Here is a 288,358-nt window from a genome sequence, read left to right on the forward strand (position 1 = left end):
ATGTTGAATGGAGGATTTGCAGCGTGGTTTGGGTTAAATAGAAAGACTCACTTATTCAATAGGAATAGGTGCAGGGAGAGATAGTTTTTGTGTTGCTGAATGAGGTGAGAGCTAGTGCGGTTTTCATTTGGTGACGTCACTTGCTCTATGAACTGGAAGTAGTTGCTTTGAAAAGATCGCGGATTTTGTGGAGTGACTGTCTCTACCTGGTTCGAACCCAGGTAGAGACAATGGGTAAAGCTTTCGCATTGGGGCTATGGACCTAGATTACTACGTGGATTGAGAAATGTGAAAAGTTGATTTAGATAGCTTTAGAAGTATTCTAGAAAGGTCTATGAAAATATGTTACAAGTACGAATGACATGATTTCCTAAGAAGGAAGATGATTAGAGCAGGTCCCTGCGCCTCCCCCGTTGTGTAGGAAGGAGCAGGGAGGGGGGGAAGGGGTGAGAGACAGTACATAGTTCAAATGATAGGAATATAATTAAATGTATGCTTATCAACGATAGCAAGTATTTGTTTTATTAATTAGGGCCTAATCAGAGAGAACAGTTAAAGAAATTGAATAGCGAACTGAAATTGCGATAGAGCTGTGAAAATTATTTAAAGTTGAGGACAAAGGAAAATAATTTATGGTTCTAGTTCCCGGGTAAAAGAGTTGTACTTGCTTGACTGTATCGAGCAGAAGTTTGAATAGTTGAATGAAAAGCATTTCTTTGACAAAGTCTTATGGTTATTACTTTATTGTATAGGTTGGGTAACACCAGTGGTGTATGAAAATAATTGGTGATTTCTAAAACGATAATCTGTTTATGGTACGTTGAACAATGGGATATAGTTGTGACTATTAGGATGATGGATTGAATAAACATTGGTTATAAGTATGAAGTTATTAAACAATAGGTTTATATTTTTAAAAAAACATCAATGCAACAGGTTGCGATGATTCAATGAATAAAAAGGGGTTATAGGGTTATATTAGAAGGTGTAGTGAACTTAATGAAACGTGGTATTAAATAGTGTCTTCCAGGATGGATGGAAGTCTCCTATAGCATTATGTTAAGGGAATGCCTGGGATAAAATATAATGTCTTACTTACACGGAGTATGTGATTGTATTGGCTAATGAATGAAATATGACATTTACAGGGGCGAAAGGAACAATAGAAGGGGAGACAGATCTTCCTATGGTGTTGGTCAAATAATTGATAATGGATCATTTGAGATGAGATCACATGGAGCAGATTAAAGAGGATATGATCTGAAGGGTACATTTACATTTACATCTTAGTCATTTAGCAGACGCTCTTATCCAGAGCGACTTACAGTTAGTGAATACATATATATATTTTTTTATACTGGCCCCCCGTGGGAATCGAACCCACAACCCTGGCGTTGCAAACGCCATGCTCTATCAACTGAGCTACATCCCTGCCGGCCATTCCCTCCCCTACCCTGGACGACGCTGGGCCAATTGTGCGCCGCCCATGAGTCTCCCGGTCGCGGCCGGCTGTGACAGAGCCTGGATTCGAACCAGGATCTCTAGTGGCACAGTTAGCACTGCGATGCAGTGCCTTAGACCACTGCGCCACTCAGGAGGCAATCAATTAAACATAATCATTGTATACTCGAGGAATCTTGAGTGGTTTTATGGATTAGTTATGAGGAATTAGATTGATACAAACGATTATTGATGAGTTAGGACTGGGGATATCTGTATCATGTTTTGTGTGTACTTACCATCTTTAGATTACTGATGGTAATTGAAGGTTAACAAAATGTATAACCAGGAGAAAGAGATTAGCTTATCTCATTGGAATGTTGCCCAGGGCTAGGGGGAGCAGTAGTGAAGTTAGGCAGTATTTAGGTCGTAAAAGTGAGCTACCAAATTAAGTGGGGCCTGGCTATTTCTGGTTGTTGTTTTTCAATTGGGTTTTTCAAATAAAAAACAACACACCTAGTATGATGTTTATAAAGGGTTGTTATGTTGAATTTAGGGGGGTTTCAACAGTTCATAGGTGATGGGTCTTAAAGGAGCACACACAGTGAATTTTATGGAGTTTTTCTGTTTTTTTTGACTGAGTTTAGGGTATACATGATTTCTTATGAGAATAAATGTCATGAGGACTTAATGAACACTTGGGATAAGTAACATTTATGAAATATTTAGAATGATGGTAATGTTTACTATACTATGGGATGGAATAGTTAGTTGAATGATTTCAATGGCCTCTGGTGTTAATTAATCATCCACACTGGTAATTCTAAAGGCATGAGAAGAGGACTGTAAGATAGTTTATTTTACCAAGTTGAGGGTAATTTATAATACTGTGAAAAGTGTGAAGAAGATTATAATTTGGTAATAAGATATATGATTTGAACCATAAAATAACAGAAGAGAGATAGAGCTTTCCCTGAATGAGGGATACCTGTTGCTAGTCAATTGTACTAATCTTGGATTACTTTACGGGATAGAAGTAAGTTGAGGTATTATCAGATGTTGTTATTTTAATTTCATTTTTATTATGGTTTAATAAACAATGTTGGTATTTTGTTTTTGAAAGCATGAGTGACGTTGTGACTCATGTGTTCAAAAAAGGGGGATGATAGTAGATGGTAGGATTAAATAATAAATATACGAAGGAGAGGACAAAATACTTAAAAAAATGTGTCTAGAAAGTCTAGAAAGAGAATACGGATGTGAACGGTATGATTAGAGAGGGGTTAAGGAAAACACACAGGAGAGCAGGAAGAAATGGGGTACAAGGTCTACCGATAGTATTAATGACGATCAGGAGAACTCCAGAGGAAGAAGGGTTATTGCCATTGGAGAAGGGATTTGGTAGACCATATAGAATGCCCGAGTTAGGAGGACCGGAGCAGGCAGAAATAGAAATTAAGAGCACTATAGCAGAAAACGTGAGAAGGTAGTTATTAACCACACCGGTATGTCAGAGGTTTTGTGCCCCACAGGTGAACTAAAGGAGAAGGTGACCCACTCTATCTAACCAGGTGACTGGTGAGCATCCAGTCCCTAAAGAAGAAAGACTGGAAGCAGGCCTGTTGGGAAGGGCCCTATCAGGTTATATTGGTCACTGCCTTTGCCATTAGAATAGCAGAAAGAGCAACCTGGGTCCACGTTACCCACTGCAAAAAGGTAAGAACACATACAAGCACCACTGAACACACGCAGAGTTAGAGAGAAGAACTGGCCCAATAGGGTCTGGGGATCACCTCTGTTAACAAAGATCTCCTACCCCGACCTATCATCACTGTAGTGTGTTCTTAGGGTGTGAGTATGGGGTGGTACCAAGCAGAAGGACTAAGGGCAGGGGAGGGTTGGCGGTTTTTGGGAATATGGGTGACCCTGAGCTGCATCATAGTCTCGGCAATAGTCCTGATATGTCAAGATCCACCACCACCCCGCACCAATTACGCTATGCCCTTACCATTATTAAGAAGTAAAAGAGAAGAGAAGCGACCCGACATGCTGACCGTCAAGGACGAGTGGCCTACAAAATGGGAGTCAGAGAAGGGCAGACTGTAGGATTCAAAATAAAGGTTAGGGACGTAGCCAACGGGTGGGGTACATGTCAATAAGCAACTTGGGGTTATAAAATCCCATTATATTCGTGTTCGGCCTCCACGGCGGATTGTTCCTAGACTCAAGTGTTTAAACACACTTGGGGACGGGGATATGAGACCGGGCGGAACTGAACATCCAGATGGGGGGTAAAGAGAAACAAAGACATCACCAATTATCAATTGGAGATAGTAGTAATGTGATTGACTTAAGTTCAGAAGCACAGGAGAGAATTCTGAACCTTACAGCCCCTGTAACCGATGTGTGGTGGGCGTGTGCCAGTAAAGGCAGTATAAGGCAGAGAATACCAAAAGGGTGGCTAGATACGTGCGCCCTGGTTCTACTGATTCAGCTAGTTAGAATTAGTCACCAGGAACCAAGGAATGGGTTAAACAGACATAGGAGGAGTTTTAACAAGAATGAGAATAGCCCTATTTAGATGGATGCGATTGGGGTATCAAGGGGGGTACCGGATGGATACCAAGCTATGAAAGAATTAGGGGAAGGATTTACTACCACGTTCTTTTGGTGGGTGACAATAAACAAAATTGTGGATTGGATTACTTATATCTATTACGACCAACAACGATTTATTGGCCAGACTAGGGATGCAGTAAAAGGGATCTCTGAACAATTATCCGCCATCTCACTCATGACTTAGGAAAAGAGGTTGGCTCTAGATCAGGCAGAAAGGGGCGGTGTCTATAGAATTGTAAGCCATTGTTGCACATTTATCCCTAACAACACCACACCGGATGGGACGGTCACCAGAGCTCTTACAGAATTAACTGCTCTAAGTGAAGAATGAGCTGAGAACTCAGAAGTTAGTACATCGTGGATAGGGTGGTTTGATGAAATGTTTGGTAAATGGAAAACCATAGCAGCCACCATCAGCGGTTATATGGGTATTCTTGTATTATGTTGTTGTCTTGTTCCCTGTGTCCGAGGGTGAGTAAGGCGTTGGAGAATGCAGTGTCTCAACCGATGGTGAGATATGGAGGAAATCCGGACTCTGACCAGTGGAATGTGAAAAACGATCCTCCAGGCTTGGTGGATGATGAGGACTTTGACCCTGAAAGACCGCAATTGGATGAAATGTTTATTAGTTCTGACGTATGAAGATCAGATTGGTCATGCTTGTAAATACATTTATCCTAAGGGTGTAAAAATTTAGTCAAAGGGTGGACTGATAGAGGAATTATGATTATGACTAAAATTGTTAACCCCAATACTGATGATGACTGTGTGAATTGTGTTAGGGTTATCATTTTAAACACACTAACAGAGGGGGTGAATTAGAAACTGCTGAGACAAACATTCCAGGGTGAAGGGGACTGAGAAACTGGTTAAAGGCCTCCTAAAGGTGGGCGGAGCAAAGTGCCTTTGTGTGTCAAGGGGTATAAAAGCTGTATATGTGTTTTTTGGCGGCAGAGCTCTCCATGATTAAACATACAGATCATTCTTGCCGGTTGTGGACCTTTGTTTAATTCATGATTAAACCAGAGCTTTACACCCTCTGGGAATTATTCAGAGCATTAAGTTTGATTAATTAGAGATATAAATTCTTGTGACAGACAGTCACTAAGATTTTTTTTTTAGGGGGTAGAAATGGACGTTACTGAACTTAAAAAGGAGAACAACTTTCTGAGAGAAGCCTTACTAGACATACAGACTAGATCTATGAGAGAAAATCTAGTATTTACGGGTATCCAAGAAAAAGAAAAAAAGAAAAATTGTGAAGGACTTCTTTCTTGCAGCGCTTCAAATCCCACTCGATCCTGTCGATAAAATCCAACTCGAACGTGTACACCGTTTCGGACAAAGAAGACAGAGATATGAGCATCCAATCGTTGCCAAATTTGCTTTCTTTAAGGATAAAGTAATGGTTAACAGCTTAGGTAAAAGACTTGCTGGCACCAAAATAGGCATGAATGATCAGCTCCCGAGGGAGATTGCAGAACGGCGCAAAGTTCTGTACCCAATCTTCAAGGAAAATAGATTAAAAGGGAAGTGTGTTGCTCTCGTGGTTGATAAACTGTATACTGACAAACCTGACTCAGTAACACCAGCTCTGTCAGGAGGAATGGGCCAAAATTCACCCAACTTATTGTGGGAAGCTTGTGGAAGGCTGCCCGAAACATTTGACCCAAGTCAACCAATTTAAAGGCAATGCTACCAAATACTAATTGAGTGTATGTAAACTTCTCACCCACTGTGATGAAATAAATAAAAGCTGAAAGAAATCATTCTCTCTACTATTATTCTGACATTTCACATTCTTAAAATAAAGTGGTGATCCTAACTGACCTAAGACAGGGAATTTTTTACTTGGATTAAATGTCAGGAATTGTGAAAAACTGAGTTTAAATGTATAAGGTGTATGTAAACATCCGACTTCAACTCTATGTATGTATGTATGTATGTATGTATGTATGTATGTATATATACAGTATCTCACAAAAGTGAGTACACCCCTCACATTTATGTAAATATTTCAGTATATCTTTTCATGTGACAACACTGAAGAAATGACACTTTGCTACAATGTAAAGTAGTGTGTACAGCTTGTATAACAGTGTAAATTTGCTGTCCCCTCAAAATAACTCAACACATAGCCATTAATGGCTAAACCGCTGGCAACAAATGTGAGTACACCCTAAGTGAAAATGTCAAAATTGGGCCCAAAGTGTCAATATTTTGTGTGGCCACCATCATTTTCCAGCACTGCCTTAACCCTCTTGGGCATTGGGTTCACCAGAGCTTCACTGGTTGCCACTGGAGTCCTCTTCCACTCCTCCATGACGACATCACGGAGCTGGAGTGGGCCAAAATCCCTGCTGCAGTGTTTGCAAACCTGGTCAAGACCTACAGGAAACGTATGATCTCTGTAATTGCAAACAAAGGTTTCTGTACCAAATATTAAGTTCTGCTTTTCTGATGTATCAAATACTTATGTCATGCAATAAAATGCAAATGAATTACTTAAAAAATCATACAATGTGATTTTCTGGATTTTTGTTTTAGATTCCGTCTCTCACAGTTGAAGTGTACCTATGATAAAAATTACAGACCTCTACGTGCTTTGTAAGTAGGAAAACCTGCAAAATCGGCAGTGTATCAAATACTTGTTCTCCCCACTGTATGTGTGTATGTGTGTGTATATATATATTTGTATGTATGTATTTGCTGGGGGAAAAACATATGGGGGATTGGAAGTGATGCAGACAATTGCATTGATGGAAGTTACAATCTATCTGCAATATTAAAGCTTATCTATCCCCTGGAAACAAAAGTGAGTAGTGGATTGCTGCATCAGATGACCTGGCCTCCACCATCCCCCGAACTCAACCAAATTGAGATGGTTTGGGATGAGTCGGACCACAAAGTGAAGGATAAGCAGCCAACAAGTTCTCAGCATATGTGGGAACTCCTTCAAGACTGTTGGAAAAGCATTCCAAGTGAAGCTGGTTGAGAGAATGTGTGTAAAGCTGTCATCAAGGGAAGAATCTCAAATATAAAATATATTGATTTGTTTAACAGTTTTATGGTTACTACATGATTCCAAATGTGTTATTTCATAGTGTAGTATCTAAACAGTTTATGACTTTGCTGTCATTTGCAAATGGTGTGTTAGAGGAAGTTGACTCAGCTTGCGGAAGCATCTGGAAAGCATTACTATAGGGGCCCTAAAACAGAGGAGAGTCTGTTATGTGGAGGCCAGGGATTGGTCTGTAGGAAAACCACCCATATTATGTTACATATTATAAATACCATGGTTGAAACAAAGGACGGGGAGAATATAACATATTAAAGATTGGGTCAGTTGTTCTCCAGATGTCTGCAGGAGTCTGTAAATTGACGCTGAAATCTTTGATGTAATAAATCATTATAATCAAGGACAGTGTCAGCGGATTTCTTGTCATCACAGCATAATTAGCATTGTTATTTCGATACCACAGAATGGCGACGAGGACCTTTGGGACGTGTTGCGTCTCTCCAGCGTTGCATTCATGAGCTACGAAGTGACTCCCGCTCAAGACGCCGGCACATAAGGTGAGATTTCTCACAATTTTGGGCGCTGGTCGGTTCGTGTGCTTGTGTGGGTGTGGGCGCTGAGGAGATGTACCGTTTAAAAGACTTGTGTGCACTTTGCTGTTATTTGCTGTGAATTTCTAAATTTAGGGGGGAGTGTCTATAGGAATTGATAACACTGGGCACAGGGATATTTGGCTTGAATAAAATTAAAGGGAAAAGGAATAGAATGAAGGAATAAGGCCAGGAACTAAGGAAAATGTATACTAATTAGGATGGCGCTGATCTACGAAAGCCCTCAAACGAGGCGATCATTAAGATAAGCCGAAATGCCTGAAAACTCACTAGGTTGATTTTTAAGGTCAGTTCTGGGAACTGGAGTTTGTGGTAGATACATTCATTTGCATGTTACCCCTCGACATATAGTTGACAAGGTATCTGTTCGAAGTAACCTCTCATTGAATATCTGCAACTCGAGGTAGCAGAAATTTAGGAAGGAACTATGAGAAATAAGGGGCGACGGTAGCATGCTTTATAGGACCGTAGGAACGGATGCATTCCTCTTGAATTGTGTGTGTGTGCGGAAAAAATAAATAATAATAAAATAAAGACGTCTCTGTTGTGTTTCAGCTGTGTGTCGACTCATGTTATGATAAGATTTATGTTAGAGATATATACGTATATATGTTTTGGTTGAGAACAGGGGTTTTAGTTTTTTGTAAGGAAATATGTTAGTTAAGGTTAAAATCTTATGAGTCTCCATTAGCGAGAACGTTAATAATTGTTTTTAAAAAACGATGAGCCCCCTGGGAGGAAGTTAAGGTTAAAATCTTATGAGTCTCTATAAAAAGAGAACGTTTAATAACTGTTAAAAGACTATGAGCCTACAGGGAGGATTTTAAGAGTGTATAGAGATGTTTTGTAATGGATAAGAAAATAACTATAAATCTGCAGATTAGGATAAGTAAAGATAAGAAACTTCGAAGTAGGATTTGTGTTCTATGTTCTGTGTTGGTTTGGGAGTTTTGTTAAGTGTTACTGTTTGTCTGTGTTACAGCTGGTCTGTCTGCTTTCTGTTGTTTAGCTTGGGGAGAGCTGCTTGACAGAGCTCCTTTCACTCTGAAATCGCATTGGTGAATGAACTGCGCATGCGTGGGATTTTATGAGTTTAGAGTTACGTAGAGCAAATATGCCACTCCCCTGCCTGCACTGAGCTGCTGTGACATGCAGACAGAGAAGGAGGGGGAGACCTACACACGAATAAAGTATTCTGTTTGTTAAATCGGCTGTTGCTTAACGATGAAACTATTTGGTTGAGATCTATTGAAGTTATAAATGAGAGATATGTTGACGGATAAAAAATAAAATACAAATGTTATTGCGCTATTTATAATATTCCTGAGTTTAGCGGTTTGCTTATTTCTTAGCGCGAATGTGAACATAGGTATGTCTGAAAGGGTATTGTATGGTTGAAATAACCCAGTGAGTGTATAAAATACTAAATTTGTGTCTGTGTTCTTTGTTCTCCTGTGATGTGAGAGACGAGAAGGAGGAGACAGAGAGAGAGAAGGTGCTGACCAGTGCGTCACGCGACAGTGTGTGCTGCCCCGGATCCAGTCCAATCAAGGCCAGTACTGTTCAGTTCACAAAACGTACCTTCCCATACAGGATATTGTGTGTGCCTAGCATATTTAATGTTGTGACAATTTGACAGGGACTTGGCAACAGACTGATCAATTGATGTAATTAAGAATTGCACATTGGAGTTTTTTGTGCATGAGTTGGTTTGATTAGAGTTGTGTTGGAAATCCAGCACTGACATTATTCTGTAAAATTAAGGTAATAGGGTGCTTATTAAGCAATTGGTTTGTGAGTGCTGTAGTGTTGCTGGATTACAGGTCTTTTTACAGGTAATTTACAATAAAGGAATATAAAAGAGTTGTTACAATGGGGAAAAAGGACATCAAAACTATGAAAGTAATTACTCCTGTTGATGTAGTAGAAAATAGTAATCCTCTAGTTAATGGTATTGCAAGGTTATCTGGAAAATGGAATAAACGTTGGCCTTACATTGAACAACCATGGCCAGTGGAAGGGACTCTTAACCCTGACGTCATCAACATAATGAAAGTGCTTGTGTCGATTTATAAGGCAGATCAAAAGAAGGGGGAAAAAAAGGGAACAACGTAAAGAAAAGAGACAAAGAGAGCTGGGTGTTCTTAAGCTGTTTGAAAATGAAGGACAAAAACTGATAAAAGATACCAAAGATAAGAGGCAGAGGTATAGAGAAAATGGCAAAAGAGGTGAAGGTGACAGAAAAACGAATGGCAGAAGTCAATACACCTTTCTCACATACGGATTCAGCAAAAAGACCCCCACCTTACGAGAAAGAAGTAGAGTTTAAGGACGTCTATCCTCAGCTTCCAGTGATCATTCAGGGGGGTGATTATTGCATCAGAGATGAAGATGAACGAATAATAGAGAGAGGACAAGCAGAAACGACCATAAAGATGAATCCAAACTCCAAAAGTAAGAAGAAAACGAGATGTCTGGAAATTAAGGGTGGAGTGAGGTTCAGGAGGATGGAACTTGAAGATGATTATGATGATGATGATCAGAGTGATTCAGAAGAGATCATGGGTGGATATGACCCTGTGATCAGACGGAGGTTGGCCAGAGCGGAAAGAAGGGGTGATGGAAGTTGGAAGAAGAAGAATACAAGAGATTCAAGTTCTGATGAAAGTGAAGATGAAGACAGCGATAAAGATTTTGAGATTAAAAGGTGCTTCATATTCAAGAGGATTTTATCCTACAATGATTAGCACAGAATAAATAGAAAAAGATATAGACCGATGCGTATCATGCCTGAATAAGGCCAACAATTTAGAAGAAGTAAGAGAACTGGAAGAACAACTCAAGAAGCTGAAGATACAGAAGAAAAAACTGCTGAGAAAAGGATCCCAAGAATTGGAGAAGAGGTATACATTGAGGCCAAGGAAAGAGAGCACAAGTAAGAAGATGATGCCAGTGATAATTCGAGGACAGAACCTGGAGTATAAGCCTTTGCAGAATACCGATATGTCAGATATACTTGAGAAGCTGCCTACTCTTCAAGATGGAGCATATCCTTGGATTTCAAAATTGGAAGAAATTACGGTGGGAACACAGTCTGCCATAGGAGACATTAAGAGACTTTTGGCTAATCTCCTTGGGATTCCAGATATGGAAGACATTTTTCAGAGAGCTGGACTTAATAGATATGTGGGGACTGCGGTGAATGATCCTGAATTGTTGGCTGCAAGTAGAAATCGGCTGTGGAGAGCACTGAAAGATACGTTTCCAACAAATGTGCATCCTGACAACATTCTGATTGACCCACTAGGACAACAAGAAAATCTGAGAGCCTATGTGTCAAGAGTTCATCAAGTGTGGAGAAATATTACCGGAAATGATCCAGATGTGAGTCAAATTGAGCAGTCAATTTTGAGAGCTAAACTGCAGATGGGACTGCCCTCACCAGTAAGGAGCAAACTGGCAGAGGTGGTTGGACTTGGAAGCATGACAAAAGGTGTCTATACAGATCATATAGCCCATCAAGTGGATCTGTACCGGAAAAAGGAACACAACCAGAAAGAACAGGACCAAGAAACTCTCAGAAAACTCAATCAAATACAACTGGTGGAGAATAAGGAGAAGAAACAAGCTTTGGTTATGCAGAATCAGTGTGCACCAAATCAACAATCACTGCCACAGCTTCAACCGGACCAGTTCCAACCGCAATTGTACCAGCCACCAATAGCGGTAACAGTTGTTTCATATCCACAGCCAGTTTCTGGACAGACACAGAATTGGAGAGGAAGAGGACGAGAAGGCTTAGGAAGAGGAAGAGGAGGAAGATTGAAGCCATACTTCCAGCAATCTTCAGAAGTGTGTTATAATTGTGGACAGGTTGGTCACTTTGCCCGTGAGTGTAATGGGCCAGGAGGAAACACCAGAGGGAATTTCAGAGGAAGATACAGGGGCCAGTCAAGATCATCTGGAGGACCGGTGAACCCTTATAGGGGCCCGGAGCAAGGATTCTAGGGGTGCCCAGAAGATCCGAAAGGGGGGTGTCAGCTGGTAGCATCAGGACCGGAAAAAGATCCAACAATTGAGGTGAAAATAAACAACCGACAATTGGAAGTGATGGCGGATAGCGGAGCTGCTTTTACCTGTGTTCGGCCTGAAGATGCTACACATCTCCCTATGTCCAATCAACTAATTAGGACAGTCGGATTTGAGGGAGTGAAACAGCTGATTCCTCTTACGGAACCAATTGAGCTCTGCTATGAAAATCAGAAAATTACAATACCCATACTGGTATGAGAACATACACCTATTGCATTGTTGGGAAGAGATGCATTGTGTAAATTGAACTGTACAATAAAATGTACACCAGACGGCTGTCTGGTAGAAGTGCCAAAGGAAAAGTTTTACCAATTGTTGATGACGACAGAGATGGATTCTTCTTCAGTATTCTGGATTGGAAATCTCAGTGAAGATTTTTTGAAGCAGGCTAAGATATGGGAGAAATTTATTGTGGCAAATATGCCAGATGCGAGGCTTCCGGAATATCCATTTCATTGTACGCTCAAGTATTTCAAGAATGCTTCCCAATCGAACTCAGAGGAATGGTTGAGTCATCAACCAAAGAAAGTTCAACTCAGCTCATGTTGCATAATTTTAGGACCACAAGGAGCAGCTATGAAGATAAACACAGATGATTATCTGGATAAAGAATTTGAGATTGAGAAGAGTGTGCCACATGTGACCTTGTTGGTTTCTGAAGGCTATGAGCAGAAGCAAATAGGAGAAACGATGACAGAAGCAGAGAAAGCTGTTTTCGTACCGATTAAAGAGAATTTGGCGATTTGGAGGAGTGAAGATCAGCGATTTCTCAAAATAATGATTTCGGCTCAAGGACAAGGAGAGCCACAAGCTGTACGGATGACACATGAATCTATTTGCAGTGCGAAGATGGATTCAGACCCTATGAAAGAGGAGATGTTGCAACAAGTTCCAGAATGTTTGTGGTCTCAACACAGTACCGATATTGGACTTGTGAAATCAGCCCAACCGGTGAAAGTTTAACTTCGACCAGGAGCCAGACCTACTTGGAAGAATCAGTATCCATTGAAAGATGAAGCAATCCAAGGGATCGAACCACAAATTGAAGGACTTTCGAAAGCAGGTGTTTTAAGGACAACAAAAAATCCTCAGAGTAACACACCTTTGTTGCCTGTGAAAAAACCAGATGAAATTTATCATGTGGTTCATGATTTGAGAGCAGTGAATGAGGTAGTGATTGACTTTCCAGCAGAAGTGCCAGACCTGCATACCTTGTTAGCCCAAATTCCTCCTGATGCGACACATTTTACGGTGTTAGACTTATGTGGTGCATTTGTTAGTGTTCCACTTAGTGTAGAAAGTCAGGGTTTATTTGGGTTCACATATAAGGGACAGTTCTATGAGTACAGTCGTTTGCCACAGGGGTACAAGCATAGCCCCCACATTTTCAATAAAGTACTGAAGGATGATTTGGTAGGGATAGATCAGATATTGCAAAGCACTGTCATTCAGTACGTAGATGATATAATTATCTGCTCACAGAATAAGGAAACATGTCATAGAGACTCAATTAAATTGCTACAGGTATTGGCAGAAAAGGGGCATAAGGTTTCACAGAAAAAGTTGCAATATTGCCAGGAGAAGGTTGTTTATTTGGGTCAGAATATAACGCATGGACATATAAGCATTTCGGACAGTCAATTGGAAGCTATTCGTAAGGCTCCGAAGCCTAGAACTGTCAGAGAGATGATGACATTTCTTGGTATTGCTGGTTATTCTTCAGCTTGGGTTGAGAGCTATACTAGTTTGACGGGACCTTTGAGAGCTATGGTTAAGGATACTGGAAATGGTCAACTCCATAGCAATCTTTCCTGGACACAGGAAGGCCATGTGGCATTTGAAACGATCAAACAGAGGTTGCAGGAGGCACCTGCACTCACACTACCAGACTACTCTAAGAATTTCTTGCTATATGTGTCTACTTCTACTGGAGGTAGATATGCATGTGCAGTTCTTTGTCAGCCGACAGGCACAGGGACGAATCCTCAGCCTATTTCCTACTACTCTACTGCCTATTCAGAAGTAGAACTAGGGCTACCACTGTGCTACAGAGCAATGGTGGGAGTATATTCAATGTATGACAAAGCATCATCTGTTACGATGGGTTACCCAGTAACAATTCTTACCCATCATAGTCTCAGAAATCTTCTGAACTATGGGAAATATACATAGTCTCTGAGCCTAGGCATAGTCAATCATAGGCTCTTAGAGCAGGAAGATGTCACCCTAGTGAGGTGTGATACGGTGAATCCAGCCGAGAATTTGCCAACTTCAGAGGATGGTGAGCCATGTGATTGTGTCCAAGAAGCAGAGAAATACTTGAGGCTTAGATCAGATTTGCAAGCCTTTCCATTACGTGAGGCAGACCTGGAGTATTGGACTGATGGGTCTTGTTATCGTGTGGGAGATAAATTGTGTGCTGGCTACGCAGTAGTTAAAGCCCAAGGAACTGGATTTGTTGTTGAAAAGGCTGAAGTAATACCACAGCCTGCGTCTGCACAACTTGCTGAACTTGTGGGGCTAACAGAAGCATGTTTGTTAGCAGAAGGAAAGCGAGTGACGATATACACTGATTCAGCATATGCACATGGTGTAAGTCATTTGTTTGGAGCAGTGTGGAAAGGTCGAGGGTTTAAGAAAACGGATGGTTCTCCGACACAACATCATGTGAAAAATAATTAAACTGTTGCATGCTATGATGAAGCCTAAAGAGATAGCGATTGCTAAGTGTGCAGCTCATAAAACAGATGTGTCAAAAGTCACACAAGGGAACAAAGCTGCTGATGAAGCTGCAAAAGCCGTCACAGGAGCGGACAAATTGGGAAAAGTTTTTCTGGTCACTCACGGAGTGGACTTGGAAGAAGAAATTACGCTTAAGGATGTGATTTTGATGCAGGAAGCTGCTTCTACGCGATCGACAAACAGTTATGGCTAGACAGAGGTGCCGTCAAAGATGCTACTGGTCTTTGGAGAAACCATGAGGGGTTGATAGTAGCGCCTCTAGACCTATTAGGTCTGATGATTCAGGAAGCACATGGGTTAGCTCGTGTTGCAAGGGGGGAGGTTAGGAGAAAGATCACAAAGGAGTATGGTTTTTGGGCACCATATTTGCTTGAACAGGTTGACTATGTCATAGGCAGGTGCACAATCTGTCTGAAAAATTATGTTCGCAGGGGTGTGACTGTTATTCTTGGTTACATTCCTACACCGAGAGGTCCTATGCGTGAGTTGGTTATCGACTTTGTTGATATGATAAAACCAGTTGATGGGAAAAGATACATGTTGGTGGTTGTAGATAGATTTTCACGATGGCCGGAGGCCTGTCCAACCAAGCGAAAAGATGCTCAATCGGTTGCCAAGTTCTTGTGTAAAGAAGTCATAAGCAGGTGGGGACTACCCGATCGAATATCCTCAGATAATGGGAAGGAATTTGTGGATAAATCAGTGAAATTGATGTTGCAAAAATTGGGAATTAAGCAACGTCTTGGAGCAGTTTATCACCCACAAAGTCAAGGGATTTGTGAAAAAAATGAACGGAGTCTTGAAAAATCGCATTGTCAAAATTTGTCAGCATACGGGTCTAAACTGGATAGCGGCGCTTCCTTTAGCATTAATGGTGTGTCGCTCAAGTGAGTTGCGTGATCTACGTATGACACCCCATGAACTGGTCACAGGAAGAAGGATGCCTACGCCTTGTTTGCGAACAAGCGGAAAGGGTCCAAGCTTGGCTCTTTTGGAAGATGAAATGAGAGCGTACGTTACATATATGGCCAATTTTCATAAAAAGTTGTCCACATATGTTTCTGACAGGCAAAGAAAAGAAGAGGTGCAGGAGAAGCTTGATGAGCAAAAAAGGAGTACAGTGCAACCTGGGGACAAGGTGTTCGTGAAGGTATTTAGAAGGAAGTGGTATAACGAACGTCGTGAAGGACCATTTGAAGTTGTTCGTAGTACTGGAACAGCTGTCCAGGTTAAAGGGTCTCCAACGTGGTATCATTTGTCACAATGTGTTAAAGCGCCTGGAGAAGAGGTGCCACGCGCAGAGAGACAGGATGTTGAAGGCTCAAGAGAGCAGGATGAAGATAGGGGAGAACAGGCAGAAGGAGGGATGCATGACAATATCCAGAGTGAAAACCCAGAAGGAGAGATTGTCCATGTTGTGGACAACGTTGATGATAATGTTTACACTTCTGATGATGCCAGAGATGACTCTGCAATGGATGGAAAGGAAAGGAGATTTGGGGACATTGATTTTCAGTACGTCCCAGAAACAACAGGGAATATTTCAGTGGAATGTGAAACAGCGGAGATCACCAAAGGCAACTCTGTTACAGGAGAAGCTGGTGATTCGGTTAGACAAAGTAGGCCCAGACCAGTTAGGAGAAAGGTCAGACCAAAACGTTATGAAAACTAGGGTTGAAGTAACTCTAGGAAAGTCTGCTCAGCTTCCATGTCAGTGCACGAGAGAGAACAGTGGTGAAGGGAAATTTAGAGTTCAGTGGGAAGATAGCTATGGCAGGAGTTTAGATCTGTTAGGAGCAGTTGCATTGAGAAAGTATGCGTTGCTGAATGATAAGAGAAGACTGAAGATTGAGGGTGATTGCAGTCTCTATGTGTACAATTCCCAGCAGGAGGATCAAGGTGATTATACATGTATTTTTTATAATCCACAGTTTGAAAGTGAGGGATTAGAGTTGGGACTGAGAGTTAATGTAGTGAGACTAGATGGAAATACAAGTAAAGAGTTCCAAGCTGTAGGGAAAATAGATGAATCAACAACAATGACATCAACACTTCAGCCTAATACAACAACAGTGAGAAGCAAATCAACTCTTTCAACATTGACATATATTAAAGCTATAAATGTATCACATTTGATTACAATGGCGCCTCAGAAAATCGCTCCAACACCAATTTTAGAAGAAAAGACTGTCATTAGGGTTAGGATGGGTGGTACAGCTCATCTTCCTTGTAGATGTGAGAGATGGAGTGGGGGTGGTGATATTCCTCCCACGTGGAGAGATAATTATGGAGAAGAAGTGTTGTTATCAGGACCAGAAGTAGAAGCTGTTTCATCTAGTCAAAGGAAGTATATTTTGTACAACGATATGAAGTGGAAGAGGGTTATGAATGATTGCTCACTTATTTTGCGTAATGTTACATGGGAAGATCAGGGAGAATATGTGTACTTATTTAGAGCCAGCGTTAAAATTTGTTCCGGTTAAGAATTATTGGTTAAAAGGCTATGTAACTCGTAAGGTGACGCTTATGATGGAAGATTTAAAGTCTGTTGAAGTTTCCACAGTCACCAAAGGAGTTCAGGAGCAGTATATTACAGTTGCCACTCCAACAGTAAATAATACACAGAGGACATCTGTCACTTTCCCACTGGACATAATTAAGAGTGTTAATACATCAACTAAAGCAACTATTTTAACAGTAACTTTGAAAGAGATTAATGTTATGACGGCGATAACAAATTTCGGAAATGTGACAGACACCAACAACAACTTTTCTGAAACTAAAAGGATGTAGTAAGAGTGACTCAGAAGTTTATGATACGGATGGAGAGTGCTGTGAATGGTAGTAAGGATAGTGTTGAAATAGGAGAGCAGATGGTAGTAGAGAATGATGTAGATTCATCTGAAATAGTGCAGAATACTATCCTGGAGGTAAAGGATGAGTTCTTTAATTTTGATGGAACGCCAGAAGATATATCTGATCAATACCGCTCGTTAGGGAAGAGAGAAACTAAATGGAAGGCATATGGATTTGATTCTTCTGTTTTGCAAATTAAAGATGGATGGGCAGGTAGGAATGTATGGTTCCAGCAGTTAACTCATTCTGTAAGATCAGTGAGGAATCTTGAGGGTCCATGTCTGTTGAGAATTCCAGCACCAGGCACATGGGGTTCAATCTTAGAGACGGTGGCTCAACCTCTATCAAGTACGTGTCAATCTTATGCTTTATCATGGCTGTTGTATCAGCAACAATCATTAACAGATATAATGATGTCGTTGTCGAAGCATTTGTTTAGGCCTAGGTTTAAGTGTTCTTGGTTAAATGAATTACCCTATGTGAATTTGTTAGATCGGAAGGAAAATCAGTTAACAGCGATTCCTGAAGCATTGGAGGTGAAACCCGTGAGGGCTAAAAGCTGTTTTTGTTCAAATAAAACATATGATGGACCGGGTATGTTTATGGGAATATCAGATTGTGATGTTTATATGATGACTTTGGGTAAGCATGAACGTAAGGTTAGTAATGAGAAATATAATGTAACTTTTTATGTTCCATTTAGTAAGAAGAGCAGGACTTTGATGGTGAAAGATCAGCTTTTGCCTGGCAATGTGACTATTGGGAATTTGAGATATTTGGTGGGTTTGTGGTGATAAAGCATATATATTCTTTCCCTATGGATGGACAGGATGTTGTTACATGTCGACGTTGAAGCTTCCATATGAGGTTTTTACCATTCAAAGAGGGGAAGCACCGGACACAGATAAATCTGATTCTAGGTCTGGAAATAGGGTGAAAAGGGAAATGGCGCAATTTCATAGTCTGGAATCCTACCATTGGAGGATAAGTCTAGGAGAGAAGTGTGGACTTGGACTTTTTCCATGGTATGGTGTAACATTTTTGGCAGATCACATTGATAATATTACCTATACTTTGCAGGGTTTTGCAAATGAAACGATAAGAGGGTTTAACCTTCTGTCAAATACTCAAAGAAGTCACAGACTGACGCTGTTGAAACATGACATGGCTCTTGATTATATTTTAGCCAAACAAGGTGGCTTATGTTTGGCTATGAACTTGACGGGGGATGATCGTTATACTTTGATCCCTGATAGTTCCGATAATATCACAAGTGTTATAGATGCATTGAAGAATATAAGGGATGCGTTTGGTAGATCTGAAGGAGCTGGATGGTCAGCGAAGGCTTGGTTGCAAGATCAGTTAGGCCCAGTGGGAGCAGTGATAGTTCAGATTTTAGTGGCCGCTCTTGTAGCGCTGTGTGTGATGTTTTGCTTTTGTACTTTGTTATTGACTTTTGCGAAGGCTATGATATTGAGATGGGTTGGAGTTGTGATGCCTGGAGACAACACTCAGATGCCGTTGTTAACTGTTACTGATCTAGATGGAGATAAACAAGTGGGACTGGATGGAGTATTGATGGATAGATATCCATTTTGAATATCAGATCATTTTTCACATCTTTACATATTATTGTGATATTTAGTATTTTCTTATGAATCAAAGGGGGGAAATGGAATGTGATTCATTTTATATATCATTTTTATATTATTGTTGATATCATTTTTATATTATTGTTGATATTGATGTTTTAATTTGCATGTGTTGTTTTGCAAAAGATACTGGTTGGTGTTTTCTTTTCTTCCAGAAGCATATGGGGGAATGTGTAGAGGGGATTCAAATACTCAAACATGGACAATATGAATGGACTGGAGGAAGTGGAACAAGGAAGGTGTGGAAATGTTCAGATTCCACCATCGACGTTGCATTAAAAGTCGACACTGCTGAGGGGATGCAGTGTAGTGGACTACATTCCAGTGTCTGCAATGATATATAGACATATTTGCATGTGTAATACATAATTTGTGTCATATTCTTCCTGTATTACTTTTTGAAGAATGATATTTTCTGTTGTTGGGTACATGTGGGGACCTCAGATGTTTTTGTTTATTTCGTGGATGCTTAGGGATATTGGGTCTAGGCAGGGACAGAGAGAATCCACAGGAGGGTCCGATGGGTCGACCAGCCTGAATGTGGACATTTTTGTATGTATTTTGTTTTCTGAGGCTTTCATGTGTATTCAATTGCATCATTGTTTAAAATGCATTGATAAAGATTTATACATTGATCTGGAGTACTTAGGTGGTCGCCTGGGGCAGAGGGGCCGTGAGAGAATTTTACTGTCTTGATTGATTGACGGATATTTGGAAAGAAAGCTGCCAGACAGGTTTTTCGCTCTCACACTCCATAAAGATTTGTTCATATTTCATATACATTTATTTACACTCCATAGAAAAATGTGTTTACTCTCCATAAAATTTGGTTTATTGCTAAAGTGACTCAATAAGAAAAATTGTTATGTCATAATCCTACTCTTTTTGTTTTCTAGACTTAATTAGTCTCGAAGGGGGGAAATATGTAGTAGCTAAACAGTTTATGACTTTGCTGATGTTTGCAAATGGTGTGTTAGAGGAAGTTGACTCAGCTTGCGGAAGCATCTGGAAAGCATTACTATAGGGGCCCCCTAAAACAGAGGAGAGTCTGTTATGTGGAGGCCAGGGATTGGTCTGTAGGAAAACCACCCATATTATGTTACATATTATAAATACCATGGTTGAAACAAAGGACAGGGAGAATATAACATATTAGAGATTGGGTCAGTTGTTCTCCAGATGTCTGCAGGAGTCTGTAAATTGACGCTGAAATCTTTGATGTAATAAACCATTATAATCAAGGACAGTGTCAGCGGATTTCTTGTCATCACAGCATAATTTGCATCGTTATTTCGATACCACAATAGTTTTGATGTCTTCACTACTATTATACAATGTAGAAAATAGTAAAAATAAAGAAAAACCTTTGAATGAGTAGGTGTTTTAAAACCTTTGACCGGTAGTGTTTATATATACACACACTACCTTTCAAAAGTTTGGGGTCACTTAGAAATGTCCTTGTTTTCCATGAAAACATACATGAAATGAGTTTGAATAGGAAATATAGCAAAATGCATAGGAAATGTAGTCATTGACAAGGTTAGAAATAATGATTTTTAATATAAATAATAATTGTGTCCTTCAAACTTTGCTTCGTCAAAGAATCCACAATTTGCAGCAATTACAGCCTTGCAGACCTTTGGCATTCTAGTTGTCAATTTGTTGAGGTAATCTGAAGAGATTTCACCCCATGCTTCCTGAATCACCTCCCACAAGTTGGATTGGCTTGATGGGCACTTCTTAAGTACCATACAGTCAAGCTGCTCCCACAACAGCTCAATAGGGTTGAGATCCGGTGACTGTGCTTGCCACTCCATTATAGACAGAATACCAGCTGACTGCTTCTTCCCTAAATAGTCCTTCCATTGTTTGGAGCTGTGCTTTGGGTCATTGTCCTGTTGTAGGAGGAAATTGGCTCCATCAAGCGCCGTCCACAGGGTATGGCATGGCATTGCAAAATCGAGTGATAGCCTTCCTTCTTCAAGATCCCTTTTACCCTGTACAAATCTCCCACTTTACCACCACCAAAGCACCCCCAGACCATCACATTGCCTCCACCATCTCCACCAGCATCTTTTCATTTGGTCTGCGTCTCACAAATGTTATTCTTTGTGATCCGAACACCTCAAACTTCGATTAGTCTGTCCATAACACTTTTTTTCCCAATCTTCCTCTGTCCAGTGTCTGTGTTCTTTTGCCCATCTTAATCTTTTCTTTTGATTGGCCAGTCTGAGTCGCCTCTTCACTGTTGACGTTGAGACTGGTGTTTTGCGGGTACTATTTAATGAAGCTGCCAGTTGAGGACCTGTGAGGTGTCTGTTTCTCAAACTAGACACTAATGTATTTGTCCTCTTGCTCAGTTGTGCACCGGGGTCTCCCACTCCTCTTCCTATTCTGGTTGGAGCCAGTTTGCGCTGTTCTGTGAAGGGAGTAGTACACAGAGCTGTACGAGATCTTCAGTTTCTTGGCAAATTCTCGCATGGAATAGCCTTCATTTCTCAGAACAAGAATAGACTGACGAGTTTCAGAAGAAAGTTATTTGTTTCTGTCCATTTTGATTCTGTAATCGAACCCACAATTGCTGATGCTCCAGATACTCAACTAGTCTCAAGAAGGCCAGTTTTATTGCTTCTTTAAATCAGCACAACATTTTTCATATGTGCTAACACAATTGCAAAAGCGTTTTCTAATTATCAATTAGCCTTTTAAAATGATAAACTTGGATTAGCAAACACAACGTGCCATTGGAACACAGGACTGACGGTTGCTGATAATGGGCCTGCATACGCCTATGTAGATATTCAATTTTTTTTAAATCAGCCTTTTCCAGCTACAATAGCCATTTACAACATTAACAATGTCTACACAGTATTTCTGATCAATTTGATGTTATTTTAAATGGACAAAAAAATTGCTTTTCTTTCAAAAACAAGGATATTTCTAAGTGACCCCAAACTTTTGTAAAGCAATTAATGCTAAAACACTGAGAAATGTCAATTACATAACCCTCCCCTGGACTAGATTTAAAAAATAAAATAATAAATCATAATAATCTAAAAACTCTCCCCTTGACTGAAACGGAAAAAGCATGACCTTCCCCCATTTTCCTCCAGGTAACTAGGGCGGTTATGCCACTGATGACTACTGTTTCTCTCCTCCATTCAACAAATGACAAAGGCTTTTCTGCCTTAGATGAAAGCTAAGAACCATGGCCAAATTGTGACCATTGCAAGTGCCCTGGGGCTTTTCAGCACAGCCTCTGTAGAAGTGAATCTGGACAGGACTTGGTTTCCTCTTTATGGTTAAATATTTAAAGGATATCTGTTGTGTTGATGTACACCATATCAGATCAAATGAATTATCACACAATTTGTCATGTAGTCGATGTCTTTGAAGAAAGAATCTCCCTCGGCTGCTCCACACTATAGAGCAGTGATCACCAACTGCCGGACGTTCGCAATCGACTGGATGATCTTCAAGGCATTCCTAGTTGATCACCAAACATTTGTTTAAAAGCCAACGATAAAGGCTGTGATAAAGGCTTGCGCTCCTTTTTTTTTCGTGTTGCGCTGTTGCTGGTAGGTGCACTTGATTCAGAAGCCCTGTGCACAAGTGCAGGTTCTGTGTTTTATTTATTTTTTATATTGGGGGGGAGTTGAGGATTATCTAAGATATTGTTTGAAGAGGTAGGGTTTCAGATGTTTCAGAAGATGGGCAGGGACTCTGCTGTCTTAGCTTCAGGGGGAAGCTGGTTCCACCATTGGGGTGCCAGGACAGAGAAGAGCTTGGACTGGGCTGAGTGGGTGCTGCCAAGACGTCCAAGAGACATGAGGTGGCAGAACGGAGTGCTCGGGTTGGTGTGTAGGGTTTGAGCATAGCCTGAAGGTAGGGAGGGGCAGTTCCTCTTGCTGTTCCGTAGGTAAGCACCATGCTCTTGTAGTGGATTCGAGCTTCGACTGGAAGACAGTGGAGTGTGCAGAGGAGCGGGGTGACAGAGAACTTGGGAAGGTTGAAAACCAGGCGGGCTGCTACGTTCTGGATAAATTGCAGGGGTTTGAAGGCACAAGCAGGAAGCCCAGCCAAGAGCGAGTTGCAGTAGTCCAGATAGGAGAGGACAAGTGCCTGGATTAGGACCTGCACCGCTTCCTGTGTGAGGTAGGGTCGTACTCTACGGATGTTGTAGAGCACGAACCTGTAGGAGCAGGTCACTGCTTTGATGTTTGCAGAGAACGACAGGGTGTTATCCAGGGTCATGCCAAGGTTCTTTGCACTCTGGGAGGGCGACACTGTGGAGTTGTCAACCGTGATGGAGTGGTCTTTGAGCGGGCAGGCCTTCCCTGGGAGGAAGAGCAATCCAAGAGTGTGCATAGCCTGCGCTGCCCAGCCCTGAGAGGGTGGAAAGGAGGATCTGATGGTTCACGTTGTTGAAGGCAGCGGATAGGTCTATGAGGATGAGAACAGAGGAGTCAGTCAGCTTTGGCAGTGCTGAGAGCCTCCGTGACACAGAGAAGAGCGGTCTCAGTTGAGTGACCTGTCTTGAAGCCTGACTGGTTAGGGTCAAGAAGATCATTCTGAGAGAGATAACGAGAAAGTTGATCAGAGACAGCACGCTCAAGTGTTTTGGAAAGAAAAGAAAGAAGGGATACAAGTCTATAGTTTGATGTCAGATGAGTCGTGTTGGTTTCTTGAGGAGGGGAGTAACTCAGGCCATTTTCAAGTCAGAGGGGACACAGCCAGTGGTTAGGGATGAGTTGATGAGGGAAGTGAGGTCTCCAGAGATGGTCTGGAGGAGGGGATGGGGTCGAGTGGGCAGGTTGTCGGGAGGCCAGACCTCACTAGTCGCAGGATGTCATCTGAAGAGAGAGGGGATAAAGAGGTCAAGGCGTAGAGGGTAGTTCTGTGTGAGTGAGACCAATGGACTCAATAGGCTGAGTGAATGAGTAGCGGATGTCGACAAACTTTTTTTCCAGTGTATTGATGTGGTTTTGAGTGATAGTTTACGCCATTCTTTTACGACACCTGTGCTATATGTGTGGCAATGGCAGAATACCATTAAAAACTTGCTAACTATGATTGATAGTGATGGGCGTCTTTGCGCGCTGTAACCAACAAAGTAATACATGGTACCAGGAGTGGAAATCGTGTTTTTTCTATGAATGTTTATGGAAGTGCAATGGATGTTATCAAGCCACCAGAGGCTTTGAGCCTGGATGGGAATGTGGACAACAGTGTGCTGTTGAAGACTAATAGAATGGTGATACCTACTTCATGCACTCTCTGTAGCATCTCTTGACGCATTGAAGGACATCTGGGAGCTGGGAAATGTAAGAGAAGGGCCAGAGAGTCCCTTCACTGGCCAAATATAAATTCTGACATTGAGCAAATGGTGGGAAATTGTGACAAGTCTCAAATTTCCTTATACAGTCCAAGGAGCCCATGGTTATGGGAGAGGTACCCACCACAGCCTGGGAGAAGGTTGGAGTCAACTTGTTTCACTGCAATGGTAAGGACTATTTGTTGACTATCGACTACTTGTCAAATTACCCTGAAATTGCACTCTTTTTAAGATGTTTGCAGAGTTCAGACATATAACCTCTCGTCCGCTATATCCTAAAAGTAACGGAAAGGCTGGAAAGGTGTGCAAATCGTGAAGAGACTTTAAAAAAAAGGCAGCACACAGTGGGACTGATCCATACAAAAATGTATTGTCTTACAGAGCAGCGCCCTTGGAATATGGCCAGTCCAGTGGGTATGTTTCAGTGACAACAGGTACTGGGAGGGTGACAGTAATATCGGACACAGTGCCTCAGACCCTGCGCAGGTCTAGTAGGTGAGCAGCCTCTAGTAAAGATGAGGTCAAGCGTATTGCCTGCCTTATTTATGAGTTGGAGGGGCTTGAGAAAGGGTTAGGTCAAAAGAGGCAAGGAGGGGAAAGAGAGTTGGAAAGAAATTAATCGAAGGCAGATGTCGGGAGGTTGATGTCGCCAAGCAAGAAGAGCAGTGAGCCATCGTCAGGAAATGAGCTTATCAAGGTATCAAGCTCATTGAGGAACTCCCCAAGGGCAACTGGTGGGCGATAGATGATAACATTGCTAAGCTTGAGTGGACAAGTGACAGCATAGAATTCAAACGAGATTGACAGGTGAGAGGGGTAGAAAATAGGAAATCTCTATTTAGGAGAAATGAGTAGATCTGTGCCACCACCACGACAACCAGATGCTCTCGGACTATGAGAGAAAACATAGTCAGATGAAGAAAGAGCAGCTGGATTAGCAGTGTTCTCTGGGGTGATCCATGTCTCGTCAGGGCCAAAAAGTTGGCGTTCTTGACCGCAGATCGGCAGTTCCAAACGCTGACAGAGACCCAGAATTCCACATGGTTTGTGCTTGCAGGGTACACTAAATTAGAAGGGTTGCAGCCAAGAATTGGGGAGCGTCTGTAAAGCCTACAGCAGGGTGTCCAACCCTCTTCTTGGAGATCTACTGTCCTGTAGGTTCAGTACAACCCTAATTTAGCATATCTGATTCAGCTAGTTAAGGTCTGGTTGAGCAGCTAATAAGTAGAATCAGGTGTGTTAAATTAAAGGTTGGACTGAAAACCCACAGGACAGTAGATCTCCAGGAAGAGGGTTGGCCAGCCCTGGCCTACAGGGAAAGGTGCGAACAGGTATAGAAAACACACACATAGTTGACAAAGCTGCATTAGATAATCTGTCAATAACTAGGTAAGATACTTAAGTGAGAGTGTGGTGTGGAGCCTTCCTCTCTTTCCTTCCAAGAACAACTCTGCAGAACAACTCAGTAGAACAGTCTTTGTTTCGGTGACGGTCTTAGTTTTGCGACAAAACCACCACTGACACGAACGCCACTTACAGCTGCCACTGAGAAACCAGGGGAGACTGATGAACTAACACTAATTTCTAATTGCCTAGCAGAGGTGGAGAGCACACCTCCCTGTACTAATTGCTGATTGCCTAGGAGAAGTGAAACCACTCCCCCTCCAATACAGCCACTGATTACCAAAACAAGTCACAAATTTCCCTGCCCCTTGATCCTGGTTGATGTGTCAACAACTATCTTCAGATGATGAGCAGTCATCAGTTCACACAACAAGTAGGCCACTGAGAATACAGGCAGTACTTAAAGTAGATGGCCCTAGCTAGCAAAAAGACAGTACTAGACCACAACAGATAAAGCCAAAAATGTATACTCATCACTCCTGGAGATATCAGGAGTCCTCTAGCTATAGATTGAAGCACACAGAAAAGAGAATAAACCACTCCCCCTCCAATACAACCACTGATTGCCAAAACAAGTCACAAATTGCCCTGCCCCTTGATCCTGGTTAATGTGTCAACAACTATGTGCAAATTATGAGCAGTCAGCAGTTCACACACACCAAGTAGGCCCGAGTTCCCAGTTGTCTTGAAAGCACCATTACCATCAGATGCAGGTACAGTACCATCAGTCCAGTAAAATAAAAAAGCAAATTATTTGCAAATTATTTCAATTTATGCTCAGCTGTGCCTCACAAGTGCTACACCAACTGATCTATTTTGTAATCACAGCTAGTTTTGAAATATAAAATGGTTTGAGAATAACAATAGTCAGGCCAGGCATGTAGCCAATTTGCTGTGATAATGTATTAGGCCTACTGCACAAACCTCATTCTTACAGAACTATTTTTATTAGGTTAATGTTACATTTTTTAAGTCACGTTTAAAGAAAATCTAAGCGGCAACTCTCGGCTTGCTTTTTGACTACGAAGTGATGGACTCAGAAAAAGGTTGGTGACCACTGCCATAGAGGAACAAACCCTATGCAACACATTCTCCTCTTCACCTCGCAGGACTACCGTGCCAGTAAACTTGGGGCAGTGGGGTTCCATGAGTCATTAACCCACAAGTTGCTGGCAGAAGAGGCATCAAAACCACACTGGTCTGTCCTTACATTGTAGACATTGACATGTTCGCTGGCTACAAAATCAGGTAAGACAGCCTTGTTAGCAATCTAGTTTTCACAATGATGCCATGAACTGTGCCGTTGAACCTGACCTACTGCATCTCTCTCTGGCACCGTCTACAGCAGGGGTGCCAAAGTCATTCCACAGAGGGTTTTAGTTTTTTCCTTTCAATTAAGACCTAGACAACCAGGTGAGGGGAGTTCCTTACTATTTAGGGACATACATTCATCAATCAATACAAGGGTGGAGCAAAAACCCGCAGACACTCGGCCCTCCGTGGAATGAGTTTGACACGTGCTCTACAGGAAAGAGCTGCATGGTCTGATTCCCCCCCGCATCCTCAGTACAGTGCAGACTGCCATGGCTGTCATCCTTAAGGACCAGCATTTGATCTGCATACCATGCCTTATGTACATACCCTTTATTACGCGAGCGTAAGTATCTAATTATTCAAGGAGATGGAGACCAAAACTAAAGAAACTCATGTAATATGTTTCCTTGACGGAAGGAAGTAAGTACCCCGTCATATTTGTCTGTAGACTGCTGCCTTGGGAGGCCAACATTGCGAGGTACTGCTTCATGGGAGGTGATAGTGGATGCTGCCCTTCATCAAAACCATGGAGCAGAAGACTGCCACCAACGGCCATGCGAAATCCTTATAGGACCAATCCTTCCTGCCCAAATGGGTTGTCACCAAATACCAACACCATCTGCACATTAAAGGGTCAGTTGAGACAATCTTACTACAGCGCGACAGGATATCTGAAGGGAGAGAAAGTGTATTATAGCAGCTGTAATCACTTTTTGATAACCTGTTATGAAGATTTGACAATATATTTTAGATAAGAGGGTTATTTTTAAAATTTTGCATAATGCAAGTTTGTTAGGATAACAATCTGCTTCATCAACATGTCTTCATGTAAATTAAGTAAATGTGCATATGTGGGATTTGTATCATTTGAGAGTGCAACATCTATTCAAGAGGCAGCACAGGGCTGAGTTAAGGCACCCGCATACTAGGAGAGGTGCAGTATTTCTCAAGTTAAAATTTTTTTGCATGAAAACTAGTACTCTCTCGTCCCCTATAGCTCAGTTGGTAGAGCATGGCGCTTGCAACGCCAGGGTTGTGGGTTATTTTCCCACGGGGGGGCCAGTATGAAAATGTATGCACTCACTAACTGTAAGTCGCTCTGGATAAGAGAGTCTGCTAAATGACTAAAATGTAAAAAATGTAAATGAATGACAAACACTTCATTGAAGAATCCCGTCCATAGTTCCGATTCCTACTAGGAGTAGTACTGTTCACCAATCGCAGACGAAGGGGCGTAGACTTCGACTACCGAACTTAGACTTGCTTAAAACATTTAACCGTTTCGACTGGGAATCATGCAACAGGCTTTTCAGTCATCCCTCTAAAGCAGACAGTTCATAAGACTCAGTTTTGACTTAGTCACATATTGACAGGAGTTGTCACTGAAAGCGCAAAACAGCTCAGGTTTTATACAAGTGCCTCTTTATTCACATCAAAAGAGACAATGCTATGAGTAGCTACATGAAGAGAAAAATATTAAAGGGATACTTCGGGATTTTGTAAATGAGGCCATTGCTCTACTTCCCCAGAGTAAGTCTATGGGTATCTACCCATTGACTTCCTGTCATTGCGCTAAGGCTAGTTAGCATTGGCTTGCGAAACTACCTCTAACTTCCTTCATACTGGACACAGAGATGTACAAATGGTATCCACTCGTTCATCGGACTCCGGGGAAATAGATCAAATCATTGCCAAAATCCCTAAGTATCCCTTTAAGCATTATGTTTTGGGGCCATGACCACTACAGTCCTCCATAACAGTAAAAACAAAGGTAATACAACTATTGAAAAACATGGACAAAGAAAAACATTTCCCATTTGATTCTGCAAACAGCCATGAAGTCCAATTCAGGCAGTTAACTCCAGAGTGGGTTGTCAATACTAGAACACTATCAATGGCAATGACCGGTCATTGTTATAAATGACAATCGACAAACAAGCAGAAACATTAGTCATATCAAAGCATTATATTCACAAAGCTGAGTGTTGGTGATGCCAGCCTTGCTTAACTTGCCATTACCGCACAGCAAGCCAATTAGGGACTGACGGAGCCAAACAACCACATCCCCAAAAATATTCTGAGGTGCTCTTTAATGGTAATGTATTCCATTTCTTTTAACACTCCATTTAAAAACCCGTAAAAATCCCAATTCATAGATAAATTTAGACCCATTGTCCAAGTATCCATCATGAGTAAAGTAAATCGGTCAGTCTTCTGTCCATTCAGTCCTGGTGAGTCTGTCCCAGTCCTGGTGTGGCCCACGGGCGACAGATAGTGCCCAGTCATTGTGCAGTGGCATTGTCTCCATTACACGTCAGTGCGGAAGCTGCTGTGTCCATTTCACACCAGCTGTACAGAGGCAGCCTGGAGGTAACCCTGCAGGTACTGGAGGGCCTCAGCGTTCAGGCTGGTGCTCAACATAGAGGGGACCTGCCATGGGGGGAGAACAGGAGAGATTCACTCATCTACAGTCGTGGTCAAAAGTTTTGAGAATGACACAAGTATTGGTCTTCACAAAGTTCGCTGCTTCAGTATTATGAGATATTTTTGTCAGATGTTACTATGGTATACTGAAGTATAATAACAAGCATTCCATAAGTGTCAAAGGCTTTTATTGACAATTACATTACATTTATGCAAAGAGTCAATATTTGCAGTGTTGACCCTTCTTTTTCAAGACCTCTGCAATTCGCCCTGGCATGCTGTCAATTAACTTCTGGGCCACATCCTGACTGATGGCAGCCCATTCTTGCATAATCAATGCTTGGAGTTTGTCAGAATTTGTGGGTTTTTGTTTGTCCAGCCGCGTCTTGAGGATCGGCCACAAGTTCTCAATGGGATTAAGGTCTGGGGAGTTTCCTGGCCATGGACCCAAATTGTCAATGTTTTGTTCCCCGAGCCACTTAGTTATCACTTTTGCCTTATGGCAAGGTGCTCCAGCATGCTGGAAAAGGCATTGGTCGTCACCAAACTGTTCTTGGATGGTTGGGAGAAGTTGCTATCGGAGGATGTGTTGTTACCATTCTTTATGCATGGCTGTGTTCTTAGGCAAAATTGTGAGTGAGCCCACTCCCTTGGCTGAGAAGCAACCCCACACATGAATGGTCTCAGGATGATTTACTGTTGGCATGACACAGGACTGATGGTAGTGCTCACCTTTTCTTCTCCGGACAAGGTGTTTTCCGGATGCCCCAAACAATTGGAAAGGGGATTCATCAGAGAAAATGACTTTACCCCAGTCCTCAGCAGTCCAATCCCTGTACCTTTTGCAGAATATCAGTCTGTCCCTGATGTTTTCCTGGAGAGAAGTGGCTTCTTTGCTGCCCTTCTTGACACCAGGCCATCCTCCAAAAGTATTTGCCTCACTGTGCGTGCAGATGCACTCACACCTGCCTGCTGCCATTCCTGAGCAAGCTCTGCACTGGTGGTGCTCGATCCCGCAGCTGAATCAACTTTAGGAGACGGTCCTGGCGCTTGCTGAACTTTCTTGGGCGCCCTGACGCCTTCTTCACAACAATTGAACCTCTCTCCTTGAAGTTCTTGATGATCCGATAAATGGTTGATTTAGGTACGATTTACTAGCAGCAATATCTTGCCTGTGAAGCCCTGTTTGTGCAAAGCAATGATGACGGCACGTGTTTCCTTGCAGGTAACCATGGTTAACAGAGGAAGAACAATGATTTCAAGCACCACCCTCCTTTTAAAGCTTCCAGTCTGTTATTCTAACTCAATCAGCATGACAGAGTGATCTCCAGCCTTGTCCTTGTCAACACTCTCACCTGTGTTAACGAGAGAATCACGGACAAGATGGCAGCTGGTCCTTTTGTGGCAGGGCTCAAATGCAGTGGACATTTTTTTGGGGGGGGGATTAAGTTAATTTTCATGGCAAAGAGGGACTTTGCAATTAATTGCAATTCATCTGATCACTCTTCATGACATTCTGGAGTATATGCAAATTGCCATCATCAAAACTGAGGCAGCAGACTTTGTGAAAATTAGTATTTGTTTCATTCTCAAAACGTTTGACCACGACTGTATACTACTCACAAAATAAACAACTATTTGCAGTCTAAGCAGCTGCCTCTGGAGCACATACAGTGGGGGAAAAAAGTATTTAGTCAGCCACCAATTGTGCAAGTTCTACCACTTAAAAAGATGAGAGGCCTGTAATTTTCATCATAGGTACACGTCAACTATGAAAGACAAAATGAGGGAAAAAAATCCTGAAAATCACATTGTAGGATTTTTTATGAATTTATTTGCAAATTATGGTGGAAAATAAGTATTTGGTCAATAACACGTTTCTCAATACTTTGTTATATACCCTTTGTTGGCAATGACACAGGTCAAACGTTTTCTGTAAGTCTTCACAAGGTTTTCACACACTGTTGGTGGTATTTTGGCCCATTCCTCCACGCAGATCTCCTCTAAAGCAGTGATGTTTTGGGGCTGTCGCTGGGCAACACAGACTTTCAACTCCCTCCAAAGATGTTCTATGGGGTTGAGATCTGGAGACTGGCTAGGCCACTCCAGGACCTTGAAATGCTTCTTACGAAGCCACTCCTTCGTTGCCCGGGCGGTGTGTTTGGGATCATTGTCATGCTGAAAGACCCAGCCAAGTTTCATCTTCAATGCCCTTGCTGATGGAAGGAGGTTTTCACTCAAAATCTCACAATACATGGCCCCATTCATTCTTTCCTTTACACGGATCAGTCGTCCTGGTCCCTTTGCAGAAAAACAGACCCAAAGCATGATGGTTCCACCCCCATGATTCACAGTAGGTATGTTGTTCTTTGGATGCAACTCAGCATTCTTTGTCCTCAAAACACGACGAGTTGAGTTTTTACCAAAAAGTTCTATTTTGGTTTCATCTGACCATATAACATTCTCCCAATCCTCTTCTGGATCATCCAAATGCACTCTAGCAAACTTCAGACGGGCCTGGACATGTACTGGCTTAAGCAGGGGGACACATCTGGCACTGCAGGATTTGAGTCCCTGGCGGCGTAGTGTGTTACTGATGGTAGGCTTTGTTACTTTGGTCCCAGCTCTCTGCAGGTCATTCACTAGGTCCCCCCGTGTGGTTCTGGGATTTTTGCTCACCGTTCTTGTGATCATTTTGACCCCACGGGGTGAGATCTTGCGTGGAGCCTCAGATCGAGGGAGATTATCAGTGGTCTTGTATGTCTTCCATTTCCTAATAATTGCTCCCACAGTTGATTTCTTCAAACCAAGCTGCTTACCTATTGCAGATTCAGTCTTCCCAGCCTGGTGCAGGTCTACAATTTTGTTTCTGGTGTCCTTTGACAGCTCTTTGGTCTTGGCCATAGTGGAGCTTAGAGTGTGACTGTTTGAGGTTGTGGACAGGTGTCTTTTATACTGATAACAAGTTCAAACAGGTGCCATTAATACAGGTAACGAGTGGAGGACAGAGGAGCCTCTTAAAGAAGTTGTTACAGGTCTGTGAGAGCCAGAAATCTTGCTTGTTTGTAGGTGACCAAATACTTATTTTCCACCATAGTTTGCAAATAAATTCATTAAAAATCCTACAATGTGATTTTCTGGATTTGTTTTTCTCAATTTGTCTGTCATAGTTGACGTGTACCTATGATGAAAATTACAGGCCTCTCTCATCTTTTTAAGTGGGAGAACTTGCACAATTGGTGGCTGACTAAATACTTTTTTCCCCCACTGTATACAATGTACCGCTGCCAGCATGGGTTCAAATCCGACCCACTTCTCTTTCAGCACTCTCACGTCTACCTTTCACCTCTATCTAATAAACATACAAAATATTTACGAAAATATAAAAAAAGAACATTCATTCATTGGCAATCTAGGAGCCAAAATGTTGTACACTTAGTTTTCACCTCACTTCTTTTCCTGGGGCCGCACACCGTCTATGCTGCGCTAGAGCACCTTAGGCGCTCTACTGGGTGGCTGGCTGAGTCGGCTGGGACTTTACTTTCATAAGTAAGTCTTGTCCGAGACAGAATGGACCATAGGACAGGAGAGAATAAACCATAGGACAGGAGCCCATCTCCTGTATCTATAGCGTGAGGCAGCTTGTTGTACAAGTACACCCCTTTGACAGAACACTAGTGTGTCGCAGGGCCTCACCCCCAAACCATCTCCTTCATTTTTTTTGTATTTGGTATGACTTGACTGGGTATCGAACCACCAACCTTCCAATCCCAGAGCAGACACTGAGTTGGTGTTTAAGTTTTATACCATTTTGTTTTGAACTCCGCTTAAAACCAACTGACTCATATGAAGCGAGTAAAAGATTGGAACGCAAGGTGGATGTGCTATCTCTTGGAGCCTTGCTGAATAGATGTTCCTGCTATAAGGACTAATTTAGCCAATGCCTCTAAATATAACCTAGTATTAGTGCATTTCAATATATCAACTTACCCGTCCAGGACAGGCAGTGGAGAGCTTGTGGAGAGACTGAGCTAGCAGGATCTTGGGGTTGCTGACAGCATCTCCGATGGGGTCGTGCTCCTTCTTCCCAGCAAAGGCCAGCTGGGAGAAAGCCGTCTGGTAACCAGGCGTGTCCTCAATGTCAATGAAGTGCTCGTCGTCAGGAATGCTGTCATCCTCTGGTAGCTCAAACAGACCAATCAGGGCCTGGAGCAGGGGGGTCCTAAAAAATAAACAATTTAGCAGACCATTAATTTACTAGAACCACTGAAAAGCGCGATAATACTCCAGGACTATTTCTCACCAGAGTTTGGTGTACTCTGTGTCCATCATTGCAGGGCACTCAGTGAGGATCTTGGTGATGCCCACGGCACAGATCTTCTTCTCCACTGGGCCAGACACCTTCTGCACCTCTGGAATGACTATCTTCTCCAGCACCATGCCAAACATCCTACAAGAGAGGAGACACAGTACTGAGAATACCTTTCCGCCTGGCTAATATGTTAATTAAGGACTATGATTAAACTTGCAGGCTCATCCTTTCACACTCACACAATTGAAGTCGGAAGTTTACATACACCTTAGCCAAATACATTTAAACTCAGTTTTTCACAATTCCTGACATTTAATCCTAGTAAAAATTCCCTGTCTCAGTTAGGATCACCACTTTATTTAAAGAATGTGAAATGTCAGAATAATAGTAGAGTGATTTATTTTAGCTTTTATTTCTTTCATCACATTCCCAGTGGGTCAGAAGTTTACATACACTCAATTAGTATTTGGTAGCATTTCACTTAAATAGTTTAACTTGGGTCAACGTTTCGGGTAGCCTTCCACAATAAGTTGGGTGAATTTTGGCCCATCCTGACAGAGCTGGTGTAACTGAGTCAGGTTTGTAGGCCTCCTTGCTCGCACACACTTTTTCAGTTCTGCCCACAAATATCTATTTTTTTTGTCATTTAGCAGACGCTCTTATCCAGAGCAACTTACAGGAGCAATTAGGGTTAAGTGCCTTGCTCAAGGGCACAGACAGATTTTTCACCTAGTCGGCAAATGTTCTATAGGATTGAGGTCAGGGCTTTGTGATGGCCACTCCAATACCTTGGCTTTGTTGTCCTTAAGCCATTTTGCCACAACTTTGGAAGTATGCTTGAGGTCATTGTCCATTTGGAAGACCCATTTGCGACCAAGCTTTAACTTCCTGACTAATGTCTTGAGATGTTGCTTCAATATATCCACATAATTTTCCTTCCTCGTGATGTCATCTATTTTGTGAAGTGCACCAGTCCCTCCTGCAGCAAAGCACCGCCACAGCATGATGCTGCCACCCCCGTACTTCACGGTTGGGATGGTGTTCTTCGGCTTGCAAGCATCCCCCTTTTTCCTCCAAACATAACGATGGTCATTATGGCCAAACAGTTCTATTTTTGTTTCATCAGACCAGAGGACATTTCTCAAAAATGTACAATCTTTGTCCCCATGTGCAGATGCAAACCGTAGTCTGGCTTTTTTATGGCAGTTTTGGAGCAGTGGCTTCTTCCTTGCTGAGCGGCCTATCAGGTTATGTCGATATAGGACTCGTTTTACTGTGGATATAGATACTTTTGTACCCGTTTCCTCCAGCATCTTCACAAGGTCCTTTGCTGTTCTGGGATTGATTTGCACTTTTTCCAAGCTGTTTAAAGGCACAGTCAACTTAGTGTATGTAAACTTCTGACCCACTGGAATTGTGATACAGTGAATTTTAAGTGAAATAATCTGTCTGTAAACAATTGTTGGAAAAATTACTTGTGTCATGCACAAAGTAGATGTCCTAACCGACTTGCAAAAACTATAGTTTGTTAACAAGAAATGTGTGGAGTGGTTGAAAAATGAGTTTTAATGACTCCAACCTAAGTGTATGTAAACTCCTGACTTCAACTGTACATATACACACATATACATTACACACATACAGTAAAGCATGTAGAGGTCTGTAATTTTTATCATAGGTACACTTCAACTGTGAGAGACAGAATCTAAAACAAAAATCCAGAAAATCATATTGTATGATTTTGAAGTAATTGATTTGCATTTTATTGCATGACTTAAGGCAGGGTTCTTCAATTCCGGTCCTGGAGGGCCAAAACACTTCTGTTTTTTATTTCTACCTGGTAGTTATTGCACTCACCTGGTGTCCCAGGTCTGAATTAGCCCCTGATTAGAAGGAGAGGATGAAAAACAGAGGTGTTTCGGCCCTCCAGGACCGGAATTGAAGAACCCTGACATAAGTATTTGATACATCAGAAAAGCAGAACTTAATATTTGGTACAGAAACCTTCGTTTGCAATTACAGAGATCATACGTTTCCTGTAGGTCTTGACCTGGTTTGCACACACTGCAGCAGGGATTATGGCCCACTCCTCCATACAGACCTTCTCCAGATCCTTCAGGTTTCGGGGCTGTCGCTGGGCAATACGTACTTTCAGCTCCCTCCAAAGATGTTCTATTGGGTTCAGGTCTGGACACTGGCTAGGCCACTCCAGGACCTTGAGATGCTTCTTACGGAGCCACTCCTTAGTTGCCCTGGCTGTGTGTTTTGGGTCGTTGTCATGCTGGAAGACCCAGCCACGACTCATCTTCAATGCTCTTACTGAGGGAAGGAGGTTGTTGGCCAAGATCTCGCGATACATGGCCCCATCCATCCTCCCCTCAATACGGTGCAGTCGTCCTGTCCCCTTTGCAGAAAAGCATCCCCAAAGAATGATGTTTCCACCTCCATGCTTCACGGTTGGGATGGTGTTCTTGGGGTTGTACTCATCCTTCTTCTTCCTCCAAACACGGCGAGTGGAGTTTAGACCAAAAAGCTCTATTTTTGTCTCATCAGACCACATGCCCTTCTCCCATTCCTCCTCTGGATCATCCAGATTGTCATTGGCAAACTTCAGATGGGCCTGGACATGCGCTGGCTTGAGCAGGGGGACCTTGCGTGCGCTGCAGGATTTTAATCCATGACGGCGTAGTGTGTTACTAATGGTTTTCTTTGAGACTGTGGTCCCAGCTCACTTCAGGTCATTGACCAGGTACTGCCGTGTAGTTCTGGGCTGATCCCTCACCTTCCTCATGATCATTGATGCCCCACGAGGTGAGATCTTACATGGAGCCCCAGACTGAGGGTGATTGACCGTCATCTTGAACTTCTTCCATTTTCTAATAATTGCGCCAACAGTTGTTGCCTTCTCACCAAGCTGCTTGCCTATTGTCCTGTAGCCCATCCCAGCCTTGTGCAGGTCTACAATTTTATCCCTGATTTCCTTACACAGCTCTCTGGTCTTGGCCATTGTGGAGAGGTTGGAGTCTGTTTGATTGAGTGTGTGGACAGGTGTCTTTCATACAGGTAACAAGTTCAAACAGGTGCAGTTAATACAGATAATGAGTGGAGAACAGGAGGGCTTCTTAAAGAAAAACGAACAGGTCTGTGAGAGCCGTAATTCTTACTGGTTGGTAGGTGATCAAATACTTATGTCATGCAATAAAATGCAAATTAATTACTTAAAAATCATTAAATGTGATTTTCTGGATTTTTGTTTTAGATTCCGTCTCTCACAGTTGAAGTGTACCTATGATAGAAATTACAGACCTTTACATGCTTTGTAAGTAGGAAAACCTGCAAAATCGTCAGTGTATCAAATACTTGTTCTCCCCACTGTGTGTATATACACTGCTCAAAAAAAAGGGAACACTAAAATAACACATCCTAGATCTGAATGAAATAAATAATCTTATTAAATACTTTTTTCTTTACATAGTTGAATGTGCTGACGACAAAATCACACAAAAATTATCAATGGAAATCAAATGTATCAACCCATGGAGGTCTGGATTTGGAGTCACCCTCAAAATTAAAGTGGAAAACCACACTACAGGCTGATCCAACTTTGATGTAATGTCCTTAAAACAAGTCAAAATGAGGCTCAGTAGTGTGTGTGGCCTCCACGTGCCTGTATGACCTCCCTACAACGCCTGGGTATGCTCCTGATGAGGTGGCGGATGGTCTCCTGAGGGATCTCCTCCCAGACCTGGACTAAAGCATCCGCCAACTCCTGGACAGTCTGTGGTGCAACGTGGCGTTGGTGGATGGAGCGAGACATGATGTCCCAGATGTGCTCAATTGGATTCAGGTCTGGGGAACGGGCGGGCCAGTCCATAGCATCAATGCCTTCCTCTTGCAGGAACTGCTGACACACTCCAGCCACATGAGGTCTAGCATTGTCTAGCATTAGGAGGAACCCAGGGCCAACCGCACCAGCATATGGTCTCACAAGGGGTCTGAGGATCTCATCTCGGTACCTAATGGCAGTCAGGCTACCTCTGGCGAGCACATGGAGGGCTGTGCGGCCCCCCAAAGAAATGCCACCCCACACCATGACTGACCCACCGCCAAACCGGTCATGCTGGAGGATGTTGCAGGCAGCAGAACGTTCTCCACGGCGTCTCCAGACTCTGTCACGTCTGTCACATGTGCTCAGTGTGAACCTGCTTTCATCTGTGACGAGCACAGGGCGCCAGTGGCGAATTTGCCAATCTTGGTGTTCTCTGGCAAATGCCAAACGTCCTGCACGGTGTTGGGCTGTAAGCACAACCCCCACCTGTGGACGTCGGGCCCTCATACCACCCTCATGGAGTCTGTTTCTGATCGTTTGAGCAGACACATGCACATTTGTGGCCTGCTGGAGGTCATTTTGCAGGGCTCTGGCAGTGCTCCTCCTGCTCCTCCTTGCACAAAGGCGGAGGTAGCAGTCCTTCTGCTGGGTTGTTGCCCTCCTACGGCCTCCTCCACGTCTCCTGATGTACTGGCCTGTCTCCTGGTAGTGCCTCCATGCTCTGGACACTACGCTGACAGACACAGCAAACCTTCTTGCCACAGCTCGCATTGACGTGCCATCCTGGATGAGCTGCACTACCTGAGCCACTTGTGTGGGTTGTAGACTCCGTCTCATGCTACCACTAGAGTGAAAGCACCGCCAGTATTCAAAAGTGACCAAAACATCAGCCAGGAAGCATAGGAACTGAGAAGTGGTCTGTGGTCACCACCTGCAAAACCTGTCCTTTATTGGGGGTGTCTTGCTAATTGCCTATAATTTCCACCCGTTGTCTATTCCATTTGCACAACAGCATGTGAAATGTATTGTCAATCAGTGTTGCTTCCTAAGTGGACAGTTTGATTTCACAGAAGTGTGATTGACTTGGAATTATAGTGATGTTTAATTGTTCCCTTTATTTTTTTGAGCAGTATATATATATATATATATATACATACATAACCATTCAAAAGTTTGGGGTCACTTCGAAATGTCCTTGTTTTCGAAAGAAAAGCCATTTTTTGTCCATTAAAATAACATCAAATTGATCAGAAACACAGTGTAGGCTGATTTTTAATGGAATCTACATAGGCGTACAGATGCCCATTATCAGCAACCATCAGTCCTGTGTTCCAATGGCACGTTGTGTTTGCTAATCCAAGTTTATCATTTTAGAAAGGCTAATTGATCATTAGAAAACCCTTTTGCAATTATGTTAGCACAGCTGAAAACTGTTGTGCTGATTAAAGAAGCAATAAAACTGGCCTTCTTGAGACTAGTTGAGTATCTGGAGCATCAGCAATTGTGGGTTTGATTACAGGCTCAAAATGGCTAGAAACAAAGAACTTTCTTCTGAAACTCGTCATATTCTTGACTGAGAAATGAAGGCTATTCCATGAAAGAAATTGCCAAGAAACTGAAGATCTCGTACAACGCTGTGTACTACTCCCTTCACAGAACAGCACAAACTAGCTCTAACCAGAGTAGAAAGAGGAGTGGGAGGCCCCGGTGCACAACTGAACAAGAGGACAAATACATTAGTGTCTAGTTTGAGAAACAGGCGCCTCACAGGTCCTCAACTGGCAGCTTCATTAAATAGTACCCGCAAAACACCAGTCTCAACGTCAACAGTGAAGAGGCGACTCTGGGATGCTGACCTTCTAGGTAGAGTTGCAAAGAAAAAGCCATATCTCAGACTGCCCATCTTAATCTTTTATTTTTATTGCCCAGTCTGAGATATGGCTTTTTCTTTGCAACTCTGCCTAGAAGGTCATCTCTGCCTAGCCCTCACCCTCCGATCCAAAAGGTCCCAGACGTGCTCAATGGGATTGAGATCTGGGCTCTTTGCTGGTCATGGCAGAACACTGACATTACTGTCTTGCAGGAAATCACGCACATAATGAGCAGTATGGCTGGTGGCATTGTCATGCTGGAGGGTCATGTCAGGATGAGCCTGCAGGAAGTGTACCAAGAGGGAGGAGGATGTCTTCCCTGTAACGCACAGCATTGAGATTGCCTGCAATGACAACAAGCGCAGCCCGATGATGCTGTGACACACCGCCCCAGACCATGACAGACCCTCCACCTCCAAATCGATACCGCTCCAGAGTACAGGCCTTGGTGTAACGCTCATTCCTTCAACGATAAACGCGAATCCAACCATCATCCCTGGTGAGACAAAACCGCGACTCGTCATTGAAGAACACTTTTTGCTGGGTTTGTGCTGTTGTGGAAAATAATCACTATACTTTATTAAAAATCAAGATCTTTCAGAGTTTTTGTAGAATCAAGAATGACTATTACAATTTTAATAAAGCCAGGCTAATCTGCAGATTAAGGCCCCCTCTCTCGCGCTCTTCCCTAGCTATATAGTCTCCTTCACACATACCCTAGCTTAAAATCTCTCCCTCTTCAGTTTCCCGCTCCGCCCACTTCCTTTGTCTATGATGGCGGCTAAATTCGACTTTCATTCAGTTCAGAATCAATAGTAATACAATCAATCCCTCATCTTGCAAAAACACTCTTGTTTAGTTCAAACACTGTTCAACCCTGCCTCTCCCGGGCTTGACCTGAAGACTGATTGTTGAACATGACAGGTCCATACTTAAATCTTACAAACATACACAAACCCCACCCCATCCTGCTGTAATCAATCAAGAAGATAGCCAAGGAGAGACAAAGGTTTAGCTTGAACTCTGTTCAACCCTGGCCACTTATTCCACTTTGTTTGAGAGAAGCAAAAGGCCACAGTCTGCTTCCAGTCACTGATAACGTAGGACAGCCATGGATTTAAGTAAGAGCGAGTAATTTGACCCTAGGTCAGATTCCCACTTTACCCACACACACACAGTAAAATGACCCAATTAAGTTCCTGGCCCAGCAACAAAGAATTCTAACTATGTTCATGATTACCCCAGTTTTATCTCATAGTCCATTAAAAAACATCCATCAGTGCCCATAGGCGATGTTTTTGCCGGTGATGTCTAGTGAGGACCTGGCTTACAACAGGCCTACAAGCCCTCAGTTCAGCCTCTCTGAGCATATTGCGGACAGTCTGAGAACTGATGGAGGGATTGTGCGTTCCTGGTGTAACTCGGGCAGTTGTTGTTGCCATCCTGTACATGTCCCACAGGTGTGATGTTCGGATGTACCGATCCTGTGCAGGTGTTATTACACGTGGTCTGCCACTGCAAGGATGATCAGCGTCCGTCCGGTCTCCCTGTAGCGCTGTCTTAGGCGTCTCACAGTAAGGATATTGCAATTTATTTCCCTGGCCAAATCTGCAGTCATTATGCCTCCTTTCCGCTTGCCTAAGGCACGTTCATGCAGATGAGCAGGGACCCTGGGCATCTTTCTGTTGGTGTTTTTCCAGAGTCAGTAGAAAGGCCTCTTTAGTGTACTAAGTTTTCATTCCTGTGACCTTAATTGCCTACCGTCTGTAAGCTGTTAGTGTCTTAACGACCATTCCACAGGTGCATGTTCCACACATACATATAATATATACACACACACGTATGTATGTATACATACACGTGTGTGTATATGTATATTTATTTGTGTGTGTGTGTGTAATATATATATATATATATATATATATATATATATATATATATATATATATATATATATATACACACACACACACACACACACACACACACACACACGTATATATGTATATATATGTACAGTGAGGGGGAAAAAAGTATTTGATCCCCTGCTGATTTTGTACGTTTGCCCACTGACAAAGACATGATCAGTCTATAATTTTAATGGTAGGTTTATTTGAACAGTGAGAGACAGAATAACAACAAAATAATCCAGAAAAACGCATGTCAAAAATGTTATAAATGGATTTGCATTTTAATGAGGGAAATAAGTATTTGACCCCTCTGCAAAACATGACTTAGTACTTGGTGGCAAAACCCTTGTTGGCAATCACAGAGGTCAGACGTTTCTTGTAGTTGGCCACCAGGTTTGCACACATCTCAGGGGGGATTTTATCCCACTCCTCTTTGCAGATCTTCTCCAAGTCATTAAGGTTTTGAGGCTGACGTTTGGCAAGTCGAACCTTCAGCTCCCTCCACAGATTTCTATGGGATTAAGGTCTGGAGACTGGCTAGGCCACTCCAGGACCTTAATGTGCTTCTTCTTGAGCCACTCCTTTGTTGCCTTGGCCGTGTGTTTTGGGTCATTGTCATGCTGGAATACCCATCCACGACCCATTTTCAATGCCCTGGCTGAGGGAAGGAGGTTCTCACCCAAGAGTTGACGGTACATGGCCCCGTCCATCGTCCCTTTGATGCGGTGAAGTTGTCCTGTCCCCTTTCCCCCAAAGCATAATGTTTCCACCTCCATGTTTGACGGTGGGGATAGGGTTCTTGGGGTCATAGGCAGCATTCCTCCTCCTCCAAACACGGCGAGTTGAGTTGATGCCAAAGAGCTCCATTTGTCTCATCTGACCACAACACTTTCACCCAGATCTCCTCTGAATCATTCAGATGTTCATTGGCAAACTTCAGACGGGCATGTATATGTGCTTTCTTGAGCAGGGGGACCATACGGGATTACAGTCCTTCACGGCGTAGTGTGTTACCAATTGTTTTCTTGGTGACTATGGTCCCAGCTGCCTTGAGATCATTGACAAGATCCTCCCGTGTAGTTCTGGGCTGATTCCTCACCGTTCTCATGATCATTGCAACTCCACGAGGTGAGATCTTGCATGGAGCACCAGGCCGAGGGAGATTGACAGTTATTTTGTGTTTCTTCCATTTGCGAATAATCGCACAAACTGTTGTCACCTTCTCACCAAGCTGCTTGGTGATGGTCTTGTAGCCCATTCCAGCCTTGTGTAGGTCTACAATCTTGTCCCTGACATCCTTGGAGAACTCTTTGGTCTTGGCCATGGGGCAGAGTTTGGAATCTGATTGATTGCTTCTGTGGACAGTTGTCTTTTATACAGGTAACAAGATGAGATTAGGAGCACTCCCATTAAGAGTGTGCTCCTAATCTCAGCTCGTTACCTGTATAAAAGACACCTGGGAGCCAGAAATCTTTCTGATTGAGAGGGGGTCAAATACTTATTTCCCTCATTAAAATGCAAATCAATTTATAACATTTTTGACATGCGTTTGTCTGGATATTTTTGTTGTTATTGTCTCTCACTGTTCAAAGAAACCTACCAATAAAATTAGACTGATCATTTCTTTGTCAGTGGGCAAAATCAGCAGGGGATCAAATACTTTTTTCCCCTCACTGTATATATACACACATATATACATTTGTGTGTGTGTGTGTGTGTGTGTGTGTGTGTAATATATATTACACACACATAGTTCAAGTCATTTTTCAACCACTCCACAAATTTCTTGTTAACAAACTATAGTTTTGGCAAGTCGGTTAGGACATCACTTTGTGCATGACACAAGTAATTTTTCCAACAATTGTTTGTTTACAGACAGATTATTTCACTGTATCACAATTCCAGTGGGTCAGAAGTTCACATACACTAAGTTGACTGTGCCTTTAAACAGCTTGGGAAATTCCAGAAAATTATTGGAGGTGTACCTACGGATGTATTTCAAGGCCTACCTTCAACTTCAGTGCCTCTTTTCTTGACATTGTGGGAATATCAAAAGAAATCAGCCAAAACAGGAAAAAAAAATGGTAGACCTCCACAAGTCTGGTTCATCCTTGGGAGCAATTTCCAAACACCTGAAGGTACCACGTTCATCTGTACAAACAATAGTACTCAAGTATAAACACCATGGGAACACGAAGCTGTCATACCGCTAAGGAAGGAGACGCGTTCTGTCTCCTAGAGATGAACGTACTTTGTTGCGAAAAGTGCAAATCAATCCCAGAACAGCAAAGGACCTTGTGAAGATGCTGGAGGAAACAGGTACAAAAGTATCTATATCCACAGTAAAACGAGTCCTATATCGACATAACCTGAAAGGCCGCTCAGCAAGGAAGAAGCAACCGCTCCAAAACCGCCATAAAAAAGCCAGACTACGGTTTGCAACTGCACATGGGGACAAAGATTGTACTTTTTGGAGAAATGTCCTCTGGTCTGATGAAACAAAAATAAAAAACTGTTTGGCCATAATGACCATCATTACGTTTGGAGGAAATAGGGGGATGCTTGCAAGCTGAAGAACACCATCCCAACCGTGAAGCACGGGGGTGGCAGCATCATACTGTGGGGGTGCTTTGCTGCAGGAGGGACTGGTGCACTTCACAAAATAGATGGCATCATGAGGAAGGAAAATGATGTGGATATATTGAAGCACCATCAAGACATTGGTCAGGAAGTTAAAGCTTGGTCGCAAATGGGTCTTCCAAATGGACAATGACCCCAAGCATACTTCCAAAGTTGTGGCAAAATGGCTTAAGGACAACAAAGTCAAGGTATTGGAATGGCCATCACAAAGCCCTGACCTCAATCCTATAGAACATTTGTGGGCAGAACTGAAAAAGTGTGTGCGAGCAAGGAGGCCTACAAACCTGACTCAGTTACACCAGCTCTGTCGGGTGAATTTTGGCCCATTCCTCCTAACTTATTGTGGGAAGCTTGTGGAAGGCTACCCGAAACGTTTGACCCAAGTTAAACAATTTAAAGGCAATGCTACCAAATACTAATTGGGTGTATGTAAACTTCTGACCCACTGGGAATGTGATGAAAGAAATAAAAGCTGAAATAAATCACTCTCTACTATTATTCTGACATTTCACATTCTTAAAATAAAGTGGTGATCCTAACTGACCTAAGACATGGAATTTTTACTAGGATTAAATGTCAGGAATTGTGAAAAACTGAGTTTAAATGTATATGGGTAAAGGTGTACATAAATTTCTGACTTCAACTGTATATATATATATATATATATATACACACATACAGTGGGGAAAAAAAGTATTTAGTCAGCCACCAATTGTGCAAGTTCTCCCACTTAAAAAGATGAGAGAGGCCTGTAATTTTCATCATTGGGACACGTCAACTATGACAGACAAAATGAGGAAAAAAAATCCAGAAAATCACATTGTAGGATTTTTAATGAATTTATTTGCAAATGATGGAAAATAAGTATTTGGTCAATAACAAAAGTTTCTCAATACTTTGTTATATACCCTTTGTTGGCAATGACACAGGTCAAAGGTTTTCACACACTGTTGCTGGTATTTTGCCCCATTCCTCCATGCAGATCTCCTCTAGAGCAGTGATGTTTTGGGGCTGTCGCTGGGCAACACAGACTTTCAACTCCCTCCAAAGATTTTCTATGGGGTTGAGATCTGGAGACTGGCTAGGCCACTCCAGGACCTTGAAATGCTTCTTACGAAGCCACTCCTTCGTTGCCCGGGCGGTGTGTTTGGGATCATTGTCATGCTGAAAGACCCAGCCACGTTTCATCTTCAATGCCCTTGCTGATGGAAGGAGGTTCACTCAAAATCTCACAATACATGGCCCCATTCATTCTTTCCTTTACACGGATCAGTCGTCCTGGTCCCTTTGCAGAAAAACAGCCCCAAAGCATGATGTTTCCACCCCCATGCTTCACAGTAGGTATGGTGTTCTTTGGATGCAACTCATCATTCTTTGTCCTCCAAACACGACGAGTTGAGTTACCACCAAAAAGTTATATTTTGGTTTCATCTGACCATATGACATTCTCCCAATCCTCTTCTGGATCATCCAAATGCACTCTAGCAAACTTCAGACGGGCCTGGACATGTACTGGCTTAAGCAGGGGGACACGTCTGGCACTGCAGGATTTGAGTCCCTGGCGGCGTAGTGTGTTACTGATGGTAGGCTTTGTTACTTTGGTCCCAGCTCTCTGCAGGTCATTCACTAGGTCCCCCCGTGTGGTTCTGGGATTTTTGCTCACCGTTCTTGTAATCATTTTGACCCCACGGGGTGAGATCTTGCGTGGAGCCCCAGATCGAGGGAGATTATCAGTGGTCTTGTATGTCTTCCATTTCCTAATAATTGCTCCCACAGTTGATTTCTTCAAACCAAGCTGCTTACCTATTGCAGACTCAGTCTTCCCAGCCTGGTGCAGGTCTACAATTTTGTTTCTGGTGTCCTTTGACAGCTCTTTGGTCTTGGCCACAGTGGAGTTTGGAGTGTGACTGTTTGAGGTTGTGGACAGGTGTCTTTTATACTGATAACAAGTTCAAACAGGTGCCATTAATACAGGTAACGAGTGGAGGACAGAGGAGCCTCTTAAAGAAGAAGTTACAGTCTGTGAGAGCCAGAAATCTTGCTTGTTTGTAGGTGACCAAATACTTATTTTCCACCATAATTTGCAAATAAATTCATTAAAAATCCTACAATGTGATTTTCTGAATTTTTTTCTCTCAATTTGTCTGTCATAGTTGACGTGTACCTATGATGAAAATTACAGGCCTCTCTCATCTTTTTAAGTGGGAGAACTTGCACAACTGGTGGCTGACTAAATACTTTTTTTCCCCACTGTGTGTGTGTGTGTGTGTGTGTGTGTGTGTGTGTGTGTGTGTGTGTGTGTGTATGTATGTATGTATATATATATATATATATATATATATATACACACATACACAACCATTCAAAAGTTCAGGGTCACTTAGAAATTAACCTTGTTTTCCCATGAAAACATACATGAAATGAGTTTGAATAGGAAATACAGCAAAATGCATTGGAAATGTAGTCATTGACAAGGTTAGAAATAATGATTTTTAATTGAAATAATAATTGTCCTTCAAACTTTGCTTTTGTAAAGAATCCTCCATTAGCTGCAATTACAGCCTTGCAGACCTTTGGCATTCTAGTTGTCAATTTGTTGAGGTAATCTGAAGAGATTTCACCCCATGCTTCCTGAATCACCTCCCACAAGTTGGATTGGCTTGATGGGCACTTCTTAAGTACCATACGGTCAAGCTGCTCCCACAACAGCTCAATAGGGTTGAGATCCGGTGACTGTGCTGGCCACTCCATTATAGACAGAATACCAGCTGACTGCTTCTTCCCTAAATAGTTATTGCATAGTTTGAAGCTGTGCTTTGGGTCATTGTCCTGTTGTAGGAGGAAATTGGCTCCAATCAAGCGCCGTCCACAGGGTATGGCATGGCGTGGCAAAATGGAGTGATAGCATTCCTTCTTCAAGACCCCTTTTACCCTGTACAAATCTCCCACTTTACCACCAAAGCACCCCCAGACCATCACATTGCCTCCACCATGCTTGACAGATGACATCAAGCACTCTACATCTTTTCATTTGGTCTGCGTCTCACAAATGTTATTCTTTGTGATCTGAACACCTCAAACTTCGATTAGTCTATCCATAACACTTTTTTTCCAATCTTCCTCTGTCCAGTGTCTGTGTTCTTTTGCCCATCTTAATCTTTTATTTTTATTGGCCAGTCTGAGACACAGATTTTTCTTTGCAACTGTCTAGAAGGTCAGCATCCCGGAGTCGCCTCTTCACTGTTGACGTTGAGACTGGTGTTTTGCGGCTACTATTTAATGAAGTTGCCATTTGAGGACCTGTGAGGAGTCTGTTTCTCAAACTAGACACTAACTATTTGTCCTCTTGTTCAGTTGTGCACAGGGGCCTTCCACTCCTCTTTCTACTCTGGTTAGAGCTAGTTTGCGCTGTTCTGTGAAGGGAGTAGCACACAGCGTTGTACGAGATCTTCAGTTTCTTGGCAATTTCTCGCATGGAATAGCCTTCATTTCTCAAAACAAGAATACTGACAAGTTTCAGAAGCAAGTTATTTGTTTCTGGCCATTTTGATTCTGTAATCGAACCCACAATTGCTGATGCTCCAGATACTCAACTAGTCTCAAGGCGGCCCGTTTTATTGCTTCTTTAAATCAGCACAACAGTTTTCAGCTGTGCCAACAATTGCAAAAGGGTTTTCTAATGATTAATTAGCCTTTTAAAATGATAAACTTGGATTAGCAAACACAATGTGCCATTGGAACACAGGACTGATGGTTGCTGATAATGAGCCTCTGTACACCTATGTAGATATTCCATTAAAAATCAGCCGTTTCCAGCTACAATAGCCATTTACAACATTAATGTCTACAATGTATTTCTGATCAATTTGATCTTATTTTAAATGGACAAAAAAGTATTTTCTTTTGAAAACAAGGACATTTCTAAATGACCCCAAACTTTTGAACGGTAGATATATATATATATATACATACACATACACACACACACAGTGGGGAGAACAAGTATTTGATACACTGCCGATTTCGCAGGTTTTCCTACTTACAAAGCATGTAGAGGTCTGTAATTTTTATCATAGGTACACTTCAACTGTAAGAGACTGAATCTACAATAAAAATCCAGAAAATCACATTGTATGATTTTTAAGTAATTAATTTGCATTTTATTGCATGACATAAGTATTTGATCACCTACAAACCAGTAAGAATTACGGCTCTCACAGACCTGTTAGTTTTTCTTTAAGAAGCCCTCCTGTTCTCCACTCATTACCTGTATTGACTGCACCTGTTTGAACTCGTTACCTGTATAAAAGACACCTGTCCACACACTCAAACAGACTCCAACCTCTCCACAATGGCCAAGACCAGAGAGCTGTGTAAGGACATCAGGGATAAAATTGTAGACCTGCAAAAGGCTGGGATGGGCTACAGGACAATAGGCAAGCAGCTTGGTGAGAAGGCAACAACTGTTGGCGCAATTATTCGAAAATTGAAGAAGTTCAAGATGACGGTCAATCACCCTCAGTCTGGGGCTCCATGTAAGATCTCACCTCGTGGGGAATCAATGATCATGAGGAAGGTGAGGGATCTGCCCAGAACTACACGTCAGGTCCTGGTCAATGACCTGAAGAGAGTTTGGACCACAGTCTCAAAGAAAACCATTAGTAACACACTACGCCGTCATGGATTAAAATCCTGCAGCGCACACAAGGTCCCCCTGCTCAAGCCAGCACATGTCAAGGCCCGTCTGAAGTTTGCCAATGACCATCTGGATGATCCAGAGGAGGAATGGGAGAAGGTCATGTGGTCTGATGAGACAAAAATAGAGCTTTTTGGTCTAAACTCCACTCGCCGTGTTTGGAGGAAGAAGAAGGATGAGTACATCCCCAAGAACATCATCCCAACCGTGAAGCATGGAGGTGGAAACATCATTCTTTGGGGATGCTTTTCTGCAAAGGGGACAGGACGACTGCACCGTATTGAGGGGAGGATGGATGGGGCCATGTATCGCGAGATCTTGGCCAACAACCTCCTTCCTTCAGTAAGAGCATTGAAGATGGGTCATGGCTGGGTCTTCCAGCATGACAACGACCCGAGACACACAGCCAGGGCAACTAAGGAGTGGCTCCGTAAGAAGCATCTCAAGGTCCTGGAGTGGCCTAACCAGTCTCCAGACCTGAACCCAATAGAAAATCTTTGGAGGGAGCTGAAAGTCCGTATTGCCCAGCGACAGCCCCGAAACCTGAAGGATCTGGAGAAGGTCTTGATGGAGGAGTGGGCCAAAATTCCTGCTGCAGTGTGTGCAAACCTGGTCTAGACCTACTGGAAACGTATGATCTCTGTAATTGCAAACAAAGGTTTCTGTACCAAATATTAAGTTCTGCTTTTCTGATGTATCAAATACTTATGTCATACAATAAAATGCAAATTAATTACTTAAAAATCATAATGTGATTTTCTGGATTTTTGTTTTAGATTCTGTCTCTCACAATTGAAGTGTACCTATGATAAAAAATTACAGACCTCTACATGCTTTGTAAGTAGGAAAACGGCAGTGTATCAAATACTTGTTCTCCCCACTGTATGTATGTATGTACAGTGGGGGGAAAAAGTATTTAGTCAGCCACCAATTGTGCAAGTTCTCCCACTTAAAAAGATGAGTGAGGCCTGTAATTTTCATCATAGGTACATGTCAACTATGACAGACAAATTGAGAAAAAGAAATCCAGAAAATCACATTGTAGGATTTAATGAATTTATTTGCAAATTATGGTGGAAAATAAGTATTTGGTCACCTACAAACAAGCAAGATTTCTGGCTCTCACAGACCTGTATCTTCTTCTTTAAGAGGCTCCTCTGTCCTCCACTCGTTACCTGTATTAATGGCACCTGTTTGAACTTATCAGTATAAAAGACACCTGTCCACAACCTCAAACAGTCGCACTCCAAACTCCACTATGGCCAAGACCAAAGAGCTGTCAAAGGACACCAGAAACAAAATTGTAGACCTGCACCAGGCTGGGAAGACTGAATCTGCAATAGGTAAGCAGCTTGGTTTGAAGAAATCAACTGTGGGAGCAATTATTAGGAAATGGAAGACATACAAGACCACTGATAATCTCCCTCGATCTGGGGCTCCACGCAAGATCTCACCCCGTGGGGTCAAAATGTTCACAAGAACGGAGCAAAAATCCCAGAACCACACGGTGGGACCTAGTGAATGACCTGCATAGAGCTGGGACCAAAGTAACAAAGCCTACCATCAGTAACACACTACGCCGGCAGGGACTCAAATCCTGCAGTGCCAGACGTGTCCCCCTGCTTAAGCCAGTACATGTCCAGGCCCGTCTGAAGTTTGCTGGTGCATTTGGATGATCCAGAAGAGGATTGGGAGAATGTCATATGGTCAGATGAAGCCAAAATATAACTTTTTGGTAAAAACTCAACTCGTCGTGTTTGGAGGACAAAGAATGCTGAGTTGCATCCAAAGAACACCATACCTACTGTGAAGCATGGGGGTGGAAACATCATGCTTTGGGGCTGTTTTTCTGCAAAGGGACCAGGACGACTGATCCGTGTAAAGGAAAGAATGAATGGGGCCATGTATCGTGAGATTGAGTGAAAACCTCCTTCCATCAGCAAGGGCATTGAAGATGGAAACGTGGCTGGGTCTTTCAGCATGACAATGATCCCAAACACACCGCCCGGGCAACGAAGGAGTGGCTTCGTAAGAAGCATTTCAAGGTCCTGGAGTGGCCTAGCCAGTCTCCAGATCTCAACCCCATAGAAAATCTTTGGAGGGGGTTGAAAGTCTGTGTTGCCCAGCGACAGCCCCAAAACATCACTGCTCTAGAGGAGATCTGCATGGAGGAATGGGCCAAAATACCAGCAACAGTGTGTGAAAACCTTGTGAAGACTTACAGAACACATTTGACCTGTGTCATTGCCAACAAAGGGTATATAACAAAGTATTGAGAAACTTTTGTTATTGACCAAATACTTATTTTCCACCATAATTTGCAAATAAATTCATAAAAAATCCTACAATGTGATTTTCTGGATTTTTTTTCTCATTGTGTCTGTCATAGTTGACGTGTACCTATGATGAAAATTACAGGCCTCTCTCATCTTTTTAAGTGGGAGAACTTGCACAATTGGTGGCTGACTAAATACTTTTTTCCCCCCACTGTATGTATGTAAAAAATAAATAAAAGGGAACACTTGAACAACACAATGTAACTCCAAGTCAATCACACTTCTGTGAAATCAAACTGTCCACTTAGGAAGCAACACTGATTGACAAATTTCACATGCTGTAGACAACAGGTGGAAATTATAGGCACTTAGCAAGACACCCCCCAATAAAGGACTGGTTTTGCAGGTGGTGACCACAGACCACTTCTCAGTTCCTATGCTTCCTGGCTGATGTTTTGGTCACTTTTGAATGCTGGCAGTGCTTTCACTCTTTGTGCAAGGAGGAGCACTGCAAAATGACCTCCAGCAGGCCACAAATGTGCATGTGTCTGCTCAAACGGTCAGAAACAGACTCCATGAGGGTGGTATGAGGGCCCGACGTCCACAGGTGGGGGTTGTGCTTACAGCCCAACACCATGCAGGACGTTTGGCATTTGCCAGAGAACACCAAGATTGGCAAATTCGCCACTGGCGCCCTGTGCTCTTCACAGATGAAAGCAGGTTTACACTGAGCACGTGACAGACGTGACAGAGTCTGGAGACGCCGTGGAGAACGTTCTGCTGCCTGCAACATCCTCCAGCATGACCGGTTTGGCGGTGGGTCAGTCATGGTGTGGGGTGGCATTTCTTTGGGGGGCCGCACAGCCCTCCATGTGCTCGCCAGAGGTAGCCTGACTGCCATTAGGTACCGAGATGAGATCCTCAGACCCCTTGTGAGACCATATGCTGGTGCGGTTGGCCCTGGGTTCCTCCTAATGCTAGACAATGCTAGACCTCATGTGGCTGGAGTATGTCAGCAGTTCCTGCAAGAGGAAGGCATTGATGCTATGGACTGGCCCGCCCGTTCCCCAGACCTGAATCCAATTGAGCACATCATGTCTCGCTCCATCCACCAACGCCACGTTGCACCACAGACTGTCCAGGAGTTGGCGGATGCTTTAGTCCAGGTCTGGGAGGAGATCCCTCAGGAGACCATCCGCCACCTCATCAGGAGCATGCCCAGGCGTTGTAGGGAGGTCATACAGGCACGTGGAGGCCACACACACTACTGAGCCTCATTTTGACTTGTTTTAAGGACATTACATCAAAGTTGGATCAGCCTGTAGTGTGGTTTTCCACTTTAATTTTGAGGGTGACTCCAAATCCAGACCTCCATGGGTTGATACATTTGATTTCCATTGATAATTTTTGTGTGATTTTGTTGTCAGCACATTCAACTATGTAAAGAAAAAAGTATTTAATAAGATTATTTATTTCATTCAGATCTAGGATGTGTTATTTTAGTGTTCCCTTAATTTTTTTGAGCAGTGTATATATCTGAAAGTGTGTGTATTCAGTAAGATGTTATGGTTGGCCTTTAAAAACAAAAGGGAAAACTGATTGACTTGTGTTCAGCGAGCAGATCAATGCAAGTAGGTCATCTGCACACAGCTTTATGGCTACACTAATGAACATATCGATGATGGAAAAGACAACAAACATGTCATAGGTCATAGTCTCATTTAATCTGACAAGAGACACTTACTTTGGCTGTATGCTGTCAAAAATCTCCTGCAGAGCAATGGCTCCATACTTGACACCATACAGATTGATAAACACCATGAAACCTATGGAAAAGAGGGCCTTTGAAAATGTGCAGCATTGAGGAGAGATCAGAGCCATACTGAGTTTGTTCTAAAACTAGGCTAATACAACCAGACACATTTGTTGTGATAGCATGACAAAGACCAAGAGGATGTGGGTTCAGTTTGAAATGGTACTTTTAAAAAAGTTTTAAGCTGTACTCACTCTTGATGAACTTGGTCGTTTTGGAGCTCTGCAGTCTCTGGAAGAGCAGAATGAAAATCTGTTTCCTGTACTGAACAATGGACTCCCTGAGAGAGAGCGAGAGAGCGAGAGAGAGAGAATGAGCGCTAGGGAGACAACTCATGATACAACTGCCATGTCAATTACATACAAAGTCGACAATACAGTGAGGATACAGTTATCAGATAGACAGGTGGAGGTGGTTGACTCACGTGGGCATGTGCTCTATGATGCTGTTCATCAGGTAGAAACCTTGGTGGTCATTGGCCTTGGAGGCAATGAGCTTCTGGAAGACTCCTAGCAGACCAGGCTGAACAGGGAGAGCAGTTTAACGTCAGATTATCACAACTAACCAATTGCATGCCTCAGTTAAACTAAGATGGGTAGGTTACAGAATATTATGTAAAGTAAGAGTCCTCTTATTACAGTAAAAGTCCCCTTACCACCAACATGCCCCCAGATGTTACTCACTATTTTGTCAGCGGCAGAGCTGGCTATGGTGGCAGCCCCCTTCTCCAGGTAGGCCTGAAGCAGGCGCACCAGAGGAGGGATGTTGCCAGTGCGTTCCCACAGCACGGGCTGCAGCAGGTGGGGGAACAGGGCCATGTAGGAGTTGGGGATGGAGCTGGTGTGGATCTCCAGCAGCAGAGACATCACTTGGAACACGTAGGGCACAAACTCTGCAACAACAGGAAGGGGGAAAGTTGATGTAAGAAGGGCAATGTGTAGTTTGCCAACATTTGAGCTCGTCAACAAGCTTGCATACATGCAATTCAGAGGATGGCTCCACAACCCCTTCAGAAGAGGTGATGTTGTAATGCTTGTTTTAACCTTGTTTCAACCTGGAAGCACCCCACTTCCTGTTGAACGAGGGAGAGCTCGGTTTGTTGTTTTGGAACGTTTTGAAAGTCTATTGAAAATGTTTGGTTAGCTACCTTTTGAGTTTGGATCCCGAAACACGTTTGGCATCAGTTGCTGGGACCTGTTTGGCGTAGTAGCTAGCCTAGCTGCCTGTCAAGCTAGCAGGGTTATCTTGAGGGCTTGAACGCAGCCCGTGGCTGGGACCGCAGATTGTCCCAGGCTTGTGGCTGTCTAGTTCCCCGCTGTTTTCAAGCTTCCCTGCGACCTGCCCTGTCTGGAACTGCGAGGAGTAACAGCATAACCTACGTTGCTACCATGACAAAGACCAAAGCCGGCGGGAGTATCGTTGAGGACAGTGGTGTCCATCACAAGTGAAGGATTTTTTTTTAACGAACAAAAATAGTTCTACAAGTAGTTGTTACAAGAAAATAGCTTCAAGTGTTTTGTACAAATACTGGTGGAGTCAACTAATAAAAGAATGGACCTGACCAGAGAGGTCCAGGACCTGAAGAACAGTTTGCAGTTCTCCCAGGGTCAGTTTGATGAGTTTAAACAAAAGAACAGCAAGATGACAGCAATCTGTAACTCATTGAGAGGACATCAGTTCTGTATGTGAATCCATGATAACAATGATGGAGAAATCAGATTCTCGAGGGACAATTAAGGCGGAACATTGCTGTGGACGGAATTGCAGAATCTCCACGAGACCTGGACGGAGTCTGACGAAAAAGTGAGGGAAATGATCTCGGAGAAAGTGAAGATGGACCACAGGAAGATTGAGGTGGAGTGTGCCCACAGGACTGGAAAACCCACCACCGGCCCAGGTGACAGGAACTTGACCACTATCGGGCCTGAGGTTCAAGGACAAGGTAGCTGTTCTGGAAAGAGCTTCTTCCAATTATTGATAAACATGCACCTGTTAAGAAACTGACTACTCCATGGATTGATGAGGAATTGAAAAACTGTATGGTTGAAAGAGATGGGGCAAAAGGAGTGGCTAATAAGTCTGGCTGCACATCTGACTGGCTGGCTTACTGCAAATTGAGAAATGTGACTAAACTGAACAAAAAAAACTTGAGTACTTTAAATGAAATTATGGGCAGAAATTCAACTCCATCTTTCATCAAATCAGATGGCTTATTCATCACAAAACCATTTGATGTTGCCAATTATTTTAATGGTTACTTCATTGGGAAAGTGGGCAAACTTAGGCAGGAAATGCCAACAACGAACAGTGAGCCATCATACTCATGCATAAAAAAACTAATAATGAAAAAAAAGCATTGCCAATTAGAATTTTGTAAAGTTAGTGTGGGAGAGGTGGAAAAATTATTGTTATCGATCAATAATGACAAACCTCCTGGCATTGACAGCTTAGATAAAAACACCCGAGGATGGCCACTCTTACCTATAGCCACACCTATCTGTCATATCTTTAATCTGAGCCTAGAGGAAAGTCTTTGTCCTCAGGCCTGGAGGTAAAGCGGCCTTTACTGGTTCTAACAGCAGATCTATCAACTTGCTGCCAGCTCTTAGCAAACTGTCGGAAAAGATGGTGTTTGACCAAATCCAATGTTAATTTGTTTACAGAGATATAGCAACAGACTTTTAGCATGCTTATAGAGAAGGGCACTCAACATGTACTGCACTGACAAATTACTGATGATTGGTTGAAGGAAATTGATAAGATTGTGGTAGCTGTAATGTTAGATTTCAGTGAAGCCTTTGATATTATTGACCATAACCGGTTGAGAAAACATATGCGGTATGGCTTTTCAACCGCTGCCATATCGTGGATTCAGAGCTATCTAATAGAACTCAAAGGGTTTTCTTTAATGGAAGCTTCTCTAATGTCAAACATGTCAAGTGTGGTGTACCGCAGGGCAGCTCTCTAGGCCCTCTACTCTTTTCTATTTTTACCAATGACCTGCCCCTGGCATTAAAGAAGGCATGCGTGTCCATGTATTCTGATGATTCAACCATATACGCATCAGCAACCACAACTAATGAAGTCACTGAAACCCTTAAATAGTTGCAGTCTTTTCAAATAGGTGGCCAGTAATAAAATGGTCCTGAACATCTCTAAAACTAAGAACATTGTATTTGGTACAAATCATTCCCTAAGTTGTAGACCTCAGCTGAATGTGGTAATGAATTGTGTGGCTGTTGAACAAGTTGAGGAGACTAAATGACTTGGTGTTACCTTAGATTGTAAACTGTCATGGTCAAAACATATAGATTCAATGGTTGTAAAGATGGGGAGAGGTCTGTACGTAATAAAGATATGCTGTGCTTTTTTAACAACACAAAGCAAGTCCTGCAGGCTCTAGTTTTATCTTATCTTGATTATTGTCCAGTCATATGGTCAAGTGCTGCAAAGAAAGACCTAGTTACCATACCTGGTTTCAAAAAACAAATATAGCAACACCAAGGCACAACACCTCTCCCCCATGTGACCTACTTGTGTGTATGTACTGACATATATATATGTAACTGATAGATGCACACACACACTACATGTCAATGTTTTGAAATGTATGTACATTTTAAAGTATTTTGTCTGTAATGTATTTTTCGTTATGTGTCGGATCCCAGTAAGACTAGCTGTCGCCATTGGCATCGGCTAATTGGGATCCTAATAAATCAAAATCAAGGACATTCACCTTCCACTCACTTTCCTAGGCCTGTTCTAGTAAGATGGGCATATTATGCTTAACAAGGACTGCTGTAACCTGCTGCTTTCTAGGATAAAGTCACATACCCTGTACGTCATTCTGTAGGATCTCAGTGAAGACTGGGAAAAGGGCCTCCTCGAAGCTGCCCACAGTGGTTGGGTTGGCCTTGCAGGTGATCCGGATAGACAGGCACAGGGACTCAAACAGGTAGTGGTTAAAGTGAGGTTTGCTGGGGTTCTGAAATAAATAATGATACAGGTAAATACAGCTGCCACTTGGCCACAATGCAAGTCAGCTCATGTGTGTATGTATCCACCGCAGCACAGACAAGAGATGAGGGTGTGACCTACCTTGCTGACCAGAAGGAGCTTGTGAGTGAGCTGGCCAATCAGTGTGGGGATGTAAGGAACAATGGCCTCCTGCAGGAGGGAAAAACTGCGCATGATGGCTGGAAGAGAATGAAGGAGATGTCAGGGTAGGAAACAAGGATCAGTACACTCTAAAAAGAATATTGGCCACAAAACCTTAAGAAAGTGACGAGGTCCTCCGCAACCTCATGTCACCACAAAAGGATAGTTATCCTAGGGTAGTTATACTATCCGCAAAAGGATAGTTAATCATTAAAGCCATATAAGTTATTAGCAGAGCAGTTAACCCTCAAACTCCCGTACCTTTCATGATATATTCGTTCTCTGAGGAGCCAGGCAGAGCCAGGGCTTTGAACAGGTTGTTGAGCAGCTGTTCCGTGAAGGGAGCCATCTCTGTAGGAGTGATACTGAAACAAATTGTGTGGTGTTGGATAAGATTAAGTCTATAGTTGATTATCTTTATGTAGCTGGGTTACTACTCACAGTGTGGAGTTGTTGGGGCCCCTCATGGTAAAGAGTCTCTCCAGGGCATGGGCAGCGTAGGTGTGCTCCACTGTGCTCTCTGCCTGCAGGTGGGCCACCAGCAGAGGGACAGCCTGCAACAGCTGCTCTTTGGGCAGCTGGAAGGCAAGAGGGGACAAAGGAGGACTGGTTATTCACAGGCCCCTCTAAGTGTTGACTTCAACCCTTAGTAAATGGGCTGAACTCATGACAGTGAATTTTCAAAGAAAAACCCTAAAAACAAAATCAAACCTGACTCCTGAAGATCATGACGTATTTGATGGCATCAGCCTTCAACACTGGAAACTCATTGACTAGAATAGAACAGAGTAAACATGTTTGATAAAAGTACAGATATAAAGCAATCCACAGCTGTGATCATGAATTCATTAATCATTTGTTTATCAGTTAAACTTTGTATTTACCATTTTGGGATTTGAGGTCTGTGAGAATGTGGTTCACAAAGAATTCTGTGAGGTTCACCAACTCGTTAGCTTGCGTGATACCATGCTTAAAAAGACACACATTTTACATGACTCAATGTCAGTTGCTCAATGTCTACTGCAATAATTTTTATAATCCAGCAATGTTACACACACCCAAATACGAAAGGAATTATCACCATACCTTTGCTGTCTGGGCTTTAGAGGCCAGAGATGTGACCAGGTAGATGGCAGCGTCTTTGTGCTTCCAGTTTACGCCTGGGTTCTTGGCATACTCCCCAAGCATGGAGTTCACATAGCCAGAGAAGATGGCTGTGACCGGGCCCTCAAAGAACTTACACAGGCCTCTCACCAAGTCACAGGCAGCCCTGCGCCGAGTGTCTATGTCTGCAGGGAGGACACAGAACAGAGGGGTCAACAACCGTATGCTTAAACAATCCTCCAGCTCAATTTGTCTCATTGATGAGTTTAAAATGGTTGGGTTATTACCTGATCCTTCAAGATCTCTTCGGATGTATTCTTCAGAGTTATCTTCAAAGGCCTCCTCATCAGCACCTGGAACCAGAGAAATCTATGCATCGGTATCAGAGACCATTTTGCAGATCGCTGCCGTTAAAGTACAATGGCAGAGCAGAAACAATATGGTCATGTACCCATTCATCCCCAAGATACCATTTCAGTCTCGACTCACTTCTGAACTCCATGTTGGGCACAATGACCTTCTCACAGATGCTGGTGAGTGTGTTCTGGTCCTCAAACAGATGCTTGTAGTGGGGCCTTTCACACACAGATGCCAGAAACTGAATAGCATTGCTCACAAGCTATGTCACAAACCAAAAAGGAGCAAAGGTGTTAGCAGGCGGTCCACATGATCTATTGATAAGGTACATGAATTTATCATCAGCAGTCTCACCAGGTCATACTTGACCTCCTGGCCAGTGGAGACCAGCAGGTTCCAGATAGCGGTGACAAACCGAGGCAGGTAAGGCTGGAACTCTTCATCGTACTTCTGGGCGTAAAGAGCAGCGTTGTCACAGATCTGAGATTTTAGCAGCTCCAGAAGACCTGCCTCCTCTTCATCCTGTTGGGTGGAAAATACAAGATTATCAAAGGTTGAATCAACTGATGCATTAACAACTTGAACATCTTACAGTGAAAGTGCTTATAAAATCACCAAGTCCACCCACATCTGTTTGTAGTAGCTTGTTATCCAAGGTCAACAAGTTATGGAAATTAGACATCCAGGTCTCCATGTTGTCCTCAAAAAACTCAGGAAGGTCCTGTGAAAGCAGAGAAAGATGGAAGAATAAGATTACTTTTTACTCCAGTGAAAAAGCAGCACATTAAAATGCAGCATGTCCTTGTGGGCATGAAGCAGATCATAGGTAGGTGGGGGGCGCACCTGGAAGTTGAGACTGTAGAAGAGCTTTGAAATCAGAGTAAGGGACGAGAAGAGGATCTTCAAAGCGTTGATGTCCATCGCATGGGTCTGACACAGCTCAATGGTGGCCTGACAGAAACAATAGACATGAATAGCAGGTCCTACAAACTAAAAGCAAGCGATGGGCAGCACCAATTTCAAGAACTATGTTGTTTTTACTTGAAATACATTTAAATTGTTAGAGTTGATTAACTCTGTAAACAATAACCTTGAAGAGTTCAGTCAGCGGATTCGCAAACGTGTCCAACACCAGTTTAATCTCCAGCCACAGCTCGTTCGACTTAAACTCATGTCGATACCTGGGTAAACAGATGATCAGTGTGAACATCTTTAAAAACTAAACCACAAAGACATAATTCACTATGACACCTATCATTAGAGGACCAAGTGTTATGCCCATGGTGGTTTACCTCTTGAAAAGTGAGTGTGCGGTTCGGAGCACTCCGTTGATGATGTGGAAGTCTCCGCTCTGGAAGCGGGTCACCATCTCTGTCAAGAGGTCCGGCCACTTCATAGGGAAGTCCTCTCTGCCGATGATGCTGATGGCATCACTCAACTGTAGAAGAACAGTAAACACTACAGTAAAACTAATCCATCTCTACAAATCGCCCTTTTTTATTGTGTACAGGGATTATCCTAAAGGATTGTGAACTCATGTAGATGGATTCCAAGAACCTCCTATGAAAGTACTTCAAACCAGCACCAGCTCACTGACTGATGTACAGTAGACGAGCAGGTAACAGGTATTGCCTCTTGTGCAGACATACCTGTTTCTGAATCTGTTCAGGGCTGCTCAACATCAAATTTACAATGTTGGCCTTGATAGTGGTTCGGTCGGGATCTGAGATTTTGTTTGGTTCATCTTCAATCTGAAAGCAACATTAGGATACAAAGTAAGACGTGTCATGCCAACGTTGGGCCAACAATACTTGCACAACTCATAACACTTTGATTTGTTTAAATATTCAGGCAACCACTAACTTACTATGCGCCAGTTCCTCTTGATGTAGTTTTTGAAGGTGACAGCTGCACACACACGGATCACGTTGTCTTGGGATTTCTCCAACAATGTAAGCAGCAATATTGGGTAGTTATGGTTCCCTTCAACTGACTCAAGAAACTTTTCAGCTGGAAGAAATTAGGGAAATAAGAACATTCCAGTCAAGCACTGGGCAATTGTACATAATGCCCAAAGTATGTACATTTATACTATGACTGATCAGTGCATGAGTGTTTTAAATGAAGATGCATTCTACTCTGAGCTCCCATACCTGGACGTCTGACGGATGGATCCGGGTCCAGAGTTTTGCGCATAAATTCTGTGAGGGTCTGAAGGTTTCCATCATTCAGCTCCATGGTGCCCTAGAAAGATAGTCATAATAATTACATTAGACATAGTAGTTGTGGTCTCAACTAGCTGATTACTAACCTACCTCTTTAAGGAATACCTAGAATAGTATAAAAGTAATCCTTCTACCCCACCTCCCCCACTGGCTATCATAAGTTAAATGCACCAATTTGTAAGTCGCTCTGGATAAGAGCATCTGCTAAATGACGTAAATGACTAGATACAACTTTTATTTAGACACATGCACAGGGTCGCAGATGTAGTTGCAGTGTACAGTGGAATACTTAACCTCTGAGCTCCAACAGTGCAGGTGTGAATGATTGTCTTAGCTACAAGCAGATGAGGAAAAGTTATATTTAGAAAATGATACAGCTGCTGATTGTCATTCATAATGACTGGTCATTATAAATGACTGGGCATTATGAATAATTAGAAAGCTACCCACTTTCTAATTATGCACAGTAACTTCACACCTACCCACTAATATTTCACAGCACGATGAAGACAACTGAGGCAAAGATAGTTATATTCAGCCAATCAATTTATGAGTAGGTCAAGCGAGCTAGACTTGCATCCTCTTTGTGCTCCAATGGAATTCGTTATTTTCCAGAGGTCAGACACTTTACCCAATCACAGTAAATCTGGGGCGGGACTTGGGGGCTGCAGTTAGCCACTAGCTAGCAATGTTAGCATGGTACTCTGGCATGGTGATGATGCTCATTCAAAATACTTAACTTTCACTAGTTTAGAACAACTGTAGGATAGGTTGCATACATCTAAAACTATCCAACACTAGTTTCAATGACATAAACGTAGCTACTGAGTAGTGTAACTGAATGACTGCGCAAGTTAGCTAAGTAACTAGCTACCAAACTAGCTAACTAGTAGCAGGCTAAGGTAGCCATGGCTGTCTGGTAGGCCAGCAGTACTAGCCATGGCATGGCTGTCATTCAGGCTAACTTAGAACATCTTCTTGCGCGTTAGTATCTCATTTGTGTGTTAAATTTGGGCGAATTAGCTAATTAGGCCAGACAGCCTTTCCTGTCAAAAAACATTTTTATAAACCTATTCTGTACAGTGTACTCGCAACGCAGTGTGGCACTGTTCCAAATATTTTTTTATAACTCTGCCCTCTTTTTTTTTTATTGCAACAATAATAATAATATTACACATCAATACAGGGACATTCCTGTGAATAGTCACCCCTCATTCATTGTATTTCACAGATAGTACAATGAATGAGGGGTGAGTACTATCTGTGAAATACAATGAATAAGGGGTGAGTACTATCTGTGAATGTTCTGCAAGAAACTAGCTAGCCATTTAGCTCGCTTGCTAATGCTAGTTAGCTACTTAACTTCTTAGCTAGTAGCTAAATTATCCACGATGGGCAGATTAGAAATGGCCACCGCAGTTTTCCATCTTTCTACAAACCAGCCAACAATGTACATTAATATGTATAATTTGATAGAGCGATGAGATTACAAAGAGTTCGCATACCTTCTCTTGCCTTTTGTTGTCTCAACCGGCGTGTGTGCTGTGATTCGCTGCTGCCTGACTAGCTGGCTTTCAAAAATCTCAAACCACTGCGCCGTCTCTGTACTGGGCGTGCGCAAAAGAAGTTTGGAAAACCACGCTAGACACGCCCCTGCGCACTTGAAAAGAAGTGGATGGCATTGGCCATGTTATTGATTGATCAAGTGTGTTCACCGAGTCATTGGGCTTGTTCGACATTGCAGGCGAATGCCTACTGACTGATCTACAAATCACCTTCCATCATAACTAACTAGCCCACTCATTATCATTTGTAGGTCAGTCACTCAATTTACCCAAGATACATTATGGTTTTGACTTCATAGTCATGTCATGGAAGACCAAGGCTGCGTTTAGACAGGCAGCTGAATTCTGATCTTTTTCTCACTACCAGCTGAATTCTGATATTTTTCTCACTAATTGGTCTTTTGGCCAGTCACATCAGATCTTTTTCAGCGCTGATCTGATTGGTTCAAAGAAGTGAAAAAATATCAGAATTGGCTAAACCAGTCTAATAGAACAACTTAAAGAAGAAACAAAGTTAGTTGGTTCCTCTTCTCTTTTCTTGTCTGGTGCCTTGGAGTCAGGGCATGGGTTCCCACTGCCCACTAGAATCTCCCATATTGCAGCACACAGATACTAAATTAGCAGTCAAGAACAAGTCCCTTCTCTGCATTTTTTATGAAAACGTTTATCCATCACAGAGAAACATTCAATACAATAATGCACTTGTTAGAACAATTAAAATGCAAACACAAAACAGCTTGAACAGAGTAAGCAAGCTAATTTAACCATTCTACAAACGAATGCCCACTTTAACATGACAACATTTACACATTTTCTAATGAGCCTAAAAAACCCTTTCCTGTCTGACAGTGTATGGAGCAGTGGCTCAGATATCCTACAGGTTGTATGTCTGGCGGATGTTCAGTGTGTCGCGCAGCATCAGGTCTCGCAGACGCCACTGCCATTGTGGAATGGGCGCCCTTGCTCTTCAGCCAATGGGACGGCAGCCGGCTCTCCTGCTCTTTGGTCTGCCGCACATCTTTCTTTCGAGCTGCTTAAACACGCCCACATACACAACACATACATAGTACATACACAAGGTTCTTGGGAAATAGTACATACTGTACATTCATGATACACTTTGCAGGTGAAGACAAATTATACTACTGTCTGTATGTTTTTTCTGTTATTCAAGGTCATTTACTGATACACCAATCACTGAAATATCGTATAAGTGATTTGTAGATGTGGTGTAAATCACTTTCTTTCAGTGATGAGAGCTCACCTGAGAGAGTTTGATCCCACTTGTTGATGGTGGAGGACTCTGCATTATGTCCCTCAATGTACTTCAGGTATGCATCGGAGTGGAGCAGGCACCTGGGCTTGGGTGGCGGGGCTACAAATATGGGTGTTGAGGGCTGCTGGAAGGCAGGCTGGCCCTGTCCTGGGTAGGGCCGCGGGGCCTGCTGCCCAGGACCAATCATTTAATTAAAGCGTCAAGGGCCTCTACTCATTCTCAAATACAGATGTGAGTAATAAAATAACAAGCATTTACAGTCTGTGCTTTTCTAAAATACATTGTATAGAAGTGTAGATTACCTGGGTTCCGTAGGCTCCAGGAGCACCAGTGTTGACACCTGTAGTGAAGGCATTAACATAAACAGTAAGAGTGCTCCATGCCACAGCTGTCCAATAGGGTCTGGCTGCAGCAGACACCTTCTCACGTCACAGACACTGTGAGACATACGAGCTAAGACAGGATGTTGAATGGTGCCAGAGAAGATTGTGTGTTACCGCAAACATAAATTACATTTAAAATTATAAGATAGATACTATCCTAGCTAGTGTGTACTAGCTAGCTGCACAAGCAACAGTGGTTAACATAACACAGTGGACCAGAGCTAGTGCGCCAAATGGTACACTACATGACCAAAAGTATGTGGGCACCTGCTCGTCGAACATCTCATTCCAAAATCATGGGCATTAATATGGAGTTGGTTTCCCCTTTGCTGCTATAACAGACTCCACTCTTCTGGGAAGGCTTTCCACTAGATGTTGGAACATTGCTGCAGGGACTTGTTTCCATTCAGCCACAAGAGCATTAGTGAGGTCGGGCACTGATGTTGGGAGATTAGGCCTGGTTCACAGTCGGCGTTCCAATTCATCCCAAAGGTGTTCGATGGGGTTAAGGTCAGGGCTCTATGCAGGCCAGTCAAGTTCTTCCACACCGATCTCGACAAACCATTTCTGTATGGACCTCACTTTGTGCACGGGGGCACTGTAATGCTGAAACAGGAACGGCCTTCCCCAAACTTTTAACACAAATTTGGAAGCACAGAATCGTCTAGAATGCCACTGTATGCTGTAATGTTAAGCTCTCCCTTCACTGGAACTAAGGGGCCTAAACAATAAAAACAACCCCAGACCATTATTCCTCCTCCACCAAACTTTACAGTTGGCACTATGCATTCAGGCAGGTAGCGTTCTCCTGGCATCCGCCAAACCCAGATTTGTCCGTCGGACTGCCAGATCGTGAAGCGTGATTCATCACTCCAGAGAACGCGTTTCCACTGCTCCAGAGTCCAATGGTGGCGAGCTTTACACCACTCCAGCCGACGCTTGGCATTGCGCATGGTGATTTTAGGCTTGTGTGCAGCTGCTCGGCCATGGAAACCCATTTCATGAAGCTCCCGTCGAACAGTTCTTATGCTGACGTTGCTTCCAGAGGCAATTTGGAACTCGGTAGTGAGTGTTGCAACCGAGGACAGATGATTTTTACGCGCTACGCGCTTCAGCACTCGCCGGTCCCGTTCTGTGAGCTTGTGTGGCCTACCACTTCGCGGCTGAGCCGTTGTTGCTCCTACACATTTCCACTTCACGATAACAGCACTTGCAGTTGACCGGGGCAGCTCTAGCAGGGCAGAAATTTTATGAACTGACTTGTTGAAAACGTGGCATCTTATGACGGTGCCACATTGGAAGTCACTGAGCTCTTCAGTGAGGCCATTCTACTGCCAATGTTGGTATATGGAGATTTCATGGCTGTGTGCTCGATTTTATACACCTGTCAGCAACAGGTGTGGCTGAAATAGCCAAATCCACTAATTTGAAGTGGTGTCCACATACTTTTGTATATATAGTTTATGTGCGTAGCACACTGACGCCCTGGAACAAAGCTATTGACTCATGCGATATACAAGACCAAAAACGTCTGCAGGTTGTGCGCCACATACCATTTGAGACCCAAAAATACCATCTGAGATGCATGAGCTTTGAGGTTCACAGACCACGCAGCGTCAGCGCGCACAATCTGTAGCTGGATGCTTCTCCAGCTGTAAGCAGCTAGCTATCTTGGATTGTGTTGTCGAATACTGACTTTACTACTGCTCTTTTAATTTAGAGAAAGACCAATTTGGGCCATTAAACCCTCTCAGCAACAATCTACATTGAAGGTTCAGGTACTTCAGAGAACTATGTTTCCAGAAACATTGTATTTCCAATATCAATTAGCAATGCATGACCCTGTTGATGAATCCCTCAGCTACTGAGTATCAGCTGTTGACTGGTTAGTCACTACTGGACAACAGCCTATGTTACAGGTAGCCCCTCCAGTGAGTTAGAGTTGCAGACAGGAAGCAACTACAGGGGTGTGGCGGGGAGGGTGGCTGTGAAAGTGCTCTTACCCGGGTATGGCATGCCAAGGAACCCGGAGATACCTGTCATCAGGCGATGATGGGGCAAGAAAGGCAACCTCATGTAATGTGGTGGCATGCCAGTCATACTAAACATGCCATCAACTGGGCCCTGCAGCATTATTGTGTGGCATATATGTACCCATCATGCCTTTGGGGAGGAGGAGGAGGGTATAGCAACACAACAGATACATGCATCAGTGGTACATGCAACTACAACTAGCTGGCAGAGGTCATGCACTAGCTAAATGACTAAACATCAATCTAGAGTTAAGATATTTGATATTCCATAATCAGACATTCATACACATGCAATTAATTCACAAATCACAAGCACTACTTGAAAAAGACTGATGCTAGAAAGATGCAGTGAAACTGGTCAACTTTTTAATAAATGTTGAAGTAGTGTATAATTGAAAAGAGGGGATAGCACAGTACTACAATAAAATAGTAGCCAAGGGTGGAGTGATGAGAAAATTAAAAAGGGCTCATCATTCTAGCAGTTCAGCTTTTATTGCAACTCCAAGTGGGGTTGGGGGTGCAAGACGGGGGGTGCATCCCCGACAGTGAGGGGTTACCTGACACAGGCATCATGCTGGGATAAAGCATCCCTATGGGGGTTGGGGGAGGCACCACCCCCATCAGCACTCCTACTGGGCTACCTGCTCTAGGGAAAGCCAGCTGCTGGGCCACCCTCTCCCGCTCCTGCTGCTCGGCCACTTTGGCTGCTCACTCTGCAAACACACATACTAATACAACTTTTTGCAAGGGAATTGGCAGAGACACTACTGCAAGGGGGATTGAAAAAACGACCAGTCATTTTTAGAAACCTGAAAAAGTCCCTTCTAAGTACATTTGTAAGATCTCTTACCCTCATACTCAGCTTTCTTGGGAGACTCCAGGTTCCTCCACTCGGTGCCAACCAGACGGCTGAGCTCCCCGAAGGTGAAGTCTGGGTGCTGGGCCTTGATGACCGCACGCATCTCACTGCTGAACAGGATGTAGCCACTCATGTTGATCTTCCTCTTGGAGCCCTCATTCTTGGACATCACCTTCATGGACTTGGGAGTGGACTGCAGTCAAGTAAGGGAGAGTGTGTCATGTGATCTCTATACTGTCATTGCTATACACACCCCCAACTGGATGGCTAAGAGGGCTTTTTCATGAATCTCACCCTGAACATGCAAATCATTTTCTTTCAATCAGGATGCATGCGATTCATTTGACACATCTAAACTAGGGTGGACGATCCTTACCTTCACAACATCACCACACATTTTCCCAGTGTATGTTGGTGCTCTGACCTGTGGAGGGGTGTAAGGCATGTCCATGTCGCTGCCTGCCATGGGGCTCTGGAGCTGGGGTATGGAGGTGTCTCCCAGCTCCCCATCATCCTCCCCCAGGTCCTCCAACTCCTCGTCTGTCATGTCAGCAAACTTGGCCTCCAGCACCGCAATCTTCCCGTCCAGCAGAGGGGACGGCTCCTTCTGGGGCACGATCAGCTTCCTGTACGGGACACATGTGGAGTAGACTGGGTGCAGTTACACCTGCGTGTTTGTGACTGACTCATAACTCACCCATTCAGGGTCACTCAATTCTGCTTTATTGCGTTGTGGAATGTTTTCTTACTTTTGCTGAGTATGCCACAGTATCTTGAGGCATGTAAAGGTCAAACCACTCACCTGAAGTAATAGATCTCGTCCTCCACCCGCCTTCCCAGAGATGGAGAAGCGCTTCAGGCCCTTGAACTTCTTCATCTGTTTGTCACTCTTGATGTAGCGACTCTCACACAGCAGAATGTCCTCCTCAGGCACTTCAGTGGGCCGGCACAAAAGGTACTCCTTGAAGGAGGACACTGCACACTTCCCTGTGGAACAAGTGAACAGAGAGAGATATATAAGCATGGCACATGTTCGGTGAAATACAATCAACTCATGCACTTAAACTTGGATGTTCCTCTTATCAACATTTGAAAATAACATAGCATAGCATCAACATTATAATACTGTCTGTCAAAAGGGGACACTGTAGGGGCAGAGAGAGTACCTATGATACAGGTCATGGGGCAAGACTCCTCCAAGCTGCTAAGGAACACTTAGACAAAAATAAAACTCACTTTATTTTAAATACACAACATAAATAATAATTATATTTCAAGCAATATCCTATTCTGGGAAATGTGTCTGTACAGTTGTATTTACCATACCTGCCCACTCGGTGGCGCACTAGTCCATGTGAGCGAATATAGACGCAGTCTCCCACTTTTAGCCAGGTGTCGTTGTAGTAGAGCTGCTCATAGTACTGGCAGCCTGGCTCTCCATTGGTCATGTCCAGGGTTACATCCTCCCTCCCCTACACATACATACGCAGTCAGGATGTCTTTGTTAAATCCAATTGAATCTAATTCTTATTGCACATTATTTTCCAACCACTCACCTTATCCACAATAGTGTCCGCGGCTTTGCCCTCTTCTTGTATCTCTGCAGGCTTCTCTTCTTCTTCCTTAGGGGCGAACATGGATGCAAAATGGACTACAGGCAACGGTACGTCCCAAGGGACAAACTTAACGGAGCTCAGCGGCATGATCCACATCTTGATGATAGAAGAGAGCATGCTGTCCCCATCCATGCTGTCCCCCTCCCTCCTCAATGGCTCCTTTTCTTCAGCTAGGAAAAGACACACACACACACACCAATTACAACTAGCTTCTCTTCCTCCCACACGTTCATGAATACAAACTAGCACCTCTTACTCTCCCCATCTCATTATCTCTCTCCAACATTTCTCCCAAACATAAAAGCCATCATGGTTTGGCAGCTCCAATATTTAATATTCTGTCTATTTATAAGTAGAACAAGCAACTATCCACAAAACAATTGATTGCAACTGAGTAGACCTAATCAATGTTTAACACCAGAGAGACCAGATTACCTAAGCAGCAGTATCATCTCATTGTAAGTTAAATACTCCAGTAACGTTACACCTAATAATTAGCATAGGATACTTTACAGTCATACAGATACTGATACACAACTATAGCAGAGCTTGAACTTCAGTTCCAGCATTGGCAGCTCATACACACACTGACCTGCTGAATGTGCTGGAGTTTCAGCACACACTTATAAATGGAGGAGTGAGGCACATTGTAGCGCTTGGCGTTCTCAAACATCAGAGTGAGGTCTGCGTCTAGCTGCTCAACACTCATACTCGTTGTTCTTCATCTTGTTCCTGTGTGTGGGGAATTAAGGGCTCTCATTGGGAAGGGATGGGATAGAAACACACTGTACAGCTCATGCCATGTTATGCCACACAAAACATACAGCAGCTGATTTAGGATAATTATGAGGCCTGAATAAAACTTGACATAGGCTATTAAATGGACCATCTTGGAGCCCAGATGACATAAATCACACTTGCATGAATTTGTTTCAAATAACCCTTTTATGTAGAACAACTTCTCAATCTGCCATTTATTGAGCAGATACTGTCCTTCCACTGGTTGGCCTACCTAATCTGGTGCAGGGAGATGGGCTGGCTGATCTGCTGGTAGTAGTCTGGGTAGTCCTTCCTGGCAGCTGGAGGAAAGGCTCGGAGATGAGCTGTCCCTGGCTGTTCCTTCCACCCTGCAGAGCCTCGTACATCTGGAAGATTGGGGTACTCATGTCCATGCTGTGTTGGATGCTCTCTGCCTCCGACTCCCCCTCGTCATAGTGGACAGACCCTGGGCAATGAGAGACAATTGAATCAGACAGATGAAGTCTGAAGTCTTCTGACAAACCCTCATATATTAGTATACTTAGCACTGCAATGTCCCTTATGTTCCTTCTTTTTTATAGGGTTGATAATGCAGAGCCAAAACAGCTAACAGACCAATGAGACGTACCAGCCAGAATGCATTCGTCATCACTCTCATACTGAAGAGCCATGGTAATAGCTGAGAGCCAGTCTCCCTGGGCAGACCTTCTGTTCCTGACACACACACACACAGAGATGTTTAACTCATGGAAAATCCTTGTAAATGTTGCATGTTGTTTGCTCATAAAGTCTACTTTCTGTTCTGTCTATGGTATCGCTTACTTGATGCGAATGCTGGATTTGATTGGCTCAGCATGCTCAATTTCTGTCTTTCTCTGTGGAAAAATATTTTTGATGGTGTTGGCATCCTTAAATAAATAAGAAAGAAAGAGTTATAACAAACAAAACTGACATCCATTCAGAATTAAGTCAGAATTCTGTAGTACAGCATACCTTAAAAACCTGTGACCCAGGCTCATTGTACGTTTTGGCATTCTATGTCTTTTGCCATGGGGCTGACACTTCTGTAGAGGCTCATCTAAGAAAAAAATTGACCAGTGATTTATTGTATGCACACTGTAGTGTTACTTTAACCATCTACAGTACATTCAGTCAGATGGTTGGGTAGCATACCTGTATCTTCTGGGTAATGATTTTCAGATCTATTAGGTCCTTTACTATGGCATAATAGTCTGGGTATTGCTGAGGGGAAAGAAATCAACAATCAAAACTGTTTCTACACATAATTTCTATTTGGCACAAAATTTAAAAACTATGTAACTGGGAATCAAAATGGCATGCCCATACTCCAATATTTCATAATAATGCCTTGCGATCTGGAGGGCGGACTTTTGCATCCCCCCCAATGGTCCAAATGTGGAATCCGTACCCTTACCAATATCATGGACGGTAATTGTTCGAGAACATTCCAAGATTTGAAAGATACATACACATTACCAGGCAACTCATTTTTTCTATATTTACAACATGGAGTCCCTTGGGACACCCAACTACCGTACCATCCAATGATGGGATTTATAAATAAATTATCTGGGCTCCCGAAAGGACTGATCGCCATAATATATAAACAACTTTTGGCTCATATTCTGAGCTAGCCATTAAAAAAGTATGGTCCCCAGATCGAATTGAATCTGAACAACCCTTTAACTGGAACAGAATATGGTGTCTCTGGTTGCTGTGGGGGGAGGGCGGGGGGATTGGGGGGAACTTGGGAGGGGGACTGATAAGCAACCTCAGTTGCTGGGTGGAATGGGAAGAGGTGGGAGGCACGCTTTCTTCGGGGAGGTGGTTAGGCGGGGTGGGAAACATGGTCTCCAGATGGGGAGGGAGGATGTGGGCAGGTGGATGTGGACTGAGAGGGGGAATGGGGAGGGAGGATGTGGGCAGGTGGATGTGGACTGAGAGGGGGAATGGGGAGGGAGGATGTGGGCAGGTGGATGTGGACTGAGAGGGGGAATGGGGAGGGAGGATGTGGGCAGGTGGATGTGGACTGAGAGGGGGAATGGGGAGGGAGGATGTGGGCAGGTGGATGTGGACTGAGAGGGGGAATGGGTTTGGGTTATTTTTGTATGCATTTCTTTAATTGTTTTTGTACCTGCTTTGACCTACTACAGTAGCTTTGTTGGTCTATTGTAGTGTTGCACGGTATACCGGTACCACGGTGATATCACCGTACCAAAACATCATGATACTTATGATACCCACATTTTAGAATACCGTAGTACCGTTTCATATGATACTACCAAATGTTTTGGCCCTACCGATTTAAAGAACCAGCTGGCACCTCTTATAAAAAATTGTATCAAGTCAGTAAAAAAAATTAAGCAACAGCAACTAATCTCTTGTATGTGCCAGTCCAAGAATGTCCACTTCACTTTCATGCGCATATCACGGGTGGCAGCTGTAATCCGCCAACCGCATCCCCTTCCAGCCATCACTCACCTGCTTCTCTCCTTCCGCATCTATTCCTCCATCAGTTTTTCTATTATAATTTAGCCGTGATGGCGAGCGGGGATGCAGACCCTGAGCAGTCTTCGGTTACATTTTGTACATTGGAGCAGAGCAAAGTTGATACATTGTATAATTTATTCCCTGGTATAAGACCACAGGGCAGTCTGAGTAGGCTTTGCAAATTCGCTGTCACGCATCAGTGCCAGAGAGGAGAAACAGCTTCGCGACAGTCATGCTTGCAGCTTTACAGCAAAGAAAATGCTTGCAGCTTTACAGCAAAGAAAACAGCTTGTCTCTAGCTCAAATGGTTAAACAAATATGACTTATATTACAAGAGCAACCTTTTTTTTTTTCCTACCCGATTTCGCACACATTTGACATAATTTGACAAACCATGTCGCAGGCCGTTTTAAACTAATCCCGGTCCCCAATTATTGGTTTGATAACAAAAAAACATCGTTCAGTCATGTTACCTAGCTAGCTAACAACCTGGTAACTTGATAGTAGGTCTAGGCTAATTTGATTGGCACAGGAAGAAAGGGAAAGGGTCTGCTACTCATTAGATGTGCTTTAAAAAGGTAGGATTCACATAGGCCTAATGTAAACCAGTTTTTTTTTATGTAGCACATGCGCATAACATTTAGAAAACGGGAACAAGCGTCGGTGGGATGGGGCGAACAGGACACTAGGCCACTACATTTTTGGTATCGTATCGTTAGTCAAATGTTGGTATCGTGACAACACTAGTCTATTGTACTTCAAACAAACAATGTGTATGCAGGTTGCTTAGGATTCAAACCTTCTCAAACAGCCTAATTCATACTCTTCAGAGGAATAATAGATACTGGCTTAGATAGGATGGTAGGGAGATTTAACATTGAGCGTCAACCAATGTCATACCATAGGATTGGAGCGAATGGTTCTCTTACCACTTTAGATGGCAGTTTCTGGAACAGATAACTGACTAGACTCCCTGAAAACTTCACCATCGCATCCAACAGCTCTTCAAGGACCTCCTTCAGGCAACTGGGTGCATTCTGTCATTCAAAGACAATTTTATACAATATTTTGTCTTTGTACTTTATGAGCTTATTGCTTGAACTTGGGGGACAATTAAGGTTATTGCTGGTATGCAAGTTTTAAATGTCTTGTCTATTTATGTCTGCTTTCCTCCATTACAGCTTCAATTGTCTGGAGTCTGGTGTTGTGGCCAAGGAGCTTTCACTCAGATGGAACCAGGTTTCAGCTGCTGTGCCACGCTGACGTCCTTACTCCCAGAGATATGGGAGTGGGAGATGCTGCCGAGTGGCGCAGCGGTCTAAGGCACTGCATCTCAGTGCTTGAGGCGTCACTACAGACCCCAGGCTGTATCACAACCGGCCGTGATTGGGAGTCCCATAGGGCGGCGCACAATTGGCCCAGCGTTGTCCGGGTTTGGCCGGTGTAGGCCGTCATTGTCAATAAGAATTTGTTCTGAACTGACTTGCCTAGTTAAATAAAGGTAAAATATTAATAAAAAACATGTGCTGCATGTGTGACAGGGCAGTCATGTTTTCATGTAATAAATATTTTTTATGCTACATTGGAAGTGCTGGTGTTACCTCATCCTCATTGAACCCTCCAGGATTATCTTGTGCATCGTCCCCTTCCTCATCATCGTAATCACCCCGCTGGACAAACTCATTCTTGGTGCGCAGGTAGAGGTCCCACAGCTTATAGGTTGCTCTGTACTCTAGAGAGTCTGGCTACAGACATGCAACACATTCCCTTTCATTTGGTTAATTCCAGGTTTTAGGCCCTAGACAGGGCATTTATTATGAAAACTCCTTCTTACAAAACAATGCTTTGTAAACATTATTTGTCTCCCCTAAAGAGTCCAGTAAGTGAATGTGTTTGTTATTACAGGGAGGGATACATTACCTTGTAGTATGCCTTTGCATTGTTGAATAAGAGCTGAAAGTCGGCCGTTATCTGGTCCACATCATCGTACTCCTTCAGCTTCTGCTGGATCTTCATCATGTCAATGGGATGTGTCACAATGTGGTAGTAATCCGGTTGATTCCTTCAAGGAAAACACAATAGATAAGTGAATTTAATGAGGCTTATGTTCTATGTTAACCATCCTCTGTACCGTCTCTTCGGTGCTCTTATGAACAGCTCACATAACATCCTTCCCTGGTCATCCTTATAATCTCTGATAGTGTTGTACAGTTCATGGCATACTGCAATCTGGAGGCAAAACATAGTAGATGAACACAAAACAATACAGGCAACAACAATGTTTATGAACACATATTCAAAAACCACACATGGGTTTGATTTGTGCCTGCGGATTTAGAGTCCATAAAATTCAATAATTCATTTTTGGGTTAAGACATTATCCGAAGGCATTACCACAGAAGTAGAGTACTATATTTGTATTGGAAAGCAATGTTTCCACATAAAAAATGCTTTTAACTGAACTTACTGGATCAACAGTGGGAATGTTAGAGGTTCTTCTCCTTTTTCAATTACGGCTAGCTAACGCGACCCATCATCTCCAGACACACAAAGAGAAAGATGTGAGTAAGTAACTAAATACTTAACCACTCATCGTTTAAACCTGCAAGAGCTTACCTTCAGTCTCTTACTAATTATAATCTGTAGAAGAGAATGCAAACCATTCGAGAAACCTGATCAATAAAATGGGTGTGAACGTAGCAGCAGTGAGGACGCATCCGATCACTTCCGTTATCAACTTCAAAATAAAAGATCTGATTGACTCAAATTAGATTTATTCTAATTCTAACTTTTAGACCACAATCTAAAAGCTTTTATTTTGAATATTTTAATGATTTTAGACCACAATGAATAAAATGACATGGACAGGGGAACCTGATACTAGATCAGCACTCCTACTCTGAGACACATCCCCTGGGCTCAAGACAGGGACAGAGCAACTCAAGAGAGGGGTTTGTTCGAGCTTTTATTTTGACAGTAAATTCCCAAAAGTAACTTTCTAATTGTTGCTAGCTGTTGCCAGTTGTGTATACAACATCCACAATTGCATATTGCATAAATTACTATTTTTCTTTAAAGAAAATAAAAAGTTGTCTATCATCAGTGCAGGCTAATGGGAATGGAAACTAGAAGAGCAAAAGCATACTTTTTTTTACTTGCATGGTCCAAAATGTATTCATCACTTGTTGGAAAATGCATGAGAGGAAACTAAGTAGGCACCAAACTTTCAAGAAATGAATGGGCAAAACATTCCATTCTCCCATAGGTTGTGCTCTGATACTATACTGCTTTTTGTATAAAGATGATTCCCAACACCTTTTGTCTTCAGATGTCTGAAGAACATCACAGAGAATATGATACCTGTTCAACATCTAGACAGCAGTGTAGTATTGTTGTCATAAAACCATATGCACACCACAGATTGATTTAGTTTATGTCGCTCCTGCTGTTTGTACCTGAGGTTTGTACCAAGCCTTTGCCTAGCCTCGAGAGACCGCTAGCGGGCGCTGTTCTTCCTGACTTTGTTGTTCCGAAAAATTCGTCCCTGTTTAATACATGAATCATTCTTTCCCAATAATGTGTATAATGTGTTTATATACATCATTGTTATTTCCCTTCCTTGAAGAAATCACTGAAAGCAGTGTTCCACTTGTCACTGTCACTTATGCCAGATCAGAGATTATTTCAAGGAAAATATTAAATGAAATGTTATAGAGCACAGCCACATATGATAATTGAAGTTTGTAAACAGACTGTCTGGAAGAATGTTCTTGTTTTTTTCACTACCCAAATTGACTGCTGCTTTGAAACATCCATAGACCGTATATATAAAGAAAACATCCCATATATTTGTTTCTGCTCACGCTGTCGCTATGCGGAAAGAGTGCCGCTCTCGTTGCTATGCCGTGCCGGGAAATGTAGCACTGTTATCAGGGATGGAGGCAGTAATAAGGGTGTTCATTAGTCGGATTCCGTTGAAAAACGTTTGGTTTGTTATCGTTTACTAGAGGAACCAAACGGAAGCAAACAGAGCAAACGGAACGAAACAGGGAGGGGCCTACCTGGAATTGTTCAATAGAAAGTCTTGTTTTCGATACAAAACGTTTTACCTTTGGAGTAAACGGTTTCCGTTGCAAAACGTTTTGTAACAGAATCCGACTAAGGAATACACCCCAGGTCGCGTTGTATGATGGGACTGTGGCGGAGAGCGATTTACTATCTGTCAGCGTCGCCTGGCAGAGCTTCGAAAGGTGTCTGCTTCGTCGTGCGGCCATGAGAACGATTTGGTTTGTAATTGAAAAATAAGATACTAGACGATTGGCTATCCTATTTCCTTTTTATTGTGCCAATTGATTGCACTTAGTTATAAATCAAACCAAGTTGAATAGCGAGTGCTTGTTGCTTTCACACAGTGAGGTGAAGTCGGGGTGGAGGACTGGGGAGAGTATAGTCGGGGGCTGCGGATGAGTTCGGAGCATTGCCCGTCGCCGCAGAAGCCGGAGGTGGTCAAGCCGGTTTCGGAAAAACGTGGACAACAGGAGATAACATCGAAAACCGACAAGGATCAAGGCGGCATGGTAAGTTTGGGTCCTGTGCTGAATTGGCACTCCCTCCCCCTCGAATCTTCCAAGGCCCCCATCATGAAACTAACGTAATCGTCATGTTGCAACCTAGCTAGCTAACGTTACTCCAATTCCATAAAGCAGTCTCCCGTTGACAGTACTGACTGGTTCTTCCGCGTGCTTCTCCGTTGTCAGTCTGGCCTGTAACTACACATTACGTTAACGAACATCTGTCGACAAACTAACATTAGTAAGGGAGGTCGACCAATAGTTCAACGTAAACTAGCTAGTTAACGAGGTTAGCTCGCGTACGTTAACTAACTAACGTTAGTTTTGTAACGAGTATCCGCAAGGAATCAATTCTTCATGTGAATTTCCGGCAGACTAGATGCTTTTTGTCGTATTGTTGCATTTCTCAGTTCGGAATGTGCATTCTACATGGTGACAAACACAAAAATAAAGGGGAATGTGAAAAACTTAAATTGCACCACAATCTAACCCTGCGCCTATACACCTCCCATCATCCCATTCGACAACTTGGCCCTAAACGGGCCTTCGGCCTGGGAGGATGGAAGCCATTCACTCAACTTCCAGTAGGTCTTCTGCACTAAAATCTCTCACACTCAAATATTTCTCTGCTGCTGCAACTTCCACATCTTCTGTGATTTCCGCGCCATCAGTATCAACGCGCCATCAGTACAGTGCATTTGATCACCATGGCAATAAAAGCAAGAAATCAAACCTTACTACACTGAACAAAAATATAAATGCAACATGTTAAGTGTTGGTTTCATGAGCTGAAATATAAGATCCCAGAAATGTTCCATACGCACTAAAAGCTTATTTCTCTAAAATGTGCACAAATTTGTTTACATGCCAAGATAATCCATCCACCTGACAGGTGTGGAATATCAATAAGTTGATTAAACAGTATGATCGTTACACAGGTGCACCTTGTGCTGGGGACAGTAAAAGGCCACTCTTAAAATGTGCAGTGTTGTCACACAACACAATGCCACTGATGTCTCAAGTTGAGGAAGCGTGTGCAATTGGCATGCTGACCAAAGGAGCGTCCACCAGAGCTGTTGCCAGAGAATTGAATGTTAATTTCTCTACCATAAGCCGCCTCCAACGGTCTTTTAGAGAATTTTGCATTCCGTCCAAACGGCCTCACAATCGCAGACCACGTGTAACCATGCCAGTCCAGGACCTCCACATCCGGCTTCTTCACCAGCGAGAAGGTCTGAGACGAGCCACCCGGACAGCTGATGAAACTGTGGGTTTGCACAACTGAAGAATGTCTGCACAAACTGTCAGAAACCATCTCAGGGAAGCTCATTGGCGTGCTGGTCGTCCTCACCAGGGTCTTGACCTGACTGCAGTTTGGCACCTTAACCGTCTTCAGTGGGCAAATGCTCACCTTCGATGGCCACTGGCACGCTGGAGAAGTGTGGTCTTCACAGATCAATCCCGGTTTCAACTGTACTGGGCAGATGGCAGATAGCGTGTATGGCGTTGTGTGGGCGAGCCGTTTGCTGATGTCAACGATGTGAACAGACTACCCCATGGTGGGGTTATGGTATGGGCAGGCAGAAGCTACAGACAACGAACACAATTGCATTTTATCGATGGCAATTTCAATGCACAGAGATACCGTGACGAGATTCTGAGGACTATTGTCGTGCCATATATCCGTTGCCATCACCTAATGTTTTAGCATGCTAATGCACGGCCCCATGTCGCAAGGATCTGTACACAATTCCTGGAAGCTGAAAATGTCCCAGTTCTTCCATGGCCTGCATACTCACCAGACATGTCACCCATTGAGCATGTTCTGGATCGACGTGTACGATAGCGTGTTCCAGTTCCCGCCAATATCCAGAAACTTTGCACATCCATTGAAGATGAGTGGGACAACATTCCACTGGCCACAATCAACAGCCTGATCAACTCTATGCGAAGGAGATGTCGCGCTGCATGAGGCAAATGGTGGTCACACCAGACACTAGGCTTGTCACAATACCGTTTTACAAATGATACGATACCAGGCCAAGTATCACAATACCGAGTAGTATCGCGATACCACAGTGGGAAAAAATCAGTGGCCTAGTATCCTGTTCGCCCCGTCCCCCGGACGCTTGTTCACGTTTTCTAAACGTTCTCCAAAAACCTGTCGCTGAAATTTAGACTTCTACTCAATACAACACATTTAATTTAATTCCACACTGTTCAGTGTATAATAGAATACTGCATAGAATAGCTGATTTTCTAATATTTGGAAAGGCCTACCTGTGATTTGGCTGCAGGAATGGGAGGAAGGAATAGGGCTCATAATAATGGCAGGAATGGCGTCAAACTAGGGATGTTAACGGTTAACCATTAATCTGTTAGCCACTGAAAATACATTTGACATGTAATGCATATCAAATCAAACTTTATTTGTCACATGGACGAATACAACAGGTGTAGACTTTACCGTGAAATGCTTACTTACAAGCCCTTAACCAACAATGCATGTCAAGAAAGGGTGAAGAAAATATTTACCAAATAAACTAACGTAAAATAATATAAAGTAACACAATAAAATAACAATAACGAGGCTATATACAGGGGGTACCGGTACCGAGTCAATGTGCGGGGGTACAGGTTAGTCGAGGTAATTTGTACATGTACAGTGCCTTGCAAAAGTATTCATCCCCCTTGGCGTTTTTCCTATTTTGTTGCAATAGTCCAAATTGGTGATTTGAAATGAAAAAAAAAATAACGGAAAAGTGGTGCGTGCATATGTTTTCACCACCTTTGCTATGAAGCCCCTAAATAAGATCTGGTGCAACCAATTACCTTCAGAAGTCACATAATTAGTTAGATTGCACACAGGTAGACTTTATTTAAGTGTCACATGATCTGTCATATGATCTCAGTGTGTGTGTGTATATATATATGTGTTCTGAAAGGCCCGAGAGTCTGCAACACCACTAAGCAAGGGGCACCACCAGGCAAGCGGCACCATGAAGACCAAGGAGCTCTCCAAACAGGTCAGGGACAAAGTTGTGGAGAAGTACAGATCAGGGTTGGGTTATAAAAAAATATCAGAAACTTTGAACATCCCACGGCGCACCATTAAATCCATTATAAAAAATGGAAAGAATATGGCACCACAACAAACCTGCCAAGAGAGGGCCGCCCACCAAAACTCACGGACCAGGCAAGGAGGGCATTAATCAGAGAGGCAACAAAGAGACCAAAGATAATCCTGAAGGAGCTGCAAAGCTCCACAGCGGAGATTGGAGTATCTGTCCATAGGACCACTTTAAGCCGTACACTCCACAGAGCTAGGCTTTACGGAAGAGTGGCCAGAAAAAAGCCATTGCTTAAAGAAAAAAAATAAGCAAACACGTATGGTGTTCGCCAAAAGGCATGTGGGAGACTCCCCAAACATATGGAAGAAGGTACTCTGGTCAGATGAGACTAAAATTGAACTTTTTGGCCATGAAGGAAAACGCTATGTCTGGTGCAAACCCAACAACTCTCATCACCCCGAGAACACCATCTCCATAGTGAAGCATGTTGGTGGCAGCATCATGCTGTGGGGATGTTTTTCATCGGCAGGGACTGGGAAACTGGTCAGAATTGAAGGAATGATGGATGGTGCTAAATACAGGGATATTCTTGAGGGAAACCTGTTTGTCTTCCAGAGATTTGAGATTGGGACGGAGGTTCACCTTCCAGCAGGACAATGACCCTAAGCATACTGCTAAAGCAACACTCGAGTGGTTTAAGGGGAAACATTTAAATGTCTTGGAATGGCCTAGTCAAAGCCCAGACCTCAATCCAATTGAGAATCTGGGGTATGACTTAAAGATTGCTGTACACCAGCAGAACCCATCCAACTTGAAGGAGCTGGAGCAGTTTTGCCTTGAAGAATGGGCAAAAATCCCAGTGGCTAGATATGCCAAGCTTATAGAGACATACCCCAAGAGACTTGCAGCTGTAATTGCTACAAAAGGTGGCTCTACAAAGTATTGACTTTGGGGGGGTGAAAAGTTATGCACGCTCAAGTTTGTAGCAGCAGTGTAAAAATAAATGGAGGGGTGGGGGTGGGGGGGTCTCAATGTAAAAAGTATGGGTGTCCATTTGATGAATTGTTCAGCAGTCTTATGGCTTGGGGGTAGAAGCTGTTAAGGAGCCTTTTGGACCTAGACTTGGCGCTCTGGTACCGCTTGCCTTGCGGTAGCAGAGAGAACAGTCGATGACTTGGGTGACTGGAGTCGTTGACAATTTTTGGGGCTTTCCTCTGACACCGCCTAGTATATAGGTCCTGGATGGCAGGAAGCTTGGCCCCAGTGATGTACTGGGCCGTACGCACTACTCTCTGTAGTGCCTTACGGTCAGATGCCGAGCAGTTGCCATACCAGGCGGTGATGCAACCGGTCAGGATGCTCTCGATGGTGCAGCTGTATAACTTTTTGAGGCTCTGGGGACCCATGCCAAATCTTTTCAGTCTCCTGAGGGGGGAAAAGGTGTTGTCGTGCCCTCTTCACGACTGTCTTGGTGTGTTTGGGCCATGATAGTTCGTTGGTGACGTGGACACCAAGGAACTTGAAACACTCGACCCGCTCCACTACAGCCCCGTCGATGTTAATGGGGGCTTGTTCGGCCCTCCTTTTGCTGTAGTCCACAATCAGCTCCTTTGTCTTGCTCACATTGAGGGAGAGGTTGTTGTCCTGGCACCACACTGCCAGGTCTCTGACATCCTCCCTATAGGCTGTCTCATCGTTGTCGGTGATCAGGCCTACCACTGTTGTGTCCTCAGCAAACTTAATGACGGTGTTTGAGTTGTGTTTGGCCACGCAGTCGTGGGTGAACATGGAGTACAGGATTTGACTAAGCATGCACCCCTGAGGGGCCCCAGTGTTGAGGATCAGCGTGGCAGACGTGTTGTTGTCTACCCTTACCACCTGGGGGTGGCCGGTCAGGAAGTCCAGGATCCAGTTGCAGAGGGAGGTGTTTTGTCCCAGTGTCCTTAGCTTAGTGATGAGCTTTGTGGGCACTATGGTGTTGAACGCTTAGCTGTAGTCAATGAACAGCATTCTCACATAGCTTATTGGTCTATGGGTTAATTTGCATACGTTTGTGGAATGAAATTGGCGCGTGTGTATTTTCGTTAGTAGTTATGCACTTTATTTATCAAATGCGCACAGTATACAAAGCCTAGTTTGAGGAGCGGAATAGTCTACCACCTGTCAGACAGCGCAAGAGTAGCTCCTCAGCCTGTAGGTTACTTTTGTAAGCCCAGTCATTGCGCAACAAACATACAATTCTAAATGCAATCGCGTGTTAACTTTGGTGGTCAGAATTAAAAAGGAGCTATTTTTATTTCTCATTCAACTAGTAAAGCGTGCCTCTCATTCGCCATATAGCCTGCCTACTGTTGACTATAATCGCGTCACCCACCACTTTGCAATGTGAGCTTGAGGCAGTATAATTGTTTGAAACCTGAACATTTGACTACTTCAAATAATGAAGCATGTCTTACCTTATTGGTTTTCATATCAACTTTATTTTGTTGTCCAGAAGCCAAAGGCAAAATCCTAGTCATATTAGCAACCCATCATAGTAGTTGCTATTAGAGTCCCCCTCTATGTTTCTAACAGAGATTTTCATCTCTGTCACATATGGAACTGCTCGCATTAGGTGCACAGTTTAGAACTGTGTTTTCCGCTAATTGCATTTGGGCAAATGTTTGAAAATGAAGTTTTATTAGCTGCTTCATTACAGGAGTTGCATGTTCAATAAAAGCCTATAGGCTTTTGAGAGGAAGAGGCGAAGCGAGAGGTTTCACTCGCCAAAATAAGTCCAATGTGTTTCTATGGGCTTATTTTGGTCCTACGCTTGTCGCCTGCCTTCCCGCCTTGGGACGACTCCCATTGTTAGGGCGTAAACATAAGCATCTCGTCATTATATACAGATCTCTGATAGTATTTTCTGTTGGTCATGTCATTTTACTGTTTGGATTAATTTGTTTCTGTTTGTTGACCGGTTAATGAGGGTCAGCTAGTCAGCGTCAGTTAGTCGGCAGTAAAATTGGATATTTGCATCCCTACATCAAACACATCGAAACCATGTTTGATACCATTCCACTTATTCCGCTCCAGCCATTACCGCGAGTCCATCCTCCCCAATTAAGGTGCCACCTACCTCCTGTGACATACATGCATATTGATCTGCATTGTGTCAGTAAGTGGAAAACACTGCATGAAACCTTTACTCTTCACTTAGACACACACACACTTTCCCTCCCTTCCTCACACACTGTCTCAATCACTCTCAAAAACATACACCTCTCTCTCTCCCACAAACACACACACTGCTCCCAACTATTTAAAACGTTAGGCACCCCAAAAGAATTTGAAGGAGCACCAGAAATAAATAGATGTTTGATATAGTTTAGGCTTACATTAGGCCTATATGAATCCTACATTTTTGAAGCACATGTCATGAGGAGCAGACCCTTTCCCTTTCTTCCTGTGCCAATCAAATTAGCCTAAACCTACTGTCAAGTTACCAGGTTGTTAGCTTGTTAGCTAGACCCGGGATGAATTTAAAACGGTCCGCAACATGTTTTGTGAAATTATATAAAATGCGCGCGAATCCGGATAGAAAGAGACAATCCATTTTCTTTACTGCAAGCATGCCTGTTGCTCCATTTTCCCCCTCTGACACTCAGGGGCTGCATGACAGTGAACTTGCAAAGTCTACTCAGATTGGTCTGTGCTATTGGTTATAACAGGCAATGAAATTATACAATGTATCAACATTGCTGGCTTTGTTTACATTTTGTACATTTTAGTCATTTATCAGATGCTCTCATCCAGAGCGATTTACAGTTAGCGACTTTGTGAGCTGCTCCAATGTAACAAATGTACACATCTAACAGAAGACTGACTCATCGGGGTTTGCATCCCCTCTCGCCATCACGGCTAAATTTTTTTAATGGAAAATAGATTTTTGGGGGCAAACTTCGAAACAATCTTTTGAATGTTATTGGAGCAATGCATTTTGGGCAATGGTGTTCTACACTGCCTTTGTGTCCCACATTTATTTATATACATTGTTTTTTTAACACAATATTGTTAATCAACCAGGTTGTCATGGAAATACTTATAGTAGTCGTAGTTATTTTTTTAAATTTTTTTATGCCAATGCTGTTTTGATGCTTGTTTTCGCTTAATACTTTGGGATACTGGTGCTATGTCAGATTTTATGAGGGTTGCCAGATTGGAGTAAAACTTTTTATTTGTCTGTTTTTGTGTGGTATCGATTTAAGGTATTTGATTGGGGAATGGGGATATATTTTCATGATGGGAAATTAATTAATCAATAAATGTGGTGAAACAGACGACCTGAAAAAAATTAATGGCACTTCCAAGGCCGTTTCATGATGATTATTACGGTCGTGTTGTATAATTAGGCTATTGTAACAAGGCATATGCCAGCATTGTAGGCCTAATGCCTGCCCAGAGGCCTACTAGGCTTCCATGTATGAGCCCTGGTTAGAGTCCCTGTTGCAGCTTTCACTTTCTTCCGCTACATTGGTGGTAGCGTTGGGTTCACATCCAGCTCACGTCTAGTTATGTGATCTAGTAGTGAGAAGCATTCTGTTTTTCAACATTGTGTTGGGTGTAATTACATTGATATATCTAGTTAACAATGGATAAGCAACAATGGGTGTGACGGATAGAAGTAGTCACTACAGGTGTGATCAAGCCTTACATCAAAGTTGCCTGAAGCTGACTGGAAAGTGCTATTCCCTGACCAGTTATTCAGAAGAAAATCCTCTGTGACTGTCTAATTTACATAAGTTAACTTACCGTTGTGGACCCAAAGCGAACACATTCTACACATTTACAAACTACCTGTTTTAAAGTGTTATTACAACCATGGTGTTCTTTTGTTTCTTGACGCTTATATATCAAATAACCTGACAATGGTCCACATCATATGGGTAGACAAATAATGTGTGTTATGCAGCAAAACACAACTATCCTTTTTTTCGTATGCAAACCATTAATATGAGTAACTGTTGATCCATCCTGTTCTGATCTAATGAGATGGATGTAGGATTTTCTACGGCCTAGAATTGAGGCTTTTCTCAATCATGAAGGACAAAGCTGGGCCCCTCTTGGTTCTCATTGGCGAAGACTGAACTCAACTTAGGGGTTAAATGTCAGACTCTACCACTTTGCCCAACATGTTATACCCCAGAGGTTGTAAATAAAATATTTTTAAGGTGATATAACTTGTATCATCATTATAGGGCTGTGAAACCCATAGCCGAATGGCTTCAGACTGAGCATTTCTCATTTATTTACGGAGCGCAATTTCCGTTTTATAACAGGTAGGGTCCATTTATTTACAGTAGTGTGCTGATTAATTATAGCTTTCTTCAGTGGAAATGCAGAATATGTATAAAAATGCCAAATATACCAAAGCTAAATCAAGCAGAGATTTACAACTATTTAACCATGTTAATCATTACTGAAACATGCAAACTACAAACATTTAACCAGTTAAAGATCATAATAATAATTTTCTCTAATCTGGCAACCCTCATAAAAATCGACATAGCCTTGTATAAAATGCATTATGAAAGAAATGGTGTAATATACACGAAAAAGTGGAGCCTTGTAATAAATGCGTTATGAAGAAAATCGTGTAGGCCTACTGTTGCCTACACTAAAAAAAAGGGCCTTTCTGACTACAAGTGCACCAGTATACATTTACATTTTAGTCATTTAGCAGACGCTCTTATCCAGAGCGACTTACAGGAGCAATTGGGGTTAAGTGCCTTGCTCAAGGGCACATCGACAGATTTTCACCTAGTCGGCTTGGGGATTAGAACCTGCGACCTTTCGGTTACTGGCACAACGGTCTTAACCACTAAGCTACCTGCCGCCCACGAAAGTATGAAGCGAAAAACTCATAGAAAACAGTATTGGAATTAATACAAATTAAAAAATGTAAGGCTACTATTGAATTATAATTATTTTGGTGACAACCTGGTTGATTAACAATATTGGGTTGTTAACATGTTTTTTTTTCTTCTATGAATTAAGTCGCACAAAAATGTATTTTCACACAAATTAAGCCACACAAAAACACACAATCTGCTGATACTTTTTGTACATATTTGCATGAATTGAGTGAAAGATTGTGTTGCACTACCAGATACTGACTGGTTTTCTGATCCATGCCCCTACTTTTTTTTAAGGAATCTGTGACCAACAGATGCAAATCTGTATTCCCAGTCATGTGAAATCCATAGATTAGGGCCTAAGTAATTATTTCCTTATATGAACTTTAACTCAGTAAAATCTTTGAAATTGATGCATGTTGCGTTTATATTTTTGTTCAGTGTAAAACTCATCCTCTCTGGCTCTCTTCAGGCCTACTCACTGGAGGGGCTCCTAGTTGACTCGCTCATCCTTGGGCTATGCTCTACCCTCTTCATAGGAAACTTTCTGCCCCACTCAAACTCTGGCAATCTCAACCTGTCTCTCTCACAGGGCACAACGGAGCCCCAGCTGCATGGGCACCCCCACAGTTGACACGCAGTGCTTTCTCTATCCCAACTGGACACTCCCTCTGACTATGCCCTCCTGCACATTTCTCACATCTTGGGATCTCCTTTCGACACACTGCTGCAACATGTCAGAATCCTTGGCATCTAAAGCACCGAAGCGGGTTTGGAACATAGGCCCTCACAGAATGGCAAATATAACCTAACCAGACCTTATCAGGAAGAAACTGTCAGACAGGGTATTCTCAGTCTCGCTATTGCCACCGGGTCTATGTCTCACCAAACGGTGGGCGTCACAAACACTAGGAAAATTCATTTTTAAGTTGATCCACCTCTACACTCAATGCTACCCAACTGATCACCCCTTTTAGCGGCGCCCTGCTCCGGAGAGCAAAGCACACCACAGGTTGAGCTGCATGACTTGAAGCGCCTGCTTCCTCTGGGAGTCGCATACACAAAAAATCTAAACAATTCCACTTCTCGAAACTTCCACAGATGTAACCATTCCTAGTTTGTTCTATACCCAGCCTGACACAATGTGTGGGTTGGCCAAAAAGCAGGAATCCACTCTTCCCAAAACTCTCACTCCTACCGGTCCAAAATCATCTCTGGTAGGATTCTCAGGGCAAATGTTGGAGGTCTCCACTACACCTGTCACCGCAGGTAGGCCCACATCACCCTGTCCTGGCTTAACCTCAGAGCGCTCACCACTGCCGTCAGACTCCATTTCGAGACTCCTCTTCATTCAGTATTCCCTGTAACATTTAGACTAAAATACTGGAGATCCAGAAATATTTTTGCCGCCTTCACAATGATGTCTAGTTTCTTAAAATGTTATTTTTTATTAGTTTGTCCAGTGCAATTTATTGCAATAAACGCAACAGTCCACCTTCTTTACTATTAGTGTTTCGGGATCCTTCTCCTGAACGGCATTTACTGTAGACTGGGGCATCCACTACCATCATATCTCCAGTCTCTCCTTCAGCTATTTTCACTGCCTACCCATAGGATTAGGGCTATCCAGCAGGTCTCCTATCTACTGTGACCTCCTTCATCCTTACAGGGCACTCCGGGAGCTCGAGAACATGATTCCCATCAATTACGCAATCATCTGACTCTTCAACTACGACATATTTATTCCTTCGACAAATACTTGCCACGTGTCAACTTTTTACAATTGTAACATTCCTGTGGCTTCTGTACATACGGTCTCACCACATACAGTATCTCACATAACCTCAGTACCTCCCAAGTGGCGCAGTGGTCTAAGGCACTGCATTGCAGTGCTAGCTGTGCCACTAGAGATCCTGGTTCGAATCCAGGCTCTGTCGTAGCCGGCCGCGACCGGGAGACCCATGGGGCGGCGCACAATTGGCCCAGCGTCGTCCAGGGTAGGGGAGGGAATGGCCGGCAGGGATGTAGCTCAGTTGGTAGAGCATGGCATTTGTAATGCCAGGGTTGTGGGTTCGATTCCAGTATAAAAAAATTAAAATGTATGCACTAACTAACTGTAAGTCGCTTTGGATAAGAGCGTCTGCTAAATGACTAAAATGTAAATGTAAATAACCACGTTTTACATGAGTCGGGAGAAACACTTGATCAAACGACAAAACCAATAGGCTTTTCTCTTTTCTTTCGATCTATCAGAGTCTACCACTTCTCGCATGTTCTCCCTAAACCACGAAGCCTCGAAATCCGCTAGAGATTACATATTTTAATTGGTGTCCTACTCTGAAAATCATCGCTTTCCACATCATACGTTGATAGTTTGTAGAGCCACAGCGCTTTCTCTTTTTGTTCTCTTGACACAAGAAATCAACAACATACCGCTTCTGGTCACTCTGACCGACTCTACTTTTCCCAATGCGTCCTTTACCATCTTTTAGACTACAAACGGGTCACCCAAAGAAACATCCATGCTGGTGAGAAACACTCCAACAATTAAATGTATATTCATTTCCAACTTCAGCCCTTTTACCTCCATTCTTCTTTCTCACCCACTTATCATTCTTATCAACTCCACTCGTGCCAATAAAATCTAACCTTGCATCTGCTACCGCCATTACACGACCTGCCACCACCGGGCCAGATTCAAATTCGTCCATCCACCTTCCATATTCCTCCACTCTGGAAACCTTTATCCTTGTTGTAGCTTGTGTGTGTGTGTGTAATGGAGGTGGTTCGGTGAACCACACTCCTGTGATGAGTAACCTTGCCTGAGACCTAAACACTTGTTTTGTCTCCCTGAGCTAACAATCTTGTGACATGCAAGAGACCCAGGTTCAAAAACCCAGTTGGTCACATTGGTACAGTGACTGCGAGGAGAAGATCAAATTGGGGTGTAGTGTGACAGGTGGTTCAGTGAATTCACTAACCTTGCCTGAGACCTTAAGACTTGTTGGCGCTTCGAGCCAATGCTTAGGCTTAGGCTTCAGTTCAGCAGGCTAAGAAATGTGGCTAGCAGATGTTTGCCCCCTCTCAGATCAGAGGTGTATTCATTAGTCGTATTCCGTTGCAAAACGTTTGGTCTGTTGCAAAACGTTTTCCAACTGAAAAAAACGTTTTTAATTTATATTGGACAAATTCAGGTTGGTCCCCCGTTTGGTTCCTAAAGTAAACGGTTTCCATTGCAAAACGTTTTGCAACAGAATCCGACTAATTAATAAATACACCCCAGGATTCCGTTCAACCCTTTTCCTCACTCATGTTTTGATTCCCTTGGACATAATGGATGCTATTTAAGTGGCACCTTTGTTTTCCTGACTTCCACCAAGACCAATGCGGTCAAATAGGTACTGATGTTCTTTCCGCATGATCTGCAATAATTTCTATTTTATGTTCTTCGGTTTACAAGTGTGCAGCGTATACATGATGCTGGAGCGGCCTGTATGCCTGTCGCCATGTGCTCTCTTTTGTCGTACTATCCGCAGAGGGTTGGCTTCGGTACCGGAAGAGTTGAACTAGTATTTTGATTGACACGACGCTTCGACCAATTGCGAGACTGTCTTTGACGTAGGTTCGGTGGGGACAAATGAGAGGCGATGCACAGAAGTGTGTCGGTACATGTGACGACTTGGGAGAGGCGGAGTCTAATGGAGTACGATAACCAATGAACAATCCGTTGAGGCCTCATGAAAGCTCCTTCACTGTAGCATGCTGTCCTCTTGTGAATTGTACGGTGTTATCGAGTTCCACCCATTGTACATTTCTCTAATTAAAAGTGAGCAAAATCGTGGATTAGCTGGCTACATCCATTGAATCAGGTAGTTAGCGAGTCAGTACAACATTGGGAGGAAGACAATGCTGTTATTTGTTGAGGTATGTTTTGGTCTGTACTATTAGCTATCCATTCTAGTCTAAAGTTCGGTTTATGGACGACATTTTATGGCGCTTTAGGAAGCCACCGGGACCGTTGCATGCCTGTCAATAATAGCGTTGTAATAATAACGTTAATCAATAGTTGCAATCGGGGAAAATGCTTTCCATCATTGGTGAGCATGCAAAGCAAAAAAAACTTTAATAAATTGAGCTGTAGCTAGTAGGCTACATGTCCCATTTGTTTTCACAATCTAGTGTACCTAAAGGGCAAGAACGTGTATGTAGTTCTGGCTGGCGGGACATGTGATATAACGCCTCCTTAAATTTACATATCAGCAGTCACCGATATGCTAATGTTTTACAATGGTTTTCTCTTAACCTAGTTACAACACGTTTGTACCATGTAAATGAACAAACATAGTTGTCAGTTTGAACTTTTCCTATTGTATGTAATTAGGTGGGGAGTTTAGCCAGACATTTTTAGATGCCCAGGTCTCCAGTCCGTTCAGTCAGTGTAGTCACCACTGAGTAGCTGACGCTACCTAATCTGATTAGTCGTTAGAAAGGTTTGACTATTTTAAACATGAATTCGTTGCATATGGCGGGTTGAAGCTACAGTATGTACAAGCATCACAATGTACTCCTTCAAGTCCATTAATTAGCTGGAAAATGGTTGGAATACATTTGTTTACCACGATAGTGTTTTTGGGGAGTTAATGTAATATTTAGCCGATTAGTCTTTCACAAATGACACTGTAATGTTTTACATTTTAGTCATTTTAGCAGATGCTCTTATCCAGAGCGACTTACAGTTAGTGAGTGCATACTTTTTTTAACCTCCCATACTGGCCCCCCGTTGGAATCGAACCCACAACCCTGGCGTTGCAAGCGCCATGCTCTACCAACTGAGCTACACGTGGCCCACATCTTTGTCATGCACTTCATTTCATTCCACTATGGCGCAATTTGAATTAGAGGTGAATGTTGTAATGTGCAAATATTTGATATGTGCTTTCTTGTGCTTTGCACTGGTCTTGTGTGTGTGTGTGTGTGAGACTTGCAATTCAAGGTGAAAGGTGTAATTTGAAGCTCAGCAAATTTGCACTAGTCTAGAATTAAACGTCAGCATGCGTTCTTGCATTCATGGCTGATTCATTGAGGGGTTTCCATTTCAAGCATGGCTGTTAATAAATAATGATAATCTGATGGAGGGCATTGACAATTAAGCCTGTTAAGCAGCATTCATAACATATCGCTCTCCAAATAGACTTGGTCAGCCTAGGGTTGATTTTATGAATGTATTTACATTTTAGTCATTTAGCAGACGCTCTTATCCAGTATTTGACAGCATTGGTTTTGAAAATGCAGCAACATTGAAATCTGAATCCATGTTCTCTAAATAAGCATTTGACTTTGACAGAAACCTACAGTAGCCTAAAGATGTTTCTGTATTTTATCACACAGGTCACCACAAAGGGAGCAGGGCTGAACCCCAACGCCAAAGTCTGGCAGGAGATCCCTGCGCCCCAGAGCCAAGTCACGGAGGGCACCCACTGGCTAGAGACTACCCCCGCTTCCGATGTCCCTGAGGGTGAGGGCCAATCCCAATGCACCGCTGGAGGTTTTACATCACTACATGCACACACAGGCCTTAATAGATCTTCTTCACAGACCTAGATAGGATTTTTGCTTTGAGTTTTAAATGGCATTGACACACATTTTCTTAAATTCTACATGTGGTTTAGGGCACTTGATTAGCTGAGTTCAGAGGGCACAATGGACCTTTTTTAGAAGGACTGTTAATCCAGGCCTGAGATCATCCTAACCCTGATCTGTGGAGGCACCGAAAACAAGCACTGTTATGAGTCTGTGGATTACATAGCCTCCCGGGTTCAACCTTGACAGTGGCTCTTTTCCCAGTCAGACTCTTATCTACCACATGACTCTCCCATCTTCCTCCCAGGTTACTCAGAGGCTCCCCCTACTCGGGGTAAGGTGTACGGCACGGGGTACTCAGACCCCTCCTCGGACAGCAGTGCCCGTTTACCCACAGAGGGTGTACTGATCGGCATGGACCCCCCTGAACTGGGGTACCCCCTCTATGACTCTGTGACTGAGTCAGCAGGTCAGTAACAGTCCTCTGGTCAGCTCCCTCTGGGTCAGATGCTTTTGAGATGACATGCTCTGATCTGGCGTTGGAGGGAATTGGATACATGTACTGTTTTTTTATTTTTTTATTGATCAAACTGGGTCTTAGGTGGAGGGCGTGGTCATGAGCGTGGCCTTCCTGTTGGCCGCAGTGGCAAATATTTGTTGTTTTAAAGCTAATTTCCTGCAATTCTATACATTTTGCTATGTCTGGAGATAAAATGTTGCAGTTTAAAATCAAATTTCCTACAATTCTACACATTTTGCCATGGCTTATGCTATCTGAGTGATTCAAACATTATAACAAAATCAATGGTGGCCCCATGCCATGACAAAAATACTCCTGAATGCATAATTTTTTACATTTTAGATTCTCCCTGACTGTCTAGCTTTTATTTTGGAGATTGTTAGTTGTCAAAGATGATCTTATTTAAAAACAATATATAGATCCATTATCTTTTCTTCAACAAAGTTTTTCCATACTGAAAATTCACACACAAAAAATGTGTATGTACACATTCACATAGACACACACTCAAGTATGTGGACACCCCTTCCAATTAGTGGATTCGGCTATTTCAGCCACGCGTTGCCAACAGGTGTATTAAATCAAGCACACAGCCATGCAATCTCCATAGACAAACATTGGCAGTAGAATGGCCTTACTGAAGAGCTCCGTTAGACTTCCAACGTGGCACCGTCATAGAATGCCACCTTTCCAACAACTCAGTTCATAAAATGTCTGCCCTGCTAGAGCTGCCCCGGTCAACTGTAAGTGCTGTTATTGTGAAGTGAAAACGTCTAGGAGCAACAACAGCTCAGCCGCGAAGTGGTAGGCAACACAAGCTCATAGAACGGGACCGCTGAAGTGCATAGCGCGTAAAAAGTCTGTCCTCGGTTGCAACGCTCACTATCGAGTTCCAAACTGACTCAGGAAGCAACGTCAGCACAAGAATGGCGGCAGGTAGCTTAGTGGGTAAGAGCGTTGTGCCAGTAACTGAAAGGTCGCTGGTTCTAATCCATGAGCCGGCTAGGTGAAAAATCTGTGGATGTGCCCTTAAGCAAGGCACTTAACCCTAATTTCTCCTGTAAGTCGCTCTGGATAAGAGCGTCTGCTTAATGACAAAAAAAAAAAAAGAACTGTTAGTCGGGAAATGGGTTCCATGACCGAGCAGCCGCACACAAGCTGAAGATCACCATTCGCAATGCCAATCGTCGGCTGGAGTGGTGTAAAGCTCGCCGCCATTGGACTCTGGAGCAGTGGAAACGCGTTCTCTGGAGTGATTAATCACGCTTCACCATTTGGCAATCCGACGGACAAATCTGGGTTTGAGGATGCTATGTGCCATAGTGCATAGTGCAAGCTGTAAAGTTTGGTGGAGGAGGAATAATGGTTTGGGGCTGTTTCATGGTTCAGGCTAAGCCACTTAGTTCCAGTGAAGGGAAATCTTAACGCTACAGCATATAATGACATTCTAGACGATTCTGTGCTTCCAACTTTGTGGCAACAGTTTGGGGGAAGGCCCTTTCCTGTTTCAGCATGACAATGCCCCTCGTGCACAAAGCAAGGTCCATACAGAAATGGTTTGGCCTTCACAGAGTCCAGATCTCAACCCCATCGAACACCTTTGGGATGAATTGGAACTCTGACTGCGAGCCAGGCCTAATCGCCCAACATCAGTGCCTGACCTCACTAATGCTCTTGTGGCTGAATGGAAGCAAGTCCCCGCAGCAATGTTCCTACATCTAGTGGAAGGCCTTCCCAGAAGAATGGAGGCTGTTATAGCAGCAAAGGGGAGACCAACTCCATATTAATGGCCATGATTTTGGAATGAGATGTTCGACGAGCAGCTGTCCACATACTTTTGGTCATGTAGTGTGTGAGAGAGCAAGAATTTTGTACTTACGCAGCCTGAAAAAACACTTTGTCTGCCCGCCCAGTACTTCTCTATGCAGAAAAAACACTGCGTGGATATAGTACCTTTACTTTATTACCATAAGTATTTATATAGTCCTGCTACCAGTCACTTTTCAGCAGTGTTTACATGTATATCCGCTATCACACCTACACTGACACTCTTGCACCCACACACCCACCACTTATGCTGCTGCCATACTGTTTACCATTATTATTTTTTATCCTGCTACCAGTCACTTTCTCCTAATCCCTGCCTACATGTACATATCTACCTCAAATACTCCAGTATCCCTGCACATTGTACATTTGGTACTGGCACTGACCCTGTATAGAGATTCCTCTCTTTAATTGTATTGTTAGGTATATTATTTTGATATTGAATACTGCACTGTTGGGTGGGGCTTGCAAGTGAAGCATTTCACTGTACCTGTGCATGTGACAAATAAAACTTAAAATTAAACTATTGTTTTTGCCTTTCACTAAGTATTGTCATTTAGTGTTGCCTGAATTAATATAATAATGATTACCAATGGTAACGATCAGCGATGTATGGCTTTGGTAACATTTGTTATGCACAAGGGCTAAAACGTAGCTTCGCAGCCTATAGCCAAACATTAATTTTGAATCAAAATTGTGTATGTTTGTGCAGTGGAGGAACAGCAGCCCCTCTCTGAAGAGAGCCTGAGAGAGTCTCTGAAGAAACAGCTGGAGTTCTGCTTCTCAAGGTGAGTAGTGAACTGCTTTTGAAGAGCCTATTTTAGATGGTTGTTATAACTTAAATACAGTCGGAATTTCAATGTCTCTCACTGACCTAAGCAATTCTAGATGGTGTGTGATAGTTTAGGTAATGAATCAAGCAGACCTTGGATTTGAACAAAAGCTGTAACCCCGGTGATGATCAGTATCGCGCTTGGAAGGACCCAGGAGCGCTGTGACTGTGGAGGTTTCTCCTCTTCATCTCTCTAAATTGCTTCACCCGCCTCTAACTTTCCTACTCCCTCTACACCGCTTCCTCCTCTCCCTCTTTCCCCTCTCTTCGTCAGCGCAGTGTGACTGACCTAATGACCGTGAGATTGAAATCTGAGGGGAACAAGGGAAAAAAACATGGGGACATGAATGTATACTTTTGACCCCCCACCCCACACCTCTTTTCGGTCTTATGTTCCAAAATGTGAAATGTTTATTTTATTTTTTACATTGGATAAAAGTACAATCGGACCTTCAAAGTTGTATGTCATACACTATAGTTGGAGAAAACAACATGGGGAAGTAATGCTGCTTAAGAAGTTGCTAAACGTATAATCCCATTTAGGAGAAAAAGGTCACAACTGACTGGCTCAAACGCATTAAGAAGGAAAGAAATTCCACAAATTAACTTTTAACAAGGCACACCTGTTAATTGAAATGCATTCCAGGTGACTACCCATAAAGCTGGAGAATGCCAAGAGTGTGCAAAGCTGTCATCAAGGCAAAGGGTGGCTGTTTGAAGAATATAAAATATATTTTGATTTGTTTAACACTTTTTTGGTTACTACATTATTCCATATGTGTTATTTCATAGTGTTGATGTCTTCACTATTATTCTACAATGTAGAAAGTAGTAAAAATAAAGAAAAACCCTTGAATGACTAGGTGTTCTAAAACGTTTGACCGGTAGTGTATATCATGAGAGCCTTTGTGTGACTTTGGTTCAGGTCATGTTATGATATGAACAAAGGAATCTAGCCTAAGGGCATATTTCTATCCTGCCCCTTTGGAGCAGGACATGTAATGTCCATGGCCTTTTCATCGCAAAAGTCCTGCTCTTCTCAAAAATGTGTTTGATATGATACTTGCATTTTATTTTTTAAACCTTTATTTAAGTAGGCAAGTCAGTTAAGAACAAATTCTTATTTACAATGACGGCCTACAACGGCCAAACCCGGACGACGCTGGGCCAATTGTGCGCCGCCCTATGGGACTCCCAATCACGGCCGGTTGTGATACAGCCTGGAATCGAACCAGGCAGCATCTCCCACTCCCATATCTCTGGGAGTAAGGACGTCAGCGTGGCACAGCAGCTGAAACCTGGTTCCATCTGAGTGAAAGCTCCTTGGCCACAACACCAGACTCCAGACAATTTAAGCTGTAATGGAGGAAAGCAGACATAAATAGACAAGACATTAAAACTTGCATACCAGCAATAACCTTAATTGACCCCCAAGTTCAAGCAATAAGCTCATAAAGTACAAAGACAAAATACCTGAAGTGCTGCTTGTTCACCCTTTATCATCTCATTGTACTGGTGGTGGAGAGCAGTTTCTTCTTATGCTGAAAGACACATTCCAGAAACATGGGTTAAAACATTAATTAATTAATGTCCTATAGCTTGTTATTGCCTGTTGACATCTACAGCTGTACTAAAATGCCCTGTACACACTCAACCTGCTTTCAGCCAAACAATTGGCTGCCTACAATGACGGCCTACACCGTCTGCAATGGCAATGCAGACACTACACGATAACTAGCTAGCTAGTTTTAGCCAACATCTAACTTAATAATTAGCTGCTGGCTAAGTTACGTGTAAATGGTATTCATCTAGCTAGCCAGCTAGTTGAACATGCAAAAAAATAACTTCAAAATCTATAATCCAATGTAGATGGCTAGCTATTTCATCGTGACTAGCTAGCTAGCCAAATCAGCATGCATCCCTATCATTGGGTTTGATTAAATTGCTAATCGACTATCATTCGCACCACGGTGGCTATTTTCGGTAGCTAGTTAAACATGATAAATACAGTGCATTCGGAAAGTATTCAGACCCCTTCACATTTGTTACGTTACAGCCTTATTCTAAAATTGATTAAATAAATATAAAAATCCTCATCAATATGCACACAATACCCCATAATGACAAAGTAAAAACAGGTTTTTAGAAATGTTTGCAAATAAATAAATTAATAACATATCCGTAGAACTCCGAGACAGGATTGTGTCGAGGCACAGATCAGGGGAAGGGTACCAAACAATGTCTGCAGCATTGAAGGTCCCCAAGAACACAGTGGCCTCCATCATTCTTAAATGGAAGAAGTTTGGAACCACCAATACTCTTCCTAGAGCTGGCCGCAATCGGGGAAGAAGTGCCTTGGTCAGGGAGGTGATCAAGAACCCGATGGTACTCTGATAGAGCTCTAGAGTTCCTCTGTGGAGATGGAAGAACCTTCTAGAAGGACAACCATCTCTGCAGAACTCCACCAATCAGGCCTTTATGGTAGTGGCCAGACGGAAGCCACTCCTCAGTAAAGGGCACATGACAGCCCGCTTGGAGTTTGCCAAAAGGCACCTAAGGGACTCTCAGACCATGAGAAACAAGATTCTCTGGTCTGATGAAACCAAGAGTGAACTCTTTGGCCTGAATGCCAAGCGTCACATCTGGAGGAAACCTGGCACCATCCCTACGATGAAGCATGGTGGTGGCAGCATCATGATGTGGTGATAGTTTTCTGCAGCATGGAGACTAGTCAGGATCGAGGGGAAAGATGAATGGAGCAAAGTACAGACAGATCCTTGATGAAAACCTGCTCCAGAGTGCTCAGGACCTCAGACTAGGGTGAAGCTTCAACTTCCAACAGGACAACAACCTTAAGCACACAGCCAAGACTACGCGGGAGTCTCTGAATGTCCTTGAGTGGCTCAGCCAGACATCAAACATCTCTGGAGAAACCTGAAAATAGCTGTGTGGCAATGCTCCCCATCCAACCTGACAGAGTTCGAGAGGATCTGCAGAGAAGAATGGGAGACACTCCCAAAATGCAGGTGTGCCAAGCTTGTAGCGTCATACCCAAGAAGACTCAATAATGTAATCGTTGCCAAAGGTGCTTCAACAAAGTACTGAGTAAAGGGTCTGAATACTTATTTAAATGTGATTTTTTATTTATTTATTATAAATTAGCAACAATTTCTAAAAACGTGTTTTTTCTTTTTGATTATGGGGTATTGTTTAGATTGATGAGGGGGGAAAAACAATTTAATCCATTTTAAAATAAGGCTGTAATATAACAGTGGTAAAGGTCAGGTTGTCTGAATACTTTCCGAATGCACTGTATGACGAAGATTAGCATCATGCATGGCTTAGCACATCAGCAATCAACATTAACAGCAGATATCTGGCTATAACGTTACTTGTATGCAACTGTCTAACTAGCTAACAATAGCTAGCAATGAGCAATGAATACAACCTTTTGATACAGTTGAACCAATATTGTATGCACATGTAGCTAGCTTGCCATTTTAACTGTAGACTCTTACCTGTGTATGGATTATGATGATTCAAGGCAGACGAACATTTTCAAAATAATCCTTCCCACTCGGCTTCAACCACACCGCTTTTGCCACAGAAGACAGAGCTGTGTCGATACCTGCAGCTCTATTCAGGACAACACTTTTATTGAAATCTGTAGCTACACTTTGATGAAAATATGAGTAAATCCAATGATCTTTGGCTCTTTCAAATATCTGTGGTAGCAGAGCGCAGGACCTGCCATTTGACAGAAGCCTTGAGTGACAGAACACTCTTTCTCGTGAAGGTCCCAGCCCCATCATTATCTCAACCAATCATGGCTAGGCAAGATTCTGTATTTTCTCCGTGGCTAAACAGCTTTGTGATTCAAATTGTATTTATATTTACAGATTACATGAGTTTTCACTTTCAAATGCCTCTCCTGTGGAGTAGGAAAATGTGTCTTACACCCAGCTTCAAGAATCAGGGCACAAATGTGTCTTAGCTCCCCCATAGCATGTAACAGACATGGCTTGTTGGTTTCTCATGCCCTGTTGTCTGTCTTCAGAGAGAATCTGTCCAAGGATCTGTACCTGATGTCCCAGATGGACAGTGATCAGTTTATCCCCATCTGGACCATCGCCAGCATGGAGGGCATCAAGTTCCTCACCACTGACATGGACCTCATCCTGGAGGTGCTACGAGGTATGAACACAAACCCACCTCACCTTTGACCCTGTAGGAAATAGCCTCCCTGGACAGGCTTATACTTTAGGCTGCTACAAGATTGGTCAGAAACAAGCTCAGGTTGAAGGATTTCTACCCAAGCTAAAAACACTTAGCACACAAGCTGTAGCCTCATACCAGACGTGTTGACACATGGCTGGGAACGAGATTACAGTGGTGGAAGTAACGATGTGGTGGCTGGGACGGCACCAGTAGATTAATTAGTAATGGTATAGAGAGGGATTGTGGTAGTCAAACTTGAAACAATGTACTTACAGTGCCTTCAAAAAGTATTCATACTCCTTGACATATTCCACGTTTTTTTACAGCCTGAATTCAAAATGGATTAAATAGATTTATCACCCAACTACACAATACCCCATAATGACAAAGTGAAAACACGTTTTTAGAATATTCTTTACGCTTATTGAAAATGAAATATTTAATTTACATAAGTATTTACACCCAGAGTCAACACGTTAGAATCACCTTCGGCAGTGATTACAGCTGTGAGTCTTTCTGGGTAAGTCTCTAAGAGTTTTGCACACCTGGATTGTACAATATTTGCACATTATTCTTTTAAAAATTCTTCAAGCTCTGTCAAGTTGGTTGTTGATCATTGCGGGACAGCCATTTTGAAGTCTTGCCATAGGTTTTCAGTTGATTTAAGTCAAAACTGTAACTAGGCTACTCACGAACATTAAATGTCGTCTTGGTAAGCAACTCGATTGTATATTTAGCTTTGTTTTAGGTTATTGTCCTGCTGAAAGGTGAATTTGTCTTCCAGTGTGTGTTGGAAAGCAGACTGAACCAGGTTTTCCTTTAAGATTGTGTCTGTGCCTAGCACTATTCCGTTTTTATTATCCGCCAAAAAAAACAACTCCCTAGTCCTTGCCAATGACAAGCATACCCATAACATGATAAAGCCGCCGCCATGCTTGAAAATATGAAGAGTGGTACTCAGTGATGCATTTGATTTGCCCAAACATAACGCTTTGTATTTCAGGACAAAGTTAATTTCAATGCCACATTTTTTTTGCAGTTTTACTTTTAGTCCCTTATTGCAAACAGGATTCATGTTTTGGAATATTTTTATTGTGTACAGGCTTCCTCCTTTTCACTCTGTCATTAGGTTAGTATTGTGGAGTAACTAGAATGTTGTTGATCCATCCTCAGTTTTCTCCTATCACAGCCATTAAACTCAGTAACTGTTTTAAATTCACCATTGGCCTCATGGTGTACTTGCCTGTGTCTTTTGTAGTGACTGGGTGTATTGATACGCCATCCAAGGTATAATTAATAACTTTACCATGTTCAAAGGGATATTCAGTCTTTTTTTTTTTTTTTTTTTACCCATCTACCAATAGGTGCCATTTTGTGAGGCATTGGAAAACCTCCCTGGTCTTTGTGGTTGAATCTGTGCTTGAAATTCACTGCTCGACTGAGGGACCTTGCATGTGTGGGGTACAGAGATGAGGTAGTCATTAAAAAAATGAAACTTAATGTGACTTGTTAAGCACATTTTTACTCCTGAAATTGCCGTTTCAGCATTTCATTTTTTTATGAACATTTCTAGAAATATAATTCCACTTTGACATTATGGGGTTGTGTGTGTGTGTGTAGGCCAGTGACACAAAATCTTAATTTAATCCATTTTAAATTCAGGCTGTAACACAACAAAATGTGGAAAAAGTCAATGGGGTGTGAATACTTTTCTGAAGGCACTATATCATCGTAGTAATGGAAGCAGCATTAAGTAGGTGAACATGATCCATTTTAAAGTTTTAAAAGTTGAGTGGGGGTATTTCAAGCACTTTGGGGTAGGTATGCCATGAAACTGGCTTCGGGAGCAAACTCACTCAAATGAGAGCAAGTAATCCTCACTTGGTCATTAATTGAAAAGGTGCTAGTAAATTTGATATAATGTTGATATATTTTTGGGTGTGTGTGTGTGTGTGTGTGTGTGTGTGTGTGTGTGTGTGTGGTTTCAGCTTCACCCATGGTACAAGTTGACGAGATGGGGGAAAAGGTTCGGCCCAATCACAAGCGCTGCATCATCATTCTGAGGGAGGTGCCAGAGACCACACCTGTAGAGGTGACAAAATGTAGAATTAGCTCTTTTTTTTCTGGTTTACCTTCTGTGTAGCCGACTGTCTGCTAAACTTGGTAGGGACCCCAAGGTGTGCACGTTTTTGTTTTTTTGCCCTAGTACTACACAGCTGATTCAAATAATCAAAGCTAGATGATTACTTGGTTATTTGAATCAGCTGTGTAGTGCTAGGCCAACAACCAAAATGTGCACCCCTTGGGGTCCCGAGGACCGAGTTTGGGAAACGCTGGTGTAGCCATTTGCTCATTACATGTGACGAATATGGTTATTTTGTGGTAGAACGCTATAAGAAAGGTTCTAACACCCTCATCTTCTGTCTATTCCTTATTTCATTTGCCCTCAGGAAGTGGAGGCCCTCTTTAAGAATGAAAACTGTCCCAAAGTGATAAGTGTTGAATTTGTGGCCAACAACAACTGGTACATCACATTCCAGTCGGACACCGATGCACAGCAGGTAGCATTGCACATTCAACACTCTCTGTAGTCAGTCAGTGAAAAATAACTTGCAAATTCAAGGTCCTCATTCAAAGTTCACAGCACATGTTCTTTGCTGATTGTGTCTACTGTACAGATGTAATTTCCTATTTGTTAGGCCAATCATCCCAACACAGTTCTGTTGATTGATCTACAGTGGGGGAAAAAAGTATTTAGTCAGCCACCAATTGTGCAAGTTCTCCCACTTAAAAAGATGAGAGAGGTACACGTCAACTATGACAGACAAAATGAGAAGAAAAAAATCCAGAAAATCACATTGTATGAATTTTAATGAATTTCTTTGCAAATTATGGTGGAAAATAAGTATTTGGTCAATAACAAAAGTTTCTCAATACTTTGTTATATGCCCTTTGTTGGCAATGACACAGGTCAAATGTTTTATGTAAGTCTTCACAAGGTTTTCACACACTGTTGCTGGTATTTTGGCCCATTTCTCAATGCAGATCTCCTCTAGAGCAGTGATGTTTTGGGGCTGTCGCTGGGCAACATGGACTTTCAACTCCCTCCAAAGATTTTCTATGGGGTTGAGATCTGGAGACTGGCTAGGCCACTCCAGGACCTTGAAATGCTTCTTACGAAGCCACTCCTTCATTGCCCGAGCGGTGTGTTTGGGATCATTGTCATGCTGAAAGACCCAGCCACGTTTCATCTTCAATGCCCTTGCTGATGGAAGGAGGTTTTCACTCAAAATCTCACGATACATGGCCCCATTCATTCTTTCCTTTACACGGCTCAGTCGTCCTGGTCCCTTTGCAGAAAAACAGCCCCAAAGCATGATGTTTCCACCCCCATGCTTCACAGTAGGTATGGTGTTCTTTGGATGCAACTCAGCATTCTTTGTCCTCCAAACACGACGAGTTGAGTTTTTACCAAAAAGTTATATTTTGGTTTCATCTGACCATATGACATTCTCCCAATCCTCTTCTGGATCATCCAAATGCACTCTAGCAAACTTCAGACGGGCCTGGACATGTACTGGCTTAAGCAGGGGGACACGTCTGGCACTGCAGGATTTGAGTCCCTGGCGGCGTAGTGTGTTACTGATGGTAGGCTTTGTTACTTTGGTCCCAGCTCTCTGCAGGTCATTCACTAGGTCCCCCCCGTGTGGTTCTGGGATTTTTGCTCACCGTTCTTGTGATCATTTTGACCCCACGGGGTGAGATCTTGCGTGGAGCCCCAGATCGAGGGAGATTATCAGTGGTCTTGTATGTCTTCCATTTCCTAATAATTGCTCCCACAGTTGATTTCTTCAAACCAAGCTGCTTACCTATTGCAGATTCAGTCTTCCCAGCCTGGTGCAGGTCTACAATTTTGTTTCTGGTGTCCTTTGACAGCTCTTTGGTCTTGGCCATAGTGGAGTTTGGAGTGTGACTGTTTGAGGTTGTGGACAGGTGTCTTTTATACTGATAACAAGTTCAAACAGGTGCCATTAATACAGGGAACGAGTGAAGGACAGAGGAGCCTCTTAAAGAAGAAGTTACAGGTCTGTGAGAGCCAGAAATCTTGCTTGTTTGTAGGTGACCAAATACTTATTTTCCACAATAATTTGCAAATAAATTCATTAAAAATCTCAATATCCTCAATTTGTCTGTCATAGTTGACGTGTACCTATGATGAAAATTACAGGCCTCATCTTTTTAAGTGGGAGAACTTGCACAATTGGTGGCTGACTAAATACTTTTTTCCCCACTGTATACTGAACAAAAATATAAATGCCACATGTAAAGTGTTGGTCCCATGTTTCATGAGCAGAAAAAAGATCCTAGATATTTTCCATACGCACAAAAAGCTTATTTCTTGCAAATTTTGTGCACAAATTTGTTTACATCCCTGTTAGTAAGCATTTCTCCTTTGCCAAGATAATCCATCCACCTGACAGGTGTGGCTTATCAACATTTTACATTTTAGTCATTTAGCAGACGCTCTTATCCAGAGCGACTACAAATTGGTGCATTCACCCTATAGCCAGTGGGATAACCACTTTACAATTATATATATATATATATATATATATATATTATTATTTTTTTTGGGGGGGGGGTAGAAGGATTACTTTATCCTATCCCAGGTGTTCCTTAAAGAGGTGGGGTTTCAAATGTCTCTGGAAGGTGGTGAGTGACTCCGCTGTCCTGGCGTCGTGAGGGAGCTTGTTCCACCATTGGGGTGCCAGAGCAGCGAACAGTTTTGACTGGGCTGAGCGGGAACTATGCTTCCGCAGAGGAAGGGGAGCCAGCAGGCCAGAGGTGGATGAACGCAATGCCCTCGTTTGGGTGTAGGGACTGATCAGAGCCTGAAGGTTCGGAGGTGCCGTTCCCCTCACTGCTCCATAGGCAAGCACCATGGTCTTGTAACGGATGCGAGCTTCAACTGGAAGCCAGTGGAGTGTGCGGAGGAGGGGGGTGACGTGAGAGAACTTGGGAAGGTTGAACACCAGACGGGCTGCGGCATTCTGGATGAGTTGTAGGGGTTTAATGGCACAGGCAGGGAGCCCAGCCAACAGCGAGTTGCAGTAATCCAGACGGGAGATGACAAGTGCCTGGATTAGGACCTGTGCCGCTTCCTGTGTAAGGCAGGGTCGTACTCTCCGAATGTTGTAGAGCATGAACCTGCAGGATCGGGTCACCGCCTTGATGTTAGCGGAGAACGACAGGGTGTTGTCCAGGGTCACGCCAAGGCTCTTCGCACTCTGGGAGGAGGACACAACGGAGTTGTCAACCGTGATGGCGAGATCATGGAACGGGCAGTCCTTCCCCGGGAGGAAGAGCAGCTCCGTCTTGCCAGGGTTCAGCTTGAGGTGGTGATCCGTCATCCATACTGATATGTCGGCCAGACATGCAGAGATGCGATTCGCCACCTGGTTATCAGAAGGTTGGAAAGGAGAAGATTAGTTGTGTATCGTCAGCGTAGCAATGATAGGAGAGGCCATGTGAGGATATGACAGAGCCAAGTGACTTGGTGTATAGGGAGAAAAGGAGAGGGCCTAGAACTGAGCCCTGGGGGACACCAGTGGTGAGAGCACGTGGTGCGGAGACAGCTTCTCTTCACGCCACTTGGTAGGAGCGACCGGTCAGGTAGGACGCAATCCAGGAGTGAGCCGCGCCGGAGATGCCCAGCTCGGAGAGGGTGGAGAGGAGGATCTGATGGTTCACTGTATCAAAGGCAGCAGACAGGTCTAGAAGGACAAGAGCAGAGGAGAGAGAGTTAGCTTTAGCAGTGCGGAGAGCCTCCGTGACACAGAGAAGAGCAGTCTCAGTTGAATGACCAGTCCTGAAACCTGACTGGTTTGGATCAAGAAGGTCATTCTGAGAGAGATAGCAAGAGAGTTGGCTAAAGACGGCACGCTCAATAGTTTTGGAAAGAAAAGAAAGAAGGGATACTGGTCTGTAGTTGTTGACATCAGTGGGATCGAGTGTTGGTTTTTTGAGAAGGGGTGCAACTCTCGCTCTCTTGAAGACGGAAGGGACATGGCCAGCGGTCAAGGATGAGTTGATCAGCGAGGTGAGGTAGGGGAGAAGGTCACCGGAGATGGTCTGGAGAAGAGAGGAGGGGATGGGGTCAAGCGGGCAGGTTGTTGGGCGGCCTGCAGTCACTAGTCGCAAGATTTTATCTGGAGAGAGAGGGGAGAAAGAAGTCAAAGCATAGGGTAGGGCAGTGTGAGCAGGACCAGCAGTGTCATTAGACTTAACAAACGAGGATCGGATGTCGTCAACCTTCTTTTCAAAGTGGTTGACAAAGTCATCCACAGAGAGGGAGGAGGAGGGGGGGGGGGGGGGATTCAGCAGTGAGGAGAATGTGGCAAAGATCTTCCTAGGGTTAGAGGCAGATGCTTGGAATTTAGAGTGGTAGAAAGTGGCCTTAGCAGCAGAAACAGATGAAGAAAATGTAGAGAGGAGGGAGTGAAAAGATGCCAGGTCGGCAGGGAGTTTAGTTTTCTTCCATTTCCGCTCAGCTGCCCGGAGCTCTGTTCTGTGAGCTCGCAATGAGTCATCAAGCCACGGAGCTGGAGGGGAGGACCGAGCCGGCCGGGAGGATAGGGGACACAGGGAGTCAAAGGATGCAGAAAGGGAGGAGAGGAGGGTTGAGGAGGCAGAATCAGGAGATTGGAGGGAGAAGGATTGAGCAGAGGGGAGAGATGATAGGATGGAAGAGGAGAGAGTAGTGGGAGAGAGAGAGCGAAGGTTGCGGCGGCGCGTTACCATCTGTGTAGGGGCAGAGTGAGTAGTGTTGGAGGAGAGCGAGAGAGAAAAGGATACAAAGTAGTGGTCGGAGACATGGAGGGGAGTTGCAGTGAGATTAGTAGAAGAGCAACATCTAGTAAAGATGAAGTCAAGCGTATTGCCTGCCTTGTGAGTGGGGGGGGATGGTGAGAGGGTGAGGTCAAAAGAGGAGAGGAGTGGAAAGAAGGAGGCAGAGAGAAATTAGTCAAATGTAGACGTAGGGAGGTTGAAATCCCCCAAAACTGTGAAGGGTGAGCCATCCTCAGGAAAGGAACTTATCAAGGCGTCAAGCTCATTGATGAACTCTCCAAGGGAACCTGGAGGGCGATAGATGACAAGGATATTAAGCTTAAATGGGCTAGTGACTGTGACAGCGTGGAATTCAAATGAGGAGATAGACAGATGGGTTAGGGGAAAAATTGAGAATGACCACTTGGGAGAGATGAGGATTCCTGTGCCACCACCCCTCTGACCAGATGCTCTCGGGGTATGCGAGAACACATGGTCAGACGAGGAGAGAGCAGTAGGAGTAGCAGTGTTTTCAGTGGTAATCCATGTTTCCGTCAGCGCCAGGAAGTCGAGGGACTGGAGGGTAGCATAGGCTGGGATGAAGTCAGCCTTGTTGGCGGCAGAACGGCAGTTCCAGAGGCTGCCTGAGACCTGGAACTCCAGGTGTGTGGTGCGTGCAGGGACCACCAGGTTAGAGAGGCAGCAGCCACGCGGTGTGAGGCGTTTGTGTAGCCTGTGCGGAGAGGAGAGAACAGGGATAGGCAGAGGCATAGTTGACAGGCTGCAGCAGATGGCTACAATAATGCAGAGGAGATCGGAATGAAATGAACTAAACATCTGGGAAAGGAGAGAGCAGGCCTCCCTCACCAAAAAAAAAAATATATATATATAACTCTCCCAACTTCCACCTCAGAAACTATAATTGTTTCACTGAACCACCCGAGTAAAACTCTCCCAACTTCCACTTTAGAAATTAGAATTGTTGTAAACTACAGCAGACTGTTATCAGTAGCTGTAATTAAGTACAGCAGCTACCAACCACCTAACGTTAATGCCTCGGATGAGGTTAGAAAAACAGCTGAATGGTAGCAGCTAGCTGGCTCAATCACAGGTACTCTTAAGCATGAAATAACATTGGAAACAATTAACCACAGTTGCAAAAAGTTACCAGTAGCTACCCGCTAGCTAGCTAGCTAGCTTTGTTGGTCCAAGTAGTGGGTAAGCTAGCCTCGTGCTTCGCCGGGGTCTGCCGAATACAATACTTACCTACAATAATTACCTACAATAACCTTCAATAACTACCTGAGTAAGCTACCTATAATACCAAACTACAATACCTACCTACAATCTAAATACATGGTTTAAGCTTAACTCAACACCATATAAGAAGCCAAGCTTACCTTTCATAACGCAGCAATGATTAAACGTTGGGTAGCTAGCACAAAGATATTGTATTTAGCTACCACAGTACAGCCAGCTGGTAGTGTTGGCTGGCTAGCAATGGCTGCTGTGTTGACTTTGTTTGAAAAACGTCGTCGCTGCGAACGAATGTAGCTGGCTAAAAGGATATTGTTTTTAGTTGCTACCGTTGCTAATAGCTACTCGCCAGCTAATCCAGGAGGTGAGTTAGCTAGCTAGCTTCGTGCTACACCCGGCACCGCCGAATACAAAAGTAACCTACAATAACTACACAACAGCTACCCACAACAGCCCACGATGCCTACCTATACTACTTAATAATATACAGCCCACGATGCCTACCTATAATACCTAACTACAATCTAAATACATAGTTTAAGCCTTACTCGACAAAGCCCAAGCTATGTATAAAGCCAAACTGGCAGACTGCAATCAGTAGCCGTAATTAAGTACAGCAGCTACCAACCACCTAACGTTAATGATAATGAGGTTAGAAAAACAGCTGAATGGTGACGGCTAGCTGGCTCAATCACAGGTACTCTTAAGCGTGAAATAACATTGGAAACAATTAACCACTGTTGCTAAAAGTTACCAGTAGCTACCCGCTAGCTAGCTAGCTAGCTTTGTTGGTCCAAGTAGTGGGTCAGCTAGCCTCGTGCTTCGCCGGGGTCCGCCGAATACAGTCCTTACCTACAATAATTACCTACAATAACCTACAATAACTACCTGAGTAAACTACCTATAATACCTAACTACAATACCTACCTACAATCTAAATACATGGTTTAAGCTTTACTCAACACCATATAAGAAGCCAAGCTTACCTCCTGCTAGAGAAAACACAACCTCTCCCGACCTCTCCCGATCATCACTACCGTTGAAAGAAACGGATTAAACAGCATGGTCATTACACAGGTGCACCTTGTGCTGGGGACAATAAAAGGCCACTCTAAAATGTGCAGTTTTGTCACACAACAATGCCACAGATGTCTCAAATTTTGAGGGGGCGTGCAATTGATATGCTGACTACAGGAATGTCCCCCAGAGCTGTTGCTAGAGAATTGAATGTTCATTTCTCTACCATAAGCCGTCTCCAACGTCGTTTTAGAGAATTTGGCAGTACGTCCAACCGGCCTTGCAACTGCAGACCACTTGTAACTACGCCAGCCCAGGACTTCCACATCCGGCTTCCTCACCTGCGAGATCGTCTGAGACCAGTCACCCGGACAGCTGATGAAACGGAATAGTATTTCTGTCTGTAATAAAGCACTTTTGTGGAGAAAGTCATTTTGATTGGCTGGGCCTGGCTCCCAGGGTGGGTGGGCCTTTGCCTTCCCAGGTCCACGCATGGCCTAGCCCCTGCCCAGTCATGTGAAATCCATAGATTATGGCCTAATGAATTTATTTCAATTGACTGATTTCCTTATATGAACTGTAACTCAGTAAAATCTTTGAAATTATTGCATGTTGCGTTTTTATATTTTTGTTCAGTATAGTTTTACCAGCATAGTCAAAGGCTGTGTTTACACAGGCAACTGGTCTTTTGACCAACCAGATCAGCCCTGAAAAATATCTGATGTGATTGGTCAAAAGACCAATTCGTGGGCAAAAGATCAGAATTGGGCTGCCTGTTTCAATGCAGCCTAACCTGTTAATTGTTTGAATGTGGAGTGAGTGATGCACTTTAGAGTTGGACAGACTACTAATGAACTGATTTATTGTCGCCTGTTACAAATGAACAGGCAGGCCCCTGGTTTGTTACTTGGAGGCTCTTTTCTGTTTATGGGGTTGATGCTGCTGATGTCTGTGCAAGTTCTATATAAAATAAAAAGCTATTGAGACATGTAATCATATCTCCTACATGTGAAGGGGGATTGTCCAGCTGTCTCACAGTACTTAATTTTTCCTCTCTTCTACTTCCTCAGGCCCACAGATATCTAAGGGAAGAAGTGAAAACGTTTCAGGGAAATCCCATCATGGTGAGTACATGTACTGTTCCTTTCTCGTGAGACATGCTGCTTTTCTATGGAGCAATTTCAGTGCCAACAGAAAATGTATTTGAATTCAATATTTATTAATTTGTATTTAGATTTTGAATTCAATATTTGTGCATTTCTAATGCACATTGAATATTTTAATTCATAAATTGAACTTGTATTTCATGATTTGAAACTGAATAATTAATATTGCATTCAGTTTTAAAATTCAATTTAAGTGTAATTGAATATTTTAATTAAACATTTATATATTCAGTTTCAATATGGTCAATATTGCATTCATTATCTGTATTAAGTTGCCAAACTATAATTTTAAGTTGACCAAAGTTTCATATATTCAGCTTTGCAGATGCATTCAGATTCAGTTTTCAAATTCTGTTCTCTAAGTTCAGATTCAAAACCAGAGAAATCCTGGTACTTTGCCAGCAAGGAATGGTAGAAGAGAACAGACTCGAACACTGTGTTAAACGTGGAGAAAACAGCAATTTGGCCCCCATTGCAATTTAGTTGAATAACCCTTCTAAGGATAGCATTTCCACTCCCTAATTAATCTTGCTCTTGTGACTGACTGGGTGTGAACCGGGTCTCCTGCATGTCACAAGACTGTTAGCCCACTTAGCTAAAGCCCATAGGGATGAGTACAGGAAGCTAACAAGTCTCCAGCAAGGTTACTCATCAAAAGGGCGAGAACCTTGGTTACATTTCACCCCCCCCCCATTGACCTCATACTCAGATCACAGCACCAATATAGCTGACTGGGTTCACTCAATTCAATTTCAAATCATGAAATAAAAGTTCAGTTTATGAATTCTGATTCTTTGTGTGCATTACAAATTCAAAAATATTAAATTCAAATTCAATATCTAAGTACAATATATTTTGGGACTGAAATCGCTCCATACTTTTCTTTGATCAGATATAATTTGGTCAAGGGGGAGGCAATGCGTAACGTTAGTCAACTGTATAGCTCTGAGATCAGGTGATAGGAGTGGGGGGAAGCAGCACTGTGTGTAGACTACCTCAGTCAGACTGTTCTGGAGCCAGCTGTTATGAGGATAGGTCAGTGACTGACTTGTGAAGGGGTGTTGGTGTCTGATTGCTGGGAGCACGTGGCTGAGCTGTGGCTACACTACAGCAAGGTCACCTTGAGTTTGTGCCTACATAAGGGTCTGATAAGGAAGGAGTAAGTCCAGCCAGCAGTCTCTCTGTCTCCTCCTGTTCTAAACTGGTTTAAACTCAATCTCCACTCATCTCCCCCATTCAAGATGTTATGACATTGTCCACGTTTCATTCAACCACTCTTCTTTAGCAGTAGTTGTTGATTGCCAGTGTTGTCCTTCAATGTATTTGGCATAAGACATTCAGACTCAATTTCAAAGGGTTTTCATTAAGGTGGCTAACAATGTGAATTTGATTGGTGTGCTAAATGAAGTAGCTTAATGCATCAAACTGCAGAACTATGATTTGATTTGCCTGATGTTTAAGGACGGAAAAAGCTGTAACCCCGGTGATGATCAGTATCGCGCTTGGAAGGACCCAGGAGCGCTGTGGAGGGCTCTCTTCTTCATCTCTCTAAATCTCTATCCTCTCTAACCTTCCCTCCCTTTTTTCATCCTCCCTCTTCATCATCCTCCTCTCCCTCCGTCAGCACAGTGTGACTGACCTAATGACTGTAAGATGATGAGATCTGAGGGGAACAAGGCTCTGTTTCCTTCTCTGTGCATGGCAGTGAGGGGAGACAATGTGTAGGCTATGTAATGTGAATTCGTTTTTCTACTGTGCATTAATGTGTTAACATGTCATGTGTTCATACTCTCTACCTTTCCACCCCCTTTCCATTCCTTTACACATCTCCCTGTCCTACCTGACTCTCTCTGTCGCTCTCTCGCTCTGTCCAGGCTCGTATCAAGGCCATCAACACATTCTTTGCGAAGAATGGCTACCGTAGCGTACCGGACTCCAGTGTGTACAGCCAGCAGGGCCAGTCTCAGTCCCAGTACAGCTCTACACCCCTCTACATGCAGCAGGTGTACAGCCCCCAGCAGCAGTACCCACTCTACCCCCTGGTGCCCCCCACCTGGAACCCATCGCCTGCCCCTTACTTCGAGACCCCACTGGTGAGGCCCGGATGATTGTGGTTCCCTGTTGTAACTCGTATTGAATTAGATTTCGTACTGTTGTTCATTCCTAGGATGACGAGCCCCTCCAGAGTGTGTTGGTTGGTTATCATGGGTACAGAAGTGTTGGGTATACCTTTAGGTACTCAAGTTTGAGATGTAATTGCATGATCATTCTGAACAAAGGAGTTGTTTAGCAAATGGCTCCTTTAAATAAAAACCTCTGACCCAATGATGACAAAAAACATGCATAGAGGGGGTTCAGGCTGGGAGACAAGCCACTCTGGGTTCATCTATGCCCCCAAATCCTCCTTTCTCCCTCCTTCCCCTTATTTTACCCCTCCCCCTCTCCGAATTGGTGCGTCTCCACAGTTGACCCCAGTGAGAGATAAGATTATGAGATCTGAGGGTCTGTATTGGTGATTTAGGAATGGTGGACGTCATCCTCAACATGTTCTGTCCTGTTCAGACCCATATGAATATACCCCGCGTCAGCTGTAACACACACCCTTCACATTGCACTCTGGGGTCAGAGTGGGCATGACATTTAGTAATGTAGAACTGGCAGGATCAGCTGGTCTTGTAAGAGCTGTATCATTAAACTGAGGTGATTTAACCTTTGTCATTGACTGGCTACACTGATTGATCGTGGGCGGCCATTTTGTTTTCTTATTTTCCTCCAGGCCCCGTTCCCCAACAGTGGCTTTGTGAACGGCTTCAGCACCCCTGGGAACTACAAGACTGGCAACAGTCCCCTGGGCCTCGGACGACCGCCCTTCAACAGAAACCGGTAGGCGTTTTCTCTCAGGGCAAGAACCCCCATCCGGCTCGAACGTAAGGCTTTATTAGATGGCTTTGACCCAATGATGACAAATCAATGCGCATAGAGGTGCTTCAAGCTGTGGGATGAAGGCTTTTGGGTTTCTCTCTCCTCCCTCTTACCTTTCTTTCACTCAAACTCTCTCTTCTCTCCCCCCCAAAGTCACTAGTCTCTACACTTGACCCGATGAGCGTTAAGATTATGAGATCTGAGGGTTCAAACTGGTCTTATTTAGCCATCCAAAGTGGACCAGTGAATTCATCCACAGCCTTACAACATTAGATTCTGTTTAAAAAAGCCAGTTTGACTAGCACCAGGATGGTTGTTGTAATTGATCAGACACTGATTTAGTGCACATATGGTATTTATGTTCATGAACAAAGCAAGACCATTTTTAGTTTTTGGGGCTCTGCTGTCATAAATAACTGGTTGTCTCTTACTCCCCCCGTCCCACAGTGTCCCCCTCTATTCTAGAAAGAATGTAATCAATGCCTTCAGGTATAAGCAATCAGATATCAATCATGTCATCAGTTAATGCTCCCCCACACCCTCATTTCATCCAGTCTCATTCTAAAACATACACGTTAGCAAGCTACGATGTTAATGCCGATTTAAACCATCCATGTAATGCTACATTGTGGTGTCCTTTGGAACTGTGGTGAATGGCAACCCTCAACTGATATTTGAGATAGCTAGCGTAGCTGACAGATGACGCTATGATGCTCAGGGATTTTTGCTGTTTGAATATAAGATCCAGCAAGTTCATTACCATCAGCTTGTGCTGAGCAAACCAAAACCATTCCCTTAGTATTCTATACAGTAGCATATTTACAATCCCCTCCATCCACCATCTTAATGTTTAATGTCCTGTCTTCATCATCCTCTGTCTGCATGAATCATACTGGAACCGCTCTAGTTGTTTTGTGATCATGTGATTGTATCTTTAGACTGAAAAATAGATGGCATTTATGTCTGAGTGATTTGAGGCTGTTAAATTGATATGACTGACTGATCTTCCTTTCCTCAGGAACCACGCGAAGAGCCAGCCCCGGCCGTGTGATGAGGCCTCTCCTCCCTCTGTTACCCCTGTATCCCCCCTGGTGGACGGCCTGTCTGGCCCCTCCAGCGCTCTTCCTCCCCGGACGGCAGGGGCTCCCCTGGGCAGCACCCCCGAGCCTGGCCCTGCGCCCCCCTCCCTCACCTCCCTCACCATCAGGGACACCCTCCCACTGGTTGCAGAGGGGATGCCCAATGGAGACCTGGGCATTGCTGGCAGGGGCAGGTCAGTCCGACCAGAGCCCCTTCATACATACACACACCCCACAACCTGCTCATACATGAAATGACATGTCCCTGTTGGGCTTTATCAGATGGCTTTGACCCAATGATGACAAATCGATGCGCATAGAGGTGATTCAAGCTAAGTGATGAAGACTTTGGGGTTTTCCTTTCTTTCACTCCTCTCTCTCGCGCTCACTCTATCCCCCACAAAGTCACTAGTCTCTACACTTGACCCAATGAGCGGTAAGATTATGAGATCTGAGGGTTCAAACATGTCTTATTTGGCCATCCAAAGCCTTCCCAACAAACAATTACATTTTACATTTTGGCTTATGATCATCTCTGTGCTCTGTGTGTGTAACATGTTTGTCTGTTGTAGGAGAGGCAGCTACAGAGGGATGCGGAGGAGGAGAGAGGACGAGAGGATCACGGTCAGTTTAATTTCCTCTATCCCATGTTTAGTGTGGTTTATACACCCTATCCCACCCACGTGGAGTTGGATTAAAGGTCAAATGTGTGTCTTCTGTGTTTTGGTTTTCAGAGGCCCATCCCTCTGAGCGAGATAAAGGTTCCACAGCCCAAGTTTGATCTGGCTGCCTCCAACTTCCCTCCGTTGCCGGGGTGTGTGGTCAGCACGCAGGGAGAGCCTGTGCTAGAGACTCGCATGTCTGATGTGGTTCGAGGCCTGAAGGTGACCAGCGACAAGGTGAGGAAAAACCCCATTTGTTTTGTTCCCTCCTGACCACTTGACGTGACAAGAAGAAGTGTTCTATAATAACTAGGTCTGTGTTTTTGTCTGGTCCGGCACTTAATCCCACCTGTTACATCCCTCTTACACTGTAGTTACTCTCTCAGACAAATGTCATGTTATTCACCCCTCTAAGTCAACTATGTCCATCTCTCTTATTTCCAGCCTGATGTGAGTAAGGAGTCTGTGGCCCCTCCTGCTAGTGCCCAGAAGGAGACTGTGAGTGTGCCCAGTCCTGTCACGCCGGCCCCCAAACCCCCCACCCCTCCGGTCGTGGAGCCCCCTGTTCCAAGGTATGGTTTACCTCTGGCTTACAGCTACAAAGATGTGCTGTAGGGATTTTGATGATCCAATATGATTTGACTGTTGGAAATAAACCTTATTGGTAACCTTTTCCTCTTCTGTCTGTGCAGTGTTGCTCATCCGGTGAAAAAAGTAGAGAAGGCTGAGCCTCATGTCCAAAAGGAGATGACTCCAACCCCCGCACCACCCTCTTCTCTGCCAACCCCCACACCACCCTCTTCTCTGCCAACCCCCTCACAGCCCGCCGCTGCTACCAAACCCACCCCTACGCCCACCCACAGTCAGCCCATCTCCACGGCAACACCAGTCCCCGCCACTACCACACCTGCACCGGTAAGACTTCACTCACTGCCTGGCGGATTTCACTGGATACATAATGCATTGGATAGAATGTTGTCAGTTAACATATCTGGTTAAAAAAGAGATCAATGAAGAGATTGATGTAAGGTTGGATGCCTATTTTCTCTCCTCCCCTATTATCTTTCCTGTCTATCTACCATCTATCCATGCATCCAACCAGGAGTCAAGGAAACTGAGCTATGCTGAGATGTGCAAGCGGCCAGCCACCCAGCCCCCAGAGCCAAGCACCTTCCCAAAACCTCCCACCTCCTCAGCCAGCCAACCCCTGCGGGAGCTGCGGGTCAACAAGGCCGACGAGCCCGCCGCCTCCTCCAGCAGCAATGGGGATAGGTCGGAGAAACCAGAGCGGTCTGGAGAAGGCCGGCCCCACCGTGACCCACTGGGCTCATACTGTGGGGTCAATGGCCCTGCCCGATCCGGAGGGATGGGCCTAAAGTACCGGGATCAGCAGAGAGGTGCGTCCATGAGCCGACGCATCTCCCCCCAGGGCTGGGCCAGACGGAGTGGGAAGGAACAGAACATTCCCCCCCGGTCACCAAAGTAGTTTAAACAACAACCAACAGACTAACAGGAAAACAAACAGAAATCTATATAAATATATATGTGTATGTATACGTATGTGTGTGTGTGTGTGTGTGTATATATGTATATGTGTGTGTGTGTGTATGTATATAGATGCATCTATATACATATGTGTGTATGGTGTATATATACAGTGAGGGAAAAAGTATTTGATCCCCTGCTGATTTTGTACGTTTGCCCACTGACAGACATGATCAGTCTAATTTTAATGGTAGGTTTATTTGAACAGTGAGACAGAATAACAACAAAAAAATCCTGAAAAACGCATGTCAAAAATGTTATAAATTGATTTGCATTTTAATGAGGGAAATAAGTATTTGACCCCCTCTCAATCAGAAAGATTTCTGGCTCCCAGGTGTCTTTTATACAGGTAACGAGCTGAGATTAGGAACACACTCTTAAAGGGAGTGCTCCTAATCTGTTTGTTACCTGTATAAAAGACACCTGTCCACAGAAGCAATCAATCAATCAGATTCCAAACTCTCCACCATGGCCAAGACCAAAGAGCTCTCCAAGGATGTCAGGGACAAGATTGTAGACCTACACAAGGCTGGAATGGGCTACAAGACCATCGCCAAGCAGCTTGGTGAGAAGGTGACAACAGTTGGTGCGATTATTCGCAAATGGAAGAAACACAAAATAACTGCCAATCTCCCTTGGCCTGGGGCTCCATGCAAGATCTCACCTCGTGGAGTTGCAATGATCATGAGAACGGTGAGGAATCAGCCCAGAACTACACGGGAAGATCTTGTCAATGATCTCAAGGCAGCTGGGACCATAGTCACCAAGAAAACAATTGGTAACACACTACGCCGCGAAGGACTGAAATCCTGCAGCGCCCGCAAGGTCCCCCTGCTCAAGAAGAAGCACATTAAGGTCCTGGAGTGGCCTAGCCAGTCTCCAGACCTTAATCCCATAGAAAATCTGTGGAGGGAGCTGAAGGTTCGAGTTGCCAAACGTCAGCCTCGAAACCTTAATGACTTGGAGAAGATCTGCAAAGAGGAGTGGGACAAAATCCCTCCTGAGATGTGTGCAAACCTGGTGGCCAACTACAAGAAACGTCTGACCTCTGTGATTGCCAACAAGGGTTTTGCCACCAAGTACTAAGTCATGTTTTGCAAAGGTATCAAATACTTATTTCCCTCATTAAAATGCAAATCAATTTATAACATTTTTGACATGCATTTTTCTGGATTATTTTGTTGTTATTCTGTCTCTCACTGTTCAAATAAACCTACCATTGAAATTATAGACTGATCATGTCTTTGTCAGTGGGCAAACGTACAAAATCAGCAGGGGATCAAATACTTTTTTCCCTCACTGTATATGTGTATATAAATATACATACATACATACACTACTGTTCAAAAGTTTGGGGTCACTTAGAAACGTCCTTGTTTTCGAAAGAAAAGCAATTTTTTTGTCCATTAAAAGAACATCAAATTGATCAGAAATACAGTGTAGACATTGTTAATGTTGTAAATGGCTATTGTAGCTGGAAACGGCTGATTTTTAATGGAATATCTACATAGGCGTACAGATGCCCATTATCAGCAACCATCAGTCCTGTGTTCCAATGGCACGTTGTGTTTGCTAATCCAAGTTTATCATTTTAAAAGGATAATTGATCATTAGAAAACCCTTTTGCAATTATGTTAGGACTGATGGTTGCTGATAATTGGCCTCTGTACGCCTATGTAGATATTCCATTAAAAATCAGCCGTTTCCAGCTACAATAGCCATTTCCAACATTAACAATGTCTACACTGTATTTCTGATCAATTTGATATTTTAATGGACAAAAAAATTGCTTTTCTTTTTGAAAACAAGGACATTTCTAAGTGACCCCAAACTTTTGAACGGTTATGTGTGTATGTATTTATATATATGTATTTTTATATAATGTGTGTGTATATGTAAATATATGTAAATATATATATTTACACGTGTGTATGTATATGTGTGTGTGTGTGTGTATATATATATATATACGTGTGTGTGTGTATATATATATATATATATATATATATATATATATGTATATATACATATATATGTGTGTGTATATATGTGTATATATACATATGTATATATACGTGTGTGTGTGTGTGTGTATGTATGTATGTATAGATATATGTGTATATGCATACACACACACGTGTGTGTGTGTATGTATGTGTATATATATATATTTACACGTATGTATGTATGTATGTATGTATGTATGTATGTATGTAAAGAGAAATATATATATATATAGGATGAAAGAACACGTTCTTAATCTTAAAGACCCTCCTGAAGCTGGGTCGGACACCGACCGACCTTTGTTTGGGAAAGACGGTAATCATTTTATGAGGGGGCTGACGAGTGTTACAAATCACAAACTGAAGGACGTGTTTTAAAGAATAGCGAGAGACGCTGAAATGCGGCCTCACCTTGGTTAGCTTGAAGGCTGGGACCTCCACTGCTAAATCTATGTGAATTTGATTTCTATGTCAAAGTAGGGATAGGGGGGACAAATATACAGTAATGCCTTGTATCTCCAGAATACCGGTAGTTGCAAAGTAAAAAAAAAAAAAAAAAGGGGGGGGGGGGGGGGAGAGATCTGTTAGCAAATCTAGTTAATATGCAATACGGCAAAAGACGTGGATATCCACCGATATGACATCTTTATGAGTTGATACATATTATGCATTTTTGTTGAGGGAGGGGTTGGCAAGTGATTTTTGGCGAAGGGCAAAGGATAGTTCATGAAATGTGTTTTTATGAAGGTTGGAAGCGAGAGGGCCACATGGTTTTAGAGAAGTGCCTGTTTTGAACTGTTCTGAGAGATGGAGGGAGTTGGGAAGCCTGTCAAGCTGCACTTTCTTTTAGGTGAAGAAACACCCTTGGATGCTTGTCAGCTATGAGAGTCTGGAATTATTTTGTGTGCAGAATCAGTGGGGAAATATGAATTTATTAGAATCAATACATTTATTTTCACGGTTGATGGAAACTTTTGCCATACCCTTGCTTGAGTAGGACATTAAAACCTTTACAATAATGGGCATGAATACTTGAGCCGTGCAAATCTGGGGAAAAGTTTGGATAGTCAGGCTGTCGGTCACTGAATTGTTATATTTTCCACGATCTCCATCTCCTATCACTTCGAAACCATATGGTTAAATGTTTGAATGGGTATTGGTCCCAACTGTCTGCCAATCCTGTTCTTTAGCTAAAATATGCTTTGGTTGGTTAAGGCTGATTTGCGCCAAGCATGAGTGCATAATCTCTCAATCCAGGGTCAAGTTCAGTAGGCACAAAACTGAGTGAAACTGCAAGGTACTCTCAGAAGTTGTCCAATAAGAACTGCTTGCTTTCATTTTCCATTGCAAAATGTTTTTTTTAAATGGTTTGCTACAGTGTGTTCTTATGAACATGACCCAGTTGTTGTGAGGCACTGTCACCACTGACATCATTACCATGCATATCAGGAATTCTACAATTTTGTACCTAGCCTTTTTAAAGGGGCAATCTGCAGTTGCTACATCAATTTTTTGACTTATCATTAAATTATGTACCAACTGATTCTTGAAGAATTTAACTTTTAAATAGCTCATGAGCTTAGTTCCACTGTCATACCCCATCAGAACCCAAAATATAAGCCTGTTTAACTCCAATGTTTGTAAACAAAGTAAATGCAAACAAAATCTTAATAGCCTCAAAACATGGTTAAAACGATCATTTTATGATATAGATGGTCAGTCTATGAATTTGAGTGGTTACATTTCTCCAACCCCATCCCTCAGCTTTTTACTGTAACAGGGTAGGGAGAACGTTCTATCGTTTCAACTGCTGATTGTCACTTTAAGAAGAGCAGTTTTAATTATTTGTGGCTTGCATAGAAGTTTAACCTATTGTATTAATATTTACAATTAATTACGTGGTCAAATGCAGGATACCGGCGTTAACATATACCTTCATATTTATGTCTTGATGGAACAGGTAGTCTTTATCATCAAATAGAAACCCTTCCACCCCAGAGATCTGGTCATTTCAACATGCCCTCTTATCATATCTGTGCAACAGGCTCCAGAGTAGTCTTCCATGCATTTTGGTAGCGCTTGTATCATGTAGAATAGGTTAGATGGTATTTTATAGAGTAGTAATGGGATCCCAAGCATGAAACTGGTCTCTGGTACTATGTATTCCAGCTTGCTCATTTAAAATGGCCTGAATTCTGAAGGCAAATGAACAGAATCAATTATCTTATTTGTTGTAATCAGGAATTCATCTATAAATGAGCTTACTGGTTTAGGGCTGCGAACACTAGAATTTTACATTTGATATGCAAATTTAAAATATTACTTTTGCCAGTAAAGTTCTTCCCCAGCAAGAGTCTGGTTAGTGTTCTGACTTCTCAATTTGAGTTGATAACATGCAGAGTACTGCACCTGTCCCAGTATGAGATGAGGGGTGGCCAGTGAAGACTTCCAGGTGTGGCGTTGGTTCGTGTTGTTCTGTGCTTGTCGTGTACAGAGGGCTGTTTTCTTGTCAGTGAGATGCTGTCGGAGTCTGATCATGTCCATTTTGGGTTTATCCTTTTTCAATGTTGCCGTTGATCCATTGTGCAGAGATTCTTAAGGGTGATGATGTTAAGTGAATTTATTTTGGGCTAGGATTGAGGGAAGAGCGACTCAGATATTAGCGTGTGTCTGTGGCTAAATCATAGGATTATGATTTTGGCACTTATTCTTTGTACATTTTCACTTTTTTTTTTTTACTATCTTAGATTTTTTTGATTGAAGATTTTTATGCATATCTCACGATTGTTTTAAATTCCGTACATGTCCATTGTTTGCTAAATGGAAGTTTTAGAGTGATGTTAGGAGAGTTGACTTGACGTGGGGAGCATCAACCTTCATATCTGTTCCTTTTTCTATGCGCTTACAAACTCATAATTCAGCCTTTGTGTATTAATGGATTGAACACTATCCAGACCATAGATGTATAGAGATCATTATATGGAAATATATTTTTTTTTTTTGCATGGACATTGCCATTTTAAAGTAGTCAACTGGGTGGGGATTCCTATGGATTGGGAGCGATCGGCCAATGATCAGAGCATTTTCTTAATTGGTTTGCCTAGTTTGTAAATGGCTTTAAGCTATATGACCGCCATCTAGTGGCCACAATAAATTAATTACTCAAGATTTGGTTTAAGACTCCAACACTGCAGGTGGTGGTAAGTCATCAATATTAGATTTACACTCAGAAGAAGAAAATGGACTACTTTAAAATGGAGATGGCCTCATTGGCACAGATACAACATTGTGATCTCTATGATCCAGACAAGTCAAGCAGGCAAAAAGACAATCTTGGGAACTTTCTCCAACACAACTGTTTCTGGGTGGGATGTGGAGAACTCGTAACCCTCCTACTGCTGGACGGAAAAGCTGTCAGTTAATTGATAATGCTCCATGTCTCTTGATTGGCCTGTTATGCTTGATGAATGTAGCCCTATTTGAGGGAATTCTGTAGGTGGTCTGAATGTTCTTGTACATATTTTGCACCTAGAAGGCTAATTTCTGGTCGGTATTGTGTTAAAGATGACTGTTGCTGTCTTATTTTTTTGCTGTATTAGTAAGCACATTTAGATTGATTAAATGTTTTGAACGAATAATGCAGTTTGACTTAAGTTTTTTTATTTACTCCGATGTACCTTTTTTCTTTCAGTGCATTTAGTGGGGAGGGGGGGGGGTTTGTTCCACAAAATGTTGTGTGTAATAGTTTTGGGTATATACTATCTGATTTGCGACTTGGTTAAAGTGAGAATTCAGTGCATTGTCTGGGTGCTAGCAGGAACATAGTATCTATATAACCACTGGGCCTATGTTCAGATTTTATATTTTTACATCCATTAATGGCTAAACTAAGAGCAGCTAGTGGTGTTGTGGAATGAAATGTACTAACTTTTAAAATAATCTCTCTTAATCCTGTAAAATGTAAAATCATTTTAGATGTCTACGTTGAAGAAAAGGTGTTTAGTAGGCTTGCTGAAATTATTACAGGAATAGGGGGTTATTTTTCTTTTACTGTTTTGATTTGTTTTTCTAGCACTTCTCTGCTGGGACAAAGGTGTTGTAGGGGGTGCAGCTGGGACATGGTAACAGACGAGTGTGGGGTGTTAGACACGGAATTACTGATTTAATAGATGTCTGACCAAGAACATAAAAGAATAATAAAGTTCAGATATTTCTTGTTTTGGCCTTAGATGCTGATTCTGAGTCCTGTGCTTGCAATGATTTTGCCGTCCGTGTATTTTTAAATGTTTGGTGTGCGGTGCGCCGTAGTTCTGTGGTCTTGTACCGGACCTCTTTGTTAAGATGATATATTTGTGTGTGTGTTAGAGAGCGCATATGCCTCTCCACCAGTCATACTTCGACAGTCTCCTTTCTTCATGTCCAAATAAACGTTTCAGGCCAAACCAAAATTTCAGTGCCTTCTCAGTATTGAGCTTTTCCTTCTCTGCAAAGTAAAAGTAACATAAACACACACATTCACTTTAATTTCAAACAAGGCATGTTTAGTTGAAGGGTAGAAATACGTGGCTCTCATACTCCCATTGAACTTGTTGTTCACATGAAATACAGAATTATGGGCTGTGGTGGTATTTGTTGTTTTGTGTGTTGTATCAGTCATGAGTTTCCAGAAGTTTATAACAACCGGAAAGCATACAAGGCCCTCTAACCTCTAAGAAATTATAAGTATTCTTTGATCTGTCATATTGAGGCTGTTCATAGACCTTGTGTGTACGCATGTTTGAGTCTCGCATAACAGTGCTGATAATTGAATACGCTGCTCCAATAACGTGACAGCTCCTATGATGTGTGAAGCAAGACCAATGGTGGTGGAAGCAGAAACATAGACACACTGGTTTACCGTCTGGTGAATGTTGTATCATTGCAAACATGAACATGTATGAGAATAAACACTGCATTGTATTTATTAAATCAAACTATATAGTGGGGCAATACAATTGTTTTGTTGTCATTGCAGGAGTGCAGTCCATAAATGTCCATCTTGCTTGGTATGCGTCTCAAATGTCCCCCTATTTCCTACTGTATACTGTGCCATCAGGTTGCGGACTCGGGTCTTAACCTCCCAAAACCAATAGCCACTAACTCTTGTACTGGCATCAGTCCGGTTTTTAAAAGAAAATTACAATTACATTGTGAGTTATGTTTACCTTCTATATACCATGTATAGTATTTGAATCTTGTACATCACTGGGGCTGAGCTCCCTGCCATCCAGGACCCCTATACCAGGTGGTGTCGAAGGAAGGCCCTAAAAATGTTAAATGTTTCCAGCTACCCAAGTCATACTGTTACAATGCCGTACAAAAGTATTCAACCCCCTTGGCGTTTTTACTATTTTGCCTTGGCGTTTTTACTATTTTGTTGCATTACAACCTGCCATTTAAATGGATTTTTATTTGGATTTCATGTAATGGACATACACAAAATAGTCCAAATTGGTGAAGTAAAATGAAAATAACTATATGGAAAAGCTGTGCGTGCATATGTATCCATCCCCTTTGCTATGAAGCCCCTAAATAAGATCTGGTGCAACCAATTACCTTCAGAAGTCACATAATTAGTTAAATAAAGTCCACCTGTGTGCAATCTAAGTGTCATTGATCTGTCACATGATCTCAGTATATATACACCTGTTCTGAAAGGCCCCAGAGTCTGCAACACCACCAAGCAAGTGGCACCATGAAGACCAAGGAGCTCTCCAAACAGGTCAGCAACAAAGTTGTGGAGAAGTACAGATCAGGGTTGGGTTATAAAAAAAATATCAGAAACGTTGAACATCCCATGGAGCACCATTAAATCCATTATTAAAAAATGGAAAGAATATGGCACCACAACAAACCTGCCAAGAGAGGGCCGCCCACCAAAACTCATGGACCAGGAAAGGAGGGCATTAATCAGAGAGGCAACAAAGAGCCCAAAGATAACCCTGAAGGAGCTGCAAAGCTCCACAGCGGAGATTGGAGTATCTGTCCATAGGACCACTTTAAGCCGTATACTCCACAGAGCTGGGCTTTACGGAAGAGTGGCCAGAAAAAAGCCATTGCTTAAAGAAAGAAATAAGCAAACAAGTTTGGTGTTCGCCAAAAGGCATGTGGGAGACTCCCCAAACATATGGAAGAAGGTACTCTGGTCAGATGAGACTAAAATCGAGCTTTTTGGCCATCAAGGAAAACTATGTCTGGCGCAAACCCAACATCTCTCATCACCCCGAGAACACCATCCCCACAGTGAAGCATGGTGGCGGCAGCATCATGCTGTGGGGATGTTTTTCATCGGCAGGGACTGGGAAACTGGTCAGAATTGAAGGAATGATGGATGGTGCTAAATACATGGATATTCTTGAGGAAAACCTGTTGTCTTCCAGAGATTTGAGACTGGGACGGAGGTTCACCTTCCAGCAGGACAATGACCCTAAGCATACTGCTAAAGCAACACTCGAGTGGTTTAAGGGGAAACATTTAAATGTCTTGGAATGGCCTAGTCAAAGCCCAGACCTCAATCCAATTGAGAATCTGTGGTATGACTTAAAGATTGCTGTACACCAGTGGAACCCATCCAACTTGAAGGAGCTGGAGCAGTTTTGCCTTGAAGAATGGGCAAAAATCCCAGTGGCTAGATATGCCAAGCTTATAGGAGGGGGGGGGGAATAGTTATGCATGCTCAAGTTTTTTTGTCTTGTTTGTTTCACAATAAAATATATTTTGCATCTTCAAAGTTGTACAGTCGTGGTCAAAAGTTTTGAGAATGACACAATGTAGCTCAGTTGGTAGAGCATGGCGTTTGCAACGCCAGGGTTGTGGGTTCGATTCCCACGGGGGGGGGGGGTAAAAAATAATTATGCACTCACTAACTGTAAGTCGCTCTGGATAAGAGCATCTGCTAAATGACTAAAATGTAAATGTAATGTATTTGTCTTCTCAAAGTTTGCTGCCTCAGTGTTTTTAGATATTTTTGTCAGATGTAACTATGGTATACTGAAGTATAATTACAAGCATTCCATAAGTGTCAAAAGCTTTTATTGACAATTACATAAAGTTTATGCAAAGAGTCAATATTTGCAGTGTTGACCCTTCTTTTTCAAGACCTCTGCAATCCGCCCTGGCATGCTGTCAATTAACTTCTGGGCCACATCCTGACTGATGGCAGCCCATTCTTCCATAATCAATGCTTGGAGTTTGTCAGAATTTGTGGGTTTTTGTTTGTCCAGCTGCGTCTTGAGGATTGACCACAAGTTCTCAATTGGATTAAGATCTGGGGAGTTTTCTGGCCATGGACCCAACATTTCAATGTTTTGTTCCCCGAGCCAGTTAGTTATCACTTTTGCCTTATGGCAAGGTGCTCCATCATGCTGGAAAAGGCATTGTTCGTCACCAAACTGTTCTTGGATGGTTGGGAGAAGTTGCTCTCGGAGGACGTGTTGGTACCATTCTTTATTCATGGCTGTGTTCTTAGGCAAAATTGTGAGTGAGCCCACTCCCTTGGCTGAGAAGCAACCCCACACATGAATGGTCTCAGGATGCTTTACTGTTGGCATGACACAGGACTGATGGTAGCGCTCACCTTGTCTTCTCCGGACAAGCTTTTTTCCAGATGCCCCAAACAATCGGAAAGGGGGTTCATCAGAGAAAATGACTTTACCCCAGTCCTCAGCAGTCCAATCCCTGTACCTTTTGCAGAATATCAGTCTGTCCCTGATGTTTTTCCTGGAGAGAAGTGGCTTCCTCGCTGCCCTTTGACACCAGGCCATCCTCCAAAAGTATTTGCCTCACTGTGCGTGCAGATGCACTCACACCTGCCTGCTGCCATTCCTGAGCAAGCTCTACACTGGTGGTGCCCCGATCCTGCAGCTGAATCAACTTTAGGAGACGGTCCTGGCGCTTGCTGGACTTTCTTGGGCGCCCTGAAGCCTTCTTCACAACAATTGAACCTCTCTCCTAGAAGTTCTTGATGATCCGATAAATGGTTGATTTAGGTGCAATCTTACTAGCAGCAATATCCTTGCCTGTGAAGCCCTTTTTGTGCAAAGCAATGATGACGGCACGTGTTTCCTTGCAGGTAACCATAGTTAACAGAGGAAGAACAATGATTTCAAGCACCACCCTCCTTTTAAAGCTTCCAGTCTGTTATTCTAACTCAATCAGCATGACAGAGTGATCTCCAGCCTTGTCCACGTCAACACTCTCACCTGTGTTAACGAGAGAATCACTGACATGATGTCAGCTGGTCCTTTTGTAGCAGGGCTGAAATGCAGTGGAAATGTTTTTTTGGGATTAAATTCATTTTCATGGCAAAGAGGGAATTTGCAATTAATTGCAATTCATCTGATCACTCTTCATAACATTCTGGAGTATATACAAATTGCCATCATAAGAACTGAGGCAGCAGACTTTGTGAAAATTAATATTTGTGTCATTCTCAAAACGTTTGACCACGACAGTAGACATGTTGTGTAAATCAAATGATACAAACCCCCTAAAAATCAATTTAATTCCAGGTTGTAAGGCAACAAAATAGGAAAAATGCCAAGGGGGGTGAATACTTTCGCAAGCCACTGTATCTCTGCTACCATACAGCAAGCGGTACCGATGCACCATATCTGGAACCAACAGGACCCTGAACAGCTTCTACCCCCAAGCCATAAGACTGCTAAATAGTTAAATAGTCCGGGTAGCAATTGGTTAACTATCTGCATTGACCCTTTTGCACTAACTCTTTTGACTCGCATACACTGCTGCTACTGTTTATATATCCTGTTGCCTAGTCACTTTAAGCCTACCTACAGTGCCTTAGGAAAGTATTCAGACCCTTTGACTTTTTCCACATTATGTTACGTTACAGCCTTATTCGAAAATTGATTAAATAAAACAAATCCTTAGCAATCTACACACAATACCCCATAATGACAAAGCGAAAACAGGTTTGTAGAAATTGTATTAAAAATAAACTGAAATACCTTAACAAAAGTATTCAGCCCCTTTGCTATGAGACTCGAAATTGAGCTCAGGTGCATCCTGTTTCCAATGATCATCCTTGAGATGTTTCTACAACTTGGATTGGAGTCCACCTGTGGTAAATTCAATTGATTGGACATGATTTGGAAAGGCACATACCTGTCTATATAAGGTCCCACAGTTGACAGTGCATGTCAAAGCAAAAACCAAGCCATGAGGTCAAAGGAATTGTCCTTAGAGCGGTGAGACAGGATTGTGTCAAGGCACAGATCTGGGGAAGGGTACCAAAACATTTCTGCAGCATTGAAGGTCCCCAAGAACACAGTGGCCTCCATCATTCTTAAATGGAAAAAGTTTGGAACCACCAAGACTCTTCCTAGAGTTGGCCGACGGCCAAACTGAGCAATCGGGGGAGAAGGGCCTTGGTCAGGGAGGTGACCAAGAACCTGATGGTCACTCTAACAGAGCTGTAGAGTTCCTCTGTGGAGATGGGAGAACCTTCCAGATGGACAACCATCTCTGCAGCACTCCACCAATGAGGCCTTTATGGTAGTGGCCAGACGGAAGCCACTCCTCAGTAAAGGGCACATGACAGCCCGCTTGGAGTTTGCCAAAAGGCACCTTAAGACTCTCAGACCATGAGAAACAAGATTCTTTGGTCTGATGAAACCAAGATTGAACTCTTTGGCCTGAATGCCAAGCGTCAAGTCTGGAGGAAACCTGGCACCATCCCTACGGTGAAGCATGATGGTGGCAGCATCGTACTGTGGGGATGTTTTTCAGCGACTGGGAGACTAGTCAGGATCTAGGCAAAGATGAACGGAGCAAAATACAGAGAGATCCTTGATGAAAACCTGCTCAGGACCTCAGATTGGGGTGAAGGTTCACCTTCCAACAGGACAACGCAGGAATGGCTTTGGGACAAGTCTCTGAATGTCCTTGAGTGGCCCAACCAGAGCCCGGACTTGAACCCGATCAAACATCTCTGGAGAGACCTGGAAATAGCTGTGCAGCGACGCTCCCCATCCAACCTGACAGAGCTTGAGAGGATCTGTAAAGAAGAATGGGAAAACTCTCCAAATACAGGTGTGCCAACCTTGTAGCGTCATACCCAAGAAGACTCGAGGCTGTAATTGCTGTCAAAGGTGCTTCAACAAAGTACTGAGTAAAGGGTCTGAAAACGTATGTAAATGTATTTTTCCGTTTTTTATTTTTAATAAATTAGCAAACATTTTTAAAGCTGTTTTTGCTTTGTCGTTATTGTGTGTAGAAACAATTTAATACATTTTAGAATAAGGCTGTAACGTTAAAAATGTGGAAAAAGTCTGAATACTTTCCGAAGGCGCTGTATATGTACATATTTACCTCAATTACCTCGTACCCCTGCTCATCAACTCAGTATTGGTGCCCCGTGTATATAGCCAAGTTATTGTTACCCATTGTGTATTTATTCCTTGTTATTTTTCTGTTTCTCTTTTTTTCTCTGCATTTTTGGGAAAGGCTGTAAGTAAGCATTTTACTGTCTGCACCTGTTTACGAAGCATGTGACATTTGATTTGATTTATATGTTGTGTGAATGTTGCTGCAAAGCTGTGTGCAAAGCTGTCATCAAGGCAAAGGGTGGCTATTTGAAGAATCTCAAATATAACATATTTTGATTTGTTTAACACTTTTTGGGTTACTACATGATTCCATATGTGTTATTTCATAGTGTTGATGTCTTCACTATTACTCTACAATGTAAAACATAGTAAAAATAAAGAAAAACCCTTGAATGAGTAGGTGTGTACAAACTTTTGACTGGTAGTGTATATTTAGATGAAAATGTCATGAAAAACCAATTGAAGGGCTCAGTTTTTTTTTTTGCGATTAGATGACACATTCAACCCTCATGTTTATGTAATATTTGATTTTTTTCAGCATCCCGTTAGGTAAGAAATTGAATATTTTCACTTCTCGCGCTATTTCACCGCAGAGGATATCCAGCAGCGGAGAGGTAGCTAGCGAGGGAGGTTGGGTGAGTTTGTAAACATTTGACATGCTCGTGTTCAGATATCAAGATGTTACCGAAAATACTTTGTCGCGGAGCAATTGACCGTCTGTCACATTTACTTTCCTCTTCGCCATTCTGAAATACTTATTTGACGCGCCTCAAATTGTGTCAGTGCCCTAGCCAGCTAGCCTGTGTGACACCCTTGTGTACAGTAAGTATCCTCTCTGGCAAGGCGTTAGTCAGTTAGCTTTTAGCTGAAAAAATTCAATAAACTAGCTTAGCAATAACAGCGACCGCCAAGAAGCCCTCTAAATTCGTTCGGCCGTTATTGCCAATGGTGGTTGATGGTCTGCTGTACTCTCTGTACCAAACCATCTGATGATAATGCTAATGGCCTGTCAGATCTTGAATAGCGAGGTTCATTCTTCGTCCTGTGTGACATTATCTTGCTAACTAGTTAGCTATATCTAACGTTAACTTGAAGTGCTGTTGTAATCATTGGCCCATGGCTAGCTACCAAGCAAGGGGCAAAATGGCTAGCTAGCTAGTTCGTTACCTTGCTAGCAGTGGATGTTAACTAGATTCTGTGCTTAGTTGAGGCTGCGCTGTTTGTTGACAGTTGGCAGAAAGGAGGCCATTTACCTAGGACAGCTAACCAGTAGGCGTATTTTACTATTAGCTAGCTAGCTTTGTATTTAATAACTTTTTGCGCTAAGAAAATGAACGTGTCACCATTATTAGCTACCTTTGTTTGATACTAGGAAAATAAATGGCATTGTGTTATGTAATGTAAACGAAGTGCTTTGATTGGAAGTAATGAACATGTAGGCAGTAAGAATATATATCATCTGTTAACCCTAATTTATTGTCCAATACAGCCGTTTTTTTATTACCTAGGTGTAAGAAGCAGACAAAATAACACATTTCCATTCTCTTCCTTTCCCATACCTCTTTATTGCAGGCTCTTTGTGTGAGATGGGGGACGATCGACCTTTTGTGTGCACCGCCCCAGGCTGTGGCCAGGTAAGGTCTCCTTCCCTCGTTTTCCCTTCATCCCTCACTCTCTTTCCCCCACCCTTTCCCCTCTTTACATATCTTGGATTTCAGGAGCCATCTGATGTTCGACTATCACCTGTATCTTGTGTTATCTTTGTGCACAGAGATTTACTAATGAAGACCATCTATCAGTCCACAAACACAAGCATGAGATGACCCTGAAATTTGGTCCTGCCAGAACTGACTCCGTCATCATTGCAGGTGCTTGCCTTTAACAGTCCCAGCATTTCTCAATTATACTGTATAAAACAATTATATGATAAGAACATATTTTTGACTAGCTGTTAAACAAACACCACCCTGTGTGGACTAGCACCAAGACCCCTAGAGGGCGTAGTTCTTCCTGATTTCGTACTACCTCTTGGTGTCGACGCAGCCAGCCCAGCCGGCTATACACTCGTGTCCCCCATAAAACATCCTCCATTCAGGCTGCAAAGGCTTCGGTTTCCTCCTTAACTCGCTTTAATGGTTCCACCACGCTAGACTGGCTAATGCTACTTCCTGATGTTGCAGCCAGGGGTAAATAAGACTGCTGCCACCTAATTGGCTGAATGCGGTGTGCAATATACGGAAGTTGTCCGAAAATGGTGGTGGAGAATTGTGTATTATTAAGACAGTATGCATATTTTTCCTGTTTTTTTTCTCCCGGAAGCACACCATTAAAGCTAGTTAAGGAGTAAATGGATGCCTTTGGAGGATGATTTATGTATGAACCGGGCGCTGGAGACACTAGTGTATTACCAGCTGTGCAGCTTAATGCAGGACGTCAATGGCAAATGACAAACGTAAGGATAATAGCGCTATCTGGCGGCAGCAGGGCTAGTGTGGACAGATGAGCCATCTCTGTTGTTAACACGTACTATGAAGTCTCTAAACCAGTTTCTCCTCTCTCTCTCTTTCTCCCACCAGACCAGACCCCCACACCCACCCGCTTCCTGAAGAACTGTGAGGAGGTGGGTCTGTTCAACGAGCTGGCCAGTTCCTTCGAGCAGGAGTTCCGGAAGGCCCATGAGGATGACCAGAGAAACAAAAACCCGGTGAGGGTGAGGACGGTGTAGGGGCTAGGATGGGTTCGGTTTTGAAACACCGGTAGTTTTACCAACTGATAAATGTTGTGTGTCTGGTTGTTGGTCCCCACACAGCTCACGGCCCCCCAGCTTCCAGCTCCACCCCTACAGACCCCCTCTGGGGTGAAGGAGGAGGATGAGGGGCCTCTGGAGGTTGACTCCTCCCCACCAGGAAGTCCTGACTCCACCTCCAGCATGTCAGACAGCAGCAAAGAGCCAATGGTGAGAGGAAAGGTACAACCTGGGGGCCATGTGAACAGGGTGTATGGTTGAACAGATTAATTGATGTGTGTGATTTCCTCTTGTCAAGTTTGCATGGTAACTTGGGTGAGAGAGAGAAGGGAACATTGGTGGCCAAAGAGAGGCTGCAAATGAATCACTTAACTGTGAGGCAAGTAAAGATGTCAGCAAAAAGTAGAAATTTAGTAGGTTTCTTAGTGGATTCACCTCAGCGGCCTATAGTGTCCAACTCCCACCTGAGTTTCTCTCTGGCTGTGTTTACAATTCTGATCTTTTTTTCACTAAGTGGTCTTTTGACCAATCAGTTCAGCTCTGAAAAAGATCTGATTTGGAAAGATCTGATGTGATTGGTCAGAAGACCAATTAGTGGGAAAAAATATCAAAATTGGGCTGCCTGTGCAAACGTAGCCTCTGTCTGACTGGATGTGATTTGTGTTGACAGGAGACTCCTCCTCCTCCACGGCCAGTGGTGAGCTCCGCCCCCACGCCAACCATCGTACGCCCAGGGTCCCTTCCCATTCACCTTGTTTACGACCCCCTGCACCCGACCCTGCCCTCGCCAACCTCTGTCATCACACAAACCCCGCCCTCCAACAGACAACTGGGGTGAGTCTAATCTGCCAACATCTCTCTTTATTTGTGTTCACTCTATTTAATTTATACTAATCTATCTCCTGTTCTCAGCTCTCCGACAGGCTCCTTCCCACTTGTAATGCATCTCCCCAATGGACAGACGGTCCCTCTCCTCCCCAGCCCAAATATGACCTCAGTCATATCTGTGAGTCAATCACATTTATTTATAATGCCCTTTTTACATCAGTATTGTGAGTGAAAGTAGTAATTTCTAATGAACATGAACAGTCTTGATAATGGCAGATCATTGGTAGGTGTTATTTTGTCTTCTCTTATTTTGACCCTTCCTGTGTAATATGTAGCTGGCAAGGCCGTTTAATATGGTGCCCAACATCCCTGGGATTCCAGGCCCTCCGATTGGTGGGACCAGCAGTGGCTCCTCCTCCCCATCTGGGTATAGTCTACACTCAGAGGCCAAGATGGTGAGAGACGCATGCACTGGTGGATACACACACACAGAGTTAAGAAACAAATAGCACTGGGCCTACCCATACCCGTGGCAGTGGAAGGCACAGGGTTGCAATGTTACCGGTAACTGTTTATTACCAAAATTACTGAAAGTTCTGGTCATTTTGGTAAATTAATGGTAGTTTTACAACCTTAGTAAGGCAGGTTGTTGATGTCTGTATGGCATTTATGTGTGTCCCCATCCCTCCCTCTCTCTCTGTAGAGGCTGAAGGCAGTGCTGACCCAACAGCAGCAGCAGCATGGCCCGGGGGCTCAGAATGGGTCTGGAGAAGGCCCAGGGGGGGCAGGGTCCAGTCCCGCTGTCCCCCAGAGACACGAGCAGAGCCAGCAGCCCTCGCAGCACTCTGACACCCCATCTCCCGCACAGCCACAGGTAACACACACATACTGACACACATAATACCTAAGGGTCAGGTGGAATCTGCTAAATCTTCTGTTCTCCCTGGTTGTTATACTCTGTTAGGGCTGCAGCCCAGTCACCAGAGGGGAGTTTATACTAGAACTGATGTGAGGAGTCACCTCTGAAAGGCCTGAAGGGGGCTAGTGGCAACGACAGACTGAACCTCCAGAAATTATCAAAATACTAGAAACGACACTGAACAAACCAAAAGCTGTTACAAAACATGTTTTGTAGATTAAATATGCTGGATAACATCTCTGCAGATTCCTTATGGCCCTGTATATAGTTAAAGGACAATTTCACTTTAACAAATCAGTATTTTGTTTGTAAATGGCATGTTATAGAAGTGTCCGGACACTTTTTGTGATTTCACTTGGTTTTGAGAAACGTTCCCTACCAGCGATAGACAAAATGAATAAAGGTTCCAAAAACACCCAAATACTTTTAGAACTGCAACGCTCTCAGTATAGTGATGCAGGTCTTTAGATGTTGTACACATGAAATAGTGTCCTTCCGAACTTTATCCGCAACGTTTTATTTCATTTTGTTGGACTCGAGCGATACTTCTGTGTAGCCCGAGTCCCCAACAAAATGGAATATAAAATTGCGGATATAGTTCTTAGATCTCATGTCGTTTGCATGTATTTTCCTAAATTGTGCACAAACAATGAGTTCAAATATGCACAGGCACACTCTCATGCCTATATGATTTACATATACTCACACAGCAAACCAGCAGTGGCTCCTCCTCTCCATTTGGGTATAGTCTACATTCAGAGGACATGATGGTGAGAGGCGTATACATGGAAACACTTTAAAATACACATGCAAATGCACTTTTACACGCGCACACACACAAGCTCACACTCTTGCATTCTTTCTTATTCTCTCTCTCATACACACTCTCATACACACACCCAGTCCAGAGTGTATAACACCTTCCCCTCCCGTCTTCCCCAGGTGTCCCCAGCCCAGCCCACTGGGGGTAGAAGGCGGCGGGGTGCGGAGGTCGACCCAGACGAGAGGAGGCAGCGTTTCCTGGAGAGGAACAGGGCGGCGGCGTCTCGCTGCCGACAAAAACGCAAGGTTTGGGTCGGCTCTCTGGAGAGGAAGGCAGAGGACCTGGCTACCATGAATGTTTCTTTGACCGTGAGTCTACAACCGTAACTGGACTTAGACTGTAACTGTCTATTACAACAGCAGAGAAAGGCAAACTTACAACCATGAACCTATTTGTGATTGTATTATACTGGTAGGATCCCTAATATTATTATTGTGCCCATGAGGTTTTAGTGTATGATTGTCAGTTGTTGAGAAGACAACTTTGTGTGTACATTGTCTTGTGTGATTTGTTATGTGTTCTGTTTCTATCAGAATGAAGTGGGTCTGCTGAGGAACGAGGTGACCCAACTGAAACAGCTGCTACTGGCCCACAAAGACTGCCCTGTCACTGCCATGCAGAAGAAGTCTGCCTTCTTAGGTAATAAAGACTTACCATACATGAATCAACTATCAATCACACAAGTCTTTCATTCACTCCATCTGTTTGATTTATCATTTAGGCTCTAATTTATCTGTCTCCATTCCATCAACGTGTACATCCACCCACCTACCTACCGATCCATCAATCCAGGATCAACCTCCTACTCATCCATCTAATCTATTGCTTGCCTCTCACCTCTCTTTAAGGGTGAATGTTTCTCTCTCTGTCTGTAGCTGCAGGAGTGGAGGAGTGCTCCAGGGACTCCCCCTCTGAGCCTATGGGCTCCCCAGCCCCGGTTATCCAGCAAGGGCCTTCGCCCCTTGCCCCCAGCCCTGGGGCCATCACCGTCAACGGGCTGAGTGTGCGTGCGGCTGAGGCAGTGGCCATGTCGGTCCTGGCCAGCATGGGGGCGACCCAGCAGGGAGGGGTCCTCATGGCCACACAGCCGCAGCCCGCCCCTAGATGATGAGCAGGCACAGGGAGCCAATAAGAACTCTACATTGGGCTTTAGGAGGCTGGACTGGTACAATGACGTGTGAGAGAGAGATTGAAAGGGACCTGATTTGAAATCTGAAATCCCACCTGTTGATAGTACGTCTCACTCCCCTCCCCATCTATCTCCATCCAACGCTCTATGACCTTGGACACTGGTAGCCTCACAGCCAATGATAATCACTGAGTACTCCCTTGGGCCCATTTTCTGATGGACCCTAGCTTGGAAGCACTGTCACTGTGTATATAGAAGCTTATGTACATACTCACACACCCGTGACATATACACACACTCGATCAAAGAATGTAGTTTTTTGTCTATTTCCAACTCTTCTCTCCCCTGTCTACAGTGTAAATCGCTCCTTACATATTTATGTTCTTTATACAGTTGTTCATCCTTGGGAAACTCTTTTTCAAATTTAGTGCTGAGTAAGTGTGAAATATTGTTTTCCCATTGTCATGGAGTGAGCCAAAGTAAGGATACAATCAGTGTCTGGATTTTTTTTGCCCTCGTAGGAATTCTGCATTCAGACAATGTGTATGAAACCCCTTATTGACTGCATGGATATTAGAGGACACTGATGAAGACCACTGTCTGTATGCTAGTGTATGGTAATATTATCGCTGGTTTTTATGATACTGCTTTTCTCACCCAAGTGATATCAAATGACTGATGCAAACAATGATAATGTCCTAATGTAACACTTGAAATTGGTTAGGTTTTAGATTATACTTTATGTAATAATCAACAAACTTCATTAGATTTATAAATAATTGACCCAGGCTAAAGTAAGTTGACAAAAGTAACAATATATTTTTATATTCAATATTAATGTTCCTGCGTTTTAGCTGAAGCGTGTGTAGCGAAGTCAGTGGTAGAACGATTTGTTCTAATTCAATGAAAATGAATGAAATTCTAGGTGATCAAAGGAAATATAAATCTATGACGTTCTTGAATGCAAGTCTGGATTAGGGAACATCTATACGAAGTTATAGATTATGCCCTAGGCTCAGATGCTTTACGCTATTTGAAAAACTATATTTTGCTTTGAGGAATACCATATTGTTGATTTTTCTCATCTTTTTGTCTTTAACATATCAATGTTTTAAAATGTTCTATTCAAGTCATTTTATTGTTATTGCTGTAGCTTCTCCACCCTGTCATGTTACCAGTCCCCCTCATGTTCTGTCAAGAGGAGGGAAATGTCTGTCTTCAACAGTGAACCCAGAGTGTAACCTCTACAAACAAACTATTGTGGAATTTGATTGTCCCTAAGAATGTGTCGGGAGTTTCCCCCCAAAATAATTCCACCTCAAGGCGGGTGGAATTAACTTGTGTATAGTCTCAACTAATAAACTATCTCTGACAAAATAAATTACGTAATGGTTTCAGGTTAATCATTTTCATGCTGAGGATCTCTGTCTGCGTGCCTATCCCCTTGGTGCAGAGCTCCATGACAGAGTAGGAGCAGAAGGTGTCTCTGATGCGGTACTGGCTCAGGGTGCTCAGCTACAGGTGCTGAAAACTAGTGGACTGGTGGCCCGAGTACGTACGTACGTACGTACGTACGTACGTACGTACGTACGTACGTACGTACACGCACGCAAACGCAGAAAATGAAAAGGTGTGTACCAGGGGAGAACGACTCATAATGTCTGGAACAGAGCGATTGATACCTTTCCACATATTCCGCTCCAGCCATTACCACGTGCCCGTCCTCCCCAATTAAAGGTGCCACCAACCTCTTGTGGTGCATACAAACACCTTCCTAATATTGAGTTGGAAGTTAGGATTAGCCCCTAAAATTGTGTGCTTCACCATGATTTGTGTGAGCTTGGGATGTTCATCTTGTCATGAAATTGAAATAACTGACATATCATGGACCATCGTTTCATAATCAGTAGCCATATCTACAGGTAACTGCCAAAATAAAGGAAACAACATAAAGTGTCTTAATAGGGCACTGGGCCACCACGAACCAGAAGAGCTTCAATGCACCTTGTCATAGATTCTACAAGTGTCTGGAACTCTATTGGAGGGATGCGATGCCATTCTTCCACAGGGCACGAGAGGTCACTGAATAGTTTGAGGAGCAAAAATTATGTAAACCATGCCATGGCTATCTCAGTCACCAGATCTCAACCCAATTTAACACTTCCATCAACAAAACACCAAATGATGTAATTTCTCATGGATGGGGGCATTGTCATCCTATCAGGGCATAGCCATGGTAGCCAAAATAATGACCTGCCCAGTATTTTTATACATGACCCTAAGCATGATGGGATGTTAATTGCTTAATTGGTTCATACCTGTGTGGAAGCACCTGCTTTCAAAATACTTTGTATCCCCCATTTACTCAAATGTTTCCATTATTTTGTCAGTTACCTGTATGTGTTCTGTCCGTGGTGTGCAAAATGCTCTTCTACATTCAGTTGCCATACAGTAACGCCAGGGGGAGCATACCGTCTACTGATCTCATGCCCCAGTCACATCAGACATGGTCATGTGACATATTCCTTTGGTGAGTTATTCATCGCTCACAGTTATGGCGGTGTCAGGGAGTCGCAAGGATGGAGTACAATCAACATCTTGATATCTGCTTTTCTCGTTGACTCAGGAACGTATTACCACTTTTCCTTGATTTTTACATACTACTCCGTATTATTGCTGCAACGATGGCGTGCGGAGGCGTGGATATGTCGGCACTACCAAAAGAGGTCAGGGACCAATTGGCGGAGTTGGATTTGGAGCTGTCTGAAGGTAAGGGGCTTGGAGAGTGAAAAGAGAAAGAGTTAAAGAGTTGTTGTGTCCGGTAAATGCTCCAATGAGTGTGTCCCAGATAAAAACATCAACAAACACCCGTCCGGTGTCAGTGGTGAGAACTGCAGTCTATACCCGGGCAGGCACGACTCGCTCGCGCTGCTCTGTTGCCCGCGAGGATGAAAACACACTGACCTCCTTTTTTTAAATTGTCATTTGATTAGCTGGTTAGTGTCATCAAAAAGCTGTTGGTCTTTATTATTTTCGCCTGCAATGTCATGTCATATTGTTGTTGAGTAATGAGAATATATAGAGAGATGACTTATTGGATGAGGCTTTTGATGTGGCTACTGTATTAACTGTATGCTACAGTATATCCCGTGACTGGATGTTTTTTTAATAGGGCTATTTGTTTATTTATTTATATTTGACATAATACTTACCATCAGAAGTAACCCTATAGCTCTCAACGTTAACACAATCTTCCAATTTGCTTTGCAGAGTCAGTGCATTCTTCTCTAGTCGCTAGGATATAAACTGCCTTCATGTTAATTGCAATATCAAGGAGCCCATACAGGTTTTCTTCCTGTCATAGAAATTAGGTCAAAGCTCTCTCCCTCTTCACATGTCTGTTTCTGAAGTCATGTGGGAATGCAGCTTTTGCCTTGTTTTGAGAAATGGCAATGCTAAAAAGAAAAAGAAATAATATGGTGTTATGCAAGTCTCCTCCTTGGTGGGTTAATCACAGTATTGCTGGATCTGTGCGGTGCTGTTCCAACGCGCCCGGTTCCAAGTTGCTGGTAATAGGCTACACCAATGGTCGGCAACCTTTTCCATTTGGAGTGCCAATTTATCTTACCATTTCTACCAATCTGCGTGCCAGTTATGATTTTCATATGCACATTTTTGTGGAACAGTTTAATTTAATTTCTTATAGTATTTTTATCTAAAAATCATTGTCTGTGGTTAATCTAAATTATATCTAAATCTAAATGAAAATTATACAAATCTTAAAGTAACTTTTATTGCCATTGTCAACTATGTAAAAATATCCAACATAAAGCCAACACATAAAAACATTGCAGCCTGCAGGCAGAAAATATCCTGATAAAAATAAATATCCTATGAATCACATTGGCTATGCGTGGCCTGTTTGCAAAGAACTTGAAACATTACATCAACTATCAACTGGTTCCCCAGAAACTCCTGCTGGCAAACTTAAAACATTGGAGAAAATATTCTGGGCCCTCAGAGTTTCCCGTGCCAGTAAGCATGGGACGGACACAGCTGTAGGCTATTTGTGCAAGGGATAAGAAGTAATCAGGTTTTTTATGACGTTTCCACTGGATCTGAGCATTACATTTTTCTCTTTAATTCCTAGTGGTTATCGAAAGGAGAGAGCTTGAAATATTATTCCAATACTTTGAGGAACTATTGTCATTGTCAATTGATTCTAAAAACAGACTTTGTTTACTTACAGTTTGAGGTGAAAAAAATTTACTTTGAGAAGCTCCACAGCTCATTAGTGGTGGTGAGTTAAGACAATCAGAAATCTTATCAGACATCCCCAAATGGGTACATTTATAGGCCTACATTTATGCACAGGCCAGGTAGACTAGTCCTACGTCTATATGCGTAATCAGGTGCTCGTCCTTACTCAACATTGACAGGAGCGTTTCAAACCAAAGACGATTAATAAATTGACAAAACTTGTAAATGGAATGAAATTAACAAAAACGTCTATCTCACAAGTGTAGGATATGATGTGAGTTCTGCAAAAGACATGTCCACTCCGACAATGAGAATGGTAAATTACTGTAATAATAATATATTGAATGCATTAACAGAAATTACGGTAACCGAACAAACATTGGAGATTAAAAATAATGGGAATTAACAGTAAATGTAGGCTACAAGTGGTTATACAGTGGGGAAAAAAAGTATTTAGTCAGCCACCAATTGTGCAAGTTCTCCCACTTAAAAAGATGAGACAGGCCTGTAATTTTCATCATAGGTACACGTCAACTATGACAGACAAAATGAGAAAAAAAAATCCATAAAATCACATTGTAGGATTTTTAATGAATTTATTTGCAAATTATGGTGGAAAATAAGTATTTGGTCAATAACAAAAGTTTCTCAATACTTTGTTATATACCCTTTGTTGGCAATGACACAGGTCAAACGTTTTCTGTAAGTCTTCACAAGGTTTTCACACACTGTTGCTGGTATTTTGGCCCATTCCTCCATGCAGATCTCCTCTAGAGCAGTGATGTTTTGGGGCTGTCGCTGGGCAACACAGACTTTCAACTCCCTCCAAAGATTTTATATGGGGTTGAGATCTGGAGACTGGCTAGGCCACTCCAGGACCTTGAAATGCTTCTTACGAAGCCACTCCTTCGTTGCCCGGGCGGTGTGTTTGGGATCATTGTCATGCTGAAAGACCCAGCCACGTTTCATCTTCAATGCCCTTGCTGATGGAAGGAGGTTTTCACTCAAAATCTCACGATACATGGCCCCATTCATTCTTTCCTTTACACGGATCAGTCGTCCTGGTCCCTTTGCAGAAAAACAGCCCCACAGCATGATATTTCCACCCCCATGCTTCACATTAGGTATGGTGTTCTTTGGATGCAACTCAGCATTCTTTGTCCTCCAAACACGACGAGTTGAGTTTTTACCAAAAAGTTATATTTTGGTTTCATCTGACCATATGACATTCTCCCAATCCTCTTCTGGATCATCCAAATGCACTCTAGCAAACTTCAGACGGGCCTGGACATGTACTGGCTTAAGCAGGGGGACACGTCTGGCACTGCAGGTTTGAGTCCCTGGCGGCGTAGTGTGTTACTGATGGTAGGCTTTGTTACTTTGGTCCCAGCTCTCTGCAGGCCATTCACTAGGTCCTCCCATGTGGTTCTGGGATTTTTGCTCACCGTTCTTGTGATCATTTTGACCCCACGGGGTGAGATCTTGCGTGGAGCCCCAGATCGAGGGAGATTATCAGTGGTCTTGTATGTCTTCCATTTCCTAATAATTGTTCCCACAGTTGATTTCTTCAAACCAAGCTGCTTACCTATTGCAGATTCAGTCTTCCCAGCCTGGTGCAGGTCTACAATTTTGTTTCTGGTGTCTTTTGACAGCTCTTTGGTCTTGGCCATAGTGGAGTTTGGAGTGTGACTGTTTGAGGTTGTGGACAGGTGTCTTTTATACTGATAACAAGTTCAAACAGGTGCCATTAATACAGGTAACGAGTGGAGGACAGAGGAGCCTCTTAAAGAAGATGTTACAGGTCTGTGAGAGCCAGAAATCTTGCTTGTTTGTAGGTGACCAAATACTTATTTTCCACCATAATTTGCAAATAAATTCATAAAAAATCCTACAATGTGATTTTTGGGATTTTTTTTCCTCAATTTGTCTGACATAGTTGACGTGTACCTATGATGAAAAGTACAGGCCTCTCTCATCTTTTTAAGTGGGAGAACTTGCACAATTGGTGGCTGACTAAATACTTTTCCCCCCCACTGTGTATGTGATGGGGAATTGATAGACACAGCAAACAATGCACACAATGAAGTTAGGAAACAATGAATAAAAAGGCGCGAGAGCGCATTCTGGAGAGAGACGTGCCTTGTGCATCTGAGCCACAATCCTCCTATTCTTGGACCATGGCATCCCCGCAGCCTCCTCAATGGATTAGTCCACTGATGTTATGTGGGCAGCTTGTCTCTCCCTTTTCTGTTTCCCTTCCTCCTTGTTTTGTCCCCTCTTTTTCTGTTGTATGTGTGTTTGTCCCCTTTATGTGGGTGTGTCTGGAGTGGAGCAGGGGGCGTGCTCAGGATCTGCCTCTCCTGTGCAGCTGCGGGTTGTTTCCAGTGATTCCTGCCTACGCAGCTGCATCCTATTCTCTCATCAACCTGCACTACTTATTCCTGGGCATGGCTCTCCACCGGCGCCAGATCGTTGTTCTTACCAGAGCGGTAACTTGGCTCACCAGTAAAGTTATTTTGTCTTTGTCTTTTGCCTGGCTCTCCACTCTCCTTAACCCGTCGTTTGTTTTGTCTTCAGTTCAACATACCTCCCAACCTGCCTGCCTTCCTGCCTGTCGGTCTGCCTGCCTGCCTGCCTGCCTGCCTCAGCCTCTCCTTCCTCCGGAGCCGACTAGCCCACTCTGTTCCTTTACTTCAGTTGTTTTTGGACCAAGACAATTTGAACTTTTATTAAAATATTTTTGTTTCTTCCACTCCCTTTGTCGTGTTGGTTTCTCTGAGTGTTGGGTTGTACCATAGCCATAACAGAACGATCTGGCCATGGACCCAACAGAGAAACAGCACGGGGCAAACCAAGACAGCTTCCAACAAGCTATCCAGGCTCAAGGAACGTTGCTAGGACAGCATGACCAGTTGATTCGGACTCTTGTGGAAGATAATCATCAACTGCTGAACCAGGTGACTCAGTTAACTACACACGTCTCTAAATTGTCTGTTATCAGTTCTCCATCTCTCTCTGACCCCCAGTTTGATGCACCCCAAGTTGTTTCCTCGGACACTAGGCAGGCTTCGTTCCGTCGGGAACCCCCTGTCACGTCGCCTGAACCGTTCAATGGAGAATTGGACAAGTGCCGGGGATTTTTGCTTCAGTGTGACTTGATTTTTCGGCAGAGACCACTGTCATTTTCTACTGATTCATCTAAGGTACATTATGTTCTGGGGCTGTTAAGAGGGAAAGCTCTGGTTTGGGCTGAGGCTGTGTGTTCAGATCAAACTTTGACTGGATTGACTTTTGCTGATTTCTCTGCTAAATTGAAGACTGTTTTTGACCATCCTGACCATGTGGGTAATTCCTCCAAGATACTTTTTAATTTGAGGCAGGGTTCTAACAGTGTGGCAGAGTACTCTATTGAGTTCTGGACGTTGGCAGCGGACTCCAAGTGGAACAATGTGGCACTTCAAGGAGCATTTCTAAACGGTTTGAATGAAGCCATTAAGGATGAACTGGCTGCTCGTGATGAGCCACATGATTTACATTCTCTCGTTTCCCTGTCCATCAAGCTAGACAATCGGTTGCGGGAGAGGCGTCGGGAGAGAGGCGATGGGCCACATCTAGGAGGACGAGTTCCCCAGCCTCCAACCACTCGAGTCTCGCCTCTCCGGAGTCGGCAGCTTCTTGTTCCTGATTCCATCCCGAGCACAGAGGAGGAACCTATGCAAGTGGGTCGAGCTCGACTACCTCCAGCTGAGCGGCAACGGCGCCTCCAGGCGGGTGAGTGCCTGTACTGTGGAGACGCCACACACATTCTGGCTACATGCCCTAAGCGGCCAAAAGACAAGGCTCGCTCGTAACGGTGGGTCTACTTGCGAGCCCAGAGTTAGATCCTGAACCCATCATTCCCCGATTACAAGTACCTGTAACCTTACGTTTCCAGAGTCATTCCCTGCCACTCTCAGCTCTCATAGACTCAGGTGCAGAAGATAACTTTATTAGCCACCAGTTCGTTACACAAGCTCGTATCCCCATGGAGCCACTACCTACCCCCATCCGGGTCACAGCCCTTGATGGGCGCCTCCTCGCGGAGATAACTCATCAAACCACCCCCGTTTCCCTAGTGATTTCTGGCAATCATTGTGAAAGCATTCAGCTAAGAGTTATGTCTGGCTCAGCTACCTCCCTAATCCTTGGCTTCCCCTGGTTGGCTCTTCACAACCCACAAATTGATTGGACACGTCACACCATTTTCAGTTGGAGCACTAACTGCCATTCCGAGTGCCTGAGGTCAGCGGTTCCCCCCACTAAGTGTAACCCAACTCCTCCCTCAGCTCCTCTTGATCTGTCATCTGTCCCCAAAGAATACCATGACTTAGCGGAGGTTTTCAGTAAGGACAAGGCTCTGTCTCTACCACCACATAGGCCTTATGATTGCCCTATTGAACTGCTTCCTGGTGCTCCCTTGCCCTCTAGTCGGTTATACAATCTGTCCCGACCGGAAAGAGAGGCAATGGAGCAGTACATTGGTGATTCTCTGGTCTCGGGCATAATCCGTCCCTCGTCGTCTCCTTTGGGTGCAGGTTTCTTTTTCGTGGAGAAGAAGGACAAGTCGTTACGCCCCTGTATCGATTTCAGGGGTTTAAACAACATAACGGTTAAAAACAAGTATCCCCTTCCACTCATCAACTCAGCTTTTGAACCTCTGCATGGCGCCACAGTGTTTTCCAAGCTCGACCTCAGGAATGCTTATCACCTTGTCCGAATCCGTAAGGGAGATGAGTGGAAAACCGCTTTCAACACTCCACTGGGACATTTTGAGTATTTGGTCATGCCCTTTGGGCTTTCAAATGCCCCTGCGGTTTTCCAAGCCATGGTGAACGATGTTCTTAGGGATTTTTTGAACCGTTTTGTCTTTGTATACCTGGATGATATTCTTGTTTTTTCCAAGTCACCCGAGGAGCATGAGTCACACGTCCGTCAAGTCCTTCAACGGCTCTTGGAGAACAAGCTGTACGTCAAAGCAGAGAAGTGTGAGTTCCACAAACAGTCTACATCGTTCCTTGGATTCATAATTGAGAGCGGGCAGGTGAAGGCGGACCCCGAGAAGATCCGGGCAGTGACGGAATGGCCCACACCCACCACCCGTAAGCAACTTCAACGATTTTTGGGCTTTGCTAACTTCTACCGTAGATTCATTAAGGGTTTTAGTAGAGTGGTGGCACCCCTTACAAGACTCACATCTCCTAAAGTCCCTTTTCGGTGGTCCCCTGAGGCGGAGCAGGCGGTAGGGGTTTTGAAGGAACTGTTTTCCACCTCCCCCGTGTTGATACACCCCAATACCTCTCTGCAGTTTGTTGTGGAGGTGGACGCGTCGGACTCAGGTGTGGGAGCAGTCCTCTCCCAGCGCTCCCCCACTGACCAAAGGCTTCACCCCTGTGCTTTCTTCTCCAAGAAATTGTCACCCACAGAACGGAATTACGACGTTGGAAACCGGGAACTGCTGGCGGTCAAGCTTGCACTGGAAGAATGGCGGCACTGGCTGGATGGAGCTGAATTGCCGTTTGTGGTCTGGACTGACCACAAAAACTTGGCTTACATCCAAGCCACTAAGAGACTCAACTCACGCCAAGCCAGATGGGCCCTGTTTTTTAGTAGGTTTAACTTTATTCTTACATACAGACCGGGGTCAAGAAATGTTAAACCAGATGCTTTGTCCCGCCAGTTTGCTGACCCTTCGGAGACCAGCGAGCCTGAGGCAGTCCTGCCTTCCTCATGCGTCGTGGCGGCTGTTCAGTGGGAGATCGAGTCTCTTGTGAAGACTGCACTTGCCACGGACCCGGGACCGGGTGATGGACCTCCCAACCTACTCTTTGTTCCCGAGACGGTCCGGTCTCAGGTGTTGCAGTGGATTCACACCTCCCGTTTTGCTGGTCACCCTGGGATGAGACGCACGTTGACGCTGCTTAGGAGACATTTTTGGTGGCCTTCAATGGAAACTGACGTTCGGGCTTTTGTGGCAGCCTGTTCAACCTGTGCTCGGGGCAAAGCCTCCCATCAGTCCCCTTCGGGGCTGCTGCTACCCCTCCCAGTTCCCAGCCGTCCCTGGTCCCACATTGCCATGGATTTTGTCACCGGCCTACCCAAGTCTGAAGGTAATGATACTATACTTACCATTGTGGACAGATTCTCTAAATCTGTCCACTATATAGCATTACCAAAATTACCGTCTGCCAGTGAGACAGCGGACCTCCTAGTCCAACATGTATTCCGTCCCCATGGAATACCTGTGGACATCGTATCTGATAGAGGCCCACAGTTTACTTCCCGTGTTTGGAAGGGTTTCTGCTCTGCTTTGGGTGCTTCCGTTAGTCTGTCCTCAGGGTTTCATCCCCAGACCAACGGTCAAACAGAAAGAGCCAATCAGAACCTCGAAGCAACCCTTCGGTGTGTGGCTGCTCAACATCCATCATCCTGGGCTAAACATCTGCCCTGGATAGAGTACGCCCACAACTCCCTCACCGCCTCTGCCACCGGTCTTTCACCCTTCGAGGTTACCATGGGTTATCAACCCCCTCTGTTTCCTGCTCAGGAGAAGGAATTGGCTGTTCCTTCGGTTCAGGAGAACCTCCGCCGCTGCCAGAGAGTGTGGAGCGACGCTCGGGAAGCATTGCTTCGGACCACCGACAGGAACAAGACAACAGCGGATAGGAGCAGGACTCCCGCACCTGTGTTTCATCCTGGTCAAGAGGTTTGGCTGTCATCTAAGAACGTACCTCTTCGTACCAAATCACGCAAGCTGTCTCCTCGGTACCTGGGTCCGTTTGTGGTGGAGTCCATTATTAACCCCGCTGCGGTTCGTTTGAAGTTGCCTTCAGCCATGAAGATACACCCTACCTTCCACGTCTCCCAACTGAAACCTGTGTCCTCCAGCCTTTTGTGTCCGCCGGCTGATCCACCTCCACCTGTTCGCCTCATTGACGACCATCCGGCCTACACCGTCAGTAGGCTCCTGGACTCTCGGAGGCGGGGTATTGGTCTCCAATACCTAGTCGATTGGGAAGGTTATGGACCAGAGGAGAGGTCTTGGGTCCCTAAGCGTTTTGTGTTGGATCCTCAGCTGATCACGGACTTCCATCACGACAACCCTGACAGGCCTGGTGGGTCGCCAGGTGGCGACCATTGAGGGGGGGGTACTGTTATGTGGGCAGCTTGTCTCTCCCTTTTCTGTTTCCCTTCCTCCTTGTTTTGTCCCCTCTTTTTCTGTTGTATGTGTGTTTGTCCCCTTTATGTGGGTGTGTCTGGAGTGGAGCAGGGGGCGTGCTCAGGATCTGCCTCTCCTGTGCAGCTGCGGGTTGTTTCCAGTGATTCCTGCCTACGCAGCTGCATCCTATTCTCTCATCAACCTGCACTACTTATTCCTGGGCATGGCTCTCCACCGGCGCCAGATCGTTGTTCTTACCAGAGCGGTAACTTGGCTCACCAGTAAAGTTATTTTGTCTTTGTCTTTTGCCTGGCTCTCCACTCTCCTTAACCCGTCGTTTGTTTTGTCTTCAGTTCAACATACCTCCCAACCTGCCTGCCTTCCTGCCTGTCGGTCTGCCTGCCTGCCTGCCTGCCTGCCTGCCTCAGCCTCTCCTTCCTCCGGAGCCGACTAGCCCACTCTGTTCCTTTACTTCAGTTGTTTTTGGACCAAGACAATTTGAACTTTTATTAAAATATTTTTGTTTCTTCCACTCCCTTTGTCGTGTTGGTTTCTCTGAGTGTTGGGTTGTACCATAGCCATAACAACTGAGACAGGTGCAAATCAGAAAGGTGTCTTGTGTGCCATTAAAAAATAATATATTTGCGACTACTCGACTAAAAAAATCTAATGTTTTCGTCACAGACCCCTTTTGTCATACAGTATTCCATATAAGGCACTGAGACCTTATGAACGTTGCACAGTATACCCTTAATCTTGTAATAAATCAAATCTAGTGATGCATAACTTGACATTTCTGCCATCCATTGTGACATTGTGGGAGGATAACCAACCTTCCAATTAATGGCAATGCATTTCTTAGCCGCTATAAATGCTAGGTTACACATTTTCTTCTGATAACGGTTTCCAGTATCAACATTTCCAAGCAAACAAAAACAGGGAGAAGGGAGAATCTGAATCCATTTATCATCATCAATAGTGTCTCCCAGGTCTTCTTCACATTTTTGCTTGACATGTTTTGTGTCATCAGGAAAAGCCTCTATCAACCCTTGATACAGTTTGGAAATCAACTTTAGAGGTTTGTCAGACTGCTTTAAAATAGTTTCAATCTTTGAAGCTTCTGGCTTGTCCAGTGTTTGCTGCACAGAGAGAATAAAGTGTTGTATCTGCAAAAGTTCGCCTCAGCGTCGTCACAGACTGGTCTTCACTGGTTACATGACTGTGCTGAGGCCCCTGTCACCATCTGATCCTGCTCAGATGAGGCATGACAAAGAATTACCTTGGTGTACATTTATTCATTATATTATCCAATAATATAATTAATGGTTCAATAATTGAAATGACCATTATTCACAGATCCCAGACTATCCATCAACTCAAGATGGAACTTTGTATCCATTCACTGATTGTTATCATACACTGCAAAATTCACCTGAGCTCCGTAGACTGGTCTTCCTTGGCTGTCTGACCCTGCTGGGACACCTGTCACCATTTGATCCTGCTTAGACATGATGAGCATAGTGTTGTGTACTGACTGTGCACCATGACAGTGTAGCCTGTAGAGCTGTTTATACCGTGTTGGTGTGAAAAGTAGGGAATTAGCTAGGCAAACTGACAGATCAATAATTTGACATTGCTATACTGACGCTAATAAAAACTCACATTGTGCTGTGAGAAAATGTCAGAATATCGGTCTTCAATGGTTTGGCCGCTGGTTTCATCGTTTGATTTAGGTCTAGTGTGATTGATACAAAAATAATAGCTAAAATACTAGCCAACTTTTGGCTAGTTCTAGTGGTACATCAACTGGTGAAAACTAGCCAAGTTAATTTACATCTGTCGAAACGTGACAAAAAAGCTACAAAACATTTCCATACACACAACAGCTGTTAGATGCTGCTACCTGACAGATAGCTAGAGGCTAGAGCTGAACTGGCTGTGGTAACTGCTAGCTAGCTAGCTTAATTCTCTTCAGACAGAACTTCAGTCGACAGGTGATGAAACATTAGCTAAATTTACACGTCATTTACACTACTACCTCAGCACTGGGAATATATATTTTGTCTTCTGTTAAGTCAAACAGCTGTTACCTTGCCAGCTACATCAGTCAAATAAAGAGGTACCAGTTTCTGCTCTGCTTGCTTTTACAACCCAGAGAAAAAGCGCAACACACAGAGACAGCAGCTGCAGACAGCAGCACCGTGCTGGTCCTATAATAATAGCTTTGCCTTCACACAGCCTGTCCGACGCTCTGTGGTGTCCATCCGGTCCTAAATCCAGCCCGCTGAAACCGCCAAACAGCCTACCCGACCGCTCTGAGGTGTCCACATGCTCCTAAAGCACATCGATGCTGTTTGTATCACAGTGCAATTATAAAACTGGGGGGGACAAAAATGCAATTTCAGAATGTGGGGAGGTCATGTCCCCAGTGAAAGTTGCGCCCCTGGCCTATTGTAGAAGTGCTCACAAAGTGACTTTTTGGACCAGAATGCCAACATATTCAAGAGATCAAGGTGCTCAAAGTTTACGTATTTTGCATACCCCACCATACCATGAGACATCCATGTCTTCATCACTGGAAATTGATTAAATTATATATTTTTCCTACAGATCTACACAACCTACTCCACATTTTCAAAGTGATAGAATGTGATAGAACATTTTCCAAATTAAGAACAAATACAAAAACTGAAATATCATAATTGGATAAGTTTCCACCCCCATGAGTTAATACTTGGAGGAAGCACCTTTGTCTGAAGGTACACAGCTGTGAATCATTTTCAGCTGAGAATAATTTTAATTCTACCAACTTTGCACAACTCTTACGGCAACATACATTGCATTCGGAAAGTATTCAGCCCCCTGACTTAATCCACATTTTGTTACGTTACAGCCTTATTCTAAAATTGATTACATTTTTTTCCTTCTCATCAATCTACACACAATACCCCATAATGACAAAGCGAAAACAGGTTTTTAGAAAGTTTTGCAAATTTATACAAAAACATACAGTATCCAGACCCTTGAAATTGAGCTCAGGTGCATCCTGTTTCCATTGATCACCCTGATAGAAAGAGGACAGAAAGAAGGGAACACATTGTTACTTTGGCCCAACGCCTAGAAACTATGTGTGCAAGGTCATGATCAGCTAATTGCACCCTGAGAGCAGAGACACCTAGTTTGTGCATGAGTATAAAGAGTGCTGAAGGGGAGCACCCCTTCAGAGCTTCTGACAGACTTGTAATTTGAGTATTAAGTTTGTTTTAACCTCTCCAGCCGTGATAATAAAGATCTGTTCAGTTAACTTTGACTTGGAGTCCTTAGTGGTAATTTCCATGACAATTTGGCGTCACGAAACAGGATGATTGATTCTACCTGTGGAGCTCAGCATTGGGGGTCTGCGAGGGAACACCGGTGTCACATTCCATGTGAAGGCGTGCAAGGGAAATTCCCGTCTGACCAAAGACGACGTGGACCCGCCCAGACCAGACCTCCACTGTGGGCTGCATGGGAGAAAACACATCATCTACAAAACTTGGAAGGACTGACAACTGAATATCAGCAAGTCAATTTAAATGAATTTTGAACAATAAGAACTGTTTTGAGAAGCTTAGAAAAGGATCCAGAGTCCCAAGATGGGACTAGGCGGGGATAGAGGGACCCCGTCAGCAACGTTGTCTATAGGTATTCAGGGATACTTACGTAGGTCTGGGAACTACATGGAAGTTCTGGGAACTCCATTTTAGGATTTAGAGAATAGTAAGTGATTGAGTGGAATGATTTTTGCATGATTGACTAATTTACTGAAAAAGGGAAATTAGTTCCCAGATGATTGAGGTATGAGTGTGATAATTGTTAGAGTAAAGTAAATTGTTAAGGTATAATTCAAAGTAATAATGGGGAAAGGGAACAGTAAAAGTAGATATGAAGACCCAGATTGGGCACCAAAGGGACCCAGTAAAGTGATGACTAAAAGTTTTGTAAGTGGGTACTGTGCCAGACAGAAGATTGGACAGCATGGACTGATGGTGGTTTCCCTGAGGATGGCACCCTGAGCTATGAGAGGTGACACCCCGGTGAAAGTTGTCCCAAAGAATAATCACAGACCATATAAAGCTCAGTACCCTCTTAGCAAAGAAGCAGAAAAGGGTATTATTCCCATCCATCAGGCCCTGGTTGAAAATGGGGCTTGTATCCCATGCCCAAATTCTCCTTGTAACACCCCTATTTTACCTGTTAGGAAGCCACCTGGTGAATATTGTTTTGTGCAAGAGCTTAGAATAGTTAATGATACTGTTCACGCAAGAGCACCCCTGGTGCCGAACACAGTTACTATTCCTTCCCAAGTTCCCCCAGGGACCTGCCATTTTTGCCCAGGAAATGGTCGAGGAACCTGGAAGGTTTTATTCCCCCTGGGGGTAGTACTGTGGTTCAATACGTTGATGACCTGTTGGTCTGTTCCTCATCTGAGGAAATCTGTCACGACGATACTAAGGCATTGTTCATTTTCTTAGCTGAAAATGGTCATAAAGCTTCCCCCTCTAAGATGCATTTGTGTAGAAGTTCTGTTAAATATTTGGGTCATGACATTACTTCTGAGGGTCGCGCCCTCTCTAAAGATAGGCTTGAGGCAATAAAGTCCCTGCCTAAACCTGCTACTAATCAGCACAATGTCGCTGTTGGGAGTGGCTGGCTCCTGTCGCCCATGGTTGAAAGACTATGCGGAGACAGTACAGCCTCTGCAGGATTGTATTTATGGCAGAAAGATGGACATGTCTGAAGTGGTGGAATGGACAACTCTAAGCGTTTAGACACTGTTATCCAAGGCATGCTTTCTTGCCTCCGCTCTGTTGCTGAGGCAACTGAGGCGGTTTTGGCATGTTCTGATATTGTAGCAATGACTGAGCTGACGGTGCATGTTTCCCATGCGGTTCATACCATTATTACACAAGCTAAAACTGCCCATCTTACACCTGCCAGATGATCAGAACATCCTTTTGACGATGTCTCATATTACACTAAAGAGACGTACTGTACCTAACCCCTCTACTCTCCTCCCTACAGCTGATGCCGTTGAAGAACATGACTGTGAATTGACCATTGAGATTGACTGTAGCCCTAGGCTTGACTTAAAAGACATTCCTCTTTTGAATTCGGACTTTGAGTTTTTTGTGGATGGCTCTGCCCAGCGAAACGACATGGGTGAACCTTTACTGCCCTACCAAGCAAAAAGGCAGTAACTACTAATTTGGTCAAAAATTAGTTAGTCATTTTTTCTACATTAAATACATGCTTAATCATGTGGACAATTATCCTGCCTCTATTGTATTGTGTTTTGGAGAAAATGGGGGTCATATTAGCAGTAACTGCAAAAAGTTACTGTGAAACCAAGGTAAATGGCAGTAACTGAACTTACTGCCTTTTAGCTTGGTTTCAACCTGCCCTTGGCAGCAGTTACTGCCTTTTACCTTGGTATCATATCATTTTATTCTGATAGTGACACAATCGAACCTGTATGACACTGACACACACATGCATTGCTAATCTAGGGACACAACATCATGGCACAGCATTCCCTGGGGAAAATGATGGTTGAACTTGCTCTGAAACGCCTAAACCAGACACTGGTAAGAACTAGCTAGCTAAGTAGATCTGAGAACATAATTAATTAGCTAGCAAGCTAAGCTAGCTAACTAGCTAGCGAGCATAGACTAACAATGCTACCTTCTCCCATAAAAGGAGATCCGCAATTGATACTAACTTCAATCTATTAGCCCTATAATGATTTATATTCTGAAAGTTCATCTGATGGTTTATTTGAATCTGTAACGTAACAAAATGTGGATAAAGTCAACGGGTCTGAATACTTTCCGAATTGACTGTATACTGTATCCATAGTTTTTTGTCCAATTTGCTCAGGCTCATTGATCGACAGCGATATTTAACCCTTGTCTCTGATTTTTTAAAAGCAGATTTATGTCAGAACTGAGACTAGACCACTCAGAAACACTCAACACGTCTTGGAAAGCTATTCTGGTGTGTCTTTTGCACAAACATTTGTGTAATTGTCCTGCAGAAAAATAAAACCCTATTCCATGGTTAGGTGAAAACACAAAGGGATCAACAACATTGCATTCACTCCAGGTTACTGGCCTTTTATGGCAAAGTGAAAGGAAAGAAGCCTGTGTAAAAGGAAATCCACTTCAAACCATCCATTCTGTTTGCAACAAGACTGTTAAGTAATACTGCAAGACAACATGGCAAATACATTACATTTTTGACCTAAATTAAAAACTACAGGGTTGGGTCAAATCCAATACAACCTCTTTATTTTCAAGTATTGTGGTGGCAGCATCATGTTATCGGTATGCTTGTCATTGGCAGGGACTGGGAGAGTTTGTCAGGATCAAAATAAATATGAAAAGAGCAAAGCCCAGGTAAACAGTTAGAGAAAAACCCACATCAGTCTTCTGACCCTAACCCTGGAATAGTTATTTTTTCCCCAAGGCCTCCATATCCATAGCAAAGGTGATATATTTTTTTATCACTATTCTGTCACTGCCAGATCTTTGGTTGTGGGCCCTGGCACTTGTGATTTTCCATCAAATCTGCTGAATATAATTTCCAAATTTGTCCAAAAGTCACTACCCACCTGTAATAGGGTTGCTTTTCTGAAACGTCTCAAAGTAAGGCTAACAAGAGAATCATAGTAGAATCAATTAGCCTGTACACACATCATCAAATACAACCCCCCTGGGATACAGCCACAGCGACGGCCTCTCCGTGGTTACAAACCATAAGCAAATCAAAACAACTCCCTCAAAAAGACGTGTGAAATCTGTTTTATCAAATCAATTAGATTGGGCTGTTTGAATGTCACAGGGCACTTCTGAAAAGGCCTGAGCAATGGAGGAGACCTAGTTCACTGTAACACACAGTGGGTGACCTCACTTTTACATGACAGTGTGGCCTCGTTAATAATAGACATCAATTAACAGTTTGGTTAAGGAGGGGTGATGCTCTGCTTACGATCACACGCACACACACCCACACACACACACACACACACACACACACACACACACAGATGGAGAGAGAGTAGCTATCTATTAATAATAATGGCATGGCACATTTTATGATGTACTGCATAAACAGACTGTCACTATTTTTCTGCTGTGTGTGCAAATCAAGTGGAAATGTTTGATGAGAGTGTGTCGTTGTGTGGCATACACTGGTTGATTGCCAGTATGGGATTTTTGACTGAAGAGTTCAGCAGTAGTAGGCCTATACAACTCTACTACTCAACTGTAAATGCCAGCTTGCTGTATGCTTATTGGTCCATTGTCCTCAGACATTTAGAGCAGTAGTTTCCTACCCCTGAGAAGACCTAGGCCTACGACCAGTTCCTCACGTAGGCCTACCCCTTGACAATCTCTGTACATTGGCAGACAGTGTAGCCTTATTAAAATATAGCCTATATACATGTTTATTAGGATACATAGTACTTTGAATGATGTTGAAATAACTTGTAATTGTTATGGCTCCAGTATGAGGTGTTTACTCCCTCCCGTCAGCCTTGTAACCCTCAGCTAGTCCACTGACACTCACCCAGACTCCATTTTGAGCCCCAGCAGCACAACATCTATCGATTGATTCACCACAGAGAGAAGGCTGTCTCATTACTCCAACCACACTGAGCCATGACCAGATGGCCGGACCAGAGTGGCCATGTTTGTAGTTCCATCAGGCTGCTGGTGGTTGTGGTATACCTGTAGCTTTAGTGGTAGTAGATGAATTGGATCAGTTGGAACTAGAGTCAGTTAAGACTTCAGCAGCACAGTGACTCAATAGAAACTCGACACCCCCAGTGTGGCCATCACTCAACTGTCATCTCTGTCATAGCGGTGAAGGGAGGACGACACTGTACTGAACATCGAACAGTCTTTTCCCCAATCATGTCAAAGCTGTTACTGTAAGCACATAGCCTATTCTCTTTTATCTATGTTTTGGGAAGTACTTTATCAGTATTATGCACCAAAACACATCATCATCCATTTTATTGGATTGCCAGTACAACTACATTGTATGGAGTAGGAGCAGTCTTCTTAATGTTTCTCATGCATATCCTTTACATTTCTAATAATCAGCCCATTGTTGTCACTCTGTCCCAAAGACAGGACTGCCATGGCAACAAATAGAGGAAATGTGCACCATCAGCATATTTTAGCATCAGTAGTGGTGGTGCATTGTGTGTGTGTCTATGTGTGTCAGTAGTGGTGGTGCATTGTGTGTGCGTGTGTTAAGTTCTCCTCCACCTAGCTCTAACCCCGGTGACTGTGTGGACACAATGGGAGCCATTGAGAGGATCAAAGCCATGGTGGCTGGGAGCTCGGCTGGAATTCAGAACACTCAACCACAACCCTTTGTGTGTATTAAGCTTCTCAAATTAACTGTGTCACGCACACAAACACACGCACACAGACAATGTGTGCCCCTTTGCCTGGTTTTGGTGACCCCCTGCCTGTTCTCCAAGGCCTGTGTGTATAATAGTATTATAGAATGGCGTAAGTGGTGTAATGCTCTGATAAGAGCTGAGTGGATATGACTCCCCTTTGGCTTTGCTCTGGGCCCTGTCTTTGTCCCAGTGTGGACTCTCGTGACTTGTGTGTGTTTGTCCAGTCGTCTGTATGTGTTTGAGTGTGTGTGTGTGTGTTCTGTCTGTGTTGCTGTGGGAGGAGAGGCAGGTTTTTCAGCACAGCAGCCTGTTCCATGCTGAGTGGAGAGCGGGAGAGAGCGGGAGAGAGCGAGAGAGCGAGAGTGAGAGAGAGAACCCCGTGCCTGTCTCCCAATCTAGGTCACAGAGCATCAGGAGGCAACATGCCTGGCTCATTTAGCCCTCTGAGTCACAGTGAGCCAGCACTGCTGCTGGGGATCTCTCTCTCTCTCTCTCTCTCTCTCTCTCTCTCTCTCTCTCTCTCTCTCTCTATCTATCTATCTATCTATCTATCTATCTATCTATCTATCTATCTATCTATCTATCTATCTATCTATCTATCTATCTATCTATCTATCTATCTATCTATCTATCTATCTATCTATCTATCTATCTATCTATCTATCTATCTATCTATCTATCTATCTATCTATCTATCTATCTATCTATCTATCTATCTATCTATCTATCTATCTATCTCCCTTTCTCTCTATCTATCGTGCATATAGGTGCGCGTGTGTGTGTCTGGGGAATCTAACGCAAATGTAGCTGCCCTCACAGTGTTGGCCACAGACACACACTGCAGGAAGCTGCTTTAGCCTATCCATTGAAAAGCTCATTAACTGTGACAGGAGCTGTGCACTGATCTCCAGCCATATATGAAGGCCAAAAAATGCCAAATGGAGAAGGAAGCACAGCTCTACAGTCAGTGTGTGAACCTATTGTGGAAAAACTGTTTGAAATGTCCAGGGGAGTTCTCTGTTTTGGAAAATAAGCATTTGTGTTACATAATAGCATGCATCTCACGCTCCCAGACACACTATAAAACACACACACACACACAGACACACACACTATTTAGCTCCTTGTAAAGTGTGTGTGCCTACACACACACACACTTACTTAGTGGGGTGGCTGAGTAGTTTCCTATGGTTCCCAGGCCTCCCCGGGGTGCTAGGCTTTTGCTATGTGGCTGTAAGGAGAGTGAATAATTCAGATGTGTCTATGGAAGCCCATAGGGGTGAGGCAGGCTCTCTAGTTGACTTGCATACACACGCTCGCACGCACACACACGCACATGGGCGCCTGACTTTGTCTGAAAGTAGGGGTGCAAACAAATTGAATTTAACATTTTAAAACCATTTACTGCAATTCTACACTGTTTCTTTACAGCGGGAATCCATATTTATGAACAAAACACACAAAAAAATTGTAGGTTTATATTGAACTCGAGTACTCGAATGAAAACAAACAGAAAAAATATGTTTGCATTTATCTACAGTGGGGGAAAAAAGTATTTAGTCAGCCACCAATTGTGCAAGTTCTCCCACTTAAAAAGATGAGAGAGGCCTGTAATTTTCATCATAGGTACACGTCAACTATGACAGACAAAATGAGATTTTTTTTTCCAGAAATCACATTGTAGGATTTTTTATGAATTTATTTGCAAATTAAGGTGGAAAATAAGTATTTCGTCAATAACAAAAGTTTCTCAATACTTTGTTATATACCCTTTGTTAGCAATGACACAGGTCAAACGTTTTCTGTAAGTCTTCACAAGGTTTTCACACACTGTTGCTGGTATTTTGGCCCATTCCTCCATGCAGATCTCCTCTAGAGCAGTGATGTTTTGGGGCTGTCGCTGGGCAACACGGACTTTCAACTCCCTCCAAAGATTTTCTATTGGGTTGAGATCTGGATTCTGGCTAGGCCACTCCAGGACCTTGAAATGCTTCTTACGAAGCCACTCCTTCGTTGCCCGGGCGGTGTGTTTGGGATCATTGTCATGCTGAAAGACCCAGCCACGTTTCATCTTCAATGCCCTTGCTGATGGAAGGAGGTTTTCACTCAAAAATCTCACGATACATGGCCCCATTCATTCTTTCCTTTACACGGATCAGTCGTCCTGGTCCCTTTGCAGAAAAACAGCCCCAAAGCATGATGTTTCCACCCCCATGCTTCACAGTAGGTCCTCTGTAGCTCAGCTGGTAGAGCACGGCGCTTGTAACGCCAAGGTAGTGGGTTCGATCCCCGGGACCACCCATATGTAAAAATGTATGCACGCATGACTGTAAGTCGCTTTGGATAAAAGCGTCTGCTAAATGGCATATTATTATTATTATTATTATATGTTCTTTGGATGCAACTCAGCATTCTTTGTCCTCCAAACACAACGAGTTGAGTTTTTACCAAAAAGTTATATTTTGGTTTCATCTGACCATATGACATTCTCCCAATCCTCTTCTGGATCATCCAAATGCACTCTAGCAAACTTCAGACGGGCCTGGACATGTACTGGCTTAAGCAGGGGGACACGTCTTGCACTGCAGGATTTGAGTCCCTGGCGGCGTAGTGTGTTACTGATGGTAGGCTTTGTTACTTTGGTCCCAGCTCTCTGCAGGTCATTCACTAGGTCCCCCCGTGTGGTTCTGGGATTTTTGCTCACCGTTCTTGTGATCATTTTGACCCCACGGGGTGAGATCTTGCGTGGAGCCCCAGATCGAGGGAGATTATCAGTGGTCTTGTATGTCTTCCATTTCCTAATAATTGCTCCCACAGTTGATTTCTTCAAACCAAGCTGCTTACCTATTGCAGATTCAGTCTTCCCAGCCTCGTGCAGGTCTACAATTTTGTTTCTGGTGTCCTTTGACAGCTCTTTGGTCTTGGCCATAGTGGAGTTTGGAGTGTGACTGTTTGAGGTTGTGGACAGGTGTCTTTTATACTGATAACAAGTTCAAACAGGTGCCATTAATACAGGTAACGAGTGGAGGACAGAGGAGCCTCTTAAAGAAGAAGTTACAGTCTGTGAGAGCCAGAAATCTTGCTTGTTTGTAGGTGACCAAATACTTATTTTCCACCATAATTTGCAAATACATTCATTAAAAATCCTACAATGTGATTTTCTGGAAAACATTTTCTCAATTTGTCTGTCATAGTTGACGTGTACCTATGATGAAAATTACAGGCCTCTCTCATCTTTTTAAGTGGGAGAACTTGCACAATTGGTGGCTGACTAAATACTTTTTTTCCCCACTGTATATGCCAACAGAGCTCAACAATGCCTAATTTATCATAACCATTACAGAGAACAAATCCTAATTGCTAAATTGCCCCATAGACACTGAGTATACCAAACATTAGGAACACCTTCCTATTATTGAGTTGCAACCCCTTTTGCCCTCAGAACAGCCTCAATTTGTCGGGGCATGGACTCTACAAGGTGTCGAAAGCGTTCCACAGGGATGCTGGTCCATGTTGAATCCAATGCTTCCCACAGTTGTGTCAAGTTGGCTGGATGTCCTTTGGATGGTGGACCATTCTTGATACACACGGAAAACTGGTGAGTGTGAAAAACTCAGGAGCGTTTCGGTTCTTGACACAAACCATTGCGCCTGGCACCTACAATACCCCGTTCAAAGGCACTTACATTTTTTGTCTTGCCCATTCACCCTCTGAATGGTACACATACGCAATCCATGTCTCAATTGTCTCAAGGCTTAAAAATCCTTAATTAACTTGTCTCATCCACTTCATCTACACTGATTGAATTGGATTTAACAAGTGACAGCAATAATGGATCATAGTTTCCCCTGGATTCACATGGTCAGTCTATGTCATGGAAAGAGAATGTGTTCTTAATGTCTTGTATACTCTGTATATTCAGTCAATAAAAAAAGAAGTTCCATTTAAGACTAATTTATTGAAACTGTAATATCAACTGGTTATGTTATATCGGGGAACACAATCTTCAAAAAGGCAGTAACCTCAGCAGTGGCGCTTGCTTGTAGAAGCCTATGGCTGTGCAGTGGCATAGCCTTGTTTTGTTAATTTAGCAGACAAGACCCTCTTATTTCCCGAGCCCTTATCACAGTCAAGACGCACCTACAGCGCCTTCAGAAAGTATTCACACACCTTGACTTTTTCCACATTTTGTTGTGTTACATACTGAATTTAAAATGGATTAAATTGAGATTTTTGGTCACTGGCCTACACACAATACCCCATAATGTCAAAGCGGAATCATGTTTTTAGAAATGTTTACACTTTTTATTAAAAATGAAAAGCTGAAATGTCTTGACTCAATAAGTATTTAACCCCTTTCTTATGGCAAGCCTAAATAAGTTCAGGAGTAAAAATTAGCATAACAAGTCACATAATAAGTTGCATGGACTCACTCTGTGTGCAATAATAGTGTTTAACATGTTTTTTGAATGACTACCTCATCTCTGTACCCCACACATACAGTTATCTGTAAGGTCCCTCAGTCGAGCAGTGAATTTCAAACACAGATTCAGCCACAAAGACCAGGGAGATTTTCCAATACTTCGCAAAGAAGGGCACATTCTGATTGGTATAACTAAATAAAAAGCAGACATTGAATATCCCTTTGAGCATGGTGAAGTTATTAATTACACTTTGGATGGTGTATCAATACAACCAGTCACTACAAAGCTACAGGCGTCCTTCCTAACTCAGTTGCCGGAGAGGAAGGAAACCACTCAGGGATTTCACCATGAGCCCAATGGTGACTTTAAAAAAAGTTACAGAGTTTAATGGCTGTGATAGGAGATAACTTAGGATGGATCAACAACATTGTAGTTACGACACAATACTAACGTAATTGACGGAGTGAAAAGAAGGAAGCATGTACAGAATACAAATATTCCAAAACATGCATCCTGTTTGCAACAAGGCAAAGCAATGAACTTTTTGTCCTGAATACAAAGCGTTATCTTTGGGGCAAATCCAATACAACACATTACCGTTGAACTCTCTCCATATTTTCAAGCATAGTGGTGGCTGCATCATGTTTTGGGTAAGCTTGTAATATTTAACACTGGGGAGTTTTTCAGGGTAAAAAATATACGCTAAACACAGGCAAAATCCTAGAGGAAAACCTGGTTCAGTCTGCTTTCCACCAGACACTGGGAGATTAATTCACCTTTCAGCAGGACAATAACTTAAAACAAGGCCAAATCTACAGTGGCGTTGCTTACCAAGAAGACAGTGAATATTCCTGAGTGTCCGAGTTACAGTTTTTACTTAAATCTACTTGAAAATCTATGGCAAGACCTGAAAATGGTTGTCTAGCATTGATCAACAATCAACTTGACCGAGCTTGATGAATTTTGAAAAGAATAATGGACAAATGTTGGACAATCCAGGTGTGGAAAGCTTTTAGAGACTTACCCAGAAAGATTCCCACCTGTAAGTATTGACTCTGGGGTTTGAATACTTATTTCTTTATTTCATTTTCAATAAATTAGCAAACATTTCTAAAAACATGTTGTCATTATGAGGTTTATTCTGCCTGTTCTTTGGAATTTTCTAAATGGACAATTCCACATGGAACACTGCATGGTGATGAATTACGGCGACAACATCTGTTTGGTGGGTAGGCCTAGGCTTAATGATTCTAATGAAAATATGCTCTTTGTCTTTATCAAACTAATATTTTTGCATATTTTTAGTTTGGAACCTGTCTATTGTTTAGGGGGGTTATAGCCTAGCCCTAGGCTAACCAATTCAAAATGGCACTAGCGGTTCGCAAAGTAACCTAAGTGGTAAATAGACAGGACGCAATTATTCCAAAACTGCAGCTCGGCCTCCCGAGTGGTGCAGTGGTCAAAGGCAAGGCACTGACTTCGGTCGCCAGCTGGACAGTATTTCCGCCGACACATTGGTGCGGCTGGCTTCCGGGTTAAGCGAGTAGTGCAGTGCGGCTTGGCAGGGTCGTGTTTCGGAGGACGCATGGATCTCGACCTTCGCCTCTCCCGAGTCCGTAGGGGAGTTGCAGCGATGGGACAAGACTGTAACTACCAATTGGATATCACGAAAAAGGGGTAAAAGTACACAACAAAAATAAAATAATTAAACAACTTCAATACTTCAATCAACCAGTCCATTTTGAATATGTGATAAAACTGTTGTCATTTGGCTGTCACGTACGTTCATAGACGGGTCAGACCAAGGCGCAGCGTGATATGCATACATGTTTATTTGAACCGAATAAACAACGACAAAACAACAAACTAAACTAAACGTGAAGTCCAAGGTACACAAACAACATATCTCACACGGAACAAGATCCCACAACCCACTAGTGCCAATAGGCTGCCTAAGTATGGTCCCCAATCAGAGACAACGAGCGACAGCTGCCTCTGATTGGGAACCACACCGGCCAACATAGATCTAGACATACTAGATAGAAAAAATAGACCTACACAACATAGAATATACACACCCTGACTCGACAAATAAGCGCCCCCCGGTGGAGCGGATAGGTGGTTGTCACGCCCGGAGCCGACCGCACAACCTTTACTTAACAGGGTAGGGGCCGGGTGGGCATTCCACCTCGGAGGCGGATCCGGCTCCGGGCGTGACAACCACCTATTCTCCGCCTCCCTGTTGCGCCCCTGGTCTGGACCTCGGCGCGCTGCTTCCCCTCTCCTTCCTCCCACTATACTCCAAGCCCTGTCTGGACCCTGGTGTGGGAGACCCCGAACCTGGAGAGGGGCTGACGTCTGGGTCTGGACTGGAGCCGCTGACCGGAGCTGGACTGGGCACCGGTGGAGCGGACTGCTCTGGCTCCGGAGTGGAGCCGCTGACCGGATCTGGACTGGACCCCAGTGGAGCGGACTGCTCTGGCTCCGGAGTGGAGCCGCTGACCGGAGCTGGATCAGGCACCGGTGGAGCGGACTGCTCTGGCTCCGGAGTGGAGCCGCTGACCGGAGCTGGACTGGACCCCGGTTGAGTGGACTGCTCTGGCTCCGGAGTGGAGCAGCTGACCGGAGCTGGATCAGGCACCGGTGGAGCGGACTGCTCTGGCTCCGGACTGGAGCAGCTGACCGGAGCTGGATCAGGCACCGGTGGAGCGGATTGCTCTGGCTCCGGACTTGAGCTGCTGACTGGTGCCGGACAAGGCACCGGTGGAACGGGCATGGGCCGTGCCGGACTGGACACACTCACCACTGGTCTGGTGCGAGGAGCAGGCACGGCGGCCGAACCGGACTAGGAACATGCACCACTGGCTTGGTGCGAGGAGCAGGAACAGGCCGGGCCGGACTGGCGACCCGCACCACTGGCTTGGTGCGAGGTACCGGACATGCAGCTTTCTGCAAAGGTGCAACCTTTGGTAGGCTGATGGAAGACTACTCTGAGTCAGTGGGAGAATCTCAATTGCATACTCCTCGCATCCTCTCTCCTTCTCAAAATCCATTCGATGAGACAGCCAGAAGTCCCCTCTGACCTTCTCCTCCAATAGGTTTTGAGAGACGAGGCAAGGAGTGAGGAGAGAGGATGCAAGCAATTGAGACACTCCCAGAGGCTGCGATACAGTGAAGCCTAATCAGACATGCCTGTGCTCATCATGGTTCATACAGGCAAAGTGAAAAGACAAAATAGGGGTGCAAATGTTTTTGAAAGTGAGGATTCAGCTGCTCCATTTGCTCCATTTGCTCCATTGCTATGCATGCACACACACACGCACACACACCCTCAACGTCAGCAAGACAAAGGAGCTGATCGTGGACTACAGGAAACAGAGGACCGAGAACACCCCCATTCACATCGACGGGGCTGTAGTGGAGCGGGTCGAGAGCTTCAAGTTCCTCGGTGTCCACATCACTAAGGACCTATCATGGTCCAAATACACTAACACAGTCGTAAGAGGGCACGACAACGCCTCTTCCCCCACAGGAGGCTGAAAAGATTAGGCATGGGCCCTCAGATCCTCAAAAGGTTCTACAGCTGCACCATTGAGAGTATCTTGACAGGCTGTATCACCGCTTGGTATGGCAACTGCTTGGCATCTGACCGTAAGGCGCTACATAGGGTAGTGCGTACGGCCCAGTACATCACTGGGGTCAAAGGAAGGCCTTAACAATTGTCAAAGACACCAGCCACCCAAGTCATAGACTGTTCTCTCTGCTACCGCATGGCAAGCGGTGCTGGGGTGCTAAGTCTAGGACCAAAAGGCTCCTGAACAGCTTCTACCCCCAAGCCTTAAGACTGAGAAACAGTTTTCAAATGGCTACCCGGACTATTTGCATTTACCCTATTTTTTTGCACTGACTCTTGCACTGGCTGTATGCACACTCACTGGACACATACACACACTGCATACACTCACACACACAAAACCCACACACATGGATATTGACGACACTCACACATAGACACACATTCACACTCTTTCGCACTCTTCACATACGCTGCTGCTACTCTGTTTATTATCTATCCTGATTGCCTAGTCACTTTTATCCCTACCTACATGTACATATTACCTCAACTACCTCATACCCCTGCACATTGACTCGGTACCGGTACTCCTTGTATATAGCCTTGTTATTGTTATTTGATTGTGTTACTATTTACTTCTTTTATTTTGCTTTTTAACTCTGCATTGTTGGGAAAAGGCTCGTAAGTAAGCATTTCACGGTAAAGTCTAAACCTGTTGTATTCGGCACATGTGACAAATACAATTTGATTTGACACAGACTGGCTCCTCCACTCCAGTCTCCACTTTCACACTAGACTCACACCTATAATCCACTCTCAAGACAAGAGGGAGGTCCACTGTCAAGTTCAGAGTCCAGATCCCAATCTAGGCCTACATTCAAGTTCAACCATTGTTTGCCCCACATACAGACCCTTCCCATGCTACTAGCTATACTTCAAGAAAAAGGTGTTGGTGTGGCAGATGTTATGTTGTGAATACGTTATTACGTAGTTACTTACTAGACCTACTACTAGCTTATTACTACAGTACTACAACGTATTATCTTGTCCAATGCTCCTCCTGTGGCTGTCTGATAGAAAGAGAAAGAGAGAGAGCGAGAGAGATAGGAGAGTAGTAGTTTTAGCTTTAGTGTTAGCATTAGCCATGAGCCCAGGCCACTGTGGTGCACTCTGAATTATTGAACAGAGCTGAGTGGATTCTGCCGCAGGACAGCTGAGTGAGTCTGCAGAACCATTAGACTCACATATCAATAAACCTACTGGGCCTGTTAGCATTAGCAAATGTTTTTATTGCACTATTAGTCTTTACAGTATACAGTCTTTTCAGTACTTGACAGTGTGAATTGTAGGCCTACTTTGCGTTAGTTTAGTATTGTAGGCCTATAGCATGACTTAGCATTAGCAGTCTCAGACAGTGCATGGCATGAATAATGCTACATGTATGGCCCATATAATAAATAATAGATACACATTTGGATGAAGAGACCATTCTCCCCCTCCTCCCCAGACAAAAACACAGATCAACCACTGGCTTGGCCCATTGGCGATTATAGTCAGACAGTCTTGCCTGAGGTGTGGGCACTGATGATCACCCCATACCACACACACACACAAACACTCCGGGGTGAAAAAGCCACACTCCCAGGTTCCCTAAGGATGTAACAGGGTAGTTATTTTGGACATCCTGTCCAAAACCAGTCATTAGTGGGTTGTGTTTTAAAAGCACGAGTAATAACAGTATGTAGTGTGTGTGTGTGTGTGTGTGTGTGTGTGTGTGTGTGTGTGTGTGTGTGTGTGTGTGTGTGTGTGTGTGTGTGTGTGTGTGTGTGTGTGTGTGTGTGTGTGTGTGTGTGTGTGTGTGTGCTTTTGATGACAGTTCAGAGCACGGGGGTGGGTGTAGTGTAGTGTGTAATGTGTCAGCCTGTCATTGTGATAAGGTATTGAAGTAGGAGGAGCAGGACAGGAACCTCTGTAAGACAGGTGTGCTATGAGTCAGTTGGGCCTTGCCTAGCACTGTTGTCTTCCACTGAGGGCGGGAGAGGGGGAGGGGGAGGAAGGAGGGGGACAGGGGGACAGGGGGTAGGTAACTCACCTTTTTCACTGCAGTATCAGTCTGCTCCCACTCCCCTTAGGTGTCCCCTTCACCACACCAACATACGCTGCAGGTACTAACTTCCTTGTTTACACTGTCTTGCTGTTAGGTCAATGACAGCATGAAATCATTTATTTGTTCATGAACTCCCCGACAGTGTGTGTGTGTGTGTGTGTGTGTGTGTGAATGGCTTTTCCCCACCCATGAGCAGTATGTCATTAGTGTGTAGTGTGTAACATGAGTCACCTGTCTTTACCTGTGTGTGTGGACACACCCTGCTGCTGTTACTGAGAGGGAAGCACTTCCTCTAGAGACAGAAACCTCAATGGAAAAAGGAGGGGTGAATCAAAATAGAGAGTCAAGCGTTGCTGTTTGTGTGTCTTTGTGTGTTTGCTCAAGATTCTTTGTTGCTGAGGATAGTCTTTTGTCAATGAGGATAGTCTTTTGTCCATGAGGATAGTATTTTGCAAATAAACCTACCATTAAAATTATAGACTGATCATGTCTTTGTCAGTGGGCAAACGTACAAAATCAGCAGGGGATCAAATACTTTTTTCCCTCACTGTACATTTATCAGACACATAGTGATGTTTTCCTACCTCGCTCTAACTTTTAATAACCTCCCCTCAACTACCTCTTCAACCTCATATGACAAAGGCAAAAACCCTTTTGAGAACAAGATGGCCACACCCCCCACTTTTGAGTTTTTATGACTACACACCACTGTCCCCCACCCCACTCCTGTTGCCACATAACTTCATTTTCCATATTACTATGCGTTTCTTGTAGAAAACGTATGTCACTTCCCTTTCCCCTAGATAACTCATACACAACGGGTCTTTTTTTAACGTCTCTCGCCCCATTTACATTTAAAGAAGACATTTTAAAACTGCTCATGGATGAAAAAAAAAAATACAGAGGAAGACACAGAAACCACATCTCTTTACAGAGTTAAGGCTGCGACTGAACTCTTTCATTTCCTTTAGAATTTACATCACTTATCACTCTCATGACCACTTTCTTGACTCTAGCAATTTCAGGGCTTGTCAAACCTCCCCCCATTATTTTTGACACCAGAAACTTTGCGGATTCAATAAACAATTCACTTTCAGGAAAAAAATCTGTTACATTATAATCCTGCATATATTTCTTCCCTTTTGTCAAATTCAGAAATTGACGTACCTTCTCAATCCCATACCTCCCTTCCACCCCATTTCTCTCACTATTTTGTTGTGACGCGTCAGATGACTCACTCTTGCTATCCTCCCCAGAAGAAAACTCCACCATCTCTACAACCTGTTGATCCTCAACTGATTTATCAATCTCTACCTTCCTCTTAGAATTAGACCCTTCACCACCCCTTAAATTCTTCCTCTTACTCCTCGGTACTTTGAAAACAGCTGCTTCCTTTTCCATTATTTCAATCTCCTCCTGACCTCCAATTTCATTTTCCAGCACCACCTCAGCGACCGCAGTCGCAATCTCACCGACTATTTCCCCTCTCTCTTTGTTCTGATCTACCACAATTGCCCCCGTAGCCACACTGCTTTTCTTTCCTACTTTCCCAACCACATCTGCCCACCTTCTCCCTTCCCCTCCACCCTTAGAATGTTCATCCCTTCGCGGGGGTGCATTAGCTGCACCAGCACTAGAGCTGCTACCGGGCTCTGCGCGATCGTTCTCGGGACAATAACGTACCAAATGCCCCTCTCTTCCACAGCCAAAGCATTTCATTGATTCAGTAGAAGCGTAGAAGACATAATCAAATCCATCAATCTGAAAAGTGAACGCTAAATTCATTTCGTCAGTGTCCTTCTTTAAAATCATATGCACTTGTCTCCTATGAGACACGACATGTTTCAGCAAAGGTGATTTGCATCCAAAAATAACCTTCTTTATTGTAGATAGAAGTTGACCATGACGAGATAACTCTCGCTCCAACACTTAATCTCTAACAAATAGTGGCACGTTAGAAAGTATAACTTTCTTCGCCGGATTCATAAGAGGAAATACCGACGTCTGTGTCGCCCGCAACACAACACCACTTTCAACTATAGTATTCACCTTTTCAATGGAATCTAAGAATATCACTACAGCGCTATTCATCCTTGAGGCTGATTTTATGCTATCATACCCAATGATAGCACTAACTGCTAAGCTACATTCTTCCACTGAACACCCGGCCGCAACAGGAATCCTTACTCCATGCCGCCGACTAAGTTTTTCAAACTCTAAACCTCCGCGAATGGCCATTGCAACCAGCCCCACCCGCTGGTTGTGCCCTCGAGGAAAAACAACCTCAACGATCCCACCACCCCTATATGTGCTTAGTGATAGTTAGACAAGATAACCTTAAAACATCTAAACTAATCAATATATCTATATATACACACCGAAAGCCAATAGACTGAAAATAATTCCAGAGAGAGAGAGAGAGAGAGAGAGAGAGAGAGAGAGAGAGAGAGAGAGAGAGAGAGAGAGAGAGAGAGAGAGAGAGAGAGAGAGAGAGAGAGAGAGAGAGAGAGAGAGAGAGAGAGAGAGAGAGAGAGAGAGAGAGAGAGAGAGAGAGAGAGAGAGAGAGAGAGAGAGAGAGAGAGAGAGAGAGAATTTGGATAATCGGATAGGGATGGAGAGGAACAACTTGAGTGAGAGTGAGTCATAGCAGGCTAGGCGGTCAGGACAGAGGCCTGTTGGGAGAGAGGGTTGAGGAGCAGGAGGACAGACAAAGGTGTGGTTGGCTCAGTGGAGGGTGGTGTGTGTGGGGTATATTTTGGCAGAGTAGAGGCGAATAGAACAGGGTAGGAAGGATCAGTAGGGATGTGGTTGGTTGGTTCCTTGAAAACATGGTTTTATTTGAGTTCGAAAAGTGGAGTAAGTTCTTGCTAAACAGACTAGCCTAACAACATGGTGTCACTGGGAAGCTGTAAGTTAGTGAGACAGATGGGTGGCGATACTGTGTGTGTGTGTGGGTTGAAGGGGGGTTATCTTTTGGCAGGAGTGGGCTGGTTGGCTGCTGGTAGGGGAAACCCTGGGGGAGGTTTTAGTAGGATGTTTGTTACACAGATAGAAACATGCTGGTTCCTTGGGAAGGGCTGTTTGGCTGTGATTCACACAAGTTCCCTTAGCTCTCCCAGACCCACCACCAGATATTGTGCAACATACCAAACAGTTAGCCCAACAACTATAGCCTAATCCAGTTGAAAGATACCCTAAAAGTCATTACGTCTTGGAACGATGTGAAACATATTAATCTTGAACATGCTCCCTTTGATCGCCTTATGGAGTGTGTCCATCAGCCTTGGATAGCATGGTGGAACACACACACACACAGAATTAGGGCTGGGAATTGCCAGGGACCTCACGAAACAATATTATCACCATACTTAGGTGCCGATACGATATCTATTGCGATTCTATATATATATTGCGATTCGATACTGTGATTTTATTGCGATTCGATGTTCCAACATATTGCTCACCATATGTCTGCTGCAGAGAGACAAGAGAGAGCCATGAGAAAACGAGTTTTGATCAGTCATGGAAATAATATGCTGAAAGAAAATTGGCTCCCTATTTAAAAAGAAGATGTAGAACAAGCTATGAAGGAAAAATACTGGAGTTTGATGCAGGTACAGCCAACTAGCACAAAAATTATATTGCGACATTGACAAAACAATATGATATATCGTCAAAAATAATATGTAACCTTATTTCCCATCACTACACAGAACACACGTCAGTGCATGTAGGGTGCTGTGGAGGGGGAGTGAGAGGACCATATGTCATCCTGTGTCCTGCTGTGACATGATTTCTATGGATTTCACATGACTGGGCAGGGGCACAGCCAATCGGAATGAGTTTTTCCCCACAGAAGGGCTTTATTACAGACAGAAATACTCCTCGGCCCCCCCCCCCCGCTCCCTACTCAGACGATCCCGCAGGTGAAGAAGCCGGATGTGGAGGTCCAGGGCTGTCGTGGTTACACGTGGTCTGCGGTTGTGAGGCTGATTGGACGTACTAACAAATTCTCTAAAACGACGATGGAGGCGGCTTATGGTAGAGAAATAAACATTACATTCTCTGGCTACAGCTCTGGTGGACATTCCTGCAGTCAGCATGCCAATTGCACACTCCCTCAAAACTTGAGACATCTGTGGCATTACAATTATAGATTGATCATTTCTTTGTCAGTGGGCAAACGTACAAAATCAGCAGGGGATCAAATACTTTTTTCCCTCACTGTAGAAACTATTTTCCCTATGGTCAAATAAAATCCCAGAATGGTTTTGGCCACTGTAAAACCTACTACCAGATAGATGCTTCCAGAATAAGAAGTGTATGTTCACAGAAGTAGTTTGGACATAAAGAGACTAACATGGCTTTAGCTGCTGGGGAAACCATGTAACCATGACACTGGCTCTTCTTTAGGAACTGGCTGTGTGATCAAATAGAAACATGTCACCATGTATCACTGTCTGTCCCAGAATGCCCATGTTGATGCATCCCTACATTTGGGTAATTTACTCTGTTTCAATGTGCATCTAAATAAAATAGACCTATTGACCTGTGTCTCTGTGAAGGCTAGACTACGTACAGTTGAAGTCGGAAGTTTACATACACCTTAGCCAAATACATTTAAACTCAGTTTTTCCACAATTCCTGACATTTAATCCTAGTAAATATTCCCTGTCTTAGGTCAGTTAGGATCACCACTTTATTTGAAAAATGTGAAATGTCAGAATAATAGTAGAGAGAATGATTTATTTCAGCTTTTATTTCTTTCATCACATTCTCAGTGGGTCAGAAGTTTACATACACTCAATTAGTATTTGGTAGCATTGCCTTTAAATTGTTTAACTTGGGTCAAACGTTTCGGGTAGCCTTCCACAAGCTTCCCACAATAAATTGGGTGAATTTTTGCCCATTCCTCCTGACAGAGCTGGTGTAACTGAGTCAGGTTTGTAGGCCTCCTTGCTCGCACATGCTTTTTCAGTTCTGCCCACATATTTTCTATAGGATTGAGGTCAGGGCTTTGTGATGGCCACTCCAATACCTTGACTTTATTGCGACAAAACTTTAACTTCCTGACTGATGTTTTGAGATGTTGCTTCAATATATCCACATAATTTTCCTTCCTCATGATGCCATCTATTTTGTGAAGTGCACCAGTCCCTCCTGCAGCAAAGCACCCCCACATCATGATGCTGCCACCCCGTGCTTCACGGTTGGGATAGTGTTCTTCGGCTTGCAAGTTACCCCCTTTTTCCTCCAAACATAATGATGGTCATTATGGCCAAACAGTTCTATTTTTGTTTAATCAGACCAGAGGACATTTCTCCAAAAAGTACGATCTTTGTCCCCATGTGCAGTTGCAAACCGTAGTCTGGCTTTGTTATGGCGGTTTTGGAGCAGTGGCTTCTTCCTTGCTGAGCGGCCTTTCGGGTTATGTCGATATAGGACTCGTTTTTACTGTGGATATACATACTTTTGTACCTGTTTCCTCCAGCATCTTCACAAGGTCCTTTGCTGTTGTTCTGGGATTGATTTGCACTTTTCGCACCAAAGTACGTTCATCTCTAGGAGACAGAACGCGTCTCCTTCCTGAGCGGTATGACGGCTGCGTGGTCCCATGGTGTTTATACTTGCGTACTATTGTTTGTACAGATGAACGTGGTACCTTCAGGCGTTTGGAAATTGCTCCCAAGGATGAACCAGACTTGTGGAGGTCTTTTTTCTGAGGTCTTGGCTGATTTATTTTGATTTCCCCATGATGTCAAGCAAAGAGGCACTGAGTTTGAAGGTAGGGCTTGAAATACATCCAAAGGGTACACCTCCAATTGACGCAAATTATGTCAATTAGCCTATCAGAAGCTTCTAAAGCCATGACATCATTTTCTGAAATTTTCCAAGCTGTTTAAAGGCACAGTCAACTTAGTGTATGTAAACTTCTGACCCACTGGAATTGTGATACAGTGAATTATAAGTGAAATAATCTGTCTGTAAACAATTGTTGGAAAAATTACTTGTGTCATGCACAAAGTAGATGTCCTAACCGACTTGCCAAAACTATAGTTTGTTAACAAGAAATTTGTGGAGTGGTTGAAAAACGAGTTTTAATGACTCCAACCTAAGTATGTAAACTTCTGACTTCAACTGTATTTGTATACTGAATCCCTATGTGTATATTATTGACTCTGTCTGTTCAGGGAAAAGCACTCTAATCCCTTTAGAATCCCTATAGAAGGAGACCACTGCAACATCTAAAACTCACCTTGGCATTTCCTACCTTTTCCTCAGCCAGGCCTCTAATCTGTAATCTGGGTTTATGTCAGCTGCCCGCTGAGAGCTCTCTGAGATGATGCTACCCAGAAGGAATGTAATTTTTGGCCTCAGATAAACCCGTTCAGATTAGGTGAACCGTCAGACACTCGAAACCCTCAGCCCTTATCGAAGCGTTATTGAAATGTCATCTCAGCTAACCGTCAGACAACGGAAACCCTCTGCCTTTATCAAAGCGTTATTGAAATGTTATCTCGGACTCAGCAGGGCGGTCAGGGGTTCATTCAACAGCTGTTCACGGGGAGGGAGGGAGGTGGGGGAGGAGGTAGAACAGAGGGCTTGAGGGAGGGCATATTTATCATCTGTGTTCAACGGGGGGATAACGAGGTGAATGCACTCCAGATGGATTGTGTATGCGTGGGAGAGTGTGTGCGTGTGTGTGGCAGCAGTGCCTACGGAGGCGGTTGGCGGAGAGGCTGCTCTGCTTCAAGGCCAGATTCTCAGGCAGAGAGCTCAGTGAATCAGAGAGAGAGAGAAGAGAGAGAGAGAAGAGAGACAGAGACAGAGAGACAGAGACGGAGAGACAGAGACAGAGAGACAGAGACAGAGACAGAGAGAGAGAGAGAGAGAGAGAGAGAGAGAGAGAGGCTGACTTAGACACGCTCACTATGACCTGCCATCACCCCACTTCTACATGAATCCACCTCTGTGCACCCCTCCTTTCCTCCCCCAAGTCCCCTTCGCTCTTTCTCCTCCATTTTCTTCCTCTCCCTTATCTCTCCTCTCTTCTCCTCCTCTGTCCTCCCCCTCACTCTCTGTGTATATCTCTGATTCATACCATCCTGCACTGGCATCCAACGTGTTTCTCCATATTTAGTCCACTCTTTCTCTCCCTCCACTTCCTCCTCTCATCCTGTCACTGGAGTCACACCAACACTCTTCATCAATAAGTGCATCGATGACGTCGTCCCCACAGTGACCGTACGTACATACCCCAACCAGAAGCCATGGATTACAGGCAACATCCGCACTGAGCTAAAGGGAGAGCTGCCGCTTTCAAGGAGCAGGACTCTAACCCGGACACTTATAAGATATCCCGCTATGCCCTCCGACGAACCATCAAACAGGCAAAGAGTCAATACAGTACTAAGATTGAATCGTACTACACCGGCTCCGATGCTCGTCGGATGTGGCAGGGCTTGCAAACTATTACGGACTACAAAGGGAAGCACAGCATCGAGCTGCACAGTGACACGAGCCTTCCAGACGAGCTTAATCACTTCTATGCTCACTTCGAGGCATAGTCTGTAGCAATGAAGTGCTTTGAAAGGCTGGTCATGGCTCACATCAACACCATTATCCCAGAAACCCTAGACCCACTCCAATGTGCATACCGCCCCAACAGATCCACAGATGATTTAATCTCTATTGCACTCCACACTGCCCTTTCCCACCTGGACAAGAGGAACACCTATGTGAGAATGCTATTAATGGACTACAGCTCAGCGTTTAACACTATAGTGCCCTCAAAGCTCATCACTAAGCTAAGGACCCTGGGACTAAACACCTCCCTCTACAACTGGATCCTGGACTTCCTGATGGGCCGCCCCCAGGTGGTAAGGTTAGGTAACAACACATCTGCCACGCTGATCCTCAACACAGGGGCCCCTCAGGGGTGCGTGCTCAGTGTCGTCCTGTACTCCCTGTTCACCCATGACTGCATGGCCAGGCACGACTCCAACACCATCATTAAGTTTGCCGACGACACAACAGTGGTAGGCCTGATCACAGACAATGATGAGACAGCCTATAGGGAGGAGGTCAGAGTCCTGGCTGTGTGGTGCCAGGATAACAACCTTTCCCTCAATGTGATCAAGACAAAGGAGATGATTGTGGACCAACAAACGATCATGGTCCAAACACACCAAGACAGTCGTGTAGAGGGCATGACAAAGCCTATTCCCCCTCAGGAGACTGAAAAGATTTGGCATGGGTCCTCAGATCCTCAAAAAGTTATACAGCTGCACCATCGAGAGCATCCTGACTGGTTGCATCACTGCCTGGTATGGCAACTGCTCGGCTTCCGACCGCAAGGCACTACAGAGGGTAGTGCGTACGGCCCAGTACATCACTGGGGCCAAGCTTCCTGCCATCCAGGACCTCTATAGGTCCAGGCGGTATCAGACGGTATCAAAGGAAGGCCCTAAAAATGGTCAAAGACTCCAGCCACCATAGTCATAGACTGTTCTCCCTGCTACCGCACGGCAAGTGGTACCGTAGCGCCAAGTCTAGGACCAAAAGGCTTCTTAACAACTTCTACCCCCAAGCCATAAGACTCCTGAACAGCTAATCATGGCTACCCGGACTATTAGCATTGTCCCAGTGCGCCGGAGGGGAGCAACGGGAGGAGATGTGACAGAACCCCCCCCCCCCGGACGCGCGGCTCCAGCCGCTGGACATCGCCGGCCAGGAGGATGACCCCGAGGACGAGGAGCGGGTCCAGTCAGGGCGGCGATGGTGGAAGTCCCGAATTAGGTTGGGGGTCCAGAACGTCCCCAGCTGGAACCCAGCTCCTTTCCTCAGGACCATACCCATCCCAGTCCACCAGGTAATGGAGTGTCCCCCACGGAACCTGGAGTCCAGCAGGTCCCTCACCGCATACGCCGGACTCCCGTCAATGTCCAGGTGCGGAGGAGGCGTACCCCGGGGGACGGCATCCGACAGAGGACCAGGAACCACCGGCCTGAGGAGAGACACATGAAAAGTGGGTGAGACACGGTAGTGAGGGGGAAGGAGCAGCCGGTATGATACCTCATTTATCCGACGGAGGACCTTAAATGGCCCCACAAACCGGGGGCTCAGTTTCTTGCAGGGCAGGCGGAGAGGGAGGTTTTTTGTGGACAGCCAGACACGATCCCCAGGCTAGAATACAGCGGCCTCACTGCGGTGGCAGTTGGCTTGGTTCTTCCGCCGACGAATGGCCCTCTGGAGATGGACATGGGCGGCGTCCCAGACCTGTGGAACCACTCGTCCACTGCGGGCGCATCGGTCTGGCTGGGTATCCAAGGGGCCAGGGCCGGCTGGTACCCCAGGACGCACTGGAAGGGAGTGAGCCCCGTGGAGGAGTGAACGAGGGAGTTCTGGGCATATTCTGCCCAGGCAAGAAACCTTGCCCACTCACCCTGCCGGTCCTGACAGTGGAAACGAAGAAACCTCCCCAGCTCCTGGTTCATGCGCTCCACCTGCCCATTCGACTGAGGCCTATACCCGGAAGTGAGGCTGGCCGTGGCCCCGATCTTCTCCAGGAAAGCCTTCCACACTCGGGAGGTGAATTGGGGGCCACGGTCCGAGACGATGTCCTCCAGAAGTCCAAAATGCCGGAAGACCTGTTGGAACAGGACCTCAGCGACCTGGAGAGCAGAAGGAAGACCAGTAAGTGGCAAAAACGGCATGATTTGGAGAACCGATCTACGACCACCATGAATGTGGTGAAGCCGTCAGAACGTGGAAGGTCGGTGACAAAGTCTATGGACAGGTGTGACCAAGGTCACTGAGGCAATGGGAGAGGAACTAGTTTGCCTGCCGGGGCGTTCTGAGGTGTCTTCATTTGGGCACATACGGAACAGGAGTTGACATAGCGGGAGACATCAGAAGCCAAGGTGGGCCACCAGTATTTTGGGGCTAGAGAATGCAGTGTGCGTGTAATAGCAGAGTGCCCTGCCGTAAGGATAGTGTGCGCCCAGATCAGCATGCGGTCACGGACACTGGTGGGTACATACACGCGCCACGGAGGGGCGTTGGCAGGTGCTGGGTCCTCCTGAGCCGCCAGGCGGATGTCTTCGTCCACATCCCAAATGACAGGTGCAATGATGAGAGACGAGGGCAGGATAGGACTCCCCAGATCCTTCCTTTCTCCGGTATGGTGCATCCTGGAGAGTGCGTCGGCCTTCACATTCTGGGATCCTGGGCGGTAGGACAGAATGAATTGGAAGCGAGTGAGAAATTGAGCCCACCTGGCTTGACGAGAGTTCATCCGTTTCGCTGCCCATATGTGCTCCAAATTCCGGAGGTCAGTAAGAATCCGGAATGGATGGACTGCACCCTCCAGCCAGTGTCTCCATTCCTCCAGAGCGAGGACCACCGCCAACAGCTCCCTGTCTCCAACTCCATAGTTCCTCTCTGCGGGGGTAAGCTTTTTAGAGAAAAGGGCACAGGGATACATTTTCTCTGGCTTACCGTGCCGCTAGGAGAGGACCGCACCCACGCCCTCCTCCGATGCGTCCACCTCCAGGATGAAATGACGAGAAGGATCTGGGTGTTTTAGGATGGGCACTGTGGTGAACCTCTCCTTCAGCCGGTAGAAATTAGCGAAGCCCAGGAATTTCTGTAGGCCCTTGATGGTGGTGGGAACTGGCCATGACCTGACTGGTCCGTCTTCACTCCTTCCATGAACACCCCCTGAGGACTGATCCGGTATCCCAGGAAGGAGGGGGAGAAATTCGCATTTCTCCCCCTTCACCAACAGGCTGTGTTCCCGGAGGCGGAGTAGGACAGCTCGGACGACCCTGACGTGCTCCTCGAACGTAGCCAAGTAGATCAGGATATCGTCGATGTACACCAACACCTGTCTACTCAGCATTTCCTGGAACACGTCATTGACGAAGGACTGGAACTCAGAAGGTGCGTTGGCGAGGCCGTAGGGCATGATGCAGTATTCATAGTGGCCTGAGGTAGTGCTGAATGCCGTCTTCCATTCGTCTCCTTCCCAGATTCGGATCAGGTTGTAGGCACTCCTCAGGTCCAACTTGGTAAAGTACCAGGCCCCTCGTAGCTGCTCGATGGCCGACGGAACCAGAGGGAGGGGGTACCGGTACTTGGTGGTGACTGCGTTCAGCCCCCTGTAGTCAATGCATGGTCTCAGTCCTCCCTTTTTTGGCCACGAAGAAGAAGCTGGCGGAGGCAGGAGAGGTAGAGTGTCTGATGAACCCCTGTTTCAGGGTCTCTGCCACATACTTCTCCATGGCCTCAGTCTCCGCCATGGAAAGGGGGTAAATGCGACACTGGCGCAGTCCCAGGGCCTGTGAGGAGGGAGACACATAGCCTTTAATGAAGAGAAGACATCGGAGAGATCTGCGTACTCACGTGGAATGTTGGGCTGGAGGGTGGACTCCGGACTCTTCACTGATGTGGAACAACAAACCACCAGCAGGCAGGTCTTCCGGCATGAGGTGGACCAGGCTGTGATCCTCTTGGTGCTCCAATTGATGGTGGGGTTGTTTAGTCTGAGCCAGGGCAATCCCAAGACGATCCAGTGAAGGGGTGACGTGACGATGTGGATTGACAGCTCCTCGTGGTGCTCCAGTAGTGTGGGAATGGTGATGGGGAGAGTGACGTGCGTAATGGTGCCTGATCCAAGGGTTTTATTGTACAGTGAGGTGACGTGTAGCTGGGATAGCAGTGGCACGGTGGGCAACCACCATTCAGAGACCAGCTCCCTATCTATAAGGTTCCCCGCCGATCCGGAATCTATCATTGCAGTAGAAATAGAAGAGAAGGAATAACCAGTCACCGTTATGGGAACTAAAAACAATGGTTTTGTGATAGGAGCTGACGTAACACTCACGGAGCGGCGACGGGAGTCATACCGCCTAGATAGGGAGCCACCAGGAGATCTGTGGTCTGTGGTGGTGTAGGGTGTGCTGCCCACTTCCATAGGTGAGGACTCAGAAGCAGGGCGGCTTCCATAGCTCAGATGGGGTGAGCATCGAGGCTCCGGGAGGTGTTGGGGACGTCGTCTCTCTCTCAACATGTCGTCAAGACGGATGGACGTGGTGATGAGGGTATCAAAGTCCATCTCGTCGTCCCGACATGCTAGTTCCGTCTTGATGTCCTCCCGTAAGCCTCTCCTGAAGGCAGTGCGCAGAGCACACTCATTCCAGCCAGAAGACGCCGCTACCGTGCGAAAGCTCAGAGCGTACTCGGACGCGGGCCCCTCTCGCTGTTGTAGATGGAGACGCTCACCCCCGTCCTTTCCCTCCGTGGGATGATCAAACACTGCCCTGAACCGAGCGAGGAAGGTGGGGTAGGGATGCGCCACTGCCTCCTCTCCTTCCCAGACTGCCGTGGCCCAATCCAGCGCCTTTCCTTTAAGGAGCGAAATCACCAGCGCTATCCTGGCTTGGTCAGATGGATATGCCCCAGGCTGACGCGCCAGATAAAGTGAAACCTGTAGCAGGAAGCCGCTACATTTAGTGATTTTACCGTCACAGCGCTCCGGTAGGATGAGGGTTCCCGCAGAAGTGGGTGATAGTACGGAAACAGGTGGATTGGGGGCACTCGCCGCTCCCTGGGGTGGAACCGGAGCGCTGGGCAGATTTTGCAGAGTTTGGAGCACTTCCTGCATGGCGGCATTCAACTGGGCAAGCTGCTGCTGGTGCTGGTCGAGGCACTGGGAAACTCCTGCTGCATCCATTTTCGTTTGGTGTGTGATTCTGTGACGAGTACTGAGTATACAAAGAGGCAGGATGCAGACGCAGGAATAAAAAGGTCAAGGTTTACTTAACAATGATAAAGAGAAATAACAAAGATAGAGTAAACGACACGAAGCTAAACAATCACACACAATATCATACCGAACAGTCCAGGGCTAAATAGGGGTGGTGATGAGGTGCAGGTGCGCTGGAGGTGATTAGGGTGCGTTGGGTTTCCATTCCGGTGTTGCCGAGGTGGTGCGCTCAGACCGGTGGCTAAGGAGACCGGCGAATCAGAGCTACGGAGGGGAGCAACGGGAGGAGACGTGACACTCAATTACCTTGACTAACCGGTGACCCCGCACATTGACTCTGTACCGGTAACCCCTGTATATAGCCTCCCTACTGTTATTTTATTTTACTGCTGCTCTTTAATTTTTTTATTTTTTTTATTTTTTACTTATCTATTTTTTACTTTACACTTATTTTTCTTAAAACTGCATTGTTGTTTAAGGGCTTGTAAGTAAGCATTTCACTGTAAGGTCTACACCTGTTGTATTCGGCACATGTGGCAAATAACATTTGATTTGATTTGAACACTCATCAGCCGGCTCACGTCTTTCCATATGTCCTTCTCCGTCAGAGCACTGCCGCTAAACACTAGTAGCTTGCTACTTTAATCTATCACTGTTTTCTGGTCATCTCTGTTGTCTTTCCCTTTTCCCCTTTTCCTTCCTCCTTTCATTTGCTTAATCTCTCTCCACCCCCTCTCTCTCTCAAATGGGAGTGACATATAAAATGCCTGTGTTTGAACAGATGGGTAATACACCACACCTTGTTGAGCATAGAGGATCATTACCAGGGTTGCTAAAGTCTGATGTGGGAATTGGGAATCCAACTACAGGCAGTTCAATTATGTTTCTAGCCCCGTTTGCCTTTACCATTACTTTCAGGGTTTATGGGTTGCCCGATTTGTCAGGTGCTATTTGAAAATACTGTTGACAAATGTTCTTACATTATTTTATGTAATCCACAGAGAATAAGAGTCAGGGGAAAAAAGTGGAAAAAGAACTGCCATCAAAGTGCCTTAAAAAAGTATAAATATTGTAGATTTATTTCCCAAACAGATTTTGAGATGTGAAGAATTCAGACATGAAAAGAAAACCACTAACACTTTAATCCTCAAAGCGTTTGGTCGGAATATTCTAGTATTTCTTCATCAAAGTTGGACATTCTAGTGTGTGTTTCTGCCTGTGTGTGTGTGTGTACTACAGTATCCTTTCTGAGGGCTAGAGCTGGGTGTGTGAACAAAATGAACACATAGCCAACACACAGTTGCGCCAGTAAAGCATTTGTATTGTAAATAAAGAACACACTGTTGTTTGGAAAGAAGTGGTTACAATTTTGTCATGAAATGCTCATTTCTGCTCAACTGAGTCTATTTGACCATTGTAGGTTTGGTGCATACAGTCTTCAGAAAGTATTCATACACCTTGAATATTTCTACATTTTCTTGTGCTACAGCCTGAATTGAAAATTGATTAAATTTAGATTTGGTGTCACTGATCTACACACAATACCCCATAATGTTTAAGGGGAATTATGTTTTTAGAAATTAATAAAAAATGTAAAGCTGAAATGTCTAGAGTCAATAAGTATTCAACCCCTTTGTTATGGCAAGCCTAAATAAGTTCAGGAGTAAAAATGTGCTTAACAAGTCAGATAATACGTTGTATAGACTAACTATGTGCAATAATGGTGTTTAACATGATTTTTGAATGACTACCTCATCTCTGTACCCCACACATACAATTATCTGTAAGGCCCTCAGTCGAGCAGTGAATTTCAAGCACAAACTCAACGACAAAGACCAGGGAGGTTTTCCAATGCCTCGCATAGAAGTGCACCTATTGGTAGGTGGGTTAAAAAAAAGCAGACATTGAATATCCCTTTGAGCATGGTGAAGTTATTAATTACACTTTGGATAGTGTATCAATACACCCAGGCACTACAAAAATAAAGGGGTCCTTCCTAACTCAGTAGACGGAGAGGAAGGAAACCGCTCAGGGATTTCACCATGTTAAATGGCTGTGATGGGTTAAATGGCTGTGATGGGAGAACTGAGGATGGATCAACAACATTGTAGTTACTCCACAATACTAACCTAAATGACAGAGTGAAAAGAAGGAAGCCTGTACAAAATAAAAAATATTCCAAAACATGCATCCTGTTTTCAATAAGGCACTAAAGTAATTCTACAAAAAATGTGGAAAAGAAATTAACTTTTTGACCCGAATGCAAAGCATTATGTTTGGGGCAAATCCAACACAACACATCACTGAGTACCACTCTTCATATTTTCAAGCATGGTGGTGGCTGCATCATGTTATGGGTATGCTTGTCATCGACAAATACTGGGGAGTTTTTTAGGATGAAAAAAAAGGAATAGAGTCTGCTTTCCAACAGATGCTGGGAAACAATTCCACCTTTCAGCAGGACAATAACCTAAAACGCAAGGCAAAATATACACTGGAGTTACTTACCAAGATGACATTGAGTCCCGTGTAGCTCAGTTGGTAGAGCATGGCATTTGCAACGCCAGGGTTGTGGGTTCGTTTCCCACGGGGGACCAGTATGTAAAAATAAAATGAAAATAAACATGTATGCACTCACTAACTGTAAGTCGCTCTGGATAAGAGCGTCTGCTAAATGACAAAAAAATAATAATAATGTTCCTGAGTGGCCTAGTTACAGTTTTGACTTAAATCGGCTTGAAAATCTATGGCAAGACTTGAAAATGACTGTCTAGCAGTGATCAACAACCAACTTGACAGAGCTTGAATAATTTAAAAAGGATCATGTGGAAATATTGTACAATCCAGGTTTGCCAAGCTCTTAGAGACTTACCCAGAAAGACTGACAGCTGTAATCGCTGCCAAAGGTGATAGCCTTGCTGCTATTCCAGTTTCAACTGTTCTGCCTGCGGCTACGAAACCCCTACCTGTCCCAGACCTGCTGTTTTCAACTCTAAATGATCGGCTATGAAAAGCCAACTGAGAGACCTGAGCCCTAGGACCATACGTCGGGACTACCGGCCGTGGTGACTCCTTGCTGTCCCCAGTCCGCCTGGCCTTGCTGCTATTCCAGTTTAAACTGTTCTGCCTGCGGTTATGGAACCCCTACCTGTCCCAGACCTGCTGTTTTAAACTCTAATGATCGGCTATGAAAAGCCAACTGAGATTTATTCCTGATTATTATTTGACCATGCTTGTCACTTATGAACATTTTTGAACATCTTGGCATGGTTCTGTTATAATCTCCACCCGGCACAGCCAGAAGAGGACTGGCCACCCCTCATAGCCTGGTTCCTCTCTAGGTTTCTTCCTAGGTTTTGCCTTTCTAGGGAGTTTTTCCTAGCCACCGTGCTTCTACACCTGCATTACTAGCTGTTTGGGGTTTTAGGCTGGGTTTCTGTACAGCACTTCGAGATATTAGCTGATGTAAGAAGGGCTATATAAAATAAAATTGATTGATTCTAACATGTGATTCTAACAGGGGGTTGAATACATACACTACATGACCAAAAGTATCTGGACACCTGCTCGTCGAACATCTAATTCCAAAATCATGGGCATTAATATGAAGTTGGTCCCCCCTTTGCTGCTATAACAGCCTCCAACTCTTCTGGGAAGGCTTTCCACTAGATGTTGGAACATTGCTGCAGGGACTTGCTTCCATTCAACCAGAAGAGCGTTAGTGAGGACGGGCACTGATGTTGGGCGATTAGGCCTGGCTCGCAGTTGGCATTCCATTTCAACCCAAAGGTGTTCGACGGGGTTGAGGTCAGGGCTCTGCAGGCCAGTCAAGTTCTTCCACACCGATCTTGACAAAACATTTCTGTATGGACCTCGCTTTGTGCACAGGGGCATTGCTGAAACAGGAAAGGGCCTTCCCCAAACTGTTGCCACAAAGTTGGAAGCACAAAATTGTCTAGAATGTAATTGTATGCTGTAGTGTTAAGATTTCCCTTCACTGTACCTAACTAAGGGGCCTAGCCTGAACCATGAAAACAGCCCCAGACCATTATTCCTCCTCCACCAAACTTTACAGTTGGCACTATGCATTGGGGCTGGTAGCATTCTCCTGGCATCCGCCAAACCCAGATTTGTCCGTCTGACTGCCAGATGGTGAGGCGTGATTCATCACTCCAGAGAAGGCGTTTCCACTGCTCCAGAGTCCAATGGTGGCGAGCTTTACACCACTCCAGCCGACGCTTGGCATTGCGCATGGTGAGCTTAGGCTTGTGTGCGGCTGCTCGGCCATGTTGCTTCCAGAGGCAGTTTGGAACTCGGTAGTGAGTGTTGCAACCGAAGACAGACAATTTTTACGCGCTACGCGCTTTAGCACTCAGCGGTCCCGTTCTGTGCGCTTGTGTGGCCTACCACTTCGCGGCTGAGCCGTTGTTGCTCCTAGACGTTTCCACATCACAATAACAGCACTTGTTGGAAAGGTGGCATCGTATGACGGTGCCACAGTGAAAGTCACTGAGCTCTTCAGGAAGGCCATTCTACTGTCAATTTTTATGTATGGAGACTGCATGGCTGTGTGCTCGATTTTATACACCTGTCAGCAACGGATGTGGCTGAAATAGCCGAATCCACTAAATTGAAGGGATGTCCAAATACTTTTGTATATATAGTGTATCTAATCAAAATATATTAGTGTTTTATTTTACATTAATTTAAAAAGAAGTTAGAATGTTTCTACCACTATGAATTAAATCATTTTAATTCCACTTTGTAACACATAAAAATGTGGAATAAGTCAAAGGGTGTGAATACTTTCTGAAGGAACTGAACAGTGGCTTGCGAAAGGATTCACCCCCCATGGCATTTTTCCTACTTTGTTGCCTTACAACCTGGAATTAAAATAGATTTTTGGGGGGGTTTGTGTCATTTGATTTACACAACATGCCTACCACTTTGAAGTTGCAAAATAATTTTTTTTGTGAAACAAACAAGAAATAAGACAAAAAAACAGACAACTTGAGTGTGCATAACTATTCACCCCCCAAAGTCAATACTTTGTAGACCCACTATTTGCAGCAATTACAGCTGCAAGTCTCTTGGGGTGTGTCTATAAGCTTGGTACATCTAGTCGCTGGGATTTTTATGCCCATTCTTCAAGGCAAAACTACTCCAGCTCCTTCAAGTTGGATGGGTTCCGCTGGTGTACAGCAATCTTTAAGTCATACCACATATTCTCAATTGGATTGAGGTCTGGGCTTTGACTAGGCCATTCCAAGACATTTAAATGTTTCCCCTTAAACCACTCGAGTGTCGCTTTAGCAATATGCTTAGGGTCATTGTCCTGCTGGAAGGTGAACCGCCGTCCCAGTCTCAAATCTCTGGAAGACAAACAGGTTTCCCTCAAGAATTTCCCTGTATTCAGCGCCATCCATCATTCCTTCAATTTTGACCAGTTTCCCAGTCCCTGCCGATGAAAAACATCCCCACAGCATGATGCTGCCACCACCATGCTTCACTGTGGGGATGGTGTTCTCGGGGTGATGAGAGGTGTTGGGTTTGCGCCAGACATAGCGTTTTCCTTGATGGCCGAAAAGCTCAATTTTAGTCTCATCTGACGAGAGTACCTTCTTCCATATGTTTGGCGAGTCTCCCACATGCCTTTTGGCGAACACCAAATGTTTTTTCTGGCCACTCTTCCGTAAAGCCCAGCTCTGTGGAGTGTACGGCTTAAAGTGGTCCTATGGACAGATACTCCAATCTCCGCTGTGGAGTTTTGCATCTCCTTCAGGGTTATCTTTGGTCTCTTTGTTGCCTCTCTGATTAATGCCCTCCTTGCCTGGTCCGTGAGTTTGGTGGGCGGCCCTCTCTTGGCAGGTTTGTTGTGGTGCCATATTCTTTCCATTTTTTTATAATGGATTTAATGGTGGTCCATGGGATGTTAAAAGTTACTGATATTTTTTTATAACCCAACCCTGATCTGTACTCCTCCACAACTTTGTCCCTGACCTGTTTGGAGAACTCCTTGGTCTTCATGGTGCCGCTTGCTTGGTGGTGCCGCTTGCTTGGTGGTGCCCCTTGCTTAGTGGTGTTGCAGACTCTGGGGCCTTTCTGAACAGGTGTATATATACTGAGCTCATGTGACATAGATTGCACGCAGGTGGAGTTTATTTAACTAATTATGTGACTTCTGAAGGGAATTGGTTGCACCAGATCTTATTTAGGGGCAATTTTTGAAACAAAGTATTTTTTTCATTTCACTTCACCAATTTGGACTATTTTGTGTATGTCCATTACATGAAATCCAAATAAAACTATTTAAATGACAGGTTCTAATGCAACAAAATAGGAAAAATGCCAAGGGGGATGAATACTTTTGCTAGGCACTGTATGTATGTGTACTGCCTGCAGATCTAGTATTGTGTGTGTTGCATGTTGTGATTGTTTGAACACAATAGTAAACATCGCTCTCTTCTTTCTCAGGTGATATCACTCAGAAGGGATATGAGAAGAAAAAGACTAAACTTCTGCTTCCCTTCTTCATTCAAACACCAGGTAAGAAACATTGACCTATCCTCTTATCCTGGATTTAAAAAAAATCTCCTCTTTTCCCACTCATAGAATTTGAGCCATGTGACACTTAGGCCTATGAGAACATACCTTTCATATCCAACTACTGTTTTTGTTTGGTTTTAGTTTATTTACAAAAATCATCATGATGTTCATGGTCATAGCTGTTTGGTGCTCACTGCTTCCTCTCAGTGGTAGCTCCGGTCACTACAGTTTATCCAGTCTTTCCTCCAGTCCAGTTCAGAGAAAGACCATTATCCTCTCCTGACAGCCAGGCACCACTTCCCTCTTTATTAGCCCACTAACGATTGTCTGTAAATATCAGCTATTCTCGGGAATTACTAAAGCTGCTCCCATGTTTACAATGTCTTGATGAGCTGTTATGGTTAGACGCAATCCTTTTATAAACATCTTTAAAACATTTATGAAAATATTTTATGTTGTAAAAGCACATGTAGAACCTAATGACATTTTGTAAGATTGTATCAGATTATAGGATGATTTCTCTTGAGTTGATTAGGAATCTCTATTTGAGAGGCTGCAATACTCTTCATCATGTGATGTAACATAGCATCACTTACTGACTTGGTCACATAGACGTCAGGTCTAGGGCTGTTACGGTGACCGTATTACAACCACACCGGAGGTCACGAGTCATGATGGCAGTCAAATTTCACGTGACCGTTTAGTCATGGTAGTTAGTCTTCTCCAAGCTCTGATGCTGCTGATTGTCATTAGTAGCCTACCAAACGTGCCAACTGCCTGGTACTAGTTTATCAACATTTTAAGCTAAATGTTCTGATCTGTTGCATCAGCCTCATTGCTTTTAAACGTTTTTTTAACGCTAGTGGTTGTATTCATTTGGGATCTATCGCCTCCCACAACTGTCCCAGACTCTGCTTGATTATTTATTTCTCGTACAGAATAGAATATGTCAACTTTTGTACTATGGGGGATAGTAAATGGACATAGGCTAGTGCTTTTGCTGTTCGTTAGGCCTACTCATCTTGTTGGCTGACGAAAAGTTAATTGGTAGTTCTTCCAATATATTCAATATGTGCATAAATAACTCTAAATTAAACATATAGGAGGACCTGTTGCTTTAAAAAAAAAATTTGTCTGTCGGCTATAGATAGATTGTAACTTCCATCAATGTAATTGTCTGCATCACTTCCAATCCCCCATGTTTTTTATATATATACTCCCCTTTATTACTTTTCAACCCCGCCATCCTTTCCCTACTTGGGGTAAATTAGTGAACAACAATGCCCAGGCCTCTACTTCCAGCCTATACTTACTATCTACACCTTATGGACACAGTCAATTTTACAATAATTCTATTTTATTTGTTTTTGCTCCTGAACTTCTTCTACTCTCAACCTCTCCGATCATTTTCATGATGTCCATCCGGTTTGCTTCTATATGCCATATCTTTCTAACTGTGCTCTTTCCCAAAAGCTCCCAACATACAACCTATATACTTATTATGGACACAGTATGCTTACATTATTAATTATCTTGTTATTATTTGTTGTTATTTGTTATTAGTCCCATCCTTCAACTCCATTAAATATCTCCCATCTATCTCGTAACACCATCCATATAGGATTTCTATTTGCCATATATATTTCAACCGTACTGTGATGTTTTACAAAAGTTCTGAACCTTTCTATTCTCATTGCTTCTACAGATTGTGAATTAAAAATAAACATTTTTGCTAAAAGTATTATTATATTATTGATCGATTGACTGACTTTTCAGATCACCCAGTAGTGCTATCTGCAGGGTTAGCTTCAGGTAAATATTGCAATCCTTTAGCCATTCCTGGACCTGTGTCCAAAAACAAGCTACAAATGGACAGAACCAAAACAAATGATCTAATGATTCTGTCTCTTCACAGCAAAATCTGCAAAGCTGGGAAGATTGTATCCCCCATATAAATAACATTCTATTGGTAGCAAGAATTTTATATAATAATTTAAATTGAAAGATTCTAATTTTTGAATCCGGTGTCGTTTTACATGTCAGTTCATAAACACTATGCCATGGGATCGGTACGTCAAAAATCTCTTCCCAACTATTTTGCAATCTATATGGGACGGCTGTAAATCCTTTGGTCCTCAAATGAAACTGATATACTTTTTTATTTATCACAGTTTTCAATTATGTTCTTTAATGCAAGGCCGACAGACAAGTTCCTTACTTTCTCCCCCTTCCACTTTCCTCTTCCACTTTTGCGGTAAGGCTGCAATTATTTGGTTGTAATTTTGGGTAGAGCAGACATGTTTTTGTTAGCTGCATGTGCGACATAACTCCACCAGTCCTACCGATGATATCATTTACGAAGATTATACCTTTTTTAAACATTCTGTCAAAAAATAAAGGTTTTTTGTCAATTAGTATATTTGAATTTAACCACAATATTTGTTGCATTATTTGTTCTGTCGTTTCTGGAGGATTAAATTGAAATTGCAACCAACTTTCTATGGCTTGTTTTAGAAATAGTGATATTTGCGAGATGATTTCCTTTTCAAATAACTGAACATGAGTGGTTGTAATCTGAATAAAGGGAAAAAGGCCATTCTTGAACATTGCGTGAGACAATCTTACTAATTTGCTTGAGAACCAGTTCGGATTTAAGTATAACTTTTGTATGACTGAAGCTTTTAGTGATAGGTCTAATGCTTTAATATTTAATAATTTCTGTCCTCCGAATTCATATTCATTATATAAATAGGCCCTTTTAATTTTGTCTGGCTTGCCGTTCCAAATAAAATTGAATATTTTTTTCTAATATAATTTAAAAAACTGTTCGCTAGGTGTAGGCAAGACCATAAGCAAATAGGTAAACTGGGATAATACTAAAGAGTTAATTAGGGTGATTTTTCCACAAATTGACAGGTATTTACCTTTCCATGGTAGCAAGATCTTATCTATTTTTGCTAACTTTCTATTAAAATTATTTGAAGTGAGATCATTTATTTCCTTTGGGATATGTATTCCGAGTATATCCACATCACCATCAGACCATTTTATTGGTAAACTACATGGTAATGTAAAATATTTTTTTTTTAGTGATCCAATACGTAATATAGTACATTTGTCATAATTTAGTTGTAATCCAGAGAGGTTAGAAAATGTATCTAGATCCTCTATGAGGCTGTGGAGGGATTCTAGTTGTGGATTTAAAAGAAAACATGAATCATCAGCATACAATGACACCTTTGTTTTTAAGCCCTGGATTTCTAATCCTCTGATATTATTATTGGATCTGATTTTAATAGCTAACATCTCGATGGCCACAATAAATAGATATGCCGATAGTGGACAACCTTGTTTCACTCCTCTTGACAGTTTAATACTTTCTGAGAAATAGCCATTATTTACTATTTTACACCTATTTTCTATGGGGTTGAGATCTGGAGACTGGCTAGGCCACTCCAGGACCTTGAAATGCTTCTTACGAAGCCACTCCTTCATTGCCCAGGCGGTGTGTTTAGGATCATTGTCATGCTATAAGACCCAGCCACGTTTCATCTTCAATGCCCTTGCTGATGGAAGGAGGTTTTCACTCAAAATCTTACGATACATGGCCCCATTCATTCTTTCCTTTACACGGATCAGTCGTCCTGGTCCCTTTGCAGAAAAACAGCCCCAAAGCATGATGTTTCCACCCCCATGCTTCACAGTAGGTATGGTGTTCTTTGGATGCAACTCAGCATTCTTTGTCCTCCAAACACCACGAGTTGAGTTTTTACCAAAATGTTCTATTTTGGTTTCATCTGACCATATGACATTCTCCCAATCCTCTTCTGGATCATCCAAATGCACTCTAGCAAACTTCAGACGGGCCTGGACATGTACTAGCTTAAGCAGGGGGACACGTCTGGCACTGCAGGATTTGAGTCCCTGGCGGCGTAGTGTGTTACTGATGGTAGGCTTTGTTACTTTGGTCCCAGCTCTCTGCATGTCATTCACTAGGTCCCCCCGTGTGGTTCTGGGATTTTTGCTCACCGTTCTTGTGATCATTTTGACCCCACGGGGTGAGATCTTGCGTGGAGCCCCAGATCGAGGGAGATTATCAGTGGTCTTGTATGTCTTCCATTTCCTAATAATTGCTCCCACAGATGATTTCTTCAAACCAAGCTGCTTACCTATTGCAGATTCAGTCTTCCCAGCCTGGTGCAGGTCTACAATTTTGTTTCTGGTGTCCTTTGACAGCTCTTTGTTCTTGGCCATAGTGGAGTTTGGAGTGTGACTGTTTGAGGTTGTGGACAGGTGTCTTTTATACTGATAACAAGTTCAAACAGGTGCCATTAATACAGGTAACGAGTGGAGGACAGAGGAGCCTCTTAAAGAAGAAGTTACAGGTCTGTGAGAGCCAGAAATCTTGCTTGTTTGTAGGTGACCAAATACTTATTTTCCACCATAATTTGCAAATAAATTCATAAAAAATCCTACAATGTGATTTTCTGGATTTTCTTTCCTCAATTTGTCTGTCATAGTTGACGTGTACCTATGATGAAAATTACAGGTCTCTCTCATCTTTTTAAGTGGGAGAACTTGCACAATTGGTGGCTGACTAAATACTTTTTTCCCCCACTGTATAAACCCCAGTCGTACTTTATCAAATGCCTTTTCGAAGTCTGCTATGAATAGCAGGCCTGGTTTCCCATATTTCCCATAGTGTTCTATTGTTTCCAATACTTGCCTTATATTATCTCCAATGTATCTTCCATGTAAAAAACCTGTCTGATTAGAATGAATAATATCCGACAATACCTTTTTAATTCTATGCGCTATACATTTTGCTAGAATTTTAGCATCACAACACTGAAGTGTAAGGGGCTTCCAATTATTTAAATGGACTGGATCTTTATATTTTCCACTTGTATCCTGTTTCAGTAATAATGAGATCAGACCTTCTTCTTGAGTGTCAGATAATCTACCATTTACATAGGAGTGGTTAAAACATGCTAATAAGGGTCCTCTTAGTATATCAAACAAGGTTTGGTATACCTTGACTGGTATGCCATCCAACCCTGGAGTTTTCCTGGACTTAAAATCTTTAATTGCATCCAGAAGTTCCTCCTCTGTAATTTCACCTTCACATGAGTCTTTCTGTATGGCTGTTAATTTTACATTATCAATAGAAAAAAAATCTCTACAATTAGCTTCAGTTAGAGGAGATGGATGCGACTGAAAAGAAAACATATGCTTAAAGTACTTTGTTTCCTCCTTCAAAATATCATTTGGTGAATCATGGGTGACTCCGTCAATTGTAACCAGTTTCATTAAGTTATTTTTGGTAGGATTCCTATGTTGAAGATTAAAAAAGAATTTTGTGCATTTTTCCCCATATTCCATCCAGTTTGCTTTATTTTTTATAATATATTACACTTGATCTTTCTTGAATAAGTTTCTCCATTTCTTTTTGTTTTTCCTCTAATTTATTCTGAGCCTCTATGTTACAGTTTTTATTGCCATCTATCTGTTCTGTTAGACTTTCTATTTCCTTTGTTAGTATAAACTCTTTTGACCTAAATTGCTTTTGTTTTCGAGATGAGTACTGAATTGCATGGCCTCTAAAGGCACATTTAAAGGTGTCCCATACAATAAGTGGATTTGCTGTACCTATGTTTGTGACACTCTGGCTCTGGGACTTTTGTATTTGAGCCAGGGTGTATTTTGTGTTGTGGGGTTTTGGTTGTATTTCTATGTTTGCATTTCTGTGGGTGTATTTCTATCACGTCTATGACTCCCAATCGGAGGTAACGAGTGTCAGCTGTCGGCTCGTTATCTCTGATTGGGAGCCATATTTAATCTAAATGTTTTCCTGTGGGAATTGTGGGTTTTTGTTCCAAGTTTAGTCTTTGTTACTGTTGGACTTCACTTTCGTCTTTTGTTTTGTATTGACGTGCTTTTCTAATTAAAAGTCATCATGTTCACTCGCAACGCTGCGCCTTGGTCTCCTGTTTTAGACGATCGTGACAGAAAAACCCACCATAAGAGGACCAAGCAGCGTGTCAAGCGGCAACAGGACCCAGCTCCAAAGGATTCATGGACATGGGAGGAGATACTGGCTGGAAAGGGTCCTTGGGCACAACCGGGAGAATATCGCCGCCCTCGTGAAGAGCTGGAGGCAGCTAAAGCCGAGAGGAGGCGGTATGAGGAGGCAGCACGGAGTCAAGGCTGGAAGCCCGTGGGTACTACCCAAAAATTTCTTGGGGGGGGGCTAAAAGGGAGTGTGGCGAAGTCAGGTAGGAGACCTGCGCCTACTCCCTGGACTTACCGTGGAGAGCGAGAGTACGGGCAGACACCGTGTTACGCAGTAGAGCGCATGGTGTCTCCTGTACGCAGGCATAGCCCGGTTCGGTACATTCCAGCTCCACGTATCGGCCGGGCTAGATTGAGCGTTGAGCCGAATGTCATGAAGCCGGCCCAACGCATCAGGCCACCAGTGCGTCTTCTCGGGCCGGCGTACATGGCACCAGCCTTACGCATGGTGTTCCCGGTTCGCCCACATAGGCCGGTGCGGGTTATTCCACCTCCCCGTACTGGTCGGGCGACGGGGAGCATCAACCCGGGTAAGGTTGGGCAGGCTCAGTGCTCAAGGGGGCCAGTAAGCCTGCACGGTCCGGTATTTCCGGCGCCACCTCCCCGCTCCAGCCCAGTACCACCAGTGCCTACACCACGCACCAAGCCTCCTGTGTGTTCCCCGAGTCCTGTGCGTCCTGTTGCTGCTCCCCGCACTAGCCCTGAGATGCGTGTCCTCAGCCCGGTACCTCCAGTTCCGGCACCACGCACCAGGCCTACGGTGCGCCTCAGACGGCCAGAGTCTGCCGTCTGCCCAACGGGGCCTGAACTGCCCGTCTGCCCAAAGGCGCTTAAGCCGCCCGTCTGCCATGAGCCTTCAGAGCCGTCCGCCAGACCGGAGCCGCTAGAGTCTTCCGCCAGACAGGATCAGCCAGAGCCTTCCGCCAGACAGGATCAGCCAGAGCCTTCCGCCAGCCATGAGCAGCCAGATCCGTCAGCCAGCCATGAGCAGCCAGATCCGTCAGCCAGCCATGAGCAGCCAGATCCGTCAGCCAGCCATGAGCAGCCAGATCCGTCAGCCAGCCATGAGCAGCCAGATCCGTCAGCCAGCCATGAGCAGCCAGATCCGTCAGCCAGCCATGAGCAGCCAGATCCGTCAGCCAGCCATGAGCAGCCAGATCCTTCAGCCAGCCATGAGCAGCCAGATCCGTCGGCCAGCCATGAGCAGCCAGATCCGTCGGCCAGCCATGAGCAGCCAGATCCGTCGGCCAGCCATGAGCAGCCAGATCCGTCGGCCAGCCATGAGCAGCCAGATCCGTCGGCCAGCCATGAGCAGCCAGATCCGTCAGCCAGCCATGAGCAGCCAGATCCGTCAGCCAGCCATGAGCAGCCAGATCCTTCAGCCAGCCATGAGCCGTCCAGCCAGGATCCGCCAGAGCCGTCCAGCCAGGACCCGCCAGAGCCAGCCAGCCAGGATCCGCCAGTGAGTCCGGTGCTGTCCCTTAGCCCGGTGCTGCCCCTTATCCTGGTGCTGCCCCTTAGTCCGGTACTGCCCCTTAGTCCGGTGCTGCCCCTTAGTCCGGTGCTGCCCTTTAGTCCGGTGCCGCCCCTTAATCCAGTGGGGTTTAGTTGGGGGGTGGTCATGTGGAGGAGGCTACGGAGGCGGATAGTGACTAAGGTGGGGTGGGGACCACGACCAGGGCCAGAACCGCCACCGTGGACAGACGCCCACCCAGACCCTCCCCTAGACTGTATGCTGGTGCGCCCGGAGTGCGCACCTTTAGGGGGGGGTACTGTGACACTCTGGCTCTGGGACTTTTGTATTTGAGCCAGGGTGTATTTTGTTTTGTGGGGTTTTGGTTGTATTTCTATGTTTGCATTTCTGTGGGTGTATTTCTATCACGTCTATGACTCCCAATCGGAGGTAACGAGTGTCAGCTGTCGGCTCGTTATCTCTGATTGGGAGCCATATTTAATCTAAATGTTTTCCTGTGGGAATTGTGGGTTTTTGTTCCAAGTTTAGTCTTTGTTACTGTTGGACTTCACTTTCGTCTTTTGTTTTGTATTGACGTGCTTTTCTAATTAAAAGTCATCATGTTCACTCGCAACGCTGCGCCTTGGTCTCTTGTTTTAGACGATCGTGACAATGTTATGTTTGAAAAAGTCAGTTATAAATTCCTTTGTTCTAATTATAAATAAATTATCATCCAATAGGCTTTGATTAAATTTCCAATATCCTCGCCCACATGGAAATTCAGTAAGAGTAATGTTTCTTTGTTAACCGCTCAACACAGAATAGCTGCATGTGCGCACTCCCTCAAATTGTTTTGGAGAAAATATATTTTCTGTTTTATTCAGCTTTGTTCAATTGTGTTCTTCATACTATAAAATAATATAAAATAATGACATGGAATTCTAAGCAAATCTTGTCTGCTAAATGAACTAGTGTAGCTCACAGCCATATGGCATAGCCAGATCAGGGCCTAACATACTGTAAGGACGACTCAGAATATGCTATTCTGTTCTTCTGAAATAGACTACATTTTCTTCATATCATGTTTTTTCATACCTGTCTAAAATAAATAATGGATTTATTGTGATGGTGTAGGCTATATTAAATGGATTTATTAGACTTGTTAAAATGTAGATGTTCCAAAGATCTGCATCAGTGGCTTGTAGGCTATGCATGGAGGCCTGGAGATGCTAAATGTGTTTATGTTAATTAACGGTCAATTACCGTGAGACCGGCAGTTATTTGCTTGACAATCACCGGCTGACAAATTTTCATGACTGCCACAGGCCTAGTCAGGTCAAGGGTCAAGGGAAGAACTGAAAGCGTGGATAGTTCTGAGCCCTTTCTGTCTGTATCCATGGAAAGGACATAGCCACATCTCTATACATGTACTCTGTGGAACATGAGCTACTATATACTATGTACTTTGTTTACTGTCTTGTGATCTCCTAATCATCTACTTAATTATTTTGTGCTCCCCAGTGGAACCTCCCCCCCCTGCCTACGAAGCGCAGGCTCCTGGTCCTAGCAACGGCTCTGGCTCCACCCATGTCAATGCTCACACACAGGCTCCTCCCCCCAGCTCCTCCTCTCGCTACCGTGATCGTCGCTCCCGACGACCACACCGCAGCGGAGGGACCAGGGATGACCGATACCGATCAGGTGAGCAACAACTTCTCTCCTTACATAAGTTTATGTTTTCAATTGACACTTAGTCACCTAAGGAAATCCAGTCATAGGCAAAAATGTTGAGTTTTTCATTCATGTTAGGTTTGGTCTATTCTCTCAGTATGTTCTTTAATTTCGGTCATTTTTTGGTCTAATCTGGTTTGAAGCGGAATCTCGTAATCCCATAATTGTCTCAAATAGAACAATAAAAGGGAAGCACCGCTTTGCGTTTGTGTGTTGGAGTGTGAATACTGTTTGAGGTCATGTGTCTGTGTGTCCTGTTGGGTTGTGGAGAAAGGAAAGTCCCTATACTCCTTACAGTGTTCAGCCTCTACAGGGGAGTCCAGAGTGATGTCACGGCTTGGCAATGTGCTTGGCTGTGGAGAGAGCAGGGGGAATACTAAACAGGATGATGAACTCAGAACCATAGAATTCGATTGTAGATTCTAAAGAGTGCAGGGAAGGAGTGTTAGAATGGATCTTTAGATGGTTGAAAAGACATGAAAGAACTGAGGATTGCAGGGAAGTCTATGAGAGTATTTTTCTGTCCACCTTCTCTCTTTCTTTCTCTTTCTCTCGCTCCCTGTCTGTCTGTCTCTGTCTGTCTGTCTGTCTGTCTGTCTGTCTGTCTGTCTGTCTGTCTGTCTGTCTGTCTGTCTGTGTTACTAGAGGTGCACACAGTGTAAATGTATCCTCCCTCTAGGCAGCTTCATGCTCTACCGTTTCTCTCTCCTTCCACTTCCGTCTCCTCCCTTCCCTGTCTGGACAGCCTCTGCATCAGACTGGTCTCGCCTCTCACGTGACACACACACACACACACACACACACACACACACACACACACACACACACACTAAATCAATGCCAGTCTGATGTGCCGGAGGGGCTGAAGGACTACCATTGTGTGTGATCTATTGGATCCTATAGGATGGCTGACCAGATAGAGAGAACTGCATGAACGTTTTCTTCAAGTTCCATTTGATATGTGAAGGGATCTCCGGGGATCTTGCTGGAAGTCCGACTGCATTTTGGGCAAAGTGAAGAAGGATTGGGAACAAGGGAAAGGGAGTGGTAGCTGGTAGTCAGGAGGAAACACAGGCTGCAGGGACAATGGAGAAGAACTGAAGAGGATTGAGGAAAACACTGTTCTATTACAGAGAAATAGAGAGGAGGGATAGAGAGGAGGGATAAAGAGAGGGGTCAGGGAGAAGCAGGTCTGGGTGGTTTAGTCCTCCTTATGATGAACCTTCTGACACTTCAGTCTCATTGAGAGAGAGGGGAGGGGGGGAAGAGGGAGAGATGGAGGGAGGAGATATACAGAGAAAGGAAGACAGCAAGGGTGTGGGCAAGAGGACAGAGAGATGTAGAATTAGGTGTCAGCGATATGATGGATGTTTAGATCCAGAAGGGCTTGTTCTGTTCACGTGTTTGTAGCCTACATGTGTTTACATGGGTGTGTGGAAGGTAACAGCCAGTGTGTGTGTTGCTAGGTGCTTCTAGTGTATGTGTGTAGTCTCTGCTGTTCATTTGTTGGTTGCCGTGTGGGGCCGGAGAGGTGGAGGAGAGACGCGTTACAATGTTAACATCTTAACACCCGGCAACCTCACCTATATCAATGGAGACGCCTCTTGGCCTCTCAGACATGTGTGATGGTCATTCTCTCATGTTTCTATGGCGATGAATGATTGTGCATGCAGCATATGGGAAGAATGGAAACAGAATAGCAGTCTATTTTTAGAAGAATCAAATGTTATCTTATGACATTCTATAGTGTTGGTTATGCAAAGAGTTGTTTTTGATGATGGTTTATGTAGATTTTCTTACATGTAGCCTATGTATTCTGATTGTGTCTCTCATGAAAGTGCTTGTGTGTCTTCTGCACATGATTCCTCTGTGTGTGTGTGTGTGTGTGTGCGTGTGCCTGTGTGTGTGTGTGCGTGCGTGTGCCTGTGTGGGGGGTGGGTGTGTGCATGTGTGTATGTACAGTGCCTTCAGAAAGTATTCACACCCCTGACTTTTTCCACATTTTGTTGTTACAAAGTGGGATTAAAATTGATTTAATTGTTATTTTTTGTAAATGAGCTACACAAAATACTCTAATGTCAAAGTGTAAGAAACATTTGAACAGTTGTAAAACATAGATGAAAAATAAAACCCTAATATATCTTGATTAGATAAGTATTCCAAAACGTCAAGGGGTGTGCTGTGAATACTTTCTGAAGGTAAGGGATGGGTGAGGATGGTAATAGCCCCTCTCTCTCCAGCACACAAACAGTGGTTTCCTGTTACAGCAGGACCTAACTGGCGTCTCTTCTCCTCTGATGGTTAAAAGTCAAACATCACTTCAGCTTTTACTGTGCTGATTATCTTTATGCATCAATATCTATAGAATAATGATTATTGAAAGGTCTCCGTCATGGGCAGTTTATCCGTGGGTGTTCTCATGTTCAAGTTCTTCCTCTCCATCCCTATCCGATCATCCAAATTCTAAAGGGGAATCTCGCTCTTGCTCTCGCTCTCTCTCTCTCTCGCTCTGCCTCAGATATCCACACAGAAACGGTGCAGGCTGCGTTGGCCAAACACAAGGAGGAGAAGATGGCACTGCCGATGCCCACCAAACGCCGCTCCACCTACATCCAGTCGCCCGTCATCAACTGCACCCCACCAGGTAGCGTAGGACTGACCCCCTCAAATCAGCCTGACTGCTTCTATTTCCTAAGGAACAGCCTAAGTAAGCTTTATTGTTAGTACTATAGAGTTTAATCCTAATGTCACACTCTCTCTTTCTAATTCTCTCCATCTCTCTTACGCTTTCTCCTATCTCAGACTCGTCGTCAGCTTCAGAGGATGAGGGTGCTATGCTGAGGCAGTCGTCAGTGGGGGACAATTTGGGGGCTCCGGACCCTCCCGCTCTGCTGCAGCCCCCCAGTCTGCAGAGCCCTGACTCCTGGATCAACCGCTCTGTCCAGGGCTCGTCCACCTCCTCCTCTGCTTCCTCCACCCTGTCCCACGGAGAGGGCAAGCCCCAGCCTCAACCATCCCAGCCCCAGCCCCAAGCCCAGCCCCAGTATCAGCCCCAGTATCAGCCCCAGTATCAGCCCCAGTATCAGCCCCAATATCAGCCCCAGTATCAGCCCCAGTCACAGTCACAGCATCCAGTCATAGCTGACATGCTGGCTCACGCACGCATCGGTAAGAATGTCCTCATGACCACGACACTAGAATGCCATGACCTGTATCCCTATATAAGGTTAACTGAGCAGATAAAATGACCCTGTCTTCCTCCCAGGTCCCTCAGAGAACAGCGCCCCCCCAGACGTGACAACAGCGGCCCCCCAGGCCAGGGGCTTCTCTCAGGTGGACCGACCCAACAACCCTCCCGTGGTCCGGGGGATGAGCCGCGGACAGAGTCGCTCCAGCATGATGGAAACAGCCGACGGTAAGAATAGCATCTTTATTAGGGTCGCTGTGTATGTGTGTGTGATGGGTCATGTAGGAGTACGGAAGTGTGTATGTGTGAGATTGTGAGTGTGTGTCCTCATCGACTCATACAATTTTGCATTTCCATCGAAATTAACCTTTTTGAAGTAATAGTATTTTTCTTGAATAACATGTTGATTTCCGCCTGGACCATATCATTAACCAAACCATGTTGCTTTCTTTTCTTCTGGTCTTTTTCCACACTGTCACATGTTATTTTGACTGGCAATAGGTAACAGAAGAGGTAACACATGTCATGAACTAGTGGTGTTATATATATATATATATATACAGTGGGGAGAACAAGTATTTGATACAATGCCGATTTTGCAGGTTTTCCTACTTACAAAGCATGTAGAGATCTGTAATTTTTATCATAGGTACACTTCAACTGTGAGAGACGGAATCTAAAACAAAAATCCAGAAAATCACATTGAATGATTTTTAAGTAATTAATTTGCATTTTATTGCATGACATAAGTATTTGATACATCAGAAAAGCAGAACTTAATATTTGGTACAGAAACCTTTGTTTGCAATTACAGAGATCATACGTTTCCTGTAGGTCTTGACCAGGTTTGCACACACTGCAGCAGGGATTTTGGCCCACTCCTCCATACAGACCTTCTCCAGATCCTTCAGGTTTCGGGGCTGTCGCTGGGCAATAAGGACTTTCAGCTCCCTCCAAAGATTTTCCTTTGGTTCAGGTCTGGAGACTGGCTAGGCCACTCCAGGACCTTGAGATGCTTCTTACGGAGCCACTCCTTAGTTGCCCTGGCTGTGTGTTTCGGGTCGTTGTCATGCTGGAAGACCCAGCCACGACCCATCTTCAATGCTCTTACTGAGGGAAGGAAGTTGTTGGCCAAGATCTCGCGATACATGGCCCCATCCATCCTCCCCTCAATACGGTGCAGTCGTCCTGTCCCTTTTGCAGAAAAGCATCCCCAAAGAATGATGTTTCCACCTCCATGCTTCACGGTTGGGATGGTGTTCTTGGGGTTGTACTCATCCTTCTTCTTCCTCCAAACACAGCGAGTGGAGTTTAGACCAAAAAGCTCTATTTTTGTCTCATCAGACCACATGACCTTCTCCCATTCCTCCTCTGGATCATCCAGATGGTCATTGGCAAACTTCAGACGGGCCTGGACATGTGCTGGCTTGAGCAGGGGGACCTTGCGTGCGCTGCAGGATTTTAATCCATGACGGCGTAGTGTGTTACTAATGGTTTTCTTTGAGACTGTGGTCCCAGCTCTCTTCAGGTCATTGACCAGGTCCTGCCGTGTAGTTCTGGGCTGATCCCTCACCTTCCTCATGATAATTGATGCCCCACGAGGTGAGATCTTGCATGGAGCCCCAGACCGAGGTTGATTGACCGTCATCTTGAACTTCTTCCATTTTCTAATAATTGCGCCAACAGTTGTTGCCTTCTCACCAAGCTGCTTGCCTATTGTCCTGTAGCCCATCCCAGCCTTGTGCAGGTCTACAATTTTATCCCTGATGTCCTTACACAGCTCTCTGGTCTTGGCCATTGTGGAGAGGTTGGAGTCTGTTTGATTGAGTGTGTGGACAGGTGTCTTTTATACTGGTAACGAGTTCAAACAGGTGCAGTTAATACAGGTAATGAGTGGAGAACAGGAGGGCTTCTTAAAGAAAAACTAACAGGTCTGTGAGAGCTGGAATTCTTACTGGTTGGTAGGTGATCATATACTTATGTCATGCAATAAAATGCAAATTAATTACTTAAAAATCATACAATGTGATTTTCTGGAAATCGGCAGTGTATCAAATACTTGTTCTCCCCACTGTACATGCCCATCTGAAGTTTGCCAATGAACATCTGAATGATTCAGAGGAGAACTGGGTGAAAGTGTTGTGGTCAAATTAGACCAAAATGGAGCTCTTTGGCATCAACTCAACTCGCCGTGTTTGGAGGAGGAGGAATGCTGCCTATGACCTCAAGAACACCATCCCCACCGTCAAACATGGAGGTGGAAACATTATGCTTTGGGGGTGTTTTTCTGCTAAGGGGACAGGACAACTTCACTGCATCAAAGGGACGATGGACAGGGCCATATACCGTCAAATCTTGGGTGAGAACCTCCTTCCCTCAGCCAGGGCATTGAAAATGGGTCGTGGATGGGTATTCCAGCATGACAATGACCCAAAACACACGGCCAAAGCAACAAAGGAGTGGCTCAAGAAGAAGCACATTAAGGTCCTGGAGTGGCCTAGCCAGTCTCCAGACCTTAATCCCATAGAAAATCTGTGGAGGGAGCTGAAGGTTCGAGTTGCCAAACGTCAGCCTCAAAACCTTAATGACTTGGAGAAGATCTGCAAAGAGGAGTTGGACAAAATCCCTCCTGAGTTGTGTGCAAACCTGGTGGCCAACTACAAGAAACGTCTGACCTCTGTGATTGCCAACAAGGGTTTTGCCACCAAGTACTAAGTCATGTTTTGCAGAGGGGTCAAATACTTATTTCCCTCATAACATTTTTGACATGCGTTTTTCTGGATTTTGTTGTTGTTATTCTGTCTCTCACTGTTCAAATAAACCTACCATTAAAATTATAGACTGATCATTTCTTTGTCAGTGGGCAAACGTACAAAATCAGCAGGGGATCAAATACTTTTTTCCCTCACTGTACGTCTGTGTGCTGTTTGTGCCTTGTTCTTACCCTCTGTTTGTACCGAATGATCTTAGGGAGAATAGTAGATATAACCAGAACCAACCTCTGAAACCGAATGAATCCTCATGTGTTTTCCTATTATGACACCAATGACTCCTATTCTCTTCTACCTCATGCCGACCCTCCCAGTCCTGGTCTAGATGTAGCCCTTTGTCTGCTGGTTTTCATTCTAAAAAGAATTTAAGAAAAAAAAAACGCTTACAGGGGGAAATTATGATTTGGATTCAAAACTAGCAGACTGCGAGTGGAGAAATATTATAGCGAAATAAGGCAAGCCAGAATTGTGTGTGAAGTCAAGACTTCCCTTCGTGTATCGGGGCAGGGAGAGTGTGTGTATGTGTGTGTGACAGTGTTTGTCGGACCCACCCCTCCAACCCCCACCCCACACCCTCCAGGTGTCCCGGTTAACAGCAGGGTGTCCACTAAGATTCAGCAGCTGCTCAACACCTTGAAGAGGCCCAAGAGGCCCCCCCTCAGTGAGTTCTTCATGGACGACCAGGAGGAGATCGTAGAGGGTGAGTCACCATTTATTCTTCAATCAGTAGATCTCTCTTAGCCTGGTCCCAGATGTTAGTGCAGTCTTGCCAACTCCAGTCAGCACAAACAGATCTGGGACCAGGCTATATCTCTGTCAATGTCACCTACAATGTTTTTATTTCCACCCCTCTGTCCCAACCTCAAAGGTGCTCTCTGGTTAATTCTGCTCCCCCCCCCCTCCTCCTCCAGTGCCTCAGCCGGACCCCAACACCCCGCGGCCAGAGGGCCGTCAGATCATCCCAGTGAAGGGGGAGCCCCTGGGGGTGGTCAGTAACTGGCCCCCTGCCCTCCAGGCTGCCCTGGCTCGCTGGGGGGCCACACAGGGCAAGAGCCCCGCCCTCACCGCCTTGGACATCACTGGCAAACCCCTGTACACACTGACCTACGGTAAGAAACTTGGCCCACAGACAAAGCCCTGTACACACTGACCTACGGTAAGAAACTAGGCCCACAAACAAACCCCTGTACACACTGATCTACGGTTAGAAACTTGGCCCACAGACAAAGCCCTGTACACACTGACCTACGGTAAGAAACTAGGCCCACAAACAAACCCCTGTACACACTGACCTACGGTACGTCACAGTATCAACCCCCCCCCCCCCCTCTTCATGGTAATACCATTGCTTAAAGTTAAATAACTCAACTTACTATATAGTGAGGGTCAAGGCCTGGCCCTGGATAATGTATTTCTTATATTCTTTCAGGTTATTGTTGGTACTATACTGTACTCATGGTGTGGGTAGAGTAATCAAAGTAATGGAGGGTTATGAGAGGAGGAGTATGAGATTGATTGACAGATTGTGCCACTGTTATTTACGATGCCCGCCCTCCCTCTTTCCTCTCTCCTCCTCCCTCCTCCCCTTCTCCCTCCATCAGGAAAGCTGTGGAGCCACAGTGTGAAGCTGGCCTACACCCTACTCAATAAACTGGGGCCCAAGAACGAGCAGGTCCTCAAGCCTGGGGACAGGGTGAGACACACAGACTCACACTACTTCTACTTCCCTCTGTGTCGTAATGATATAGCGTCAAAACAATCCCATACATTAAAGCTGCAATATGTACATTTTGGGGCGACGTGACCAAATTCACATAGACATTTTAGTTATAGATCTGTCATTATCATTGAAGCAGTAGATATGTTCTATGTGCACTATTTCTATGCTTCCCGTGCTTACGTTTTTCGTCTTTTACTTTCGGTTTTGTACACAAGCTTCAAACAGCTGAAAATACAATATTTTTGGTTATGTAAAATATATTTGGCAGCAGTTTAGATGGTACAATGATTCTCTACACTACATTATACTTGGTTGATTTGTCACATAAACTGAAATGAGGCGAAGTATCCGAATTTTAGCAACCAGGAAGTGGCGGAGCAATTTCTGCATAGTGCACCTTTTTAAGGTCCATACATCAACTTCGTTTTTTCTTTTATTTCCTGTAGGTGGCTCTAGTGTACCCTAACAGTGACCCTGGGATGTTCTTGGTGGCCTTCTATGGCTGCCTACTGGCTGAGGTCATCCCTGTCCCTATAGAGGTACCTCTGTCTCGCAAGGTAAGGAACATGCCATTGGAACTTATTCAAACCCACATTGACATGCTGTTATATCTGCTCTGGGATTGACTCCATGTCTCATTGTTGTTCCGCCACCAGGATGCAGGCAGTAGTCAGGTGGGCTTCTTGCTGGGCAGCTGTAGTGTGAGTCTGGCACTGACCAGTGAGATCTGTCTGAAGGGACTTCCCAAGATGCCCTCCGGAGAGATACTACAGTTTAAAGGTCAGGAGCTGCCTCTCTTACTGCCGTGTTCCAGAGCATCAATGTTACTCCGTCACAGGTGACCGACTGAGTAGACTGACTGATCTACAAATAATAATTAGTTATTTAGGAAGCCAGGTGGTTTGTAGTCATCGAGTCGGCGACTGCAATCTGGTCGATCTCAAACACAACCATTGTCTCTGGAGATCCAAATGTGATACTTTTCCTCTTTCGCTATGAGTCTCTTTTAAATGAAGTTGATTGGCTGATGTATGATATTGACTGTCTCTTATAGGCTGGCCTCGGCTAAAGTGGGTGGTGACAGACTCCAAGTACCTCATCAAACCTGGCAAGGACTGGCAGCCCCACATCCCTACAGCTAACACTGACCCTGCATACATAGAGGTGAGACGTGTGTGTACGTGCACATGCATGTGTGTGTACTCCTAATCCAATCCTAAGTAATTGTGTTTTCTATCCCTCTAGTACAAGGCTAGTAAGGAGGGCACAGTGATGGGTGTGGCTGTGTCTAAGGTGGCCATGTTGACCCATTGCCAAGCACTGACCCAGGCCTGCAACTACTGTGAGGGTGAGTAACTACATTATATGAGAGAGACATACTCTATCGTGAGAGTAAGTCTATGGCATTTTATGAGGACGATACACAGGGAACAAGTGTTTGAAGGATGCTTCACATAGGGATTTATCTGTTTCTGTTCTTAGGTGAGACACTAGTGAATGTTCTGGACTTTAAAAAGGACATGGGCCTGTGGCATGGAGTTCTCACGGTGAGTGTGTGGTGATGGGAGGATAATAGTTACTGATTTCATATCATATGTATTTCCGTTTAATAAGTTGAATTTTGTTCTTCTTTCAGAGTGTAATGAACAGGATCCACACCATCAGTGTGCCCTACGCTGTGATGAAGGCTTGCCCTCTCTCCTGGGTTCAGAGGGTCCACATGCACAAAGGTAGTTACACCACCCCCACCTCCACACTCTCTCCCTCTGTGTGACCATGAGAACACTGTGATGTTCATGTACTCATTTGTCCCTCCTCTTCCCCCAAAGCGCGCGTTGCCTTGGTGAAGTGTCGTGACCTGCACTGGGCCATGATGGCACACAGGGAACAGAGGGACACCAGCCTGGCTTCACTGCGCATGCTCATCGTCGCTGATGGAGCCAACCCCTGTGAGTGTGAAATGTAGTCCATGCAGGGAAATGTAGTCTGTGTGGAAGCCACACTGGAACTACAGATGGCAGACATGCTTGGAACTGGTCTGCATGGAATCTTCCAAGCAGTCAGTGGGGCTGACAGACAGCAGACATCCCACATGCAATAGGACAATTGCAAGTGAAAAACAAAGCCCTGTATGGTTAGAATGGATACCCTCTAAAAATGGTCAGTGTTGTGAGATGTCTCTCTCTATATCTGTGTCTCTCCCTTAGGGTCGGTGTCGTCCTGTGATGCCTTCCTCAACGTGTTCCAGATCCACGGGTTGAAGCCAGAGGTCATCTGTCCCTGTGCCACCTCCCCTGAGGCCATGACGGTGGCCATCCGCAGGTAGGATAGGCCTGATGGGTCTTCTTGGCGAATGTAACAGTTTGTGTTTTGTTTTGCTTCTTGGCCAAATGTGTTTTTAGGACCCTGATTTGCCTCTGGAAAAATGGGAGTAAATGAAAGTGACGTACTGCACCTTCAATGTTTGAAAGCATGTATTGATACAAGGATCGTCTTTCGGTAGTGTGTGTATATTTTTCTGTAAAATCCCTGTCCAACCTGTACCCCTCTGTGTGCAGGCCGGGGGTGCCGGGGACGCCCCTCCCAGCCAGGGCCATCCTCTCCATGGGGGGTCTAAGTCACGGGGTCATCAGGGTCAACACGGAGGACAAGAACTCTGCCCTCACCGTGCAAGACGTGGGTCACGTGATGCCTGGAGGTGAGGATAGGGGATAGGGGGTGCACAGTATAAAAGAGAGAGAGAAATGGGGAATGATATCAGGAGTGAAATCCATTTGTATGTGTATAACTGGCTTACAAGTCACAGGCAGGGCTACAGTAACTCATCACGAGAGTGTGATTCCAAATCACCTCCAAGGCATGTCCATTTTTAAATATGAATGTGTTTGTTTCTTTGTGTAAATAGTTTCCTGTAATTATGTGTGCATTATTATTCCTGTACATGTATTTATGTGTGCAGCTGACTGTGTCTCTGTGTCTGTATCGTTGATGTGTATAGTGAAGCCTGTCTCTGTGTCTTTATCTCTGATGTGTATAGTGAAGCCTGACTCTGTCTCTGTCTGTATCTCTGATGTGTATAGTGAAGCCTGACTCTGTCTCTCTCTGTATCACTGATGTGTATAGTGAAGGCTGATGCTGTCTCTGTGTCGGTGTCGCTGATGTGTATAGTGAAGACTGACGCTGTCTCTGTGTCGGTGTCTCTGATGTGTATAGTGAAGCCTGTGTCTGTATCTCTGATGTGTATAGTGAAGCCTGTCTCTGTCTCTGTGTCTGTATCTCTGATGTGTATAATGAAGCCTGTCTCTGTGTCTGTAGCTCTGATGTGTATAGTGAAGCCTGTCTCTGTCTCTGTGTCTGTATCTCTGATGTGTATAATGAAGCCTGTCTCTGTGTCTGTAGCTCTGATGTGTATAGTGAAGGCTGTCTCTGTGTCTGCTGCTCTGATGTGTATAGTGAAGCCTGTCTCTGTGTCTGTATACAGTTGAAGTTGGAAGTTTACATACACCTTAGCCAAATATATTTAAACTAAGATTTTCACAATTCCTGACATTTAATCCTAGTAAAAATTCCCTGTTTTAGGTCAGTTAGGATCACCACTTTATTTTAAGAATGTGAAATGTCAGAACAATAGCAGAGAGTGATTTATTTCAGCTTTTATTTCTTTCATCACATTCCCAGTGGGTCAGAAGTTTACATACACTCAATTAGTATTTGGTAGCATTGCCTTCAAATTGGTTAACTTGGGTCAAACTTTTTGGGTAGCCTTCCACAAGCTTCCCACAATAAGTTGGGTGAATTTTGGCCCATTCCTCCTGACAGAGCTGGTGTAACTGAGTCAGGTTTGTAGGCCTCCTTGCTCGCATACACTTTTCAGTTCTGCCCACAAATGTTATATAGGATTGAGGTCAGGGCTTTGTGATGGCCACTCCAATACAATGACTTTGTTGTCCTTAAGCCATTTTGCCACAACTTTGGAAGTATGCTTGGGGTCATTGTCCATTTGGAAGACCCATTTGCAACCAAGCTTTAACTTCCTGACTGATGCTTCAATATATCCACATAATTTTCCTTCCTCATGATGCCATCTAGTTTGTGAAGTGCACCAGTCCCTCCTGCAGCAAAGCACCCCAACAGCATGATGCTGCCACCCCATGCTTCACGGTTGGGATGGTGTTCTTCGGCTTGCAATCCACCCCCTTTTTCCTCCAAACATAACGATGGTCATTATGGCCAAACAGTTCTATTTTTGTTTCATCAGACCAGAGGACATTTCTCCAAAAAGTACGATCTTTGTCCCCATGTGCAGTTGCAAAAAGTAGTCTGGCTTTTTTATGGCGGTTTTGGAGCAGTGGCTTCTTCCTTGCTGAGCGGCCTTTCAGGTTATGTCGATATAGGACTCGTTTTACTGTGGATATAGATACTTTTGTACCTGTTTCCTCCAGCATCTTCACAAGGTCCTTTGCTGTTGTTCTGGGATTAATTTGCACTTTTCGCAACAAAGTACGTTCATCTCTAGGAGACAGAACGCGTCTCCTTCCTGAGCGGTATGACGGCTGCGTGGTCCCATGGTGTTTATACGTGCGTACTATTGTTTGTACGTGGTACCTTCAGACATTTGGAAATTGCTCCCAAGAATGAACCACACTTGTGGAGGTCTACAATTTTATTTCTAAGGTCTTGGCTGATTTCTTTGGATTTTCCCATGATGTCAAGCAAAGAGGCACTGAGTTTGAAGGTAGGCCTTGAAATACATACACAGGTACACCTCCAATTGACTCAAATGTTGTCAATTACCCTATCAGAAGCTTCTAAAGCCATTACATCATTTTCTGGACTTTTCCATGCTATTTAAAAGGCACAGTCAACTTAGTGTATGTAAACTTCTGACCCACTGGAATTGTGATACAGTGAATTATAGGTGAAATAATCTGTCCGTAAACAATTTTTGGAAAAATTACTTGTGTCATGCACAAAGTAGATGTCCTAACCGACTTGCCAAAACTATAGTTTATAAACAAGACATTTGTGTATGCAAACTTCCGACTTCAACTGTATCTGATGTGTATAGTGAAGCCTGACTCTGTATCTGTATCTCTGATGTGTATAGTGAAGCCTGACTCTGTCTCTGTGTCTGTATCTCTGATCTGTATAGTGAAGCCTGTCTCTGTCTGTATCTCTGATCTGTATAGTGAAGCCTGACTCTGTGTCTGTATCTCTGATGTGTATAGTGAAGCCTGTCTCTGTGTCTGTATCTCTGATGTGTATAGTGAAGCCTGTCTCTGTGTCTGCAGCTCTGATGTGTATAGTTAAGCCTGAAGGGCCTCCTCAGCTGTGTAAGACAGATGAGATAGGGGAGATCGTGGTGAACTCTCGTGCCGGAGGCAACATGTACTATGGCCTCCCAGGAGTCACCAAGAACACCTTTGAGGTACGGACCCACAACCATTAAATTCCCCCTTATGTGTTACAGCACATCTTACACCTGGTCAGACACCTGGTCAGACACACCAATATGCTGTTCAACCCTTCTTCTATTAGACATTTTAATGAAACATCTGTTTCTGTCTGTCTATAGGTGATTCCTGTCAATACTCTTGGTGCTCCTATTGGAGACATCCCCTTTGTGAGATCTGGTCTCCTAGGCTTCGTAGGACCCGTAAGTAGGACTGTCGTGTGTGTGCGCGTGCGTACATGTGTGTGTCAGTGTATATTGACGGCTGTGTTTAACCCTTCTACAGGGCAGTCTGATATTTGTGGTGGGTAAGAACGAAGGCCTGCTGATGGTGAGTGGGAGGAGACACAACGCTGATGATTTGGTGGCCACAGCACTGGCCGTGGAGCCTGTCAAGACTGTGTATCGCGGAAGGTGAGGACTCTGTGTGTGTGCATGTACAGTTGAAGTCGGAAGTTTACATACACTTAGGTTGGAGACATTAAAACTTGTTTTTCAACCACTGCACAAATGTCTTGTTAACAAACTATAGTTTTGGCAAGTCGGTTAGGACATCTACTTTGTGCATGACACAAGTAATTTTTCCAACAATTGTTTACAGACAGATTATTTCACTTAGAATTCACTGTATCACAATTCCAGTGGGTCAGAAGTTTACATACACTAAGTTGACTGTGCCTTTAAACAGCTTGGAAAATTCCAGAAAATGATGTCATGGCTTTAGAAGCTTCTGATCATTTGAGTCAATTGGAGGTGTACCCGTGGATGTATTTCAAGGCCTACCTTCAAACTCAGTGCCTCTTTGCTTGACATCATGGGAAAATCCAAAGAAATCAGGCAAGACCTCAGAAAACAAATTGTAGACCTCCACAAGTCTGGTTCATTCTTGGGAGCAATTTCCAAACGCCTGAAGGTACTACCTTCATCTGTACCAACAATAGTATGCAAGTATAAACACAGTGGGACCTCGCAGCCGTCATACCGCTCAGGAAGGAGACGCGTTCTGTCTCCTAGAAATGAACATACTTTGGTGCGAAAAGTGCAAATCAATCCCAGAACAACAGCATAGGACCTGCTGGAGGAAACAGGTACAAAAGTATCTATATCCACAGTAAAATGAGTCCTATATCGACATAACCTGAAAGGCTGCTCAGCAAGGAAGAAGCCACTGCTCCAAAACTGCCATAAAAAAAGCCAGACTACGGTTTGCAACTGCACATGGGGACAAAGATCGTACTTTTTGGAGAAATGTCCTCTGGTCTGATGAAACAAAAATAGAACTGTTTGGCCATAATGACCATCATTATGTTTGTAGGAACAAGGGGGTGGCTTGCAAGCCGAAGAACACCATCCCAACCATGAACCATGCTGTTGGGATGCTTTGCTGCAGGAGGGACTGGTGCACTTCACAAACTAGATGGCATCATGAGGAAGGAAAATTATGTGGATATATTGAAGCATCAGTCAGGAAGTTAAAGCTTGTTGGCAAATGGGTCTTCCAAATGGACAATGACCCCAAGCATACTTCCAAAGTTATGGCAAAATGGCTTAAGGACAACAAAGTCAAGGTATTGGAGTGGCCATCACAAAGCCCTGACCTCAATCCTATAGGAATGGTGTGGGCAGAACTGAAAAAGCGTGTGCGAGCAAGGAGGCCTACAAACCTGACTCTGTTACACCAGCTCTGTCAGGAGGAATGGGCCAAAATTCACCCAACTTATTGTGGGAAGCTTGTGGGAGGCTACCTGGAACGTTTGACCCAATTTAAACAATTTAAAGGCAATGCTACCAAATACTAATTGAGTGTATGTAAACTTCTGACCCACTGGGAATGTGATGAAAGAAATAAAAGCTGAAATAAATAATTCTCTCTACAATTATTCAGACATTTCACATTCTTAAAATAAAGTGGTGATCCTAACTGACCTAAGACAGGGAATATTTACGAGGATTAAATGTCAGGAATTGTGAAAAACTGAGTTTAAATGGATTTGGCTAAGGTGTATGTAAACTTCGGATTTCAACTGTATTTGAATCAACAGTGGATGAGATCTGTGCAGTGTGGGCTCGATGGGAGTGAATTGTTGTGGGGATTGAGAATAGAGATGTATAGAGATATAGAGATCATTACTTGGAAATAACAATTTTTTGCATGGACATTCTCATTGAGGGCTTCCACCATTTTAAAGTAGTCAACTGGGTGGGGATTCCTATGGGTTGGGAACGATCAGCCAATGATCAGAGCATTGTCTTCTTCTTCAAATTGGTTTGCCTATTTTATAAATGGCTTTAAGCTATATCACCGCCATTTAGTGGCCACAATAAATGAATGATACACAAGATTTTGTTCAAGACTCCAGCAATGCAGGTGGCAGTAAGTCACCAATATTAGCTTGACACTGTTTTCCAACATCAAAAGAAGAAGAAAATTGACTACTTTAAAATGTCACAGACGCCATAATGGCACAGATACAACGTTGCGATCTCTATACATCTCTGGCATTGAGTGTTTGTTGTGTATCACCACTGTCATCTGGTGGTTGTTAGTGAGCACTGAAGGCCCATAGTGACAATACTGTTGTGATAATATGAGTGTATACAGCGTATTTCTGTGTGGGGTGTAGGATGTGGTGTGTATTGGCTCCTTGCAGAGAAGAGAATCTCAAGCTGTGAAAATGCTTGTTATCAGAGTGGTTTTGTGTGTGTAGGAATTGTGGTGTTCTCTGCTTTATGTGTGGATGTGTATTTATGTGTAATGAATATATATGTGTGTGACTATGGATCCTTGCAGAATATACATTCTAATTGTATGTGTGCGTGTGTGCTTGCATCCGTGCGTGTGTGTCAGGATTGCGGTGTTCTCTGTGACGGTCTTCTATGATGAGAGGATAGTTATTGTGGCAGAGCAGAGGCCAGATGCCAGTGAGGAGGACAGCTTCCAGTGGATGAGCAGAGTACTGCAGGTAGCTAACCCCTCTACAAACCCCTCTTTCTTGGTACATTCCAAATTTACTCTAAACACTTGATTAGGGAAGTTGTCTAACTGAGGGGTGTTGTGTGTGTGTGTGTGTCCATTGTCCAGGCCATTGACAGTATTCACCAGGTGGGTCTGTACTGCCTAGCTCTGGTGCCTGCCAACACGTTACCCAAGACCCACCTGGGAGGGATCCACATCTTCGAGACCAAGCAGCACTTCCTGGACGGCAACCTGCACCCCTGTAACATCCTCATGTGCCCCCATACCTGTGTCACCAACCTCCCCAAACCACGGCAGAAACAGCCAGGTACAGTTGGCTCAGTTCAGAGGATCATACAGCACACTTGGCAACTGATTGGCTTACAGTGGCCAGGACCTTTGAGCTAGGGACTGTTTATCTGATTGTAAATATTCATGTCTCTCTCTCTCTCTCTCTCTCTCTCTCACATTCTCTCTCCCTCTCTTTAGTGGGTGTGGGTCCAGCCTCCATCATGGTGGGGAACCTGGTAGCAGGGAAGAGGATAGCCCAGGCAGCAGGCAGGGATCTGGGAATGATCGAGGACCAGGACCTGGTCAGGAAGGTAGGACCACCTCAGGACCTCTCTCATCATCACACCAGTTAGAAAGGACCCAGCTAGCACATGCACAGTGACCCATAGCAGGGTAGGGACGATAGCGGTATCTGGCACTAATAACCTGGTGGTAGCCAAAACTACTAGCAATGGCATGCCGACTGCCGGATAGTCACGGTCAGTATGCTGTTGGGGTGCCAGTGGCATAATACCACCATATTGGTTGCAAACAGCGGTCCGATATGGGCTTGCCTGCAGTGGTGTGCTGCCTCTTTGCCACCAGTGGTCCAGTAAGTGTTTGCTAGCTGGGTAGTTAGACAGGACAAGATAGCTGGTAAACCATGTGGGCAACATGATGCATTCTCTTCTCTGTCCTAATGCACCCGTCTCTCTGGATGTATATAGCTCCGTATGTGGCCTACTATCATGGTAAGAGCTACTGCCCCCTCTAACTCTGTAACCCCTACACCCCAAACCCTGATCCTACCTTTGCTTCTGCCTGCAATGGGCTGTACAGTGAAGCTCCCAATGTGAATGGAGGCATTTTTCAGTTGCACACGCAGATCTTTATATGGATGCATCGCTAAGTTCTGGCAAGATGTGAGATCTTGCATGGTGTCAGAAGTGATGTGCGGAATCTGCATGTGCCAATGTATTACGCAGTTTTTGGTTATTTTTCTGCATCACAGCACAGTTATGGTGACAGTCTGTCGTGGTACCTCTTAATGCCACCTGATGCCCCATGCCTTCCATTGTCCCCCATCACCTCTGAATGTTCAAAATACTACACACACACACACATACACTAGCAATGCGCATGCCCGCCTACCTGAGGAGCTGTCTTTTTCAGCCATCTGTTTCCTGTGTTTTAGGGGTGCAAAATCTACTTGTCACTTAAATCTCGTTGGATTGATTGCTTTCATTTTACTCCTGCGACTCTTTGATACTCTTGCTTGTGCCTGACTTTTTTCCCTTTAACATTACGACCGCGGAAATGATTGTAATGACCTATCAACCCCCCCTCCCCGGTAAAGGCTGAAATGGGCTCAATGGAATACATTGTCTTTCCGTTGCATCTATAAGAACGCTAAAGCTTTGTATGGGATTTAACGCATCGTCTCAACACTTACATCACAAGAAAGAGAAGAAAGATAACTTTTTATTTGATGGGTGTTCATTTTTTTGGAATTGAAAAAAGTAGTCATTTAATACAGTTGAAATGTTTACAAATTAGATGTGCTGAAATTAAAGCAACTTCTGAAAATGAACACTCAGATTATAGTGATATTATGTCTGATCTTGCAAACAATGTAAAGTATAGCTGGGTATCATCTAGAGCCAAGCATGTTGATTTTTAATCCGAGGGTATCCTGCTATTGACACACTTGTTGAATTATGCAACAGAACGTGACAACAACAGTAATTCATGAGGCAGTCGAGACAGCGCAGGTGAGTGTAGTGTAGGTAGGCCTAAATAGAGCAGGTTTGTGGGGGTTACAGCCCTATTCCACCCCTTTATGTTAATGTTTTCATATATGCAAATACACCCAGTGTATTTATGCAAATTGGGCACATCAAATTTTCTTTATTTTAACACAAAATATATATTTAAAAAATACCATTAGAAAATGTGTATATATGAGTGGATTCTAGAAAATGTATATATGAGTGCATTCTCACCAAAATCCCTGACATTTGGATTATCTTTATCCATTGTCCAACTGTTGCATTTATTAGAATAGTTTTTAAAATGTTGATGACCGTTGCTACACACACACAGACACACACACACACACACACACACACAGGCCTTGCTGATACACACACACACACACACACACACACACACACACACACACACACACACACACACACACACACACACACAGGCCTTGCTGATCTGCAGAGTTGTGTGGACTCAGAGGAAGTCCCTGGCAAGCCATCTTCTCGAAATCCAGACATCCATATCTCCTCTTTATGTGCTTTGCTTTCTTTCCCCAATCGATCTCTCCCCATCATTGCTGTTAGCTACAACTTCAGTTTTTCATTATTTTAAGAAGTAGTTTGGCTAATGCTTTGCCAATGGGAGTGACAGTTGCCTTCCTCCTGGGAGAAAGCTGCCTACGGAGGACATTTTGGCTCCAGGTTTATTTACTGCAGAGTGACTGTATTGACCATCTTCATGTCCTTAGACTTAAGTTAAGAGAATTAACTTAAGGAAATTAAAGGTATATCGAGTTCCTCCCATCAGCAAAATAAAACTCCTATTATATTTATGTGTGGTTATTTTGTCTTAACTTTATATCAATGTATTATACAAATCTTGTTTAATATAAAATTGACATCCATATTGACATGATTGCTATGGAATGACCTTTGACCCTCTCTTTTCTCTCTTCAGCACCAGTTCCTGTCCGAGGCTCTACAGTGGAGGGCACAGACTGACCCAGACCACTGTCTCTATGTGCTGCTCAATGCAAAGGTAGCACTCTCACTCTTATAGACTGACAATAAACAGAACCCCCCCATATACAGTTGGGCCCAGTTTTAAATAAACCCCATTGCCCCTACCCTCGCTGTCTTCAGGGAGTAGCGGTATGCACAGCAACATGTGTGCAGCTGCACAAGCGGGCAGAGAAGATTGCAGCGGCGCTCACAGAGAAAGGCACCATCAACACCAGGAACAACGTGGTACTGCTCTACCCTCCTGGTGGGTCATTCCGTCCACCTGTCTGTCTGTCTGTCCGTCTGTCCATCTGTCACACTCACACTGAGAAGTGGCATAGTCATACACATTCAGGATGACTTACTGTTAAAGTCTCTCTCTCTCATTCTGTCTCTCACTCTAGGTATTGATCTGATAGCCTCCTTCTATGGCTGCCTGTATGCTGGCTGTGTTCCTGTCACTGTCAGACCTCCTCATCCACAGAACCTGGCAGCCACACTGCCAACTGTCCGCATGATCATCGACGTAAGTGTGTGTGTTTGTGTGCATGTGTGCTATCTTTTGATCACGTGAGTGTATGAGGTTGGGTGCTATTTTAGGAGCATGATGTTTGGGTGTCATTATTCTGGTCTTCCAAAGGTAGGAAGTTGGAACCATACTTTTCTACTAACTAACATGTTGTTTGTGGTGCCACTGTCTGTCCCCAGGTCAGTAAAGCTGCCTGTATCCTCACCACTCAGAACCTCATGAGGATCCTGCGCTCCAAAGAGGCTGCTGCCACTGTGAACATTAAAACATGGCCGACAATCATAGACACAGGTACCATAGAACAGGGGTTCTAAAAGAGTGTGGTGCAGGGGACCCCTTTTGTGATAGTGAATTCATCAGGGACCCCACATAATCAGAACACAACTCGATTAAGATAAAAATAGCATAGAAGGAGTTTTACTATGACTTCAGCAGTGCATGGCCAGACAAACCAAGTCTCATGCCCTGGGAAGGAACATTTTAAAGGGCCGCCTATTGGCATCTGAGAGATTTTTGTTAATTTTCAAGCTAATTTCCTGAAATTCTACACATTTTGTCATGGGGCAGAGATATTTTTTGTTGTTGCAGCTTTAAAGAGTAACTTTCATGAAAACGTTTTTTTCATCGAAAACCAGATGTTTTAGGCTTAGTTATAGTGAAACACATCAATTCTGGTCTTCATTTTGACAGTTCGTAGCAACTCAAAAGTGATATATTTTGGTATTTTAGTAGTAAATCTAGCTCTTTTTGCCCCTAGCGGTTCAACTCTGCCATTGAAATCGTGATGTAAAGGCACCTTGAGAAGGTGCCTCTGTGTCATCACAAGGGAGGGGTTCAGTATGAAATTACCTCCCTTCTAGATGAGCTGGGTGGTACCACCTCAAGGCTTACTATAAAAGCAGGTGACAGCGCACCTTATTTGGCAATGGTCTTGGTAAATGGATTGTGCCAATATCTTTTGCATGATGCTTCCTTGACTCGACTGACATTACACAACATTCTAAAGGCAGTAAGGCACATTTCAGCATATGACCAAATTCAACGTTTTTGCTTACCATTTCATACATCTGTATGTGCTTTGACAAAGAAAAAAAACATGTAGGCTATGAGGATCATGCGTTTATTCGTAGCTACATCCATTGTAACAAGAAATAGATGACAATGGTGGTCATGTCAGTTGGTTGTAGTGACTGGTGGCGCAGTCTGCTAAAACAGTTGCCTGGCTCATAGTTCAATGGTTGTGAGTTCTAATCCCACACGGGGCAGATGTCTTTTTAAACATTTTAATCCTTAATTTACAATATTCATCCTGTGCCCACACACGTCTCATTCTGAAAAGTGAAAGCATACCTGTGAGAGGGGTTGCCCTGGTAGTAGTTGTAGGTTTTTATACAGTACCCAAGACCAATCTGTGAGTTAATTTGCAATAGATGTCAGGAAATCCGCACCTTACCACTGTGAGCTAACTGTCCAGAGCTGTATTTGTTCGCAATCCATATAGGTTTATTATCAGAGTGTGCCAGTGGACTTCTGGTGAGTATACTTAAGTGAGAAAGTGTTGGGATCAGGTACAACTACATTTACCCACCCCCAAAATGAATATTTATGAGCAAATCCCCAACCCACAACTTCTCACCTCAATGCAATTATAAATATTTTCAAGTCTGCCCAAATGTGCCGAATTGGTCAATTGATACATTTTCAAGTACATAACTATAGAGAACATACAAAAATGATATGGTAATACAAAATGTAAGTTTACACTCTCCCATTTTTTTGAAGAGGTTGGGCAAAGGCTGAATTTGGGGTTGAGCGTTACCTTTCAAGCTAATATCCTACAATTCCACACATTTTGCTATGAGGCTGAGAGAACTTTGCTTAGATAACAGTGCATTTGTAAAAAAATTAAAAAATTAAAAAAATTCTAAATCATTCTGGGTATTACAATAAGTATTGAGTTGAAAAATGTGGAGGACTGTGGATATCCCTGTGAGCCACCTAGGCCCATGTTGCCCAGGGTTAAAAACAGAAATTGTAGATGAATAATATCACATCGTATTGTATTACACTCTCTAAACTTATTCCACAGATCCCTTGTCCATAATTTGTTTAACCTCTTAAGGATCGGACCCTGTTTTCGCTTTGTCATTATGGGGTATTGTGTGTAGATTGATGAGGAAAAACATAAATTTCATCAATTTTAGAATAAGGCTGTAACGTAACAAAATGTGGAAAAAGGGAAGGGGTCTGAATACTTTTCGAATGCACTGTGTGTGTGTGTGTGTGTGTGTGTGTGTGTGTATGTATGTAAGTATGTACAGTGGGGAAAAAAAGTATTTAGTCAGCCACCAATTGTGCAAGTTCTCCCACTTAAAAAGATGAGAGAGGCCTGTAATTTTCATCATACTCATATACTCCCGAGTGGCACAGTGGTCTAAGGCACTGCATCGCAGTGCTAGCTGTGCCACTAGAGATCCTGGTTCGAATCCAGGCTCTGTCGTAGCCGGCCATGACCGGGAGACCCATGGGGCGGCGCACAATTGGCCTAGCGTCGTCTAGGGTAGGGGAGGGAATGGCCGGCAGGGGATGTAGCTCAGTTCGTAGAGCATGGCGTTTGCAACACCGGGGTTGTGGGTTCGATTCCCACGGGGGGTATGAAATAATAATAATAATAATTTTAAAAAAGTTTAAAAAATATATATATATATAATGTATGTACTAACTGTAAGTCGCTCTGGATAAGAGCGTCTGCTAAATGACTAAAATGTAAAAAAATGTAATCATAGGTACACGTCAACTATGACAGACAAAATGAGAGAAAAAAAATCTAGAAAATCACATTGTAGGATTTTTAATGAATCTATTTGCAAATTATGGTGGAAAATAAGTATTTGGTCAATAACAAAAGTTTCTCAATACTTTGTTATATACCCTTTGTTGGCAATGACACAGGTCAAACGTTTTCTGTAAGTCTTCACAAGGTTTTCACACACTGTTGCTGGTATTTTGGCCCATTCCTCCATGCAGATCTCCTCTAGAGCAGTGATGTTTTGGGGCTGTCGCTGGGCAACACGGACTTTCAACTCCCTCCAAAGATTTTCTATTGGGTTGAGATCTGGAGACTGGCTAGGCCACTCCAGGAAATGCCTTGAAACCTTGAAATGCTTCTTACGAAGCCACTCCTTCGTTGCCCGGGCAGTTTGTTTGGGATCATTGTCATGCTGAAAGACCCAGCCACGTTTCATCTTCAATGCCCTTGCTGATGGAAGGAGGTTTTCACTCAAAATCTCACGATACATGGCCCCATTCATTCTTTCCTTTACACGGATCAGTCGTCCTGGTCCCTTTGCAGAAAAACAGCCCCAAAGCATGATGTTTCCACCCCCATGCTTCACAGTAGGTATGGTGTTCTTTGGATGCAACTCAGCATTCTTTGTCCTCCAAACACGACGAGTTGAGTTTTTACCAAAAAGTTATATTTTGGTTTCATCTGACCATATGACATTCTCCCAATCCTCTTCTGGATCATCCAAATGCACTCTAGCAAACTTCAGACGGGCCTGGACATGTACTGGCTTAAGCAGGGGGACACGTCTGGCACTGCAGGATTTGAGTCCCTGGCGGCGTAGTGTGTTACTGATGGTAGGCTTTGTTACTTTGGTCCCAGCTCTCTGCAGGTCATTCACTAGGTCCCCCCGTGTGGTTCTGGGATTTTTGCTCACCGTTCTTGTGATCATTTTGACCCCACGGGGTGAGATCTTGCGTGGAGCCCCAGATCGAGGGAGATTATCAGTGGTCTTGTATGTCTTCCATTTCCTAATAATTGCTCCCACAGTTGATTTCTTCAAACCAAGCTGCTTACCTATTGCAGATTCAGTCTTCCCAGCCTGGTGCAGGTCTACAATTTTGTTTCTGGTGTCCTTTGACAGCTCTTTGGTCTTGGCCATAGTGGAGTTTGGAGTGTGACTGTTTGAGGTTGTGGACAGGTGTCTTTTATACTGATAACAAGTTCAAACAGGTGCCATTAATACAGGTAACGAGTGGAGGACAGAGGAGCCTCTTAAAGAAGAAGTTACAGGTCTGTGAGAGCCAGAAATCTTGCTTGTTTGTAGGTGACCCAAATACTTATTTTCCACCATAATTTGAAAATAAATTCATTAAAAATCCTACAATGTGATTTTCTGGAAAGAAAATTCTCAATTTGTCTGTCATAGTTGACGTGTACCTATGATGAAAATTACAGGCCTCTCTCATCTTTTTAAGTGGGAGAACTTGCACAATTGGTGGCTGACTAAATACTTTTTTCCCCCACTGTATGTATGTATGTATGTATGTATGTATGTATGTATGTATGTATGTATGTATGTATGTATGTATGTATGTATGTATGTATGTATGTATGTATGTATGTATGTATGTATGTATGTATGTATGTGTGTGTGTGTGTATATATGTATGTATGTGTGTGTGTGTGTGTGTGTGTATATATATATTTTTTAAATTATTTATTTAGCGATCTGGCTGCGAACCCCCTGCAGTACCTCCGCACCCCACTTTGAGAACCCCTGCCATAGAAGGTCTTACATACAGTACATATCTGACCATAGAATCTGAGCCAGAGAAACTCAATCTTGTTGTATATGTTCCCTTCTTCCAGATGACCTCCCTCGCCGTAGACCCCCAACGATATATAAGCCCCCCACGGCAGAGATGATCGCCTATCTGGACTTCAGTGTGTCCACCACGGGCATGCTCACTGGGGTCAAGGTAAGGTCACCCACAGGAGGCTATGGCTTGGTCTCAATACTCTAAAACAGCCCCAGATAGTTTGCAAACTTATGGTGGCCCATGAGCGGCCTGCCATCGGCAAAGTCAGTAGCCAACAGCCCATTTTGCAAATCTGATTTACAGTGGGCCAATGTCGGTGGCCAATGGCGGTAGCCATAACCATGACTTTACCAGTTGATTCTGCATCTTTTATTGGTTGTTTCTTTGGGAGGTGTGTGTGACTGGCTGTGTGCCTCTGTCCATCAGATCTCCCATGCGGCAGTCAGTGCTCTGTGTCGCTCCATCAAGCTGCAGTGTGAGCTCTACTCCTCACGTCAAATAGCCATCTGCCTGGACCCTTACTGTGGCCTGGGCTTCGTACTGTGGTGCCTCGCAAGGTAACACAACACACACACACACACACAGGGTATCTTTATCTCTCTCTCATACAAACATTTTGAACTCCTACCTTCTCTTGTTTCCTGTGTGTAGTGTGTACTCGGGCCACCAGTCCATCCTAATTCCTCCTCTGGAGTTGGAGAGCTGTCTGCCCCTGTGGCTGAGCACCCTGAGCCAGTACCGCATCAGAGACACCTTTTGCTCCTACTCTGTCATGGAGCTCTGCACCAAGGGGATAGGCACGCAGACAGAGATACTCAAAGTGAGTACAACACACACATGGTCATGGTCATGCTCACACACACACGCTAACTCCCCATCTCCTTCTCTCTTTCCCTCCAGGCACGGGGTCTGAACCTGTCATGTGTTAGGAGCTGTGTGGTGATAGCCGAGGAGCGTCCTCGTCTGGCCCTCACCATGTCCTTCTCCAAGCTATTTAAGGACCTGGGCCTCTCACCCCGCGCTGTCAGCACAGCCTTCGGATCCAGGGTCAACCTGGCCATTTGCATGCAGGTACTCAACCAGTTAGAACTGGTTCTGTGAGGAAGTACTAGGCAAAAGGGAATTTCATAAGATGCAAGCATAACTAATTTGTTTGGAAAAATACTTTTATTAATGGCTAAAGGAAAACATAAATGTTTTGACGGCCATGGCCAATGTTCCTATGATTTGTGGTTGAACCTTGACTCATGTTGGTTAATGCACTGACCAGTGTCTCCCTGAACTGGAGGCTAGAGCCTTCTGTTTACTGTACATAACATACATGTAAATAAAGGCCTCTGAGGGTTGTCTGCCTTAGTTCAGGTGAGTTAGTACAGCAGGACCTCCCTGTGTGTCTCATTAAGGACTGATCCAAGTACAGTGGATGTGTATCCAAGTTTTCTGTGTGTTTCTCAGGGCACCACTGGACCGGACCCCTCCACTGTGTATGTGGACATGAAGTCCCTCCGCCATGACAGGTGAGAACATATACACTACCGGTCAAAAGTTTTAGAACACCTACTCATTCAAGGGTTTTCTTTATTTTGTACATTGTAGAATAGTAGTGAAGACATCAAAACTATGAAATAACATATATGGAATCATGTAGTAACCAAAAAAGTGTTAACCAAATCAAAATATATGTTATATTTGAGATTCTTCAAATAGCCACCCTTTGCCTTGATGACAGCTTTGCACACTCTTGGCATTCTCTCAACCAGCTTCATGAGGTAGTCACCTGTGCCTTCTTAAAAGTTAATTTGTGGAATTTCTTTCCTTCTTAATGCATTTGAGCCAATCAGTTGTGTTGTGACAAGGTAGGGGGGGGGGGTGTACAGAAGATAGCCCTATTTGGTAAAAGACCATATAGTGGCAAGAACAGCTCAAATAAGCAAAGACAAATGACAGTCCATCATTACTTTAAGACGTGAAGGTCAGTCAATACGGAACATTTCAAGAACTTTGAAAGTTTCTTCAAGTGCAGTCGCAAAAACCATCAAGCGCTATGATGAAACTGGCTCTCATGAGGACCGTCACAGGAATGGAAGACCCAGAGTTACCTCTGCTGCAGAGGATAAGTTCATTAGAGTTACCAGCCTCAGAAATTGCATCCAAAAGAAATGCTTCACAGAGTTCAGGTAACAGACACGTCTCAACATCAACTGTTCAGAGGAGACTGTGTGAATCAGGCCTTCATGGTTGAATTGCTGCAAAGAAACCACTACTAAAGGACACCAATAAGAAGAAGAGACTTGCTTGGACCAAGAAACATGCGCAATGGACATTAGACCGGTGGAAATGTGTCCTTTGGTCTGGAGTCCAAATTAGAGAGTTTTGGTTCCAACCGCCGTGTCTTTGTGAGACGCAGAGTAGGGGAACGAATGATCTCTGCATGTGTAGTTCCCACCGTAAAGCATGGAGGAGGAGGTGTTATGGTGTGGGGGTGCTTTGCTGGTGACACTGTCAGTGATTTATTTAGAAGTCAAGGCACACTTAACCAGCATGGCTACCACAGCATTCTGCAGCGATACGCCATCCCATCTGGTTTGGGCTTAGTGGGACTATCGTTTGTTTTCCAAAAGGACAATGACACAACAAACCTCCAGGCTGTGTAAGGGCTATTTGACCAAGAAGGAGAGTGATGGAGTGCTGCATCAGATGACCTGGCCTCCACAATTCCCCGACCTCAACCCAATTGAGATGGTTTGGGATGAGTCGGACGGCAGAGTTAAGGAAAAGCAGCCAACAAGTGCTCAGCATATGTGGGAAATCCTTCAAGACTGTTGGAAAAGCATTCCAGGTGAAGCTGGTTGAGAGAATGCCAATAGTGTGCAAAGCTGTCATCAAGGCAAAGGGTGGCTATTTGAAGAATCTCAAATATAAAATATATTTTGATTTGTTAAACAATTTTTGGGTTACTACATGATTACATATGTGTTGTTTCATAGTTTTGATGTCTTCACTATTATTCTACAATGTAGAAAATAGTAAAAATAAAGAAAAACCCTTGAATGAGTAGGTGTTCTAAAACTTTTGACCGGTAGTGTAGACTCCTAGTGGTATGTTTTAATATGTGTGAGCAGCTTTGATGCTGAGGAAGACATTTTTTACAGTATTGTGTTCACCATCACAATGTGCTTTCATTTTCTGTCTCAGAGTGAGGCTGGTGGAGAGAGGAGCCCCTCAGAGTCTCCCTCTGATGGAGTCTGGCAAAGTTAGTCTCCCCTGATGAATCCACACACATTAAATGCCCTTTGTGCTCAGATACAAGATGTGTTGTTATGGGAGTTTGTTGTTCACCATCTGTCTGTCTACTCTATCACTCTCTCTAGATCTTACCAGGAGTCAGGGTGATCATCGTGAACCCAGAGACCAGAGGACCTCTAGGAGATTCCCATCTAGGAGAGGTGAGAGGAGATCAGAACACTAATATTAGAGTGAAAATGTCAACATATGGCATAGAGAAAAGGATGGGCATTATGAAGGGTACAATTAGGAAAAACTCCTAGCCCTATCAATAACCAACAGTTCTCCTCATACATAACTCTCCTATTCCATCCTTAACTGTACCTTGTCCCCTTCTCTGCTGTCTGTCAGATCTGGATCAACAGCCCTCACAGTGCCAGTGGCTACTATGCCATCTATGGAGAGGAGAGCCTGCAGGCCGACCACTTCAACACCAAGCTGAGCTTCGGAGACCCCACGACCCTGTGGGCCAGGACTGGCTACCTGGGCTTCGTCAAGAGGACTGAGCTACTGGACGCCGCTGGGGGTGAGTGGCTGGGCCTGGTCAGGGCTATGGAGGCTAACGCTAATGGCTAACATGAAAAGGGATGGCTATGGATGCTAATGTTATTTGTTCCCGTTTTTTTTTTAACAATACTAAACACACACATACAAATGGCAGCATACAAACACACACAAACATCAACGACATCACCCTGCCCAGACCCACCTGCTCACACCCCCATCCATCTCCAGCGCCCGTATCACTCTCTGCCACATGGTCTCAAGCGGCACCATTTTGTTTCTCTCCATCGCCCACACACTTTCAACATTTAGATAGTAAAGCATTTGACCTATCCATTGTATTAACGATGGAGGATTGGTTGATTTTCCCGTTTTTAAGTATATGTTTTTCAAGATGATTGACAAGAAAAGTATTGTCCAACCCATCAGGTATCTCACTGCACCCTCATATAACATGTCTTGAAATATACAGACAGACTGATTAAAAGTACATTTACATTGTAATACTTCTGACAGCCAACTTTCTAACTCCGCCCATAACTTCTGGACTTTATAGCATTCCCAGAAGGCATGGATTGAGTCATTGTTAGTTTTACACTTAAGACATGACTGCCGTTGTGCTGTAGAATTTGTGAATTTTGTCTCTTGAATAATACATTCTATACATTAGTTTATACTGGATTAAGCATACATTTTAGTTAACTGTAATTTTGTTAGTTATGTTCCAACATTCCCTCAATCTTGTGCCAACATCAGTTATTTTTAAGTCTTGGTTCCAATAGTTTATATTTTTTTCCAAGAGATTGTCAGTTGGATATGCTCTCTAAGGTTTTGTATATCTTACCTATCATATGAATATCATTTTCTGACTCAAATAGGATTCCCTCAAGATTGCTCTGATTTTCAAAAGATTTCAAATAGACATTTCGTGATACGAAACTTTGAAGTTGTATGTATTTGAAAATATCTACATTGGTCAGTCCAAAATTGCTTTTTAATTCTGTCATGGAAATAAATATATTTCCTGTTACCAAGTCATTTATGGTTTCTATGCCTTTAGTTTTCCATGGCGACCAAGTTATCGGTGAATTCTGAAACACTATCCAAGGATTGTTCCATAGGGTTGTGTTTTTACGGAATGATATTGGTTGTTGTAGAATCAGTTTCATTTTCTTCCATATTGTTATTGTTATGAAGTTGTTAATGTTCTTAGCTTTATCCTTTGAAAATAGACACGTGAAAAGATTCTGGGGATGAGCATGCGGATCTTCAATATGCACCCATTATTCCTCCTTAGTGTATTTAACTATATGTCACAAGTAAAAGCCTTGGGTAGCGAGTTGATACAATTCCAAGTCTGGAAGGTTAAAACTACTGTCAGACTTAGTGTGGTGAGTGATTTTTGAAGGAGTCAGGCGCAGGAGGGTAAATCACAGAATAAAAGGGTTTATTCTGAAAACACAGCGGTACGCAGCAATGCGTCAAACACTCCAGTGCGTAAATCAGGCACACTGGAAAACAAGGCACACGGGTGAAATAGGTGTGTGTAATAAACAAGACAAAACAAATGGAATGATGAGATGAGGAGCGTCAGTGGCTAGAAAGCCAGTGACGATGAACGCCGAAGCCTGCCCGAACAAGGAGAGGAGGCAGCTTCGGAGGAAGTCGTGACACTTAGGAAGATGTAAAACTTTCCTTTTTATTCTATGAGTTTTATTTGCCAATATAAAGTCTGTTATGACCGAGTATACTTTTTAAAAAGAATGTCTTCGGTGGGGTAATTGGTATTACTAAGAATAAATATATAAACTTTAGGAGTCATGCCAATCTGAAGAGGTTAATTCTACCTGTAAGATTTATGGGAAGATTGTTCAATTGAATTAGATCTGCTTTCATATTGTTAAGTAATGGGATGAAGTTATCTTGATATATTTGTTGTTTGCCGTCACTTATTAAGCATCCTAAGTATTTAATATTTTTTGTGGTCCACTTAAAGGATTGCTGTAGATCATGAGTTATTATTTTTATTTTTCCTATTGCCATTATTTAGTTTTTTTTGGTCAGGATTATCAGGAGATCATCTGCAAATAAGTTTAGTTTATATTCATGTTTACCGGTACTAATACCTTTTACGTTTGGGTCCTTTCTTTCTGCAAGCGGTTCAATTGCCAGTGCAAGCAGGAGGGGGGAGAGAGGACATTCCTGTCTTGTGCCCCTTTCTAAAGCAATTTCATCAGATAATGTATTACTTGTGTATATTTTGGTTTTAGGACATTTATATAATATGTTTATTACATTTTATTATTTCAGCTGGAAAGTTGAAATCTTCTAAAGTTTTTAATAGAAAAGGCCTTTCAAGATGGTAGAAAGCCTTTTCGGCATCAACAGCCATTTTTGATAAATCTATATCTTGTTTTTTTGCCATTCTATTGCTTATGAGCTTGGTTATTCTTTTATTGTCACAATTTATTAAACTTATGGGTCTGTACTCAGCAGGGGACTCTCCAGATTTTACTGGTTTTAATATAACTGAAATAACTGTTTGATACATGGAACTAGGAAGCACTGAATTGAGTAACGTGTGTTACTATGGATGCTAAAGCTAATAGATAACATGAAAAGGGAGATATAGTAGGGATCCAATGAGGTCTAAATGAGCTATCCCACCATTCCCAGTATTCAGTATTGTTTGCACCTCTGTCTGTCTCCCGATCTGCGGTCAGATCGTCATGACGCCCTGTTTGTGGTGGGTTCCCTGGATGAGACTCTGGAGCTGAGGGGACTGCGCTACCACCCTATCGACATCGAGACATCTGTGTCCCGGGCTCACCGCAGCATTGCAGAGAGGTCAGAACACTGGGGGTCCCAGGAAACCTTACTATTATCCATTGGTTTGTCTGTGTTTTCATAATTTGAGTGAGGTGTGTGTGTGTGCGTGCATGTGTGTAGATGCGCATGTACGCATGTATCTTAGTCTGACATTTGATTATAACCCCTTTCTCTCCTCTCTCTCTGTGTGTCCCATGCAGTGCGGTGTTCACATGGACCAACCTACTGGTGGTGGTGGCTGAGCTGTGTGGCTCAGAGCAGGATGCCCTGGACCTGGTGCCCCTGGTCACCAATGTGGTGCTGGAGGAGCACCACCTCATCGTGGGCGTGGTGGTCATCGTGGACCCGGGGGTCATACCCATCAACTCCAGGGGGGAGAAACAACGCATGCACCTCCGGGACTCCTTCCTGGCTGACCAACTGGACCCCATCTATGTGGCCTATAATATGTGATGGGCCAGGGGGATGGGCTGGTTATTGTATGATGGAAGAGATTCCGGCTGGTGGAGAGGGGGTTAGGAAGAAAGTGGTTTGGACCAACCTACTCCACAGACAATGCATATTGTACCACAAGGGGCAGTAGGAGGTGAGTGAGTGTGTCTACACCAAACACAGCTGTTCAACTGGAACTGGACGGGAAGAGAACTCTCTAATCTCGCCACACCCCCTACAACCCTCCTGCCAAATCAAACAACACCTCAACAGCCTGACTGGCCCTCTATTTGCACAGAGTGTCAGGGAGTATTAAGGTGCTGAAGTCAATCTTAACTCTCTCCCCACTCCTCCATGATCCAATCATCTGTGGGGTATTGTGAGGGGCCAAGGGATGAGGACTTCCTGTCTCTGATGACATCTTTTCCTGGAGTTGAGTGATATGTACAAAATACATCAATTTTACTCCATTCTAACTGTTTTTCCTCCCAAAGCTTTCCAGGTCTTTCCCAGTCCTTATTTGCTTTTTCTTATCTTGTACTTATTCTAAATTGCCACATTTGTACTGTACACACACACACACACACACACACATTCACAAACTCACACTGGTGCTTGCTTCACCCTGTAGTGACCTCCTATCCGTGCACTTTGAGGCAGGGGGTTATGAAGGATGTGTGAAGGCATGTTAGAACACTAAATAACACATATTAGCAAGACCAACCAGCAGCCGTAGAATAAATTAAATCAGTCAGTCATCATGTACTGTACTTACATCACAGGTTTATTGCTTGAAGTTGTACAAAGGCAAAATATGTAATGGAACACATTCTCATCTTCTTGAATTAGATTTACTTCTTGCCTTATAAAACTTTGCCCATTCACGTTTTGTTTTTCTCCATTGCTGTTCTTCCATTTCATAACCTTTTGTGTTATTGGGGTGAGAATCCTGATTGATATCCAAAGGGATGTTTTGAGTAGAAGTTAGAGGCCATTTACTGTACTGTACCCGTCAAGGCCTCTGTATTTTCGATATACTGTATTTCACTGTATAGATATTATTTTTAAAATATGTGTATAAATGTGAAAAAACCCTCAACTCATCCCTCTCACCTGATTGTTGTCTGGATAACTAACATAGTTGTGAGCAGATGGAAGCAAAAAATATATTGTACATAAGATTTTAAACATTTTAAAGGTAGACTGAATTGTAAAGATCTTAACACTGATCTTGCACTTTCTCCAAAAATGTTATATTTTTTAATGATCCAATTATGCACATTCCTCATGTTCAAGGAGCATATTAATTGTGAGGAATACTTTTTGAGGAATCAGAGTTCACTAAGGATTAGCAGAAAGGAACTAGCTAATAGGGCCAGGAGTTTCCCCAGGTCAGGTCCCATCCGACTCGAAGGACCATGAAAACAACCCCACCATGAATAAGGTTGTCAGGGATTTGTACAGTCAGGGATAACTCCTGGCCCCAACCAGAGATTGCTTTGATGTTATGAGCTTGGGGAGAATGATTAAACCAATATAAATGACTGTTGTTTTGTGGCAAATTAAAGCAAGCTCTTATTTTTTCTGTGAACCACTGATAAATGAGATTAGATGCAGGGCACTTTTCACTGACTGTCCTAGGCTGAGGGATTGAAGAATGTGAGTGAGAGAATATGGCAATGCAACATTTTGCATACGAAAAGGTAGCCAATTAGCAAAATAGGACTGTAATATTTAATGTAATCAAACATTGGACACTGTCATAGTGGTCAGGTTTGAAAATGGAATCATATTCTACTTTAAATCACTGGAACCAGTTTTTTCCCCCTGTAAACGTCAATGGCTTTTGTAAACTTCAATATTTTATTAACAAGTACAGTTAGGCACAGTCCTGTGGATGAAACAGGTAGAGCATGGCGCTTGTAACACCAGGGTAGTGGGTTCGATCCCCGGGACCACCCATACGTAAAAATGTATGCGCACATGACTGTAAGTCGCTTTGGATAAAAGCGTCTGCTAAATGGCATATTATTATATTATTATTATTATTATTATTATCCACAAATTTAGCTTTTGATATGTTCCTCTCCTCCCCACACACAATTTGTAGCACTCTGGGAAAAGGTTTCTCATTTACTGTAAACTTTAGAAGTTTTCACATAATTATAATTATATTGTATGCTCTTTCCGTTCTGTGCTCCTCAAAAAAAAGTAATGTCTCCTTGCAGTGGTATAGGAGTCCATGATGAACTATTAATTATCATTGTCTAACATGTAAATAGTTTTTTTTTAAATGTTTTTTTTCATCTTAAATATGTGAGAAGTGTGAATGGGGTTTGTCTTTATTTAACATTCAGTCATGTTCAACAATACCAATTTGTAAGTCGCTCTGGATAAGAGCGTCTGCTAAATGACGTAGACGTAAATGTAAATGTAAATACAGTTTAAAAGCTTGAAAAGAAGATGCATTTCATTTTGTCATAATGTATGAATAAGAACAATGTGTGAAGATTGAACTAACTGCAGCACTGCGCTGTACTAGAGATGTGTATGAGTTAAACAATTGTCCCCCTTGTGCTGTGCAATTACGATGTTTAGAGAGATGAGATGGTTGCCATATGATTTGAACCTATCCATGCAGAAAAACAAAAGCAGTGACAAGTTATAGCGCCATATCCTGCCTTTGAATTTACATTCAAAGTTCACCGTGGAATGTCTATCTGCATGACTCAGAGACCAAGCAAAGTTAGACATCAGATTCAAGGAAAGTTAGGCATCAGATTCAAGGAAAGTTAGGCATCAGATTTTTGGGAGACATTTCAAAGAACAATAGTTGGCTACTCTGACAACAGGGAAGGACCAGGTGGTCCCCCGGTGCAGTCTGTGAATAATACTCCCCATGTTTTAGATGTTTGTCCCAGGACTTGCTTGGCATTACTGCTAAGACTGCAAACATTAAGAAGAGTAAATGGGGGGTTACTCAGTGCTGCAATCCATCTACGACAGGGTGGTCAATAAGGGCTTCCTCTTCTCTCTGCTCCTGCTCTCTCCAAAATAGTTTTTGACACTATGCAATCAATGGCCGTGAAGTTTAACCCCTTACACAGGCTGGGGGAAATTAATTTTGTAATAAATATACAAAGAACGAGGTCTTAGGTTTGACTAGTGGTATTGTACATATAGCACAGCACACATCTCTTTATCTGGGTTAAATCAATATTTTGTGTAAGCACTCTTGGTATGCTGTGTATATACATTATTTGGTTAATAATGATAATATGAATAATGTCAATTAAAAACAGGTCTGTGATGGGGATGATCCAATTGTGATTTTGTTGTGGTCTGGGGTGATTTAGCTCATATGATATATTTTAGAAATAAAGACTTGATGATATTATATTATATTACCCTCTCCCCATTATTTTCACTCATTTAGATTTTGCATCAAATGTTCTTTTTTTCTCACAACTTTCAAATGCATGTTGGGTGCATTGTTCAAGGACATTACTCATGTTGATCATTTCAACTATTGAAATGTACTCGTTGGTTTTGGCTCAGCCGAGAAGTGGTAGGCCACACAAGCTCACAGAACGGGACCGCCGAGTTCTGAAGCGCGTCTGTCCTCGGTTGCAACACTCACTACCAAGTTCCAAACTGCCTCTGGAAGCAACGTCAGCACAATAACTGTTTGTCGGAAGCTTCATGAAATGGGTTTCCATGGCCGAGCAGCCGCACACAAGCCTAAGATCACCAATGCACAATGCCAAGCGTTGGCTGGAGTGGTGTAAAGCTCTCTGCCATTGGACTCTGGAACAGTGGAAACGCATTGTCTGGAGTGATGAATCACGCTTCACCATCTGGCAGTCCGACTGACGAATCTGGGTTTGGCGGATGCCAGGAGAACGCTACCTGCCACCATGCATAGTGCCAACTGTAAAGTTTGGTGGAGGAGGAATAATGGTCTGGGGCTGTTTTGCATGGTTAATTTTGCCTGTGCTGCAGATGGCTATATCAGTCCGCTAATACAGGACTACTAAAGGCCCAGTGCACTACTTTTGTGAGAAAAAATTTCCCCCCGCCCCCCATTTTTTTCTCCTGATTTTCAGTGGGTGCTGCAGCACCCCTACTTCCCGCAGCTATGCTTGCTTCAGTTTGGCTCCTAGAAAACGTTTTGCAACAGAATCTGACTAATGAATACACCCCTGGCTAGGTAGCCCTTGGGAGAATCTCAATTGCATACTCATCGGGTCCTCTCTCCTTCTCAAAATCCATTGGATGAGAAAGCCAGAGGTCCCGCCCCTCTGACCTTCTCTTCCAATGGGGTTTGATAATGCGGCGGGGAGAGAGGACACGAGGAGTATGCAATTGAGATTCTCCCCTTGTTTAACTACACTTTAATTTTAACTTTTAATTTTACAAAAACACTAGTTATACAGGAAGTATACAAACAAACATACATATACGCTATATGCTAGAGGGTACAAATAATTACAGGTATACAAAGGCCTTAAAAGACAGACCTATTGACTGTTTTTACAACTTTCTTATTCAAAGAATGTAGAATGATCTTAATGTACTGCTCAAACTCCTTATAGAAAACAAGTGTTTTTTTATTAGTGAATTTACATTTATGAATATACAATTTTACCATTAGCACAATTACATTCAAGAGGTACATTTTGTTTTCGTTATCCTTATTATAGTTAAGGAAACCGAGCAGCACATTCTCCCATAATAAACAAAAGTCATCAAAAATATTATCCATTTTAAATCTACAAATATCTTAGATTTAGATTTTAGTCATTTAGCAGACGCTCTTATCCAGAACGACTTACATTTAGTGAGTGCATACTTTTTTTTTGTTTCATACTGGCCCCCCGTGGGAATCGAACCCACAACCCTGGCGTTGCAAACGCCATGCTCTACCAACTGAGCTACATCCCTGCCGGCCATTCCCTCCCCTACCCTGGACGACGCTGGGCCAATTGTGCGCCGCCCCATAGGTCTACCGGTCGCGGCCGGCTCCTACAGAGCCTGGATTCGAACCAGGATGCAGTGCCTTAGACCACTGCGCCACTCGGGATCTTGCCATCATTTCTTTACATGTAGACAATTCCAAAATAAATGGAAAAACTCTTTCTGGATGCTCATCACAAAAAGTACTGTAAATGTTTGTCTTTTTTGAGTTTCTTCAGGTAATGATTCGTAGGGTAATACTTATGGATAATTCTGAACGAGACCTCTTTGACCTTTCACTACACTTTCTTTAAATTCATTTTTTTAACAAGACAGCTTTAAAACAATAGCTCTCTGATTAATTTCTCTTTCATGAGATACAGTTGTTTGCATCATCTCTTATTGTTTTGTTTCTTTTTGCGTTAAAATGATCTTTATTTCATATTCAATGGACTATATTTTAAACAGAGGATTAACATCAATACAATACATCACATTTACATTTCAAAATACAGAAAGATTGAGAATGATTTTTACACTTTCCTTGCTGTGGCAATCACAGTACTCAAAGGAAACAATTACGTCATATGTGTTTCCTGGGCCTCCTTCCTTTAAAAAAAAAAATATTTTAACAAAAAAAAAAGAAATGCTGCCGCGCCGCCCTTTAATTTAGCAATTAGCCAGCAACAATCCCCCCTTGTTTATACTCGCTTTTGAGATAATCAACGCCATTGCTGAGGCCCACGAAGGATTTGAAAGGTAATACAGCTTCTCAAAAATGTCACCGCCTGCATATATATTAGCTATGTTCTCCGCTTTGAATTGCGAAATGGTGTGCTTTGTTGCTAATAATGTAATGGCGGCTCCCTTTCCGTCTGCTCGTCGTTGTCGAAGGGGAAGGTGGTGGTATTGCTGACGTCTGTTGACGCGGGTACTTGCGTGCCAGTGACTCGGTATTACACGAATTCGCTCATTGAGACAAAAGCACATACAGTACTAGTTAACTAGCTACAAGGCATATGAGACCTGGAGAAATGTTAATAATATAATCTGTTTTATTCACCAATGGCAATGTTTAGCATGCCAACTAACGTTACAGTAGTTAGCTGACTAACTGACACGTTACCCGGCCTAATTTGACAAATTGACTAACTAACAATCGTTAACGTTAGCTAGCAAACGTTGTATTCAAATTAGAGGATGCTGTCTAACCGTAGAAAACGCTGCACAGTAGTTAACCAGCTAACTAACGTAGCCAACTAACTCCGGTACCTAGTTAGCAATGTTTAGCTAGTTAGTTAGCTAACGTGGGTACCACAAGCACAGGTAGTCTTTAGAAAGTTTAGTGCTGTCAGCAATTTAGGTAGCTAGTACTGAATTTGAAATCCTGTCCTTAGTAAGACCATATCCTTGGTGAGACATAATTAGCTAATGTTAGCTAGCTATATGTTTTGTTTAATGGATAAAAACAAATATCCTGGTGTATGGGCATAGGAATTCTAACTATGATGAACAGTTAGCTAGCTAGTCAATATTTTTTTAGGGGGAGGGATGGGTGACTCTCCTCGGTTTCCATGGAGATGCTCTGCCTGTCCGATCAGTCCACCATATCCCTCTATTTACAAAATAGGCTTGCCAGAGGGCTCTGTCCAGTGCCCATACACACCAGTGAGCCATCATGTAAGTAGGCTACATGCAGAAATCTTAAAATTGTACAAGTTAGTAAATACATCTATCCCTTTCTTACTGAATGACAGACTAGCCTAGTTATATGGTCTAACAAATATGCTCAGTAAAAATAATGTCTATCTGTTGTGTAGTGTTGTCTCTATATTTTAATGTTTTAGTAATTAGTGGTCTTTAAAGGCTCAGTGTAGTCAACGTGATTTTCCTGTGTTTTATATATATTTCCACACAGAGGTTTAACTCTACCTCAACTAGCCGGTGCCCCCGCACATTGACTCTGCACCGGTACCCCCCTATATAGCCTCCCTACTGTTATTTTATTTTACTTCTGCTCTTTTTTTTCTCAACACTTTTTTGTTGTTTTATTTTACTTTTTTATTAAAAATAAATGCACTGTTGGTTAAGGGCTGTAAGTAAGCATTTCACTGTAATGTCTGCACCTGTTGTATTCGGCGCATGTGGCCAATACAATTTTATTTTATTTGAATAATACTGTAAAATTGTGAAAATGATAATGCCCTTTTTAGTTCAGCCTATATTGGGGGGGATGGAGTTTTGGCCTTCCATAGTGACATCACCATGCAGTAAATTAGTTAATTGACCAATAAGAAAGAGTTCCAATCCTCTTTGCAAATAAAGGCTAATTTTCAGGTTTCCCCTCCCACTCAAACCACTCCCAGACAGTCCTAGGACAATTCTTGCTTGAGAAATGTATCTTTGTTAAGAAGCTATTTTTGTTTATTTTTGACTATTTTAATTGAACATAATCACAGTAAATACTTAATTGTTATCCAGAAATGATTTGATATTGAGAAAAAAAAATGGCTGCATTGGACCTTTTAATGTATCAGTATCTCTGCCTCTGCAGTGACCATGGAAGAGGTGCAGAACAGCAATGGCACTGAGACACAGACTGTCACCTTCCCCACCACCATCACAGCCTCACAGATTTCACAGATAGCCCAACAGGTAACCAACAGACTGATATCAGCAGGTTAATAATGACTCACTGTCTTTCTGGAAGTAGGGATTAGTAATGGGAATAATGTCACTGACGGGAAAGCACTGTACAGGTGAAAACTTTTAGAGAGGGCCATGTGGAGTTACTGCCAATTGTCACAGAGAACATGACGAGGGTCCTATTGTGAATAATATCAGAATGGTAATGAGGCTTGCTTGGTCCTCGTCTATCAATTTTCCTTTGACCATTGCCTTTCCTCACATCTTTACTAGCGTGCTGGTACATATTAGTGATGGGAGAGGGGAATACAGTATTGTATCACAATATTATTTCTGCTGATTTTATAGACAGTGCAATATGACATTTACATACACTACCAGTCAAACGTTTGGACACACCTACTCATTCAAGGGTTTTTCTTTTTGTAAAATAAAATAAAAATACATTGTAGAATAATAGTGAAGACATCAAAACTATGAAATAACACATGGAATCATGTAGTAACCAAAAAAGTGTTAAACAAATCAAAATATATTTGAGATTCTTCAAATAGCCACCCTTTGCCTTGATGACAGCTTTGCACACTCTTGGCATTCTCTCAACCAGATTCACCTGGAAGGCTTTTCCAACAGTCTTGAAGGAGTTCCCACATGCTGAGCACTTGTTGGCTGCTTTTCCTTCACTCTGTGGTCCCACTCATCTCAAACCATCTCAATTGGGTTGAGGTCAGGGGATTGTGGTGGCCAGGTCATCTGATGCAGCACTCTCCTTCTTGGTCAAATAGCCCTTACACACCCTGGAGGTGTGTTGGGTCATTGTCCTGTTGAAAAACAAATGATAGTCCCACTAAGCCCAAACCAGATGGGATGGCGTATTGCTGCAGAATGCTGTGGTAGCCATGCTGGTTAAGTGTGCCTTGAATTCTAAATAAATCACAGACAGTGTCACCAGCAAAGCACCCCCACACCATAACATGCGGAGATCATCCGTTCACCCACACCGCGTCTCACAAAGACACGACAGTTGGAACCAAAAATCTCAAATTTGGACTCCAGACCAAAGGACAGATTTCCACCGGTCTAATGTCCATTGCTCGTGTTTCTTGGCCCAAGCAGGTCTCTTCTTCTTATTGGTGTCCTTTAGTAGTGGTTTCTTTGCAGCAATTCGACCATGAAGGCCTGATTCACACAGTCCTCTCTGAAAAGTTGATGTTGAGATGTGTCTGTTACTTGAACTCTGAAGCATTTATTTGGGCTGCAATTTCTGAGGCTGGTAACTCTAATTAACTTATCCTCTGCAGCAGAGGTAAATCTGGGTCTTCCATTCCTGTGGTGGTCCTCATGAGAGCCAGTTTCATCAAAGCGCTTGATGGTTTTTGCGACTGCACTTGAAAAAACTTTCAAAGTTCTTGAAACGTTGCGTATTGACTGACCTTCATGTAAAGTAATGATGGACTGTCGTTTGCTTATTTGAGCTGTTCTTGTCATAATATGGACTTGGTCTTTTACCAAATAGGGCTATGGACCCCCCTACTTGTCACAACACAACTGATTGGCTCAAACGCATTAAGAAGGAAAGAAATTCCACAAATTAACTTTTAACAAGGCACACCTGTTAATTGAAATGCATTCCAGGTGACTACCTCATAAAGCTGGTTGAGCGAATGCCAAGAGTGTGCAAAGCTGTCATCAAGGCAAAGGGTGGCTGTTTGAAGAATATAAAATATATTTTGATTTGTTTAACACTTTTTGGGTTACTACATGATTCCATATGTGTTATTTAATAGTTTTGATGTCTTCACAATTATTCTACAATGTAGAAAATAGTAAAATTAAAGAAAAACCCTGGAATGAGTAGGTGTGTCCAAACTTCATCAAGGATCTCTCTGTACTTTGCTCAGTACTTGAGTCCTTGAATTTGACTTGCCACTGTCTGTACGAATCCTTTAAACCAAACTTGAAGCCTAAACTGCAAACAGGCGCTAGATCAACATGACATGATCAAATTGGTACTATTTAATGAAGCTGCCAGTTGAGGACCTGTGAGGCGCCTGTTTCTCAAACTAGACACTCTAATGTATTTGTCCTCTTGCTCAGTTGTGCACCGGGGCCTCCCACGCCTCTTTCTATTCTGGTTAGAGCCAGTTTGCACTGTTCTGTGAAGGGAGTAGTACACAGCGTTGTACGGGATCTTCAGTTTCTTGGCAATTTCTCGCATGGAATAGCCTTCATTTCTCAGAACAAAAATAGACTGATGAGTTTCAGAAGAAAGTTATTTGTTTCTGTCCATTTTGATCCTGTAATCGAACCCACAATTGCTGATGCTCCAGATACTCAACTAGTCTCAAGAAGGCCAGTTTTATTGCTTCTTTAATCAGCACAACAGTTTTCAGCTGTGCTAACATAATTGCAAAAGGGTTTTCTAATTATCAATTAGCCTTTTAAAATGATAAAGTTGGATTAGCAAACACAACGTGCCATTGGAACACAGGACTGATTGTTGCTGATAATGGGCCTTTGTACGCCTATGTAGATATTCCATTAACAATCAGCCATTTCCAGCTACAATAGCCATTTACAACATTAACAATGTCTACACTGTATTTCTGATCAATTTTATGTTATTTTAATGGACAAAAAAATTGCTTTTCTTTTGAAAACAAGGACATTTCTAAGTGACCCTAAACTTTTGAACGGTAGTGTATGTACAGTGGGGAAAAAAAGTATTTAGTCAGCCACCAATTGTGCAAGTTCTCCCACTTAAAAAGATGAGAGAGGCCTGTAATTTTCATCATAGGTACACGTCAACTATGACAGACAAATTGAGGGAAAAAAATCCAGAAAATCACATTGTAGGATTTTTTATGAATTTATTTGCAAATTATGGTGGAAAATAAGTATTTGGGTCACCTACAAACAAGCAAGATTTCTGGCTCTCACAGACCTGTAACTTCTTCTTTAAGAGGCTCCTCTGTCTTCCACTCGTTACCTGTATTAATGGCACCTGTTTGAACTTGTTATCAGTATAAAAGACACCTGTCCACAACCTCAAACAGTCACACTCCAAACTCCACTATGGCCAAGACCAAAGAGCTGTCAAAGGACACCAGAAACAAAATTGTAGACCTGCACCAGGCTGGGAAGACTGAATCTGCAATAGGTAAGCAGCTTGGTTTGAAGAAATCAACTGTGGGAGCAATTATTAGGAAATGGAAGACATACAAGACCACTGATAATCTCCCTCTATCTGGGGCTCCACGCAAGATCTCACCCCGTGGGGTCAAAATGATCACAAGAACGGTGAGCAAAAATCCCAGAACCACACAGGGGGGCCTAGTGAATGACCTGCAGAGAGCTGGGACCAAAGTAACAAAGCCTACCATCAGTAACACACTACGCCGCCAGGGACTCAAATCCTGCAGTCCCAGATGTGTCCCCCTGCTTAAGCCAGTACATGTCCAGGCCCGTCTGAAGTTTGCTAGAGTGCATTTGGATGATCCAGAAGAGTATGGGAGAATGTCAGATGAAACCAAAATATAACTTTTTGGTCAAAACTCAACTCGTCGTGTTTGGAGGACAAAGAATGCTGAGTTGCATCCAAAGTACACCATACCTACTTTGAAGCATGGGGGTGGAAACATCATGCTTTGGGGCTGTTTTTCTGCAAAGGGACCAGGACGACTGATCCGTGTAAAGGAAAGAACGAATGGGGCCATGTATCGTGAGATTTTGAGTGAAAACCTCCTTCCATCAGCAAGGGCATTGAAGATGAAACGTGGCTGGGTCTTTCAGCATGACAATAATCCCAAACACACCGCCCGGGCAACGAAGGAGTGGCTTCGAAAGAAGCATTTCAAGGTCCTGGAGTGGCCTAGCCAGTCTCCAGATCTCAACCCAATAGAAAATCTTTGGAGGGAGTTGAAAGTCCGTGTTGCCCAGCGACAGCCCCAAAACATCACTGCTCTAGAGGAGATCTGCATGGAGGAATGGGCGAAAATACCAGCAACAGTGTGTGAAAACGTTTGACCTGTGTCATTGCCAACAAAGGGTATATAACAAAGTATTGAGAAACTTTTGTTATTGACCAAATACTTATTTTCCACCATCATTTGCAAATAAATTCATAAAAAATCCTACAATGTGATTATCTGGATTTTTTTTCTCATTTTGTCTGTCATAGTTGACGTGTACCTATGATGAAAATTACAGGCCTCTCTCATCTTTTTAAGTGGGAGAACTTGCACAATTGGTGGCTGACTAAATGCTTTTTTTCCCCACTGTACATATTTGTGTGTATTGGTTATATGTTGTGAAATTGTTAGATATTACTGCACTGTCGGAGCTAGAAGCACAAGCATTTCGCTACACCCGCAATAACATCTGCTAAACACGTGTATGTGAGAAATAAAATGTGATTTGATGAGTGAACAAGATTGCCACCAGTAAGCATCTCATTGAACTGTGAAGCCTACATCACATCTATCCTGTACATATGACAATACGATTTGATTGTATGGGGGGGGGGGGGCCTGGCAGGGCCTGGCTCCCTAGTGGCTATATTATAATGACTATGCATTGCGTGCAGAACATAAGAATGAAGTGACAATGAGTAACGATGAGTATCATCAGATAATAGGCGAAGCATGGATTATACTTGGGAGCCATTACCAGCAGCATATATGCACCCTTGTCCCTGCAGACGATAGATTTGGATATATCTCCGTGCACTTCTTGCAAAAGAACATTTGACACAAGACAACATATTGTTTACCAGACTGGCCTAGTGGGTCTAAAAATGCCTCGGAGACTATGCGTAAACGTTAGGGGTGTAACGATTCGTTTTAACAACGATTCGATTTTAATCACGATTCGTGGTTGTTGATACAATTCAAGGACGATATTGGTTCATTTAGAACGATACGATCCGAAACGATTCAGTGACTTGAAATCGATTCAGTAACCTTTTAGCCAAAAATTCAACCAGTGTGACTGAAATAAATACCTGGATACTGGACAGTGCAGGTGAAGTTTCCTAGATTCCTGTTTCTTGTAAGGACCGCAATGGTGGCTTGATAATTTCTCGCTCGTCGGCTTCTCCTCTGTCGTCCGCCATGCTATGTTTTGTTGTCTTTGCGCCTTTGCGCTGCTGCTGGCGCGGGGCGATGACGTCACGGATAGGCAGACTGAATCGAGTAATGTTTAAAGCCTTTATCATTAAAAGTGCTAAGAAAAATACCTGGGATAGGCTAAAGTATTCCTTCTAACCCCCCCCCCCCCCCCAAATTGTAAAGTGGTTATCCCACTGGCTATAGGGTGAACGCACCAATTTGTGAGTCGCTCTGGCTAAGAGCGTCTGCTAAATTACGTTAATGTGCCCTTGAGCAAGGCACTTAACCCTAATTGCTCCTGTAAGTCGCTCTGGTTAAGAGCGTCTGCTAAATGACTAAAATGTAAATGTAAATGTAAAAAACATCCATATAAAGTCTGACGTGCTTAAATCCAATGGGTTATTTCCTAGTATCGATACAATCGATTTATTACATTTTAAAACGATGTTAGATTGATATATGTTGTCCAAAAGGCCAACTCGCCGAGCACAGATCGATGTAGTTGGATCATAGGAATATAAATCGATACATCGATGTAGTAGATGGATCGTTACACCCCTAGTAAACGTGCATTTACAATGCTCCATCCGGATCTGATAGCTGAAGTGAATTAATTTATATTAACGTGGGATAACTGCTAGACGTGGCAGCATGATGGGGAATCAAAATGCCGCCAGGGACATGCGATGCACTAATGAGAACCAAAGGTAGGCTAAAGTGACAAACGTCAGCTGGGCAAGTAGCCTGTAGCCGTGTGCTTGACTGAGCTGGGAGATGAGAACTATCCTCTGCAAATTGAAATAGTGGACAATGATGATCTGTCAGAGGCCGCGGTCCACCCCTTATAATAATTCCACTTGTTGAATAGCCTACAGTTACCGGCTCAGCAGCCATGAATTCTAAAATATGCCATGGATAGTGAAATGAGCAACAATTCCCACGCAGAAATGCCCTCTGAAGCGCAGTTTGAGTTGACATAAATACTCCCCTAGATTCAGGCCCATTGATTGAAAGAAAGGAGTTATTATTGAACGATTGAGCCAATAGGTTAATCAGCAACCGTGGTGGAATTGCCTTAGTGTGCCATGCTCATAGGCTGAAGTGAATAGGTGAATGACATTCCATATGCTTGCTAATAGGAAATGGGGAAGAGAGACGTGACACTAAGCTGATGAGGTAACATTAGGACACTACCCTATGAATATGCTGACGAGGTAACATTATAGACACTATCATATAAATACCTGCTATGCTGATGAGTGAGATAGGAAGCGATATGAGTTTTTACTAGATAAAAAAAAAAAAAAGTGACGATCCATTCAGACTAGCATACTGAATGTACAGGATTGCATATTCACTCCTGTCACCCTCTAAACTGACTGTGTGTTTGCAGATGGCTCTGGGGGGCTCTCCTGTGACGGTGGTCCAGCTCCCTGGGGGTCAGTTCCAGGTGCAGGGGGTGATCCAGTCGTCGGTCATCCAGTCCCCACAGGTGCAGACTGTTCAGGTAAGAGGAGCTCCTCAACAACCAGGAACTAGGCCTGGGCCCTTGTTCATAAAGCATCTCAAAGTAGGAGTGCTGATCAAGATTACATGGACAGGGGGAACCTGATCCTAGATCAGCACCCATCTCTGAGATGCTGTATGAATACTGGCCCTGGACTACAGTGCCTCTGGATGACAGTGAGGTGTCCCCTGTTCTTCTAGCATAACTTAAATCTATGTTAGCCTTTATCCTACACGTTATCTTGCCAAATGGTATTACTGGGGTAAATGTGCGATTGATGGGAGGGTATCTCTATCTTGTACACCCTAGAACCACCACATTCTGATTTTAGGTATTAAGTAAACATGGTAGATGAGTAACCCACCATGTCCTGGCATCTCTTCTCTCCTCCACAGGGCCAGGGCTCAGACAGTGACGACTCCCAGGACTCCTCAGACAGTGGAGCCTACGCCCAGAAGACCAGAGATATACTGGCCAGACGGCCCTCCTACAGGTAGCTGCCACCGCACTGTTGTGTCCAAAGTTGCCCATTTAATGGTGAAAATAAGTGTGTAGACTGCAAAGGTCACTGCTGGTGATGGACTGGGATGTTAAATAGTATCCATGATGATGTGCAAAAACAGTCAATCTCAATTTAGAAGTAGTGAACTGAAATCCAACAATGATGCTACATTGATGTTACATTTTGGATGTTTAATAGTGAGCCACCTATTCTCCATTAATTTTCCAGTCTCATTAGTTTGATTCTGTAGCATAGACAGTGTTTGTTGTTTTGGCAGAAGGAGGTAATTGACAGACATATAATGGGTAATTCTATCCTGGTGGTCTGTAGAAAGATCCTCAATGAGCTGTCTGCTGAGGAGGTGGCGTCACAGAACGAGGGAGAGGGTGACAACCCTGCTTCCTCTGGCATGACCACAGTTACAATGCCCAACACCCAGACAATCTACCAGACCAGCAGCGGCCAGTACAGTAAGGGTTGCCCTACTACATAGCACTACAACAACCACATAACACGTCCTACCAATGCATCACTTTGTCATCATAAATAGATTATACAGTTGGATATTGTTAGAATTGGAGGCATTTGTTAAGTAATGGATCATCAATGATGGGCTTCTGCAGTTTTGTGAAAATATACCACACCGCAGGGGATGGGTAGTGCAAAATGGCTCCTGAGGTGTGGTCAGGCACTTGTTGAGTAAGTATGGGCGGCAGGTAGTTTAGTGGGTAAGAGCGTTGTGCCAGTAACCGAAAGGTCGCTGGTTCTAATCCCCAAGCCAACTAGGTGAAAAGTCTGTCGATGCAAGGTACTTAACCCTAATTGCTCCTGTAAGTCGCTCTGGATAAGAGCGTCTGCTAAATGACTAAAATGTCAAAAAATGTAAGGGATCATCAATGATGGGCTACTGCAGTTTTGTGAAAATATACCACACCGCAAGGGACAGGGAGTGCAAAATGGCTGCCGTGGTGTGTTCATGGTGTGTGTGCTCCCGACGCATACCATTGGGAACACACACATGGTTTGTGTGTGTTCCCAAGGCAACAGCAAGGCCACATAAAGCATACTCAAATGTGTGTCGACTATGTCGATGGATGAAATCCTCAGTTTAATGACAAATGTAACTAAATGTAATCTAAAATGTAATCTACGTTTATTTTAATTTAACCTTTTATTTAACTAGGCAAGTCAATTAAGAACAATTTCTTATTTACAATGATGGCCTAAAGTAATTGTTTATAATGAGAGGGCCATAAAAAATAACTAGTAATGCTGCATACTCCAAGAAACCTCACCTTTCTGACAAAAAATAGTTATAAATTGCTGAGGTGTAGTCACTTTTGGACACAAGCTCAAGTACACAGTACAAATATGATACAAATTAGAAATATTTTGATGTATTTCCTATTGAACAAAACTGTATAAATAAGGCTTGAACTTACTTATATGCTCTCTAAATATAGAATAATCAAATTTAAAAAAAACTAAGATTTCACCTTCCTTATAACTGTAAAATACATATTTGTATGTTTAGTGTTAGAGAAAATGTGCACATTTTCTAAAGGTCTCTCTTGATCAAAACGTCTGCCCCCACCACTGTGAACGTTTAGCTTGGCTTCCTGAACTCGTTAGGAACTCGCCTTTCATCTCATGTTAATCTTGTCCATCTATGACAGTGTTTTTTGTTGAAAGTCTATTATTTTAGATTACTTTGATCAAGTTTGCTATAAATCGATCTCTGAATGTGCTAGAGTGACGAAACCACTCTCCCCTGCTGCACTACGATTGCAGGCATGTGCTTTGTCAGTGGCTGTGATGTAGGGTTCAGCCAGGAGTTGGACAGTCACCACAGCTTCAAGTAATGTCAGACTTCAAGACCTTGTCACACAGGCAGAAGAGATATACTCCTGTGTCCGTGAGAACCTGGGCTACCGCTCAATGCAAGCCATTTCGATCTGCTGTGTCCATGTAACATGTTAACTTCTGTGCAGCATGAGTAGGGAGCTAACACACTTGAATAATGCAACACGGCATGTAGAAATGTTGAAACTGTTAATTACTGTTCGCAAAACAATGTCCATACAGGCTAAAACACTTTATAAAGCATCTGGTATCGACTTTCCATATTGGTGCCCATCACTAGTAGTTACTATTGCCCCTAACTTCCTGTGTGTTTATTGTCTGTAGTTACCATCGGCCCTAACTTCCTGTCTGTTTGTCTGTAGTAACCATCGGCCCTAACTTCCTGTCTGTTTGTCTGTAGTTACCATTGCCCCTAACGGCACCATTCAACTGGCCAACACGGGGTCAGAGAGCCTTCAGGGGTTACAGACTCTCACCATGACCAACTCAGGCCAACAGCAGGGCACCACCATCCTACAGTACGCCCAGACGCCCGACGGACAGCAGATACTCGTGCCCAGCAACCAGGTGGTCGTACAGAGTGAGTATGGCTTCATGACTCACGGTAAGCTTTGAGATGATACCATAAGGAGAAGTACCCAGTAGTTTTCTCGTTGTCACTGAAGCCTCCCTGAAGGTGTGTAAAAAAAAGGACTGATCCCAGCTTGCAGACCACATTGTAATGTGTTGAGATTATAAAGAGGAGATGCCCTCATCTATTGTTTTGATTGGCCTCATCCCCCTCAGGTGCAGGAGGAGAGATGCAGACGTACCAGATCCGCACGGCGCCCACAGCGCAACAGACCGTGGTCATGACTTCCCCTGTAGGAATGTCTGAGCAAAAGACTGGCAACCCCACCATGAAGAGAGAGATCCGCCTCGCCAAGAACAGGTGTGTGTGGGGATAAGGACGTGGTATGATGGGACTGTGTGTGTATGAGAAGTGTTGTGGCAGTGCACAGTTGGTTCCTTGAGCTCTGGTGGACATTCCTGCTGTCAGCATGCCAATTGCATGCTCCCTCAAAACTTGAAACATTTGTGGCATTGTGTTGTGTGACAGAACTGCACATTTTAAAGTGGCCTTTTATTGTCCCAAGCACAAGGTGCACCTGTATAATGATCATGCTGTTTAATCATCTTCTTGATATGCCACACCTGTCAGGTGGATGGATTATCTTGACAAAGGAGAAATGCTCACAAACAGGGATGTAAGCAAATGTGTGCACAAAATGTTAGAGAAATAAGCTTGGAACATTTCTGTGTTTTTTATTTTATTTTACTTTTTAAACTCATGAAACATGGGACTAACACTTTACATGTTGCGTTTATATTTTTGTTCAGTGTATATAGCTTTGTAAAACTATAAATTACCAACCACCCAGCTTTGGAGTAGTTACAGTTGAAGTCGGAAGTTTACATACACTTAGGTTGGAGTCATTAAAACTCGTTTTTCAACCACTCCGCAAATTTCTTATTAACAAACTATAGTTTTGGCAAGTCGACATTACACAAGTAATTTTTCCAACAATTGTTTACAGACAGTTTATTTCACTTATAATTCACTGTATCACAATTCCAGTGGGGTCAGAAGTTTACATACACTAAGTTGACTGTGCCTTTAAACAGCTTGGAAAATTCCAGAAAATGATGTCATGGCTTTAGAAGCTTCTGATAGGCTAATTGACATAATTTGAGTCAATTTGAGGTGTACCTGTGGATGTATTTCAAGGCCTACCTTCAAACTCAGTAGCTCTTTGCTTGACATCATGGGAAAATCAAAAGAAATCAGCCAAGACCTCAGGAAAAAATAAGGTTCATCCTTGGGAGCAATTTCCAAACGCCTGAAGGTACCACGTTCATCTGTACAAACAATAGTACGCAAGTATAAACACCATGGGACCACGCAGCCGTCATACCGCTCAGGAAGGAGACGCGTTCTGTCTCCTAGAGATGAACGTACTTTGTTGCGAAAAGTGCAAATCAATCCCAGAACAACAGCAAAGGACCTTGTGAAGATGCTGGAGGAAACGGGTACAAAAGTATCTATATCCACAGTAAAACGAGTCCTATATCGACATAACCTGAAAGGCCGCTCAGCAAGTAAGAAGCCACTGCTCCAAAACCGCCATAAAAAAGCCAGACTACGGTTTGCAACTGCACATGGGGACAAAGATCGTACTTTTTGGAGAAATATCCTCTGGTCTGATTAAACAAAAATATAACTGTTTGGCCATTATGACCATCGTTATGTTTGGAGGAAAAAGGGGGTGGCTTGCAAGCTGAAGAACACCATCCCAACCGTGGAGCACGGGGGTGGCAGCATCATTTCGTGGGGGTGCTTTGCTGCAGGAGGGACTGGTGCACCTCACAAAATAGATGGCATCATGAGGACGGAACATTATGTGGCTATATTGAAGCAACATCTCAAGACATCAGTCAGGAAGTTAAAGCTTGGTCGCAAATGGGTCTTCCAAATGGACAATGACCCCAAGCATACTTCCAAAGTTGTGGCAAAATGGCTTAAGGACAACAAAGTCAAGGTATTGGAGTGGCCATCACAAAGCCCTGACCTCAATCCTATAGAAAATTTGTGGGCAGAACTGAAAAAGCGTGTGCGAGCAAGGAGGCCTACAAACCTGACTCAGTTACACCAGCTCTGTCAGGAGGAATGGGCCAAAATTCACCCAACTTATTGTGGGACGCTTGTGGAAGGCTACCCAAAACGTTTGACCCAAGTTAAACAATTTAAAGGCAATGCTACCAAATACTAATTGAGTGTATGTAAACATCTGACCCAATGGGAAGGTGATGAAAGAAATAAAAGCTGAAATAAATCATTCTCTCTACTATTATTCTGCATTTCACATTCTTAAAATAAAGTGGTGATCCTAACTGACCTAAGACAGGGAATTTTTACTAGGATAGAAATGTCAGGAATTGTAAAAAACTGAGTTTAAATGGATTTGGCTAAGGTGTATGTAAACTTCCGACTTCAACTGTAGGTCTATTTCCCTGCTTTTGAGAGGAGCTGGCTACTGTACATGGAGACTTCCAGCAATTGCGCTAAGCTAACGATTTGCTAACTTAAATAATGTACAAACGGTACGTAGAAACATAAAAATTGTATCCATGAGCTCATGTGACTCTGGGTAAGTAGAACGACGACCTAAATCTAACAGTATCCCTTTAAATGTAATCCTCTAAAGCAGTTTTCTGTGTTTCTCCCTGGCAGGGAAGCGGCACGTGAGTGTCGCAGGAAGAAGAAGGAATACGTCAAGTGTCTCGAGAACCGTGTGGCCGTGCTGGAGAACCAGAACAAGACTCTCATTGAGGAACTCAAGACGTTAAAGGACCTATACTGTGTCAAAACAGGATAACAAGGAGGACAAGAAGAGAAGCCAGCCAGCAAGCGGGACTTTTACCGTCAGCGAGCGGCTCTGCTCTGCCACATGGACAATGCGGGGTTAACCGGGGAACACCTTTCATTTCAGACCTGAAATCACCCTCCTCAGTTTGTTTTATACTCTTTGTTTTAACAAACGTGTCGCGGGCGGTGGCAATGGGATGTGTCCATATAAAAGACAATGAAAGGGTGTGAAAGAGAGGTTGGCTGTTTTTAATCAAAGTATTTTTTTTTTAGCTAATGGATTGGATAACTAACGCTTAAATGTTTATATTTGTGTATATTTTATGAGCACATGGGAGGCGTGAATTGTGAGCTTTATCATTGACATTCAATTTCCAATTGTGTCCCCCTTTGCCAGAATCAGCTCCTTATGTTCCCCCCCCAATTTGTTTAAAGAAAAGTGTAGCAGTAGGATCAATCTGCTGTTTTTAACATCAAACAATTTGCAGCCAAATTGTTATTGTATGGTTACAATTCATGTATCTTATTGCATGGTGTATCTTTTATGTGAACCAGCTATTTCCACCCCCACCCCCCTTTCTTTCCCCCATGAGGAAATGTTACAAGTCTCATTCCTTACCCTTGTCCAGAGAGATGTAAGGGGTGTTTGAAAATATAACATTGTGTAAGGCTGAATTGGCTGTTACTAAGACAATCACGCAATGTCAGGGTAATATTTATTTTATATTTCTGTAGAGGGTGAGGGGGATGAGCAAATCAAACAAAAAGAGGGAAAGCAATGTCTCTCATTCTGTAAATGGAAATAAATATTTTTCACAAATTCAGTCTCAGATTATTCACTGGGGATTAAAAAAAGAAAAGTTATACCCAAAATGTATTTGGGGGCTCACTCTTGGACTTGTTTCCTGGGATGTATTCATTACTTCTTGCAACAGAAACCGTTTACCGTTTAAGAAGTAAACGGAAGCGAACGAAACTGGGAGGGACCTACCTGAATTTGTTCAATAGAAACACTCATTTTTGTTGTGAAAGGTTTTCCGTTTGGAGTAAACGGTTTCTGTTGCAAAACGTTTTGCAACAGACTGTTTTAAAATAATCAGTGTAATTAATACATCCAAACAGTTGCAAAATGTTCTGTTTTGCAACGATAACGAGAGTTTCTATTGGACAAATTCAGGTAGGTCCCTCCACGTCTGGTTTGGTTCTGTTTGGTTCCAAGTGAATACACCCCTGGACTAAAAGGCATGTTCAATTGAAAGTGCATTTTATTGCAAAACCAGTCTTAAAGGGATCTTTTAGTCAAAAACGAAGTGTAAATGGGGGCGACTAAAATTAGTCCAGTCGCCCCCATTTAGTGACAAGTATTTGAGGTTATGGATATACTACGACCTCTTGTGGTCTCTACCTAGGTTTCCATCCAATTGGCGGACAGATTTATGCTAATATTTTAAAAGCGTGCAGATACAATGCTGGTAGGCTAGTCTACATTATGAGATTATTATGGATAAGAGCGAGAATATTTGTATTCGTCAAAAGGCAGTTAAGCATCAATCATCATGTCACCAAAATATGACCCTCGATATTAGAAAGGAGCGTCAAGATCACTGTGCACTTTCACCACCCTGTGAAGTTCAACATAATTTAATCTGTAACCTAATAAACTGCATGGTTTCCCGAGTCATAGTGGGAGGACCACACACCATATCATTATGTGACTCCAAGTTTACTTCGATATGATGGTTATTATATCAATATTTGCGCATAACGGCATTTCCACCACCATTTCTCGCATAATTAATTTTACTGACACAAAAAGATCTTGGGGGGCCAAACTACACAGCACATCACTAAACAAAACATGAATTGCACTATAATGGTGACAAACAGTGCCCACAAACTGTTAGGGCCTACATAAAGCTGTCCCAACTGCAGAGCTTTCTTTTCAGCACCATGGAGTGAATCCTTACCACCACTACACCTGGCGATCAGCAGAGCCTTGTCTGGCAGCGAAACAGTTAATTCAGCCTCATTTACTGCCTTTTAAAAAAACAGCTGATATGGCTGACTTGCTTAAACAAATGTGGTTTCTACTGACAATTGAGATGTACAAACTATAGCATTAGGGAACGATGAGCGGATAAGAGGCTATCTGTAATTTCGATTAAGAAGAGCTAAAACGGACATAGTCATAACTATTTGTCCAGCACTTTTGAAATGTACAGTGACAGAATTCAGAACATGGGCCGTTCTTACAGTGTTCTCCCTGTACACCAAGTCAGAACCGTAGGATAAATAAAGGGGGCATATACAGTGAGGGAAAAAAGTATTTGATCCCCTGCTGATTTTGTACGTTTGCCCACTGACAAAGAAAAGATCAGTCTATAATTTTAACGGTAGGTTTATTTGAACACTGAGAGACAGAATAATAACAAAAAAATCCATAAAAACGCATGTCAAAAATGTTATAAATTGATTTGCATTTTAATGAGGGAAATAAGTATTTGACCCCCTCTCAATCAGAAAGATTTCTGGCTCCCAGGTGTCTTTTATACAGGTAACAAGCTGAGATTAGGAGCACACTCTTAAAGGGAGTGCTCTTAATCTCAGTTTTTTATTTGTATAAAAGACACCTGTCCACAGAAGCAATCAATCAATCAGATTCCAAACTCTCCACCATGGCCAAGACCAAAGAGCTCTCCAAGGATGTCAGGGACAAGATTGTAGACCTTGGGCTCCATGCAAGATCTCACCTCGTGGAGTTGCAATGATCATGAGAACGGTGAGGAATCAGCCCAGAACTACACGGGAGGATCTTGTCAATGATCTCAAGGCAGCTGGGACCATAGTCACCAAGAAAACAATTGGTAACACACTACGCCGTGAAACCTGAAATCCTGCAGCGCCCGTAAGGTCCCCCTGCTCAAGAAAGCACATATACATGCCCGTCTGAAGTTTGCCAATGAACATCTGAATGATTCAGAGGAGAACTGGGTGAAAGTGTTGTGGTCAGATGAGACCAAAATGGAGCTCTTTGGCATCAACTCAACTCGCCGTGTTTGGAGGAGGAGGAATGCTGCCTATGACCCCAAGAACACCATCCCCACCGTCAAACATGGAGGTGGAAACATTATGCTTTGGGGGTGTTTTTCTGCTAAGGGGACAGGACAACTTCACCGCATCAAAGGGACGATGGACGGGGCCATGTACCGTCAGATCTTGGGTGAGAACCTCCTTCCCTCAGCCAGGGCATTGAAAATGGGTCGTGGATGGGTATTCCGGCATGACAATGACCCAAAACACACGGCCAAGGCAACAAAGGAGTGGCTCAAGAAGAAGCACATTAAGGTCCTGGAGTGGCCTAGCCAGTCTCCAGACCTTAATCCCATAGACAATCTGTGGAGGGAGCTGAAGGTTTGAGTTGCCAAACATCAGCCTCGAAACCTTAATGACTTGGAGAATATCTGCAAAGAGGAGTGGAACAAAATCCCTCCTGAGATGTGTGCAAACCTGGTGGCCAACTACAAGAAACGTCTGACCTCTGTGATTGCCAACAAGGGTTTTGCCACCAAGTACTAAGTCATGTTTTGCAGAGGGGTCAAATACTTATTTCCCTCATTAAAATGCAAATCAATTTATAACATTTTTCACATGCGTTTTTCTGGATTTTGTTGTTGTTATTCTGTCTCTCACTGTTCAAATAAACCTACCATTAAAATTATAGACTGATCATGTCTTTGTCAGTGGGCAAATGTACAAAATCAGCAGGGGATCAAATACTTTTTTCCCTCACTGTAAGCAGACAATGAAAGTGCTTAAAATATTTGATGATTACATTTCTCGAAAAGATATTACATAATTTATGCAGCAGCATACAATACATTTTTGGACTCACCTTGTTGTGCTGTGCTCACTTGAACAGGAAGGTGGCGCGGCGGACCTTCTTGTGGGCAAATTTTGTCATCAAACTTTATCATCAAAGTCTGGCATTCTGTGGATTTATGATGCTTTCATGACAACTGGGAACTCGGAAACAGTTCAAATCATGACGTTCACGATCTTCTGGACGGAGCTCTAGAAAGAGGCCAGAGTTCCCGACTTTGAATTCCGAGTAGGATGACCGTTAAAAAAGTTTTTTTCAGAGTTCCCAGTTGTCTTGAACTCACTGAAGTCTAAGATTTCCCAGTTCCGAGTTTCCAGTTGTTTTGAACGTGGCAGAAGTCAAGCTGGATTGACAGCATGGCCAATGTATTCAACCTTTCTGGCCGATGGTGTTGCATATGAATGTTTATCCTTTTAAGCTTGGAAAAGAGACCCTTAAACCCAGACTTGGACCACACACCCTCTCCACCGAATAGCAGGCTTGTGATTGCTTTGCCACTGGTTCCTTCCAAACCACTCATTGTTGAAATTGCGATTTCAAACTTGCTGTATAATGTTTATGTCCAATGGCCGATGAGCACCGATACGTTTTATCTATAATTTATCTTCATATGACAAGGATTGAAAAGGATTTGCCAGTAGATTGTCGACCTGATTCATGATGATGACTGCTTGTCTAGCTTGCTAGCTAAGTATGATTGTTGACATGATCAGTCCAATCAAAGCTACAGCAGATATAACGTGATTTGACGTCATTTTATCTGTGGCCAATGAGCTTTGGATGGGACCTTCTAATGTTAATCTATGGCAGCACCCAAGGGGCTTGAACTTTCTAGCTCTCCCTGTAGATTTTGCGGTGACGTAGTGTCCCCATGAGTGACAACTAGAGAACATTACCAACCCCTACGCTGTGTATTTTCCGCTGACTGCCCCACCACCACAGAAAGCACTGTGCTAGGCTGAAACACCTGCATTTTGGAGCTGCTTTACTCAAGGAAGCAAAAAAGAGACCATGTTTGTATGCAGCTTTATTAACTTCATGATTATTATTTTTTACATTGTTTGCAAACTGATATGTGACACGTATTAATGCCAAAATAACATGCAAAACAGGCAACAAAAAAACTGCTAAACAGGTGGGGCTGAATGACGGGTCGCCACTGCGTCTTGCCATAGATTTTCAAGTAGATTTAAGTCAAAACTAACTTGGCGACTCAGGAACATTAACTGTCTTCTTGGTAAGCAACTACAATATAGATTTGGCCTTGTGTTATTGTCCTGCTGACTGCTGGAAAGCAAACTAAACCAGGTTATCCTCTAGGATTTTGCCTGTGCTTAGCTCCATTCAGTTTCTTTTTTATCCTGAAAAACTCCCCAGTCCTTAACAATTACAAGCATACCCATAACATGATGCAGCCACCACTATGCTTGAAAATATGGAGAGTGGTACTCAGTAATGTGTTGTAATGGATTTGGCCCTAACATAACACTTTGTATTGAGGACAAAAAGTGAATTGCTTTGCCACATTTTTTGCAGTATTACTTTAGTGCCTTGTTGCAAACAGGACGCATGTTTTGGAATATTTTTATTCTGTACAGGCTTCCTTCTTTTCACTGTCAATTAGGTTAGTATTGTGGAGTAACTACAATGACCCATCCTCAGTTTTCTCCTATCACAGCCATGTAACTGTTGGCCTCATGGTGAAATCCCTGAGCGTTTTCCTTCCTCTCCGGCAACTGAGTTAGGAAGGACGCCTGTATCTTTGTAGTGACTGGGTGTATTGATACACAATCCAAAGTGTAATTGATAACGTACCCATGCTCAAAGGGTATTCAATGTCTGCTTAATTTTTTTTACCCATCTACCAATAGTTGCCCTTCTTTGTGAGGCATTGAAAAACCTCTCTGGTCTTTGTGGTTGAATCTGTGTTTGAAATTCACTGCTGGACTGAGGGACCTTACAGATAATTGTATGTGTGGTGTACAGAGATGAGGTAGTCATTCAAAAATCATGTTAAACACTATTATTGCGCACAGTGAGTCCATGCAACTTATATGACTTGTTAAGCACATTTTTACTCCTGAACTTATTTAGGCTTGCTTTAAAGGGGTTGAAAACTTTTCAGCTTTTCATTTTTAAATAATTTGTAACAATTTCAAAAAACATCATTCTACTTTGACATTATGGGGTATTGTGTTTAGGGTCCGTGAGAAAAATATCTCAATTTAATCTATTTTAAATTCAATCTGTAACGCAACGAAATGTGGAAAAAGTCAAGGGGTGTGAATGCTTTATGAAGGCAAAGTTTCATGTCTCAGGTTGCCCGCGAAAGACAGCATGGATATAATAATGCAATAATTTTCAAATTATTTATATTCAACGTTTCGCCATGGTCCGAGCCATGGTGAAACTTGCACTCATATAGTTCTGAAATAATTGGATGGTGAAACTTACCAGCCAACCAGAAAAGAAAGGCGAAGCAATTCAGGCATTCTTGAAAGTCAGGACAATACTTGTCCTGCAAATAAACATTATTTTAAAAGTAAAAAAATTGTTTTATTTTGCAAGCAGTAGGCATTTAGAATTACAGGTGGAGTGGAGCTCTGAGGTTGACATTATGTGCTCCGCATACCTTCAAAATTATTCGGCAATCATAATATATTCTAAAAATTGAGTTTCTATCATCATTTCTCGCAATAAAGTTAGACAAAATAAAAATCCACCCTGGTCGAACAGATAAAAATGTCGATCTTTAGAACATTTAGCCTACCTGCAGTTTCCATTACACATTTTTTTGTTTTTTGTTTTTTTGCGATATTGATTTTGTCGAATAAACCTGGGTCAATGGAAGCCTGTCAAGTGAATGGATGTATAGGTGGAAACGCTATTATCGACAGAGGCCTCACATGGGAGTGAATAGCTTTACTTAAACAAAGAGTAGAATGGAGCATTGTATATACTACTGGCTATAGAAGACAAGACCTTCCAACAGAGAAGGAGCCTGCTAAAAACACTATCTAAAAACACATTCAACAGCTACAATCTCCACTGGGGACCTCAAGCCATGAAGGTCCAAGGAATTATGATTCACTCTTCAGTGTTGTGACGGCCATGTACTTACAACTGCACCCAAAGAAACATGCACTGGCTGCTTGCATGGGCTGTGTAGAGAGTAGTAGTATACAGTTATAGCAACTCTGTTGTTACTGCAACCTAGTCCATTTCATTAATTCCTAAACTGAATGGCAAATAAGTTGTGAATAGCAGGAAGTGGCTTTAATTCACAGTTAAGAAATATTGCTTAATATTGGCCAAATCTTTATAGAAAAGTTATTTATTAGGTCAGACAGGGTATAAAATATGTAGATAAAAAGTCAAACTGTAAATTAAAAAAGAGAACAGTTGAAGAACAAGTTTACACATTATGTTAATGTAGAGTTATCAGAACCCCCCCCACCCCCCCCCAGAGTTCACTTGATGGCATATCCGAGGATGTGCGGTTTGATCATGAAAGTGACCCGCGGAGCCTCAATGTGTCTGAGCTGGAACTCTGAGAACCCAGCAGCCTCCAGATCTCTCCATGTTGCCCTGGTAACCACGCAGCCATCCCCCAGGTAGTACCACATCGGCTGGAGCACGTGCTGGAAGAAGTATATCCAAGAGGAGGGGTCTGACTCTACATGCTCCAGAAAGTACAGAGCACCACCCTGTTGGACAACAAATGGGTAAATTCTATTCTCATTTCACAAAACCAGTCAAATCAATCAAAAGTAGCTACAGTTGAAGTCGGAAGTTTACATACACCTTAGCCAAATACATTTAAACTCAGTTTTTCACAATTCCTGACATTTAATCCTAGTAAAAATGCCCTGTCTTAGGTCAGTTAGGATCCCCACTTTATTTTAAGAATGTGAAATGTCAGAGTAATAGTAGAGAAAATGATTAATTTCAGATTTTATTTCTTTCATCACATTCCCAGTGGGTCAGAAGTTTACATACATTCAATTAGTATTTGGTAGCATTGCCTTTACATTGTTTAACTTGGGTCAAACGTTTTGGGTAACCTTACACAAGCTTCCCACAATAAGTTGGGTGAATTCTGGCCCATTCCTCCTGACAGAGCTGGTGTAACTGAGTCAGGTTTGTAGGCCTCCTTGCTCACACACGCTTTTTCAGTTCTGCCCACACATTTTCTATAGGATTGATGTCAGGGCTTTGTGATGGCCACTCCAATACCTTGACTTTGTTGTCCTTAAGCCATTTTGCCATAACTTTGGAAGTATGCTTGGGGTCATTGTCAATTTGGAAGACCCATTTGCAACCAAGCTTTAACTTCCTGACTGATGTCTTGAGATGTTGCTTCAATATATCCACATAATTTTCCTTCCTCATGATGCCATCTATTTTGTGAAGTGCACCAGTCCCACCTGCAGCAAAGCACCCCCACAGCATGATGCTGCCAACCCCTTGTGCCGAACGGTTGGGATGGTGTTCTTCGGCTTGCAATTACCCCCCTTTTCCTCCAAACATAACAATGGTCATTATGGCAAAACAGTTATATTTTTGTTTCATCAGACCAGAGGACATTTCTCCAAAAAGTAAGATCTTTGTCCCCATGTGCAGTTGCAAACCGTAGTCTGGCTTTTTTATGGCAGTTTTGGAGCAGTGGCTTCTTCCTTGCTGAGCGGCCTTTCAGGTTATGTCGATATAGGACTCGTTTTACTGTGGATATAGATACTTTTGTACCTGTTTCCTCCAGCATCTTCACAAGGTCCTTTGCTGTTGTTCTGGGATTGATTTGCACTTTTCGCAACAAAGTACGTTCATCTCTAGGAGACAGAATGTGTCTCCTTCCTGAGCGGTATGACAGCTGCGTGGTCCCATGGTGTTTATACTTGCATACTATTGTTTGTACAGATGAACGTGGTACCTTCAGGCGTTTGGAAATTGCTCCCAAGGATGAACCAGACTTGTGGAGGTCTACAATTTTTTTCTAAGGTCTTGGCTGATTTCTTTTGATTTTCCCATGATGTCAAGCAAAGAGGCACTGAGTTTGAAGGTAGGCCTTGACATACATCCACAGGTACACCTCCAATTGACTCAAATTATGTCAATTAGCCTATCAGAAGCTTCTAAAGCCATGGCATCATTTTCTGGAATTTTCTGCTGTTTAAAGGCACAGTCAACTTAGTGTATGTAAACTTCTGACCCACTGGAATTGTGATACAGTGAATTATAAGTGAAATAATCTGTCCGTAAACAATTGTTGGAAAAATGACTTGTGTCATGCACAAAGTAGATGTCCTAACCGACTTGCCAAAACTATAGTTTGTTAAATAGGAATGTGTGAAGTGGTTGAAAAACTAGTTTTACTGACTCCAAATTAAGTGTATGTAAACTTCCAACTTCAACTGTAGGTGTCTGATCTGGTGACTGAAAAGGCAATGGGAAACTTTACAAAAACGTACATATCACTATCTATCCCAGTCCCACCCAACCACCAGATATCAAATCGAATGTTTGGTAGACTTGGTCAAATGTGCTTGGCTTAACCCAAATGTAAGACATAGTAGAAAGCCTAGGCTACATGTGTAAAAATATTGATAACATTGATATAATTACATGGCTTGGTTAGGCAAGGTGTTTATACTGTGTTGGGTGGTTTCACACACCTCTTGTTTACAGACAAGGGATTTGTCACAAGCTTTAGGTGTCTAAAAATACTTAAGACTTAACGTCGCTACAAGCTTAACTTTTAACACAAGGACAACATGGGGCAAGTTAGAGCACTCTCAATTCACTATTGGAGTCTGAAATGTACAGTAGAGCTCAATTATCATTTTGCTGGAACAATAACTCTTATTAGGCCTATAGGGCAGGCTACGTCTCCCTTGCCTGACACACATAACCTACTAGCTGAAACTATTAACTCACTTTTCTGAGTATCCGTCTTGCCTCTTCCAGTACCTGTGGCACGTTGTTGACAGAACACAGCACAAGCGTGCAGACAACAACATCCACAGACTCATCTTGCACTACACTCAGGTCCTCTCCTGAGGCAACCACAAAGCTTTCATAGGTCAGGTGGTTGCTTGCTGTCATACTCATCTGCAGGTACTTCTCAAAGTGAGGGTTGGGGTCTGTACAAATGACCGTGCATCCGTATGGATAGTATTTGAAGTTGGCCCCACTACCGCAGCCAATCTCCAGAAGTCGAAGTGTACCGTCCGTGTTGCAGAATTTGCACAAGTCTCGGAAAAGGTTCCTCTTGTTTTCGTGCATTTTGTCGTTGTATGAAAAAGTTATATTGTAAGCAAGAAGCGGAAACAAACGCTTGTACATGCCATATAAACCCACAAACTCTATTAGTTGGAGGGGTAAGGTTATCGCCAAACATATTAACTTGCAGAAGTTCATCATAAGATGTGTCATTTTCCCGGTGAAACCTCCCATGTGAACAAAAGAAGCACACTGCAGGCAGTCTAGGTGAGGTAGGATTTAGCTAATAGCAAGGTGATACAGGGATCAGGGCGGTTCAGGAGGAAGGTGCTAATCTGGTAGCTTTTCATCCTGCCTCATGATGGAGCTATTGCATTCATCCGGGATTCATCCGTGAAGAGTACACTTCTCCAGCGTACCAGTGGCCATCGAAGTTGAGCTTTTGCCCACTAAAGTCGGTTACGACACCAAACTGCAGTCAGGTCAAGACCCTGGTGAGGACGACGAGCACGCAGATGAGCTTCCTTGAGATGGTTTCTGACAGTTTTTGCTGAAATATTTTGGTTGTGTAAACCCACAGTTTAATCAGCTCTCCGGGTGGCTGGTCTCAGATTGTCCCGCAGGTGAAGAAGCCGGATGTGGGGGTCCTGGCCTGGCGTGGTTACACATGGTCTGTGGTTTTGAGGCCAGTTGGATGTACTGCCAAATTCTCTAAATCAATGTTGGAGATGGCTTATGGTAGAGAAATGTAATTATCTAGCAACAGCTCTGGGGGACATTTCTGCAGTCAGCATGCCAATTGCACGCTCCCTCAAAACTTGAGATATTTGTGGCATTGCGTTGTGTGACAAAACTGCACATTTTAGATTGGTCTTTTATTGTCCCCAGCACAAGGTGCACCTGTGTAATGATCATGCTGCTTAATCAGCTTCTTGATATGCCACACCTGTCAGGTGGATGGATTATCTTGACAAATGAGAAATGCTCACTTTATTTCAGCTCATGAAACATGGAACCAACACTTTACATGTTGTGTTGATATTTTTGTTCAGTATACGTATGCCATTCCTATTTTCTAAGCCAGTTTAATTACATTTATGCACAAGTAAATAACAAAAGCAATGACCAAGAAATTCACACTGAATACATAGGCGTTGACAATATTTGTCAAACAGTTGCTGGGATAGGCCTTTACTTGACAGCATGGCCCATAATATGTGGTTTGATCATGAAGTTGAGTGGTGCCTCGATGTGCTTCAGTTTGAGCTCAGAGAACCCAGCAGCCTCCAGATCTGTCCATGTCGACCTGACTACCTCACATCCATCCCCAAAGTAGTACCAAATCGGCTGGAGGACATGCTGGAAGAAATATATCCAATAGGAGGGGTCCGCCACTACATGCTCCAAGAAGTACAGAGCACCACCCTGTTGGACATTGACAACAATAAAAGTTACCAGTGGTAAGTATTTTTTTCCAAACCTCCATTCAGCAGAACATAGAAAGATTGCACTGTTTAGTAGAAAAATTCACAGTCAGTAGAGCGTAGTTAAAACTGACTATTTAGTCAACTTATAAACATAATAACAAAGTATTCTAAATCTAGCCATAGCCACAAGGGCATTTGGGTTCAGTGGTACAAGTACCCTGCACAGTGGTGTGTTCGTGGCCCAGCACCTCGTGAAGTTACTGATTCAATCAGCTAAATTGACTTACAGTAGTTACAGTGCATGTAGTCAGCAGTGTTTCCCAAACTCAGTCCAAGGGGTGCACGTTTTGGCTTTTGCCCTAGCACAACACAGCTGAATAATCAACTAATCATAAAGCTTTGATCAGTTGAAATGCTGATTGTAGTGCAACATAAAATTGCTGGCTGGATAGCTCATTGCAGCTTCCCATATTACATTTCACATGTACATTTTAGTTATTTAGCAGACGCTCTTATCCAGAGCATTCATTTTTAAACAGTGCATTCAGTTCAAACAATAACAAAGCAGGCACCCCGCCACTGTTTTGGTAAAGAGTCGAGGGATGGAGAAATGTAACCCCTCTCAAATTTATAGACAGATGCTATGGATGCAAGGACTGACCATCCATGATATAAAATGTGTAGTTTTAACCAGTGTTGAGGCTATACAACGTTTGTTTACAATTACATTGGTCACAAACAATAGAGTAAAACAAGCGTATATTTTGGGTTCTGATGAGGTATTACAGATGCACTAAACTCATTAGGCATTTATTTCAAGAATCAATTAAAAAAGTCCAAAAGATGTAATGTAGCAAACAGCCATAGATTCATATAAAAATGTTCCTCAATAAAGCAGCTATCAGCAAAACCTATAGGCTACTATTAATCATTTATTAAAACCACAACTCGACATAGGCTTGGTTTCAGAACTTTGTGAGATGGACAACGTTTATAATGCAAATTGAAAGTTAGTGTTGCCATTTTGGCTCCTAAAATACATCATTTTCAAATAAAATCAAATGTTATTTGCCACATGCGCCGAATACAACACCTTACAGTGAAATGCTTACTTACAAGCCCTTAACCAACAATGCAGTTTTAAGAAAATATAAAAAAGTGTTCAGTAAAAAATTAAAATAGCAAATAATTAAAGAGCAGCAGTAAAATAGAATAACAGTAGGGAGGCTATATACAGGGTGTACCGGTTAGTAACACTGTTGCCATGATTCGTAGGAAAGTGGTTTAATCGTCAAGACACCTCTATCTAATCTAAATTAGTTGGGACCTCAGTTATGTAATATCTGTTGACAGACCTCGCATTTCTGAAAGACTGAATTGTATTATGCTGAAAGCTGAGACCATGGCCAATATGTTCAATTTGAGAATGGATGTAGCCTACTGCTTCCATTCCCGTGCATAAACGCTCATATGTTTCCAATGTAAATAAGATAATCAACTTACAGGCCTCAATATGCGAAGTGGGCCACTGCCAACCGTGAACTCTGAGAGATCGCTGAAAAGGTCCTTCTTTTTGTCGTGCATTTTTTTGTTGTAGGTGAAAGATATCTTGTAAACAAGAAATGGAAAGAAACGCTTGTAGATGCCATATATGCCAACTGCCTCCATTAATTAGAGGGGCAAGGTTACTAGCTTGAAAATAAGCATAAAGAAATTCATAAAAACAGTCATTTTGCATTTGTGCACTTCTTTTTCTTCTTTAAGGTTTTATTGTCGACCTACATCCCAAAAAGTGTACTGCCGCCAGCTCGTTTGTGCAGACTCAATGTTGCCAACTCCTCAGTAAGGAAAGTAGCTATTGGCTGTCCTAAAAGTCGCTAGAAGTCGCTAAATGACGCCATCACCTACTTTGCGTAATTGGCCATGTGCATGTAATTGTGATGGACGCTGTAGGAGAGAGGAATAACGTTGTGGGAGAGACAAAAAGTGAGTAAAAAACATCCCGCCCTGAATCTAAGCCAGGGCGGGATCAGCCAGCCGTGGCTTCCCGCATGCGCGATTCATTTGCAGTCTGGACACGGAGTGGTGAACATCTCCTGCTCTGACTGCAGCTGGGAGGGACTGCTGCGCGAGGACTGGGCCGCCTGTGAGTGCTTTGGGACGGGGTAACAAAGCACCCGCTGCTCGTTGAGAAGAGTAAGAACGATACGTGCTTTCACGTCAGAGTCTCCAATAACACCAGAAAAAGTCGCTAGATTTGTCGCTAGTCGCTTTTTAAAAAATGTGTCGAGAGTGGGTGTGTTTCAGGGACCACCAATCAAGAACTGGTACGCATGACAATATTAGTTTGGGCTTAGTTGGCCTGTTGATGTCGCCATTGGACCTGTCTGGCCCTATGGCGTAGGCCTGACATGCGTGAGCAGGGGATATGTTTTTTTTACAGTTCAGCATTAAAGGCAAAACATTTAGATATTATAGTAGCCATCACAGAATTACATGATCTTGTCTATAAATGTTCTGTATTATTTCATGTTTCATGTTTTGTGTGGACCCCAGGAAGAGTAGCTGCTGCTACTGCAACAGCAAATGGGGATCCTAATAAAATACCAATACCAACAAACAGTTTTAATGTGACTCAGTCATAGTCTATAGAATTCTAATTTTCTGGCCAAATGATTTTTTTAATCCACACATTTTTCTTCAAAAATGATTATCCTTAGTCACTGTGGGTTAGGCCTAATATTTTGATATTGTCCAAGTATTGGGACACCTCTAGTTTATTGTGAACCTTTATAACACTGGCTGTGGAGTTTCCCTGTTCAATGACCTGCACTGTAGAAATGGCATGTACATGCAGTGGTGGAGAAAGTACTCAACTGTCATACTTGAGTAAAAGTAAAGATACCTTAATGGAAAATACTCAAGTAAAAGTGAAAGGCACCCAGTTAAATACTACTTGAGTAAAAGTCTAAAAGTATCTGGTTTAAAATGTACTTAAGTACAGTGGTGGAAAAAGTACTTCATTTTCTTACTTGAGTAAAAGTAAAAGCAAATGTTATACATCAAATTCCTTATATTAAGCAAACCATCCGGCACAAATGTATTGTACTTTTAATTTATGAACAGACAACGGCACACTCCAACACTCAGACCAAATTTACAAACACAGTATTTGTGTTTAGTGAGTCCGCCAGATCGGAGGCAGTAGAGCTGACAATGTGTTATATTGATAGGTGTGTGAATTGGCTCATATTGCTGTCCTGCCTGAGCATTCCAAATGTAAAGAGTACTTTGGGTTTCAGGGGAAATATATGGGTACAAACAGTACATATTTTCTTTAGGAATGTAGTGGAGTAAAAGTAAAAGTTGTCCAAAATATAAATAGTAAAGTACAGATACCCCAAAAAACTACTTAAGCAGTACTTGAAACTCATTAACTGTAAGTCGCTCTGGATAAGAGCGTCTGCTAAATGACTTAAATGTAAAATGTACTTCAAAGTATTTTTACTTAAGTACTTTACATCACTGTGTACATGACCGTGCACTGTAGAAATTCGATTTTGTTCCATAGGCGTAAGTGCACATGTCAATTGAATAGAATAAAGGCACCTTATCTTCTGAAATGCATTAGCTACTATTATTAGCTACTATTATTAGCTACTATTATTAGCTACTATTATTAGCTACTATTGCCCCTTTCCCCTCATTCTTTGCTCTGTTTGTTCATGCCTGTATACCAGCCATGTGTGATTAGGCTTGCTCTCTAGCCTACTGAACAGAGGGAAATTCTCAATGCTGTCATTGAAATCTCCCTCTTTTAGATGACTAACTTATTACGTCAGCTCCTACTTTACCCGGCTTTGCCTATCTTGTATATCTGTCTGCTTAGCTGTCTTTGATTATGTTACAGGTATGTTATGGCCACTGTAATGTTTAGAAGCAGTGTACACACATCAGGTAATCATCACATAAACCTATGAACAACTTTTAAATGTAAAGATATTCAACCACAATTTATCTGTAAACCTGGTGTTGGATTGTTAGTTTGCATAAACTCACACATTGGTCTGGGGAAACACTTTCAGAAGAAGAAAAGATGCTACCTACCACACTTTCACATTAAATCAAATCAATGTTTATTTGTTTAGCAGATGTTATTGCGGGTGTCGCGAAATGCTTGTGCTTCTAGCTCCGTAATATCTAACAATTTCACAACATATACCCAATACACACAAATCTAGTAAGGAATGGAATTTAAGAATATATACATATACGGACAAGCAATGACAGAGCGGCATGGACTAAGATACAGTAGAATATTATAGAATAGAATGCAGTATATACATATGAGATGAGTAATGCAAGATATGTAAACATTATTAAAGTGACTAGTGTTCCATTTCTTAAAGTGGCCAGTGATTTCAATAGGCAGCAGCAGACTCTAATGTGTAATGGGTGCATTTGTATTTCCGTCTGTGACAAATAAAACTCCACATCCCATTTGTGACTCAAACATAGGCTTGCCTGCTTATAATTGCACAGAACCAGTCAATGTTTTCTATTTGATAAGTTGGTAATACTTATAATATAATATAATGCCACTTAGCAGACGCTTTTATCCAAAGCGACTTACAGTCATGTGTGCATACATTTTTGTGTATGGGTGGTCCCGAGGATCGAACCCACTACCCTGGCATTACAAGCGCCGTGCTCTACCAGCTGAGCTACAGAGGACCATACTAATACTAATAATTCACAGGTCTGCTGCAGAAAGATGATAAGTCTTTGGAAGTTGTCATGGAATGACAGTGGACACGGACAGCCCATCACTACCACTGTCCAGTTCATCACACCAGACCAGCACCAGCCACCCAGCAGGACAGTAAGGGATTTCTTCACATAAAATAATAAGACCAGTGATTGGAAATCAAAATTCGTATTATTATCAGTGTTATTATTGCCTATTGTAATGTACTGTAGTGATTGTACAGTGTAGGCTAGGCTGTGGCAAATATAGGGCCAGGAGAAAACTCCAGACTAATCATACGAAACATGACTAAGACCAAGAGTTTTTGTTTGATAAGGGGGTCAGGAAACACTCTTGGCCCTGACTAAGATGAATAATTTCCTGACCAGGAAAAATGTACTGGTCCTGTACATGTCATACAGACACAGACATTGCTCATCATTGGATAAAAATGGCCCATTAAATCAAATCAGGTATTATGACGGGTGTAGCGAAATGCTTATGTTCCTAGTTCCTATCAATCAATGCAGTAAATGTCAACAAGCACACAATAGTCCCAAATATAAATAAAATAACAAATGTAGTACAGCAGAAGATTTATAAATAGTATGTAAACATGATTAAAGTGACCAGTGTTCAATGACTATGTGCATAGGGCATTAGTGAGTTTATATTAGTGAGTTTATTATATTAGTGAGTTTTTCATTGGTGAGTTTATATCCACTAGATGGCGGTGGTTCTCATCTCCTGGCATTCTGAGCTCCCACTCTCCCTAAAGAACATCCAGCTTGTTGCGCTAAGGGTTTGGTTACAAACGGATTACTTTTATACTATCCCAGGTATTCCTTAAAGAGGTAGGGTTTCAAGTGTCTCCGGAAGGTGGTCAGTGACTCCGCTGTCCTGGTGTCGTGAGGGAGCTTGTTCCACCATTGGGGTGCCAGAGCAGCGAACAGTTTTGACTGGGCTGAGCGGGAACTGTGCTTCCGCAGAGGTAGGGGGACCAGCAGGCCAGAGGTGGAAGAACGCAATGCCCTCGTTTGGGTGTAGGGACTGATCAGAGCCTGAAGGTAAGGAGGTGCCGTTCCCCTCCCAGCTCCGTAGGCAAGCACCATGGTCTTGTAGCAGATGCGAGCTTCAACTGGAAGCCAGTGGAGTGTGCGGAGGAGCGGGGTAACGTGAGAGAACTTGGGAAGGTTGAACATCAGACGGGCTGCATCGTTCTAGATGAGTTGTAGGGGTTTAATGGCACAGGCAGGGAGCCCAGCCAACAGCGAGTTGCAGTAATCCAGATGGGAGACCTCTTATCAGTCTCATTCTGAACGTCGCATAATCCTTGAACCTGCAACCTTACTGATGAATCAGCAATACACAAATTGACTTAATTATTTATTTATTTACTAACTATCTAAATAATAACACAATAACATAACATAGGTTATTGATTACTGACGTAATACAATGAAAACAGGTCCCTAGTGGACTGGACTAACAATCGCATGACTGCTTGGGTAGAAGGAGGGTCAGAGTGGAAGGGAGAGACAGAGATTCAAGCTATCGTGGTTCCTTTGGAGACTATGCTCACAGTAATCATAATACTTATGCAACATGTATTTACGTGTAGCTGTCCTCGATAGTTGAGTTGATGATGTAGGACTCTGGTTTGCCCACCAGAGATCCCAATGTCCTTGGTAGAGTTTCTGGTCATAGTGCAGGTTAGAATGGATACTTCAGATATACCAGCGGTTGTCTGAGAGGGATTGTCCTTCCCACTTCGTGTCTTTAGTGAAAGTTCTCTAGACGACTATACATGCCAGCTGCAGACTGAAATGATAAGGTCTAGTGCATTGTCTTCTTCTTCATCTCGTGTAAAGGTTGAGAGTTTCAGAGTTTCTCCATTTCAAACGTGTGGACTAACGTCTCACGTTTTCTGGTCTTTCTGGTCTTGTAGAAATTCAACAATTTTACAACATTTGGCTCACGCTTCACGTCTGTTGGTCTGTAGAGTTTCAACCATTTTAAGCCGTGGGGCTTGCTGGTCTGGGTATTTACGACTGGTCATAAAACTGGCCCCCAGGAAAGGGGGTGTTCAAACCTCTGCCTGGCCGGTATCTTTGATCCTCAGCCCATGAGGGCAAGTCATGACATGACAATACTTATCAGACAGTGTGCTGGGATAGGCCTAATCCCAGAGAATGTAGCTGCAGACTTTACTTGACAGCATTACGCATAATGTGTGGTTTGATCATGAGGTTTATCGGTGCCTCAATGTGCCTCAGTTTGATCTCAGAGAACCCAGCAGCCTCCAGATCTTTCCATATTGCCCTGTTAACCTCTCATCCTACCACAAAGTAGTTCCATATCGGCTGGAGCACGTGCTGGAAGAAGTATATCCAAGAGGAGGGGTCTGACTCTACATGCTCCAGAAAGTACGGAGCACCACCCTGTTGGACATCAATAAAAGTTTCACCATTAGTAACAAAGTCTTGCAGTCCATACCGCTGCTTAGTAGAGAAACATTTACATCTGCTAGAACTGACTATTTAGTTGGAACTAAATCTAAGAAATTGATTCCAAACTTTTTGAAACCAATGTTTTTTTTGTTTGATTAACTCTTCCAAACTAGCCACATACACAATATAAGTGCATTTCTGCTCAGTGATATAGTATCTCCGGCACAGGATTGCCCAGTGTCTCATGAAACTGGCCATGAAACGCCATAGGGCCATCACAATTGGCCCAGTGTCGTCCGGGTTTGGCCGGTGCCAGTCTGTTTGTGCTATCATGCCAACTCCATTGTTCATTGTCAAGCCAAACATTATTGGCATGACAATGAGTGACAAGGAGTTGGCATGATAGCACAAACAGACTGGCACTCAGGCTATGTTACCAATAGATAATCTGAGTAACACTGTTGCCATGATTCGTGGGAAAGTAGTTTTAATCATCAAGACTGCACAATCTACACCTGAAGCCCTAACATTAGTGGGACTTCAGTTATATAATCCTAAGGGAATAATGCCAGACAGATGTAGGCTTGTTTTCTACATTTATCTGATACATTCTATTTTATTATGCTTTTTATTATGTTAACAGCAAATGGACAATATTTTCAATTTGAGAATGGATGTTAGTCTAGCCTAGTGCTTCCATTCCAATGCATAAGCTCTCAAATGTATACCTTAAAGAGAATCAACTTACAGGCCTCAGAATGCGATGTGCCTCTTGCAATGTTCGCGGTATGTCGTTGACAGAATACAGCACCAGCGTGCAGATGACAACGTCCACCGAGTCATCCTTCACTGCCCTCATATCCTCTTCCGAAGCAATCACACAGCATTCAAACCTTAGGTGATCATTGACAGCCAGGCTCTTTTGCAGATACTTCTCGAAGTGAGGATTGAGGTTGGTACAAATCCCTTCCGCAACCAATCTCCAAAATGCTATGTGGGCCACTACCTTTGGTGAACTCTGACAGATACTTTTGTAGTGTACAGTTGAAGTCGGAAGTTTACATACACTTAGGTTGGAGTCATTACAACTCGTTTTTCAACCACTCCACACATTTCTTGTTAACAAACTAACCCTAGGAAGCTCCTTGCCACCTTCTCCTCCCTGCTGAATCCTCCTCCCCCTCCCCCCCTCCTCCCTCTCTGTGGATGACTTCGTCAAACATTTTGAAAAGAAGGTTGACGACATCCGATCCTCGTTTGTTAAGTCAAATGACACTGCTGGTCCTGCTCACACTGCCCTACACTATGCTTTGACTTCTTTCTCCCCTCTCTCTCCAGATGAAATCTTGCGACTTGTGATGGCCGGCCGCCCAACCTGCCCGCTTGACCCTATCCCCTCCTCTCTTCTCCAGACCATCTCCGGTGACCTTCTCCCTTACCTCACCTCGCTCATCAACTCATCCTTGACCGCTGGCTATGTCCCTTCCGTCTTCAAGAGAGTGAGAGTTGCACCCCTTCTCAAAAAACCTACACTCGATCCCTCCGATGTCAACAACTACAGACCAGGATCCCTTCTTTCTTTTCTCTCCAAATCTCTTGAGCGTGCCATCTTTAGCCAACTCTCTTGCTATCTCTCTCAGAATGACCTTCTTGATCCAAACCAGTCAGGTTTCAAGACTGGTCATTCAACTGAGACTGCTCTTCTCTGTGTCACGGAGGCTCTCCGCACTGCTAAAGCTAACTCTCTCTCCTCTGCTCTTGTCCTTCTAGACCTGTCTGCTGCCTTTGATACTGTGAACCATCAGATCCTCCTCTCCACCCTCTCCGAGTTGGGCATCTCCGGCGCGGCTCACTCTTGGATTGCATCCTACCTGACCGGTCGCTCCTACCAAGTGGCGTGGCGAGAATCTGTCTCCGCACCACGTGCTCTCACCACTGGTGTCCCCCAGGGCTCAGTTCTAGGCCCTCTCCTATTCTCGCTATACACCAAGTCACTTGGCTTTGTCATATCCTCACATGGCCTCTCCTATCATTGCTACGCAGACGACACACAACTAATCTTCTCCTTTCCCCCTTCTGATAACCAGGTGGCGAATCGCGTCTCTGCATGTCTGGCAGACATATCAGTGTGGATGACGGATCACCACCTCAAGCTGAACCTCGGCAAGACGGAGCTGCTCTTCCTCCCGGGGAAGGACTGCCCGTTCCATGATCTCGCCATCACGGTTGACAACTCCTTTGTGTTCTCCTCCCAGAGTGCAAAGAGCGTTGGCGTGACCTCACGACGCCAGGACAGCGGAGTCACTCACCACCTTCCGGAGACACTTGAAACCCCACCTCTTTAAGGAATACCTGGGATAGGATAAAGTAATCCTTCTACCCCCCCTTACCCCACCCCAAAGAAAGAAAAAAAATATATATATTGTAAAGTGGTTATCCCACTGGCTATAAGGTGAATGCACCAATTTGTAAGTCGCTCTGGATAAGAGCGTCTGCTAAATGACGTAAATGTCAATGTTTTGGCAAGTCGGTTAGGACATCTACTTTGTGCATGACACAAGTAATTTTTCCAACAATTGTTTACAGACAGATTTTTTCACTTATAATTCACTGTATCACAATTCCAGTGGGTCAGAAGTTTACATACACTAAGTTGACTGTGACTTCAAACACGCAATTCATTTTCTCCTTTCCCCCTTCTGATAACCAGGTGGTGAATCGCATCTCTGCATGTCTGGCAGACATATCAGTGTGGATGTCGGATTACCAAAGTCGGAAGTGTAGTTACTGTGATCAAGATGTGGTTGTCCCACTGGCTATCCTAAGTTGAATGCACCAATTTGTAAGTCGCTCTGGATAAGAGCGTCTGCTAAATTACTTACAGTTTTTTCCAACTGCTTACACACGTTTTCAAAACTATGTCTCCTTTTTTCAAAACTCTACACACAATTCCCAAAACTGCACACACAAAATGCTAAATGCCTCACATCTCCTTCAAAATGTAACACTTCATTCAAAATGCCATAAACACATGTCAGAATGAAGCATTTGCATCAAATGGCAAGCACTACTTTCATAATAGTAAATTTTTGGATATACCATGTAAACACTGTTGTTCTAAATCTAAAGCCCTTTGGTCTTTCATAGGCTTATATATACATTCCAATACAATGTTCTACAGTGAAAGTAATCTGCTGAGAGGGGTAACAAGTACACTGTAAACACCAATGCAATGTAGAAACAGAAAATATTTATTAGGCCAAACATTACTGTTGTATACAGTAGCATACAACAAAACCATAAACATATGTAAACCAAAAGTATATTCTTTAGAATACAGTAAAGAACACAAAAGTGTGTGTGGGGTCCGTGGGGGGGGGGGGGGGGGGGGGGGGGGGGCAGTCCAGGAATTGGTAGGCGGGGGGGGGGGGGGGGCAGTCACCAGTGCTAAGCTACGCTTCATCTCTTCTCCGGGCTGGGTCTGGTCACAATACTTCGTCCACATCACAAGATACGTTTTCTCTTGCCAAACATCGAGGGAAGTATCTCCTAGCATGGCGTATCCAACCTTGGACAGAGGCAACCTCTATGTCCCCACATGCGTCCTCCATTGCCTGGAGAAGCGGCACGCGGGCATAGGGTTGGCAATCATACACTTTCCAGCGCCAGGCTGAAAAGAATTCCTCTATGGGATTTAGAAAAGGTGAATATGGGGGTAGGTACAAAACTACAAATTGTGGATGGGTGGCAAACCAGTTTTGGGCCAGAACAGCCCGGTGAAAACTAACATTGTCCCATATAACCACAAATCTAGCAGGCTCCTGATATGGATCAGGGACAAGCATTGTGTAAATTGCATCCAGAAAAGTGAGGATATGGCCGGTGTTGTACGGACCCAGTGTGGCATTGTGATGGAGGACCCCGTTTTGAGTGATGGCAGCACACATAGTTATATTACCCCCACGCTGTCCAGGGACATTGGTAATTGCCCTCTGTCCTATTACATTTATTCCGCGGCGCCTGGTTTTGGTGAGGTTAAAGCCAACCTCATCCACATAAATAAATGTACATGGGCATCCATCTCCAATACTCTCTGTAACAGACAAAAGGATATACAGATGAGTAAATATGGTATGTCTGAAGTACTGGAAGTAGTGTTGCATACATACCTCTACAAAGTAATGTCGCAGATTCTTGACTCTGTCAGAGTTTCTCTCAAATGGCACCTTGTAAAGTTTTTTCATCGTCACTTGGTGCCATTGGAGGATGCGTTGTATGGTCGACAGGCTTACAGCATTGATGTTGTTAAATATGGTGTCATTATTCAAGATATGCTCTCTTATCTCTCAAATCCTAATTGCATTGTTGGCCAAAACCATATTTATAATTGCAGTCTCTTGTACATCTGTAAACAAACGTCCTCGTCCTCCATGATGTCTTTGCCTTTCCACTCTGTACAGAATTCAAACACAGTATGTGTTCAGCATAGGAACTGTAAACAATGTACACAAAAATGTAGTACAGCATGATAACCAACCTCATTCATTCAATGCAGTGCAGTACATGGATGGCTTAGAGTTACAAATGTTTATGCAATACTATGCAGTCATACGTATTTTACAGTACATTACTCTAATGCTAAAATAGTCATTAGATAGTTGCATACCTGTTCTCATTTCTGAAGGTTCGAATTATGGACGCCACTGTAAATCGACTCAAGTTGGGCTGGACTCTCAGTCCAGCCTCTCTCATGGTCAAACCGTGGTTGATCACATGATCAACAAGTGTTGCCCTAATCTCATCAGAGATGGCTCTCCTTACTTCTCTTCTTTGCCCTCGTCCTCTTCCTCTTCCTCCTCCTCCTCCTCCTCCTCCTCCAACTCTTCATCTTTGAATTTGTCCTCGTTGTTGTCCCCTGCCTCTCCCTCCTACTCCTCTTGCTCTGTCCATTGTTGGCATCCATTGTTCAAAACTGTCCTATACTACAGTAAAGCAGTGATTGGTTAGTGATCAGTAAAGCAATTAGTGTTTGAACATTCGAGGAGAGTGTGTTTGACCTGGTGAGCATTTTGATTGGTTGTGTTTGGAAAAGGAAAGCAAGTCACTTCCTGTTAGATTTTTGTGTTTTAGGTAGAGAATTGTGTGTAGTGTTTTGAAAAAAGTGTTTTATGCAATTGACAACTGAGTCAAAGGCTGAGAAATAGCTTATGGTTTTGGAGATTTGGTGTGTAGTTTTGCACTTTGAGTGAGAAGTTTCAAAAATCGTGTGACATGAAAAGATTTTGTGTGTAAGCAGTTGGAAAAAACTGTAAATGTAAATGTAAAATTGGAGGTGTACCTGTGGATGTATTTCAAGGCCTACCTTCAAACTCAGTGCCTCTTTGCTTGACATCATGGGAAAATCTAAATAAATCAGCCAAGAACTCAGAAAAAAGATTTTAGACCTCCACAAGTCTGGTTCATCCATGGGAGCAATTTCCAAATGCCTGAAGGTACCACGTTCATCTGGAATTGTGAAAAACTGAGTTTAAATGTATTTGGCAAAGGTGTACGTAAACTTCCGACTTCAACTGTATGTGGACACCTGCTTGTCAAACATCTCATTCCAAAATCATGGGCATTACAGTTTTTTCTGAATGCTTAAGCGCTAATCGTGATTCTTGTAGCACAATTTCTAAAACTATTAATACGTATAGCAAAACCACTCACTGAGTTTGCAAAACTAAAAGCACAAACACTGCTTTGCACTCAGTTTACAATTTTGTAACACACACTTTGCAAAACTGTAGGCACAATTCACTGCACAACACTCTTTTTGCAGAACTTTAAACACAACTCACTGCTTACACTCAATTACCAAATTTCCAACACACTCCTAGCAAAATTATACACATGTATGGCTATCATTAACACTATTTTGCCAACTGTCTGGCACACTTGCACATGTGAAAACTGTTGTAGATAATTAGTTCACTTTGCAATCAGCCTAAGCACTATAAATAAGCCACAGGTAAGCTGTCTGTGTGGAGTACAATGGAAGGAGCAGTAAGAGGGAGAAGAGTGAGAATCAGAGGAGGCCGAGGAGGCCGAGGGAGAGGACGTGGAGTTGAAGAAGTTGGAGGAAGAGGACGTGGAGTTGAAGAAGCGAGAGGGTTAGAGGAAGTTAGAGGAAGAGGACAAGGAGGAGCAAGAAGAGGACGAGGAGGGGAAAGAGGAAGGGTAAGAAGAGTAAGAAATAGAATAACTGATGACATCAGAGCTACAATAGTGGACCATGTCATCAACCATGGGATGACCCTGAGGGAAGCTGGCCAACGGGTTCAGCCTAATTTGAGCCGCTACACTGTGGCAAGCATCATTAGGACATTTCGAAATGAGAATCGGTAACTACTTTGTAGCACTGCCATACTCTAATGAGAAACACAACAGTACCATACATGCAAAAATACTGAAATTGTTACTTTACAGAATTGCTAGACGTCCAGATGTTGGGGGCAGAGGAAGAATGTTCACTCCAGAGCAAGAGACCCATATAGTGAACATGGTGATTGCCAATAATGCAATAAGACTGCGCGAAATACAGCAGCGCATAATTGATAATGACACCATCTTTCAAAATATACACAGTGTAAGTATTTCTGCACTAAGTCGTGTACTTGCGCGCCACAGAATAAGAATGAAGCAAATTTACAGAGTTCCTTTCGAGAGAAACACAGAACGTGTAAAGCAACTGCGATATGACTATGTGCAGGTAAGCTATAGTGTCATTGGTTCTGAATTTGGAAGTGCATACTGTAGTGCTGTGCATGGGCCTGATGTGTTGCATTTGTTTTGTCTTGTCCAGAGAGTGATGGAACTAGAAGCAGATGCCATGGGACATGAGCTACTTTTTGTAGATGAGGCCGGTTTTAACCTCAGTAAAACCAGGAGACGTGGCAGGAACATTATTGGACACCGTGCCATCATCAATGTCCCAGGACAACGTGGTGGTAACATAACCATGTGTGCAGCTATAAGCCAAAATGGTGTTGTTCACCATCATGTAACCTTAGGCCCATACAACACTGCACACATTATTGCATTCCTGGACACCTTACATGACATGCTCACTGTTCAGAGACCAGAGCATACCCGATATGTCATCATATGGGACAATGTTAGTTTCCATAGGGCTGCTTTGGTCCGCAACTGGTTTACAGACCACCCATTCTTCATGGCACTCAACCTCCCTCCATACTCTCCATTCTTAAATCCCATCGAGGAGTTCTTCTCTGCCTGGCGCTGGAAAGTGTACGACCGTCATCCTCATCAACAGGTAGCCCTTTTACAGGCAATGGAGGAGGCATGTGGAGATATTGACCAGGCATCATGTCAGGCCTGGATACGGCATTCAAGGAGATATTTTCCCCGGTGCCTTGGACTGGAGGATATCGCATGCGATGTGGACGAAATTTTGTGGCCGGACCCAGAAAGACGACATGATGTAGGCTGATTGTTTTTCTTTTTTTTGTGAAATTACTATTTTGTGTTCTGACTTTGTCTTGGTTTTGATGTGTGAATAAACACCAATACTTGAAGTTTGGATCCTTGTATGTTTACATGACACTATGACAAAAGTATGACCTCAAATTGACATCTGTACACAGAGAAAGCAAAAGCCAGATGTGTTTTGTATTCATACCATCAGTGTGTAGTTGGCACATTGTGTGCTTAGTAGATGATGGCTTGTGTTTACTGTTTGATACAAAAACACAATTTTTAAGAAGGTGTGAAGAGTTAATCTAGCTGTGTTCGCTTTTGCAAGAGAACTACAATGTTTTGATAATTGGGTGAAAGGTTTTCTTATTTGTGTGTAGAGTTTTGCAAAAATAGCCAATAGTTACAAAAAATGTGCTTAACCAATCAGAAAAAACTGTAATATGGAGTTGGTCCCCCCTTCGCTGCTATAACAGCCTCCACTCTTCTGGGATGGCTTTCCACTAGATGTTGGAACATTGCTGAGGGGACTTGCTTCCATTCAGCCACAAGAGCATTAGTCAGGTCGGGCACTGATGTTGGGCGATTAGACCTGGCTCGCAGTCGGCGTTCCAATTACAGTTTTTCTCAATTGTTTACACACAAATACTGGTACTTGAGACACAATGACCACAACATGTAACTCATGCACCAACCCCCTGAACCAATTCTGCTAAACTACAAGCACAATTCCTGCTTTACACTGAAAGTGCAGTTTTACAACACACTTTTTTTCAAAACATTACACACAAATCTTTGCATTTGGCAAAATTTTCATGCAGAAAATCTCTTGTTTTCACAATGAACACACTGCCATTCAAATATGCACACTGACTCATCACATGGGCAAACACCCGTCACACAGTTTTACAATTAGCAATCAGAGCTTTAGCATAAAAGGGCAACAGGTGAGCTCTTCTGTTTTGGAGCAATGGATGCCAACATTGGAAACAGAGGCAGAGCCAGAGGAGTGAGAGTAAGAGGAGGAGGACGGGGAGGACAAGGACGAGGACGAGGAAGGCCAAGGACCGTAATCTCTGATGAGATCCGAGCCACTTTGGTTGATCATGTGGTCAACCATGGTCTAACAATGAGGGAGGCTGGGCAAAGAGTACAGCCAAATTTGAGCAGGTACACTGTAGCATCCATCATCCGGACATTCCGAAATGAGAATAGGTAAGAAATCTACTCTCACTAGAAAATTGCAGTACTGCATATCAATACAGTACTCAATGAGTACAGTAGTACAGTATTGCCTGTGGACTGTTCTGTAGGACTGTAAAAATAAAGTATGTTTCAAGTATTTGGGAAATGTATTTCTACTTTGTATTTACAGCATTTTACTATTTGTTTGGCAGAACTGAAAGATTACCAACACAAGGTGGTCGGGAACGTGTTCTGTCTCCTGAACAGGAAACTGAAATCATGAACATGGTCCTAGAAAATAACGCCATAACATTACGGCAAATACAAAGAAAAATTATAGAAAACAATGAGATATTTCAAAATATTGATAGGGTAAGCTTATCAACACTGGACAGTGTCTTGCGCAGAAATAATCTCAGGATGAAGCAGGTCTACAGGGTGCCATTTGAACGCAATTCAGAAAGAGTCAAAGAATTGCGATATAACTATTTGCATGTGAGTCCTATACAATCCCACAATTGATGCATACTCTCAACACTGTATAAATTATACATATTTCAGTATTGTAATCATAATGATTGTGCTTCACAATAGTGACCACTCCATGTCTATTTCTGATATTGTCATGTATGTTTCAGAGAGTCCTTGAGCTAGAGGTGGCTGCAGTGGAGCACCAGTTCATCTTACAGTTTTTCTCGATTGTTTACACACATTTTCTGAAAGCATGCCTCATATTGTCAGAACTCCACACACAAATCAAAAAACACACACACAATGGGCAAAACCCCTCAATTCTCCAGCAAAATGAAACTTTACATTCAAAACAATGTTATTTCTTATCAAAATGGTATTTTGTTTTCAAATGACACACACAAACCATCATATGAATAGACATTTATAAGAACCAGTTGAACACTGATGTGCTCAATGTAAAACACTATGATGAATGGAAACACTTCTTCTCCATTCATCATAATGACTTAGGCCTTTTTTGGTTCAGTGTTGGCATTACTACAGACAGTACATACATAAGTGTGTTGTAAAATATTTGAGAATATTGTTTTTATACTCAGAACACACAAATACACGGTAACAAATATATTTCATTTTTCCCACAAAAACAATGTACACAGTGTACATCCCATTCCCAACCAACACAAAGTTGCACATACAGTGGTCTACATACAAAACAGAAGAATTTACAGTTTTTTACGATTGTTTACACACTAAAATTAAAATTTCCACACAATTAGCAAAATTGTACTCCAATGAGCAAAACACCTCCACAGATTTGCACAACATTACACACAATGTCCGCCTCACCCTTTTTACAAAACATTACACACAGTGATTTGTAAAACTCTACACACATTTTCACACCTTAGACACAGATAAGGATCGTGAGGTTACTTCCTTGTAATTACAAAGCACCGGATTGCCAATTACCACACTAATGAACGAATTGGATAAACACATCTACCAGGTGTGGAAGCACACATGTGCTAATTTGAAAACGCAGCACTCAGGTGTGCTATAAAAGGCAGCAGGTGAGTTCACCTGTCTTCAACAAAAATGGAAGGAGTTAGAAGAAGAAGAAGAGTGAGAATGAGAGGGGGAGCTCAAAGAGGAGATGAAGGCGGTAGAGGAAGAGGAGAAGGAGGTAGAGGAAGAGGCATAGGTAGAGGAGAAGAAGGTAGAGGAAGAGAAGGAGGTAGAGGAAGACACCTAGGTAGAGGAAGAGGTAGAGAAGGACTTGAAGAGTTGATAGAACCTGAACAAAGAAGACGAGGACCAAATTTGACTCGAGAAATCCGTGCAACACTTATTGACCATGTTATCAACCATGGACTGACACTGATGGAAGCTGGACAAAGAGTTCAACCAAATCTCAGCAGAAATACTGTTGCGTCAGTAATTCGGACATTTCATCGAGAAAACAGGTAAGCTAACCACACAGTATACATTGAAACTGAAGCTTGTATAATCAATATTGTTTACTGTGACATTTGACAGTAGGCTGCATATATATATATATATATATATATATATTTATTTATTTTTATCTTATTTTGTTTTTACATAGGATTGAGGGTCGAGGACACCAAGGTGGAAGGGGCCCTATGTTTAGTCGTGCACAAGAGGCCGCCATTGTGAACATGGTTTTGGCCAATAATTGTATCAGGCTACGAGAAATCCAAGCCAATATCATCAATGATGACAATATTTTCAATAACATCCAACGAGTCTCTCTGTCAACATTAGGTCGAATCCTAAAGAAAAATCAAATATACATGAAGCAACTGTATCGGGTACCATTTGACAGAAATTCAGAGAGAGTGAAACATCTGCGCAATGAGTATGTGGAGGTATGCATTGTTCATCTGACTATGGTGTGGTATCATGCACTGCTCATAATGTTCTGTCACAAAAAAAATACTGTGCTATAGATATTGAATAGCATCCTATTTTATTTAATGTGTTTCAGAGAGTCTTGCAAATGGATGCTGCTGAAATTCAACATGAATTTATATATGTGGATGAGGCTGGATTTAACCTTGCAAAAACAAGAAGAAGAGGGAGAAATGTAATTGGGCACAGGGCAATCACCAATGTGCCAGGGCAGCGAGGGGGTAACATCACCCTTTGCGCTGCTATCACACAAAATGGGGTCCTCCACCACCATGCAAATCTGGGACCCTATAATGCAAATCTGATACTTGCATTTCTTGACCGATTGCATGAGATTGTCACAGCATTACACCAAGTGGACCAGATGCGGTACATTGTCGTTTGGGACAATGTCTCATTTCATCGGGCTGCTCTAGTCCAGAACTGGTTCCATGATCACCCTGATTTTGAAGTTTTATACCTTCCCCCATACTCCCCCTTCCTGAATCCTATAGAATAATTTTTTTCAGCGTGGCGGTGGAAGGTATATGACCTGCGGCCTTATGACCGTTTGCCCCTCATTCAGGCCATGGAACAGGCATGTGATCTTATTGAAGCAGCTTCAGTGCAGGGGTGGATTCGTCACACAAGGCGATTCTTCCAACGGTGCCTTGCCAATGAAGACATAGCCTGTGATGTGGATGAAATGTTATGGCCTGATCCAGCCAGACGGAGAGACGGATAGTTACAGTATTCTTGTTGCTTTTACAGTAGTTTTCTTTCATTTCTGTTTACTTTTACTTTACTTTTCTTCAGAGTCAAAGTGTATGTACTGTAATTCATGCAGTAATTTTTATTTGTCTACGGATTTTATTTGTTTACAGTAATTGATATCATTGTTGGTTGATTACTGTAACTGATTATGGTAAGAAATACTGTAAGTATTGAAATAAATACTTGAAATATTCAGTCTGCAGCATCAAGTGTTGTGCAGTGCTTGGTAAGGTTATAGTAGGCCTACAGTATTTGTCTACATTCTCCTTATATCTCAAAACAAATCATGAATAATGTTGTGAGTTTCTCACTATTTTTTGTCACCTAAATTATCTCTCACATACAGTAAGAATGTCTGGCCAAAAATCTTTTTTTTTTTTTTTTTTTACAAATGTGTTTTTTATTTATCACAGCAGTGTGAAACTGGCTGCAATAGTGTATGATCATTGATGACTGTGTTGGTTAAATGAAAACAAATAGCATTTTCACAAATATGTGTATATGTTTTGACTGAAGTGTGTATGTTTTGACTGAAGTGTGTCATTTTGCAAACAATCTAGGAATTTTGCTAATTGATTGTGGTGTTTGGATAATTGTGATTATATTTTGACAAAAAGAACTCTGTTTTCAAAATCGCGTGTAAACAATTGAAAAAAACTGTAATGTATACAGTGTATACAAATAAAACTAAGCTGCATCCTCTCTTCTGTTGCGGTCTGGCCACAGCACCTCATCCACATCACAAGCAATGTTTTCCCTGGCCAAGCAGCGGGGGAAATATCGCCTAGCATGGCGATTCCAGCCATGAAAAGAATCAGCCTCACAAAAAGACGAAAGAGGGGAAGGAATATCATCGGCCAGCGTGCCATTGTTCAAGTCCCTGGCCAGCGCGGAGGGAACATCACAATGTGCGCAGCGATTACCCACCACGGCGTCATCCATCACCATGCTACCCTTGACCCCTACAACACCGCCCATCTGATCACATTCCTGGACACACTACACAACACACTCATTCCACCAGATCAGGTAGATGGCCCAGAGCAGCTCAGGTACGTTGTCATTTGGGACAACGTAAGTTTCCACAGGGCTGCTCTGGTTCGTAACTGGTTCACTGCCCACCCACGCTTTTTAGTTGTTTATCTCCCTCCATATTCTCCATTCCTCAATCCTATTGAGGAATGTTTTTCTGCCTGGAGATGGAAAGTGTATGACTGAAATCCACAAACGCGTATACCTCTTCTCCAAGCTATGGAAGACGCATGTGGAGATATAGCAGCTGATTCTTTTCATGGCTGGAATCGCCATGCTAGGCGATATTTCCCCCGCTGCTTGGCCAGGGAAAACATTGCTTGTGATGTGGATGAGGTGCTGTGACCAGACCGCAACAGAAGAGAGGATGCAGCTTATTTATTTATTTTTTTTTTTTTATTTTTTTTTTTTACTGTAACTGTATACATGACATTATTCTGTTTTGTATGTAGACCACTGTATGTGCAACTTTGTGTTGATTGGGAATGGGATGTACACTGTGTACATTGTTTTTGTGGGAAAAATGAAATATATTTGTTACCGTGTATTTGTGTGTTCTGAGTATAAAAACAATATTCTCAAATATTTTACAACACACTTATGTACAGTGGGGAAAAAATGTATTTAGTCAGCCACCAATTGTGCAAGTTCTCCCACTTAAAAAGATGAGAGAGGCCTGTAATTTTCATCATAGGTACACGTCAACTATGACAGACAAAATTAGATTTTTTTTCTCCAGAAAATCACATTGTAGGATTTTTAATGAATTTATTTGCAAATGATGGTGGAAAATAAGTATTTGGTCAATAACAAAAGTTTCTCAATACTTTGTTATATACCCTTTGTTAGCAATGACACAGGTCAAACATTTTCTGTAAGTCTTCACAAGGTTTTCACACACTGTTGCTGGTATTTTGGCCCATTCCTCCATGCAGATCTCCTCTAGAGCAGTGATGTTTTGGGGCTGTCGCTGGGCAACACGGACTTTCAACTCCCTCCAAAGATTTTCTATGGGGTTGAGATCTGGAGACTGGCTAGGCCACTCCAGGACCTTGAAATGCTTCTTACAAAGCCACTCCTTCGTTGCCCGGGCGGTGTGTTTGGGATCATTGTCATGCTGAAAGACCCAGCCACGTTTCATCTTCAATTCCCTTGCTGATGGAAGGAGGTTTTCACTCAAAATCTCACGATACATGGCCCCATTCTTTCCTTTACACGGATCAGTCGTCCTGGTCCCTTTGCAGAAAAACAGCCCCAAAGCATGATGTTTCCACCCCCATGCTTCACAGTAGGTATGGTGTTCTTTGGATGCAACTCAGCATTCTTTGTCCTCCAAACACAACGAGTTGAGTTTTTACCAAAAAGTTCTCTTTTGGTTTCATCTGACCATATGACATTCTCCCAATCCTCTTCTGGATCATCCAAATGCACTCTAGCAAACTTCAGACGGGCCTGGACATGTACTGGCTTAAGCAGGGGGACACGTCTGGCACTGCAGGATTTGAGTCCCTGGCGGCGTAGTGTGTTACTGATGGTAGGCTTTGTTACTTTGGTCCCAGCTCTCTGCAGGTCATTCACTAGGTCCCCCCGTGTGGTTCTGGGATTTATGCTCACCGTTCTTGTGATCATTTTGACCCCACGGGGTGAGATCTTGCGTGGAGCCCCAGATAGAGGGAGATTATCAGTGGTCTTGTATGTCTTCCATTTCCTAATAATTGCTCCCACAGTTGATTTCTTCAAAACAAGCTGCTTACCTATTGCAGATTCAGTCTTCCCAGCCTGGTGCAGGTCTACAATTTTGTTTCTGGTGTCCTTTGACAGCTCTTTGGTCTTGGCCATAGTGGAGTTTGGAGTGTGACTGTTTGAGGTTGTGGACAGGTGTCTTTTATACTGATAACAAGTGCAAACAGGTGCCATTAATACAGGTAACGAGTGGAGGACAGAGGAGCCTCTTAAAGAAGAAGTTACAGGTCTGTGAGAGCCAGAAATCTTGCTTGTTTGTAGGTGACCAAATACTTATTTTCCACCATAATTTGCAAATAAATTCATAAAAAATCCTACAATGTGATTTTCTGGATTTTTTTCTCTCAATTTGTCTGTCATAGTTGACGTGTACCTATGATGAAAATTACAGGCCTCTCTCATCTTTTTAAGTGGGAGAACTTGCACAATTGGTGGCTGACTAAATACTTTTTTTCCCCCACTGTATGTACCAAAGATATCTTAAATCAGTATTTTTGTATGTTTTTCTGCCATGTGTAATATGTGGTAGGCCATTTAGCCTATTGTATAACGGCACAATCATTATTTTAATTCACTTTTTTGGGGGGGCTTGGGCTCATATATAGGCCTATGCTTATCCATAAGCTCTAATATGCATATGGTTGTTTTGAATTAATCATCACCTTAGAAAGCGCTGTCCATTTCGTTGTGTTAGGCTTTGAAACAACATCCACAACAACCATGTTTTCCATTCAGTTTCAACCTGTTGTTGAACTTCTTTCTTCAAATTGAACAATCACAGTGAGGTGAGTTTTAAAAGCACATAGGCCTACTGTTTTGATGAAGTTGTCACACCCTGGCTCTGGGACTCTATATGTTGAGCCAGGGTGTGTTCATTCTATGTGTTCTGTTTCTATGTTGGGAGTTCTAGTTTGTTTATTTCTATGTTGGCCTGAGTGACTCCCAATCAGAGGCAACGAGTGTCAGCTTGGCTGGTTGTCTCTGATTGGGAGCCATATTTAAACTGTCGGTTTTCCCTTAGTGTTTGTGGGATCTTGTTCCAGTTGGTTGTGTTTAGACTTAGGACGTCACGGTATCGTTTGTTGTTTTGTTATTCGTGTGTGCACTTTAATTTAATAAAGTATGTTCGCTCAACACGCTGCGCCTTGGTCTACTCGATACGACGATCGTGACAGAAGATCCCACCATACCAGGACCAAGCAGCGTGTCCAGGAGCAGGCAGCCTGGACGTGGGAGCAGATCCTAGACGGGCAGGGGTCCTGGACCTGGGAGGAAATCCTGGCCGGGGTGGATCGCCGGCCATGGAGTGAGACGGTAGAGGCGCGACGGAGAGAGGAGCAACGGCGTGATCAGTGTCGTCGTCGGACGGTCGAGAGGCAACCCCAAACATTTTTTAGGGGGGGGCACACGGCATGGGCGACTGGGCAGCAGGAGGCTGCCACAGGGCGATTAGGTGAGGAGGCCACCAGGTTAAGGGGGCTATTGGCGCAGAGGGAGCAGGAGTTAGTGTTACAGAGGATGGAGCTATTGGAGGCGATAAGGGAGAGGGTGAGAATTGAGGCACGGCGAGAGGAACTCGGTAGGCAGCTGAGGGTTATGACGAAACCCAGTCCCACTCCCCACACCAAGCAAGTGGTGTGCGTCACCAGTCCGGTCCGGCCCGTTCCTGCTTCCCGCACTAAGTGTACGGTGCGCGTCGCCAGCCCGGTCCGGCCTGTTCCTGCCACTCGCACCAAGCCTACGGTGTGCGTCGCCAGCCCGGCCCGGCCTGTTCCTGCCACTCGCACCAAGCCTACGGTGTGCGTCGCCAGCCCGGCCCGGCCTGTTCCTGCCACTCGCACCAAGCCTACGGTGTGCGTCGCCAGCCCGGCCCGGCCTGTTCCTGCCCCTCGCACCAAGCCTATGGTGCGCGTCGCCAGCCCGGCCCGGCCTGTTCCTGCCCCTCGCACCAAGCCTACGGTGAGCGTCGCCAGCCCGGCCCGGCCTGTTCCTGCCCCTCGCACCAAGCCTACGGTGCGCGTCGCCAGCCCGGCCCGGCCTGTTCCTGCCCCTCGCACCAAACCTACGGTGTGCGTCGCCAGCCCGGCTCGGCCTGTTCCTGCCACTCGCACCAAGCCTACGGTGCGCGTCGCCAGCCCGGCCCGGCCTGTTCCTGCCACTCTCACCATGCCTACGGTGCGCGTCGCCAGCCCGGCCCGGCCTGTTCCTGCCCCTCGCACCAAGCCTACGGTGCGCGTCGCCAGCCCGGCCCGGCCTGTTCCTGCCACTCGCACCAAGCCTACGGTGCGCGTCGCCAGCCCGGCCCGGCCCGGCCTGTTCTTGCCACTCGCACCAAGCCTACGGTGTGCGTCGCCAGCCCGGCCCGGCCTGTTCCTGCCACTCGCACCATGCCTACGGTGCGCGTCGCCAGCCCGGCCCGGCCTGTTCCTGCCACTCGCACCAAGCCTACGGTGCGCGTCGCCAGCCCGGCCCGGCCTGTTCCTGCCACTCGCACCAAGCCTACGGTGCGCGTCGCCAGCCTGGTCCAGCCCGTTCCTGCCACTCGCACCAAGCCAGGGGTGCGAGTCGTCAGCCTGGTCCAGCCCGTTCCGGCTCCACGCACCCAGCCAGGGGTGCGCATCGTCAGCCCGGTCCGGCCCGTTGCTGCTCCACGCACCAAGCCAGGGGTGCGAGTCGTCAGTCCGGTGAGGCCCGTTCCGGCTCCACGCACCAAGCCAGGGGTGCGCATCGTCAGCCCGGTCCGGCCCGTTGCTGCTCCACGCACCAAGCCAGGGATGCGCGTCGTCAGTCCAGCACAACCCGTGCCTGGGTCACCGGTGCCTAATCAGGTACCGGTCAACTGCTCCACAACGGAGCTGAAGCTAACCGCTCCTGCTACGTCCAGTTCAGCTCCAGCCAGCGGGGCCAGACCGGACCAGGGGCGCTATGGGGGGATTATTGGAGGGTGGTGGGCAAGCCCGGAGCCAGAACCGCCGCCAAGGAGGAATGCCCACCCAGCCCTCCCCTGTTTTGCTCTGGTTGAGGCGCGGTCGCAGTCCGCGCCTTTAGGGGGGGGTACTGTCACACCCTGGCTCTGGGACTCTATATGTTGAGCCAGGGTGTGTTCATTCTATGTGTTCTGTTTCTATGTTGGGAGTTCTAGTTTGTTTATTTCTATGTTGGCCTGAGTGACTCCCAATCAGAGGCAACGAGTGTCAGCTTGGCTGGTTGTCTCTGATTGGGAGCCATATTTAAACTGTCGGTTTTCCCTTAGTGTTTGTGGGATCTTGTTCCAGTTGGTTGTGTTTAGACTTAGGACGTCACGGTATCGTTTGTTGTTTTGTTATTCGTGTGTGCACTTTAATTTAATAAAGTATGTTCGCTCAACACGCTGCGCCTTGGTCTACTCGATACGACGATCGTGACAGAAGTGTTTGATGTGATTGCATTTGCATTGATTTCAGAGTGGATAGAGGGACAATAGAGCCCTGAGTACAAGACCTGATGTAATTTAGGCACTGGCTAGCCCAGTTAGCTAACTAGCAACTTCACTAGCAGAAAGTCTGAGCTGAAATCAATTCTAGTCAGCTAGTTAGCATAAGATAACGTCTGCTAGCATAGCTAGCTAGCCCCTAGTTAGCTAGCTAGCAACCTCACTAGCAGAAAGTCTGAGTTGAAATAAATGCTAGCCCTAGTTATCATAAGTTAATGTCTTCTAGCATAGTGTAGTGTCTGAGGGTCAATGATTTTGCTGACATTTGCAAATGGTGTAATGGATGAACTCTAATCTGCTTTGTTGAAACATCTGGAAAATCATTACTACATAGGCTTCTTGGAATAGAGGACATTGGGAGATATGTGGAACCCGGGGATTGGTCTATTAAAATCACGCCATATTATGTTACATAGGATATAAATACCATGTTTTGAACAAAGGACGGGGAGAGACAACATATTAACAGATTAGGCCGTTGTTCTCCAGATATCTGCAGATGTCTGTAAATTGACGCTGGAATACTTTGAAATAATAAAATCTTTATAATCAAAGTACAGCGTCAGCGGAATTCTTATCATCACAGCATAGATCAGCATCGTTGTCTCTGACACCACAATAGCTAGCTAACCCCCAGTTAACAGGGTTAGGTTTAGGGTTAGGGGTCAGAGCTAGAATAGGGGCCAGGGTTAGGATTAGGATAGGGGTTAGGGTCAGAATAGGGGTTAGGATTAGGGTTAGATTAGGGGCCAGTTCCCCACCGTTCCTAAGATACTTTTCATTTTTTTATTTTCAGATGAGTTTACAAGAAAATATCTGATTGTGGGGGCTATGGTGAAGAGGCGCTTTGTTGTGCCCTGAATGCTATTGAAAATGGGCAGGGCATTAAGGCAGCTGCCCGTGCCTTTAATGTGCCACACCCAAAACTCTGAGGTGCCACAGAGACAAGCAGGTCAAAACCCCAGGCCACAGCCATTTGGCCAGTCTTCACTCGCTCTTTCGAATCTGACTGGTGAGTCATATCCCCCAAAAAGGGAAAGAGCCCTTTTCGGACTTACTGTACATCATGGGATGTCCGAAAACTTGCCTTTGACCTGGCGGAGAGGACGGGAATCCAAAACGCATTAAAGAAAGAAAGGAGGTTAGCAGGCATAGGTTTTATGAAGCGGCACCCAGGAATATCCATCCATATCCCACAAGCAACCAGTCTGGCGCGAGCTGTGTGTATGTGTGTGTTTAATAAATATTTAATCAGTTATATTCCAATGAATTTGTTCAAAAAATTGATAAATATTACAAACTATTGAAAACCGTTTGCTCTTGAATTTCATTTTAAAGACGGCTGGGATTTAAAGTCTTGCCATTATTCAAATGATAATGAGTTTAGTTTAACTACACATAATGGAGTGTAAGGAAAAGTTAAAAGAAGAAAGAGAATAAGTGCAGGGGGGGGGGTGGGGGGGATTTTGGGGGGAATCTTACCCCAGTAGCTGGGCAAAATGACCCTTTCCTAAAAAAAAATGTTTTTATTAATTAACAAAACAAATCTGTCAACTGTGGCCATTTATTTTCCTTTATAGTTTGTTTCTCCAAAATTAGCTTTTTTGTGTCAGCAAATAGACATTGATCTTGGGGGCGGGGGCGCTTACCCCATGTTACCCTACCATTGGGAAAGTGGCCTCCATTCGCTATTCTGGTGCATATGGATGAGGTCATTTTTGTCTTGCCCCTATTTTTCCATATTAGTAAAGACAAGATTCAATAGTCTGAGGGGTGAAAATACAGTATGATCACTTGATGAGAGAACAGCGTGTGCAGCCTGAGGCAAGGAACAGAGCTCAAGCTTTTTTTTGCAACTTTCTCAATCATCAATAGCCTATAATCACATCATGCAGCCCATATACACTATACAAAAGAATGTGGACACCCCTTCAAATTAGTGGATTCGGCTATTTCAGCCACACCGTTGCTGACAGGTGTATAAAATCGAGCACACCGCCATGCGATCTCCATAGACAAACATTGGCAGAAGAATGGCCTTACTGAAGAGCTCAGTGACTTTCAATGTGGCACGGTCATAGGATGCCACCTTTCCAACAAGTCAGTTCGTCAAATTTCTGCCCTGCTAGAGCTGCACCGATCAACTGTAAGTGCTGTTATTGGGAAGTGGAAACGTCTAGGAGCAGCCGCGAAGTGGTAGGCCAAACAAGCTCACAGAACAGGACTGTCAAGTGCTGAAGCGCGTAGTGCATAAAAATAATCTGTCCTCGGTTGCAATTCTCACTACTGAGTTCCAAACTGCCTCTGGAAGCAACTTCAGCACCTGTCAGGAGCTTCATGAAATTGGTTTCCATGGCTGAGCAGCCGCACACAAGCCTAAGATCACTATGTGCAATGCCAAGCATTGGCTGGAGTGGTGTAAAGATCGCCATCATTGGACTCTGGAGCAGTGGAAACGCGTTATCTGGAGTGATGAATCAAGCTTCCCCATCTGGCAGTCCGAAGGACGAATCTGGGTTTGGCGGATGCCAGGAGAATGCTACCTGCCCGAATGCATAGTGCCAACTGTAAAGTAATCTTATTTTTCACTGTGCTCATCACCTTCTGTCATGTGCAACCATTTACAGTTTTTTCCAACTGCTTACACACAAAATCTTTTCATGTCACACGATTTTTGAAACCTCTCACTCAAAGTGCAAAACTACACACTAAATCTCCAAAACCATAAGCTATTTCTCAGCCTTTGACTCAGTTGTCAATTGCATAAAACACTTTTTTCAAAACACTACACACAATTCTCTACCTAAAACACAAAAATCTAACAGGAAGTGACTTGCTTTCCTTTTGCAAACACAACCAATCAAAATGCTACACTTATTCACCAGGTCAAACACACTCTCCTCACATGTGCAAACACTAATTGCTTAACTGATCACTAACCAATCACTGCTTTACTGTAGTATAGGACTGTTTTGAACAATGGATGCCAACAATGGACAGAGAGCAAGAGGAGTAGGAGGGAGAGGCAGGGGACAACAACGAGGACAAATTCAAAGACGAATAGTTGGAAGATGAGGAGTAGGAGGAAGAGGAAGCGGAAGAGGAAGAAGAGGACGAGGGCAAAGAAGAGAAGGAAGGAGAGCCATCTCTGATGAGATTAGGGCAACACTTGTTGATCATATGATCAACCACGGTTTGACCATGAGAGAGGCTGGACTGAGAGTCCAGCCCATCTTGAGTCGATTTACAGTGGCGTCCATAATTCGAACCTTCAGAAATGAGAACAGGTATGCAACTACCTAATGACTATTTTAGCATTACAGTAATGTACTGTAAAATACGTATGACTGCATAGTATTGCATAAACATTTGTAACTCTAAGCCATCCATTTACTGCACTGCATTGAATGAATGAGGTTGGTTATCATGCTGTACTACATTTTTGTGTACATTGTTTACAGTTCCTATGCTGAACACATACTGTGTTTGAATTCTGTACAGAGTGGAAAGGCAAAGACATCATGGAGGACGAGGACGCTTGTTTACAGATGTACAAGAGACTGCAATTATAAATATGGTTTTGGCCAACAATGCAATTAGGATTTGAGAGATAAGAGAGCATATCTTGAATAATGACACCATATTTAACAACATCAATGCTGTAAGCCTGTCGACCATACAACGCATCCTCCAATGGCACCAAGTGACGATGAAACAACTTTACAAGGTGCCATTTGAGAGAAACTCTGACAGAGTCAAGAATCTGCGAAAAACGGGGTCCTCCATCACGATGCCACACTGGGTCCGTACAACACCGGCCATATGCTCACTTTTCTGGATGCAATTTACACAATGCTTGTCCCTGATCCAGATCAGGAGCCTGCTAGATTTGTGGTTATATGGGACAATGTTAGTTTTCACCGGGCTGTTCTGGTCCAAAACTGGTTTGCCACCCATCCACAATTTGTAGTTTTGTACCTACCCCCATATTCACCTTTTCTAAATCCCATAGAGGAATTATTCTCAGCCTGGCGCTGGAAAGTGTATGATTGCCAACCCTATGCCCGCATGCCGCTTCTCCAGGCAATGGAGGACGCATGTGGGGACATAGAGGTTGCCTCTGTCCAAGGTTGGATACACCATGCTAGGAGATACTTCCCTCGATGTTTGGCAAGAGAAAACGTATCTTGTGATGTGGACGAAGTATTGTGGCCAGACCCAGCCCGGAGAAGAGATGAAGCGTAGCTTAGCACTGGTGACTGCCCCCCCCCTACCATTTCCTGGACTGCCCCCCCGGGACCCCCCCCCACACAATTGTGTTCTTTACTGTATTCTAAAGAATATACTTTTGGTTTACATATGTTTATGGTTTTGTTGTATGCTACTGTATACAACAGTAATGTTTGGCCTAATACATATTTTCTGTTTCTACATTGCATTGGTGTTTACAGTGTACTTGTTACCCCTCTCAGCAGATTACTTTCACTGTAGAACATTGTATTGAAATGTATATATAAGCCTATGAAAGACCTAAGAGCTTTAGATTTAGAACAACAGTGTTTACATGGTATATCCAAAAATTTACTATTATGAAAGTAGTGTTTGCCATTTGATGCAAATGCTTCATTCTGACATGTGTTTATGGCATTTTGAATGCAGTGTTACATTTTGAAGGAGATTTTGTGTGTGCAGTTTTGGGAATTGTGTGTAGAGTTTTGAAAAAAGGCGACATAGTTTTGAAAATGTGTGTAAGCAGTTAGAAAAAACTGTAATAGGCTACATCAGTGCAACAATGTTATCATCACTGGCCAGTGATGCACTCTCTCTCCGCAACTTTCCCCGACAGTTCATTTGGCCTAGGCCTATTTTATATTTAGCAAGAGCAAGCCTGCTTCTCTCCATGAAAAGCCTATTAGGCCAAGTATCAAAAATAAAAATAAATCTCCTATAGCTTTTGTAGCTTATAGCGTTTCCTGGGATTTCACAAGAAGAGGAATAGAGAAGAGGCTTGTGTCCGTAGCACGGGAATAGCTGGAAGAGAGAGGCTAGAGTTGTGTAGCTGAAGAAGCTAAATATTAGCTAGATATAATAATGGCGCCGGAGGGGATGGCTGCCATTTTACGGGCTCCTAACGAACTGTGCTATTTTGTTAGTTTTTATTTTGTACATAAAGTTGTTGCTACCGTCTCTTATGACTGAAAAGAGCTTCTTGACATCAGAACAGTGATTATTCACCTCGAACTGGACGATTTTTTCTTTAATGAGTCCGATGCGAAGGTTATACTGCTTTCAGGAGAATAGGCCCAAATCCCCGTCATTGCCGTGAAGAAAAGGCGAAGATACAGAGTGTCACGACTTCCGCCGAGGCTGCCTCCCCTCCTTGTTCGGGCAGGTTTCGGCGTTCGGCGTCACCGGTTTACTAGCTACTGCCGATCCATTTATCATCACTCCATTTGTCTTGTCTTTAATCACACACACCTGGTCCTTATTCCCTCATTAGTCATGGTATAAGTGTTCCCTCTGCTTCCTTGTCTGTGTGGGTGATTGTTTATTGTGGAGGTTAGTGAAGCTCGGTGGAGCTTGTGTATTTTGTATCGACAGGAGTATTTCCTGTGTGCCTTGTATTTTCCTGTTTTGTGGCCTGGAGTGTGTTTGACGCATTTCTGCGTAAACCTGTATTTTGCGGATTAAAGCCTGTTATTCTGTGATTTACTCTCCTGCGCCTGACTCCTTCAACACCACCTCATCACAGAATCACCCACCCACTATGGAGTCAGTGGGAGAGACGGGCATGCCTGGAGTCGTGGAAAGGTTCCAGGAGCATTCAACTATGCTAGCCAGCTTGGGTGAAGCGATGGATCGGGTTCTTCTGGTCGTCCAATGCCTGGAGAGGAAAGAGCCCGATCCGTCGAGACCAGCTGGCCAACCGGATCCCGCCAACTAGTGCATTTCATTGAGCAGCAGTCGGGAGAGGACGTGTTTTTCTCTAGCTCTCTAGCTCTCTAGCTGGAGGTAAGCAAACTTCTCATTTGGTGTTGAGTATAGCTTAACCATGCATTAGATCGTAGGTTGGTAGTTAGTTGTAGTTAGGTATTGTATTTATTATAGGTTAGTATTGTTGTTGTTGTAGGTTTCCGTAGGTTATTGTAGGTTAGTATCGAAGCACGAGGCTAGCTAGCTAGCGGGTAGCTACTGGTAACGATTAGCTGTCCCACTGTTAAATGTGCTTCTAGCCAACGTTTAATTTTTGCTGCGTTCTGCGTTATGTAAGGAACTAGACACGGACATGAATCATCTGTTTAGTGTGCTAACACACTCTTGGCAGTTTGTTGTAACCAAGTATTGGTGCTAATTGTGTGTTAATGGATGCTAGCTTGCTAGTCAGCTACGGCGTCATAGCTAGGTATCGTGGGTAGCTACTGTGTCTTGGCAGTGTCTTCCGCCGTGCCGGCTGTAGCACGAAGCGAGCTAATTAGCCGTTTTTTCGAACAGAGTCAGAGTCAACACAGTAGCCATTGTGTGCCGGGTGTAGCACGAAGCTAGCTAGCTAGCCGTTCTTAAAACAAAGCCAACACAGTGGCCATTGCTAGCTACCCAGCACGACCTAGCTACCCAGCACGACCAGCGAACGGTACGGTAGCAGCTAATTACAATATACTTGTCCTAGCTAGCCAATGTTGAATCATTGCTGCGTCATGAAAGGAACTTGACACAGACACGAATGATCTGTTTAGTGTGTTATCACACTATTGGTGGTTTGCTGTGACCAAGTGTTTGTGCTTGGCTGTGTGTTACTGGATGCTGGCATGCTGGTTAGCTAGTTAACACACTATTGGTGGTTTGTTGTGAGTATTTGTGCTTAACTGTGTGTTAAACTGTGTGTTATTGGATGCTAGCATGCTAGTCAGCTATGGTGTCATAGTTGGCTAGCTGAATAAAGTGGGTTTGAGTTTATTCCTTTAAACATTGAACAACTGTTCAGTGAAACAATTTTAGTTTCTGAGGTAGAAGTTTTTGGTGAGGGAGGCCCCCCTCTCTCCTCTCCCAGATGCTTAGCTCATTTCATTCCGATCTCCTCTGCATTTTTGTAGCCATTTGCTACAGCCTGTCAACTATGCCTCTGCCTATCCCTGTTCTCTCGTCTCTGCACAGGCTACACAAACAACGCACAACATCGCGCGGCTGCTGCCTCTCCAACCTGGTGGTCCCTGCTCGCACCCCTCACCTGGAGTTCCAGGTCGCAGGCAGCCTCTGGAACTGCCGTTCTGCTGCCAACAAAGCTGACTTCATCCCAGCCTATGCCAACCTCCAGTCCCTCGACTTCCTGGCGCTGACGGAAACATGGATCACCACTGAAAACACGGCTACTCCTACTGCCCTCTCCTCGTCTGACCATGTGTTCTCGCATACCCCGAGAGCATCTGGTCAGAGGGGTGGTGGTACAGGAATCCTCATCTCTCCCAAGTGGACATTCTCAATTTTTCCCCTAACCCATCTGTCTATCTCCTCATTTGAATTCCATGCTGTCACAGTCACTAACCCATTTAAGCTTAATATCCTTGTCATCTATCGCCCTCCAGGTTCCCTTGGAGAGTTCATCAACGAGCTTGACGCCTTGATAAGTTCCTTTCCTGAGGATGGCTCACCCCTCACAGTTTTGGGGGATTTCAACCTCCCTATGTCCACGTTTGACTCATTTCTCTCTGCCTCCTTCTTTCCACTCCTCTCCTCTTTTGACCTCACCCTCTCACCGTCCCCCCCTACTCACAAGGCAGGCAATACGCTTGACCTCATCTTCACTAGATGCTGCTCCTCTACTAATCTCACTGCAACTCCCCTCCAAGTCTCCGACCACTACTTTGTTTCCTTTTCTCTCTCGCTCTCCTCCCACACTACTCACTCTGCCCCTACACAGATGGTAATGCGCCGCCGCAACCTTCGCTCTCTCTCTCCCACTACTCTCTCCTCTTCCATCCTATCATCTCTTCCCTCTGCTCAATCCTTCTCCCTCCAATCTCCTGATTCTGCCTCCTCAACCCTCCTCTCCTCCCTTTCTGCATCCTTTGACTCTCTGTGTCCCCTATCCTCCCGGCCGGCTCGGTCCTCCCCCCCAGCTCCGTGGCTTGACGACTCACTGCGAGCTCACAGAACAGA

General features: G+C 43.5%; 6 protein-coding genes, 2 long non-coding RNA genes and 2 pseudogenes across 25 annotated transcripts; 7 read left to right on the plus strand and 3 right to left on the minus strand.

The window, feature by feature from the left end:
- The first annotated feature begins 22,199 nt into the window (after positions 1-22,199).
- LOC311134019 (retinol dehydrogenase 10-like) lies at positions 22,200-27,655 on the plus strand (annotated as a pseudogene). Its single transcript has 4 exons — positions 22,200-22,298; positions 26,880-27,018; positions 27,299-27,427; positions 27,533-27,655. The product of its transcript is annotated as a retinol dehydrogenase 10-like (transcript).
- Positions 27,656-28,489: 834 nt separating this feature from the next.
- LOC311133232 (exportin-2) lies at positions 28,490-62,314 on the minus strand. Of its 2 annotated transcripts, XM_084166718.1 has the most exons (26): positions 62,205-62,314; positions 60,994-61,033; positions 60,628-60,718; positions 60,342-60,484; positions 60,124-60,225; positions 59,767-59,912; positions 59,565-59,655; positions 59,318-59,425; positions 59,103-59,195; positions 58,829-58,996; positions 58,607-58,736; positions 58,405-58,470; positions 58,100-58,302; positions 57,898-57,982; positions 57,725-57,786; positions 57,455-57,591; positions 57,275-57,378; positions 56,954-57,051; positions 56,690-56,840; positions 53,539-53,747; positions 53,280-53,377; positions 53,050-53,135; positions 52,787-52,868; positions 33,812-33,958; positions 33,499-33,730; positions 28,490-29,514 (listed from the first exon to the last, which is right to left on the minus strand). In XM_084166718.1, exons 3-26 carry the CDS (start codon positions 60,710-60,712, stop codon positions 29,425-29,427), a joined length of 2,916 nt encoding a protein of 971 aa, XP_084022844.1. In that variant the 5' UTR covers positions 60,713-60,718; positions 60,994-61,033; positions 62,205-62,314; the 3' UTR covers positions 28,490-29,424. The 2 variants fall into 2 exon arrangements, with proteins under 2 accessions (XP_084022844.1, XP_084022845.1); XM_084166719.1 differs by lacking the exon at positions 60,994-61,033 and having other exon boundaries at positions 62,205-62,260.
- Positions 62,315-63,138: 824 nt separating this feature from the next.
- LOC311134020 (protein polybromo-1-like) lies at positions 63,139-75,072 on the minus strand (annotated as a pseudogene). The gene is made up of 22 exons: positions 75,062-75,072; positions 74,169-74,202; positions 73,833-73,930; positions 73,622-73,763; positions 73,303-73,446; positions 72,631-72,738; positions 70,364-70,432; positions 70,184-70,268; positions 70,013-70,098; positions 69,819-69,904; positions 69,444-69,656; positions 69,020-69,163; positions 68,372-68,601; positions 67,982-68,287; positions 67,618-67,802; positions 67,192-67,441; positions 66,807-67,008; positions 66,598-66,660; positions 65,927-66,086; positions 63,843-63,880; positions 63,529-63,724; positions 63,139-63,294 (listed from the first exon to the last, which is right to left on the minus strand). The product of its transcript is annotated as a protein polybromo-1-like (transcript).
- An 813-nt stretch (positions 75,073-75,885) lies between these two features.
- On the plus strand, positions 75,886-114,999 carry LOC311133276 (la-related protein 4-like). 2 transcript variants are annotated; one of them, XM_084166763.1, is made up of 17 exons: positions 75,886-75,987; positions 76,114-76,278; positions 90,626-90,752; positions 91,125-91,286; positions 93,877-93,952; positions 98,054-98,190; positions 100,203-100,306; positions 100,665-100,775; positions 108,387-108,440; positions 110,357-110,575; positions 111,259-111,365; positions 112,423-112,677; positions 113,056-113,107; positions 113,218-113,382; positions 113,590-113,717; positions 113,838-114,060; positions 114,248-114,999. In XM_084166763.1, exons 2-17 carry the CDS (start codon positions 76,165-76,167, stop codon positions 114,629-114,631), a joined length of 2,418 nt encoding a protein of 805 aa, XP_084022889.1. In that variant the 5' UTR covers positions 75,886-75,987; positions 76,114-76,164; the 3' UTR covers positions 114,632-114,999. The 2 variants fall into 2 exon arrangements, with proteins under 2 accessions (XP_084022889.1, XP_084022890.1); XM_084166764.1 differs by lacking the exons at positions 75,886-75,987; positions 76,114-76,278 and adding an exon at positions 89,008-89,161.
- A 12,658-nt stretch (positions 115,000-127,657) lies between these two features.
- LOC311133296 (cyclic AMP-dependent transcription factor ATF-7-like) lies at positions 127,658-134,907 on the plus strand. 11 transcript variants are annotated; one of them, XM_084166789.1, is made up of 13 exons: positions 127,658-127,716; positions 128,654-128,715; positions 128,853-128,949; positions 129,658-129,785; positions 129,891-130,037; positions 130,498-130,661; positions 130,740-130,833; positions 130,991-131,110; positions 131,359-131,529; positions 132,285-132,344; positions 132,517-132,705; positions 132,931-133,036; positions 133,273-134,907. In XM_084166789.1, the coding sequence occupies exons 2-13, from the start codon at positions 128,668-128,670 to the stop codon at positions 133,503-133,505; spliced, it is 1,557 nt and encodes a 518-aa protein (XP_084022915.1). In that variant the 5' UTR covers positions 127,658-127,716; positions 128,654-128,667; the 3' UTR covers positions 133,506-134,907. The 11 variants fall into 11 exon arrangements, with proteins under 11 accessions (XP_084022915.1, XP_084022919.1, XP_084022917.1 ...); XM_084166793.1 differs by having other exon boundaries at positions 127,668-127,716; positions 133,246-134,907; XM_084166791.1 differs by having other exon boundaries at positions 127,676-127,716; positions 129,658-129,791; positions 129,891-130,049; positions 133,246-134,907.
- Positions 134,908-136,210: 1,303 nt separating this feature from the next.
- On the plus strand, positions 136,211-223,444 carry LOC311133294 (disco-interacting protein 2 homolog B-A-like; the record flags this gene model as incomplete). Its single annotated transcript, XM_084166782.1, has 38 exons — positions 136,211-136,295; positions 182,785-182,856; positions 191,903-192,082; positions 194,631-194,756; positions 194,915-195,280; positions 195,378-195,527; positions 198,651-198,770; positions 198,982-199,179; positions 199,672-199,763; positions 200,237-200,347; positions 200,447-200,570; positions 200,845-200,954; positions 201,036-201,138; positions 201,273-201,337; positions 201,427-201,520; positions 201,620-201,739; positions 201,998-202,112; positions 202,349-202,488; positions 205,082-205,218; positions 205,366-205,446; positions 205,529-205,656; positions 208,091-208,205; positions 208,325-208,526; positions 208,688-208,800; positions 211,193-211,273; positions 211,378-211,501; positions 211,641-211,762; positions 211,945-212,056; positions 216,423-216,532; positions 216,800-216,930; positions 217,025-217,193; positions 217,274-217,444; positions 217,829-217,890; positions 219,569-219,626; positions 219,745-219,819; positions 220,010-220,184; positions 222,886-223,009; positions 223,192-223,444. The coding sequence occupies 38 exons, from the start codon at positions 136,211-136,213 to the stop codon at positions 223,442-223,444; spliced, it is 4,914 nt and encodes a 1,637-aa protein (XP_084022908.1).
- LOC311133297 lies at positions 140,191-140,538 on the plus strand. The gene is made up of 2 exons (XR_014613573.1): positions 140,191-140,275; positions 140,364-140,538. It is a non-coding gene; the product is annotated as an uncharacterized lncRNA (long non-coding RNA).
- LOC311133298 lies at positions 145,162-145,513 on the plus strand. The gene is made up of 2 exons (XR_014613574.1): positions 145,162-145,246; positions 145,335-145,513. It is a non-coding gene; the product is annotated as an uncharacterized lncRNA (long non-coding RNA).
- Positions 223,445-228,538: 5,094 nt separating the features above from the next.
- Positions 228,539-244,229, plus strand: LOC311133642 (cyclic AMP-dependent transcription factor ATF-1-like). Of its 4 annotated transcripts, none has more exons than XM_084167170.1 (8): positions 228,539-228,582; positions 230,934-231,034; positions 237,527-237,640; positions 238,036-238,133; positions 238,473-238,612; positions 240,406-240,585; positions 240,792-240,936; positions 243,277-244,229. In XM_084167170.1, the coding sequence occupies exons 1-8, from the start codon at positions 228,567-228,569 to the stop codon at positions 243,419-243,421; spliced, it is 939 nt and encodes a 312-aa protein (XP_084023296.1). In that variant the 5' UTR covers positions 228,539-228,566; the 3' UTR covers positions 243,422-244,229. The 4 variants fall into 4 exon arrangements, with proteins under 4 accessions (XP_084023296.1, XP_084023294.1, XP_084023295.1 ...); XM_084167168.1 differs by having other exon boundaries at positions 240,406-240,609; positions 243,277-244,228; XM_084167169.1 differs by lacking the exon at positions 228,539-228,582 and adding an exon at positions 229,005-229,138 and having other exon boundaries at positions 240,406-240,609; positions 243,277-244,228.
- Positions 244,230-250,761: 6,532 nt separating this feature from the next.
- LOC311134021 (thiol S-methyltransferase TMT1A-like) lies at positions 250,762-253,723 on the minus strand (the record flags this gene model as incomplete). Its single annotated transcript, XM_084167636.1, has 2 exons — positions 250,762-250,998; positions 253,226-253,723. 2 exons carry the CDS (start codon positions 253,721-253,723, stop codon positions 250,762-250,764), a joined length of 735 nt encoding a protein of 244 aa, XP_084023762.1.
- Between the last annotated feature and the right edge of the window lie 34,635 nt (positions 253,724-288,358).

Source organism: Coregonus lavaretus (genome assembly GCF_964263955.1).
Source record: "Coregonus lavaretus genome assembly, chromosome: 8".
NCBI classification, from domain to species: domain Eukaryota; kingdom Metazoa; phylum Chordata; class Actinopteri; order Salmoniformes; family Salmonidae; genus Coregonus; species Coregonus lavaretus.

Excerpts from the sequence above, each read along its gene's own strand:
- LOC311133232 (XM_084166718.1), bottom strand. The coding sequence starts at position 60,712 with ATGGAGCTGAATGATGGAAACCTTCAGACCCTCACAGAATTTATGCGC. Across the intron at positions 58,471-58,606 it reads GCCCAACATGGAGTTCAGAA|GTGCTGATGAGGAGGCCTTT; the intron begins GTGAGTCGAGAC and ends CTCTGGTTCCAG. Across the intron at positions 53,136-53,279 it reads ATCATAGAGCACATGCCCAC|GGAGTCCATTGTTCAGTACA; the intron begins GTGAGTCAACCA and ends GCTCTCTCTCAG.
- LOC311133276 (XM_084166763.1), top strand. The coding sequence starts at position 76,165 with ATGAGTTCGGAGCATTGCCCGTCGCCGCAGAAGCCGGAGGTGGTCAAG. Across the intron at positions 100,776-108,386 it reads CGGACACCGATGCACAGCAG|GCCCACAGATATCTAAGGGA; the intron begins GTAGCATTGCAC and ends CTACTTCCTCAG. Across the intron at positions 113,108-113,217 it reads GAGAGGACGAGAGGATCACG|AGGCCCATCCCTCTGAGCGA; the intron begins GTCAGTTTAATT and ends TTTGGTTTTCAG.
- LOC311133296 (XM_084166783.1), top strand. The coding sequence starts at position 128,668 with ATGGGGGACGATCGACCTTTTGTGTGCACCGCCCCAGGCTGTGGCCAG. Across the intron at positions 130,050-130,497 it reads AGCCAATGGTGAGAGGAAAG|GAGACTCCTCCTCCTCCACG; the intron begins GTACAACCTGGG and ends TTGTGTTGACAG. Across the intron at positions 130,834-130,990 it reads ATATGACCTCAGTCATATCT|CTGGCAAGGCCGTTTAATAT; the intron begins GTGAGTCAATCA and ends TGTAATATGTAG.
- LOC311133642 (XM_084167168.1), top strand. Across the intron at positions 231,035-237,526 it reads TTTCACAGATAGCCCAACAG|ATGGCTCTGGGGGGCTCTCC; the intron begins GTAACCAACAGA and ends GTGTGTTTGCAG. Across the intron at positions 240,937-243,276 it reads ATCCGCCTCGCCAAGAACAG|GGAAGCGGCACGTGAGTGTC; the intron begins GTGTGTGTGGGG and ends TCTCCCTGGCAG.